Below are 277,587 nucleotides of genomic sequence, written 5' to 3'. Positions count from 1 at the left end.
TGACCAAGGTTGACTTTTCCTTTTAAAAATGGAGAAATTTCATACAGTGAACTACATATTTCTGGGATGTTATTTAACTTGCCAAATGGCTGTAACCTGTCAACCTTCAGTTTCTTTTTACCAGATCAGCCCAAGGCCTTCTCTAAGCTCCTAAAAGTGCTGTGTCTTGTATCTTATTGCTGAAGGATTAGTTTGTTCATGCTAGGCTAAAGAGGCTCTTTTCATGAGAATCTGTTACCACAGTTTACTAAGCTCCTTGTAGCTTCCTTACAAAACAAATATTGTTCCCTTTTCCCTAGAAAAACATTGAAATTGTCAAGGGATTAGCATATGTTAAAGAATTAAAAAAAAAATTCTAGCAAGGAGGTCAGAAAATATACACGTTCTTTGGGTTCCTGTGTTTCAAAGCCAAAGTACTGAAAAGCACTTCTATTCCAACTCAGAAACTGCAGCTCTCTGTGCTCTCAGAAGTGTCAGCAATTGCAGAACTGTGGAAGAGGAGAGGAAATCTCATGGCGCCAGCTGAAGGAAGTGGAGGCAGTGAGATGAACAGTGCCCCTTCAACCAGCAAGAAAAAGAGGAACCACCAGCTCTGTTTCTGAACCACCAACTTTATTTTCTGTGTTAGCAAAATGCTCCTCCCAGCCCCAGCTTCAATTTAAATTTGTATTTCAGAGAAGCAATTGCAAATGCCCCAGGTGACGACTAATTTGTATCACATAAAAAAAAAAGGAACCCCTGAAGTCAGGGAAAAAAGGACCTGAAAAAGGGCTGAGTTTCATTGCTCTGCACTTTCCTTTGAACTTGCTGAGATTCAGTTACATTTAGAACTGGAGTTTTGGGGCAGACTCATCTTTGTTGTCAACTCACTTAACTGTTGTCATGGATTCATTATTACAGAATAGTATCCGCAAGATATCACTCAAGGTAAAAATGTAGAAAAATGAGTTGTAAGTGCAGTGACTGTAACAATTTGATTGTTTAAAATGCTTTAAGTAATATGCTTATGAAAGCTAGGGACAAGTACGTGTTAAGATATACTGTTTAAAACAGTGAACTTTAACCATGTAGATCTGCACATTTTTACAGACAACCACATCATAAACTCAAGCACTTTTAGGTTGAAACAGGCTGGATTCATTAGGAACTCTTCATCTGTGGACAGAACATATTTCATCAAGTTGGAAGTAGTACAAAATAATCATGGGCTGAAAGGGCTTTTACTGTGCTCTGAGTTGTAAACAGAGCAGGATTTGGCCCAAAAATATAGCATCAGAAATTCTTTGAATTAATGTAATAATAGATATGGTGGTCTTATACCTTTTATCTAATGTTCCCAAATCAATGTATAAACTTTATTTAGCATTAACTACAGCTTTGAGTTGTGGGAATGTGTTTTCACAGGCAATTCTGATAAGGTTGTGTGAATTACCCTAGGTCACAAAACTGGGAAAAAAAAAAAAAAAAAGAAAAAAGAACCATAAAACAAAAGCAGGTAGGTAAAGGGAAGCAAGAAAAGGACTGGAAGAACAGGGCCAGGGAATCAAGTGGGACTGGAACATGAGAATTTTGCCTCCTATTCCTGCTGGAAAATATTCTCTGTCACCACCGTTCTCACTAATTTATCCAACCAACATAGCTCTATATAATGTTAGTTTTAAGATTTTTTTTTTTATTTATCTTCTTTTTGAATGCTTACCAGGTTCACTCAGGGAGGGATACTAATGTCTCCCCTCAGAGAAGCCTAAACTGTGTTATCATACTTTAGGAATAGTTTCTGAACTCAGTTCCTCCTTAGATATAGAATAAGCTGTATTTGTCAAGCCATCTGTTTTATCCTTCCCAAGCATTGGATGTGTGTGCAGTGCTTTACATGCATACAATTACAGTGACACAATTGAAATAGTCTTTAAAAGTCGTTTTATAATAAGCCTTTGGGTTATTACTCAAGAGAGGTTACTTCCATTTCCGGCTTGTCACAAGAACCAGCCATATAGGAAATGTATGGGTCTTTTTCAAATGGGAGAAAAATTAATACTGGGAACTTTGTAACTAAGAAGATGTGGAGAAATGTGCATCCATTAAAGACTCTGACTAACAAATCAGGGAAATGACAGCAGACCACTGGTCGCTGTGAGAAAGATGCTCTTACAGTTACCGCACCCAGTAAAGGCTGGGTCCAAATGTTTGTTGTCAGTTACTAGAGAGCCTGTAACTTGACGTAACCAGGCACTGATGTCAGGGCTTCATGGCTAATACTGAGCTAAGATCTTGCCAGCATTTACAGTTAACCAGTTTGTACCACAGATCGATAGCATGAAGCAAACTTAAGTCAATGTTTACTGTTTAAAAGCAAGGAGAAAGTGAGAGAACAGTTGGTGGCTTCAAGACAGCTTGATAGCCAAAGACTAGTGTCCTTGTAAAGCTGATAAATAACAGACAGTCCAAATTTTTGTAAGAGCTCCAAGGTTTCCTGTGGGATTCCTTTAGATAAGAATTTGAAGGGCGCTGGTCACTTCTGAAGGTACATTCCCCTCTCAAGGTCCAGCATATGAGGAGAAACAACTCTTTTATTAAAAAAAAGCCCAACAGCTATTTGTCCCTTCTTTGCATAGAGATGATCTGTACACTGTCTCAGAAGCATGCAGTCAGTGGATGTGTAAAGCAAGAGGAACAATTAGACATGATAGTGGTGATTAGAAACATACAAAGCAATGGAACTGAAAGACAAACAAACCCTGCCATATGTAGCCTCCTGAGCCAGGGTCATGCCCTAAATACACCTCACTGTCTGAAAGTAGTACATGTAGTATTTAAACATACACTTGTAAAATATTTCCCAGATTCAGCATAATAGCCTTTTACTTGTACAACATGTTCCTTTAATAAGGAAGAGATGCCAATCCTGAACCAGTAGTCAGAGGTGCTTGTCTTAGAGAAGGTTCCTGGAACCATCTCGGCTCAGGTTCAAAGGCTACTCAAATGTTTAGGCTCAAACTAATCAAGTTAAGTGTGTTCTTGACAGATTATTTTCTCCCTTTCCTAGGTCTCCCCTGAGGGTTATTAGTCATAAACTCAGCAGAACGCCTACACTGCATCCACACAATTTGAGGTAGATTTTAAAACAATCCCCCACCTGAGCACACAAGTCTGGTAACTGTTCAATCAGTTATGAGATTTGCATGTGTAAATGAATTGTGCATTCACAGATGGATTCATATGTGTACTATGGATAGTTAAGAGGGGAATCTGAAAACTGTTCTGTAGCATTCATTTCCCATAATGGAATTTTATCACATTGAATTATAACCCTGTATTTGTATATATATATAGAGAGAGAGATATAAAGATGCACAGAACATATCTGGCTGTGTCCCCTTTACTTCTGAAGCTGTAACAGTGCTTAACCAATTGAGAATGGGACAGTGAAGCTCTGCACAAGATAGTCTTTGCTTGTCTCCTTTTCAGAATGTGAGTGGGACAGCAAGACTGGTGATTTTTTCAAACTGTAGTGGCCTATGAGAATGGCTGGTTTGGTACTCTGGGTGTTTGGATTTCAGATTGCACATCACTGCAACTTATCTGTTTTTTGGAACGCAAATATTCAGGTTATGCAATGCACTATTCAAATTCTGTATTGTCAGTGCTCAGAAAGGAAGTGTGTCACCAGTCCCACTGGCCACTTATTGGCACCGCGTTGTTAGCAAAGGATTGCCTGTGCTGGGTTTCTGGAACTGATCTTTTGAAATACTTTTTTCTTTAGAGAACAGACAAACACACAGTTCTAAGCTTCGCAGATGAGTGTAGGAAAATAGAGTGGCTTAAGGTTTGAGTCTGTCAACTCTCTGACATTTTCTATAGTATAATAAAAAGTGAAAGTATTTTTGCATGATCAGTCCAGGATAAAATTGGATGGTTGCAATGAGTGATACTTCACCTAACCTTAGAGAATTCAACTCTCAGCGATTTCTCATGGAAACAGAAATATCTTCCAGATATCATAAATCAAAAATATAACAACTCTCACTCGTATGTTTATAAAACAGTTTCCCTTTATGATTTTCAGTTTCTATATGGTTGAGAACTCCAATAAAGGCCATTTTAGAAGTCATCCTACGTTTCATGTTTAGTGATCAGATTAAAATTTGGGAATCAGTAATGGCACTACTAGGCTTTTCAAATTCCTCTTAGGAACCACAGAGTTACTATTAGGAGCCATGAATGTGGCTTTGCCTATATGCCTATAGGCATAGGTTTATATTATGGGCTTATAGTTTTATATATTTGAATATACCCTGTCAAATAAAAGAACATTAATCAATGTAAGATGTTAGGAATTGATCAAACCACTTGACTAATTCTCCAGGGGCATCTCCCTCATACTGAGCTGTTTTTGGATTAAATGAAATGTATTTACCTCAAATTCTGTTACCACATGGCCTTTAAAATCTTAATCTCAAAGATTCCCAGCATATTTTCTTCTTCAGTCATAAAAAACCCTCTTTTCTTCAGTCATAAAAAAAATAATATTTCAGTACTTTTTCCTTTTAGAAAAAAGAGCAAAATGATACCTCTGAATTCATATATTCTCTACCTTCTTGGTTTATTTTTTAGGAAAAAATAATAATAGCTATTTTAAGAATGATAAAATTTAGAAAAAGTATTATACCAGTGAGCAGACACTGATATAAGGCATTAGCCAACTAGAAAAATGAATGCTAATTAAATAAGGTGATGTAGACTCTTTTCTGCATGCTTAAAACTTAGTTTCTAGTTTGCAAATTTCCAATTCTAATGCCCTAAAAAGAGTTAGAAGGCAAAAAAGTCTTTGCTAAAAACTTTATGTTTCCTTCCTTCCTATTCTCTCACATTATTTAATCAGAGACTGATGCCAGTAATGCAAATAAACAAAACCAAAGGGTTCACTGTAAAACATCCAAGATCCCCAGAAAGTCCTGTAGCCAAACCAGTCCTAAAAAACCAGCACTGACAATTCATCTCAGTTCCAGAACTCACAAGAACTAGAAAAACTATTATTTTCCCTTTGTAAATCACTTTAAGGTCAGGGTATGTTAGTCTACTTGAAAATTTCAACCCTTAAAAAAGAAAGTGTCAAAAAGAATATTAATCCTGTCCACTGATTATTGCAGAAGACGTGCTGTTACGGGTACTCTCTGTCCTTTGCTGGTTTTTGGCTGCTGCTAGCTGCCCTTGTTTTTACCTACTGCTGGAATATAGCTTTATCATATGAGGTTGCTGTGTTATAGTGCTGCTTCCTACTGGTGTGCTCCTGCTTCATTTCTTCAGTTACTGTCTAATGTTTATGTCATTTGCAGTATATGAATGGAAACAGAAACCAGGGATGAAAGACATTGACAATATAGATAAAGCTATTACTCTGTATCTTCTTTTAGTCCCCTACTTCTGTCTTTACTATCCTCATATTTATTTTATTTTGTTACAGTGATAGACCGCATTTGTGTTTACCCAGAAAAAGGCCAATCATTTGGGAAGCCTTTGGTTAACTAAGAAGTAGGAACATTTTTTTCAGGCACAACAAGTGTTTTTCCATCCAGCTCTATCTTCACAACCTCATGATGTCTTTGACAGATGAGGTTATCTGTTTCTCTTTCATTTCCAGTATGGACTATTTAGTATTAGTATAATATTTTAGTCTGAGGCATGACTTCTGCCAGCACAACTAAATAGCTGAAACCTATAGGAAAAATGCAGCTGAAAAAAACAGATAGAATTTTCTGCTTTTCATATGGTAGTGAACTGCTCTGATATAAACACTTCACTGTTGATATATCTTCATCCACACTTTAGAAGGTGCTTGGAGCAGTACAATTTCTGGGTGGAAGCACGGCCCAAATGACTTTCATTCCTTTTAAACCCAGTTGGCTATCATGGTCAATGTGGAATTGTAATTTGGTTTGGTTACAGATGTATTTACTTTAAGTGTTTTCTTGAAAATAAATGTATTTTAAACCTTGACTTAATCTAAGATTAAGTGCTTTGCTGCACAGGAATTTAGGTAAGTGCTTAAGAGTTCAGCTGAATCAGAACCCAGTGGGTAAATGAATATCTACATGCTTTTTTTAAGTTCTTTTAGGTTTTAGATTACACATTCACAGGCTCAGGAACTACTGATGATTCAGCGCAATAATTATTATAGTTGTTTTTTACCAGGAAAGATGTTAAATGATACCATACACATAAAACAGCACCTGTTTTAAACCATTTATTATATTAATGATATTTTATGCTGTTAATATAGTATCCCCCACAATATGCTAGATGGACAGAATTCAGAAAAAGAGTACGCTTTTTCTGGGAAGGCAATGGTGTAAAGACAGATAGAAAACTTAATTAGAATTTTGGGGAGGGAAATAGTATATATGGATTAACCTTAAAATCTTTGGGAGGTGATGTGATGCTGAAGAAAAGAGTGTCATTAACATATATAAGATAATTTTATCTACTCAGACCTCAAAGGCAGAGAAAGATGAAAATCTTTGTGAAGGCTATCTTTATTTTTCTATTGTCCTTCTTCCTTGAAAATGACTTTTTGGGTGATCTACAAGCACTAGCAGAGCCAAATGAATCGAATATGTTGGGACAGACTGTGTAGATATGACAAAAGGTGATTGTGAAAATTTAACTGTTGAGAGTAGTGAGGAATTCGCTGTGTAAAAGGATTTTATTAGAAAATATGTACTTACAAACCCCAAAATATTTTGCAGAAGTATTTTCAGTGAATTTCTGATGAAATGCAGGCTGCATCCACTGACAACATGCAGCTTGCTCAGAGCCCAGCCAATAGGTCTGGAAAGTAACCAAGAACTTGAGCTTCCAGGTCCATAGCTCTGTCAGTGCCACGATGCTGATTTGGTGGCTCAGATTTAGCCTCCAAGGCTCCCAGCTCCCCTGCTATCAGCCCTGCCTGGCCATATAGGTTGCTTCAAAACCAGTGGTCTAAGTTTCCTTGCTTCCTGTCTTCCAGGTCAAGCACTGTAAGTATTGACAGCCAGCTCTGCTCAAGGGCTGTCTCTGAGTGCCCGTGCTGGGAATGCGGGAGTCTATGTAAAATGAGGTCTCTCTCAGCTGGAAAGAACTTCAGGACTCCCCGAGGTGGTGGGTGATCATATGCCACAACCGTATTCTCATTCTAAATGTATGCAATACTAAGGAGTTATTGAATTTAGGGTGCAGTGTGACATTTCAGCAATGATGATCTAGGGCCTGATGTCACCAAAAGAGGTGTTCACGTTTCTCAGAGCAGTTCCTTATGTAAAGTTACACTCACACTGCTATAAAGGTGGTGTTAGGCAAGTAAGTCTTATATTTGTACAGAAACTGATATTAACTGATGTAATCTGAGTGGACACAGCATTCTCTGTGTTGATTTAGCTTCAGTTAATTGCCTACTGGCTTAAGCTAAATCCTTAAAGCCACTCATAACTTCCTATATATCAAGGTGTATTCTGTCTAATCATTATAGTTTTCTTTCCTGTAAAAAGGTTAAGTCTTCAAATGCACTTCAGTGATTTAAAAGCCTAAGACTCCTTTTAGAAATTACTTGCATGTCTAGGAGCCTCAGTCTTTTTGCAAGACACTAAAACTTAAGCTTATCTTGAAAATAATATTGGCGGTCTTAAAATGGCAAGAGCCTGCACTGTGTTGTGCAGCATAAAGCCCTAGATTAGAAAACAAGTCCAGAGTAAATATTTAATTGAGGATAAACAACTAACAGTTCAGAGAGATCAAAGAGAGAACTCACGAATCTGACTAGGAATGTTTAAACTTGCCTGGCTGCAGGTTAGGAGCAGTGACCACTTCGAGGTCACCTTCACAGTCAGAAGCGACAGGAGCTTCAACATTTAAGCAATCTCAGATCTCCAGGCACAAGATCTGTAAAGACTCCTGAACTCCAAGCTAACTACACATTTTCCATACCTGGGGATTTCTCACGTCTCATTTAATAACCATCTCCAACCATGAAAGCCAGTGGTGATCACAAGTTCTTAAACTGTCAGTTATCTGGTATTTGCATCTCGTGTTGAGGGGAAAGAGCAGGGCGTGGAAGTGGGAAGCATGGCATGCAAAGTGAAACTGAAGTCAAAGAGAGATCTGCAAACACGCAGGCTGAAAAGCCAGCTGCTAAGCTATCCTATAATAGGGAGACTCAGGAAAAGTTAGGAATGGGGCATGTCTTCTGGCAGTGTCAATATACTAAGAAAGCAAAATGTTAGCATGGCTCAAGACAGCTTCATTAAATTAATTTTTCTTCCCTGCCTTATACTTTAATTTGATTAATTTAATATAACCAACTTTCATCTTCTGCCTCCCTTGGACATGGTGGTATCAATTCAAAATCTGAGACAAAAAGGTACGTCATCTTCATATATTCTTGACTAAACTTAAAGACCTCACCTTGTAATGTGAGTAACAACAATTTTAACATTAATCTTAGCTTTCTGAAGGCAAGTATTTTCCATCAGGAGGAAAGGTGATTTAAACAGAAAAATATCAAAATACCTACATAAGAGACTCATAGGATATCCTTTTTCTGTGTCTTGCTGGTGGAACATGGCCAAATGACAGACCTGGTGGCCTGACCATGCCAGCCTTTTATATTTGCACCATGAAGTTTCAGGATTCTGTTTGAGGCTCTGGGACAGCTGAGCAATGCTGTTCCAGTCAATGTTCCCCTCCAGTGCACTGCCTTGAAAATATTAATAGCAACAAGATACTTCCCTGTCAATTGAAAGGGCTATAATACAATAAAATGACCGAGATGAAGGTACAGAAGGGCCTTAATGTAGTTGAAAACAAAGACTAATCTGAGTGTGAATCAGTGTGAGAAGTACATAACTGATGGGTTTTTTCAGTTCAGAATGAAAAAGTCAGGCCTCTAAAATGATGATGAAAAAAAATTCTGTTTCTTGTGAACACTGTACAGCCTTTACCCCCAATCTCATTTGCCCAGCACGTGTGCCAGCATGAATGAGATGACATGGTAGACAGTTTCCAGGTGTCCTTATGATTACAAAATCCTACTGTATTGACACTCTACTCCATAGCCAGCATCTCTCCCCCGTCCCACTGCAACTGTTCCCTCAAGGTTAAAAAAAAAAAGAAAAAGAAAAAAAAAGATAGAAAAAGAAGCATTTAGCACTGAAGACAAGCCCTAAGGAGATACTGACAAGCAATCTGTCTTGGGGGGGTAATTTCCAGATGGATCCAGTGCAGAAACCACATTCCTGAAACTAGTAGATGAAAGCATGGCAGCTGATACAGCTTAAATTTGTGACTCGGGCAAATCTGTGTTTACCCAGGTAGGATTAATGCTGATACCAGCCAGAACTGCAGTCACTTAGTGGCAGCAGTAAGGGTTCTGGGGCTGTCCATCTAAAATGACTACTTGCTCTACTGGCTGCTGTGAATACACCACTGATTTCTTCATTTATTTAAAAAATGACAAAACAAACACTCCCAATACAATCCGGGCTTTCATTTGCAGGAGAGCTGAGCTGGTTCAGGCAGGTTACGGTAATTTGTCTGTTGACATTCTTCTGATGGACAAAATGCCTATTATAAATAGGTTAGTTGCTTCTCTGGCTCTTAGTGGCCTCTAGCCAAAAGTATGGTCTGAATCTGGCTTTAAGAGTTTGCTCTGCAGATACAGTGCTCGCCTATGCAGTGCAGATCCAAATATTAACAGAAAATTAATTAGACATACCACTAGGTAGAAGAGGGAATTTTAGAAGGTTAAATCTTCCCACCTGAGTGGAAGACATGGATGACGTGTCCTTCTGTGGCTGGTGAATTCAAAGCCTACAAAGCTTTTACATCCCATTTACCATTGGAAAAAAGATGTAAATGGTCCATAGGCCTGCAAATCGCCTTGGCAATTTCAAAAAAAATAACATAAAAAAGTTTTTCTTTAAACCAGATCATCTCACAAACCAGTTCATATTGCAGACATGCGAATATTAGTTCTAGCACAAGGAAGAAGGAAGGAATATGAGGCTGGAAAGGAAAGAATGGTGAAGTTAAGACTAAGGCTACCCAAACTTAAATCAGCTCAGGGTGCCTGGAACCCTACTCAGAGTTTCAGCATATGCTTTTCAAGGTCTCACATGCATTTGCTTTGAGACCAATACAAAATGAACTGAAACTGTATGTGCTTATTAAGCTGATCTATCTGCAATTTTAATAGTTATATCAGAGAAGTCAAACCTCATTTATTTCCCAGGGTCCCAGTTCCCTTCAAATTACATCTATCGTTAATGCACACTTTACTCAAAATCCCTTATGGTTTTCAGGATCAAAGCTTGCAGCAATAAGACGACACATGGTGATAGAAAGGTGCAGGGAAATTCCATCCCTCTCCCTGACCCCTCTGCTTACCAGTGGGAATCAAAAGTGGAGCGGCACCCTGCTGTGCCAGGCACCAGGCAGGATGCCCAGGGACTGCCATAGGGCCATGGCAAGCCACATTGCAAAGGCTGCTGTGAATCCAGAATGGAGAATGGGAAAGTATGATAAATGATCAAAACCTCTCACAGGAAGAGAGACTGATATTTTCATAGAACGGAGGCAAGTAAGAGCTACATGAGAAAAGTATATAGTATGACAAGTGGTCTGGAAAAGGGAGACTGAGAACAGGAGAGTATCTTTGATCTTATAGCTCAGTACTTAAACCGCTCCAGAGCCGATGGATTTCCATCTGCCTGTTGCAGGCTTCTTCTGCCTGCCTTGTAAACCTTTGGTCTAACCAGTCTCAGGTGGGTTTGGACTAGCTGGATATTCAGATTTCTCATGGAAATTCCTGTATTCTAATTGAACAAGACTTTTCATTCAAGGTTCAAATATGATTGCAGCAGTTATACTGAAACATATGTTTAAATGCCTTGTTAAACCAGAGTTTATGTTGGTACCTGTTTTGGGAACTGCAGAAGTTACACCACAGAGGAACAGACTTCTGGCCACTCTGGATGAGAAAAGATACTCAGACTATTAGCTCTGCTGGGTGGATGTTTATTTAAAACCATCTGCTCAGGTAATCTGTATAACTATCTGAAACAACTCCTGAGGTCAGGTCTTTTAAACAAAGGCATTGGACTGATGGTCAGCATTGCAATGCAGGTGGAGCACTACAGGCTTAAGGAAGCAGATATAATTCCAATATAAGCTTGAATTACCCACTTTTCTTGCAGTTATTGGATCGTTAAAGCTCTTGCATCAGTTCCCAGGCATTGCTTCTGGTAACATAAACCATATTACTTCATGCTGCTAGTAAGGTCTAGCATCCGGGACCAAACATTAGCATATATGCATTTATACAGTAGTTTCATTGCTCAGTTTCCAACTATCACCCCACAACTAGCACTGGGGTAGCTCATACAGCTGAAAAAGCACAACTATTTGAATGTGAACAGCATCAGACCCCTTCTAGAGGACTTGTCTTCTTAGTTTGCACTGCTATGACGGTTACTATGGCTGTGATTGGTTACTGTATCTTAGCTGAAGTGGGATGAAACTAGCCTCTGAGTGCTAACTTCTTACATTTACCAAAGATATGAGAACATCTGACTCTACACACTTATTACTTCTGCAGGCTCTGCCTGAGTAGAGTCAAGCGACAATCTACCTACCTATGTCACATTTTCTGTGTTTAAACAAGAAAGTGATAACACGTATCTGGCTCCTCAGTGGTGCATGCAACATAATGAGAAAATACACATGTATTTCAAAAACATCCATGGAAAAACAGATGTTGTCCAGGTCTTGTGAGGGTACCACATTGAGCATGGAAATCCCAGCAGAAAAGGACAAGCTATGTTTGGATATTTTGGTTGTCCTTGAGACTTTACAGAAATGTGGGAGCCAAAAGAAAGGTAAATAGCTAAAAATGTTTGTTTGTCAATAAGGTTTTCTATTTACATAAACACAGAAAAAGTGTGAAATTTCAGTAAAATTTGTTCTGAGCAACTTCATCAGACACATCTACCAGATGGTCCAAATAATTGATTTTGTGGCTTGACAGTCAAATACAAATTTGGGGGAAAATTCAGAATTTGAATCTCCTTGCCAAACAAAAAATAGAAATTGAATTAATTTGACATGTCATGTTCTAGCTAACATGAAATATTTCATTTGAAGAATTTTCACAGAAGCAGAAATATAAATATATAGAGGGAGTGGTTCTCAGAACAGCTGCTGGGGAGATGGTTGCCCCTTTATTTGGTATCTCAGGGGCTGTAGCACTTACACAGGACACGAGCTATCTAATTCAACTCCATCCTCTGTCGCCATTGCTCACCTCCCAGAAAACTGGCATAATCATCACATGTGGTTAAAGACCTGTTCTTCAGTTATCTGCTGATACATTTTCACTTTGGATAAGCATTTGCAGCTCCAGCCTATCAGGGAGTTTATCACACATCAGGTGGAGGCTCATTTCCGGACACTTTTCTGTGGTCTTTCTTTTGTAATATTTAAACATTTTATGCAAAGTGGACTTGTGGTGCCCAGGTTTCTCACAGCCCAGGTAAGCACTCCCAGGCTGTCAGATAAATCCAGTATCTGTCACATCCTCCTTTATCTTTGCAGTAAAAGAGGAGGAGGACCAGGTTCTAGTCAAAGATATCTAAGGAATTCAAACTGAATTTGTAAATAACATTAGGATAAATAATCCAAATACACTTTGCTGAAAGTTTGCCTAGCTCCAGTAATTTCTTTGCAAGCTCTTGAGGAAGGAGTGCATGTTATATATATTGTTTGACATGGGAAAGGTCAGAGGATCAAAGGAGGTGGATTGTGGTCAAAAAGTTTTAGTTGCAATTACATTGAATGTGTGCAGTATGTAATAGTCTGCATGAATATATGAGTTACATTAATTAGATATAAAATACGTTCCTGGGCTGGGCAAGAAAATTGAATGCAACATGTGTATTAAACTGATTGCCATTAAACAGTTTTACACTTCAGATGTACAGGGTCATGCCTCCTGAAAAAAATATTTTACACACAAATTCAATGGAAGTATAGTGATCCTAGCCTCTAAAATATGACATCTGTACTCCTTATCAAAATGGTTGTCAGTTAGTGACATTTAAATTCAAGAAACTGTGTAGAGAAGACAAATAGAAGACGTATTTAAGGGGTCACCTGAAAAAGATCTAAGAAGGCATGCTGTCTCATGTGTTGCTGCTGGTGTACAAAAAAAAAAAAACAACGCCTGGAAGAAGCTAAGACAGTGTCAAGAATGCTGGCATAAGTAGATGAATGACCAATGCCTTTGGGGCACTGATGTTTCATTAGACAGACAAAAATAGACGAGATCATCACATGCATTCACATGTAGCGGGAATGAGGAAAAATTCTACTATTTTCTTAATGTTAAGAATCTAAGCCAGGAGACTTTTTGAAATACATTGATAGATCACAAGATGAGGAGGAAAAAGCATGGCACGGAGTGGCTTTCATCTTTTTTACTTCTGTAAAAATCAATCAGTTGATGAAAATAAATCATATTTTAGACCACACCAGAAATGACTGCAGTCTACTGCCACCATCCTTAGACAAAGGTCACAAACCTTGGTCAAAAGTCATACCAAGATGTTTGTACTTGGATGCAACAGCTTATAAATGGGGCATAACTCAGTGTTGTGTATTCCTAGTGACTAGTGGTGGCAGGAAGAACAATCCCAGCCAAACCAGCTTCTGCTTTGTGTTAAACTCCAGGCTGCTAACATTGTACTTAGGACAAAACACCAGTGGTCAAGATTCCAGCAAATAGGAACAACTCAGTCCACCAGCCAGCCAAAATACCTGCTCAGCTACAAGCAAGCAAGTTGGCTGGTTCCCTAAGAAGCTAGCCAGATTGTGAGCCCATCAAGCAGTCACACCTTTAGCCAAGCAGCCAACTTGCCTGGCTTCTGCCAAAAGCTTTCAAAGTGCCATTGTGTCTCCAGAAAACAAAACAAAACAAAACAAGTAATTAAAAAAAGTTAAGAAGTTACCAGTGAAAAAGAGTTATTTTCTGGAAAATGTGTTTTGGTGGAAAAATTGTGACCAGGTCAAGAAGCAATTCTGTCTGTGGTGCTTAAACAGTCTCTGTTGCCTGAGGCCTGGAATCATTACAAAATATTGCTGCCAAATGGGAGGTACACACTGGAAATACGGTCTGTGATGTTGAAGGGCTAACTGGTGAGGTAGAGGGTGGTAGGACTCAAAGGCTAGACATGGACAATGTACAGAAACCTACCCTGCTAATGATACTCCACTGAATAAGGAGTTACTGTTCTTCATATTCTCATTACTAGCTGTTTTTACTCATGGGACTAAAACACTTGAGAAATTTTGCCTCTAAATTTGCATTCTTGCAAATACAGGCGAAAAAAAGCATTTGCTAATATTTGCAAACTTCATAAAGGTTATGTTTAATATGTAACAAGAGTACACCAAGAATCACATATGTTTGAGGTATAGCTGACTCCAGCCACAGCCCAAAAATCCTATTTTTATAAAACAACCCCTTTATTATTAGTCATACTTGGCTTGCGCACTTGTGTATCCTAGGTTGACCCTCACTTGAGGTGGGTATTGAATAGAAATCTCATTTGCCTCACACCTCTCTTCTTAAATGTTTCTTTTATGATGCTTCCATAATGTGTCATAAAAACTTAATGGTTGTCACTAGAACTTTATGGGACTCGAATAGTCAGAAGTAAAAGGGGCCATTGAACTGTGATGGATCACTTGAGTACCTTGGTGTACTTTCCACTGACAGAAGCCAGCAGCAATATCTAGCAGAGATGAGGCACATTCTCTGCATCACACAACCATAACAAGCTGGACAGTAAAGTGCTCTGTGTCACTGAGAAACAGCAACTTTACTTTTAAAGAAAATCTCCACTAGCACTAAATATTATTCCTGCCCTCATCAGATTTCATAAATCCTGCCACATACCCAAAGACCAGCTAGTTTTCAGTTCTTAAAGGGACTGCAGTTGGTACTGGAGCCTTAGCCAAGGCACTTAGCCAAGGCAGACCTTGACAGTGTCCCCCTTTTGTATTTATATTATAGAACCACTTTGCATTCCTCTAACACCTTTTATCAGAGGATTGATCTCCTTTACAGACGGTAATGAATTAATGCTCTCAATGCCAATGTAAATTGGGATTTGTTTTCCTTGTTCTGCAGATGGGAAAGAATGAAGCACAAAGATGATGCAACTCGTTTAAAGAAGGCTTGGCAGAGCCAGGCACAGAATCCAGATCTCCTGATACCTGAGCCAGTGCCTTCACCTCGCTATCGCCACCCTTTCACCTGCACGCTATGCAACAGGCATTCAAGCTGGACACAAATATAAAGAAAAGCTTCACCTGCTTTTAAAAATGGATGCCTAAACTCATAGTTAGACACCAAGTAAGTTAAATGTCCAGGACATCTTCAGGTATGAGATTTCACTAGTTCCAAGAAGCAGAACTTAGTGACTAAATAAGGATTAAGAACCCTAGTTGCATTCATACCGTTTTTTTTAATCATTCCCTTTTTCTAATAAGCACTTCTAAGTGGCTATGCTGACTATGACAGTATCACAGAACAGAAAAAGGTATTGTGAAAAGAAAAAGAAACTGCTTTTGCTTCACTAGTGTCTATATGTCTGTCTGAGGTGTCATTATAACCAAGGCTGATTTTATTTGTAAACATTTGGCAAAGTTTCCAGGAAACATGTGTATGGACTAGGCCTCAAAGTATGTGGTCTTGAATACAGATGCCCAAGTTTTTTCACAGGTTGACTACCAACAGAGCATCCTGTGCCATGTGTTCACTTTTTTATCCTGCCCAATGGCATTCTCATTTCACACTTACACCAACTCATATTCACATCACGTCTATGCCAGCCAAACAAATTACTAATATTTGAAAAGAGATAGGAAATCATAATTGACATCCTGTGACACTCAAATTCTATGTGCACCAAAAACTTTGTCATTTACTGTGACTTGGGTATATTCCTTGATGCAAGGAACACCTGCAAAGCAATATTCCAGTGGAAATAAACAAAAGCGGGTATAACCTCAAATGCATCCCCATGCCTACCCCTCCAGTAATTCTGTGGTCCTGAGCACTCTCTTTAATTTCATAACATGTTTGAGAGTGTTTCTGTTGCAGTCTGCCTGTTCTTGTTCCTCCTTGCACACAGGGAGGCATTGCCTACGTGAATCCACTGATTTAAGGGATACAGCTTCAAACCCAGCCTGTAATGTGAACTACTTCTGGGCCAAAAGTTTTTGCTTTTCAGCTCCTGTTGTTTCACAAAATCATGCTTAGAGAAGAGTTCTTGAGACTTCCACCGGTTTCATCCAGGGCCACAACTGTCTACAGGTTTGTTTTTTTTTTTAAAAAAAAAAAAAGACAAGGATTTAAAACTTTCTAGTTTAATAAAAAAGATAACTGGGAATAATAGACCCTTTTACAACACAGAGAGCTTGTTTTTGCTCTTGTAGACATCATTTGAGAGGTCAGCATGGGTTTCCCCATGACAATACTAAAGAAAAAGTTTGAATGCCACCATTTAGCCAGTGGGTTAGGGTTTTTGTTTTGTTATGTTGTTTTTTTTTTTTAAACTGTGTTTGCTTCATCTTTGTTATAGCTACTGCTCTGCTCTGCCATAACTTCAAGTCATGTACAGAATGAGTCCAACCTTGTCAGCTATAGCTGTTTACTGAGATCTGAGGGAGAAAAAAAAGTCCTATCAGTAGTGAAATACACTATGAAGGCAATTCACTCTAGCTTGAAGTTCTTGTCCTTATTCTATAGAATCTGCTTTTTTAATTAACAATTCCTTTACTTTCCTGTCTGAATGGTTTTTATAACATGAATATTACACTGTATTGTAAAAATCCAAGTGTCAGTTTTTCTGATGTTATCTCTGGCAGAAAAATCATTGTCAGTAAATACACCAATAGATTACTGTCCGTCCCTAACGTAACTCTGCTGTGAGATTCAGGTGTTGGGGTTGGTGGGGTGCACCACTGTGCTGTACATGCATACAGTCCAGTCTAAGAGCTGTTCAGGCATCCAGGCCAAATTCAGAAATTCAGAGCTTCCAACACCAAGAAAGCAAGTTGTCTGCAGTTAGGTGTTTGATGCACAAATACTTGATTTGTATCTGTACTACTGTTTATTAGCTGCACTGAGTAGGCATCAAATTATATATGGCCATCGATTCCTTGTGTTTTTTTTTAAAATCACTGATTCTAACATGTGCTCTGATCCTGGCTCTTCCTGCCTTGTTCTTTATGCTTTCGGTAATAGGAACAGTATTGCATGATATATTTGTACAAAACTGACCACCAGTCACTAATTTTTAGAGTCTGTTTCCAAGTCAGATTTCTGCTTTAGCCTAGCCTGGAGCCCTCAGTTCATTCTGTGCAAAGGATCTGAGATTTTCAAGCTATAACCATTTCTCAGGCCACAGACATCCCCTACTACCCTCAGTTTTGTCCTTCATCCGTTTCCACAGATATTCTTGCCACTTGTTTCTCCATTCCTCTCCTCTCTCTCTCTCATAAGAGCAGTCAATTAACCTTTGCAACAACCAGCCCTGAAACCACCCCTGGGGACAAGGCAGACTGAAAGCCTCACAGCAAGCCTCTGGAGGGAGGCAATAACCAGCAATCATGATGCAATTTTTCCATGGAGCCAGACTCAGGCTGGCTACCACATTAGACTGCATGAAGAACCTCTGTTATAAGAGGAATTTAGACTAGGTGGCTCAAAGCCCTTCCTTCAAGCAGAGATGCTTTTCCAGACTTTTGATTTTCCTAACCTGCCACTGATCCTGTTTTCCTCCTATTCACACTATCACCACCTCTCAAGCAGACCTAAATTTAGACAAGACCTGGACTAAACCCAAGTCCAATTCAGTGGCTTTAGTTTACACAGAGCCAAGGATGCTTCAGCTACTCTTTGCCATGGGGAGCTTTCAGGAAGGCAAGCCTCCTGCAGAAATGTCTCTCTAGTGAGCACCTGTATGCATAGCAGTGTTCAAGCAGCAAATACAGCCTATCTCTGGGATAGTGAAGTTAGGAAGGCAGGCCAAGGTTAGCTTGTTTAACCTAGGGCAGGGACAGAGGCATCTCTTTTTGGCTTACAGAGCACCACACACACTAATGATGCAGTTCCTGGGCAGAAGAAAGCAACAGGAAAAAAACCAAGCAGGTATTTTAATTTGGATGCTGGACTTCATGGAGTAATTTAGTTCAGAATTTGGTTTTCTGTCTTTCCTTATTTCTGTTTTTTCTTACAGGTCTCACTTTTTAGCTTTGAGGAAAATATTTCCTAAATAGTTACTATGCAGGTCATTCTTATTAATCTGTAGTTTCAGGTGCTTCTGATTTTAAATCCTGAAGTATCTCCCCTAATAGCATGTTTAAGGTTCACAGTCATAACATAGAAATATTTCCAGACACCGATTGTGATGATATATATACCTGATTTTAACCCTGTTACAGTGCAGCCATTTTCCTTCCTTGCTAACAGTCTGAAATGCAGTTCCCTTTAAATGCCCAGAAAAATATAAGTGCATTTTGGAAGATGAACTCCAGGACAGGACAGGACAGTGCAGCTGGGTGATGAGGATGAGTAATTAGTTAATGCAATTCCAGCCTCACCATCCCTAATGTCCAAAGGGGCTAGTAGAAATTTATCATCCCATTAGTTAACTGTGTTAGCTAATCATGATCCTGGGTTATGTATATAGCAAAGGTATTTTCTTACCTCATATAGGGTTTGAGGTTTGATGTTTGACTTCTTTTTGTGTAAAGCCACTGACGCATTAATTCAATGTGCTGGCTTAAGATCCCTAGCCATTGAAAATGAATGAGTGGAGGGTGGTAGTGACAAAATATATTGTTTCTGTCTTGCAAGGCAAGGTTGTAGGGCTTCTCAGGGACTTAAGCAGTATAGACAGTACTGGTTGAAATTAACATGCAATTAGGAGCCACAACTGTAATCAATCTTTATACAAATCTGGAACTGTGCAGAATACCTCCAGATTTTCCACTCCCCATTTTTACTTTTCTCAGTGAAGCGCAATTCATAAAAACTGGATTTCTTCTGGCCAAAATATATGGTAATACTGAGCAAAGACATTCTTAAACAGATAACTGTAAATATGCTTGTGTCATCAGAATGACTGTGTTTGGGCTTTTGGTTCTGCAAGATATATTTTAATTTCATTTATCCTAGAGCATGTGTACACTAAAAAATGGAAATCAGTGCAGGGATTCCTAATTTAGCATCTCCAGGTGGCTTTGTGTGGATGATAAATGCTCAAGACGCTTGCTGAGGTCCAGAAGCAACATGTATGATATGCAGGCTGATAAGCCTGGCCACTCCACAAGGCTTATTATGACCTTTTGGGACAGCCTGGATTTTAATAACCCTGTCTAAAGAGCATCAAAAATTCCTTCTGAACAATGATACGTTTGTAAATAACATCCCTGGGAGCTGGGAACCTGGGATACAGGAAGATGCTACCAATCAGCTGTCCCATGCAGCTGCAGGAGCAAGGCAGCGGCAGAGCTGGGCTAGGAGGTCTGGGCTGAGGGGCTGAAGGTGGGAAGGTGGAGGAGCTGGAGCCTGGCTGTGGGAGTGGAGGAACCATAGACATATCAGATAACAGGCAGTGACATGGTAGAAAAGGTTGCTGGGGACTCAGACTGAGGTCTGAGGAAAACACGGTGTAAGGAGGGGTAGATAACTCCGTGTGTCTGTGTGTGTCCAGACTTTCAGCAGCTGCAAGTGCCTGTCTTGGCTGAATGCCCTCCAGTAACAGCCCTGAGCAACGAGAGCTCCAGTTCCTTTCACAGCTCTCTGCCCTGTGCCACAGACACCATACCAGGATAACTGCACTAAAGCCAGTGATCTTAACTGCAGATACCTGAGCTAAAATGTAATCCTGTGATTTTAACTCACAGCATATGTTTTTCATTTGTCTGCAGCCCTTCTGCACTCAGAAGGTTATGTCCTGGGTACATGGTGTTTACCTACAAGAAATCTGAAGCATTTAGTGGCATGCCATCATCAGGGTAGTTACTGCCATGCTGGAGCTGCCCCTGGCTCTGATGTGATATCCCCTCTGAACAGTTGCCAGTGCTCTGGTCTTCACATCCTCTTAATCCATCAGAATTCATAATATTCATTTGAGGGTGAGCTGAGGCCATGTAATTTTGTGTCTGTTTAAAAAGTGCATCCTATGCACTATGAGATTCTCCTAGTTTCATCCACCAAATAGTAATGGGTTTTATGCGATGGCATAAGGATGGCCTGAAAAAGTCACTCTAATATAACTTGAGAAGTGAATTTGTATCCGTATGGGGAAACTGATACAGACACTGCCATCACAGATTTGACAGATGAGCACCAACAAAACTCACTGCTGTGGTACAAGGCTACTGCTCCAGCTATTCCCTTTGCTTTTGATTGTGTTGTTCAATAGGAAGAAAAACACGATGAGGATTTATTTTTATACCCACCTCTGCCATGAAGAAGGACATAATTCCCATTCACACAGTTACTTTGATGTATAATTTCTTCTTTCAAGTTTAGCTTTGGATGCTTTGAATAATTCAACACTGTAAACTGAAGAGACACTTTCCTTCTATAAAATAGGGTGCATAGGCAGTATATATTCTAGTTTAGGGAGGGCTCTCTTTTTCCTTTGTGGAAGTTCCCTAACAGAATACCTTTGTGTCATGAAGTGCATGAGCATTCAATACAGTAAGGCTCACAGGACTAACTGCACAAAATCTGTAGATTTGATCTGTACAAAACTGCTAGAGGTTTCTTTAGGTTTTTTTCCTTGTTAGACAGTCCAGGCAGAGCCATACCACTGTAGTAACTGGGCTACTGGGCATCTGGACACAATCTCTGGGCAGAAGAGAGGACACACCCAGAAAGACACGGAAGTATGAAACTCCTAAAACATAGATACTAAGTTAGGCACATACAACGAGTTGTTAGGAAGCCTCCAGAGCATAATTGAGTGTGCCGATATTACTTCCCTGCATCAATTGCATAATTGCCTACCTCTGTACTCTGGGTGCCTACATGAGGAAACTGTACCATGTTTGTCATTAGCTAATTATATGAAGATAATGAGAAAAATATATACCACGTAGGCAAACACTTAGGCAAATCTCTATCTACACTTAAATTAGCCACTAATATTCTGAAAATAAAAGTATCTATACAACCTTTTACATTGTTTAAAATATCTTCAAGTTAATTCAGAGTAGCTTTCCCTTACAGAGAAACCATGAGTTTCACATTGCACTGCAGATGAGTTGCTTCACACAGTCTTTTATTGTCACTGATTTGACATTTTTGCCTTTTCCAGGCCCTGAAAACTGCTTTTATTTCCTGATCTAGATTTTAAGCTGTTTGGGGCAGAAATCATGTTTGTGTGTTTGTACACCAGAAGCTGGTCTTGCTGTATGATTGTGGTTTGTAAACATTACCACAATATAAATACTATATTAATCATTAATTATATTGTTGATACATTGCTATTTCTTAAGCGGTGGCAGGCACTGTCTATGACTCTTTGGCTCCTCACAGAGATAAGGTCAAGACGTTTCCATAAGCAAAACATTTGTCTGAAATCATGGTTGCCCCAGATCTTCCTGGAACAGATTCAGAAACAGAGGCAGCATCCATATCACAGATTGGCATATTTTGTGAAACTTCAGAAGATTAAAAATTATTTAATTATAAAAATTAAAAAAGGTATATACATTGTCATGTGCATCTATACAAAATTTGGTGCATGTGAGAGTCTCAGGCTGCTTTGCAAACATTATTTGGCTTCCTATAATGTACAAAACTGCTATAATCTGAATGTAACTCCAGGATAAACTAGTGTGTTTGGTCAGCACATTCACAAAATGTAAGAAAGTGGGTAAACTTGTCCACTTGATGAGTGTAAGAAACGGGTAAATGCTGGACTCCACAAATTAAGTGCAGATATGTTCCAATTTCTTGTGATAGCCAATGCCCAAAACATTGTGTTCACTGTTATTTGACCTGAATTGATTTGATTGCCAAGGTCATGCTGGAAATCTGTGGCAAAGCAACAGAAAAGAAACTAGATCTCCTAAGGCTCACTAAATTAGTTTCTGAATTACAGCAGCTGATGTTTTGATCCATTATAGCATTTAACCACACAAAGAGCAATTTAAGACAATTTCCCAACTGATAGGCAGATAACTTTCAAATCTCATCTAAACTGCCTGCCTAGGGACACATAGCTTGGACTTGAGAAGCAGAGTTTCTGTCTGTAGAATAGATAAAACACCACAAATTGCCTAACCAACTGTGGCCTAGGAGACGCAGGTTCTCCCCTCCTTCCTGAGTCCCCAGAGACTGTGGTGGCATACTGTGAGTCCCTCTTGTCCTGTTGTTCCTTGCCACGTGACTTTTGTAGTCCTGGTCCTTCCAAAAGGAGAGTAGGAGGTGTCCCCCAGGAACAGCCAGTGCCTGGCGACAACAGGCTGTCCTGCAGACAGGGAGCCCTGAGTTCAATGCCCCTGAGGCTGAGGAGAGCCAGAAAGTAACTGTGCAAGAAGGAACCACTGGAATGGGCTGTTCTTCCACCTCATTTGCCTGCATTCAATTGCATGACTGAGATGCTGAAGGTCAAGTGCTGGTTTTGGGTTCTGCCTCACAAAAGTACCTAACTCCATAACTTTATACTACTAAACAGAGGCAAAAGGGAGAACTTCAGACACATCCCTTTCTCCAGCATTTCCAGCTGCCTGGCTCAGTGCTCTGAACACTGGGATGCCTGTTGTCAACCTCAGCTTTGAACATCTACCCCTGTTTGTTGTGTGTGGTGCCTCACTTGGCACCAGGGGTTCCCTTCCTGGAGGTGGGCACACACAATTTAGGTACTGAGTATCACAGCTCTCTAAACTTTTTAGAGAGGTCTTCTGAGATACCTCAGTAACTAGGCACTGTATTTCAGGTGCCCACAATCCTGCCTTGATATAGGCCATCTGGGAAGGTCTTCAATACACAGAGAAGATGCAGCACTTAATCCTCAGGGGAAGCAGGAAGCTGCTGCAGAAGAAATGGCTGGACTAGCAAAGAGGGACTTTGAAAACCTTGATTCATTTATTACTTCTTGCACAGTAAAACTATGTGCAAATGGTGTCTCAGTTCCTTCTTTTCAAAAGAAAAGAGAGTACTGGTGTGTCCTACATGAGTGCTGTGAGGATAAACTCAAGTGTGGAGACAGGATGGGAACAAAAGTCAAAGGCAGAAGTGATAGTCTCAGTGATTATGTCAAGTTAAAAGAACTACTCAGATGCATAGGGAGAAGTTACTGTGAACAAGCCCCACCTTTGATGAGGCTTTTTAATTTGTCCAGTCATTGTCAAGTTGCAGCAGTTTATCTGCTTCTGGGGACACACTGGCGAAATCATGAGTAAATTCTTTGAGCTTTACAGGGAATAAGAATCCCCACTCTCGAGCTGTGCCTGCCTGAGCCTTTCCTTTCTGAACATCAGGATCATTTGCTACTATTTGAGTGCCAGTAATCCTGCATGTCTTCATATGTAAACTATAGCTCTGACCTACATCACCAGCAGGTTGCCTCCATGTCAGGTGTCTTTAAGGCAGAGAGGACCAGGCTTTGAGAGGTATAGCCATTTCACAGGTGATATCAAAATATTGATCAGCAGAACATTAGGATCTGCATGAGTGCTTATTTTCTTTTCCATCCTTATCAGGCACATCTTTCTAAATCTCCTGAAATCAAGGCATAAAAGCAGTATATTATTGTTCATTATTAGAAATAACACTCATCCTTCAGTAGATGTATTGGTATTTCTCAGAAGAGACCAAGTGCAGCCATGTTTCTGGAAGGGATATGCCTAAAGGTTACACTTCAGACAACCAGTGAAAGCAACAAAGTAAAGGGAGGGAGGGGAAGGGTAGGACAAAGGTCACATTTTTCAGCTGGACAGGTAAAGTGAATACCCAAGTACTTTTCTACCCCTTAAAAAGCTGGTATTTGGTAGATAATGTTACAGAAACAAAGTTCTGGGAGAAGTCAGGAAGGAGAGACAACAGTCTTAGTAAGCAAAGAGAAGGGGAGGTGTTTCATAGCGGAAAAGAAAACAGAAATGTGAGATCAGCATAGAGTTTTCACCAGAGAGACTTCATTCACAGCTTGCAGGCTACGGGCCTGCCCTTGCTGTTCATTTAGAGGAAATCACCAAACTTTTCTTTAGTAGCAGTCATGCGTTTTATAGGGGTGTCTTAAATCTACACGCTTATCATATTCTACAAATATATTAGAAGATAATTAACCAGCTCTAATGAACCTTGGCACAGTCAAGTATTCTCTTTCAATATTCAGGTGAATAAAGGTCACCAGTTCGGAAAAATTAACTTCTTGATCTAATAAAGCCCTGCACCACCTATCATTTTGAAGTTGAACTTAAGTCATCCTCAGATATATTTTACCTGTCATTTACATAAGATCAACTCTATCTTGTTGTTTCTAGTACCTTACTTCTGTTAAACTCTTCTGCAGCATCATTTCTACACAGTGTTCACCTTATTCCTCCCGATAAGTCTTAAAAATATTCTCTCTTTCTGCCACCATAAAATCAGAACATTCAGCATTGAAGTCCTGGGAGAACAGGGTGCTCATTCTTGCCATTGTTGGAAATCACATTGACATTACAGTAATAGTAGAGAAGCAGCAGTGTGCTGGGTACCCAAGAGAGAATTCCTACCGCTGTGGAGACTGGAATACAACCCAAAGCAATGTGCTGTACTGTGCAATCCAATTTCACTTGCAGTCTAGTTCTAGCCAGTAGAGAGGGATAGGATCAAATGGGAAAAGTCTATGGGTTTAGGGCACTTGAATGAAAGAGAGGATTTAAGCATAGTTGGAAGGAAGGGGATGAAGCATGTAATTAGTACATTATATGGGAAGGAACTGGAAGACCAGAATAGTACAGGTTCAAAAGTAGTACGTGAAGAGCGAGAATTGTAGGATTAGGTATATGGGAATATCATGTGCTAGCCTGTTTTAAAGGTGTTCAGACTTGAATTCTTCATCTGAGCTACTAGTGGACAGTCCAGGGTTGTTTGATACATACCCAGACTGAAACCTTGTTTAGTTCTACTCGTCCCTGACAGGAGCCCTGAAACCCAGACAAACCCCAAAAAATCTGGGATGCCCACAATCACTGGTGTAATCCTATTTGAACCAGGGATACACTTGCATGGGCTGTTGCACGGTGTAGCTCAAAATTTTCAAGTCACACGATAGTTATAACAGCTAGTGCATATTACTGTCTCTTTAAGGGAATCAAGATCAACCACCCCAAATATTTCAGTACCCACTCCTATAAATAACAGAAGAATCACTTGGAGTTCACATGGCTTCCTTTATATTTAGCTAGTTGCCATAGCATCTCTACTGTAAAACTGTGATAGCTATGGCTACCTAAAGGATGTCTAACCTTTGTCAGGAAAGGAAATGAAGCTCCAAATAATTTTACTGAAGCATAGCTAAGACTATCTGACGAGGTCCTATGCCTTTTTAGAAAGTATCAAGTCAGAAAAAATTCAAGATTTTTTTGAACACTAGGAATGAAGAATTGAAGTACATGTTCAGGCAACCTTTACCCTGCCTCGCTTGTGCAGCCCCTGCTCTGGGAATAGCTCCCATACCGGAGCGGAGCGTGTCTTTGAACTGTGCAGGGCGGGTGGCTACGCTTGCCCTGCAGCCAAATTCCTGGCACACCTCACCCCCAGAACACCAGATCTCTCACATTTGATAAGCCCTTTGCTTCTTTTTTATATATCTCTTTGCCTTTATGCACTTGACGCAATCTAACCCTACACTCACCTGCCATTAAACTTGTCATGCACAGACAGCTACAGGCCAACTGCTGACAACCTTATTTATAGGACCAATTCAATGCAGTGCTTAACTGAGGTGTGTAGGAGCTCTTGAAGATACACAAAGCCCTCCTTTTATTAAAGGAGGGTCCTGTCAAGGAATTCGCTCCCCCATTCACAGATGGGAATGGTCCATCCAGATCACCTTCTAACGTGAATCACAGGTCTGTTGAACTGCTGTGACTAATGCTTTTGGTTAATCACACCTCACACAGGCAAGGCAGCTGGATGATCTGCACATAATTCCAGTGTATTGACAGGGAAGGGCAAGTGTCAAGGTTTTGCAGGCATGTCCTTTAATCCTTTATTTTCCATTTTTTCAGGTGTGGGAGTTAGACCTGAAGCCTGCTTGAAGGGCACAAAATACCAGCGGACAGCTCTAACTCTACTGGTGATGCTTTCTCCCACTGAATATAATCTGTCAACGAATTTATGAACTTCCCCAATGGGGGAGCTGGCCAAGGATCGTGTCTCCCACTATAGAAGTACAAAAATGAAGCAGAAAGCTGAGCTGAGAGATGCTAAATCATCAACGCTTTATCCATGTGATGCAAGGATTAGGAGACCAGGGAAATCAGAACGCCCTTCGAACCAGATGTATACAGGAATCCAAATTTACATGGTCTGAGGTCAGATTCCTTTTCTGCTATTATTTCTTTTCATGAAAAGACCTAATCCCCAGTAAGTCTATGGCAAAACATTTCTCGGCACTACTGCCTGAAAAGGAGTGTTTAATCATTTGTCTTTTAAAACTATACATCAGTTTTTATATAAAAAAGGATCTTTGTATGGGTTTCATGATTTCAAAGAGGATGAAATACAAAAGAGGATGAAATGTGCCTCTGTATGACAATCCTTCACTATTTTAGAGTTCTCCCTGCTCTAGAAGAAATTGCTTTTAAACCATACAAATGGTAGTTTGGGTTTCCTCTGTAGTACATCACTGAGCACTTTGGAAGCTCTGTGAGCTGAAGAAATAAGCAAAAACAACTGTTCAGAACAATAAAAATAGCCTCTTGCTCTGCTGTGTTTCCATCACCTGGCTGCCTTGCTGTAGGCCTCTTCCTCATGAGTCACTGTAAGCACTTCAGTTTGTTCAGCTGAATTATCTACCAGAGCTCAGGCTGTGTTGTGAGCACTGTGTGTTATAAATGAAGTTATAGGCAATGTGATGCAACCAAATATTTGCATACCACTGAGGTATGTGCTCTATAAATACATAAAAGCAAACAGACACGATGTTTTCCCTGTGGTCACATTGGTTATTTACTATAGCAGGTGTCAGCCTCTTGAACAATTAAGACACCAACTAAGTTTAGAACTGGTTTGTATTTATTTATGTCTGTTGGGTATGCGGGTAATATTCAGAAGTACCTACCATTAAAGGGCATTAGCCAGCACTGTCTTTTCCAAGCCAAGTCTGCCATATGACAGCAATACCTGTCCTGAGCTGCTCTGGTATTTCAGTTTCATTAGCACATAAGAGAACATTTCGGGTGCTGTTATTGGCATATAACAAAAAGTGGGATGAAAACTAAGATTATCATGTGGAAATTGCTAATGAAGTAATGTAAACACCTTTTCGGTAAATATGTAAGTTTGAAGTTAGAGTAAAAAAACAAAAGCTAGGCCTCCTGGGCTTTGTTCTCTGGTCTGCTGCTAATGCTGAGCATCCTTGGCCAAACCCCTTGCCAGGCTCCTAGGGCCGGCTCCTGAAAGCACAGTCCTGCATTTACCTCTTCTCTTCTGCCACCAAGGGTGCATCTCAGAGACATGAAATAGATTAGTCCTGGTATATGAGATCATCTAAAGAAAAGGACTGAACAAATGCATTGTATTGTTAGAAAGGAAATGTGTGTATGCTCACGCCTTTGCTTCTTTGCCCACTCTCACTCCAACACATTAAAGACATGACCAACACAACAGAACACTGCAGACACTAAAGACTCATCCGAGGCAACTCTGAAGACACTACAGGGTTATCAGCACTCACAATTTCTTTTACTATTTATCACATTTCTAAAGCAGAATCACATTTTAAAGCACTGCAATGAGTTGGTCAGCAGCTGAAGTAGTTCAAATGATTAAATTCTAATTGCTTGTTAACTATCTAAAACACATATTAATATCATAAAGACAGATCATGGACTTCATTTTAAGGACTCTCCATTGTTTCCATGGTAAGTGGAGGACAGTAAAAGTCTGTTTTGACTGCCGTAAACTTTTCACTGAGATTTTGGGGTGTATCTGGATGCTAGGCAATCCAAATCTTTTTTTTCAAAGCTGGATTGGTCCAGCTTTTGTTCAGTGACACTGAAGGGGGAAAAAAAAAAAAAAAAAAGGAAGAAATTGGTAGCGGGGAGAAAGGGAGAACATGGCAGGGGAAATATAAAGTGGAAACAAAAAGGGAGAAAGTGGGAAAAAAATCAGTCTGTTTGGCTGTTTTAAATTATAATACCTGTTTTCCTCTTTGCTCCCCAGCTAAGCTGTAGAGGTAATGACCTTCAAAAATAATTAATTACCTGACTGGATCTGCCCTGGGCAAGATTTAAACTTCTCTTTTCTGAAGGATGTGTGCCAGCATCTTGTAGCACTACAGTATAGAAAGAGGCTTAAGCAGGAGATAAATTGGTTGCACTAAGATGAAATTCTTCAGTTGGATTTTACAGAATTTGAACAAGGGAATTGCTACAATTTCTTCTGTCATCATTATCGATTAATTTATAAACATGGATTCCTCAAAACATTCTAACACTTTCCAGCAGCAAACATTTAAATCCAAGGAAAGATGAAGCCTTTTGTGAGAAATGTGGACAAGAAGAGATTCAAACAGCAAAAGGCCCACAGGAATAACTTTCCAACCCCCTAGCTGAAGCAAAAAACCCTCATGAGTGAGTCAAAAGGGAATAAATGTGGTCTTCCTAACATCTCACCATGGCATCCCTTCACAGGCTCTGTTGTAGCTGATATCTGTCCCTTGTCCTTCAGGTTTCCATCTGTGCTACTTCATTAGGCCATACACTGATTTGCAAGCCATGATCTACCACTCATGGCACTTTGATCAACACTTGGATTATTGGATGTAACTTCAATGATATATAAATCAATCATATCTGTTTTTTCTGTTCAATAAAGGGGCATACCTAAAACAAGAAAGACCATCAGTACCCTTTCCATTAATAGCACGTTTGATCAAAGATCACAAAGCCTACAGGACAGAGTAAGTTTGATCTCTATTCATTCCCAGTGAGCTGAAGTTCAAAGCAGTCTGCCAAAAGCATTGAAGCTTGCAGGGCTGCTTTGAGTTCTGCAGTCAGTGGCTTCATCTCTGTGGCTTCACTTGTAAACAAATTTTAACTTTTCTAACAAAGCACAGTGGTTTCCTAACTGCAGCGTAAACTACATGTGGCAGTTTTAAAAAGCTTCATGGAGTAGCTTTCACTTTTAGATATCTTTCAGATCCTCCTTCTCTTCCAAAACAGAGAAAAGAGGGCAATTATCTTCTTCCAGTAGAAGCAAGATAGAGCCTGTGATTAAACTAGACAAGGTCTGGAACATGGAAAGAGTTAGCAAAGCCAGTCCTCGTTTCCTATCAAGGCTAACTTAATACCTAAAGTGATGGTGGTACAGGAAAGGGGACTGCTGAGAACTCCACAGTGGTGGAGGTAGTGTTGGTGATGCAGGAGTCTGGGAACAGGAGAAACTTCGGATTTTTGGATACTATACATATGCGGTTTCCAGATGTGAAGGCCATCCATATCTAAGGCATATATTACCTGCGTTTCTGTTTCAAAATACTTCGAGGTTTTTTCCTCCTGTTTCAAAATACCTATAAAACCTCCCCCAGCTCCTCTCTATGCTGGGCTGGAGCAATATGCTCCTACCCCCACTGTCCAGAGCTATACCTATAAAACCTCCCCCAGCTCCTCTCTATGCTGGGCTGGAGCAATATGCTCCTACCCCCACTGTCCAGAGCTGTGGCTCTGACCGAAATAGGGCTGGAGCTGCCAGACCTACTTCAGAGCTCCAGGATCAGGAGCCAGCAGAGAAGTGTCTGGCAGTGACAGCACAGCATTCAGCTGTGCAACACTCTTACCCTCCTAATGCATTTCACACTCAGCAGATTGAATTGCTTTGGTCTTCTCATTTATTTTTCTTCCAGCAAACAAAACAACATTTTCCCTCCTTTTCCTTGACAAAGAGCTTTGCCATATGCTCCAAATCAATTTCAACCTTTTTGATGCTTTGTTACCGCCCGCATCTTGGGCTGCATTCAAAATAAAAATAATAAAAAAAAAATGGCAGCTTAAGCATTTCTGTTTCTGCTCCAACCAAACTAAAATTGAAACATTCTGTTCCTTAATTCAAGGGTTAATGTGTCTTATCACTCCTCTCTTACTCTATATACGAGAAACTTCTTAACTAGAACTGAACAAATTCCTTGCTGTAACTAACATATCTACCACGTGACACATTTTTGTCTTTCTGCATGGGTAGTTGTCATGAATAGAAAGGAATTTGCTCACATTCATTTACAGATCAACATTATTTATTTACTTAAGATATACTTCCCCATTTATCTTAATTTGATTTAATGCTGCACTTCATGCAGTTCTGTCTCCTTATGTGCTGTCACTAGTCCTTGTGTACACACAAAGTCAACTGGATGAGGGGACTGATCTAGGAAGATACAAAACCTTTTGATTGGTAAAACTCATTTTGAGCAGGGGCAGTTCCCATGTGAGCATTCCCTAATGAGCATCACCACGGTCCAAAGGATGGGCAAGACATAGGGGTGCCCTCAGCTTTTAGCAGCAGTGGGGTCTTAGATGAACTTCAGCTTCTGCCCAATTCTGGAAAATAGCTTTTGGGCTGTTTTATTCTAGGCATCACTTAGGGCATAAGGCATCCATATACTCTACTAACACCTAGTGAGGAGATATTTATAGCAATAGAATGGTCTTACATTCAGGTATGGTGAACTACCTATAAACTGACTGCACTGACAAAAGCACTTTGCAGAATGATTGTGTCAGCCCCTAGGGTATCTGCTGGCACAGCACATACTGGTGAGGAAGCATGCCCCTTTCCTCCCCACAGCTGATAAAAGTCAACCCACAGAAATCTATGGGGTACTTCAGGATTTATTTAGAGCGATAGGAATAAGAAGGGAAATATTCAGAGGATGAAAACTTCGTTGCTTAGGTTTGACCCAAGATTTCTGTCTCCAATACCCCACTTCATTCCTTCACACTCTTCCTCCAAGGGTACAGGCCACTGGGGAGGTCACTCTGTACCCAGGGATGGCAAGAAGTGATGCTAGTGCAGTCCCTCAAGCTGTGTGTCCAGCCTTGATGTACTATGAGTATTGCTTTGTATTCCCCAGCTGAAATGTGTTTTACAGGTACCTGGCTACTACTTTTCAAACTGGTTTCACTGAAACTTTCCAGTTATTTGATATGTTTGGGTTTTACCAGTTCCTGTGTGCAGTCGTTTCAGGAATGGAGAGTTGCATTTTCAAGTTCTATATTCATTTTTTATTTATCTGATATTTGTTGCAAATTGACTTAGTTTCTATTAAACTACTTGAATTTGCTGGTGAGAATTTTTATTGAAAGCAAAAGAAAAGGGATGTAAGCCAAGAATAAAGAATGAAAGATAAAATCATACCTCTAACTGACATAGATGCAGTTAAAACAGAGTAAGAAAAGGCAGGGGAGAAAAAAAGAAAATTAATCTTTTTATTCATCTAGTTTATTTAATTCAGCTCATTTGTTTACACCCATAAAGTATGTCTCTGTTAGGAAGACTGTTAGTACAGCTATCCTGGTATAATTATATTCATGGACAGAATCAATTTAAAAGTTGAAATGAAAAGCCAAAGCACATTTTTCCTCTACTGCTCCAGGTCTGCTTTTGCATTATGAGAGCATATGCAGCCAAAGTAACCTAACTTAGTTCAATTTACATCATGTGATAGAAAAGTGTTTCTGTCACCTTTTAAATCATAGAAGCTTTTTAATAGCCTTAGTACTTGCCTAAGGTAAAATACATTAAATACTTTCCTGATGTTAGTCCTCAAAGACAGCACAGGAATGTTATATGACTGCAAACAGAAAAAAACCAGTTCTTCTGAAAGGAAGGAAAAACTGAACCATTCACTGGAAAATTTGAGAACAGCTGAATATGATAGATAACATTTCAGGAAGAGATGCGAATTCTCCCCAGATCAACACTCATCTTAGCCCAGTTGATCCCGTGGAGCTAAAGCCTACAAAACAGACCGATTATCTTTCCCGTGCTATCTGGAGTGTTAGGAGTTAAGTTACTGATGTTTGTATAGTACCTTGGCTTCTGGAGATGCAGGCCCCATAGATGTATTGCCACTTCAAAGAGGTCAGCACCTCAAACCCAGGATGAGCTGAAATGACATGAGGCAGTGGGGTGAATCTGCACTCGCTCAGATTCACTTCAGATTATTATATTTATAAGGCACAACACCCTGAGTAGCCATACTTATTCATTTCAGTTCAGTGTTTACTTCCAATGGCTGTTTCCATAAATTTGCAATTTACGAAGGTAAAGACTAAACATTCAATCCCATTACATGGCTTGAAGTTTAACTTGGTTCTGGAGCTCAGTGTCCTAAGGGCTTTGTTCCACAAATGTCTGGAGAATTCACTGTCCTTAAGGCAAATTACACACTGTAATTACAGAGGCACTGCACAAGTGTAAAGAGGGAGCTACACCAGTGCTGATCTTGCTTGCAGTTTTCTAGATTCAAAATTGAAAATTTTGATCTACCTTAGACAGGTTATAAGTATGTTGATCGGAGGTGCCCTATCTTGTGTTTTGTCAGAAAAATGTTTTTGTCATTAGAAGCTCTAGATAAAGTTCCCTGAGACTAATATAAACTCTTTTGCTTCTCAAATGAAAATTAACTGTGCAGCACTTTCAGTTGATATCTTTATATTTGTGATAAAGTGTGGGGAGAGGTTGCTTGCTTTGACTATGCAAATACAGTAAAAGCTGCAAAACCTCCTAGCACTAAGAAGCCTTTGCTCATTGAACCTCCTTTCCCTCAATGCAATGCTTGTTATTCTGGTGAGATTTTTTTTTTTCTTCAGTGTAGATAAGGTTTTATCATCCTCCTATTGAGTGCCACATGGAGGGGCAATTACAATTAACTCTTTGCTGGTTGAAGGCAGCTGCAGGATGTGTCCCTGCAATTTCCAATTTTTCATAAGCATCAAAGCTGGAGAAGGAAATGGGTCTCTTTGCCTGCTCTGTAAGCAATAACAAACATGGCAGAGGAATGCTGTTTATTTGGTACAGCTGGAAAGAATGAAGATGATCTTTTTCTTTCATCCCTTTCAAGTATTCAGACCGCTGTTAGGTAACAAGAAAACTATGCTAATAATTTTCCACCTAAGTAAGCAAGCATTTCACCACTGATGCTGTAACTGGCTTCTCTACTGCTGCCAAATTGCACAGGTAATCGGTGAAGCTCATATAGTGATCCCCGAGAAACTCTTCTGCCTAGCTGCACTATAGAGATTAAAGCATTTAAAGATGCTGAGTAGAGGAAAATTCAATTATCCTTTTGGTTTTTTAACAAGGCTAACATAATTTCAGTGTCTAGCTTTAGGACAAGATCCATTGCTAGACTATATTCCTTCCCTTGCTTAGACTACATTCCTTTTTACACCATTAGATGTAAAACCTGGGGTTCTCCTCTTCAAAACGAGATTCTCAGAAGTAATGTTTTTAGGTTCTTTATTCAACTCTCCGGTTGCATTGGACTTGGGAACCTAGGGCTGGGAGTTGCTCTCAGTGTCAGGATAGCTGGGCATTAGAGTCTACTGCATGAAGTAGCATTGTGCTTTGTAGGTTTGGCCCTTGTCTGCTAGCAGTGATGAGGATGTCTCTAGACAGATGGGTGCAGGTGGTCCCAGGGCTGCTCTGCTTGCTCCCCAAGCTGCCTGGACATGAGCCAGTTCTGATACAGAAGTAATGACTTTAGCGTGGTACTTGCAACCAAGCCCAGATCCTCTGCCTCTCAGCAAGGCTTATGTGCTCAGGGGCAGGACCATGCTAACACAACTGCATCATTTCTGGTTTGGATCTGGCAGCCAGCAGAGACTGTGGGGATAGCAGATGTGTGGACGTTTGCACTGGAATGAAACAGTGCTTCAGTTTCATCACTAATACTAAAGGATTCAGTTTCAGAGAGACATGAGAAGACTGACAGAGATATTTTGATTTAGGGCTGATACTGAGCGTTTTTTCTCTAAACCACAATGTGAAGACCATGACTATGGAAAAGCAGTGGTGCAGCGTAATTTACTCAGTAGACCAACACATGAGCTAGTCATGTGGGCACCACTATCAGAAGACTGAGGCATGGAAGGAAGGGAGAGTCTTAACAGTGAGTTATGTGAGTGCCAGCGGAATTTCCCAAGGGATTTTGATGGAGGTCCTGAAGAAAAGGATCATTGTAGGCAGGAAACAATGCTAATCATGAAAGATTCTTCGTCGCTCCAGCAGATAAAACAGCAACACAGTTTCAGGAACCTGAGATAATCCTTACAGCTAAGACTAAGGAGGGAAGAGAGAAACTGCAAGGGGAAATGTTGAGGAACTCTGTCATTCCCTTTAACATGCAAAAAAAGCCTGGTTCTTGGCTAACAGCCTTAGTCCAGTACTTCTGCTGTTGCAGGCAAACCTGTAAGATACCTCTCCTCCGAGACTCCACATGCCATCTGCTCCATGCCCTACCACAGACCACAGATATCTACTACAGCAAATTTCTGTAGGGAAGACTACAACACAAGCTGTGCCATAGGAAGACATCAGGGTATCAAAGGGCATTACTAGTTCCCTGCATTATTTCCCTATAAAGGGTATATTAGATAAACAATATGCAGAAAATTTAGGAGTGGGGTCCTACATTACAGAAGAAAACTAGATAGATGGATGGATGGATAGATAAATAGAACAATTCCTGGCAGGTTGAAGTGAGGGAAAGTTTCTTCCAGACCCCATGTTTGGTAATTGATAGACCTTACTCAGACACTGATGTCATTTAGGTTTTCCAGTGCCAGTATCACTTGGAGTAACAGGGCATGTCAGTGGCTATCTGGCCAAACTGGGGGTTGCCAATAGATGCAGAGACCTACCCCAGCCAAGGGATAGAAACGTGGAAAATTCTGAAATGGGAAAACAGCTATTATGTTTCATCCTTCAGGAGATGGCTTACCTCTCTGACATATGGGGAGAATTAAGGCCAAACACAGTATTTTCCATCATATCCTGCTGATTTTTGAGGCATTTGAAACAGGGCCTGTCTTACTCCCTGTGTATAGCTGTTTGGCAAAATGGCATTCTGCTGCTAGTGCTACTGTAACACAACTCTGTATCACGATGCAGCCTTTAAAACAAAAGCCATATTTTCTCATCAAGACCTTTGCCTGATAGTTGGTCTCACTATCACAGGAATAGCTCACATCTTTTCCTTATCTCTCCTGAGTCAGCATGGCCAGCCAGTAATTCAGCACTGACCTGCCAGACTTCACCTTCAGCTGGGACTGGGTGTTGGTTTACTGGCACCATCTACCCAAGTTGCACTGACGTGATACGGAGATTTCAGCAATGAACCCATCTGGGGAGCTCCTGCCTCCATCCCACCCATCTCCGGCTGCAAGTTCATACCAGCCCTTCCACTGTGTCAACACAACCATTCATGGAGCTGTGCTGGGAACGACAGCACCAAAATTAACCTCAGTAAAAAAGCTCTTTGAGGGGAGAGATGCACCTATTTGCAACTCATCTGTGTTCAGTGGGCTAGGTCATAGCATGGCCCCACAAATAGTTATGTCAGCACAAGTGAGGGACTGGTTTGCAGAGGTGTGGGGATGGTGCTCCCCCAGCCACAACAGGGCAGGGCTACCTTCACCTGGTGCTGTTGCCAAAGCGTTTACACTGCTGTATGATGGCCTCTGTGCTTCCATTTCTTCCAAATAGAAGAGGAAGAGGAAGGAAATTGCTAATGGTCATCTTGTCAGCATGTTCAGATTCATAAGAAAGAGGCAAAGACTTATCAAGAAACTCTTACGTACTGTTAATTACTTATTTTTGACTGACTATAAATAGCCTAAACTCCCATTACTAGGTTGAAAATAATCTTGCATTTTGTTATAAAAGGAATGATTTTGTTCATAGTTTTATATGGAGGGTTTCATTAAACATGGGCTAAAGTAGAACACAAGAAAAACTAAATAAGCATATCTGGGTATGAGAGTGGGAAGGGAATAGCAAGCTTTAAACAGGAAGGTGTATTAGTTAAACGGTATGATGCTGCACAGATTTAGTTAAACAGTGCGATTCTGCATAAGGACATTCTGACATTGGCTTATGTCTTGTTTTCACTGGATGTACGCCACAGAAGACAGATATAAACTAAAACTACATGTGCCAGTACTGAGAGTTGGAATGATCTAAGACACAACAACATTATAACTTCAATTTGAATACAGCAAAACCTTTGAAAGATACATGTTTTAATTCCCATGTATATCATGAAACTGTATCTTCTTGTGGGATCTGACTAGTTCTTGATAAGGTCAGGATATAGCTTGATCTTGCATTAAATACTTCTGTGTAGTACGTTTTAAGCAGGTGCTTGTATCTTAGTGCAGCTATTGTATAGCCTACATCCATAGAATAACTTAACTAAAATCTGCCATCTGATTTGTGCTATAACCATGTTTGGTGCAGTGTGTGTGAACTGAATTGCATGCCTGCCAACTGAAAAAAGCCAAAAAATAGACCTACAGTATGGTAGATTTCTTAGTCTGTAAGTCACAGGGAGAATGAGTAAAAAAAAGACAGAAAGTCACAGCATGCTATTCAGTGGTCAATTAACATGCAAAATCATTTTGCTTGGTTGATGGCTGCTGACAACCGTGTGGTTGCAATAGCTGGGTGGTCCTTTTTCAGCTTATAAACACTGCAAATTCTGATACGGCTTGAGCAGAGTATCTGTGAGTATAAATACCATCCTCACAAAAGAAAATACAGGATGCTTGCTTTGCTGGCAGACCTTTCTCAGGCTGGGCTTCTCTGAGAGAGTAATTCCATTCCCAGGGTACATAGTCATGGATCAAAACTATTGCAGTCTCAGGACGCGAGGTGCTGAACTAATGCTTACCCTCTTTGCTGGCTCAAAGATGTTCAAAACATTTTGAAGGAGTAGCTCAGCAGGTAGGATCTGCTCTCCCGCAACTAATCTGCCCAAGATGGCATCCTGACATCATGACTTATCCATATCAAATGTGCACTGCCACATGATCCCACAGAAGACAGAAACTGCTATCGATGGACAAGGAACTGCAGCCTCCTTGTTCCAGATCAGTGAGAAGATAGTATAGTCCAGGATTTTCAGTCTTTTTTAGCCCAGACTCCATTTGAATTAATGAAGGAGCATTTTGCAGCACTATTCAGGGTGGAGTGGGAGCTGGGTAAGCAACGTCAGAGGTGAAATACAGCTCACAGACTAAGAAAGGCTTACCCAGAGGAAGAAAAAAAGAAGTCAAGGCAGACTCTCAAAGATAGTCAGTAGTAGGTAGGGATGGGGATAGGCCCCTGTGTTAAACACTGTATAATTTCCAAAAATAAAAACAACCTGGAGATGAGGACTACCAGGGCTGGTAGTTGTAGCGAGGATTCCAATTCCTGTTTGTTGGCTGATCAGATCTACAAAATAGTTTTACACTCAGGATCATGGTTATGCTATTTTGGCAGGCTCTTGGCACAAGAATGAAAGTTATTTCCTTAATATGAAGGCAGCATGAGAAAAAATGCCTGAGATGGTGGAGGTTTGGCTTCACTGCTTGCTTTGTGAGTATTTGTATCATCTAATGTTAAGCACTTAACGTCTGGGGTCCCTCTGTAATCAATGAAGGGAGATAAGGACTCCTGCTCTCCATCACTGGAAAGAGCTTATCTCTCACTAGTGACCGTAGAGAAAGCTCAAGAAGATGAGCTAACTGACTTTGGCTGTAGTTCTACATTACAAAGAGTTTCACAGCTATTCTTGTTTAAAGCATCATTTCCCTCCTCTCCTTACAGACCCCTCCCCAGAGATGCCTTCTCTCATTTACACCCTGTCCAGTGGCACGCTATCTCTCAGTAGTGCAGCTGTGCTGTAAACAGCCTTGTGCAACCACTTCAGTGAGAAAATTATTATAAAAGGAAATTATTTTTTGGATGGAGTATTCCAATCTGGTTCACACAGTGACCACACAAGCAGCTCTACCAGCACAACTGGTGCACCCTTGTCAGAGGCAGAATAAAGTAGTGAAAGGAAGAAGCAACAGTACTGGCTAGGCTAGTCACAATGTCCTACAGCACCTTAATCTGCCTCTGTGCTTCTGGAAAACACACTCATATTCCTGAGGCTGGGACATGTCCCAGTTATGTCCAAGGCCCTTAACAAGGTAAAGCTTGAGCATGCACCAGGCTCTCTCCTCTGTCTTTTTCTTCCCATTGTGCCTGTGTTCATGGGAAAAGAACCCAGGAAGCATGGGTGAGACCGGAGCAGGGGCATGCTCCTGTGCGATGGTGTGGAAGTAAGATCCTCCAGCACCTGTTGTTGAATCTACAGGTATCTACTGTAAGCCAAGTCAAGCACCTAAAAATTAAGTTGAGCAGTTTCAGTCACTGCACTGATGTGTCACCTTGGGTAGGCATTTGCTCAAGAATCTCCTTTACCCATGTCAAACTGGAACAATAATACTTTCCCACCTTTCCAACTCATAGCAAGAGCTGCTACAAGGACAGAGGCCACCACATCAGTGTGGTTCAGGCAAGCTCATAAAATCTACAAGATGACTGTAGTTCCTTTGATGCCAGATTTATTGATAAGAGAATTCAGTGTAAGTGGGAGCCAAATTCTGCTGGCTGCCTATTATAGGCAGCCTCCTGACAGAGCTCTCATGTGATGTGGCTTTACTCTGTAACTGCTGATCATCAGCCTCTATTGTAACACCATTCTGCAATAAGGCATCCATTCCTTGGGGGCAAAAGAAAATGGATGCTTTGTCCAGCAATGAAAGTGCCATTGATTTTGTTGAGACTTGTTATTACAATTATAAAAAGGTCCCTTCAGACTTGTACACTGACACACGAGGCAGTGAAAAATCAAAATCGCCCTCTTAACTGCAAACAAGCACTGTGCTGGAAAGGGGAGCAGAGTAGGGGGAATCAACTAAAACAATTATGCAATCATGTTCTGAGATATTGCCAGAAGCAAAGTTTACAGGGGTTTTCAGAAAAAAAGAAAAGGGGAGTGATAGCCTGAGTTTGATAGTAAGCCCAAAATGTATCAGAAAAAAAGCACCAACTTATACCAGAATTTTTAACTCCCTAAATTTTGGAAAAGTAGCACAAACAGTATTCAGAGGCAAAGTTCCAACCACCACCACCAAAGTCCCTTACTTTCAAATCAGTCTGCAATTCAACAGCCAGCACATATAGGTGTAGAGTTCTTCTATTATGGGAGGAACAATCTGGCAACAGATCTTCAGAAAGGATGCAGTCATGTGCACCTTCTCTGCTGCGTAAAACAGCCACAGGATAAACAGAATCATAAAATCATTTAGGTTGGAAAACGCCTTTAACATCAAGTCCAACCATTAAGCCAGGACTGCCAAGTTCACCACCAAACTAAGTCTCTAAGCACCACATAATAGGCATGTATCAGGTACCAGTTCTCACCTCACAACAGTTTATGAAGACATAGTAAAACACACATGGAGAGCAGGGGAAAAGAGTCGGTGAGCTGCAGTTACCTTTGTGGGTCTGTGTCACTTGACCCAGGTACTTGTACACCAGACTGGACTATGCTTATGGAGAGAGTACACACTTGTACCCTGCTACAGCTCAACAGCTTCTCTCCACCAGCAGACATAAAAGAGCAAACCTCTTAAAGTGGTCTCCATACAATAGCTAGATTTCTGTTTTCTCAGGCTGAATGGTGAGCTAGCACAAACACATCAGGCATCACTGGCATTACAAACAAACTGGTAGAGAGTACCTCCTCTGTGAATATTGGTTTAGATTCAGAAGAAGCCACTCACAATTTGTAGGAATCCTTGATGCAGCCACGCCAAGTTGTCCCACAGCACTGGTTGGCCTGTTTTTTTAATGTATGAAAAGGCAGTCATGGAAGCATCAGCATTTAAACAACCATCACTGATCGCCTCTTTTTATTTAGTTATGAAACACACCCAGATTTACCCCAGGGGGACAAGCCATTGCCACCTGGAAGTGACCACCTGAGTACAGAGGACTGGAAAAGTTATTGCATCCCTGCTGACTTTTTTTTTCCCCTACTGAACTTCTGCTTGTGATCTCTAGCTGCTACTTTAACCTTATTTAATCTTAAGTAATATATTGGATCTTTTGCTTTAATTTCTTATGATACCATTTTCTCATATAGACCTGTAATCTGGACACCACATTCAGTGTGGTTTATTTCCTTAGTCAGGTTGAGACTATATCTTGCAGCTTCTAAGAAATATTTCCACTTACACAGCTGAAGTTCTTTACTAGGCTATTGTCATTTCACACCTTGATGATTATCATATCCTCTTTTCCTTCCTGCTTTACTGTAAAAGCAATTTTTATTGAGCCCTGCTTAATTCTATGCTCTCTTACTAGCACTCCAATCTGGAGAGATGAGTTTTGAATGTTATGTTTGCATCAACCCAGGCCTGTGGACTCTGCCTGGCTAGGGGGCTTGCTGCCAGAGTGCAGAATCAGGGCTTGAGAAGAGACTCAGAAAGAGTATCCACAGCGGTATCAAGGAATTAATTGAAAACACCAATATGAAAATAGGGGAGAGTTTAGAAGGATGACATGTAAGATCTGATGCTTTTGCTTCTTTCAATATACAAAAGCTCACTTAAGTTCAAGTGGCCACAGGTTTATGTGAGGAATACAAGCATACACATCCAGCACAGCTCCCTTTGCTTACAGCCTTGTTGCGGCACAAGAATATCCACACAGAACACTAGCAAAGTTACTGCAGTTGCGTATGTATGTTGACAAGCAAATAGCAGTATATTTTTGCATAGACAACTCCTACAGTAATCAAATAACAAATGTTCAGTCTGGAAAGAACCCCAGAGTATAAATGCCACTGAACACAATAAATTGCTGCATATATTGTTGCTTCTGTTTTCTGAAACATACAATGTTTGGCCTATGTATTGCTTTCTACACCTGGATCCTCGACTACATAAGCTGCTATCATACATTTTTTTATTAAACTGTACAGTATTGCAGAAGAGAGAATCAGTTAGTTCTTTAGTTGAGAAAGTGCAAGGCTGGAGAGCCTGTCCCTGTGCAATGCACAGCAGGCTGTCAGCTGAAATTCCAATGCACACTAACAGGGGTGGGACTTGTACTCCTACAAGTAATTAAGCTGTTATCTAGTTACACACAGGCTGATGAGGGTTCAATATTGATAAATACCAAGAAATACTGTAAAGGTATGTGAGGGAGGAGGAGGAGTAAGACAACAGACATGAATATTTTCTATAAATCAGAAGCCAATAAAAAAAAATCTTACAAAAAATGGGAACTTTGAAGCTACACAACATGTAGTATTAAGGCGACCATCAGAGATGCTGAGGTCATTTTAAGTGAACTGATAGTTAATTACAGCAGGTAGCCTCTGCCCTAGAACTGATGAAACTGCCCTGTTGGCAGACATACCTGTATGCAAGTATCCCTCCTGAACAGCTTTCTTTTCAGGGCTGCAGAGCATCCCCAGATTAGGTGCATGGCAACAATGTTGCTAAAACTTTCATGACCCAATCAAAGCCAAAGCAGAGATCTCACTGCCATGTGGGAACTTGCAGGTTCAAGGGTCTGTGTAATCAAAGCTGCGCTGCAGCCAGGAGGGGAGGAAACTGGGCTCCGCTCTAGCATTGCACTGCCAGCCAGCTAAGGACAAAGTCCTAAGCAGCTGCTCTTGTGTAAGACATCTGGGTTTTGGCAGCTTTATATGCAAAAAATGTTTGTAGCTTTCTGGGCCAAGAGATAAGATGAACAAGAAAAAATGGAATTAACCTTTTATTAGAGAAATGAATCATTACTAGTGCATGAGGCTACTAAAGGGGCTTTTCTGGACTCAAAGTATGGGTATTAATATAAGGTAGAGCACACCACATCGTATCGTCAGGCACACTAGCTAAACAGGATGAATTGAAGCACGAGTTAGCATGCGTGTAAGGCTGTCAAGGGAGGTACATGGGAGTGGTTCTTTACATGACAGAAAAGAATGACAACATTTTGGGAGCAAATTTTTTTCATGGGAAGATATGGGAGCTGAGGCTGGTCAATGAGGACTGAATTTAGATTTGGCCAAGAGGAGGAAGTATGGAGTTCGGAAAAATCAGCCTTGCAAGCAGGACAGTGTTCAGACACCACTGAGGAACTGAGGTGAGCTGGCTGCTGCAAGGACTCTGTATGGCACTGCTCCACAGAAGGTGCAGAAGACAGACCTGGCCTGGGATGTCACACAGATCTGCCCTGTCATAAGAGACTGTCCTAAGGCCATTGTTGTGCTTTGCAGGGTGCTAGCTGAGAGTGACACAGGACATTCAAAACCCTTGGGAATATGCCTGTTGCACATTCAGTTTGCCATTTCCACCAAGTCTGGAAGATGAGCTAAAACACAGGCAACATTCATCATAACACATGAAGGAGTCTGGTGCCATTTCACATGCAGAAGAAAAAGTTAGCTATACCCTCAGATACTCAGGATGTTTCTAGAGAGACAATTTCTCACTTTTGCACTAGCGTTTGTGTAAATGTCAGCTGAGGGAATACCTGTGTGGCAACACCTGTGCTGCCACCGTGTTAACTAGGCTGGTCACCTCAGCTAGAAAACCTGCAGCTGTAAATATCAGACCGAAGAGCATATGAATAACAACCATTAATGGACTATTTTACACTGTGCATGTGTATGCATGTGTTCATGTGGGTGGTGAATGCATACAAGATGTTCCTACAGATTCTTGTAGAACAGAAATTTGAAAGTAGAATTGAAAGTGGTGAAATTACTGTGTGTTGCATGAAAGTAATAGAAGTATCGTGCAACCAGACGGTTTTTCTGTAAGTCTTTGCTATAGACTGGTATTGGCCTCACTATATTAGTAAGATCATGCTGGCTGGTAAATGTCCATACCAAACTGATGATGCATTAAGGAGTGGTGTTTTTAATCAATAAGTGTTTGTCTGTCTATTATGCTGATTTTTATTCTAACCAGCATATTCACTTTCATAGTGGAAAGATCCAAAAATGAATGAACTCCAGCATCAAAAGAAGATGTCAGGCCAATCTTTAGAGGCTAGCATCTTTTATGTGGATTTGAAGGTTTTAGTCACTTGTTAAATTTAGGAGTTAAAAGAGAACAGCTTTGACTGATGATGCAATGCAATGCTGGGATTGCAGGAAAAGAAGATCTTAGCAGAAGGCCAGCACACAGATGTGTCAGATGATACTGCATTCCATACACTAGAAGTCACGATCTCCTCACTGAGCCATCAGCAGCCTTGCTTCAGACTTCCTTACATTTGAAAGCATTCAGACACACTGGAAAATATTCCAGTCATTGCAAATACATTTAGCCTACTCTAAAAAGCCAGAAGGTTTTGCCTTGCAAAATGCTCTCGTTTTTACAGTACATAAGTAAACCCATGTTCTTCACCTGGAATCATGACCTACCAGACAGCAGTAAGCTAAGAACAGAACAGTCTGGTCCATTTAAGTGTTTTACTTTCCTTGATGGTTCTAATGGGGTAAGGGAATTATTTTGTGACTTAACAGTTACATACACTTTCGACTGCCTTGTGCTCTTTTACTCTTTGGGAATACACATAGGAAAGGCAGCTCATGAAAGACTCCCCAGCCCCAACACATAGAAGGCACAGAACAACAGGCTAATTCAGGCTGGAAAGCAACCCTGAGGCCATCTGACCAGACTACCTGCTTATAGCAGGGCTGGCTTCAACACAAGGTGAAGTTGCTCAAGGCCTTGACCAGCCACGTTCTGAAATCTCCCAGGTCTGAGACTCCACAGCCTCTCCGGGCACCTGTTCCAGTGCACAGTCACTTTCAGGATGAAATTTTCTTTCATTATATTCAGTCAGAGTCTGCCTTACTGCAAACTGCATACACTGCCTCTTGTATCTCTCCTGGTGCATCTCTGAGAAGAATCTGGCTCCGTTTCCTCTGTAGCATACACCTCACCGCCTGCCCCTACCCAGGTAGTGGAAGACAGCAGTTAGCTTTCCTGTTCCCCTTCTCCTTTTGAGGCTAAACAAACCTTGTTGTCTCAGTGTCTCCTCATGTGTCATGTACTCCAGTCATCCTGGTGGTCCTCTGCTGGACTCCCTCCTGTAAGCTAGACACAGTTCTCCAAATGCAGCCTCATGAATGCCAAATTGAAGTAATTGTCCTGCTGGCAAAGTTCTTGCTAAGAAAGATACTCCTTCCCTTTCTTGGAGGTGGGTGTGACATTTGCCTTTCTTCTTGACATTGGGGACTTCATACAATTACCATAATGTTTAAATATGATAGAGCATGGCCTTGCAATGACACCAGCCAGCTCCCTCATAACCCTTGGATTTACGCCATCCCATCCCAAGGACTTGTACACGTCCTCATGCTTGTGCTGATGCATTTGTTTACGCAGTCTCTAACTTAATCTTCCCCTGCCATTAGCAATATTCGTCTCTTTGTCTCCTTCAAATTCTGCCACAAGGCACACAGCTCTGGGAGGCTGAAGTCAGACTTTGACAGTCTAGACAGAAGGACTAAGGAAAAGAGATCTTCAGCTTTTTCCGCATCCCCCATTACCACATCTCCTGCCCTATCAGGGATTGTTCTGAGCTGGCAATTGTTTCTCCAGGGGAGGGTGTCCAAGTTCTGCAATACATTTTCACTTTTGAAAATCTGGACTGTTTTGGCATAATTTTAATAAAACGGTTTTGAGAGAGAAAAGAAAGCAGGAGGCTGTGAAAGTGAATTTTTGCAGAAAAAGAGTTATGGACCTAAACTGACAGTCTCTTGCTAGGCTGTTACCCATCAGATTATTCCTCACATAATGGCAAATATTTCCAATTTTAAAAATTCAGTTCATTTTTAAAAAAATCATTTTACAGGGAAAAAAACCCACAAACCCAACAACTCTTAATTTATTCCCCAGACTGTAGCTCAACACAAAAAGAAAACACAGATGTTTCATAACACAGCTGTAGAGTGAGCTTTTCCAGGTTTGTGAATTTGGCACCCTCCTGCCTCTTTGGGACCCAAATTAATGGCTTAGGGCAGATGGCCCCACTCTAGATGTAGCCCTGACTGTGCTGCTGCACTAAGGATCAGGAAGTAAGCACAAGCTCCACCAGCACAAGCTTTTAGGATTCAATGGAAACTGAACCTGAGATAAATTGTGTCACTGGTTTAAATGTTCAGGTTACCCCACAAAATCATAAATCACTTGCAACTACACAAGCAACGGATACTGACTTCACAGCCCTATGCAGGCTACCCAGATTAGAAATATGACACAAGGGGATTTGTAGGGCTTGTCACCAGTTTAGACCATTTGTAGAATATATATTGTAGAGAACAGGTGTAGCTTTTGCTCAATCCTTTGTGCATTAGCTGGAGTTGTAATCCAGTTGCCCGAGGGCTGCAGCGATTGCCGTTGGTATAGCTGTAAATTATGACTTGCTTCAAATGAAGAGAGGGCAGTAAGGTTACTATTCATAGAATCATACACTGGTTTAGGTTGGAAGGGACCTTAAAGATCATCTAGTTCCATCCCCCCTGACATGGGCAGGGACACTTTCCACTGACGAGATTCTCCAAGCTCCATCCAGCCTGGTCTTGAACATTTCCAGGGATGGGGCAGCCACAGTTTCTCTGGGCAACCTGTGCCAGCACCTTGCCACCCTCACAGTAAAAATTTCATCCTAATATCTCATCTAAATCTACCCTCTTTCAGTTTAAAACAGTTACCCCTTGTCATATCACTATATGTCCTTGTAAAAAGCCCCTGTCCAGCAGTCCTGTTTCTGTTGTACAAAAAGACTGCTCTGGAGGCAAACTGCCTTGATTGTTCCTGTTACCAGTGATGAGAACAGTGCTGTTAACATATATTCCTCGCTGGAGGCAGGCATACCTAGTCACAGTGTGGCTGCCCAATGTAGGGTTGCTTCCTACATGCATTCAGCAACCAGACTGAGAATCTGACTGCTTTACAAAGCATTACTTTTAATCTCTGCCACTCCACAACTGCATCATGCAGCCTCCTTCATTTCTCTCTTCCTGCAGCCACTTACTTCTGGATGAAAAGCCTGCAGTCCCTCTTCCCACCTCTCCCAAACCACATACAGAATCAAACACCTCACTTCGAATTCACCTGCATTTAAACACACTTTTTCATTGCTAAAAAGACTATAAATCTATGTCTAATAACAAAACAAAAAAAAAGACTTGTAGTTGAGGGGGCAAATTATAATTGTTGGAATGAATTCTCTGCAGTGTGATCCTGCAAAGCAAGCAGGACGATCAGTTCCTGCCCCCCATGCAAGAGTCAAGGAACATCAGTGTTTCATGGGTTCGGCTATACTACATGCCAGAACCACAGTACTAACAGGATTACTTGTTGGGCTCCTGAACAAAGATTTCCTACGTGAATAATTAAAATGAGTAAGATTAATGCCTTGTAGAAAGGAAGAAACTCTGGGTACCAGGCAGACCCCCTGTTCAGTAGTCACTACAGTTTATGCAAGGAAGCACAGCAATGCACTAAGCTTCTCCCTTTGGGACCACGGAAATGGATCAGTCTTATCTTTATGTGCTTTATCCAGATTTGTTTGGCACACCAGCAAGCGGACACTTACTGATTTCTTCTGAGTTCACAGTTCCACCATAATAGGGTCAGATTTTTCACAAGGGATTACTTAGCCTCAAGGGATAGGAGGGGACAGGAAAACAACATGACATTTTTAAGAATTAGACATTGCTTTTCTGCTAATAGAGCGCACAATGAAAGCATGTTTGATTTGCTTCTAGAAAACAGATGAAGAAAAGGATTTGTATCCGGCAAGAAGAAAAGAATGGGATTTGCTGGTAGCAAACAGTGAGCATTTTTCACCTCTTGAAATACCTAGCATGCTATTTGAAGCAGATATGATAATTATGAGTACTATGTCAGTGCCCAGAAAGATAGAAGAAAGGAGTCATACTGTCTCTTACTGGATAATTAACCTTCCATTACCATCCAAGAGGGTGGGATGAGATAAGCTGTGTATGTAGCAGGTGGGAGGAGCAGAGCAGAGCAAAGAGGATCAGAGATGTGTGAATGCAAGAAGCTAACCAGTATGCAACAATGAGAAATACGGGTCCAGTAAAAAGAAATGCTTCAGCTCATTGCCTCCTCTTTTCCCTATGGCAAGAGACACAACATCAGCAACTAGGATGTTCTCACCTCCCTCATCTTTACTTCACTTTAGTGGTGCTCATGCTCCAGACCTCCTCATTTCCTAGCAAAATCTTGTCATCATCCCCAAGCAAATGGGCAGTTATGATAGCTTTCATTTTACTTATAGGGTACCAGAGGTTAAAGACATAAATGTATTCAGCTATGGAAATCTTCTTTCTAGGATTTTTTTTCAAAGCATTAAGTCACCCAACAGTTGCTTGATTTAATGGAAGTTAGACATGAAAGCACTTCTGAAATATCCACTCACCATTTACCTACCTCTTTAGGCACATATATACATCTTAAAATGAGACACAAATTACTAATTTCTAAAAGTGATATAGAAGCTTAAGGATATGCCTTATGGGAAGCCTCCAGGGAGAAAGGTCATAGGAGTTAGGCTTTAAGCATCCTTACAAACCCTTTGTGGGTCCTGACTTTCAGCTTGCCTGGTAGGTCAAGCTAGTTGCTCAGCAAGAAACCTGAGCTTGACTGTTCATAGGTGTAAAGGAAAAATATGTCTGGCTAGTATAAAGATGACTGCATAACATCCTCAACTCAGGGCCCCTGGTTTGCCTAAAGAACAGCTATGCCACCTCTGATATGGAGTGCACTACCTTCTCAAACTCTTTAAAGGTTTATTAAGTGGAGGACCAAGTACCATTACAAGGCCCAGTTTATAAATAGGAGATGCTACATGCAGGAAGGCTGATTCATTTTGTCTGGCTAACTCTCCAGACCAAGAAGGGAGGCCTTTCACAAGAACTCACTTGGCTTGGCCTTGTGTCTTCAATTTCCCGGGTCTGCTTCATAACAATAAATTCAGGGTTTATAAAATAACTCTGGTGTGTTCCATATATTAATCTTGTTGAAAGCACAGATGTCCATTTCTTCAATGGAATAATAATAATAATAGCTTGTCTTCCTTAGAGACTGGAGTGGTGTGAATAAAAGAGCTCTGCTAGACAGCAAAGTATGCCAAATGGCATATTTTACTAGATGAGAAAAACAGCTTGTCACTTCTAATTGTTCAAATTATGTGTGATTCAGTTCTTCCTGCAGTTATTTTTAAAATGTTGTTAAGAGGGTATAATGTGCAGCTAAGAATAAAAAGGGTGTGAAATTGTTAGCCCCCCTGGTAGGTAGGTGGTGATAATGAACATTTCATAAAGTTCTTGTTAACAGAGAAATCTCTGTAGTGCTCAGGAAGTCTCTCATGGCGTTAACAGTCTCTCGCTAAAGTAATGGTTCTTAAGGAATACACATGGATTTTGATCTGCTGACTTTTTTTCCCCCCCCCCCCCCCTTAATCATGACTTACAGAAATGAGCTAGAATCACACTGAGAAGTCAGAACTCCGGGATACCAAGTGCTATGTTGGTGTCCCAAGAAGGCTGATTGGGACCCCAGTGCATGGTCTGCAGCTGGCTCACAGGTCACTGTGTGCTCAGCACTGTGCCAGGCTCTCCCCATGAGAGCAGCTGCAGTAGACACTTCCCTGCTGGTGTGGCAGACCTTGTAACCTGTCTCACTTTCACAGCATGTCCCACAACCCCGGCATTTGGGAACTACTGGCTTAGACCTTTTCTGGCTTGTTAACTACCACTCTTACCCTCATGCGAGTATATAAAAGGCCTGCCAAAGTAGCTAGGTTTGTCTAGAATATGAGAGGAACTCAGCTGACATTGATAATAAAGACATCAGGCAAGATTATTTAGGTTCCTGAACCACTACAGTTAACGCCAGATCTCAGCCTTACAATATCTGCAAACCTATGGGCAGCAACCTCCGCACACACTTGAGCTGTAGTCACCGAAACGCGTGTAGCAGTGCTTGAACTAACTTCACACTCATTAACATGGATGCAGGCAGATGTTAGCTTAAATGCTGGCAGTGTAGCTGTGGCATCAAGGAGCTCAGCACGAGCTAGCTGCACTAGCACCTACCCAGCCTCACAACAAGTGTTACAGCCATTGCTGCCTGCAGGATTATAGCAACTACAAATGGGGGCTTTCTCTTCTCCAGAGAGAAAGGCTAGGAGCTCTCTTTTAGATGAGATATTTGCTACTCATCTGTTCCTTCTGGGACACAGAAATCACTTTATGGGGCAGAGATTGAAATCTGGGATATGGAGGGGACAGAGGGATGGAAATGGCAGTCTGGAGCACAAGAATCAATGGAAACCTCATATCACATTCAGGCTGTCCCAGCACCCTTAGAGTAAGACTAACTCATAGTGTAGAGAGGGAGCAACAACTGTCTCTGCTACAGGGAACATCACATCCTCTCATACACACAAGTGCCCACAGGGCTTTCCTGCCTGCACCTCTGACATAGAGGCATTTACAGGCTGGGTGTATTGGTCTCGTAAACATGCCCTAGTCTGACTAAAGAGCTTTGTTTGCTAGGCTCCTGCATGATCTCATCCTGCTGACCTTCGTTCTTGTTCAATTAACCAACTTGGTGGATAACCAGAGCCCCTTCAGCCTATGCCATGCTTTGCTTTTCTGGCAGGTATCTTGCAAATCTTGTTATTGGCATTTTAAGTGCAAGCTTCCTGCAGGCACCAGAGCTTCTGACTGTGGGTCTTGCAAATGGTGACTTCTCCAGCATCCTGCAAATATAATTCCTTTCCTGACTGTGGGCTCTGGCACTACAGAGTTCGCTTCACAGGGTGACCTCCACGTTTGTACTCACCTTTTGTGTGGGATCTCATCCTCAGGGGGAGCTTATCTCATCAACTCTAGATGTTTATGATGTGAATCTGACGTAGTCATGCTAAGCTAATGGAAATAGATACTTTTCTAGTGAGATTTATCTGCTGTCTTTTCATCAGCAACTTGGGGATTAAATGAATCATGCCCTAGCTGTTATCTTTTTTTTCTCTCCATTAACAGGGGCACCTAGTATCTTGTTCAGAAGCGGGTGTCTACATTGCATGAACCTCACCCCATGCGACTCCCTCTGCCAGGTGCTTCTAACAACATCTGATTGTAATTTAGTTTTCATTGCTATAATCATAACTAAAAATCTCATTGGTTAGGTCTAGTTTGAGGTTAATGAGGGATTTTCTTCCCATGAAGAACTTGTCTGGGTATTGGAATTGTTCTGACCCACAAAGCAGAATGAAGAGGGTTCTCAAGGCATGGGAGTAGGCTAATGTTTTTTAAAAGATTGCCATGATGTCTCTTTAAAGAAATCTGGATCACACATGTTTGAAAATCACATTGCTGAGTAAACAGTATTTTAAGATTGGAATAACTGTCATAGAGACAGGACTTCCGAGTCTTACTCCTACCTGTAGCATTGACTTTGTGGCCTTCAGGTCACTTTCAGCCAGACAGTCTCTCAGGAAATAATGTATACTTGCAGCACAAACAATAAAGAAATAAAATGAATTCTCAGCATCCTGAAAATTAGTTTAACAAGAGTCTCAGACTCAGTGCATAACCGAGTAATGAAAAAAAAATAATCATAGAACTGATCTGAACTTGATTATCACAGCCATAAAGGGCTCTGTTGACCTAAAAAAAAAAAAAAAAAAAAAGACAAGAAATAGCAACCTCAGGTCTAATCTCACTGATGTCAACAGAGTTCCTGGTAGCATGATCTGAGTCTCCAGACTTATTTTAACAGTTAGTTATATTCCAAGCACCCACAAAATGCAAGGCACCTGATGGACAGTTCAATAGGTACATTTCTTTCTTGGAAGACCTTATCAGCCCAACGCATGTGCAACTTGCCATGCTCTGAGAATGCACCGTTCAAAAGCCAGTTATCTCTAAGGCAAAGGATTTTAACTCTCCACTCTTTTCTGCAGAAACAGTCCTTCTTGGATTCTGTAATTTTTAATGGTGTTAGTAGTGCCACACAAACTCTGGTTTGGAGAGGGGCTTATGAATACACAAGCTGAACAAAAGCTACAATATCAATTTTCTGCATAAGCACTTGAGAGGAATGAGGAAACAACACTTACTTTCGTTAACCGTCTGGTCATTGTTCAGGTTCCTGGTTCACACTCCAGATAAGGGTTAAATTATAATCCAATGTGCAAATTACTTTGAAAAGATTGATTAATTTACTATGGTGAATAACAGCTGTTTGTTTCATGGACAAAACACATCATTGGTCACATTTGTATCTTGAATTATAGAGGCCCATACTTAATGGTGTCAGGAAACAGCAATGTTTTGTGAAAAGGTAAAGGTATTCAGGTGGGTCTTCCTACATCTCAACAGCAAAACAGTCATCAACAATCACAGCTTTGGAGTAGGCAGAGTAACCTCATACACTAGCTGAGAAATCAGGGACAGCAAAAAATGTTAGTTTTCAGACATGAAATACTTGATATTTGCCAGCAATCATTCCTAAAAAAACCTGCATAGTAGTGAGTGATGAATCTTTCTCTCTTAAATTATTGGAGTGTTAAGAAATTTATGGAAGAACTGCAACTCCTGTCCTGCCTTGCCAAGAAAAGAGGCTCAAACCAGCACCAGTCATAGATTAGACAGGGTGTGAAAGGCTTGACTTTTGCAACACTCAGGTATCCCCAAATTTGAGAGATAAAAGGCTTTTACATTGAACCAGTAAATTTCTTTGCCAATGGTTGAAGCAATTCATATTAGAAAACACACATGGGCTACAAATTCGGAAAAAACTCACTGTGAAGTGGGTCCCAGTCTGATGGGAGGGTTTTGGTAGGGCTCTGCAGGTTTCCTGCCCTAGTGCAGCACCTCCACTGTTCCTGTGAGTGGGAAAGGGCAGAAGAAAGGGAGACAGCTTGGAAATCTCCAGAGCCAGTCACACAGGGGCATTTTGCTTTGGTACACGAGTGAGGCACGCTAGGCAGTAACTGGATGACGAAAGTTGTATGGCTTGCAGAGAAATAGGAGCTTGTCTTATACCTTACAAATAATTTTGGTGCCTGCTTTGCTTACCTGGCTCCTCCTTGGATGCAACACAGCAGCTACTGTGACCCCCTAGCCAGGGGTGTGGGGGGGAGGTGTGGGCAGGGTGCCTCTGGGATACAAGCAATTTTAGTCAACAGTTCTTGTCAAGCCAAGAATACATAACAAAAGGCATTCTCAGGAATCCACTGATTAGCAGCTGGGAATAGCTTGAGCTTTATCACTTAATCCAAGCCACACAAGCAAGACTTTTGTGCACAATAGTGGGTTTAGGCAAATGCACAGGCAGTAGCACAGCTTAATACTGCAATGCAGACATACCCTGACACCCTGATTCCCTTCACTTGACTACTTACACCCAGCACAGACTGTGAATGAAACCCATCAATCGGAACCGACAGGATGAATAGAGAGGTCCCAGGGTCAAGCAGCAGGTCAAAATGAAAACAGAGGACAGAATCCAGGCCTCTAAACTACCAGCTAACCACCCCGTTCACTGGCTTGCACTCACCTTTCTACAACCCACCTCCGAGGTTAACAGATGTGTTCTGCCTCAGTTAACACAGGCAAAGAAAACGCTGAGATTTAGCGTATGAAAGCAGACCTGTTTGGTGTAGATTTACATATAGGCATGCATGCTTTTATAACAAAAAGTATGATCCAAATTGATAATTGGCTTGTCTGTGAGAGTATGCATGAGTGACACAGGAATAATAAAGTAACCCATGCATAATTTGGTGTTCACAAACAACAGTTCCATACAAAACATCATACAGGCCAGTTCTGGTGGGCAGCTCTGCAACAATGAAAGGGCAGGCATAGCCCAGCATTCACAAATCACCATAAGGTAATAAAACCAAATATCTAGTACATATGACTTCCCCAACAACACCAAGACAGTTTGTACAGCTCCTGACTCTCCTTTCTCACCCCAGAGTACCAAGAAATTCCCACCACAGACAGGGAAAAGCCTGGATCAGGTAACCTTTATGCTGCAAGGCTGCAAAAGATAGAGATGGGAAAGACAGTGATATTGAAGGTAATGGAAAATGCCTTCACAGATGCCTGCTCCAATGAACAAGGTGTTTTGTCCTTGTTTCAGAGCTGCTGAGACCAGTAACAATAAGCAGTGGGATAACAGCAGGGAAAGAGAGGCATGTTTATGGCTGTTGTATGGAAGCCACTCAAAGGAAAATGCAGCATTTTACAGCCTGGACAACCTACAGCAGGGGTCCTCAAACTACAGCCCGCAGGCCAGATACGGCCCCCCAGGGTCCTCAATCCAGCCCCCGGTATTTACAGATCTCCCCCGCCCCCCCCTGCCCCTGCCGGGGGCTGGGGGGGAAACCAAGCAGCCACAGATGACTGCCTGCCACTTCATCTGTGCGCCGGCCCCCTGGTTAAAAAGTTCGAGGACCCCTGACCTACACTGAAAGCTGGACAATGCTGCCACTCATCCTCACTTTATAACACTTTTAAACTCTGCAAGAAGATAGAGTGAATTAGATTTCATCACTGCCTCATCAACTTCACTGCACTTTGCCACCGGTGTTCCTCTGCCTCACCACGACTAGCTGCTCTGCCATTACAAGACTCCCCTTACACAGAGCATCCCCAGCACTGCCTTCAGGACATCAGCTGCTGTAATGCCTGGGCTGCCTGAGGGAGAGGTCTTCCCACACGCAGCAAAGCATGTGAGGGACCTCCCAGCACTTCCCATAGCTGCAATCTCAGGAGCAGGACAGGGACTCACCTCAGGCCCCAGGAACATCTCTTATCTTTTGGTAGGCTGATGAAGAGAAGAGAGATGGATCTAAAACCACCACCGCCCGTTGTAGTTTAACTGTCATCCCTGCATTCAGCAGCTCCCCCCTTTTGTGCTCTCTTCCGTTCAGGTAACTGTGACTTCTGCACTCTGCTCACATCTCACCTGCTAACCTGCTCACTCAACTATCTCTCTGTTTCCTAATCTATCCATCTTACAAATCACTTAAGCTCACACAAAAGCATCCACTCAGACACTGATGTTAATTTCAATGAATCAATCTGGATCATCCCCTTGGGTCTGACTCTCATTTATATTTAAAATCACATTTCACAGATGCAGGAAATGGAAAATTAGATCTTTCCAATTAAATTGGCATTTTCCATTAATGCCAGAAGTCTGCTGTTTAGCGTAGTGGCAATCAAACAAGCCCAATGTTGATTTCTGCATTCTCTAACACTGTGAAGAAAGTTGTCTTTAAAGAAAAAGACTGGAAACATTTTAGCTGAAGAAATAGAAGAAGTTAAAGCATTTAATGCATCTGTTTAAAAAAAAAAAGTCTCTGAAGTCATGTTATCTGCTTTTGGTGTCTGATGGCATTATCTTTCAGCTGACTCTCTCATCTGCTTTCTTCATCTCTAGTGCCACTAAAATTGCTGTCTCTTTCTTATTCATAGTAGAAGTCCATGCTCAAAAGATACAGGGCAGTAAAACCTTTCAAGAGTCCCTAGATGGAAAGAAAACTAAAAAAGAATCAGAACAGGTATATTCCTGTAACTTGTATCTCTGCTCTCAAGAGACACTGGAGAAACCATCGTTACAAGACAGGTTTGTCCAGCTTGTTAACAGCTGGGTACTAAATTACATGGTCAGATAAATACATCATTTAAACCCATTTGATCAAAAAAAGAAAAACTGCTCAGGGTACAGATGGACTCATTGATGGGTTGGAAGTGGCTCCTGGGCTGCCTACAAGCATCCCTTAAGTTTAGTTTATGCTGTGCAAATGAGAATGCATACATCCCACACAAAACATTCCCTGAAGAACAACAACATAGACCAACCAAACTGTTTCAGACAGGTAGGTGGTCTTGTCCAGATTCAGTGCCTGTTTTGTGTCACAGGGACCCTTGTTTGCTTCAAGGGATGTAGCAGCTGCTGTGTCCACAAAGGAGAAGGAAGAGTGGGAGTGAAAAACAGAGGCATCGCTCCTGCGCCAGCAACACACAAGACACCAGTATTCTTGACTTGGGGCTTAAGTGGAATGAGCCCAAAGCTCCTACTGCCTGGCCTCCAGTACTAGAAAGACTAGACAACCCTGACTGACCTGCTGTCTAAATCTCTTACATTTATGAGTTAACTTTCAATTCTAGCTGAAAATGTGACTGTGGGCCTACATTCTTGGCTGAGATAAGTTTGTACAAATCTCCATTGTCTGAAGATGTTATCCACTGCCTTTAATCACAATATGCTCATTTATCCCATCAAGTATCTGGTGTATATTTAATGTTCTTCTACTATCTTGATCTGTAGACTTACGAGGGGCAGGAAGCATGCAGATTGGATCTGCCGTTTGACTGAGAACTTCTCAACAGGAAAATGGCTGAAGCGAGACTTGGCTTTTATAAACAATTTACAGACAGTGTTGGCTTTAAATACTCCCTGTGATTCCTCTTTGGAGGCCCCTAAGAACTTATTAAGGCTCCTAAGAATAGCACTCTCTGTTGCATGGCAATGAAGGGGGCGTGACAGAAGTGTGAAGTGATGGCTGCTGGCATGTCTACATCACACAGCAAAGCATGGGTGCAGAGACATCTAATCCAGCAGCGTTGCAGCCAGCAGCACAAGCACGAGGGCCAAAGTGTAGTACAGTGCCTGGGAGGGAGGGTCTTTCCAAAGAAGCCTGCTGCCTTTAAACCAAAGCTGGTTTCTCCAAAGACAGCTGCTGTGCATCATATGTACCAGCTTAGGTAGGAATAGGTCAGCAGTAGTCCATGTGCCTGTGCTCCATGGGGTCACTGTGTCCATACCTTTTCCAGCTCCCAGGATAACTAGGCTGTTAAAGAAGAGGTTTTTTTAAACTTCCAACTTCCATAAAAACCAATCCCAGAACCACACAAAAATCCTGGTTGAAGTGTGGAAAGAGGAAACCTTTAAACAAATGAAGGGTATAGGGATAAGCAGTTTGAGCCTGGAGCTTATGCTCTGAGATAGAAAACCAGAAAAATGTTTTACGAAGTGCAAGAGCAAAGAATGTTTGAGTTTTTATCTCTTTGTAAAGAAAATAATTGGCTTGGATTGAGACTTTCCCTGGGAGTGTTTGCAAACCAAACATTACACAGCTGCCAAATGCCTGAAAACCAAAATGTGAAACTGACCTAAAATAAAAGCAAAAGTGATTGCTTCATTTCCATCAACACAGAACACTAATCAGAGGCCTAGATGCAGGGCGAATAAAGACCTCTAGGATATGATTCATCTGACATCTTAGTGTGCACAATACCAAGGCCTCCTATACAAGTAAATGAAAGACATACACAAATGCTCAGGTGAAATTCATCTTCCTCTAAAAGCGGCTCAGACAACTCATACCCTTGAAGTCCTTTGGTTTATTTATATATAGATGCCTAATATTGGGTGAGATTAATTCTTTGCCTAGTCTTTAACAAATCGATCTGCAACATTACGCTGTCCTTTTCAGTCAAACTAAACATTTTAAAGAACAGTAGAAGGAGAAAAAAGAACAAAAATTTAGAGATGGGTGAGGTAAGGGGAGGCTGGAACTGCCCTTCAGTATTTGTGCAGTGACAGCGATTCCCTGGGTTTCTTGTACATCAAAAGATTTTTCCAAAGCTACCACCTTTCACTTGTCATTCAGGACTGCATGCCTGCAGCCACACACACTAGCTAGAGCTTAGCATGATGTACCTCTTGAAGTTTAAGGTGTGCTTAGACATCTTTTTCCTGCACAGAAATGCACTAGATGGGAATGAGATCACCTCTGAGAAACTGGCAGCCATGCAGACCACATGGCATTTTTCTCAACAGCTGCATGGGTGCTGTCACCAGCTAGAGACAACAGCTAGTCTAAGGGATCACATGAGTACTCACACCATGCTATCAGTACTCCACCACATTAAAGGAGTGCATTAGAGAGCTTATTTCCAAGATTATTTTACAAATCTTTAGTGACTTTGCTCTGTATTTCTGGGAGCTACAGAATAAGAAACATTAATTCCATTTTATGATTGAAAAAGTTGAATTACAGAGAAGTAAGTGCCTGAAGAGAGATCTTACTCCTCCTTCCAAGATTTGCCAGCCTAACTGTGTTGCTCCAGAATACAACAGTTATTCTAACAAGATAAACATTTATTTCCTTGGGGAAAGAAATATGAGCTTTATACTTGTTAGGAGGGTTTCCTTGTATAGCAATACCAATTGAAGTTAACTAGCAAATACTTCCTTGTGCAGATAAGGTTTGAATTACTCCAGGAACACATGCTCCTACGACACAGTCCTATATTCCCCCCACTATACTTCACTATTTCTCATTTGCATAACCTACCACATTCAAAACCCCGCTCCTACCATACAGGTACCGCTGCATGTGTCTGTGCATGTGCAGAGCTTCAGCATTCCTCATGTCTCAGGCTAGAAGTGCTCTGACCCACGGCAGCTTGCCAAACTATACAGCAAGTTAACAGGCATTTAAACAAAGACCTAAAGTAACCCTCCTGTACCCATCTGAGTGAAGGCACCTGTGTTTGTTAATCAACAGATTGCTCTGCAGGTCTCAAGCCAGATGTAAGGTTAATCACACTAGACCCTGCTTAATCAGCTGGCTTTGCTTAGAAATATGATAAGGGAGGGCAAGCCTGGGAGATGCAGCTCCTATTGGCAGTCTCTGACAGCTCCCTTTTACTGCAAAGCAAATGGTGTGGAAGCTTATAGGTGAGAGATTTGCTCACTCACCTACAGTTTGACTTTCTTTCTGCACGTCATTTATTTGTGTAATGGCATTGCACAGTTGTTCCAGCTGTAGGTACAGCTACATCCTTTGAAAAAGATCATTCGGGTCTGATGTAACTTAACTGAACTCATCAGAGCTTAACCAGTTCTGCATCACAGCTGGCATCCCAAGGGCTCTTCAGTAGTGATTGCTCTGTAGGTGCCTCAGCCCCACTATTTAGGGGCTAGTGACCTTCTAGTGACCTTCTCAAAATTGCTATGAGCTACTCAACAGGTGCTCACTTAGGATTTGGAGCTAGAATTTGAAGTCTCTTGCACCATCTGAACTGGAGCTGCTTGGTACCCTGAGTCAAGTTTTTTTCAGTCTCCGCAGGTATGCTTGTCTCACTTGGTGTAACTATTTAACACTTGTGGCAGTGGATCCTAAATGCCACATTTTCACATCCCCCGTACATTCACAAGAGAGCTATACAGTGAACTGCTGCCTTTCTCCATTCCTGCAAAAATATTGAGCTTAGGAGGCTGAGAAAGACTAACTTCTGTTTAGCCTGGGGCCTTTGCGGCGATACTGATTTAAACCCCTTGATTTTAATCACACAAAAATATAAACCTGCGTCACTTTGACCTAAATGACTTCCCTAACCATTTGGCTGCCCACAGTTTTGAGGTGTCTCTGTTGGGTTTCCACAAACAGAAAAGTCATGTATAGGTGTCTGTGTCTGCTGAAGGAATTGCAACCAAGTGCTGTGTGGAAACAGGTGCTAGTCAGTCAGACATTTCTGCATCTGCCTTTTGCTCTTTTCATTTCTGGTTATTTTTGCAAACTCACATGGACAATTCTTTGCTAAAGAACAAAGGAGGTGTCCCACTTACGTATCTAAGCATTCTCATGCATTATATGGAGAACATGCTTACCTTTCTCAAGGCCAAGGGCTCTGCTATAGGACAAGTCCCTCTAATTACCAAAATGTTACAGTGTCTGAGAACCAACAAGCATCTAGACCCATGAGAACTCACTTGATGCCATCTGTGCCAGCAGTCCTTCGCACCACTGGCTACTGCTGTCCAAACACTGGACTATTCCTTCCCTTCCTATTGCAGTCGTTCCCTAAGGGCTAAATCCATACAAAGATTTACACAAGTAGTGATTCATCAAGCCTGAGAGAGGGAAGGTAATAGCTCCCTACCTCACAGGCAAAGTAATAATTTATGAGCTGTGAAACAGCTTCAAGAGTGGCTGAGATGGCCTGCCCTAGCTAGGCGTGAACTTTAGGTAGGTGACATTCATGTCATACTGCTGGCTGCCCTACCCTAGTCGAGTTGGAGTGGAGACTTGAAAATGGGTCCCTCCTTCCCAGACATGAGTCCCAAGAACTTTATTTATTTTTTTTCCATGACAAAGCACTGGCTTTACGTCTAACATCTAGGCATAGCCCAGACAAAAGCACTTCATTATGCCTGAGTTAAGAATGGGGTCCCGTCTACCTGTTTGGCGGTTTGTTGGGTTTGTTGTTGTTGTTGTTTTTTCTTTTTTACTGGCTTGGTTAGTGCCTTTCACTATTTTCTGGATTCAGTGAATCTCACTGTTAGTTACTCCATACACAGCAGAGAATATTGTACTGTTACACTGAGAATTAGAGGTTATATAGGGGTAATGCAGACAGAGTGGTACACATCCTTGTTTGTGAAATCATGCAGAATTTCTGACAGGTCCTAAACTTTCCAGAGTTTTAGTCCAGTATCATAACAAGAACACTTTATACTCTTTTGTGGTTACTGGTTGTCATTATTGTATTTTATGTCACATCAAAAGATATCTGCATATTCACTCGTTGTGCCTTTAACTCATTGCTCAGCTGAAACATTCTGTTCTGAGCTCAAAAGCTGACAGTATCATGGAACAAATAGCAATAACATCCAGAGCTGCTGGATCTCAAGAGAGATCCCTGGGGAAGACTATTCCCTGCTCAGTTCCCTGGGTCACTCATTGCTGCACGATACTTCCTGGATTACTGCAGCTAATGCTGTCTCAAAAGGAAGGCAAACTTGTGTGAAGCCATCACCACCTTCCTTCAGGCTTTTCCTGCAGATCTTAAGTGTTGCCAATTCCTTCAAATTCTCCACAAGCCAAATGAGTTTGGAGCGTGATGGCTGCTGCTGACAACAAAAGTTTCAGCTTTCCAGTGAATTAAAACCAACCTGAAAGCAAGTCATCTGAGACTGTCTGGACGCCCCCGCTCCCCTCATGGAGACTAGCAGATCAGAACTGGTGCAGTTCTGCACCAGTTAATCAGGGAAACCTCAGCCATCTCCACAGTTGGGCTCCTGAAGTTAACATCACTAAGAGAAGAGAGTGGGAGCAGGAAAAGTAGTCCCTGCAAATCCTCTGCTTCTCCCCCTTCTCTTTGCTTTTTCTACAGTGCTGGCCCCAGCACAGCGAAGGAGGACTCGGCTGTACACACCTTCTCCTGGCACAGCAGAAGGGTTTCAGCACACAGAGGAAACATGAAGAGCAGAGCAGATTTTGGCCCAGGAGTGGTGAGGAACTCATGCAGGAGCAAGTCTGATTAGGCAAAAGCAAGACCAGAAGGAAGGATGAGAAAGAAACACTTTATGAAGAAGGAATAATGAAAGATTGTTTTATTTGCTGGGAAAGGGGTTGGATCTGTGTGGGCAATGTGCTGTAGGAATTAATGTGACCTTAAAATACTTGGGAACACCGGTAGCACCATTTCTTTCTTTCACACAAACATGCAGAGATGCAATGTTGTGCACTGCAGTAAGAGTTTAAAAGTCAAAGGGCAGACATTGATAAGTATGACTCAGGATTTTTCAATCTCTGGGCTTGAAAGTGCTGTAAGACTTCAAAAGTCCTCTCAACCAAATGGTGATGCCGCTTCAATTTCCTTAGTAAGATCTGAGACGAGGCATTATTTTGGGTGCACCCAAAGTGGTCATGTTCCATTAAAGTCTTGACTTACATTCATCGGTTACTAAGGAGCAATTCTCCCTTATTTTGAAGCCCCTAACTAATGGCCTTTGTTGACAGCAAAAGCATGTGAAATCAAGCTGCCAGATAGTTCCAGTACATCAAGCAATCATCCACCCCATTTGCCTTCTAGGATTATATTTTTCTGCGCTGTATCTCATAAAATTAGCATTTTTACATTCGAACCCAAAGCTTATTGATTTAAACTTGTATTTGGAAGATGCCTTGTTCATCTATTTGATGTGTAGTGGATCTTTATTACTAGGATAATGTTCTAATTGGCTGGATCCAAAAGAGTACTGGGAAAACAGATTAACAACAGCATTAATCTGAAGGAGAACTGAAATGCTTTAAAAACACTGTCTTGCAACTCTAACCTGTAAAAAAATTATGTAGAGAGTAATACCAATTATGGTACAATCATGAGTTTTTGATCAGTAGTTATCCAAATTAGGTTAATCCTAATTCTTAATTATATTGAAAGCTCCCTCGATTACCCATTCCTCATATATCATAGCCAGCTAGGCAAATGCTGCCTCAATGGATTTCTGCTTGCCTCAACTCATCCTTCCTTTTTGACCCTATCCTTACTGTGTGCCTCCTTGTTCAGTTTCCACATCTGGGTCTTCATCTTCTTCAGTGTTGCCTCTGGTGGCAGATTTGTACAACCCTGACTTTATGCATTGAGCCTTCCTATTCACTCAGGCACATGGCTGTCTGAAGCCTTTCTGTGATCACTGACTCAATACAGACCAATTCATTTATTTGAGAGATGTTTTCTGAAGGTATTTCAGAAAGGAAATGTATGAACCTAATCAAGTTTGATAAGCAGGCTCCTTAGGAATGAGTAACAAACTCCACAGGCTTCTCTCCTTCTCCACCTCTTCTTTCCTATTATTTCCACCACCACCACCCCCCTTTCTGTTTTCATTTGTTACAGCTTGATTTGGTAAGCATGCTCTTGTTTTAATTTAGAGATTTTGGAAACTTGTGTTACTCAAGAACTAAATGTTATGTTCCAGTGAGTTTAAGTCAGTAGCAGGGAAGAAACAGGTTACGTATTACCACAAAATTTAAAACCGTTTCAAAGCCTCTCTAACTTACACTGCATTGCTTCTGCCCGAAAGGTTAGCTCCAGCATCTAGACTCTAGCACTATAGATCCATCAAATTTTTACTGGGAAAGTCTTCTGGTACAACTTCCCTTAAAAATAAAGGATCCTCAGCTCAAAACTTGAAAAGGAATAAAAACTTTCAGAGACCCTATCTGCACATATATTAACATCAACAGCTTTAGAATACAATAAACCTTTGAAAACTTGTTCACCATTGAAGATCTTAAAACAGTTTCCGTGTGTTTTCTTAAGGTTCATTTGTCCTATTCCAGTATGCACATTTCTGAATGCCACGTTGCTGCTGTCTCCTCCAACAGCAGCGACAGCATTTCAGTGGCTCTTGCTGCAACACGCATTGACCTCAAAGGTATCAGAGATCATCTCTACCTGCTTATTGCTAGCCTAAAACGTGTATCAGTTTATCTCAGAAAAAAACTAAAGCCAAATCAGCTGTTTGGGTCTCAGTCCTAAGAGATGAGAATTTTTAAGGGCATAGATACTGTTCCATCTTTCTGGGAAGCTTTTGAATCTTTGCCCAGAACCACACAGTGTAACAGATAGTTGCCTAGACGTTCAGACTCAACTCTGTTTTGCCTGTAAGTTTCCACTACTTATATGAGATAGATAGATATACATTAAAGAAAAAAAAAAAAAAGGTAAAAGAAGAAATCTCCTAAAACAAAAAAAGTACTCAAGAGCAATTACAAAAATTATCTGCCTGATGCTACCTCACACACAGCCAGGACTACTAGAAGGGGAGACACTATCAAGCACATGGTTCCCTAAGGCATGGCGTAACAGTACTGAAAACCACCAGTTTTTATTGTATCCCTCTCTTCCATCAGCCAGAATATTTATTTACAGAGATGGCAGGCTCATATTATATTCCTAATTACATTACAATGTTACCCGGATTCAATTGGTAAGTAGCCACCTGTACCGATTTTAGTCTCTAATTCAGAAAGGGTAAACAAAAATGAGGTTTGCCTTACCTGAAGTGTGTCAGAGATGAAGCACTGAATCCTTTTTCTGGAACTTGCAGGCAGATATGACGGGAGGCTACACCAAGCTGGAAAGCTGAACGTTACTGAACATTTTTGGAATGACACAATGCTCTCTAAACATCTGGAGGACCCCCTCCAAAAAAACTCCACACCTGTATCTGCTCTGTACCACCCTTTGTATAAAGCTGTTCCCTGATTGTGAGATAAAAATAGGGTCTATGAATTGCCCAACACAATGGAACCTAAATCTTGGTTGATACCCGCATAGATAAAGGAAAATTCTACAAGTTTTTATGAAAAATGTACATAGATAACCCCACTGAGCTCACTCAGACTGGGAAGACCCATTTTTTCTCTGGGAAGAATCAAGTCTACCAGGCCTGCTGAGAGTCCCAGGTGAATGTTAATGGAGATACTTTGGAGAGAGTGGCAGGCTGTGGACTATGGACTACGAGGAGGGAGATGGCTTGACTTTGAACCACAGAATCACAAAATGGTTGAGGTTGGAAGGGATCTCTGAAGGTCATCTGGTCAAACCCCCCTGCTAAAGCAGGGCCACCTACAGACAGTTTTCCAGGACTGCCTTGAGGTGGCTTCTGAGTATCTCCAAGGATGAAGACTCCACCACCTCTCTGAGCAACCTGTGCCAGTGCTCAGTCATCCTCATAGTGAGAAAGTCTTTTGTGGTGTTCAGGAGGAAGATGCTGTGTTTCAGTTTACGTCCATTTCCTGGTCCTGTCACAGGGCACCACTGAATAGAGCCTGGCTCCATCCTCTTTACACCTTCCCTGCAGGTGTTGATATACATTGATGAGATCCCCTTAAGCCTTCTCTCCTCTAGGCTAAAGAGTCCCAGCTCTAAACTGAGCTGCGATATCAGTTGTACAGTAGGGTATCAGTTGTAAGATAAGATCTCATCAGCCAATGACCGTGAGAAAAACTTCATCCTGGATTTTTTTGACTCAGAGACCATCATGGAAAAAGGGCTTTTTTGTTCTAGTCTAGGGACCTTAAAATACTGTAGTCAACTGGACTATTAAAAACTGCGCAGTTGTGAGCAGTCTGCACTATGTTGCTGTAACATCTTACTACGTATTTATGGACATATCTTTCCCCAAGGGGTAAACATCTCTTTTGGACTAGCTGAAAGAGCCAGCAGGACAAACACTGAGGCTGAAGCCAGAACTTGTCCTCGGAGTAGGGGAGGTAGAGAGAGGCCTATTTTCTTGCTTTAAGGGATTGATTTCCTGGGAAACTGTATAAGGTCAGAAGCACATTATGCTCTATGTGATTGTGAAAAAGCCTCTGGACACTGATGTTACATAAATATTCCCAACTACCGTTACTAACCAAACCTGTTTCCAGCCCCTGCTCCTCCCAAGGAAGAAAACAGGATAAAAGGAAAGAATTGACTTGTGAAGAGTAATAGCAGTGAAAGTCCAACCTGAAATCATTAGTGGAAACTGCACATTTACCCAAACAGGAAAAAACATTTGTCCTGGTTTTGGCTGGGATGGAGTTAATTTTCTTCTAAGTAGCTGGTGCCATGCTGTGTTTTGGATTTCATACGAGAATAATGTTGGTAAGACACTGATGTTTCAGTCGTTGCTAAGTAATGCTTACTCTAAATCAATGAGTTTTCAGTTTCCCATGCTCTGCCAGTGAGCAGGTGCACAAGGAGCTGGGAGGGAGCAGAGCCAGGACAGCTGACCCCAACTAGCCAAAGGGATATTCCATACTATAGGATACCATGTTTAGTATATAAACTGGGGCAGGGGGGAGGGCATTGGCCAGGAGCTGCTTGGAGACTGGCTGGACATTGATCAGCAGGTGATGAGCAATTGCACTGTGCATCACTCATTTTTCTTGGGTTTTATTCTCCCCTGTTTCTTCATTACAATTGTTATTATTGTTATTATTATTGCATTTTATTTGATTTCAATTGCTAAATTGTTCTTATATCAACTCATGAGTTTTACTGTTCTCTGATTCTCCTCCCCATCCCACTACAGAGGGGATTAAGTGAGCAGCTGAGTGGCACTTAGTTGCCAGCTGGGGTTAAACCACAACACATTACAAAAAAAAAAAAATAATCAAGGAGCATCTGTAATTTTCCAATGCAGATTACAGCAGACTGCAAGTCAGCTGTGACAAGAATGATAACAGCACCATGCTTTTGTTTTCTTTATTTTACCCTTGAGCAGATAACCTTTCATATTTTGGTAGAGTAGACACATTGGTGATGATGTTTTTGTGATGTTGCAAAACTCCCCTTTCTTCTCATCCCTCTGGGAACAAATTATTCCATGTCATTTAACCACAACACAGCTTTATAAAGAACAGAAAGACTAGGGCCACAGCAGTTTGCAGGGATTCAGATACAATAATATCTATTGTCTGTATCAAAAGCTGCCTGAGGAACTGTCAATAAAAGGATATTCGTAAGTGAAAACATGGTAATTTGGCATCAGAGAACCCAGGCAGAGATGGTATTTGACCCACTTATTTCATATTTTTTCAGGTGATCCAGGACTCAAGCAGGCAACTGCAGCTCTGGAGGTACATGTGCCTTGCAAGCAGGCACCACTGCGCTGACGGTGAGCTGCTGCGTAAGACAACAGCACAGCTGAAGAAAGAAGTGAATCAGCAAGGATTGCTGGGGCAGATATCGAGTCACCTTGAGACCCAACCACATGCTTAGGTTTGTGGCTGAACCCTGACATACAGTGGAAGCACTGAGATCTGTGAAGAATTACTGCTTTTTCCTTTTTTTCAGGACCACTCCTGGAGTTCCTCTTCCTTTTAGCTCTCAAAGGTGTGTATTAGCTGTCCTAAGGCATGCAACTCTGCACTTCAGTGGGGCTAGGGAGCCCAAACTTCTAGGGCACTTTTGAAAACCTCATCCATGAACTACAAATGCATGGGAATATGAATCAGATGTGATTAATATAATAGACACTTGAATTGGAAAGAAGAAACTCTTGTCATTGAAGATCAGAGGTGGTAAAAATCCCCAGAGCCCGTGACATTTCAAGTTAAAGTTGAAACAGATTTAGCATAGTCATTCCCATGCTTTGCCAGTAGAAACTCTAACTGCCTTCTGGGCATCCAGATTTATGATACAGTTATATTTACTAAGTTTTGTACCTGAAAGAAGGTGCAAAGGATATGCATAGAAGGGTATCCCATTTTATGCTGTGGAACTGAGATTCATCTAAGTTTAAAGAAATACACCTTGGTCTTGTTGTAGGCCAGCCCATTATGAACATTAGTAAAACCTATTTTGTGTATCCATCAGTGAAATAAACAAGACAAAACACAGGAGAAACAGAAAAATTTATGTGAAAAGGTGTTAAAGAAATTACCCAATGTTCAAAAAATTGAAATGTATTTATTTTGCATATTTCCCAACTCTGACCTGAGATTTCCACTACGTCCCTTTCTTATCTCTGCTGCCCACTAAAACAGTATTTGACAAAATATTTATTAGTAATGGAGTCGGAAAAAGGCCAATGACAAAAAGGCTGAAAAAAGGTTGACAAGACTAAATTTCATCCAACAGATTCCTTTCCTGCATGTTCTGTTACAATCAGTTCCACCACATATCAACACTCAGACTGGCCTACTCTGGAAACATTTTTTTCACGACACATGTTCTAGAAGGTAAGGCCGAAGACCGTGAACTTTTCACTCACTGCATTTCTGTGAATCCAGCTATGGATTTCTAATTTCCAAGTCCTGTATTTCAACAGACCGTATTTTCAGTCTTTTCTTCACTGTCCATGGAGTGGACACATCTCCAATCTTGGTCCAATGCAGAACCTGAAGACCCACCCAAATGCTTCGTTCTGGTTTATTGCTACAGTCAAGTTTTCAAAGTTAATCCTCTAGGATGCAAGTGGCACAACAGGAATAAGAAAATGAGAAGATTAGATATGTGTATATAAATGACATCAGGAGTTAGTGTCTATTGGGCCTTTTGTAAATGGCATAATTTATCAAAAGATTTCTGATAATTTAATGGAATAAAAAAAAAAAAGAAACAAAACCAGCTCTGTTTCATGATTGCCACAAAGGCCAAATAAGCATGTCTGGCATTCCACAGATGTAGAGATAAGTTGTGCCTATATAAAAGATGTTAGCTAGAAAGATTCATATATGACATAAGAAGCTCGTCAGAATAGCATCTCTTGATTCAGTCTGTTTCTAGATTAAAGTAGCCCTTTGTTAACATTAGCCATGGGATAATGTTGGCACTAGCATTTAAAATTGCCTCTAGTCCTCCTTTTCTGGCTTCCAAGACAGGGCAAAATAAAAAATTATCTAAAAGAATTGCCACATTTAGCTGATGACATTTGGTCTACAAAATACTTTACAAAGGATGAGCCTACATTAGTTCTGCAATAAGGAAGCCTAACTACCTAACTTCTATTTAATATTCGTGGACCTCTGATGTAGAAATTTCTATTAAAAACCTGAATTATCTATTAGGCACCTCTAACAAGCTCTGCCTCATTGTCATCCACGTACTAATGATCAGAGAGCAAAAGCATGTTACCAGCTTTGGCAAGCACAAGCACACAGGCGATGGAACACATTTGCAGTGACTGCCAAGTGGCTTTAAATACTGCTTTTCGTTAAGTTTTTTAGCAACACGCAGTTTGTTTCCTGCATTAAACGGCACTTGGTCTTCTACTTTGCAAATTCTTCTGCATTTGCAAAATGCCATACTGCAAGAACTTTGCATCCAAAGAAAAGGACAACAGCTTAGTGTTGCATACAGATGTCAAAGCGTACCTCATACACTGAGGGGGACTGGTAGGTAATATCTCTGTAAATCTACTTTTGGCTAAGAGTCCACTGGTAATTATTGGTGGTGCTTCAAGTGAAACTTTTTTTGTCATTTTTTTCTCAATTCAGAATAGGGGAATTTCAAGCCCAACAAACAAGCCTTCACCCTGTGTGAACATCAGGGCAGTTCCATTTGTGCATTTCTAAGTGGTGCATCTCTGGTGCACTAAAACCTATGAGTTACCAAGGGTATATTTCTTCCCTAGAGTGCTTCTGTAGGAGCTGTGTAGGTGTGGGATTCATCTGGTCTTTTTGTTTTTGTGTCTTTGTCATTGCAGATCTCCACATCATGAAGTCCTGTCATACTATTTTTGTTGCCATCCATTAAGTCTTCTGCCATCTCTGTGCTCTTCTTCTTGCACTGACAGAAGTCACTGGAGGTTTCTAGAAAGTTGATGCAAAATTTGATAACCAATGCTAGCCAGGCCATCCCAAACAGGATCCACAGAGAGATTACATTCTTGTACCAGTCTGGATAGGTGCGGTCTGGGTTCATTCCTACAAAAGAATCACCCAAAACATTTCTAGATTGCATCGAGTGCCTCAAAGAAGACATTACATGTAAAGCAAAGACAGTGGAAATATGACCTAATATGAGTGATTTCTATATAAAACATAAAGATGCCATCTACTGAGCATGTGAACAGATGTTGTAAGCAAGTATGTTTCATAACATGTCAGCAACAGCCTAGAACTCCATGGAAATTGTAAAGATTACAGATAAGAAAGAAAAATAAATCCCGAATTACATCTGTGTCAAAGTGAAATGATTCACATTTAAGAGCACGGTTTCATTTCTCTGCATACCACTCAGCATCACATTATTCTATTGATATGTAACAGGGTTCCCCAGCAGGCAGAGAGGTAAGTGGGGTTTATGTACTGGTGTATGCATCTTGTTAAGCTAGATATAAGCAAGTGAGTGAGTCTCTAAAAGCGGGAGGGAAGGGGCCCGAGCAGCCCTAGAACCTCTAAGAACAACCAAGCCTTGGAAGACAGCTTGAAATTATGATACCTCTGTCTGGTTGCTCAGCTAGGTACTTTGCAATCCCTCTGGAGCAAAGCCATAGTTTTGGTTGTGTTTCCACAGCGTTTAGTACAAAGAGGTTTCTACAAGCTAAGTTAGTGTCAGTAGTAATATTAATAATAATACAGGCAAAGCAAAGCAATAAGCTCAACCCCAGGAAGTGCGTGGGCTACGTCTGTAAAGCAGGCTGGGGTACCCTTACAAACACAGGTAAGGTACAGGACATAAATCAGTGGCAGCAAAGTCTTTGCATGAGCTTTTTCCTGACTGCTTCTCAGGTCCCTTACTTAGCTTCCTTACCTTAGGAAGGTTTGGTTTAGGTATTTATCATCTGCGACTGGCTGTAGGCGGGAATACTGTCCAGTCATGACCCGTACAGACTAGCAGTTCCCAAATCCTGGTCCACGAACTGTTACTGTCTACAAGATTGTGTTAACAAGGAACTGGTCAGTGGAGCCATACTAAACAGCCAATCCTTTACATCCATTTACTGGGTGTTATTATGTGTTTTATAATAAATGTTATACGTGTTTTCAATGTAATGGGACCACAAGACATTTTGAGGTTGTCACTAAGCCACTGATAAACGTTTGGGAGCTAACAACTACTTCTTATGGCAACTACTCTTTGGGCTGGCTTTCTACATCAAGGTGAACTTCAGTGAGGAAGAGTATTACATTAATCCTTCAAACAAGCACCTTTCACTAATGCTGAATGCAAAGGTTTAAAAATTGTTTGCGTCTAAATAATAAATGAAAACAAGAGGGAAGGGCTACTTGAGGCTTCCAAGGAGAAGGCTTTATCCATTGAGACCAACTGATAGGTGCAGTCTTGGGGATTAGAAGATCAGAAGCAGTTTAGGACCTAAACGGCACCCTGTGTCCAATAGAAGGGCTTATGGAGTGTGTAAATTAACAGATTCCAGGATCAGTGAGAGAAGCTTACATCAATATTCCAAAATAAAACAGGCTAGGGACTACTGTATGGCTTCAAATCCAAGTGCCATCACCTGGCTTGTTTATCCACCAAAACCAGAACAGCTGTTTCCAAAGTGAACACTGCGCATCAGTCCTAGCATATGATATCCCCCAGAATTTATCTGGTTCTGAACAGTGCCAGAGATCACACTAGTGGGGAAACAGCATGACAGTCACTTGAACCTGTGCCCTGACCTTACATATTCTGGGACATAAACCACAAACAGGATTGTAAGCCCAAGGTGGTTTGGCCTCTACATACCACAGGTCACTGACTTATTCAGTTATTCCCATACTGAACCTATTCCCATACTGGTGGTACGCCAGTTACAAAGGCACCACAAGGGTGAAGGTATGTCTGGAAGTGGGAGATATACTAGTGAAGAGCTTCAAAATTAGTTATCAGGAACTGAGAGAAGTGAAGCTGCTGCAGCACAGAGTTCAGCATCATCTATAAAACAGCACAGGAAAATGCTGAACTGGCTAGCTTTTCTTAAGCTCCATCTGGCTACCCTTACCCAAGCTAACTTGATTCCAGCTCATTTAAGTGTGCCTACACAAGCTCTAGTCATACTTTTGATGCATTAGAGAAGTCCTAAGGTAACCGCCGCTAAGCTGGCTAAGCATCAAGCAAGAACTACGAAGAAAAGAAAATTAAGAATCTGTCATAAGATGTTTTAGTCTTTCTGTCTTCCAGGGATTCAAGGGTGCATGTGTTTCTATAATCAATTTGTTTTTAATGAGAAAGTCTTTATCAAAAAGGTGTGTCCTGTGTTTCAGCAAATGCATCAGGCATGGGTCCAAACCCATTTCCTCTGGCAAAGGGCTTTGGCAACCAAAACTAGGCTGTGCCTGGTGCCTGACAGTCTACACCTAAGTGACTTAAGCTGCCTTTTAGACAGCAATTGTCTGGGATTTTGACAAAGGAAATGGTCACTGTCCGCTAATGGTGATGCAGAGCGGCATCTGCTTAAAACAAATAGCTGCTGATGCACTGGAGCACACCAAGTGCACCATCTCTGACAGCTGTGATTAAAAACATAGCACTCCTGACTGCTGTTGTAGTCATTCATGGGACAGATCACCTGAATGCTGGAAGATTACTCATTGACTGGGAAACAATTTCTTTGCTCTTCCACAGGTGGCATTGCTATCTCAGAAATCATATCTTCTCCAACCTGTCAAATGCCGACTACAACTTATTTATCATCAAGTCTGTGGATTGCTAGTGGTGTAAAACTGCCAAGCTGGGAGCTTCATATGCCACACATTTGGCTTTGATGTTTAGTAGGTGAAAACAATGAGATGTGAACTACTCACCAATCACGTAATCTCCAAACCCTATGGTGCTGAGGGTAATGAAGGAATAGTAGAAGCCTTCTTCATAAGACCAGCCTTCTTTGTCAGAGAACAACAAGGGAGGTAGCAGGAGGAACAATAACAAGCCAGTTACCAGTGCACAGGTCTTAATCAGGAGGGAAGCTTTTTTCTAGTAAAACAGGAAAAAAAAAAAGAGAAGAGACTATTACAAGAAGGGTGGCAGTGAAAGTCCAGCTCAGTTTCTTGAAAATGATCCTGGACTCCATAAAAATACACAAACATTTACGACGTTCCACTAGAATAAATGGTGTGGCTCTCCCAGTCAACACAAACTGGGCATCACTTTCATGAGTCCTAGATTCATGCCAGTTTAAAGGCTATTCTGCAAATGATCCCACATAACTTACACATGCAATTCTAACTGTGAATGATTACAAACACACCAGATTTTCTAGGACTGTGCGTGGCTCTAAGGCTCTAGCACTTCTGTTGCTGTAGGGGAAGCCATTCATCACAGAAGTTCCCTCAGTTAATAAACAACCTTATCTGACACCTCATAGGGCTGTCATAAACTAAATTTATTTGCTTCCAGTTATTCCTGAGTATTATTGCTTTTTTTGGCCAAATAGGTAAGCAGGCTGTCCTTGTTAGTCAGAGGATCCCAAATAACAGACAATGCCCTTTCTGGTTTTTCTTTCCTGAACTTGAGGGTGAGGCATACCCGTCTATGTTGCTTACCTGCCAGTGAAACACCTCCTCTAGGCGATGGGCGCAATGCTGAACCCCCAAGAGCATCAGCTGCCCAATTTCATTCAGGAGTACAAGGTTCAAGGGGATCCCAAAGAGTGCAAACAAGGTGCAGAAGATTCGACCAGCCACAGTGCTGGGGCTCAGGTTCCCATAGCCTAGGCAGGGAAGGAACGAGGTGTTAAATCTAAAACATTCTTTGCTTGCCCTCCTCCCCCAGAGGGGTGAACCTCTATCTTCTACAAAAGTTAGACGAGAAGGTCACTGCTCAAAAAGGACATTTTTTATAAATAACTGTAAGTTACATCCATTGTTTGTCATATCCTCTTGTAGGCTGGAAAATAACATTTCTTTCCCTGCCAATTTTGCTTAGTTCCTTTTCCATTTACCAGTGAATTTCCTCTCCCCTACCCACTGTCCTGGCTGGGATCTGACGTAAATGCAAAACTTCCGTTTAGTTCAGTTTTTGTAAGCATTGTTGGCATAGGGTTTGCTGGTAAATGATCCTGCATGGCTATCAGATGGTCTCTGAATCACAACAATAGTGTTTTAATTATAACAACCTTTTTCTACCTTTGTCCTACAGGACTAGCGAACTTAACACTACCTCCTTCCTTATACTCCTCTTTCGCACCACACCTTAAGCTTAAATTGTCAAAATGGTTGCCTAGAGTCAATAAACCCAAAGAAATTATATTTAACCCGAGTAAAACACTTCAGACAGAAAAAAAAAATGTTTGAAATTTTGCCTTTTTCTTCTAGTCGTATGAACGGGTCTGATAAAAGGTACTGCCCTGCAAGCACAGCTTTGCTTGGATCCTTAAAGCATCATGACTTCAACATCACTGGGGCAATATTTGTCTTCTTTCCCCACATTTTCTTTTAAAAAAAATCCTGTAAATTTGCACTTGCACTTCCATAACTTCAAGTGTTTTATGCCACAAGAAAGCTGTGTTTAAATTTGGTTTATTTCACAGCATGCATTTTAAGACAGGGAAAGGACTAATGCATGACAAGAGATTCAGCGATGGCTTGGTTGGAAGGGACCTTAAAGATCATGTAGTTCCAACCCCCTGCCATGGGCAGGGACACCTTCCCCCAGACCAGGCTGCTCCAAGCCCCATCCAACCTGGCCCTGAGTGCTTCCAGGGATGGGGCATCCACAGCTTCTCTGGGCAACTCGTACCAGTGTCTTGCCACCCTCACAGTAAAGAATTTCTTCCTAATATCAAATCTAAATCTGCCCTCTTTCACTTTAAAGCCATCACCCCTTGTCCTACCACCACAAGCCCTTGTACAAAGTCCCTCCCCACTTTCCTGCAGGCCCCTTTAGGCACTGGAAGGCTGCAGTAAGGTGTCCCCGGAGCCTTCTCTTCTCCAGGCTGAACCACCCCAACCCCCTCAGCCTGTCTTCAGACGAGAGGTGCTCCAGCCCCCTGATCATCTTTGTGGCTTCCTCTGGGCTCACTCCAACAGGTCCATGTTCTTCTTCTGTTGGGGGCCCCAGAGCTGAACGCAGCACTCCAGGTGGGGTCTCACGAAAACAGAGTAGAGGGGGAGAATTGCATCCCTTAACCTGCTGGTCACGCTGCTTTTGCTGCAGCCCAGGATACAGTTGGCTTTCTGGGCTGCCAGTGCACATTGCTGGGTCATTTTGAGCTTCTGGTCCACCAGCTCCTCCAAATTGTTCTCCTCAGGGCTGCTCTCCATCCATTCTCTGCTCAGTCTGTATTTGTGCTTGGGATTGCCCTGACCCACATGTGGGACCTTGCACTTGGCCTTGTTGAACTTCACGAGGTTCACATGAACCCACCTCTCAAGATCCCTGTGGATGGCATCCCTTCCCTTCAGCATGTCGACTGCAGCACACAGCTTTCTGTGACTTGGGTGGCATGGCTGGAGCACTTGCCAGTGAAGATCAAGTCAAAAAAGTCATTGAGTACCTCAGCTTTCTCCATATCCCAGGTAACCAGGTCTCCCGTTTCCTTCTGGAGGGAGGGCCCACACTTTCCCTACTCTTCCTTTTACCACCGATGTACCTACAGAAGCTTTTCTTGCTGCCCTTGTTGTCCCTGATCAGATTTAATTCTGTCAGGTCTTTGGCTTTCCTTAACCTGGTCCCTCTGACTTAGCCAGTCAGAGACCTGTGGCCCTGACTACATTTCCAAATCACCTCCACTCATTAGCGATTTGTGTATGTCCTTATACAAGATTGACATAGCCTGGCAAAACTTATCTTTTCACCCCAAATAATGCTATCCCCTCCCACCTACACCCAAATGCTGGCGCAGTGCAAGCACAGAGGTGCTCCTGTCACTGATGTCTTGCTACCATGCTTGTAGGTGGTACAGCCCAGGGCAAGAGAGCAGCCCCCAGGAGGGAGACATCCAAGGGCTGAGCTCTGTATGCAAGGTAAGTGGAAGCACAAACATCCACAGCTGACTAGATGGAGTCCCATTCCTTCACTAACCTCTGTCCCATGCCAGTAAGCCACTGACCAACAACATAGAAAGGTGTGTGACAATGAGCTTGGGGCATCTACATGTTCTGTGCAAAGTTTTGCACTCACAAAATCTCTCCCTTGGCAACTCTGCAAACAGTTAATTCTGCACATGCACTGGCAAACTACTTCCAGAAAAAGGCCTGGCAGTAAACTGTTTCACAGTATGTATACAGGCTGTCTTTTCATCTCGTTCCTACCCCCACAAATTCAAAATTTTACTATCTGGAAGACCTTACCTCCAGTAATTTTGGGCTTGATTTGTGAGCCCCTGGGTTTAATGGATATCGTAACACGTAAAATACCTCCAAAGTGATGGCTCCAGCAGCCTGTCCCTGGGAGGGGGCAGAGCATCCCTTGGAAAGAATGGGATGCTGTTACTAACTAGAGATTGTTTTGAAATACAGTTAAAGTAAGGGGCTAAAATAAGCCTGTACAGCAGCCTTGATTCCAGTGCTATGTTCTTCACTTACAGGCAGCTCTGCTATGTTTACACACTTTTTGCCACTGCATCCAATTGCTGACTTCTGCCAGCTTTCACCATTTCTAGACTAACAGGTGCGATAGAATGAGACATATGCAGGCAAGTACAGCTGGTAGATGACCCCCATCTAAGTGAATTTAAGGGACATGTGCCTGGTGTGATCTGTTTCACACTGGTTATGCCACATTTCAGTGGATTGGTTCCAGTTTCTCTTCCTTATGGAATCAGGGTGCTTTGCAGGCTGGTCTGAACCCAAGAGAAAGCTGGGGGACATCTACTGCAAGGCTGGAGTCTGAACATGAGTCACATACATTTTTTTGTATGGCCAGCCATTCCCAAGGTTGTGGGTTTTTTTGTGCACTTTTTTTGTGGTTCTTTTCCTCCTCCTTCCCTTCTTTTCCTTCTATATCAAGTTTAGAAGGACTGTGTAATAGCTTTGGAAGTTCTTTTTACCAGAGCTTTCCAGGTTATCCAGTCTCAGGAGAAAAATGTCAGATGAGAAGACAACAGGTCCATGATCTCAGGTAACTACATGAAGCACAGCAGCCTTCAGGGACCCCACATAGCGATGACTGGAGAATATCTAAGGTTAAACTGTACATTACATTTAATTTAGAACACCAAATTCAATGATGTAAAAAAGTCCAGTGTGCACAGTAAGTCCAGCACACCAAACACCAGATCTGCTTTTCGTATGACTTATCTGGTTCTCCTTTCCCTGGGGCTCAGTAGCTCAAAATAGTTTTATTAAGACTTGGTAAGCAGTTGTTGTACATATGCCACAAATCCATGTTCCATTAGCTTTTTATAGAGGATACAAATTTGGATCAAAAAGCACAGGAGACTTCATATTATGCAAAACAGCCAGCAATTTACATCTGGCTAACGACACTCCCTTGCCTTTGGACTAGACAAATAGATGCCAACTTAGTTTTTCATAAGCCTCAATTGTCATAAAACTCAAGCAGGAATGAATAAATGAGACTTACTCTCTTCAGTAAACTGCAAGAGGGTATCAGTGTCTTATACCATTGAGGGCTATGCATTAGAAGACCCGAACCAAATTCAAAGACTAAACCAAAGTACACTGGCAGCTGTGTCACATCGCTCATGAACCTGCTGCTGGGATGTCACCTGGTACTCGCCTGTGCCAAGAGACACTAAGGGATGCTCTTGACTACACAAAGGTCCAAGTGTAAGCATTTTCACTGAAGGGGCTGGATTACATGCCTGTATAGATTCTCTCATTTTGAAATAAAGTGCACTGTAACTTAATTTTCCTTAGAAGGAGCAAGATAAGAGGGGTTTTATTCCTAACTGTTCATATCTACATGCTTTAACTTGTGTGCTGCTGTTACACATACTGAGAAGATTCAGTTTTATTTTCCTGCTTGCCCATTACATTCCTGTACATAAGGGATTCAGAGGCTCTGCAGACTGCTAAGAGGAGGAGACTGATGTGCAATTAACAGATTATTAGTAAAAGATCTCTTCATTTGCAAGCCAGTATCCTACTCGCAGTGCCCCCAGTTCAGCTGAGGCAACTGCTGCTTCCTGCTAGCCACAATGGGAGGCTTGTTTGGCTCCCATTCTCACTGCCCGGACATAAAAGAGTATTTAAACAAGAAGTGCTTAGAATGAAAAAAAAAAAATAATAAAAAATCTTTCGCAGGCTGAAAAGCATCTGCAAATTCACCAAATAATTTTAGCTGGGAGGGGAAAAAACCCACCCAAAATTAGATTTAAAACAAAAGCTGGAGGAATACCTAGTTACTTCTCTAACCAGTAACTTCATCAGTGAGCATTCAAACACACTTTTGATGTGATTTGGTTTAATTCTTTCTCCTACCTGAGTGGATACAAGCCTTCACTTCCCACACAGGAAGGACCTAATGCCAAATTTACAGAATGCTTTTGTTGACAGTGTTTTGCTTTGAACACTCAGCCAAGCCTGGGAGCCAGGTGTCTCACCTAACACACCAGCGCCTGATCCACAGGGCCATTGGGCAGTTCAACAAGGGGTGTCAGTGCTAGAATTACCTTATTTTGCGTTACACATTTAAATACTTGGAGAAAGATGGTCCACTTGGTAGTCAGGGTGATCTCCAGTGAGCCACAATCCTATTCTTGCAGGCACAGGAGGAAATTGCACAGTGGTCTCCTGCACCCTCAGGGAATGCTCAAACCACCAAGCTGCTCCCATCACCAGCTCCTCCAACACTTTTCAGGAGATCTAAACTTTTCTTTTCTCTGTGCTCCTTACAAGTAACCTGAATGTTTTAATCTGGGCTAAATGAAAAGTTTTGTTTATGATGAATTCAACTGTTGCATTGAGAAAAAACAAAAATATCCAAATTCCGTTTAGATGGAAAAGAGGTATTATAATTCAGCAGAAAAAGCAGAAAAAACCCCCTAAACCAACCTATCAATTACTCACACAGCCTTAAGACATGTTTGCCTGGTTCCTGAAAATGTGAGCATGGGCCCAGCTTAGCTGGGAGGTGTCCCTGGTCAAGCCCTCAGTAACCTGGTCTGACCTCATAGCTTACTGCTCTAAACAAAAGGTTGCACTAGAGACCTTCTGAGGTACCAGAAAACTTGAAATTCCTAATGTTTGTTAGGATCATAGGATAATTCAGAGGTCATTTGGTACCACCTACATTCAACTGAACATCAGCAAGTCTGGAGTTCCTATCCTCCTACAAACTTTCAAATCTCTCTGCAAGCGCTATCTACATAAAACAAATGAATGTGCTTGGCTTCAGGCTTCTCATGGTATTTCACATTAAACCCACCAAGTCTGCTCTCAGGGCAGGAACACTTGTCAGCTGGACACAGCCACTGAGCTCAGAACACCTGATCCGGGAAGTCACAGTTATTTCCAATTCATGCGTCCATGGAAGATGGCTTTGCTAAGACCTTCCAGTTGTGGTAGAGAGAGAAACAGGACTCAGAAGCCCCAAGCAGCTCCAGTACTTGCATTGGCACCTCAGTTTTATGAACAGAACAAACCAAAAAATTAAACGATTTGATTTTAAAAGCTAGTGGTGGCAGAATCTCAGAAACTGTGTCTTGTATTCAGAAGCTCATGGGGACAATACTCTTCCTTCTCCTCCTAGGCTAGCACAGACAACAGTCAGTCTCATCACAAATCCTTTCCCTAGCACCTTCTCTGAAGTTACACCACCCTGTGGTTGTTTGATTTCAGGAACTTTCATCTTGTGCCCAACTCTGAATTTGCTTTGACCTGTGCCCCATTAGTCCAAACTAACTAGGAGGACAGTAAACACAGAAAGGAGAGACTTTGGGACAGCAAGGGATAAAGATGTCAGAGATAAAACCAGCAGCCAGTTAGTCTCTCTTTCTTTAATCTTGTTTAATACTTCAGCTCCAAAGGAACTCTGAAGATGATTCTTAAGGCACTGGAGAGAGGGGGTCCCTATGGAAACATCTGCAGAAAGTGAGATTACATACAAGATCTGACATAACACATCAGAGACAGCAATGAAGAAAGCATGGAAGCTTAACAATGTTGACAAGGCATCAGCAGAAGGCCAGGACTGCCCTTCCCACATGATCAAAAGTTACAAATGCAGCTCCATTCAGATGATCAGATTGGCCAAAAACTACGTAGGCTTTGGGGCACTTGTTTAAACAACAGAATTTGGTTCATACATATCTGTTTTTTAAACCTTTGGGACTAGGGTAGCAAGTGTGTCCAGCTTGCAGGTTAGAACTTTGCTTTTTAAACAAAATTTGCATACTACTTTTAATCACTAGTGGAAATGGATGAGGCTTTCATTTAAATGTGTCCAGAGAAGGGCCATGAAGCTGGTGAAGGGTGTAGAGAACAAGTCTTACGAGGAATGGCTGAGGGAACTCGGGTTGTTTAGTTTGGAGATGAGGAGGCTCAGGGGAGACCTTGTTGCTCTCTACAACTCCGTGACAGGGGGCTGTGGGCAGGTGGGGGTCTGTCTCTTCTCCCAGATAACAAGTGACAGGACAAGAGGAAATGGCCTCAAGTTACATCAGGGGAGGTTTAGATGGGATATTAGGAAAAACTTCTCCACTGAAACGGTGGTCAAGCACTGGAACAGGAATCATCGTCCCTGGAGGTGTTTAAAAAAACCCATGTAGACGTGGTGCTTAGGGACATGGTTTTAGTGATGACTTGGCAGTCCTGGGTTAAAGGTTAAACTTGATGATCTCAGAAGTCTTTTCCAACCAAAATGATTCCATGATTCTAAACGGAAGAAGGGTACAGCACAGATGATGCTGAAAATGCAGGTGTGGGGGATTCAAACTGTCAGTGGAGAAGCTAATGTCCCTCAGCTGGTGTTAACAGGGAAAGAAGCTAACATCCCTTCCTGTATCCCAGTGAGAGAGTGTTCTGGTAAGGACTTGAGAAACACACTAAGCCTTCTGAAGGGCGTTAAAGCACCTAAAGCAGAAAACAGAAGCTGACAGAGTGGAAAGAACAACTCATATAGGGAAGTGATGAAGTCAAAAGTGAAAATTACTTTGGCAGTGCTGTTTGAGAAGACCAAGTTAAAAATAGCTGATGCAAAAACCACAAAGACATTATGGCATGTAAGAGGCCAGCAAGGCACAAACAGCATTAGTTGCAGAGAAAAAAAATGGAAGAGGCAAACAGGACAAAGAAGGACTTCCAGCAGCCTGAACATGTGGAGTAGATTCCACCCAGATCCTTCATCAAAGCCACTATGTAGTACCCCTAAACTCCTGAGACTCTCTCCTCCATTACCAGTATAACTCTACCCTTTCTGAGCTCATTTGCTAGAATGTCTTTAACTCCTATACATTAATCTTGTGAAGCTGGACCTGCTTTCAGCGGTTCTATACTCACAGCCTGGGATAAACTCTTCATTGCCACATAAGGACATAAAAATCTCAACAAACCTTCCTCAAAAAACCTTAGCTGTGTCATCTACCCCATAGTCATGCCTTGTACATGAAGCTTCCTGCTGCGAACCACGCCTCTGAACTTCATTGTGTTCTTTGGAAAGGACCTCATCTCTTTAGTTGACATCATCAATTACCCTTCTCAGTCATGCAGTGATGTCTGGGCCGATGGGGCTGCACCAGCCACTATCTCAAGAACCTGCATAAAGAGCGATGGGTAACAGACTCAAGGTGAGGCTCCGAGGCCATCTGTATTTTCCTCTTCTACAACATACTGTTACTGATGGAGTGTGAAGACATTAACCTGTACGCAGTTAACAATTTAACTTGAAAAAGCAAAATCAAGGGCCAAGTTCTCTGCATAGAGGTGACTTGTACAGCATTCTCAACTCCACAACTTGAAAAATCATGAACAAGTCCCTACGGTCACGGCATCAGCTTTAAAAAGATGAGATAGAGAGCTGTAATACTTCGTTCTTTTTATTTGCTCCTGCTATCAAGTCAGTGTCTTTGTCCTTGTGTGTCCCCCTACCCCAACACAGCAAGAAGAAAAAGGGAAAAAAGATCAGTTTAGGCTTTCATGGAGTCACAACCAGAAATGTTTAGTTGAGATCTCTGCCAACATCACAAAAACCCCCTTCTATTTGTACATGACAAATTCGATTATTCCCGAAATGAACTTAAATTGGTTGTGGTAAAACAGAGTCACTCTGACAGCTTAGAAACCGGTCAGGACTGACTGCTCAGGCAAGCAAGGCAGCTCCGGGCAGATGCTCCGTCCCGGCGGCGGGCGGGAGCTGCTGCGCTCGGTGAGCCTCCACCGCCACCCTCTGGTACAGCCCGCGCCCCGGGCCGCCTGCCCAGCGCAGGAGCTACACGTGCGAAGGAGCAAGGCAGAAAGATGTACTGAGCCACAGGAGGGTGACCCACCCCCCTTGCAAAAAAAACCCCTCTCTCCCCCCCTGAGCTCTTGTTTGGGGGCTTCATGTTCTGAAGCTAATGCCTCTTCAATAACGATCAGAGAAATCAAGAGTGCTCCACCTGGGTGCACAAAGAAAATTCTCGATCTTAAAAAAACCCCACACCAAAACATCCCCCCCCCCAAACAACAACAACAAAAACACACCCAACAACAACAAAAAAACCCACAACCCAAAAACAACAAAAAACCAACAAAAAACCCCAACAAATAAAACCCACGACAACAAAAAACCAACCAACAAAAAAAACCCAAACCACAAACTTTATGAAAGCTGAGAGATTCAACACAAATTATGAAACCTGTAAGGGCTTTTTGATATTCAGCCGCCATCTCTCCACACACCCTCCCCTCCATGGTTTTTATAATACTAGGTCACACAGTAAGAAAAAGATGTCAGGGTGAGTTATTAATTGTTTTGGGGACACACAGTGACAATAATTAATAGCACCTGCCTTAAGCAACACTGTACCAAAATACATTTTTTTGTTTCCATTCCCCCAATTATTTTCATCATTCCTTCATGGCTTTGCATTACTCAGCTGGGTTTCAGCAATGAAACCCAATTCATTTTCAAACGAAACCCAATTCAACTGAATCGTTTCAGTTATCCAGCCACTTGACTTTCACCTAAACAAGCAGGTCCTCACCTCATACAGGTAGCAAGAAGAAATAATTCATAAATATAGCCTCAAAGATTCAACAGCCAGTATTAAGAGTTTTTTAAAATCACTCCCTCTCCTTGTGACAGGAAAAGCTCATCTCAATGCACAACTCGCCTCAGACCTCTCAGGGAGCACGAGGCTTGGGAAAGTACAGGCAGTGTAGCACCATGAAGTCCAGGCCCCCAGACCTGTGTAACTTAGCAGGGATATGTACCCAGCTAATTATTGGCGAGTTGGAGATCATTACTGTGCTAACACTGACCAAGCATTTCTAGGGCTAGGTTCGTGGGTGCTTACCTATTGCATGATACAGACAAGCTACGTGAAGCCCCATGGAGCTGGAGGAGCATCTTACAGTACAGGTCCTCACTCCTGATCCTTTCCCACCTACGAGGCCGCCTTGCAAGCAGAGAACTCTTACCAATGGTCGTTATTGCAGAGATGGAGAAGAAGAAAGACCCACTGAAGTCCCACCTGCCCAGGCTAGTGGTGTTTCCCTGGAGGGTTATGCCGCTTTTGTAGGCTTGGATGATACCCTGCAAAGAGACAATAATATGAGATCCCACAAACCCCCTTATGGCAAGTTCATGTGACTGGCATCTGCAGTGCTGGCTGGTAAAGTCACAAACTACAACTACTTCCAACCCTGTTGTTTCCCTTTCAACAGAGCATATCCTGTGCCTTAGAGACTAAAGAGCTAAGAGGTCAGAAAAGCCAAAAGCCAACATACTGGTTCTAAGGACAAGGCATCTACAGCATAAAAGAAAGTTGCACATGCATGTGTTAGATCATACAGGTAAATGGAGAAGAGATTGGAGGGCAAGAACTACATAAAGGAAGCCTAGCCAGTCAGTTATTAAGACTGCCTGAAGACATATTCCTTAGGAAGATAAAGTGTTTCCAGATGGGGTATTCTGATGGCAGAAGTCCCAGAACAGCAAATATACATGCATATGTAAGTGATACAGATCCCTTGCCTGTACTGGGGAGGAATGCATATGTGTTGTAGGAGATGGAGACTACACAGAATTGCCAGTCTACCAGTATTGGGCACTATAAATATGAATAAATGGATTAGATTAGCATGATGCCCGATTCTGTCCAATCCACCTGGGAAAGACTCAGAAGTTGCTATGCCGAATTGTGCAGTTACACTGAAATAAGATGTCAGATGTCTTAACAGTGTCCACATCTGACTATACCTTCTCATTCTGATGAAGTTAATGATACTGAGTTGTTTCCAAAACAATGTTAATCACAATATGTACAATGAAATTTCACACCCACTGACCAAGAATCCTAGAGAGCTGGTTATCCTTGAATGCAAAGTGTAGCTGAGAATACACAAGATTCATCACCTCCGAGGAACGCATGCAGATACTGAATAATACTATCCTTATCCTAACAATAAGGCTGCTGATAAAGCTTTCATCGTTGAGCATAAAAGGACTCATTCTCAGGTTAGATTTGCAGCCATTGCAGGTTTTACAAAGAAGCTGTAGTTTATACATGTATCAAGCAAACCAGCACTTCAAACCTTCAAAGCAGCGAAGCTTTGTCCCATTTTACTGATGTAACACACTGCGAGTGAATTTATATAAACACTATACAGGGCTGTGGATTAAAAACTGTTTCCAGAGACCCATGCAGCAGCTTAACTACAGCAACTATCATCTTTTCTCCAGAGCTACTAGTTCTCACATGAAGAGCAGAGAGCAGCTCAGAGATCAACACATACTTTTCTGAGTAAGAAACATTGTTTGATAGTTGCATTCTCAGAAATAGCTTCACCTACTCAGAACTCGAGGAAATTTAAACCGTTCAAGGTCACATTACAATCTGCAAAATTCTAACAACATGGTCTTCTCCGCACAAGAGAGAGCAGAGAGCCCTTGCTCTGGAAAGGGCTAAGCCCCAGATGCTATAACACATTATGCTTCCTTCTGTGGGCAGTTGTTGCAACTTGAGTGGGGCAACTCACAGGAAGAATTAGTATGCAAGCATTAACGACATGAAAGAATCAAGTCCCCCTGCCAAAAAAAACCCAAACAACCAAAAAAACAACCCCAAAAACAGAGAGAAAAGGTTGTATCAGAAAGCCTCCAGTGGGATTTGTTTTGAATAGCTGTGTGTGATTTCTCCCCCACCCCTTCTTCCAGGGCTAGTGTCTGCACTGAGGTTTGTCAGGCTGCACGGGATACAGGCTCTGACCTTTCTCTGTTCTTAAACCTCAGGTCAAGTGGTCTAAGAAATTCTGCAGACAATGGCCTAGTCAGGAATCACCGTCCCCATGAACTTAAATAACTCCCAAACTAAACCACATGGCAAGGGAGACACTGGAATTTTATACAGATGACCTGTATTTTTTTCCCCTCCAGAAAGCGGTGCTTAAATTTGAAAACAAGCAGCTTGTTACTTATTCTCTCAAATGTTCCTTCTGTAGCCTGTGATCTCTAAGTAGCTAGTCTTGAACAGGTGCATACCTGCAGGAACAGCAACAGTCTGGCTCTCAGATAAATTTATTATCAAACTGATCACCACCAGGTACAGCATGCTCATTGTCCGTTCTCCTGCCTGATGTCCTGCTGATACAAGCTCAGCAGCTGACAATGTTACACACAGCATCAAGTTTTTAAAGCCAGAAACACCCAAGAACCAGAGATGACTGCAAGAAACCGTGGCTGAACTGACCCAAAGGAACAGAAACTTCCTTTCTGCAGGCAGGGGAAACGAGCGGCCCGCACAAGACATCGCGTGAGAAGCAAGCGGCACCACCCAAGTCCTTGAGCGTTTAATCTCACACCATTGCACCGCTTCCGCTCTGCATGGGTTGGGACCGAGCAGCTGCGAGCACCCACGCCAGCTTTGCGGTGATTTATAGCAGCACACCGTCCTGGCGTCGCTGTCTTAACTTTTCCTGAGGTGACACCGCTGCCAGCGAGTACAGCATTTGTGCCAAGAGCCTGCGGGTAGGCTGAAGTGTTCGCGCTAAGCAGCGCGATGCTCCTCAGGACAGGCAGGGAGGTACCGTGTGACCATCCCTGGCAAAGCGCAAGCCCTGAGCCCACCGCGTACCAGCTGCTTCCTGGGACTGGGCACTTGGGATGTTTGCAGCGGGTCTCCAAGTGCCTTCACGAAGAAGCCTCGAGCTAACCATTTCCTTGTTAAATCTTGTTATCAAGCATCCAGATAACATCATTAACCATCAGGCCCACTGTGCCTGTCACAGGGACCACTGGATACTCCTATGAATCAAAGCCACTTGAAGAAATGGACACTCCCAAGAGAAACGTCAAGTTCATTACTGTTAGGGAGAGTGAGCCACTGCTGCCATCCTTAGAGACAAAGGTGACAGAAAATTAAAAGACTGATTCTTCTGAGAACAGGAGAACTAATGGGGTTTGCCTCCCTACAGATACGCCCGTAGAGGCAGATTCATGGCAGACAAACTTCGAGATAGCTATGACTACACAGAAATCACTTCTGGCACAGGAAACCATTGGCCAGCAAACTCCTGAAGGCTGAGGGGCATTCAGGGTACTGGTGTACACTTGCCCTAATTTAATGTTTCTCCAGACTTCTGCTTTTGCCTAGTGCTTTTTTTCATAGAAAAGTTTAAAGTGGTTTATCATTTTTGATGGAATGCAAGAAAACCCCAGCTAATAAACACCCTAAAAGAAGAGCTGCATTCTCCCTGCTTTCCCCACTGAAGAGCCATTGATACATTTCTGCTGATGATTTAAAAAAAAAAACACTTCTGGCCTGTGGGTTCAAGATGCACTAAAAAAGAACTGAATCCTATACATTGGGTCACATCTACATGGCTCACTCAGCCTGGCTTTTCAAGAACCAGAGACTTTTTTTTTTGTTTTGCTTTACACCAATGTTGAGGTGAAGTCCTAGGGACTTTCCTTTCTCTCTTAATTAGGCTAGTCATTTATACAGTGTCTGCTCCAAAATGCAAAAAAAACCCCCAAAAACCCAAACACCTAAAATGCACCTAGTAGAAGTAGCATCTCAAATCCAGTGTTCAAGAGCAGATACTCATCTGATCTAAGACCTCAGTCAATACACCAGCTGCTCAAACACAGTGAATCTTGAAATTGCAGAACTTGGGCTTGATATTTTGGGAACTTGAAAGCTCAATGTGTGCAACTCAAAGAAGAACAGGAAGGAAACAGGCAGGTGTTTAATATAATCAGAAAGAAACAGAACTCAGTTCCACTTTGGTTTCTACTGACAGACAAGTTGCACAACATAAAAAAGTAATTTAATTTCTCTGCACTTATTTCTCCCCCCCCCCCCCAAAATAATAATTTAGAGTTCACAGTGACTACTGCATTCAGTTCATATTGTCTAGTTTAAAAAAAACCAAACAAAACCAACACACACACACACACACGCACAAAGTAAGGTTGCTGCTTCTACCAGGACACCCACTTAGGTATCCAGACTCAGCCTATAGAGTTCAGCTCCTTCCAGACATTTGAGCGTTACATCTTTTTCTTTCCTGCAAAATGTTTATTCTTTTCCATTTGCTGTGGAGTTGCTCTACCCTCCAACCCTACTCGTAAGTCCTTCTCATTTACTACGCGTGCTGTGTTATCAGTTCTGGGCAACTCCCAGCTTCCTCCACTGACACGCTTCTGCTCTTCCAGAACCCTCTTATCGCAGGCGGGCCCCTGACGGCTGCAGCATGGCTCCTCAGCACCACGTGCTGCAAAGGGGGCAAACACTGCTTACTCTGACCTCCTTAACAGCAGCTAAAAATTTACTCTTTCATCTCTGTGCTGAGTCACAACTGCACGTGCCACGGGGAATAGCTTCCAAAAAAAGTAGTAAGGATCAGTAAAAAAAGATCAGTAGTGAGGAACGAAGGCATATGTCAACTGAGATGCTACCTTCTTTGCAATATCCACTTTCTTCAGAAAGTGCTTCTCTTTCCTTCTACAATATTACAGCAAAAAATAAAATGTATATAAAGGATTGATCAAACTGATTCTAATTAACTGCCCTCCCATAAGAGCAGCAAGATATACAGTGAAAATAGGGAAAGTGAAGCCACAGAAGATTATGGCCCCATGAAGGATCTCCATAAAAATTCCTGACTCTCAGACTCAAAATTTCTTATTTCTAGGGAGGAGAAAAAAAACCCCAACCAACAAACCAACCAAAAATTGAGACGCACACAAGCTACTTTTTTCTGGAGGAAAGTATTACAGAAGGAGTCATACAAACGACCCTTTCATAAACCACAGCTCCAGTCACTGTGTTTCTGAACACACATTTGTGTGAACACACATTGCCCTGTGCTTCTGAACTACGGCATTTTGGCCAGAGGCCACGGTAATCTTGATATATTTGCAGGCAAAAGCAGTATTTCCTAGTTGTATTTGAAAGCAGTTCTCAAGGCAGGTAAAAAAACATGCAAATGGACTGGGGTAAGAAACTTAATTCCCAAATTCTTTTGAAGTTATATGTTCATAAACAAACAAAAAAACCCAACCACCAAACTTTTGCAGGGAGTACATGCCCTCCCCACAATTGTTTGCCTCATCCTGTCCTCACCATCACAATCTATCGAGGAGGGAAGGGAGATGTTCAAGGCACCAAAATACCATTTAGCTTAATGAGAAAATACAAACTCAGGATTTGTGACCTAGAAATCCTGTGCAGTGTTGGCATGTAAACATTCATTTATGTCTACAGAATACCAGCTGTAAATCAGAAGAAAACAGTTAACATTAACCTTGGTCTCAGATTGTAAGGACAAAGGTTATAGTCTGGTTTGGTTGGAAGGGACCTTAAAGATCATGTAGTTCCAACCACCCTGCCATGGGCAGGGACACCTTCCACTAGACCAGGTTGCTCCAAGCCCCATCCAGCCTGGCCTTGAGCACTGCCAGGGATGGGGCATCCACAGCTTCTCTGGGCAACCTGCTCCAGTGTCCTGCTACCCTCATAATAAATAATTTCTTCTTTATATCAAATCTAAATCTGCCCTCTTTCACTTTAAAGCCATCACCCCTTGTCCTACCACCACAAGCCCTTGTACAAAGTCCCTCCCCACTTTCCTGCAGGCCCCTTTAGGCACTGGAAGGCTGCAGTAAGGTGTCCCCGGAGCCTTCTCTTCTCCAGGCTGAACCACCCCAACCCCCTCAGCCTGTCTTCACAGGAGAGGTGCTCCAGCCCTCTGACCATCTTTGTGACCCTCCTCTGGACTCACTCCAAGGTCAATTAACTTCAAAAAAAATTAAAAAATAGATTATGAAACACACCTTTCCCAGCAACGAGCTCTTACCTCCTGTCCTTGCCTGGAGGAGAAACTTACCTGAATTCTGATCAAAGGAAGAGCAGGCACAAAGTGCATTATGAATCTAATTGAATCCACCTGGTTTAACTTCACACCACTTGAATAACCTGAGACCTGATCAAATAACTGTCCCCCCACCTCCCCCAACCATGTTTGCTAATATAATTAGTACTACTTCACCTAGGCTAAATGAGCTGTACTGGCAAATGCACTTTTACTTTGCAGCTGGGTCTGTACTATGGTTTCTGAAATGTATCTAGACTTATTCTTCAACTGAAAAGGAGTAAGCTGTAGTAAAGTACAGTAATGCTACAGCCAATGCCACCCTAAGACACTAGTACTTTTTATGAAAATTAAGCTTTTCTATCAAGGAAGAATCTGTGGCATGATTCATGGGACAAGGCACTGTTTGCTTCCCAAACCCCACTGTAACTTGAGAGCTGGACTGCAATGGAAATACGCAGGGTCTGTTGAAAGGAACTGCCTGTATAATCTGCAGAACAGGGCACAGCAGGTTGCTTTGCATCATCCTTGTAAAATCAAGAAGTTCTCTAGCAGCTATTTTGTCTTTTAGTTGCACATTTAAAAAGGATAGTGCATGATGAACAAGTACGTGTAAAAGTAACCCACATCTTCAAACAACTCGCAATTATTACCATTTCTCTTTTTAGAAGGCACCCCCCTCCCCTGGACTTTAGATAGCCACTGCTAGTGGTGTGTGTCAAACCTTCCTGCTGAGACAGTTATCGGTCAATTCCAGCTTGCTATGCTTCCTTACTTGTTACATTCCACCAAGCCTGACCAGCTGTAACAGAATGAGGTAATACCAAAGAACATGTCTTTAGGCAGAGGTATATAAATATAATAGGTTCCTGTGTTTCACCCCCCCCTCCTTCTCTTTTTAAACACAGGTACTAGACACTACATCATTGATCAGAAGACCTAGAAGCAAACCAACTAAGCAGAACCATGGGTTCATCAGTAAGTCCCCTCCTTACCTTCCAAGAAGTCCAACAGTGCTAGCCTATTGCCTTACAGAATACTATATGCCTACTGCCTTGGAAAGATTTTAACTTCTGTCAAAAGTATTCCATAACAGGATATTATAAGCACAGAATGCACTTGGTAAGGTATCCATGGTGCTTTTTAATTAATGGGTCTGGAGAACCACAAACTGGCTGTAACTCCTACGTTGGTTAAGTTCATTTTGATAAGAAGGAAAATGGAAAGAACAGTTACAAGGGATCAACCCTATTTCATCTGTGACAAGCCAGTGGCTATTTGACTAAAGTTGGTGCTGTACAGATGTCATTGCTTCACAATACCAAGAGCCAATGCTGTTCTTTAAAGTCCCTTATCACCAACAAGTGATCTCTGATGCTCACCCCTTAGGAGTCAGTCTGCTGCATCATCTGTGAGCAGGATGATTTTAGTAAACTTTGTTTGCAGGTTTGTATTTCCTGACAGCTGGCACAAATCTCTGCTGGTTCAATGTCAGTGCAAGCCAAGGTATTGATGACGATCTTTCAGTCACGTGGGATCTCATTGCTCTTGTAAACATGAACTAAAACTCTGAGTAGCTGTAGCTGTTGACTCTGGAGATAACAGTATCTAGATGCACCTGCAGGCTTTTAGTTTATGGCCTGCCCTTTAGAATTAGGACTTTTTCACTACACTTATCTTAAAGTCTTGCTAGACAAAAAAAAGGAAAGAATATTTCATTTAGCTCTGCTTTATTCTCTCCTTCCCAGTTTATGTACCTAACTGGGTTTAAATAACATTATGCATCTACCGTAATAGATAGTGGGTAGAACAATATAATACATTCAGGAGACAGCTGTATTAGAGAAATATGTATAACAAAAAGGATTATAGCAGAAAAGGAAGGGTACCATGAAAAGAATGTCATGGTAACACCCTAACACAGAAAACACACTGTTCCAAGTCTGGCCATATGGCCAATCATCTGACTGAAGAGATACTGAAAAGTGCAGCAGCTACAGCTACACCGGTGTCTGTAACCACTGCAAATGATGCAGGAAAAGGACTGAGTTTGAAGGAACGCTCAGCTGCAGCAGAGCTACACATACACTCACCCTAGGCAGTAAAACGGGGAGACTCACACACTAGAAGTCCATCACGCTGGGTAGTGTGTCTAGGTGTCCTCCAGCCCCAAAAAATCAGAGAGGGTCTCAGCCAGTACAGAAAGTACCCTCTGTGTGCAGCCTCACTTTCTGTACACTTCTCAAATCTGGAACCAACATATTTGCCTGGGCAGACACTCTTACGTACTTTTCCCCAGCTAAGTCCAGCTACTGCTCTTTGCTGTACTGAGGGTGTATCACCTGAAGCCTGCCATTCAAAGCTTATCATTGCATCCGTTTCCATTTTCTGCAAGTCTTATCACTGAGAGCTTCCTTTGCGACCTCACAGCCAGTAACTCTCGCATGTGAAAACCACCACCATATTTATAATAAAAAGCAAGATATTGCCCTCTTTGTATATTGCCTAATGACTCTTGAGGAACTGTTTGCTCTCGGTCTTGTTCCTGGTGAGCATGTGTTCACATCACAGACTGTATACAATGTTAGAAAAACAGCCTAGGGTTAGATGGGTCAACAAAACCAGACCTGCATCTTCCTTGAGATGTTACTGGATGCACAGTAGAAGACACATGGCCAGAATTTCTCCATTGTCCCCTATGATGTTCTGGTTCTAAACATAAGTACCAAAAGCCAAGAAAAATGCAAATCCATCTTCCCGATATACATATACATATATATGCATGTATAAACATACGAGCATGCATTTTTCATTTGCTTATATACAAAACATTTGCACATGCAACCCTCAACTATTTAGGGAAGTGAAACTCTTCAGCATCCCACAGGTGCTCATCCCACTGAGCCAGCCAGTCCTTCCAGGCAAACCCCCCCACCAAAACAGCTGTGGGAAACAAGGACCCACCGCTACAGATATCATACTTTCTAACACTTTCTCCTCTGCTGTTAAGTTTTTGTTGTTGGTCTGCTATTTCCATGTCCTTCTGTCTTTTCTTTTGTTAACTAGGAAATTACTTCTTCCCTGGAAAGGATCCAAGCCATAGAAATTACTGAATGAGAATTCACTGCTCTAGCTACCACAGCACGGTCTGTTTGCTTTTGTCTTTGTCTTTCCTCCTGCCCATCTTCACGCTGTGCTCTCCTCCTGGCTCCTCAAAGCAGGAGCTCTCTATTGCCCTCCATCTGTGCAAGGGCTGGAACAGCAGATTTCTACTCTCGGTCGGTAACTAGGAACTGAGCGATAAACAGGTTGTAAAATGATGTTTGTACATTGCTTAGCAAACTGGGATTTTATTCTATATTGGCCCCTATACACTTAAAATAAACAGACTTTACAATTATCTAGGATGAAAGAGCTGTTAGAAAACAATGAGGAACTGTCAGTAACATCAAAGCAATTAAAATTCACACACTGCTTTATGTTTTCACAAACACGCTTTATATGTCTTTCTTAATTAGCAAATAATCAGCCGTGTATCTAGAATACAAGTTTGTTATCTGAAGAGGGCCAGATGACAGTGCCTGATAAAATATGTTCAATTTACTGCAGTAGCAATTTACTGCAAAGAAAACCATCTCACTTTCTTGAGCACACCTACAATATCCAAGCAATTGCTACACAGGAAATTAGAAAGGGGCGTAAGAAAGCCGTTCTGCAGATTATGTGTTTAAGATTAATTTCTCGCTGTGAAAAAGTTATTACAAATAATACACAAAGCCTTACAAACTCAGACTATGGTTTCTCCAAGTATGAAGGTATGCGCAGACACTCTGTAAAATAAAATGCAACTTCTTTGTAACTTCCTCATCTAGGGCTTGCTTAGGTCACAATTAAGTACTCACACAGCTTATTATAACAGCGTCTAAAGGGATCTGGGCAGCTGTCCTATTCCTTTGACTACCAGACAGTATCAGGAATTAGCAGAGGTCACCCTACAGTAAAACAAACATCCAAATGACATTAAAAAGGCCTTTCTACCTATCCAGTTGTGATCATCATCTTATCTCCATTACTATCAGCTCGTTATTGTGATTCATCAAGCAAAAGCCTTCCATCCTCAGAGCAAGAGCCCTGCCTAGCACACACTGTTCAACGGACCAGACCACTGCTGAATGGAGCACAGCTCAGACCTGCCTCTACGAAGTGCCAGACTGGTCTTCTCTGGTGCATTTCTCACTTCTCTCTGGCCATATTCCCCAGACAGCGCAGTACACACCACACTATAAATAAGAGTAGATATCACACAGTAGCTTACAAGGGTCCAGATTTACATCATGTCTTCAACATACCACTGACTGCCACAGAGAATTTACCATCTAGAAAGTCAAGGGATGAGAGCCTGACGTAAGTTATCAGCATAATTCTGTCTGCCAGGGCCTTGCTGAAACTCCTGACAAGATTCTGTTTGATGGTTTCTGCATTTTCCTCTCTGTTGGAAAAAAACAAACCTGGAAACAGCCACGTGCCTTTTAGGTCCTTTGAATTCTGGTGGCCAGCTACTATGGTTTCAGCCACCACCGAACACTGCTTTTACAAAACACCCCAAGTTTTCTGTGTTTGTTTGGCAACATGTATTGGAGGCAGACAGACCAAAGCAAGCAGTATATATTCAACCTCCAGCGCCAGAACTGGAAGGGTTTGGGTAAATATTCAAGTTGCCTCAGTATCGTAGGGTTTTCTTTTTCAGACAAAACCTGAGCAAGTTGAGAACCCATTTATCCCGCTTTGCTGATATCTACATCATAAAAATGCATCCACTTGTACTTTAATAAGACTACCTTTGGCCCCCGTTTTGCAACCACCCTGCAGACATCCTCAGGATCATTATTAATATCCTCAAGTTGCGTTACCAGGATTTTCTGTTTCCCTTTCCCTAACAAGTAACAAACCGTTGACACCAGCGTAAGCACCAACTACACTTACCACGGCGAAACCTTTCCGCCAGCACGTCCCCCTGGGAGGATGGCACGGACCAGAAGGCACCGAGCCCCGCAGCCCCAGCACAACCCCCGGAGCCGCGGCCGGGGGCGGGACACGGCCCCCACCGCACGGAGCGGAGCGGGGCTGCACCGCCCGCCGCGGGGAGCTGCCCACAGACCGGGAGGCCTTCCCACGCCGCGGGGACAGCTTCCTCGGGGCCGGGCCACGTGTGCCCGTAGGCAGCGAGGGGCACAGGCGTTCCGGTTACTCGCAGGCAGGAGGCGACGGTGCTCCGCTGCCCCCCGCCCGCCCGGGACGGAGCGGCGCCGGTCCCGCAGCTCCCCGCCGCTGCCGTGCCGGCGGAGTCCGGGCTCACCTGGATGAGCCGCTGCAGGCCGGGCCCCTGCAGGCAGGTGTGGTTGCCCAGCAGCTCCCAGTGCTGCCGGAGGAGGTGTTGGGCCGCCCGCACCTCGGCCGGCCGCTCCAGCGCCTGCAGCACGCCGGCGCCCAGCCCCACATAGCCCACGTAGACCAGCAGCAGCGCCGGCACCCCCCAGCGCCCCCGCCGCCGCCGCTGCTGCCGCGCCGCCACCATCGGCCCCGCCGCCGGAGAAGCTGCCGGGCCGGGGGCGGGAGGAGCGGAGGGCTGCGCCGGGCAGGGCAGGGTGCCCGGCCGGCCCCCAGCGCCTCCCCCCCGGCCTGGCCCCGACCTGCCCCTTCCCACCGGGGCCGGGCCGGGCAGCTGGTCCCGCCGCCCCGCCCCGCTCCCCGCCGCAGGCTGCGCCCCGGTGCCGCCCGGCGGGCCCCGAGCCCGGCTCGCCCCCCCGGGGGTGCTGCCCGGCCCGCCCGCTCATCCAGCCCCCCGTACCGGCACCGGGCGCGGCTCGCTCCGGCGGCAGCTTGCACCGGCGGGGCTCCCCTCGCCCAGCTGCCGAGCCGATTCCAGAGGCGGTGACAGGTGTTTCCCAAACCCACTTTTCCATATCAAAAATTGTAAAGATGGCAAGTTTGTGAGCGTCCTTTTATCGTTCGTGGTTTTCCTGTGAGAGACAGGAGCGTTTTCTCCATATAGTTAGTTCCCAAGGCCTGTCAGAAATTACAGGGCTACACCAAATGCTCCCCTCCATCCTCTCACCAGCAGCAAACCCAAGCAAATCACTCTGAGCGTATAAAAAGTTTGCAGTTTACCTGCTTTGCTGCAGCACATGAGATAAAGGGGAATAAGCCCAGTGAACTTCTGAACACAATGCCTTTGTACTCCGTCAGATGGTAAAGCCTTCTCACACTGCCCTGTGTTGACTTCTTGGTTTGTTTTTGGTTTTAATTTTTTCTTTGCTGAGGAATGTCCATGCTATGACAAATCAGTCAGCCTTCAAACAGGTATTGTATCACTGGAATAGCTCTGATAATGTGCTAGTTTATGTTCTTCTGGGAGGTGCTTTGCATAAACTTGTTGCGGCACTATCAAAACTATCAGCCACAACAAGGTCTTTTACCATCACATACCAAGATACTCTTCATGCCAGTCCCTCTTCTGCCTTCTCCTAGTCTCTCCTCATCCAGGCCACGCTCTCTCTCTTCTCTCTGCTTCTTCCTCATCTCTCTTCCTCAGCCACCCAACCACTTACTGCCCTCAGCCTCTTAACTCCACGGCAGTAAGGCTTCCTTCTTTTTGATCCCAACGGCTCACCTTTACCAGTGTCTGATCCAGATCCCCAGGCTCTCTCTGCCTATCTCAACGTGATCTGGATCACAGGCTATCCTCACCTGTCTCCGATACGTTGGGCACTGCCATCACTGTTCAAAATTTCAAATGTCCCCTGGCACAGCCATTACTGCTGTCACCGCTCATTACACTGTCTCATAATCTGAAGGGCCTCACACAGGGCACCAATTGTTGCAGCACAATCAAACCAATAAACTGTGACAAGGCTTTACCGTTTGTCAGATTCTATCCCCTGTACTGTATCTCCTTCCTCCAGAGGTCAGACCACACTGCTCCTCCTCCATCTGACACACACACCCCCCCCCCCCCCCCCCCCATCCTCAGGGCTATTTAACCACTTAGCGGAACAAGTTACAGCTGCACATCGTCCATGTCAATCAACCCACTGCCCCTGAGGCAAGGCCACAGCCACATATATCAATGCTAATCAACCAACTACCTTCATTCTTCTACATAAACTCATGCTTTTACTGGCAAGATGAAAAAAAAAATATGTAAAGGATAGACCAATTCCAGTTTCAAGATATCATTCTGCTTAAAATGGAAAAGAAAAAAGGCTTCTATAAAAATATATAAGAAAGAGAAGATGCAAAGGTACTAAAAAGTATATGTACTCAAGTCTCCTCTTTCATATAAGATCAGGAAAAGGATACTTTTGAGCTTCATTTTGATATTTTAGCTGCATTATAATCAGATAGTTTATACAAAGCACACTAGGTATAGCCAACCTGAAACACTATGGACTAAACAGCATTTAATGTTTATACTAAAGATAAAATATGTAAAAAAAAATTACAGGTAAGACTCAGTGTTTGTAATTACAAGCAAGACTGGGATAACCCGGGACATCAACCACATGCGTGCTAGAAGGGATCAATATTCACCACAAATCTTCACAGAATCGTATAATATTTTAATGGCTGATTTTCTTGAATATACTCAGAAATGTCACTCGTGTGTCAGCCTTCTATTTACACCTCCACAGAGAACGGCTCAAATATTTGCAGATGATATTTTGGTGTTGTCTGGAAGGTACCAGTAATATCTGAGGATGAGGAAGGGCCTGCTAAGTAGGCTTAGAGGGTAAGTGCAAGCCTGGAAGGACACTTGCTTCTTGCCCTGCCCTGGACTACAGGTGGTAGCTGCTCAGGACAATGTGTGACTTTTCCAAATCACAGATGAACCGTGCCTGGGCCATCACTTCTGCCACAGGCTGCAGAGCTACATTCAGAGGCTTCAGAACTGCAGTTTTCCATGGATCTGAGCTGAGCATCTTGTAGCAGGTTGTGTGATCTCCATGCTGTGCAGGATTGCACCACTGGTAAAATGGGTTAATAAAAGAGCAGAAGAGTCCCTTTTGTGCACTCCTCTGTCTCCTAGCAAGCCCTTGTGATTGCACAGTTCTTCCAAGTCATTTTTCTTAGCTGATCAGTTGATACTTGTTGACTTCATTTTTGTTAGAGGGAGGAAGGGTGCTAGAAAGCACTTGATCCACTCACGCTCAAGAAATTGGCCAGTGCTCCCAGCATGTATCTCAAAGTAACTTTGATTACAGATGTGCATGATCTTTTGGATCTTTTCAGGATCTTGAAAACTTGACAAAGTGAGCAAGAAATTTCTATCACTCGTGTAACACAGGGGAGGTCATCAGTAGCTTTCTCTCTTCTGTTCCAGCATGGCCATATGCTTGATTTAAGGTGTCTTTCTGAGTCTTCCGGCAGACAGCTTGAGAGCTGCTGCAGCTACTCTTAGCCTTACTAAAAGTAGCAGTAGCAAAAAATTCAGAAGATAGTCTCACCATGCTGCTACTTTGCACAATCGGTATCAGATACAGGAGCAATTTTCTGGACTGCAGTAAAAACAGTGCAGACTCCCTGCTCTCAGATCTCAGGTAAGAATGATTTTAACAAACACTTTGCCAGTAAATGGTGCATGCATGCTTTCTATCCTGATAAACCTCATTATCATTTTTTATGGCATGCAGCATGATGTAAAACACTGCATAGGATCACCTTTAGACTAACGCATGTTTTGTGGCTGGCTGTGGCTAGATAAGTAAGTAAGGCATGGCAAAAGGCAAGGTGAAGGGAAGAGGTTAGATGCAAAAGTCAGCAGAACTTTAGTTTTGTCTTTCATACAAACAGGCCTGAAATGTCTTGTAGTGTTGACACAAGGCAGGTACAGAGTACAGCGATGGTGACGATGTTAACAAGTGCATGTGCAAATGTTATGTCCAAAGAATAGACAATACTGAGAGGGAAGGCTTCCCATGAGATTTGCAAAGATACAAAAAGCGGGACAGGAGAGAGTTGGCTGCTCTCTGTGACAGAGGCTACAAAGAAAGCTGTTGCACACATTTATAGGAATAGCTGAGGGCATAGAGAAAGATCAGTGCAAAAACTGAGGAGATAAAATCTGTGAGGTAGCTAGTGGTAAGACATGAGGGAAATCTTAGATGGGATAAGCATTTTAAAACTCAGTTTTGAAATGAGTTGAGTAAACCATAGCTGGCATTCTTATATGCCAGCATCTCAGGTTTGAGCAGCCACACTGTACTATGCAGCAGTCAGCAACTAGCAAAGAAAACAAGCACCAAGTTAGATGTAAGAACAACCCTCTTCAGAAGTAAAAATCTAGCACAGAAAGCATGCAGGAAGAGATGTGACCTACACACGTCCCCACATGCTTTACGGACACTCCCCCAAAATCGAAGCAGGCGCTGAAAGTTTGATGTTACTGCAGCCTGCCAGCCATGCCCATACATCCCATACATGCCTAGTCATATTTCACTCACACTTTACATTAAAGTTTCACTTATAAGTGAGTCTAAGAGGATTAATTGATGGTTACTGTGAGTTATAAACATACTGAATAAATAGCAGTATGTACATAATTACATGCATACCCATGGAATGTGTTAGTGATGGTTATAAACAATCTAGTATGGAACTCAATGAAAGGATAATAGTTTTATCAAGTTTCTATAGTTTATTTTAATACAGAGTATGACTATGGTTTTAGATCTCAGTGACTACTTTGTTATTAAGTACTTATATGTCCTTTGGCTTTTCTGCTTCTTTGGAGATGGCTGCTGCTACTTTTGACTTACAATAACTATGATAAAACCAAACGCCCTTTTTCTCGTGGTGACACTATGCAGATGACTGAGGATCAGATTTAACACGAGAGGCTTTCATCAGCCTTATTTAGAGGTAAATGGACAGCACCAGCTCTGTATGGTACATGATAATTCTTCAATGAACTGGCCCAAAGCAAACGCCAGACTCAAGTAATATTTGTGATCTGGCTGGAAATAAGAAAGTCTGGATGCATTTAGATTTAGTTTAAAGTGCTGTTTTCAAGTGGCTGTGAAATGAACAGTGTTAAGGATAAGGGCCTGCTTTGAGCTGTCAGTTTGTTCTGAAATGAATTGTAACAGTCCAGGCAGTGCTGGAGAGACACATAATTTCTGCACAATGTAAGAGAGAAACATTTTAGCCCAGGAACTAAAGAAATGTTATCATTTTATATGAAAGCTGCTGATTTCAGACAGTATCAAATGAATCTTAATTGGATGGATGTCATTAAGCAGATGGTCATTACTGTCGATATTCCTCTATTTTTTTGTTTGTTTTCTGACTGGAAATGAAGAAAGATTTCTGTACCTGACTTTTTCCACTTGAGATTCTTGGTGACATGGCTTCTTATTGGAGCTGGGAGGCAGTCACTCTGGATTTTTTGAAAATGAGTGACCATAAGAACTGAATTCCACTAGAGAAAGAGAGAGGATAATAACTGATTACTTCAGGGGAATTTGCCTTTGTTGAGTGAGAAGTGTAAAATGAATCCTGGGACAGTTGTTTTACCATGCGTGCTACTTCTTTGTAGGTTGTAATTGGCTGATGCCTGCATAGTGTGTGGAAATTCCAATGCATCTGAAACATTACTCCTTAGGAAACAGTCCACAACCTGCGCTTTAGTCCTTTATCCACTGGGCCTGCTTAGTGTGAGATATAGATAAAAGATAGGTTTTCAAGACTGCTTTCTGTGTACCTTGCTCAGCTAGGGATGTGGATTCTAGGTTGTTCAGGTTCATCTTCCAATTTGGTGGTGGCTCCTTCTGCCAAGCTTAAGCCAGGCTTGTGCCACTTTAGCTGAAGGAATTTTTCCATCAAGTCAGCTCCCACATTGAAGACCAGAGCCAGCCAGGCCAAGCCAAAAACAATCCAAATTGCACTTAGGCTCCTGTACACTGGGATATAGTGCTTGTTGGGGTTTGTGCCTGAAAAATCCAGGAAACTTTGCATGTTAATCTTGACAGCTTTGGTCTGCCAAACAACACACATACTCATACACCCTCTCCACCCCCTGCAAAAGCATATGTTTAACAAGTTGGTGTAATCTATGAGCATTCTTCTTTTTTTCTCTCTCTCTCTCTTTTTTTTTTTTTTTTTTTTTTTTTTTTGTGTTCCAACAATCCGGTTAAGCTTAGCCCAGTTGGCATCAAAACTCTGAAGCCGAGGTTATGTAATAAGAATAGTTGTATCTAAAGTTAATCAGGGATGTGCAAAATTGAGTGTTCCTAGCCACTGACAAAGAAAAAAACCATCTTGGAAAACCAATGCTGAATCCATATTGGCCATATTTTACTCAAGAGATACTCCAGGGACCTCAGGTGATTTAGAGAGATACATTTTATTACCTCAGTGATATAGCAATTGCTTTCTGTAGGGTGATATACCTCACTAACCAGGGTTCAAAATCACCTGGAGAATATCATATGGGAAGTGCAGCCATTTTAGGTAAGTGGTTATAGGAATCTTAATCTTCAGTTTATATTTTCATAGCAAGCACAATTGGTGCAGCTGATACAGGCACAGGACAGCACTCCAGCCATCCATTTAGTCTCTGTCATCCAGATCATCATGAAATTCCACAGTGCCCAGATTCAGCAAGGAATGGGTTTTTATCTCCTTTGGGGGCATATTTAGGGCCTTTAGGAGAGGAATAGTACTACTTGTGATGTAACAGACCCTAGTGTTTTTAACAAATAAACACACTATACATAATCTGTTAAGAACATTTGTTCAGATAAGTGGGTGGAAAAATACCCCTTCACGCGTCTCTGCTATGTCTCATCCTAGATCTCTAAAGGCTATGGAATCTCATTGCCTTTGTTTTCTTTCACAGGCATCCCAGGGTTGTTGGTAATGTTCTCCTCCTTGTAAGTACTGATCACTTACTGGGAAATGGTAGGCACTTGCTGAAACAGATGACTGTTAGGAGAGGGTGGTTCAAAGGCTTAACGCTGACAAAGAGATTTCATTTATATTTCACCTGTCACTCATGGATCACATTCGTACCAGTTTGGATATAGTCACTGTTCAATGGGTGTTCAGTGGCATACGTGAAAAGAGTTTGGTGACTCTCAGCTTAGCTGCCAAGGGAAAAATGCCTATGCCGTTTAATGTATTAGCTCAGTATTGCCTGTCTGGCTCAGCTCGCTGTTGTAGCACATTTACAGTGAAATGGATATCTGTGCTCTCTGTATTTAGCTTTATACTAGAGTAACTGATTTCAGCAAAGCTCAATCCAGTTCACCTTCTTTATTACCTACTACGTAGTCCCCAAATCCAATGGTGCTCAGAGTGATGAAGGTGAAGTAAAAACCTTCTCCGTAGCTCCAGCCTTCTACGTAACTGAAGACCAATGGTGGGAATACTAGAAAAAGCAAGGTCCCAGCAGTCAGGAAGATGGCTACTGCCAGTGTTTGAACCACCTGAAAGATAAAAGAAAGATGGCAGTTAAACAGCACGGAGAAGTTGTCTAGTGGAAATTGCTAGGTCTGTTTTGCTTTTGAATCACAAACCCACTCCACCTGGGAGCAATATCCAAAAAAGGAAGGATGAGCCAACACTTTCATACACTACAGGCTGACCTCACTCTTTACCCTGCACATAAATATTGTATCAAATCCTGAATCAAAAAAAGTCAAAATCAGGAAAGAAAGGATGATTTTTTTAAAGCTCTTTGCAATGAGTTTTTAAGTATGTTCAAGTCATATTTTCAAACTTATTATGGAAACCATAGGAATGAAATACTCACTTCACTATTTCTGTTCAAGTGGAGATGCTCTTGTAATCAGTTGGCTCCTGTCTTTGAAGAAAAATCACCAAGTATTGCATAACTTGTGATAGAAAGATTGGCAAGAACAAATTAGGGTTCTCTTCACCATGGCTGCTTCCAAAGATTTATATAGTGGCTTGCAAGAGCTCAGCCAAAAATATGTTTGGATGAAATCTAAGTGAAGTCAGTTTGCCTGCTTTTTTCACTTACAAGCATTCAGAGCAGAACTGTTTTCTGTCAGCACAGGGCAGATCTGTGTCTCTCAGTACAAACGTCTGCCTTCTGGGAGATAAGTTACAGCATATGTGGCTGCAATAGATAGGTACACAGAATGGTCAGGGAATGGGTCATGACAGGGGATTTTAGGAGTTTAGCACTGTGGATCAGGAACTCATGGATTTCCAGGCTACACAGTCTAGAGAACTTTTGACTAGTGATGTGTGGGCTGATGCAAACTCATTGCAATTGTTTAAAAATGCCCTCAAGGGCATTCAAACCAGAGTATGATTTTTCTATGCATGGGTCTATTGTGACTGGATGAAGAGCCAAACCACTCTATAAAAAGTAGAAGGCCCAGGTATCATGTTTTTCTTTCTCTTTCTGCTCACACGTGAAATACTCCGGTGAGCTTGAGAGACTTGGCGTGAGCCTAATGGGTGACTGACTTTGACAAATCACTTCTAGATTATGTACCATGTCTCTCTAGCTGTATAATAATACTTACCTCATTTGCAAAGCATTTAAAAATTACTGATTGACATGGTTATAGGTGATATCTGTTCTCATTTAGTTCATTCAGGAAGTGTGATAGCATTTAATTAGATAATGAAGTTTGCATAAAATTTTATGTTGAAATGCACAATATTACTTTTTATTCTGGCTTTTAGGAACTTTCTGGTACAAACCTATAACATAAGGGACAGTAAGTCAGGAATGAAGAAGAACCGATTGTAATTAATTTCCAAAAGCATGACTAAATTGTGTTTAAAAGGAGATGATGAGGCTTCTCAGAGTGAACAAGCAGATACAGGTCCAAAGTTTTGTCTGATCATAGGAGTTCTGCCAGAAATAAGTTGTTAATTCAGGAAGTGAAAAGAAAAAAAAAAAAAAAGATCACCCCCCTGAGGTGCTATTGCAAATCTCAGGAAAGATGCAGTTATACTAGCATGAAAATCCTGCTGGTGGTAGAGCTGCATGTATTTGGGGAACAGACGTAGGTTATGCAGCTAAAGAACTTCTTGCTCATATAAACCAAGTCTGCATTTGACAGCACCTTTATAGCTTTCCCAGCTATACCAGTAGGTAAAGGATGCAGTGACTCAGAGGTTTTTACAAACTGAGAAGAGAAAAAAACTTGTGCAAGAACTCTGAAATGTTTCAACATATCTAACACACCTACTCTCCCTTTTCCCTAACAAAAGGGATCAATTAATTGAACCTTTATCCAGAAACGTGTACTAGCTTTGTTATGAACGACCTTCATGTCTTTTCTGTTATCAACGCTGCCTTTATTCCAGTACATCTGGACTAGTTCAATTCACCGATAAACTAGAACTAAGGAGAAGGAGTATTTATTTACATTTCAAGAAAAGAAAAGGAAGGAAGTGCTAAATAGCTGGCACAATCAGGGAAGGTAATTCAAGTCAAATTAGCAGGCCAATAAAAACAAGTTGCCTTTCCACAGTGTAGAGCTAGATTCTGGACAGATGCTAGCATGGGCTAGATAAAAGGAGCTGGATTCAGCAATGTGTGCATGTGCATTTATTCTGCTAAGGGCACCAGAGCTTAAGGACCCTGCTCCAAACTGAGGCCATGACTGCTTAACAGTTTTGCTGAGTTGGGTTTTAAAAAGGTATATCTAGAGTCCCTAAAGCAAATTGCTTTAAAACCATTGTAGATAAATAGAGCATATCAATTTTCTGATATAGAGGGGACTGTAATTGCTGTGCTTCAGAAAAATGTAGGCACGCACAAGGAAATCCAATCTAGCTGCAACAGTACCTATCTGAGAAGAGTACTTTAATTAGTTTTAAAATAGTGGAAAGAAATGATAGATAGACACTGTACCTGGGCACGGCCTGGCTTTTGCACCCATCTTTCCAGGGTCATCAGGTGGGCATTGAGTCCTCTTCCCAGCTGGTTAAGGAAGGCCAGGTTGAGGGGCACTCCGAATAAGGCATAAAACACACAGAAGATCTGCCCTGCCACCGTGCTGGGGGACAGGTTACCATAACCTAGAAAAAAAGAAGAAAACAGCTACATGAGAATGCTGCAGGCCATCGTGGGAAGTTCCTAGGCTTGGAAGCTCAACTACGCTAAGGAACCTGCGGACCTATGATTTTCTGCAATTAAATCTCCCTGCAAATTACCGTATCTTACGATGGAGCTCTGTGGATTCACTACTACTAACAGAAAATTTAACACGAAAATATTACTTGAAAGACTATTGTAATTTTCTATAGGCCTCTGATTTTGGGGTGAGTGCAACTTAGTGCTTCAAAGCAACCTCAAGACGTGCTGTGCATGTATGAAATGATATTGCATGTACCAGGCAGGCACTTGGATTTTTTTGCCGGTATAATATGCCGGATACAGAAGAATAACAGGTATAAATGGAAACCAATAGAAAACCATAACCCACAGTAGTCAGGACTGTCTTGCAGATGTATTCTGTGCACCAGTCACATGTTTCTGGGGGCTTTACAGGACAGCTGGAGGAAACCCCAATTTATAAGGAAAGAAGGTACCTCACCTATAGTGGTGACAACCGTTCCTGCAAAAAAGAAGGAGTTGCTGAAGTCCCAGTTACTGGGATTTGTAGAATTTCCTTCTGGGTTGATCCCTTTTTCCCATGCTTCCATGAGGACCTGAGGCAGAAGAGGTCAAAGGAACAAAGATGAGCAAGCCATTAGGCCAAATCAGGAAAAATGTCAGAAAAAAAGAGAGAAATAAATATTTCTTTCCATCTTGAGCAAGCAAAGCAGTAAAAAGTATAGGTAACAGGGTAGAGTTTGACTGAAATGGCCTTGTGCTGACATGTCAAAACTTGGAAATAGAGCTGGCCAGAAACTTGAACTCTTATCACTGGACAACTGGCCAGTGAAGTAAGATGGGTTCCATAGGCAGCTGAAGGCTAAGGGGAAGGCAGTGGAGGGAGTTCCCAGAGTGATCAAACTGGGAAAAGAAATTGAGGTTATGCCATAAAAAAAATAATGGCAGTTCCTCTTCTCTCCTTCCCTGGTCTAGTCATCACAGTCCAGTTTTTAATTTGGGTATGTGTAAATGTATGGTTGTGTCTGTGGGGAGGGGCATGGGGAACATGCTTGTTTCCGTTTCCTCCACGTAAGTACTAGTGAGGATGAATTTCTGTTTTGGGCCATGACTTCCCAATAATTTTCAATGAATATTAGGCTTCTCCTAGTCTGAAAGTTAGCTAATGAAATATTCTATGCTATTCCAGAGAGCTCTCACCAGATGACCAAAACCCCTCTCTGCAAAAGAAATGCTGCTCCTATTTATGTATCAAATCTTGTTAGCTGCCTTAGTGAAGGTTGTGTTCCTTTGCTCTCCCTGAGGATTTCTCTGAAGGAGACTGGTTGCCCTCTGCTCAGCAGCTGGGGTTTCAAGAATCTCTATTTGTTATAAACCAGGTCACAGCCTTCATAATTTTGCCAAATGCCTGAAGGAATTACTTGTTCATTTCTTCTAGAGACTTTTGTATGATGCAAGACATGAGAAAAATTCAACAGCAACTCCAGCTTTAGTTGGTTCCAGGAGTAGGAGACCAAAGATACTCTTTCTCAATTCAAATGTTGACCACTACCAGAAGGACTGCTTATCTGATGAACATATTCATACGAGGTATCTAATTTGTCATGGGTTCTGCAATATTAGCTGATCAGGGCTGGTGGATTGAGTATCGTAAGTTCAATAGCTACTGTTATTCCTTCAGCAAAATCTCCCACAGCATTGGTCTAGCCCGTCAGGTAGGGCTGCTAGGTATTGTCACATGTGATCTCATGACTGAAGTGTCAGCAGAGTTTCTTTTCAGTATGACAAAGAACTTTACATTATCCATTAAAATCCTGTTCTTAGGAAGAATTTGACATGTCAAATTATCTAGAGCTGACTATTTTATTTACTGGCTAGAAGGAACACACACAAGCAACTGAGGTGTGAGCCTTTGAAAATGTTTAAAATAATCACAGGTTTAATTCATCCCTTTAAGGAACGCTTGTCAGTTCTACCCATTTCAATGCACAAGAGTTCAGAGAAGCTACATTCACATCATGAAAGCCAACATGGTAGAGTAAGACAATGTTGAATGTTGAACACTTCAGACATAGTCTGACAAGGCCAGATTTCTTGCCAGGATTGTTGCTTTTAAGTACAACCTGATGAAAGAAATGGCACCCTGGTGCCCAGGAGAAACATCCCTAAAGAAAGAGGTTCATGTGGGACAGTTATAATGGCTCCTAGCTGCTTTGCATCTGCAGCTCAGGTAGCTGTTAGGGCTGGAGTGTGAACAGATCAGCTGTCGACTGGTTGGTGAACATCAGCTGTTGCCTTTGGGAGCAGAAGTAGCCAGTAAGTAAAAGCAATGTGCTATAATTTACAGTGAGAGTATGAAGCCTACATAAAGTTATAGTAGGATGTGGAGACAATAAAAACTGCTTGCCGTTTCTGCTCCTGTCCTCCTGCCAATGCACATTGCAGCCACTTGTGGTCATAGACAAGGATTTGGTCCTCACTTTATATTTAGATCAGTTCCTTTGAGGCTGAAAAAGTATAGACAATCAAAACAGGATTTCAAAAAGGTATCTCCTTACTTAATGAATCTGCTTCTCAGTTATGCTCTCAGAATGGCATAATTTCCTGACAAAAGTATGTTTGACAGAGAAAGATTAGGTTGCAGAGTTTGGATTTGCCTTTCCCAAAGCTCCAGGCTGTTCAGTTTAGGAGCTGCAGCTCAGGGCCACCTCTCAGTTATGCAGTTTTAGCCAAGCGGAGCCAATGCAGTTTGTGGACATGGAATTGCAAGAATTTGCTTCATGCACAGTCAAGTCCATAGTTAATGAATTACAAGTGGTAACTTAGTAATCAGAGATATGCAAAAAGAAACCTGGGCTATTGTCAGATTCCAGGATTTAGGTTTAAAGAGCTGGCAATAAGACAAGACACCTTACTGAGGTGTCAGCTGAGGGGACTGAACCTAGTGGCTGTGTCTGACCACAGCCTGAATACCATGACTTTTCAGACCGGAGCTTCTGACATGATGAACAGACCTCCTTAATCATATAGTTAACAAAGTACAGAGAGATGATTGCTTTCCTGCATTAGTTTCAGAGTTAGAGATTTAATATGGAAAGACTTCTATTCCCTACTATTAGTAAGATCCTGACAAATTTCTTAAGAGGTCTTAAAAATGACAGGTAAGTAAGTATAAATGACAAGTAAGCAGAAGGTACCTGTGCTTACATTTATCTTGTGGACTATCAAGTCTAAATATTTTGAAGCTTGGTGCATTGAAGATGATAATTTGGTGCCCTCAGCCGGTTTTGTCTGGAACAGCTTACAAGTGAAATAGATCTAATTCAGCAGAGGTGCAGCAAGATGCGATTCTCAGAGTGGCGCAGCAGTGCTAAGGAAGCTCCATGGAGCCAGAGGAAAGAGAATGTGGACATGTGTGAACTCTCCCTAAGGTTTCTAGGGTACTGGAGATTCAGCTAAACCTTTCAATCCTAGGAAGTATCCAGTTTGGTTAGAATGAGAATCAGGGCCCTGATAGATAACACAGTTTTTGATGGTTGACTTTATCTTTTCTTTAAGGGCCTGGAAGTGCAGGACAGTTTTCAAAGGCAATAGACAAATTCTAGTACAGAAGAGGGGCGGAATTTGCACAGGTTTGGACTGGAGAACCTTGGAAAGGCAACCTACTTCTTGTAGGTTTGATTCTTGTTTTTTGTCCCCATACATAATTAATAAGGGAGCTGGAAACCATGAAGTTTAAATTATTGCAAGGCAGCACAAAGGTGCATCAGCAGACTTACATATTTTGGGATCTCATGACTGGGAAAAGAAAAAGATGCAATAGATCAAGATAAAGAGCTATGTGAATGGGCTTGAGAAACCTCTGCCTTTCTCTTGTACAGTTAGCCCTTTAATGTCAGAGACAGCAGATCAATTTCTGACATGCTTGGCCACAACAATATAATTTCTTCTAACCAAAATAATGCTTGAGCCAAAATAACAGGAGCCTTTTCCTCTTACCTGTACAAACTGCTCCAGGGCTTGCCTGTCCAAGCATGTGTAGTTCTGCAGGAACTTGAGCTTCTCCAGCTGGAACTGGTCCCGAAAGTGGGTCTCTGCCTGCTTCTCCAGCAGCTGGAACACCGTGGCGCCCAGGAGGAGGTAAAAGAGATATCCTAGTACCAGCAGCGGAGTCCAGCTGATCTGCCGGTTGTGAATGGTGAGGAGGGGCATGCTGCTGCTCTGCTGCTGCCAGTCCCTGCTCAGTACTTAACAGGTTACTGTTCCAAGATGTGTGCTACCCAGGACACCCAGGAATCACACACCCGTGTTCCCAGCTAGTGCCCTGGGGAATTTTCTAACAGAACATACAGGTATCAGGCCTAAGGCAAATTTTATCCCTCCACATCTTTTCTCTATCCATCTCTATCCAAGGGAGAGCATTAATGGCTCAGTAAGAGTGTGAATCATAGCGTTTTTCTCCTATTAAAACAACTTTTATCCAAAGATGTCAATTGAATGAAGCCTGATGCAAGCCCTCTGAGGCTGGTATTGCTTCCCAGGCTGGAAAGCTGAAGTAAAACTGTGGCTGAATGACTTACCGAGGGTCATAGAAATATAGAGTCACGGACAGGCTCTTAAAGTCTTGATAAGTAAAGCTTTACTCTAATCACTAGACTTCTGTACAAGAAAACACTATAACCTCTCTAATTACAGCAGACTTCCCAGAACAAAGAAGAGTATGGAGCTGAATAAATGGAAAAGTCAATAGCTGCTGACTGTACCATACAAACATTGCTGGCACCAGTGAAAGCAGCATGATAAAGCTCATAAACATCCTGAATTCAGCCTGGTCACAAGACAGGCTTCCTCTTTCTTGTCTAACCCTACTGAGATCAGTCCCCTCACTGCCTGGCTTTCCTGCTGCTTCTGAATTGTCTGTCAGATCACTGCACCCTTTAGTCCGTAGTGTTAGAGACTGAACCACTCATGCCTACTGCTTTCAGTCTCCGTATTGCCCTTTTAATCCTAATGCATAAAGGGGAAGGAGGGCTAAACGTTAATTGTTAGCTAAAAAACTATCAGAGGTTCACTCATGGGAGCCTTAATGATTATCATGCACTGGAAATGAGCTGGGCTTGCATATTTTTCTGTAGGAAGAGCTTTATGGCAAGTGTCACCTATGCCACACTGCTTCTGAAAGAAAACAAACACACAGAGCAAAAAGGCCACGTGGCTAGGACTGCAATTTTGTTATTAAACTCCCCTCCCATTAACATGTTCTGGATACTGATATCCCTCCTTTGCTCAGTATTCCGATTGTTTTTCACCTACCTTCAAACAAAAGGTAGTTCTCAGAGAAAAAACACTGAAAAAATGGTTTCATTCATATCCGTATCTGCGAAAATCCCTCTACTTGCCATGTGAACTGTGTGCCTTGCCTAGGGCCAGCCATCTCCACCCTGAAGAGGATGACTGACTGGCAGCAGAAGGCCTCTTGTCACTCTGAAAAGTGAAAAGTGTTGCGGAGAACTCTCAGAAGAACATCTTGGAACTTGTCTGGGACCAGGGGACAGAAAGATTTCAGTAGAGAAGTGCAATGTGCAGGGACACAGAGCCTTGGGGCTCTGGTGTTTCTTTTTGGCTGAAGTGAAACATTTGGGAGGTAGAAGCTATAGTGGCATTAATATTACTGAGCACTGCAATAACATTATGAAGCAAATCGATCTGAAGCAGCTGAGATGTCCAACTTACTTATCACTGATGGAAGGCCTTCCCTTTGTGCTAAGGATGACAATTACTTTCAGGGTATCTTAAAAGAACTTCTCTCTTGCATCTGATTTCTGTCAGGTACAGCTTGTTGTTCCACAAAATCAACTGTACGTGCAGAAGAAACTGCAGAGTAAATAGGAGTTGGAGATGAACCACTTTATAGCTGAATGACCTTACAGATAAACGCAAGAGCAAAACCATGAAGCACACATTTAAGAAAGTATTTTCATAAACATGCACAGTTCCATACAGGTGAGCAGAGCAGTGTGCTTTAAAAATGTGAAAGACAACAGCCTGTAAGTAGCTGATGCTGCCATATTTGTTTCCATGGAAAAGCTACAGAAATATGTACCTATAGTTTTCAAGTTACAGAAATCAGCATTCTGTTTGCAAAGTTATTTTGCTTGGGTTTGTTTTGTTTTTCCCTAGTGCCAGTTTGCAATATAGGAATAAAACAAAACAAGATTCTGTGCAGTATCCCAGAAGTTATGTCTTGCCACAGGAAAAAAAGAAACTCAAAGATAGACATTTAGAAGTAAATGGAAGACTCATGATTTCTGAGTGAGTTCTGAATCTGGAAGAGGGAACTCAGCATGGCTTACCACATCAGAAATTAAATTTGGCTTCTGGGTAAAAAGGCATAATATACAATATACCAAAATAACAATACGAGCAGATCCCTTTTGATGATGGGATGACAAAGCACACTGTCTAATCTAACTTCTGTTGTTGCTCTTATAATGTTCTTCTGATTAGAAAATAAATAAAACCTGAGTTCAGAAACATTAGAAATAAAAAATGCTGAAAGCAAAACTTCCTGAAAGTACCTGAACTTGGAAGTTGACTGTTCCTCAGGGGTCCGGCTGTTCCACTGCTCTGTGCCCATGTTAAACAGAGCGCATTTGGTCTAAAACCTAAGGAATGAATTCTCACAAAACACATTTTGAATTCGGAGCTGAACACGACCTCCTTGATTTTTCCTTCACTTACCATAATTTCCTCCCTCAATGCCCTTGTAGTATGTGACTGACCCAGTAGGATCCAGCTTTTCCCAGAGAAAACCTGAGCCATTCTGGAAAGGACAGATACCCAATATAACATCCTAGTCTACAATCAAGATAATGACTCACTTTACATGTATTACCTGGAGCAAATAGAAGGATTCAGGGTTCTCCATTTCTCCTATTGCTATTACAGTCCCTAAGAATTCTTAAACATGGATAGATGCCAAATAAAAGGTGAAAAATAATTGACATGATTTCCTTGCTCTGTATTTCAGAAGCCAGAAAAAATACCATTGTGATTAGTAGGAGTATAATTTACATAGATACAAATAAGGTGTTTCTAAAATGAGTAATTAAATGGTTTAAGATACCTTGGCTGATCCTGTCATTCTCAAACGTCTGATGGAGAGTGAATTTTTTGACTTGTTTTTCTGGAAGAAATATCTCTGTACAGAACTAGATGACAAACTGGATGCAAAGATCCAGGGACCCATCCTTCCACAGGGTATGCATTTCAGCCTGAACAGTTTGTATGTGGAAATACTGAAATGTTCTGAATTTGCTTTGCTCCTTGAATGACTTTTAAACCATGCACTTCAAATGAGTTAAGGAAATTATTTTAGAACCATGTTAAATATAAATATCAGTAACACTGCATTTCTTCAGGCATGACACTACCATCTGGCAATCTTCTACTTCCGATTTTGTTCTCCAAATTTAAACCAACCATTTTTACTTCCTGATTACACTCACATAGGTGAAAACATGAAACCTTTTCAAATAAAAGTTATAAAGAATTCCAAGATTTCAACACTATTTTTCTCAAATTCCATGAAAAAAATATTTCCTGGAGTTTTGTAGTTACTGTATTGGAGGTAAAACTTGTTGTTTCTGTTCTTTATCTGTATAAATGCATTTGGGTGGATCTGCTGGTGGCCCACAAATACAAGTTTTTGTTTAGTTCACTGTTTGCATCAAATGAAGCACATCAGCTGACAAAAAAAAATGAACAGAAGATAATCTTTAGAAAATCTCAAGTGCGGTCCCTGAGACTTCCCTCAAGGAAAAGGGAAAACAAAGTTTTAGTCAAAAGTCTTCAATTTTATTGTGATGGTGTCAAATCAAGGCATGGATAATACTATTATAAATATCTAGGTTGCATTGCTTGCCTTATTGGTGAGGTTTCAAAGCAAACAATGCAGGAAAAGAAACAGAAAACCTATTAGGAAAAGATCATTTAACATGGATTTAATCAACAATAAAAGTGATTCATATGAAATAATCTAAAAACAGGAGTTCGATTGGTGTGGTTATTAAAAATGGACTTTGAAAAGACAAACAAATTCTATACGAAGCTACTAAACAAGCTGTATGTAACTGGGCATTCGCAGATTTTCAGTTTGTTGGCATTCATATTTACCAGCTGTATATTTGGTACAGGCAACATTTACAAGGTTTTAACATTTTGCTATGTTGAAGTTCTCTCAGCATATACATTGACATAAACCACATCCTATGACTGATTAAACCAGGTAAGAACAATAAAATCTTTTGTTGGGAGGATATTACAATACATACTTACATTGCTACATGTGTGAACCTCATTATTCCACTTCAAAGCCTCTTTCATAAAAAAAAGCAGGAATGAAAAGGGGAGATTGAATTAGGTTTGTCCATCTTCCAAGCCAGAGAAACTCAGCATAAGGTTATGTCCTTTTCTCCCTGGAGCTCTCTGGAATGCTGCAGTGCCCAGGAAGTGATGAACATGGAAACAAATGCCCAAGCCAAAAGCTGGTAAACTCAAGGGTTTCACTAGTGTGGTCCCAGACTGTGTAGAGATCCCTGGCAGGCTCAGCTTAAATGAGAACAGACCCTTTGGCATTTATTATAAGTCTGGGTCATGGCCTGACCCTCCCAGAGGCTATGCTACTGTAGGAGACCAGCAGATGTCTATCTTACCCTGAAATAACTATATAGAAGGACTGGAAATGCCTTGAAATAAGAGATGAGATGATGCACAATGTCTGTTATAAATTAATCCTGGAAATATCTGTATGTTATCTAGCACTGTAGAGCACCGGATTTCCCCAAAAAATCTCCATCAAAAAAAGGTATTTAGATTTCTGGTTGGAGATAACAAATAAATGGTATTTACAGATTAACATTTAATCAGCCAGCAGCTAGATATCACGGTGAATAGACAGGAGCCAGATATGCATGAGAATCTCTCCGCTTAGCAATACTATTTTACAGGTGGCTTAGGCAGGAGTCAAGACCATTATGAATGCAAGCCCTGACTGTTTCTTCAGTGTGGTAAATGCTTGGGTTATTTCAAATTGATCTAGAAATTATATGAAGATAGATTACTAAAACAAGTAATTCTGTTCATCTATGGCCAGCCAAACCTTCCTGAAGCAATGCTTTCATGAAGACAAGAAGACTTAGAGAGGAAACCCAGTAGCCTTCCAACACCTGTGAGAAAGCCATCAAGAAGATGGAGCCGGGCTTTTGACAGGATGTCTTGTGAAAGGAAGAAAGAGAATGAGCAAAACAGAAAAATTCAGACTGGACATAAGTAAAAACTTCTTCATGGTGAGGATAGCTGAGCATTGGAACAGATTACTTAGGAAGTTTATGCAGTCTCCATCCTTGGAGGTTTTCAAGACCAGGCTGAATAAAGCCCTTGCTTTGATCTCATAGCTAATGCTGTTTTGAGGAAGAAGTGGGATTAAAGACCTGCTGAGGTCCTTTCCAACCTGAATTTTCCTATGAACCCAAGAGGCAACCTTTGAAGAGTGGAGTCAGTTTTTAAAAAAGTGTATGCTTTAATTCTTAAGACTATTACATACTGAATGAGCAATGTTTTCTTTCCACATGATATTATGAAAATTTCCAAAAGAAGCAAGAAAGGCTTTATATTTATTTATATGGGTTTATATATTTATATGTTTTTTTATTATTGGATGTACTTTAGTCCAAGCTTTTCTTATGTTTGGTATAATCTTAATCTCAGAACATTCTGCCAGTCAGGTATTACTTTGCTGATAGTGACTGAATTTCACACCAATTTTACAACATTGTAAAAAAAGGCTAGACAGTTTTGAAACAGGAGAGCAAGCAACTTTTTCTCTCTGTGAGTAAGATGTGTGGCAAACTGAGAACAAAACACCGAATATGTAATCATCAAGTGTAGCAGCGTCACATAGATTGTACTGGGATAGCGCTGAGATCCTTCTCTTAACCAGTCACCCAAAGGTATTGGAAATGCTTCAATGACAAAAGAAACGAGATGTTGTACCCGTAATTCTCTTTTGGCCAACTTCAAATAAATCCACCATAATGGGGGTTTTACTGAAAACCAAAGAAGACAGCAGCTTCACCCAGCAATGGTTTGGAAGCTCTGTTCTTCTCCAGCCAGCTGAGTTGGATGGAGGCAGGATGGTGGCCCTACTCTGCTCAATGAAGCTGTATAAATGGTAGTTCAGTGTATATTAAATACAGTGTTTATATATAACAGAATAAAAAGAATAAAAATACAGACAGACAGCTAAATATTCTGACAGAAGAAGGACATTTTAATATAAACTCTAGTAAAGCAAACATACAAAAGGGGGAAGCCCTGTGGATTTTCCCACCTCTGAACAAATCATTGAACTCTGTCTTCCCAAAGCAATGATAGATTTGACTTTTATTTCACCTTGTACATCCTAAAATCTGCAAAAAGCTTACCAATTTATGTGGTAGCTGTATTGACTTTTACAGAGAATTAAACTGCATTTAAACTTTCACATCTTATTTGTGTTTTACAAGTATTTGCCCAGATTTACTTGAAGCCTATAAAGTTTCATTGTTTATTCTGAAACCTGTCTATTGTGGGAGGGTGTATATTTTGCACATTTAATGTTTTCAAATGAAAAAAAGTAGTTGGGAAATTTTAAACTGTAGAATTAGTTTTTAATAAAAATTAATTTCACATTACAATGCAATCTCAGTATTCTAGTAATCTGATACAAAAACTAGTATTCCTTGGGGAAGAAAAATCAGCAAAAGGTCTCAAATGGAATTTTTCTAGAATTTTGTAACCCAGATAACTACTGTTTTTGCACAGACATCTCTGGATGCCAACTAGATGTAATTAATAAAGCCTTATGCAAATCAATGCAAACAAAACTACCATCAGTAGTAAGAAGTGTTCCTCAGATCAACGATGTAGAAGAACACTAATACATCAGATAATTGTAACATTTAGAAAACATAAAATCAATTCTTAATAACTAAACATATTTGGCAAACTCCTGACTGGTTGATTTATTTTTGCCTAATCTTAATGCAGGCTGAAGATAATGAGTGCAAATATTCAAATATTCCAGAGAAATGGATTTTGCTATGAAAGACAATTTCTATACCTTTACCAATTAAACCTGTACATCTAAAATACTTACTCATACCTGTTTCTAAACAGAAGAGGAAGGGAAAGACTAAAGGTCTTGAATGGATTCTAAAAGGAAATGGTCGACTGTAACAAGAATTTCATTTGTTCCCCAAGCCTGAAAGAAGATAAAGAATACATTAGACTATATTTCAGGTTGTGTTATCAGTTTTAAAACAAACTTCAGAAACACAAAACAAAAAGAAAGGAAAAAAGGTAACCTCTTAATTTTAAACTTTTAAGACAATAAATAAATAAATAAATCATTCATTTACACTTCTGCATTTTCATTTCTCTACCTCAAGACTGCACAATGGCAGGTTTGCAGAGCAGCCCTTTGCGAAACGCTTTCCAGTGTAGTTATGACAATGCTTTGGCAACACCAGCAAGCCCCTCTGAAGGTACCTGCTTTAATTCCGCTCTGTTTAGAAAGCAGATGGTAACAACCTACAAGCCCCTGAGGTAATGCGCACGGAGACCTCTTATTCCCTCCCCGGCGTTACTGTCAAGGATACTGAGCATTCCCACGCTTTCTGTTTATGAAACTTGTTTTACACTCCGCTGCCTTTCGCACACATTTATCCCCCCCTCCCCCCCCCCCCGCCCCCCAGCTAATGTAAAGTGGGGCCCTCAGTTTGCTTCTAAGATGCTGATACTGATAAAGGAAAGCACAGTCAGTATGTTGACATGTTTTAGTTCTAGCAGACATTGGTTTGGCTGAGCCTGTGCTTTCACACGTTGCTTGTTGCAGGGCACTGTGTGTGTCATAATTGTGCAGGGAATGAATACATCAGTGTGCAAATGCAGAAATGCTTACTGAACATCTCTGTTGAAGAGTTTGGGAAGGAGACAACTGAGCACGGGGCTGGGACTCAGCACATGTAGCTTCTATATGAAGCTGTCTGACTCAGCTTAGTGGCCCTGGGCAAAGAATTCGCTCTGGTTTATTTTGTCTATGTTCGAAAATTATTGAGGAAACGTTTTGTGTGAGACTGCTAACACATAACTTTTTCCACCAAAGTATTCAGTCAGAATACATGCCTTCTTGTTCTACTCTTCCTCTCTGCTTAACTCTACTTTGCCTCTAATAGTTTTCTTTTATAAATAAAACCAAGTCCCCATCCCCACCCCAAAAAAGAAAACCCTCCAGTTCTCCTTTGCTTTGGATGCAACTGTTATCAGAAACTCCATATAGCCAATAATGCACAAACACTACAGCAGTTACTGTGCCTGTTGCCTCCTTTTAGTCTAGAAACACGTCAAGGAAGAGCGATGTGCTTATGGGAAAAGGGAACTCATAAAGCTATCACAGATACAGGAATAGTGGAGTCTTGCAGCCCATGGTCTTCTCCCAGCTTGAAAGGCTACCACTGCACCTCATAAATGTCCTCAGGTTTCACTATGGTGCTGAAGTACAAAGTATTTCTTTAATAGTACTAATTATTAGATTTTACCCTCCTTCATCTTGCTAAATTAGAATTTACAGACATTTTTTGATCAATAGTTCCTGCTATCGGTGGCTCCATCCTTCAAACCTGGGAGGTTTCCCCTTTCTTCATAAGTAGTCAAGGAAGAAAACCTTTCTTTCATAGGCCAGGTTGACACCAAATCCTCCTTAGAACTTGCTGCTGAGGTGTCTCTTATCTACAACACATCAGGTCCTACATGTTCGATATACGCGGGTCGTACTGATGAAGCCTCTTGACTCTTTGCTCCCCTGCCTATATCTAGTGACTGGCTGAGTCTGGCAGCCCTGCACTGTCAGGGTGACTCCGTTCCCTTTCAGCTACTTAGGGCAGTATGCAGCTCCTCTTGTCTAACTAAACTCCAGAACAGTTTTAAGTGCTGACTGTCCTTTGTTCTGCAAGAATACCTTTTATAACTTGGGGTCTAATAGCAGTCAATGTAGATAATGCCTAGGTCCTTCTGAGACTGATGGATGAGGGCAGGTAATAGCCTGTGGCTGAAAAACAATCAGGATGGAAAAGGCATTTGAGAGAGATTCCTGATATGGTATAATTTAGGAGATGATCACAGGACAAGCTGTGCTTTTATTAGATGGGTTACTGTACTTCGCAGAATGAGTCAGTTTTGGACCTTCTAAAGGCCTGAAATGTTTGTTGTAAGACACTTACCTCCAACCGTCTTTTGGTGACCTGCCTATAAATTCAAGTTAATGTAATTTGCAGAAGAAAGCTGACAACAGCTTTTCTAAATAAAGACAAAAGGGATCCCAAAGCCTAAGTGTGTTAAGTGTTTGCTTTAGATGAGCATAGGGAAGCTGTTTTTTTAGCCACTGTGTCTTTACCTGACGGTTTTCTGATAAGCAGTGTGATACCGAAACCCCACTTTGTGACAGTGCTAACACCATCTGCCAGGTGCTGATAGCTTGCTGAATAATGCTGTCACCAGCACTCAAGTGCTGATGGAAAGTTATTGCTTGGGTAACCACTACTGCTTTCATCTTCTGTCTAATTGCTTGCTGCCACTAAAAACTCTTATTTAAACCCCCCCAACATACGGGTCGTTTTTCTTTGTCACAATGAATTACTTTTAGGCCACCTTGCAGTGCCACTGTGGTGTATTTATTGCTTTTTGCTTCCTGCCAATTTGAATTATCTTCACTGTAGAGTGAACTTCATTGCCTAACTATGATTGTTCTCGGTACCTGATTTGGTGACAAATACCCATAGAAAGTTTTGCTAGACCTAGATATAGTGAAATAGCTGTTAAGGTCATACTCTGCCGGGGTGGGCCAATGTGTATCATAAGGTAGGGTGCAGTACAATCATTTATGTAATCTTTATTTTGTGTCAGTTGTTACAGCTACATTTGTACCAACTGAAAACCAGGCCAGATAGTTTAAAGAAAAAGTATACAGAAAATTCTGGAAGTGTTTTAATCATCAAGAAACCACATTCAAATCCATTTACTTAAGTGTAAAAAATTACACTGTGCAGGCTGTGCAGACATGCATGCCCCAGAAAGTTTACTGATGGTGACTGAGAAAAACAGACAGACATCACAGTTTTACAATGCAGCATTGAACTACTAAAATAAATACATGTGAAGAACCTCAAGTGTTTAGAACGGCTGAGAACATAATGTAATATAACTTAAGCCAGAATCAGTTCTCACTTGCGTCAGTATAAATGTGGACTAAAGCTATTTTGGCTTTAAAATGCTGTACTGGAGATTTTGGTTTGGCTTCCTATGTTTTGGCAGGATTTACCTTTCTTTTGCAGGATGTTCTGTCTTGCTTTAATGAAAGCTAGGATGTCAGTATCAGCCTTGCTGTCTCCAGTCAGAGGAACAGAAGAACTTGGTGGGGTCCTGAAATAAAGAAAGTGTACTCGTGGACTTGAGCAAGAAGGAAGAAGTTTTTTTTCCTGTTGCGTTATCTCATCTCTTTTTTCAGCATGGAGGACTTTGTTCTTCAGATACATTGTTAGAGGTGGCACAGTACAGAGGAGAACCAAGCTCAAGACTTCTTAATGCTCTTACATAGATTCTTAAGATTAGCCAACATCTTTTTAGTTTGGTAGGGCTACATGCTTATCAGATATAAAACCTCTCACAAAGGGTGAAAAACATTTTACTGCTGAGTCAGAGTTACTGCCAAGTGGAAAAGCCTAATATAGCGAGTGTACCAAAGAAATGAGGTTGTGACTATGCCATGTGTTTGTTTGCTTCAGGAAAAAATGCTATTTATTTGAACAGATCAACAGTATTTTTGCCTACCGTAAGGGAATTAAATTTTCATGCATATACAGAAGTAAACAAACACATGACATTTGTGATATTTGCTGACAGTTGCAACTCCTTTGTGCTGCTGAGTCTCCCGTCCCAGCTGAGGTCTTGTATCTCTGCAGTTAAATCATGGACTTACCTCAGCTTTGGACAGATCCGCCAGTGGTGTAAGACGATGCAGTACAGCGTAGCTGTTCTAATCAGCTCAGAAAGCTATGAATTTGGCCCTGTGTCTTTAGCCTTGTTTAAAGACTGGGCACTAATGGTGAAATGAGAAATATAGTGGCAAAAATTACAGTATGGAAGGACAAGGGGAACTGAAGGGAGAAACATTTTTTTTAACATATCCTACCTTTGTAATTACAGCTTACTGACTATTGCAGTAGGATGTAATTGTGGAAGTCCGATATCCTTGTCTTTGTGCTATTAATTAAGTGCTCAGTGTTGAATTAGTGAACCAAAATGGGAAAAAAATATAGAATGAACTATGAACTTAATAAAATGTATCTTTTAATGTGATTTACAAGGTGATCTCAGAACACCAGTAAAGGACTATTGTCTTATTGAGTTTCATTTGATCAGCAACAATCTAACAAATACACAATGTATTTGAGAAAGTACTGACTAAATTCCATTTTAGCTTCTCTTTTTCTTTTTTTCTTAAACACAAATGCAATTGAAAAAAATAGGTTTTGGGGGATGAAATTTTCCATGATTTTTTGCTGTTCTAGAAATGGATTGTTTTGGAAAATGAAAGAAAAAAACCCTTGTGATTTGTTCTTATTAATGCAGTAGGAAAAATAGTGACTTAACCATATTTTCCTAAGGGCCTTAATAGCCAGAACTGTTAGGCACAATAAGAATGTATCTTCTGGAAGTATACTGACTTGGCATGATATTTTGGTGGGAGGAAAGAACATGGAAATGAGCACATTAGAAAAACTAGAGTAGCTGTCAAAAAAAAAAAAAAGGAAAGGTAGTTTCTGTTAACCTGCTAAGCTAATTTTCACAAAGCAGTACCTCTTTTGAGAAAACACGATGTGTAACCTTTGCCAAGCCTGACACACCCAGGCTGCTGGCATAATTTTATTTTACTAGAATAATTTATAGGAGAGACATTAAAAATATTTTAAGGACAAAATCATGAGAATGAAAAAATCTTTGCACAGTTCCTGCCTTGTATACTCTGATCTCTCTTCCTTTCAAATGTTTTTATTTACTCTTTCAGAGTCCCTTCTCTTGCTGAGAAGACACAACCTTGAGGATTCATGAGCTTATGGGGAAAAAACCCTCAGGTCAAACAAGAAACTACCTCTTTAATAGTGATAATGCAGCTACTTGGTGTAAAGCTATGGGACAAGCTTGGTGTTGTTTTGGAAGTTGGAGGAAAATCAGCAATTTCAGTTTTGTTTTTGTTTTTTAAGAAGACTGCTAAAGAGACTGGTAGAGGGTTATCTGGGCATATTACTTACTGGTTTGCTTTTTTTCTCTGAATAGCCCAGGTACACTTCTTACCTTGTTCTTAAAGTAGGACTACTAGAAGTGGTTGAATTGTTTTTCCCAGCTGGATCTTCATTAGGGCTGACTCTTGTGGTCTCTGAAAAACTGGAATGAGAGCAGAAATGAAAGAAAGAATATAGATATTGTGGAAGGAATACTAACACATGCTAATTAACTAAAAGGAAGCTGTTTTTCAAGACTTTTTTTATCTAGATAAAGCACTTGTTTACTGGAAGAGGATTTTCAGTTGAATGCATGTGATGATTAGGTTTATGTAGAGAATGTGGCTATGAAAGAATGACTTATAAGCTCATAAAGATTATATTTTTAGTATTTGCCTTCTAAGCAGGGCTTGTAAAGCACTTTGATGTATCTGATGTACAGTTTTTAATAGTATATTTAGTTCCCAAACTGACTATTAGTCAAGTGAGGCCTTAGCTCATTTTCCATTCTTCCTTTAGTCAGGCAAAAATATTACCAAAATCAGTGGGAGACTGGATAAAAACTCAGTGAGGACTTGGGATGTGGCTTGTTGATGATAGCCAAATATATTGCAAACAGCTGTTGTGCATTCCTGTCCCTGCAGATATCGTTATCAAGGAACCTCTCCACTAGGAAGGCAGATTTCTGCCATGGGATGTCTAGGGACTGTCTCCTTTCCCTGGTGGTTGCATATGCTGCTGGATCTGGTGCCAACCTTAGAGAGTGGAAACACTGGATGACTCAGGTTTAGGATTTTTCCAGTAGATGGCAGGATTGGCAAGATCTTGCTTTTCTAACTCTGCAGTAGTTTGTTCACTGTTGGCTGATGAATTGATATTTCTGGCAGAGAACTTGAAAAAGGAAAGAAATTTATTACTAAAATTTTACTGTATTACACTGTGCCAGGTTCAGTTTTGCCGAAGATATTGTGCCCAAGAGTATAAGTCATTTTCAAATGAACAGCTCCAGGTTTACGAAATGTTTCTCTTTAACTCCTCGAGTCCCATACCATTCACACCTGCCTAAATGGATTAAAACCCCCTTAAGATTCAGCCTAATTCAATTAAAGCAATATCATATTTAATGTTAATAATATTCTGTACTTTATTATGCCTAAACATTACAGGAGCTAGAAAGGATGTGTGATGTTATTACCTACTATGTGGTTTAACAATATCTGGGAACTTCACATCATAGTTCTACTTTAGGATTTCCTGAACATTTTTTCCATTAATTTGACAGTTCTTAAAAACTAAGTGATGTAGGGTCTTAAATTCAATTTTCTAAAAGGACTCTGTGTCTGTGCCCTGAGATACCTAGGCATCCAAGTCATATAACCATGGTTTAATAAATCACTACACATCAACTGAACCATAGCAACCATCCACAGCTGTCCTTAGCCTGCAACAAATGTAAGGTAATGTGACTTAATGTGATCCTTTTCCATTGCTTTATTTTCATTGAAATAAGCTTCTCTGCTTTTTATTTGCCATGAACAGAATGGGTAATTTTATAAATACTGTGAGTCAGCTGAAGTAATTTATTTTTAAGCTGCAGTAGTTTATATATTTGAACTAATTTCTTCCATTTAATGTAAGTGAAAATTATTCTCCAGAATTGTTAAATCCCCATTTTAAAGGGGACTTTGACCCAGATTCATTAAAAAACCTAGACACTACGGGTGTGACAGGGTTTGACCTCTAGGGATCTCACTTTCAAGTGGATTCCTGGACCCAGGACAATATGCCAAAACCTGTGTTAGAGTGCTCTGGGGGTACTGGGCACCTCAGGAAGGTGATATTAAAAAAACCCCTTAGACTGAGTTGGTGCTCAGAATCAGGAAATTAACATTACTGTGCTCAGAGGTGGACCTTCAACTCCTGCCCTCTGCCTGTGGGGATACAGACAGACGTTTTTGTCTGTGGGATGCAATCTCATCTCCTGCAAGTTAAGGAAATTTACAAGGAAGCTTATAAACATTTTTTGTAATGACTCAAAGTGCTGCTTCCATATAAGAGGTTAACAGTTAAAGTACTAATCTAACAAATGAGCCCCTCAGCTTGGCAGAACTCAAATCCATGTTTTAAGTATCCCAGAAATTTCTCTAATCCCTAGGTAGAGGGATGACCTTGGATGGGGATAATTTGTATCCTTCATGCTGAAGCTCTGATAATCTTTCTATGGCATTGCAAGATACATTAAATCATAAGGGAATGAAAAAGTGTAATTTTTCTGTGCAGTGGTTTGTATGCTCAGAGGAAGCTGGAGCCTAGCTTGTTCTTAGAAGCCAGGACTCTCCTCCTTCATCTGAGGGTTAGATGCTGCTCCAGAGATGAGAAAAGATGAGAAATTTTGCTAGTACTGCTCTAAATTTAATGGAAAGTCACTATGACAGCATGGGAAGGGGGTAATGATCTCCCTCTCTGTGTGTTAAGCCTGAAGGACTGGACATCTCAGGATGCTCGACAAAGCCAGACAAAACCATAGCTGACCTGATTTAGTGTGGTGCTAGTCCTCCTTCAAGCAAGGAGTTGGTTTGGAGATCTCTAGAGGTGCTTTCCAGCCAACATTTCTTTAATGTGTAAATAGAAACTCCTGGATTACAGTTTTGCATTTTGATGGACACACAAGGTGTAGAAGTCCTGCCTCTTTGTCTTTCTCCTGAGCTCTAATACCATTCATGTTCTGTTGACAAAGTATAATTCCCATTTTCATTCTGAATCAATCTGATATTTCCTTGAGTTGAATTTAAGAAGTCTCAAGGCACTGTTTCCTGACAGCTTCAGTGAAATTCCTGCTTCTTCTGGAGATTAAGGATGGTCTGTCAACTTCATATGTCTCAGTTCTTTTTTTAACCTTGCATCTGAAATTCCACCCTCTGGGTAATTGGGTAGTAATGGGATGGGGCAGCAGCTAGAGAGATATACGCAGAGTGGCTGCAGGAACCTAAGGGCCAGAGACAACCGTCCCATGGACTGATCAGCTCCATCAAGCCCATAGGACAGAGCAGCTGGAGAGATGATGAGTGTCGTGGTTGATTTGCCAGCTGAAAAAAAAGTGGAAAATCGGGTAGATTAAAATGGAAAGCATAAATTTTGAAGGTGTGCAACCTCTGCAATGTTAAAAAACCTCAGCTGCAGTTCTTCCATTGTCTGAGCCTTGGATGAGAGAGGAACAGATGTTCTGTATAAAGGCAGGCAAGATAAAAGATGCTTAAAAACTGAGCATTGTAGTATTTGGTTACAAATTTAAACTTGGCTTGCAGATTCATAGATAAATTGTTCAAATTAAGTTTTACCAACAGAATGTGAAAACCTTTGAAATATCATTAATCAATGACATTATTCACAGATTATATTTTATCATCATGTAACCCTGCATAAAATTGGCAGGAATGAAAAATTATTACAATAGAAAATGCTGCAATGTATGTATGTATGTGAACATTTCCCTTGTTTCACATAGCATCAATATAGGGCGTAAATTTTGCAATCCAGGACAATAAATGTTAAAAAATTTGATGCTTAAATCTATCAGAGAACATGAAAAGTTATCTGAAAATATCTCCAAGGAAATCTAGAGTGACAGGAATATTTTGAAGAAGAAGCTGGAGAGCCAAGGAGTCTGAGATTGAACATACTGTGGGATTTGCTGGAATAGGACAAATGAGATTCAGTAAAAGGGAATGAGCAAGGTTAAGAAAGATCTGATTGAATGAAAAAGAATCTATTCCTTTTGAGAGAAGGAAAAAAAGAATCCAAAAATTTTTAGAAGATTTGAATAACTATCCAACATTTGCTTGATTCAAGAAGAATACAAGAACAGTTCAACACTAGTGAAATTAAATATTCAGTGAGAGAAGTAACTCAAACAGACAAGGACCTGATAAATTTCTTAAATGAAAGCCAGTGTGGGAAAAGACTATATGAGGATGAAAAAAACACTGTGCTTGAATTCTGAAGTGGAGCAGACGTGGAGTGCTGAGCTCAACATGCATTTTAAGAATTTTTGCAGACTTCACAGGAACCCATTAAGGGACATAAACGTACATATAGTACAAGTTGCAGTTAGCACCACAGCTTTACGGTAGAGACAATATAGACAAGTAGGGTATTCTCTTTCAAGTTTGAGGGATTTTGTTAGGTATTCCTTTTGAATAAAATAACTTTTTGATGATTATTTTAGGTTTCTCTTCCTTTCTTTTTGTACTGTGAGTCTGGGATTGCTGATTAGACCCTTTTCTGTCTGAAATATAGAGATGGGTCATTCTTTCTCCACCTTGCACAGCTGTTCTTCATTTTAGAGTAATATATTCAGATCAGATGAGATTTAATATTTCTGCAACCTTCATATGAAAGACATATGCAAAGACAAATATGGTCTGGAAACCTTCTGAAGCTACTCAACAGGTTAATGAGTGTGAGTCTGTAAGACTACAATACACAAACTACTGGTTTCAGCTACTTTAGGTACATCAGATTTGGTAACGTGATTAACTTGTTCAAGAAATTATCTTCCTTATGTAGAAATGTTTTTCTTATGCCAAACCCACTAATAACCCTTATGTCACCTTTTTCCCCACTTGAGCTCTGTGGTCACTGAAATTAATGTTTTACTTCTTACTCTAGTGAGGGCAGGATCAAGCCTTACCAACTGTGGCAGAAATGCTCACTGTTCAACTTTTTTATTAACATAGACTCATTGCAGCACTTAACTATTCAGCCATTTTTTTTTTCCGATTGAAAAAGAGGCATGTTTGGCCATGAATCAACTACCTTTTATATGTGTGTATCCTTCTTAAGCCTCAAAAGGATTACCAGCTTCCGTCCTCTGTTATTTCAGTTATAAATTGATTTAATACAAAATGCGATGTGAGGCTATCACATTCCCTTCCCAAGGCTTAATTTTCTCTGGTAACATGATTAAGGTGTGTCAAACAATAACAATCCACATGCCTCGTGCACTAGAAGGTGATCAAAAGATTTTGCCTCAAAACCATATATAAATCTCAAGAAAGATTATGAATATACCTGTATCCTTTATATGCTGAGACAGGTAATTTATTACTTCTAATTTATATCCATTCACACTCAGGAGTTTGTCTGAATGGTTTTACTACATGCTTACTATGTCAACAGCAATCTTTGATTTCTGACATGCAGCCCATTAAGTTTTAGATCTCATTACTATTGAACACAAATGTGAACTGAATTCCATCTTGTAAATAGGTTTTATTTACACCGCATCATAACAAATATAATTCATGTCAGTTTCTGCTTTTGCGAGCAGTTATTCTGGGTGAAGATAGCAGTATCATTTCAGAGAAAGAGACTTGATTTCTAGGTGAATTAGAAGCCAAGAGCCATTTGTGCCTTAGGACTATGTAATTAATTGTAGACTGGACTCATCCTAAACAATCATGCGATCTGGTAAGCAAAGTTCCTGTGTCAACTGAGGTCAAGGAAATCCTTGGGAGATAAATATTCTACTGTTTTATAAGCCTAAAGCATGTGGAATTAGAAACTTTTACTCTATAATGTTATTGCCTCAAATAGGGGAAAAAGTAAATTTTCTTGCACAATGGGATGTTAAGCCTGCAGCTCCCACCTCACAAAAAGCAGAAATACTGTTTCTGCTTCCATATACATCACACTGCAAACATACCTATGTAAAATACATTTAAAGAGCCTAACATAAAATAAGATCAACTTTCTGGAACTATAAGGAGGAAAGAGCAGTTAACTTCAAAAGACCATTGTGACAATATTAATAGAGATGGGAAAACAAAACTATATTCATCGTGACTCCCTCTACAATATAAGTTCAAGAAGATGACTGTTCTGCCTCTATGATCTATACACAAGGATCATCCAGTCTCAGTCAACATATCCATTACTCAGACAAAGAGAAACTCTTCATTATAAAGAATGTGATTTTTCACAAGAGACCATGCAAGGCAGTACATGATGCTGAAATAAACTTGGCAGCTGAAAGCAGCCAGGCACCTTCCCCCGTTCTATTCCAAATGCTAGACACACTTTTCTGAGACCTGTCCTCCAGTAATAAATACAAATGGTAAAGACATTTGAAAGAAAAGTTTAAAAGAAAATTAAAAAGAAACCAGTTATGCAGTTTCGCTTTTGAGATAGGGTGGGGGATGCGAAATCAGTCTCTCATTGCACTGGAAAGTTCCTGGGCATTATCATATGTTCTTTTTAGTTCTAGCTCAGATTGCAAAAGATACCTCTCTCCTGAGCAATGCATCAGCACACCAACTGGAAATTGTTGCTCCCAAGAGCAATGAGGCAGAGACGTTGTGCAAGAGGTCCTTAGTTCAGTTCAGTACGAAGCTAAAGTGACAGTCATGGATTGCTTGAGCTAATTTGGCTGACTTTGTACTAAGCCAGACCAAAAACGCTCTCATGTTCTGTTCCGTCAGCTTTTCTGTGGAACAAGTAACCTTTAGCCTAAAACCAGAAGTGAAAAGCTCAAATTAGGCCTAAAACCTGCCAGCCATTTGCAAAGTGAATACTGTCAAAGTCTTGAGACAGCACAGAGTAAGAACTGAAGCAAAGTAGAGAAGACTAGAGTCAGTTTTCATCAGTTTGAGACATCTGAAAATGCCTTCTTAGACAACTTTAGAGGATTGTTTCATTCTCTGTACTGCTTATGGAGTACTACATTTTTATTGTAAACTGTCATGTATCTATAGTAAAGATTCAAATAGATTTTACAGTTTAAAGAAAATCCAGTATTCATTATTTAATGGTATATAGGATATATTATGTTTGCTGCAAAGCAGGAAATGTCATTTATGCAGGGTGTTGTTATAAAATAGTAGGTGAAGCCACTCATCAGAGAAAGATTAACTGTATAATGAGAAGGAGGGGGAGAGAAGGAGAAAAGGAAAGGAAGAGGGAGGCGGGGACAGAAAAAGGAAGAGGCAAGGAGAGAGACCACCTCCATTTATTGTCAATGACTATGGAAACCTGCACATTCAGGTATGTGTTTTCCTGCACTCTACTCTGCTTGAAGGCTATGAAAGGTCTATTACTGCAAATTTAAATTAAAGGCTTTGAAATCAGAAGTAGCTGATGATGAAACAACCATGATGATTACATTTTTCTACTGTGGAGGATGCACTAGTGCTTTACAATATCAAATGCAATATCATTGCAGAATAATATGCTGCATAAACGTAGCACCAGGACATTTTTCATCAGAAAATCTATCTAGGCTATATATTAAATAATTGGTTTGCACCTTCTTGAATACATTGAAAAGGAGATATAGTCTCCTCATATAGCAAAACTGACTGGTACCAGACTTGCCTTTCTTTGCTATCTGTCACGGGGCCCCTAGTGACAGATTTCAAGGATCCCAAGACCAAGTCAAAAAAACCGAGCTACAATAAACTACCTTCCAAATGACTTCAAAATAACTGAATGATAAAAATATATTTTCTACATAGCCATTTATTTTGTAACTGGAAACGTGGTGTTTGAATGTGGTATCTGCAAAAGCATTCTGGTGAACTGCACTTCTAAAATTGCATTTTTTTACAAGAAGGTAAGGAAGAGAAAGATGACCAATTTACCTGTTAGTTGATAGGTGTTGCGAGGATCTGATAAACTGAGGATGAACAGTCACGGTGTCTGGTGCACTAACCATCTCTGACTTTTCCTGCTGGGTTTAGATTGAAAAACAAAATTATGTAGGATAGGATTTTTTCAGAGTGCTTAATATTGGCCTACAGGTCTCAGCAATAACAAGGTAGGCAATGACTCATTCAGAAAACACAAAGTCTGAATCACACAGCATTTCTTCACTTGGACAAACACTTCTGAACAAAGAGAAAAGTGTTTAGGATTGGTTCAAGTATTTTTAAGCTCAAGTTACAGGTTTTTAATATGTAACAGCATGTGTTCACCGATTTGAGTTTCTTAGGGAGCTCAGATGTATAGATAGGTCAAGATCCAAGAAATCAATCCCAATTATTTTTTCCAGTTTTCTAATCTTCTACTGATGAATCATGAGAGGCTGAATCCTGGACCTCTCCTGTTAAGGGATAAAGAAAAATGTGCTCCAGTGGATTCAAGAATATTACCTGCAGCGCTTTGAAAAGCCTAAATATTTAGACAGGAGGGTGACTAAAACATTATCCTCTTTGCCACTAATGTGGTTAGGGATTTTAACCTGAAAAGTATTTTGCAACAATAACTCAAAGTTAAGCTAGTTCGGTGGCACTTTATGGATAACTACATTCCACGTGTTAAGTTCTGTATTTACTTTAGGCTGTTTCCTTAATAATACAGTTTAATTTATAATCATAAGAATTAAAAAAACCCAACGGCTAAACACTTCTTTGTTTATAACAACTTTCCCCAAAGAGTGAATCTTCTCTTCCAGTTAATAATAAAGGATATGGGATGAACTGCACTAGGCATTCTTTGTCATTAGGCTGATGTGCATTTCATGGCAGTGCTTTGCTGTGAGATGCCATGCCACTACTTGGAAGACATGAAAAATGTGTCAGAAGGGGAGCATAAGAAAGCTGTATTGTTTCAGTTGATCCCCCCCTCTGGACCCTCTTGTACTGTCTCCTGTGTTTGTGAAATTGTGTAGCGTTCAGACTGATTGTGTTATGAACTTCCAATACACAGTTCAAAATGTCATCTCGTCAGTTTGGTTTTGCACAAGTCATTAAACTAGAGCACTCTGTTTCTGCTGGGTTCTTAAACAGGCAATGATAGCAGTGGTGGGACTCAGCCAGAGAGTGAGGGGCTGTGCTGTGAGCTGCTGACCCTCTGGGAGCTTAGGGAAGCTGGAAGGTTGCTGGAGTCTTTGCAAACAAAGGAAGCTAAAAACCAATTACGTTTGCTGGGATTTGTCCATCTTACAGCTATGACTGCCATCTTTTAATGCACGTGTCATAAACCTGATGAAATCATAGTTTTGCTAGCAGTAAAAAAGATTATTTTTTCCAATGTCCTCTATTTGTTTTATGTCCCTTCAGAGTTTTTGGCATTTTGGGACCATTCTTTGCTTTCAATCAAGTTGTCTGGAGGAATGTCAAAACAAAAAATAAAGCAGAAAGCAAACGTTTTGCTTCATTTATGTTAGCTTCATACAAGTATTATCCACATTAGCTTTGTCTGATTTACATTGGCAAAGTACAGGTGAATCAGGCACCAAGTCCCATTCTTCATACTCCTTTCTATCTAGTCAATTAACTACTTCTTTAAGAAACGATTAAAGGTGTTACATTTAAATGAAAACGGAAGTGATTTCATACCTGTAAATTTATTGCCTCTTCAGACCACCACATTTCGAAGTCCTTTTGCAGCTTCATCTTGACTTTTTCTATAAGAAGCTCCAGGTGCTCAATCTCAACCTTCAGCCCTTTCAAGTGATTGAACATTGTTTTGTAACTAATATGGAAAAAGAAAGTGTGTTACAGAACTTCCAGCACGTCTGAACAAAGCTTTATCCTACCTAGAACAGTTACGGATTTAAACTACAGAAGAATATATAGTAAACAGAGATGCAGGGGACAGAGACAGATTGGTGGTCGGAAGAGACATCCCATATTATTTAAGAGCTTCACCAGACAGTAAATACAAAAAATCTCACCCCACAAAGCTTTTATTCAGTAAAGAAATTAGTGACATTCAAGTGGGATGAGTATTGATTAACAATTAAAATCCAGGTTCAGTCAAATCTGTCAATTATTTTGTTTGGTTTCTCAGCATGTTGCCATTAATAAACAACTGGTCACCAGAGCTTGGATTCAGGTAGGAGATGAGACCGATTCACCTTTCAGATGCAAACTTCATTGGCTAACATAGAGTTGGGGCTTTACCAGTAGTATGAAATAGCCAGAAGCTTCCTCACAGATTGCACATAACATAAACACTAGCAAGTTGCTTAAAACTGATATCCTTGCGTCTGTTTTCTTTTAGCCTTCTGGCTACATTGACATTAGAGTGAGAGCTGGTTAACCAGTACATATTCTGCACGTTATTTACACTTAGTCAATCCTGTATAGCCTAAAAGTTTCCCTTAGGTCAAGGAAGGCAGGACATTTCTGAATCAGCCAAAAAGGTTCACAACACATTTGGATTCAAACAACAAGTTTCTAATACTAATCCTCAGGGAGGACATTTAGCTATTTTTATTTGTTTTTAGCCATTAGCTCAAGCATAACTTTTCCCCACTCGCATAGCGGCATCTTACAGACAAACCAACTACATACACACAAATTTAAAAACTATTAGTGAACCACAAAGCTGACATTTTTAAAATGTCAGAGAAAACTCTGAGGGTAGCTGTGTGTACAGAATTGTAACTGGAATACACTATCAGTATAATTTATCTTCCGAAGGATAGCAGAAGTTTAAGGCAGAAGTAATACCTTTGCTTTTCTTCTTCAATTTGCATTCGAAGTTTCTCTTCTACTGGATCAAGCATATTTAGCTCTTCAGAAGGACTAGAAACAGCTGTAAGAGAAATGGTCAGATGTAAGCAATGACATTATTATGTCGAACCAAGCAACTTTTAATTAGGAAAAAAACCCCAATTTTCAAGAGGTAAGTAATGAAATGGGGGTCATTAACCATTTCTCTGGAAATGTTTCTTCAAATTGCTTATTTAGGCCTTAATATAAGAGATGCTTAATAACCAGTGATTTGAATTAAGTTGCTTTTAATATTTTTTTTCCCAGTAAAGACCAGAATATTCATTTTAGATATGAATAAAAGTGAGTTTGCCAGTTCATTTTAAAAGTTCGTCTTTGCCATAAAAGTCTACCAAATGCATTCAACCTGACCATTTTGCCTACAAGGACAAGACCAGGACAGCAAAGTTGTTGCAGAAAGAAGATACAGCAGTAGCTGTGCTGGTGCCTGGGAACAGCAGAACAGAAAGAAGAGTAAAAGAAATCCTGAAGGAGAAGTTAGCTTTGGTAAGCAATGAATTCAGGGAATTAGTATAAATAAGGAAGGTGTCTTGAAACTATGTGAGAAACTTGTCAAGGTAAAGGAGAACTGTGGAAATATTAAGAGTAGCCTCAGTTAACCTGAGAAAAAAGCTTAGGATTTCTTTGTCTTCTAACGGAGCTAGTTAGCATGCAATACACAACATGCTTACTCTGAGAGATGGCAAAATTGTCTTGCCATTATGGATTGTATGTTCAGCAATGAAAGGAAATGTAAGGTTACCTACTAGTATTACAACAGTTTCTATTTCTAGAATGAGTGAGAATAGTTTAAGGTTCCCAAGAAAACATGTTCAGCCTTTTTAACCGAAAAAAAATGAAAGAACCAAAAGATTTGCTCTACAATACATGCAAGTTTCCATCCTGATTATTATTTCTGCCAAGAAAATAAATCTTGTGTCAACCTGTCGTGAGGCCTGAGGAGTGTACCCTCTCTTTAAGGAGAGGAATTCTGTCTGGAACAAGAGGGCAGTAATGACCCCTCTGCCTGTCAGTGTGCCAGCTGAAACCATTAATCTTTTGATGTAGCGCCCTGTAGCTTAATACAGATGAAGCTGAAAAGCATTTTATTTCATTTAAAGTACTTGGGTCAAGCATGTTAACACAGACAGTCAAGGTGGACAAAGCACATGCACAATTCTCATTTGATACATTGAAAGGCTTTGCTGGATTTGCAGATTACAAAAGAATGATAGGGTGAAGACAGCTGTGGTGGAGAAGGTACTCTCAGAAGATTAGAAAATAAACTGCTTGGAATGTTGAAATGAACACACAAGCCAGGAGGTGCAAACATCACAGCAGAGGAGATGCTATGACAGTGGTATCAGATTGTACCTGAACACGATGGATAGTAAGGCAGCCATCATAATCACGCCAGAACCTTTAAGGAAAGCAGTAAACCTTTCAATGATTACAGGGGATGAGGATTTTCTGATTTGTCAGATTTCATCCTCTGGAGAAGGCACAATGTGGGAAAGTGCAGAGCTACACAAGGAACTTGTGGGGAGACACTCACTGCAGAGCTCCTGAGGCTTCACACTTGTTATGACCTTCACGGATACACAGCATCCAGGCTTGAAAGAAATGTGATCTTATGGAACAAACTGGAACGACTTAGAGAGTAACTGCCTCCCAAATGAGCCATGCTCACCAACCATGTGAGCATCCTTAACGTGTTCCTGTGCAAAGCTGGCCAGACTTAGCCAAAGCTGTCTTCAGCAGTGGTTAAAGGGGGCTCTCCTGAGCACACTGAAGTGTGTTTGACTTATCTGCGCAACCTGTTATGGTGTCTGAGGTCAGGAGGTATTATATTCCCTCTATAATGAAGGGAAATAATACAGAGGGGAAGACAGTAACATCTTAAAATGTTAATGCTGTTTCTGAAGTGAGGACTTCCCTAGAAGAAAACCAAATTCTGCTGGTTGTTACAGAGTGATGCAAGGCCATAGTATTGTAGTTTTCCTTCCCCGATTTATTTAGACATCTAGTGCTTGGAAAAATATTTTTGCACTAGCTCTGAAAGGGCAGCCAAATTTGGGTAGAATTTTGTCACATATATAAAAACACCATGAGAAATGTTTTTCTGTGGCTGATTACATGCTGTAGAAGGGATTATTTGGTTGTAAGTTACCTTCAGAATTAATAATAAAGCCTTTTACATGAGATGAGTACCTCTATCACACAAAGGCCCCAGCATCCTCAACCCTGCATAGAGCTACGCCCATTATCTCTAGCAATACGCAGGTGATGAAAGCAAGAAAAACAGCTGTGGCCAAGGTGAAGAGCAGAGTTTTGTATGTGTACAGAATGGAAAGAGATGAGTACGCTGCAAGCTGATGAGGTCCCAGCAGCAAAAATAGCACTGGCTATTTCATCAAGTAAATGGCTACAACTTAGACATGCATTATTGCGTTCCAGTCACAAAGGCAGAAGAGGTCCAGTGTCAGGTGAGGTGCAGTGGCAAGTCAAACCCAGGCCATGCCTAGTTTGGCACTGTTTTGTGAGTTCTCTGGTGTCTTCCCATGCTGTTGCAGTCTCCATTTCAGCTTTTTGTCACACCTGCTCATCGCAACAATGTGCTTGTGAACTGAATAGCATTCTGCTCTAAAGAGCAGTCCTTTTTGAATCAGCCTACCGTAATATATACAGATAAACACACAGCTTTTTCCTGATGTTCCAAGCAAAAGAGATCTATGTCTGGTGGCATGTATTTCAACCCTTTTGGCTGCTGCCAATTCTGCCTTCTCCTCATTCCCTGCTACTTCTGTTCTCTCCTCTTCGCTTTACCTTTCCTGAATCCCTGCAGTGGCCTCTTTCTGCCCCTGGGCTCCTGCTGCTGCCTCACACCCCTGTCCTCCCGCCAGCCCGGGCAATCTCAGCTACAGCTGAAGCTGGGAGGCTAAGGCAGAGGTTACAGGCTCTTTGTATCACATGTCTAATGTTAGCATTCTTCAGTATGCAGGCTCAGTTATTTTAAAATAACATGAGAGGGACAACTGAGCGAATAGAGTAAAATATAGAAAGCATAATACTTATACATTTAAGATAGATACCTAAGAAGAAATACTTTCTTTTTTGCCATCGTTTTTTATTCCTCTAAAGACTTTCTTTTTATTGTACATATCTGCCTGCCCGTTGCGGAAACAGAAAATGTTTATTGAAACATCAGATCATTTTATCTATGTATTAACCTCATATACATTTAAATTATGAAAACTTGAAAATTCACGAGACCAACTTTTGCCCGTATACATTAAAAATTTTGCAATACATTAAGAAGTGCAGAGGTGCTACTGCTGAAATATTAACTATCAGATACCATTTCTGCAGCTGCACAGAACACAAAGTGGTATCTGCTTTGTTCACTCACAGCTGACTTTTAATTCATTGCTTGACAGTTTGTCATATGAAACTTGATTGTACAGTCTAGCTCTATGCTTTTAGTGCATCAACTGATTTGAGCCATTCAGCTGATGTACAATATCACATGCAATTTTAGTGCCCCAGTGACTCCTCCTGGGAAACAAATGCAGTTGGTGCAATTTGATCCTGGATAATGCAGACCCAGGTTTCAGGGATGCAGGGGAGGTATGATGTGCATGTTCAGGAAAACACTGCCTCTGTGTATCCTAGGGGTTTCTGTTGGCATACCTCCATTTAGTTCTATACAACAGAGTTATTTTAGCAAAGTCAGCAATGTATTCATAAGGAGTATTAATTCCTTTACATCAGCATAACTGCATATACAGCTGAGTGGCAAAAATTATGAATCCTACTTTGTGAAGTCTTTGTTAAAAGCACTGAGTCACACGATGTAAAGAGGTTTTGATAGTGCTACACTGGGTAGTGAAATAGTTAATGACTTCTATATTTCTCTTCGGGCTAACTTTTTATTTCATTGTCAGATACTATCCATTTGGTGAAGTGAAGCAGAGAATACAATTGGTACCAGCTGCCTGCTTAGAGAGGAAGGTGAGCTCTGCATGAGTTGACGCTCAGTTCATATCATAAAGGTTTGTGGGGTTTGGATTTTTTTTCATAAAGAAGATTGTAAGAGGCATTTTAAGATATAATGGCTTTACTCTAATGAAAGGGCCAATTTTGGAGCACTGGAAGTATTAAAATTTACAACACATTTCACACTGCCAAATCACATGGTACCAGAAAGAAATGATAGCACCTGCTAACTGGATCACTATTTCAAAGCAATATGGCAAACGTGGTTGAAAAACACTATTTCTAGCATGAGATACCACGTGTTATCACCATAGTTTACTGCAAGCTGGCAACAACTTGAAATAATCTGGCAGATTCTTGTCTACAGTCAGAAAATTTTGCAAGAAACTCTCTGTGACCCTGAACTTTATACTCTCTGGGGCGCTCATATATTTCTCGACCTGAGTGTATCCTAGAAGTCAAACTCCGAGGGATTTATTGTCTTGTGCCTCAAATAACATTGTGCCCTGCCCTCTAGCTGTACTTTCACAGTCAAAGATTTTCATTTTTTCACTGGATAGTCTTGTGTTTATCTGCTTAAATTTATAGTCACTTGAAGTTACCAAATTTAGAATTGACTTCAGTATCCAGTTAATATTTTTACTGCTTTATTTATCAGTTTTGCAGCTTTTGGCAAACTCGGGCTGTAGTGCTTTCAAATGGGAACATATGCTGTCATTTGGTTTTTTTAAAAAGAACTACCCATCCATCGTTATTCAGGATCAGCTTACAAGTAATTCTCCCTTCTTTCTTATTCCTCCCCTGGGCCATGTCAACCTGTTTGTCACCGGGCACCATGTGTGTGCTTTATACAAAAGCAAAGATGGGTATGCACAATGAAACTCAGGAGAAGAAGAAAATACCCTAATGTCTGGAAGAGTTTATGTTGTGGGTTTTAGAGCAATTTTCCCCTTATACTAATGTAATAGATTTTTTTAAAATTTCAGCCACTTGGTCATGAGCACACATTGAAAGAAACTGTCCTATTTTCAGCACTTTACAAGTTAGTGCATGCGTGTGGGATTAAGGGCATGTGTATTTTGATGTTTTTTATTTTTATCACTGAATTTAGTAAACAGGTCCATTGGTATGCTGCTTTTCTTTGTACCATTGTATTGTTTAGTGTTTTACTGGCTTAATATTCCCTCAAACTAACTGACTTCCAATGCACACCTGGAAAGTGGAGCTGTTTTTTCCAGTCTCTAAGCTGTTTTGGCTAAATACAGACTCACACTTCAATTGCCTCAAGTTTCTTCTTTGAAACTAGTCATCTATATATTTTCTCCTGAAAATACATGGCATATGAAACAGAAGGCGTTGCCTTCATGTCAGCTGCACTCAAGCCATGAAAGTTTCTGAAACCATTGTGGCTAAAAGTTCTCTATTGGTTTCCAAATATACAAGTACAATATAAGGGGGGGGAGGAAGAAAAAAAAAAAAAAAAGAAGCCCAAAAAAGCAGCTTCAAGTTTAATGTATTCCATACATGCCAGCTGATCTATTAGAATAGTAACATAGCTGGGTCTTAGTCAGGAAACCCCTACTAACTCAGATTCTTGCCTAAACTTAAATACATTTTACCATTTGATTACATGAGATTATTGTTGCATCATTTATGTTGTTCACAGTATTAGATAAAACCATACCTGATATCTGAATGATCTTTCTCTGCCTCCCAAGAAGGAGTGTGGTTTGTCATCCATAAGTTTTGAGGTTTCATTAGCGTTAATTTCTACAATATCCAAGGACTTTCACAGAAAAAAAAGTTTCTTTCCTAAGTTTTGTCATGCTGCTCTTGAAAGAAAAGGATGGAAAAGACTTCTGAAGTTGCTTATCATGAAGCTAAGATATCTGTCATCAATGTGCAGACCACAGTTGCAGTACGACAGCAATGACTGTAACTTCTGTAAAGCAATGCCTGGTCAGGATAAGAACTTGACTGAGAATAATATAGCAGAAATTTACTGAGAATAAGAAATACCTAAAGGTGTTAAAGGTGCAGTCACACTGAGTGTCACAGAGCGTAGAAGAGATACTGAAGCTTAGTGCATCCATGTTTCTTCCCAGGGATTCCCAGATAAAGAGACACACAATTCTCAGTTCTGAGAAGTGCCAGCCTTACTGTGCATAAGCAATATACATAGGCATGCAGAGTAAATCCTGTGCTTGTGGGTCACATTTAGGAATGCAATGCACACAGCAACTCTGGGATCAATTCAATAGTTCTGATGTTTTCTAAAAATAATGGGTGTTTTACCTGTATTCTGTGTGGAACTTGTGACAGTGTACAGAAGCATTTATTTTGGACTGTAAACTGAACTGATAACAATGTCATTTTGAAAGAATATTAGGGAAAAATAAGCATACATATTTTATACTTAATTGCTTCTGTTTCAGCTGTGTATAGGTATAGATGCACCACGCAACTGACATGTCACTTCAAGTTAGACATTAAAAGGGGTTTTAACCTTGATTCAAGAGGTGAATACTAACCAAAAAATGTATACAGTAGTATCAGCTTGAACAATTTTGAACTTTCTGCTACAAGGTTTTTCTAAAAGACCATTCATCTGCAAGAGAGGAGTAGAGGGGATGGAAAACAGGAAAACACCACCATTGTTGGAGAAATCAATGTATTATGAGCATGGGGTTGCACTGTATAGTGTTTAGTTTAACCCTTGCCTCAAATAAGACAAAAGGTGTCAGGCCTGAAGCACCTCTGTCATGGATCTGATTTTTTTTTCTGTGCAAATAGCAAAGATACGTCTTAAGACCCCGCTTCAGTTAGGTTTACATTAAAGACCAAAGTACTACAGACGTTTTGTTTCCACTCTCTCGCCTGGCTACTCCACTAGCCATCTAAAAGGGTTTCCTAAATGCTTTTCTAAATGTTAGTATGATGTACGAGTTTTCCAGGGAATTTCCAGGAAATCCATAGGATTACATGTCGGCAGGAATGCTGTTCTTTAAGAAGATTCATTTGGATGTTGTTCAATGTTCTGGCACGTGGGCTAGATCAGAGCCATCTGTATACACCTTGGGCAGTTGTGGGGATCAGATTATGGTTTTGGGACCCTCTGTCCCAGCTGGCCACACTCGTACCCCGTATCAAGTGCCACACTTTTGCTGGTCCTCCCGTAAACATACCCGTTGGCTGCAGTGCAGAATCGCTAGGCTGTTTGTGCTAGGCTACCAGCTCAAGAAGGTGCAAGATGTATACATGTATTTAGGCATTTCTCATAACTCAGACAACTATGATCCATGAAGGAAAGGACATTGAGCTCGATGTTCTGGTAGCTGTCAGGTGAATTACACTGTACTGTATACTGAGAAGAGACAATCCTGACATATCTAGAAACTATTACAACTTATCCACATGATTCTTATCTGGAGAAATATATCCAACCTCTGCACATCTGTGGGATATTATTAGCAACTACTTGTCCCACATCATTATTTTCTTTGATCTTAAACACGCAAACATTTTTGAGCAAAGAAGTAGTGAATTAATTTATTTTAGCCGTTTCATCAAAATATAAAATGGAAGAAGTTTTTCACCAGATTTATAGCTTGTTCTGAAACACTGGATATATCACATTCACCATGTTATTTCTCATTCATCCCTTGTCCTGGGTTTTACACAATCAGATGGAAACTGCTATTCTAGGTCTGGCCTTTACCTTGAAAAAATCAAAGCAAATACAGATGTGAAAGAGCTCCATTTGTGCTTTACAGTTCATTAGATTACAGGACTTTTATTTATTACAAAGAGCTCTTGCGGAGGAAACCTTGGTTATTCTACCAGCTTTTTAGAGCCAATAGAAAGGCTACTCTGAGGTATACAGAAGGTGAAGCAAACAAGTTTAGGCTTGGAATCACTAGGCTGTGCATAAAACCTAATTTATTTTTTGCTCACTCCATCTCAAGTCCTGTTTTAGAATTACAGAATCATTCTGGTTGGAAGGGACCTTGTAAGGCTGCAAGGTCCAACCTGCTGCTCAAAGCTGAGTTTGAGCTGACTAGGTTGTCCAGACATGTTATGAAAAACTCCAAGGACGGAGACCCTGCAAACTTCTCTGATGACCTCTTGCCATGTGTAACTATCCTCATAGCATCTTTTTCCTAATATCTTAATTGTAGTAGGCTAAATTAGAGAATTGAGAGCTTAATCTCCAGATTCTGTTTTGCTTACTTGCTAGTCACTAGAAGGAGTCTCTAAATAATAATGCAATTCACACTGAGCTTTTCAGTATTTCAGAAAAAACACTTCATAGCAAGAAAGCTTGCAAAGACTGCAAGCTGTTCCAACAACAGTGAAATGCTGAAGTCAATGTCAATAAAACTGAGAACTGGATAGCTGTGCTACAAGTTCATGACTTCTAATAAAAATATCACTTTATCCAAAGATGTCTTTGCTCTTTTTTGAGATCTGATAAGCTGAAGTTGAGTGGGTCATGTGGGAAGCTTAACAGGAACACACAAGTAATGTCAGAATGTTCTCTGACAGATCAGGAGAAACTACTTGAAAAGATTTCTGGTAAAGATGCAGTGTTCTCTTTCTTGGAGAAACAACGAAAGGAAAAACTCATGGCTGCCTCTAGAATTTAGCATCGCACCTAGTAAAACCTGCTAAAAAGGGTTACAGTAAAAACTGTTTATCAACAAATAAAACTACAAAACACCCTAGAAAGATTGAAGAGAAACTTACAGAAAGAAAGAAAGGTCTGTGTGGGCTTGAGACCTGAAGCGACAGATGTAAGGTGTCTTATTCAAACATTCTCTTACAGTTTTAAACTTAATTCTTACATAGTAAAACCCAAAGCATATTACCTCAAATACTGCTACGAGGGAATCATTGCTGCTTGTCTAGCTGCTGCTTCGATTCCATGGTATTTTTCCTGATTGTGATCATCTTTATGGAAGAACTTAGTACATACAAAAATACAAAAGATCTTCAAGAACTCACAGTTTTAGCCATATACTGTGCTGGCTTGAAGCACAAAACAGCATGTAAAAACATGGGCATAAGTTTGTTATGGTATGTAACTTAACAGTCACCACAGGCTAAAATAAATGCTTTTTTTCCTCCAAGACAGGTCTGGAATAACTAAAATTACTTAAATACACTGCAGTAACAAGAACCTATGAAGATCCTTTAACCTACTTATAATATCCTATATAACTACTTATATATGTTTTCAAAATTAATGGTTCATCAGTATTTCAAGCATTTGCTTAAAAACTGATTTGGTAAATATTTCTAAAAACACTTCATATGTTACAATAATTGCATAAAGCAATCGAAAAGTAGCTTTATCTTTGTCAGAGTAAACCTTTTTTATTGCACAAAGAGAAAAGTGGCACTGGTTTCTGAATTTTCAGTCAGTTTTGCTATTGATATCTTTGTCTTAGCAATAGTGAAAAATCATAATCCTTTTTAACAAGTACAATCTTACCAGATTTCTGTCAGACTCAGAAATCCAAAAATAAACCTTAATGCAAAGCATTTATCTTTGATGGTTTGGTTTTTTTTTTTTTTCCCTTTGAAATAGGGCTGAAGAAATGAAACCCATCACAAGAGCGGGGCCGGTGACACCAGTAGAGGTCACCCTAGGAATAAAATCAGTGCGCACACGCACCAGAACAGCGAACTTTTATGAAAACGCTGCTGTTGCTTGATATTTCAAGCACAAATGTATAGAAGAACATAACACAGAGAAACATTGTGCATATCAAAATTATGAATTTCTGAGACAAATCTCGCTGTAAGTCTGAGGCCATTGCAAACCGACTACGCGGCTCTTGGGGTTTTTTTTTTTGGCTAAAAGTAGCATATTTTACAGACTGGAAATACTTGAACCCACCTACGTTTTAGAGGAAACATCTCTGGGTGCCTAGCAGCAGTGGGGACATGTTGCTTTATCTCTTGTAAAAAAAAAGAAAAGTCTTAAAATTCTGGACTTCAAACAGATTATTTCTCTAAAGTGCTTTAGTTAGCTGATACATAAGATACAATTTTTCAGCACCAGAAATAATGGTCTTAAAACAGGCCATCTATTATTCTCGATGAACTGCATAGGATTTGTGTGGGAAAACACAGACTGCCACTTCCCTCAGCTTCTGTCATTTTGTGATTGAAAACACTTGTGTCTCTTCATTTCACGGCATTAGTACAGATCAAGACTCTCCTGCTTCATATGAACAAAGTTAAGTCTCATCTCAGTTACATGACGTAAAGCAGTGAAAGAAACTGAGGTCATTTTATTTAAATATGGATTTATTTAAATAAGAGATTAACTCTGATGCAAACCAGCAGTTTGGAAGTGCTATGTGCTTTCCATTCACACAGATCACAGCAGAAAAGTTCAAGACAGTTATTAATTATTAGCCCCATTAATATTATAAATATCTAGTGAGATGCTGCTATGGTTGCAGAAAGAACTATCATACGCTTCCTAAGCATACCTTATATCCACACCATAAATAAACCATGGTGGTCTAGCTTTACTAGTGGCATGGGCTATACCGGAAGGGTTCAGGGTCAGGTTGGACAGGGGCTCTGAGCAACCTGGTGAAAGATGTCCCTGACCACGGCAGGAGGGTTGGATTAGATGATTTTTACAAGTCTGTTCCAACCCGTGTCATTCTGTGATTCTATGATATCTCACTCTGGACAAGTGGTAGCATTTTCCGATTCTACCTCTTCAGATACGCAGAAATGTGTCAGACAATATATTTGCATCTTGTCAGGTATAGGATATACAGTAGTGGCAGCTTCCTTGAGCACTGCAAACTAGTGCACTGGAGGAGTAGTTCCTTTGAAATTCTTTGCTAACACTGGCTTTATTATTCCTGCAGTAGTACCCTTAGGTACTACTATCAGATGTACCCTGATACAGCACTGTCTGTCCCTGCTTTATTCTGGTACTGATCACACTGTTCTGCTTCTAGTCAAGGAAAGGTGAGTTAGCAGAATGAAACACACTATGAAGGAACATGTAGCAGGGCAAGAACAAGGGCATAAACTGGTACCAGTATCTTTAGAACAGGTATGTAACTTTGAAAATGTAGGAAAAGATGATGTTGACAAAGCTTTAGAGGGAACAAAGATAAGGAGAAAGCTCCCTATTTTTTGCTTAAAAAAATGTGTGTTATAAATCCAAATATGAAAATAACAGATGTCAAAATCCTTGCTTTCAGGCATTTGCCACACTAAAGCAAATGCTGGTATGCATTTTCAGGGTTTCAGAAGTATCTGTTATTTCTAACTCACCTAGTCATTTTATTTTTTATGAGGAATGGGCTTTTTCAAACCAAGGGATAGTTTTTCTTTCCACTCTTTTCCTCCATCTTTTCTACCCAGAAGCATGCTGGAGACCCAGTGCTTTTTCTCTGTCAGTACCTCAACAGGGTGCACATTATTTAATTTTAAATCCTGCCTAAAAATGCAGTTAAGCATGTTACTCTGAAAGATCTTATTGAATAAAATAAGTTATCTGCATAATAAGGTATTTTTACAATTAATAAAGATGAAAGTCACACTGAGAGTGAATAATCCTTGCAATTTTTCACAAAGTATTCAACATTTCTGGCTGTGTACTGAAAAACACGGAGCTCTCCCTTGCCTCCAATGAAACCTCCCATCTATTTGTGTCCTTTGTTATCTCCCAGCATATGCTGTTTTAAAAAGAGATAGCTAAGAACAATGGGGCTAAGAAGAAATCACATCTTCAGCAGAGCCATGAGGGAGACAGATCTACACTGTTTAAAATCCAAGCAGAATAGCTTCTTAAAGAATTTTAACCATAAAATGCTTTAAGTTAGGAAAAAAAAAAAGGCAGCTGGAAGATGTTAACTTGGTTTCTAATTGAAACAATGGTGTGTTTTATTTCATGTTGGGATTTCAGCTGAGTCTTAATTAGACTTTTTAGCATGCAGTTTTCATTTAAAAATATCTTGATGACATTCTGGTCATGAAGAAGATCCTGGGAGACTTGACACCTGTTATTCCTTGGAAGAACATTCATCCAAAAAGGCAGGCAGGCAAATAATACTCCCCAACTCATAGAATAAATATTAAGTCAAAATATCCACAGTACTCAAAAGAATAACAAAAGAGGAAAAAAAGTCTGGAAAATACTTTGTGCAGTCCAGACTTAACGGTGATAAGCAGATAGCAATGCTCAAAACAAAAGGCAAAAGGACACGGGTTGTCTGCTATGTTGTTGAACACTAACAGAATATTTACAATGTGAATGTATAGCTGGTAAAGTCACTACTATGTTATTTCCTAAGGATACGAAGAAATTATGCTTACTTATTTTATTAAAAGCAGTTTAGACAGTTATTAAAAACAGCATTTGCAACACAATTTTCTATATAGTAAGAAGTCTGTATGCAAGACCAGCTGTTATCATGCAGATTGAAACATAGAGTCAGAAAATATTTTTGAAACACTGAACAATGACTTCTAATAAACAGCATTGCTATGATTTATCTTGATTTAACTTCATAAAGTGGCATAAAATTAGTAAATGGTATTAAAACCTGGAGTGAATTAAAGAAAGAATACTATGTTATACTGAAGATATAATCTTTAGATTGAACTTCAGGTACTAGAACAGAATAGTATAGAACTGAACTGAACAGAACAGTTGGATGGGACCTATAATGGTCATCTAGTCCAACTGCCTGACCACTTCAGGGCTGACCAAAACTTAAAGCATATTACTAAGGACAGTGTCCAAAAGCTTCTTAAACATTGTCAGGCATTGGACATCCATCACCTCTCCAGGAGCCCTGTTCCCGTGTTTGACCACCCTCTTGGTACAGAAACATTTCCTAATATCAAGTCTGAACCTTCCCTGATGCAGCTTTGAACCGTTCACACGCATCTTGTTACTGGATGCCAGGGAGAAGAGATCAGCACGTCCTCCACTTCTCCGTCTCATACTGATCAAAATAAACTCAGTTTGACTCCTGGGCTTTATTGACATGACAGCATTAATTTTCAGTGCTGATTTTTACATAAAAATAAAAAAAAGGATAAAGCTATGAAATAATAATATCATCAACAGAACTTGAGATGGATGGCTAAATTGCAAAGAGAAAGGGGAAATTACTTTGGTACTCTGCAGTAACTTATTTTCCTGATTTTTGGAAGGAAAGAAAGCCCCCCAGTTTTCTCTCCCTTACTAAAAGACAAATAGTTTGCTGTGTAATGTATACATAGAAACAAAACCACCAACTGCAACCTGGTCAAAGTTGGCTCTATCTTTTTTTGTGAAGAAGGTCCATGAAGGCACATTTTGGGATTCTTTAATGGATCTAAGTGAGGAGGGCTTAAACTGTTATTGACCTAGCAGTTTTCTGTCACATTTTAGCTGAAGTTTATTGTCCCAAAAGTAGAATTCTCATATGAACACTCCTAGGTTGTTTCAGTACAAAGTCAGTAGAGTCAGCTTAAAGCATCTCAAAGCAAATTTGGATGACTTTACACTTATGTGAACAACTTACATAGACACTTTTAGCTTCACAGCTGTGTCAACAGAAACTGCAAGAAATAACTTCTCAACTTCTATAACTAGATGTGAAAGAAATGACCTGTGTATGCCTTCGGTCCCTCTTGGAATGATGAAAACTAAAAAGGATGTCAGACAGATTGTGGCAACGTGGCTAGAAGCTCAGTCTCAGGACAAATCAATGTCTGTTAGTGGGATTTCAAGTTAGAGTCATCAGAAAGCAAAAAAAACCCCAAACCTAAAAATGAGGAGAGTTTAGATGCCTGTTCTTGTTTTGGTCACCCTGAAAAGAAAGCAAGCCAACATAAAACCCCCAAACCTGTGAGACTTTTGCATTATTTTTCTCACCACACATGAAATCAGAGGCCTTTTGAGCCAAATTTCTGGCAAAGCTCATAGAGTCCATGTTCTTTATGGTATGCACTACCGTAGAAATGTTGTGGCAAAAACTGTCCTAGAAAATACAACCTGCTCCACAAGCAGATTCAACATTGGGAGAGAACTTGTTGCCCCTGTTGTATCCTGTTCTGTTTGAAATGTTTTCCTCTTACCTAGAGCTGCCCTTTGAATGCGCCTCTGGGTTATCTCTCCTTTTAGATGGTCTATAAAAGACACAAAATGCAAATAGTTAGAATTAAAAACGTCAAATATCAATGAAGTCATTGCTTATTTCCCACCATTTGGAAACACCTGTGCTGCTGGCAAGTTTAAGGGGATTTTTTGTGATCCACAGGACAAATAGTTTTCTGAGCTCTCTCCTTCTCACTACTGCAAATAAGGAAGTAGGCACAAGTTGGCTCTACATAGCCTAAGATTTAACTTTATCCAGTAAGAAAGACTGAAAAAGAAGCTATTTACTGTCAAGCAGTTTCACAGGGTAATGATCTCCTGCTGCTAGATACAAAAGAAGTCCAAGTGAGGCTAGAAGACGTACAGAATTCCAAGTATTTGCTCAAACAGACTTATAGGCCTGGCGGTGGAAATGAGCTATGAGGTCATCCAGTCCACCTCTTTGCCAGTGAAGAGTTCGTTCCCTACAGCCCATTTTTTCCTGTTCATCCATTTCAGTTTTAAATACCCCATGTGCTAGAGCTTCTGCAAGTTCTCCTATTCAACAGGACCTACTGTGTAATGTCATTGGTCTTCAATCAAATTTTTTCTTTGATTTCATTATCTCATTATTACTAGTTAGGGTCCCATGCCCCATATATTTCACCTTTACCCTTCTTTTAGTAATTTCCTCCTTGATCTATGACACTGTTCCAGTTCACAAATTATTTCAAACCATAATTAGATTACCACATGGGAAGTCATTATTCATAGATATTAATGGAACCAATGAAGGAAAAACATAACCCTAAATGTGCAATTTCAGCAGTGTATGTGTTCTGAGGGAGGATGGGATTATGCTTTCAAGTTTTCAAATTAAAACAATTTCTAAGCAGACTTGTTCATAATCTTTATTAAGTTGTATATCTGAATATCAAGGAAAGAATAAAAAATATCCATGGTGGATTCACTTTTTTCCCCAGACCTGTGATTATTGCAGATATTAGCATGCATTCTGAATTAAAAGTATCCTTTTGTTTCCAAGTGAAGACTTGTAGAGTAAGCTAATTAGAGCAAATTAAGTCATTAAAAGCTGCCAAATGTCTAACTGAAAGAATGTGAAAAACCATTTAAATTCACAGGTTATTAGAATTAGACTGTTCTATGAGCACCGAAAAACCATGAAAAATTAAACTTCTTTAGGATTATATGCAATACACTGTAGTATAACAGACAAGTTATGTCGTTTTGAATATTTTTAGAAAAAAAACCAAAAACAACAAAACCCCCTACCTACTCCTTGTCTGTAAAACAGATATTATGATTCCTGTTTTTATGCACAAGAAGTTCTATTCTTTTCAATTATTTCCATTTAAACCAATGACTTCTTCTGTACTTAAAAGTAGGTGTAAAATTAAGAAAAGCCTTCAGCTGCTGAGAAACAGGTTAAGCCAAAGAAGTAACGTCACCTACCTCAGCTATACCAAATAAATCCTCTCTGCTGTAGTAACACTCTACCAAAAAACTTACAGTTAAGCAAGCTCCTCATTTCTGTAACTATAGACAAAACCCCCTTAATTAATAATTTTTACTAACAAAAGCCCCGTTAAATGATCAACACACACTATTCATGCTTTGAAAGCTTTTAAAGCAACTCAGTTGATGTCAATACTCAGTGAAATGTATTTAAATGTACCAGTTCTTTCCTCAGATTGCTTTTTGCTATACTGGATGTTTAGAACCTTGTATTCTATTGTACTGTATCACACAGGGTGATGTTACTCGCTTAGTATTGAGCCATAAAACAGTTATGAAACAATTTGTAGTAATCTTGAGATTCAGCTCAATGGATTACCATTACCTTAGGCTCAGAAAGACATCTATACATTATCTTCATGTAAGGGCTCAGAAACTCCCTTCCTTTACCACTGTGAGCTGCCACAGGCAATGCCACCATTATTTGAAAAAAATGGTTCTAATAGTGAGAATATGCTGTTTCTCATGAGCTAAGTGAAAATAAAGGTGACATACAAGTTCCCAAACCTGTCAATACGTGGTGTTAGTGGCTTTATTTCTCTTTCTTTAATCTTGCTAGAAACAGATCATCAGCAATCCAATGTTTTGCATCTCAAGTGGCAATGTCAACCAAAAAAGCAAGGCAAACAAATCAATGAAAGTAAGATTGAACAGACAGATAACAGCTTGCAATCAGTACACATATGTGGAAGCACAAGAATATAGGGACTGGTTTTTAAATTATTATAACCAAGAGGCTTGACTTTCAGTTACCCAGAATTTACTCTCAGCACAGCTGGGATAGAGAGCACAGATGCTGCAAAGCGTTTTTTTTTTTTGTTTTTGTTTTGTTTTGTTTTGGTTTTTTTTTTTTTATGGCAAGCTTTGTTAGGCCAGCCAGCAGTGTGGAACTGTCCCAAATGCTCCTCCCTCCCCTCATTCTAGCCCTCATACACCTCTGCTCCATCCATGACATGGACCATGATGTTGTAAGAAATCTTGTGCTTCTATCTGGAAGCTTTACAAAAGAATGAGAAGTTGGAACTGGACTACCTGTAATCAGAGAGGAACCAAAGAAAACTTCTCCTTCAGCTAGAAAAATAAAAATACAGTCTCACCATTCTTATAGCAAGAGTTTTATTTTTCTTCTATGAATAGAAATAGAAAGGTGACATTTACCCAATTCACATAGTCCAAACTGCCTTTTCATGACAACAAAAATTGAAGTTCATTTCGCAGAAAACTTCCTGAGAAGAAACTGTAATTATATTACGGGAAAAGAAACCCAAACAGGAATTCTGGTTCAGAGAACATGATGGTATCATGAGGCACCTGACTATAAATCCATACCAAGACTTAGCCAGACATGATTTAATCTTGCAATTTGTTTTAATCCAATTTGAAATTTGACAGTTTATTTAGATTTCCTTTGGAAAAAAAATTATGGTTTTCATGTAGAAACTCTTATTTTTGATGAAACCTTAATACTTTCTGTGCATGTTTTTGATTAAAGTAATCTTGTTCTGATTTCACTACAAATACTTGTGTGGGAGAATGAATGCTTCTGACCTGCTCTACTTTTCCGCCTCTGAGAACACCATCACCCCAACGCAAGACTTGAAGTTCGTAAGTGACACAAGTAGAGGATAATTCCAGTACTTCTGCCTGCACAGACCTTCCCATATAAACAAATGGAAGATTTCAATCTTTTGTACTGCCAGTTCTACAACCTTCATAAACACAAATATTTACCCAAAGAAATATGAAGAATCACATTCTTAGAAAAAAGCCCCCATGACTTCTGATTCCAACAGTGTAAAGCTGTGGACAAGGTAGTGCTTAAATGTGGTTTGCAGAAATTGAATTTAAGACTTGGGGAACATCTCTCAACATACGGCTAATTATGTTTTCTGAAGTTTCACCAAACAAGAAGCTAAAAATAGGTCTGCAGCTAATACCAAATAATTTTTTGCAGTGGAGTCATTCTTCATTTGGAGATAACAGTCCCAATAAAATGTTGAATGCTGCAACTCCACATGTTTTGGCAAAAAAGTAGTTTTGGGGAATTTAAGAATTCACTCAGCATGCAGCCAGCTGTCATTAAGGCTGTGATAAATCTGTTGGTTTTGGCCTGTGTTTCTGGACACATGTACCATCCTGAGGTATGGAAAAGATATGAAATGGTAACACAGAACTTCAGCTTTCTGACAGGAGACAAAAGCAAAGAGGGAAATGGAGAAGACAAACTGGAATAGAGAAACCTAATTAAGACTGATGTAAAGCAGAAGAAAGTATTCTATATGCTGACTAAATATGACAGAATCCATAACTTTAATAGTATGGCTGTCCTTTAACTTCTTGTCTTTGTGTTCTTCCAGACTGTTTCAAGGAGCTGAAATAATCTGCTAATTTATTACCGAGAATGAATACTGCATATGCTTCAAGGCGATACAAAAAATGAGTATGTTCCAATTAATAAAATATTGATTTAAAAAAAATGAGTGTTTTTGTTTTGTTTGAGTCCACATTACAGGTTTCAAAGCTTCTCTTATGTTTTATCAGACCTTCCATATAATACTATTATCAAGTTTCAAAGACTGCTAAACTAAAGGGTGAAAATACTTGACAAGATAAGAGTACACACACAAACTTAACTTCCTCCCTTTGAGAATATTTGCTATTATTGATGTGGATAGATCTTTAACTTGATGCAGGGTCTCTTCTGACTTAAATGACAAGCTGAAGCCTTCATCAATAACATCTCATTTCTTGTTATTTTTTAATATTTTTATATTATTTTACATTTTTCAAGCCTTTGTTGAGCTTAATGAGACCTTCTATCCAGGAGATCTTGAAGCCTTCACACCTAAACTGGGAAGCTGTATCTCTCTCTTCATCTTTAAATCATTGGTGTTACATAAAATATCAGGCAGAGCATCCTTTTATACATCCAGGGAACCTGTAATTCCTGGAATTCACCCTCCAGGGCATTTTGGGTGCCTAATAATGCTATATGGTCCAAGTGTTAGATCTTTTTTTTTCTGCTTCTCACCCCACCAGTGAGTAGGCTGTGCTTGCACAAAAATTTGGGATGGGATACAGCTAGGACGGCTGACCCCAAATAACCAGTGTTATCATATAACACCTAATGTCATGTTTAGCATAAAAAGCTTGGGGGAATGTGAAGGAAGGGGGGGACATTGAGAGTGATAGTATTTGTCTTCCCAAGTCACTGTTAAGGAGTGATGGAGCCTGGCTTTCCTGGGGATGGCTGAAAAATGGCCTGCTGATGGGAAGTGGTGAAGGAATTCCTGGTTTTGCTTTGCTTGCGCATGCAGCTTTTGCTTTACCTATTAAACTGTCTATCTCAACCCATGAGTTTTCTCACTTTTACCTTCTGATTCTCTCCCCCATCCCACTAGGGAGGAGTGAGCAAGTGGCTGTGTGGGGCTGAGCTGCTGGCCAGGACTAAACCATGACAGGAATTACTTGGGGTTATTGTTTGCAATGCAACACCCCTAGAAATGCAGTTGAACCCAGCTATCACCCAGCTATGAAGACCTACTCAAGACTCTGGATCTATTAAATTTGATTAAAAAGGTTGCGTGCATCCACTTGAGTCAGATAAGGAGTCCTGCTGAATGAGCACAAATTAAAGCTGTATGCTCAGCAAATAATCATTGAGATAGGCCTTTAGAGACAGAGAGCAGGGTAATCACATAACTTCCATGAGCCTTGTAGAGATACATTTTTAACTGAGCTTGAGGTCGGAGTTGTAACAGTATAGAAAGATATCTAAAAGTAGGAGACATTGAACCCAAATGGAGATACTCGAATGCAGCGAGTCTCAAATGCACAATACTCAGAGACAGTTATTGGAAATCTTACCAGATGCGTTAGATATTTTGAAAATCTGGTGCGGAACATGTATAAGAACACAACCTATGACAAAAAGTATCTAGTAAGAAAAGTCATGGAATAATAAAAAAAATAATTCTGTTCTAACTCAAAATCCTGCACCACTAAGAGCAGACAAACAGTTCAGCCTTTCTCTGACCCAGAAAAATATTTGGGCCAAATTCTGACTCTTCTTTGCAACCTTTGTCCTTCTCCAATGGCAAAAACATGTTAGAGGGCTCTATTAGGACAATGTGCAGAGGCAAAGTAGTCTGCACTAGTAACCTGGCTCAACGGTATTTCTGATGCAAATGCTTTATTTTGGGATACATGGTTGGCCAAATTCTCGTGTAATCTGACAAGTCCTAACTCTCAGAAAGCCGTCAGAGGCATCAGGAGAGAAAAAACACTGCTGCAGCACTCAGAGCCTCCTGACTATAGCACACGCATTTTTCAAGGTATGAAATACAGCCCTCATCAGCGTTAAAAAAATATTAATGACAATACTTGGAGGTAAGATATTGTAAAGTATAACCTGCTGCAGCAGATTTCTGCCTTTTGTTCACTGAAGAAACATCTGCAGTGGGTTAAGATTTTACTGGCTCTCCTTTCTCCTTTTTCCTCTCTCTTCCCTCCTTTGCAAGGTTTGCTGTCCAAGGTTACTGCACCCACAGAGAGTGCGTAGAAGCAAATGTCTGCCTGCATTCTGGCTACTCCAGCACAGTTTGGCATCTCAGCACAAACATATTGGCAATTTAAGCTGTGACACTATCATCAAGTCAACTGGAATGTCTGAAATACTAGCAAACACTCTTTTGCCAGCTGTGCTGGGAAGAAAGGATTGAAAACCGTAACTGCCAGCAAAGAGATGGGACAGACCACTGGGAGCAAGCAAGGTAGTTGGTGGTATTTTGTAGAACTGATCAGTCGAAGACTTCAGGAAAGATGACAAGTTCAGAATCGGGAGAACAACCCTGACTTCCACACCAAATCCATAGCTGCAAACCAGAGCCTAAACTCAGCCCACGAACAAACACACTTGAAAATACACAATTTCCCCAACATACTCTCATTCTTTGAAGTTTAAATATCCCAGATTCAAATGCGTACGTTTTATTGTGATGTAGGATACTGCACATTTTGAGATTACTATTTAAAACATCTGACCAGGGCATGTTCCTGTCCTTGCCACACTCAGCTGAGACAATAATTGTTTTTATTGACGCATTTAATACCTTCAAGCATGATCAAATTTACAGACACAAAGCTTATGAGACAGTCAGTCTCTGACACTCATTGCTATAGGACGACACTGTATTTGGCTTCACTGATTATTCCTTGAGGTACTCAATATATAGTCCTCTAAAATCTGTCCTATTTCTATACTCCATACTAAGTCTCCTCCTCATTTCCTATATGCTTTCATTAGTTTGGGCCAGATTACATCATACCTTTTTTCTCAGAAGATGATTACTTACACTTTCTGATCGATCAGCATTCCTCTAAGTGTTCATTGTTTGGCCTGCATTTGCACAGCATCCTTTATCCCACTTTTTTTCTTTTCTTTTTTTTTTTTTTTTCCCTCCTACTAGCCTTTCGTACGTTTTGGCTGTTACAGAAAAAAATGCTTTGATACGGCCATAGAGCAAAACTGTAGAGAAACTGAATTAATTCTTCTGGTGACAGCCTTCTGGACCTCTTCCTTCCTCTAAGTAGAGACACTAATTGGCTGCATAGGCCGTAATTGTTGAGGTGTTCCCCAAGGTCCCATTCATCCAGATGAGGGAAATGCTAGCATGTATCATAGCTCCCACTCACCCAAAGGCACAGGATTCCTTTCCGTAGAAAGTAGAGTATAGGAAGTGGCTAGTGCACATAAATTCCTAACATTCCACATACAGAACACTGGGATATCTAGGATAACCAACAGTAGGCACTAAGGGCTCTGGACTGCAGTTCAACATCTTGAAACTGTAACTCAGAACCTGGATGCTTTCTGAATTTAGAAACAAATGCTCAGAAATTTATTTTATCATCCTAAGGTTGGCTGTCACTACCCAGCCGTTTTATTTTTAAGTTGAACTCAGTGCTGCCTGGGCAGTTTTAGTCAAGCATGGATGTTTAGCAGCAAGCACACTCCAAGAGACTTCAGCAGGACACATCATTTCTGGATTCTCAATGGGCATGAGACAGGCAGCTCAGTCAATAAAGTGGTGCTTTTGTATGCACTAGCAAAGACAGTTTGTTGTATTTCAGTATTTTTAATTGGGTTTTGTTTTGGGGTTTTTGTTGTTTTTTGGTGTTTTTTTTTCTTTTAGATAGCTCTCCTGAATTTAGATGCTTGAATTTCATTTAAGCTATACCTTAGATGCCAGAGTGCTCCTTTACGTATTGTCCAAAGTTAACAAATACTCTGTGTATCTATCTTCTTCTCACATGCTGGAAAAGAGACAGAAATGATGCACATCTGGAAACTGTTACTCTGTTGTTTATCACATCTATTTGTTCATGAATTAATTATTAAGCTGGCCCAAAAAGCATGGCTGAAAAGCAATGCCATATGCATAAGGAATCTGTGAATTTAGTGCTCTGGATGCTCACATTTTAGTGCTCTGAATGCTCACATGACTAAATGCAGCTTACCTCTTGATTATTTCCGAGAAATTAATGTGAAAAGAAAGAATATGGAAAATTAAGTCAGAGGAACAGCTTTGTATACAGCTCCCCTCTCTCTCTCTCTTTTAATGTCTAAATTTAAGAAGCTTAAAAAATAAATAAAAGGCCTTAAAGCACGAATAGACAAAGTCAAAGGCAAACAGTGTTACCCCCAAGTTCTTCTGGTAATAATACACTGGCCTCAGTTAATATTTTAAACAGAGAATGAATATATTCAAATATAAGATGGACACAATTATTTTCTGTTGTAATACTGCCTTCATGGCTTCACAGTTTCTATGCAACAATCTGATGTTCAGTTTCATTTTTGGTCAAGGCTGTCCCATAGAAAATTAAATATAGAGTTCTAGGCTTCACTATATACTTCAGTTTCAGAACTATCTTACTCAAGAAATTGCCCTGGAATTGAGCTCATAGTGCTGTGCACCTTCTGGTCAGATGAGACATACCTAGATTGATGTTAGGAATCTGATAGACATGGCACAAAACTAAAACCCAAATAACTTAAGAACAAAATATGGTGCTGGAGCTGCTTAGATATGCTGCCTACTATGTTTTGAGGGCATGTCAAGGTTTCAGGGTGATGGAAACAAGGTCAGAGTGAGAATGGGTGTATGACTTATTTTTTTCATGCTCATTTCCTCATAATACCAAACCTTTGAGAAATGGCTTTCTGAGCGTTAGACATATATTAGCATCCCAGTAAAATCTGAAATAGTGTCCTATAAATATATAGTATACATTTACTGTTGTGGATAATCTCAAGTCTGCTTCTTGAATGGCTCAGCAATGTAAAACACAACCTGATTCTATATAACTGGCATAATGATGTTATCAGCTCTGAACAGACATCTTCCCTCAGCCTTAAATAAAATGCACGAGAATATCTTTGTAATATAGCTATTCTCTGTTGATTGCACTCCTGAAACATTCACAACCAGCTGTGGTGCCGTCCATAGTCCCACATGATTTAGGAACTAATTTGATTAGAAAAAAATAACTATTGTGCTTTAGTAGATGTAAGTATGCCTATACTGCAAGTCTGCATGAATGCTGTCCAGATGTGTAAATGAACCACAAGATCCTATGAAAAACAAAGTTCTATTTTTGTGCTTATGAAGGGTTATCATTCTTTGACAATGCTACTCTGAATAAGCTAAGGTCTATTTCTCTGGAGTTTGGAGGTTTGACTCTTCACTCATAAAATCTCCGGACATCCAGTACTAAAGACAGACATGATCAAGGAAAACTTTTTTACAAAAGACTGTAGGATTTAAAAGAACTCCCTGTAATACCACATTAATGATCATCTAGCATCTTTTCTTTAAAAGAGCAAATTTAATAGACTGACTTAGAACGTATTAGCCTAATAAAACAGCAAAATGCAGTGTAGCAATCCAGCAATGACTAACTGTTTTCAGCCTGCAGACAGCCTACAAGTAGAAAATCTGTTACTGAGAAGTACTTTTCCAAGTTTATAGTCATGGCAGTTCACAGCTTGATTAAATCCAATGAGCTTCATCCATTTGCTTTAGTTACTCTAGTGAAAGCCTTAAGTAAAAAGTGTTTACTTGGTTTCTTCCTGAGCATAACTTTTCCCCCCGAAAATAATTCTTTTTCTAAAGAACAGAACATAATCTGTAATAATTAGAAAATGAAAATATTTCCTACACATGGAGATTCCAACACAGATCCAAAGAAAACATTAACATCTTAGGCCTGGAGTGACTGTTACACTAATAAGGTTCCTCTGTTTAAAGAATAGCACATCAGGGGAGCATAACAAAGCTTTTCAAATGAATTCATTCAGTTTGGTATTTTCTGAATAAGTCATTTGACAGATCGTGTTTTCTCATTCTAAGGACCCATTCAGCCTATGCACTGTCACCCATGGGCATTGCCTATTGTTTGAAAGTAAAAACAAACATATGTAAGCTACTCTGAAACAATGGACAATATTTAGCATTGGCATAAACATATGCATTGCCCCCTGAAGCCAAAAGACTTGTACCTTCCAAAATAAGTTTCCTGAGTGCTGCTGCAAAGATGATTTTATATTATTGAAGATGGTATCCTCTTCTTATAGGGAGAAGCAGAAAAAGGAGAAAGGCTGCCAGAAAGCTGCTAGGGCTGCCTGGTTCTCTTGCTTGTCTCATCTCTAACAGAGCAGGGAAGACAAATCCTGCATGAACCAAGGACTGACAAAGACATAGCAATGACATCTTCCCTTCTGTCTTCTTTGACAATTGCGCAAGCATGACCTGCACTGGAGCAGTAGCAGAACAGGCATCTGTTACAGCTGCCATCAATCTAGGTGTACCTCTGAAGTGAGACAAGAGTCAGACTTATAATGTTTACATTGCCTACAGCAAGTGTAGCAAAGATGGATTGTCTCTCCTGATTTCAGAAAAGCACAGTAATGCTATTATAATAGAGTTTATATTCTTGTCTGATTTTCCTCCTTGTTTGCACATCTCAGGACCCATTCAGCTAAAAGTATTACTTTATTATTCACTGCTTAATCATAAAGTGTTAAGAACTATACTAAGCAAATGTAACTGCACTACTCAAACACAAAGTAAGCCCTACTCGCAGTGCGGTGACTTCTGAGCTTCTAAGCAAAAATTCATGTAAATCAAAAATACGATTTGTTGATTACAAACAAGGCAGTTAATTGATTACTCTGACTCACTATGAACACTGTGAAGAAACAAAAAATTCACTAACATGAACCTTTCACTGCTAGCAAGATGAAAAAACATATTCCTGTCACTCTCCCCTTTATATTACAAGCCAACTGGCTGCTCCTAGAACAAGAAAACAGGTTGTGGAAACTTTCATCACAGTGCTGAGTCTGCCCCAAGATGGTAGCAACCGGTTACCATTTTGTAGCTATCTGCCAGGCCTGTGTGAAATGCAAGACGTCTCTTCTGCATTACAGCACTTGGAGAGAGATCTTATGAGAGACGCTGTGAGAAATCACAGCATTTTTATATTGTGCTCTACAGATCCCTGGCTAAACTGAGCCCTAGAAATCGTGCCTGAAGTGAGCTGGGCATCGGTAGAAAAAGAACCTTAACAGTCAGGATGAAAGTAAGTCATATTTCATCCTGAAAAGAAGTAAGTTAAAATGGAAGAGGCTGTAACCAAACAAAAATAAGATGTAGCACCCTGCAAAGCAAAGTAAATCACATTTCTAACAAAGGAAAAAGTGCAGATGGTGACAAGGTGGTTAAGAAAATGAAATCTGCAGAAACTCAGCTGTTTTTCTGTTTTCAGTTCCACGCTTCCAAAAATCAAAATGTAACATTTAAAAAATAGATTCCGAAACTGCAGTCATAATGGCATGAAGACTAGATATTTATCCAAACCAAACACACATAGGAACTATGTTGTTTCAGTGTTAAGTTGCAAAACAGATGGGCCAAGAAATTACGGAGAAAGAATCTGAAGACTGTGTCAGCCATGCTGAATGGCTTCAGCTTTAACAGCTACTGCTATTTTTGGTGGACACATAAAGACGCCTCGTTTATTACAAAACTGCTTTGAAACTGACCTGGAGATCAGAAACAGATTGGGGCTTCTAGGCACTGGGCCATATTGAATAACATCCCAGCTGGGAAATTACATCTGGGGACTGTTTGTCCCCATGGCCTGTTTTCTCTTCTGTTTCTCTCACAGATGGCTGCAGGTTTTGCAGAGCTAATGTGCCTTGTTATATTAGTCCTAAGCGATATCCTTCAGGAGTAAACAGCATAGTAACACACCCGAGATTAAGTATCATAGAAATACTACTCATGTTCCTTTTCCTGACAGCACTGTTGTGTCCTGAGACCGAGACTGACTCTCTGTTAAGTGGCAGAGGACATCTGCAATATGCAGGCAGCTTCCCAGGAGAGAAGAAACCAGTGGAGACTATGTGTATTGAGGCTTTATTTTTATATATATCCCAGTGCTGGAACAGAAGTGGTGAAGCAGCAGACAGGCAATGTCTTCTTTTTCAGAGAACTTCCAGTCTACACTGATGTGTACTTGCCAAATTTCCCACTTCTCATGGTAAACTACCATTTCAGCTTGTTCTAGATTGCTGATTTGGCTTTCATCTGCAACTTCTCAGGTATTGAGCAGTCCAGCTAGGGTAGCACCTGCCAGGCAGCCAGAAACCCTGTACCCATAAATCATTGTACGTGGAGAATGCAGGCAGAGTGACACTGGGCAGGCTTTGCAGAAGTCATCAGGACACACACAGCACTTTTGGCACCTAGAGAATGTGCTGGATAGGTTGCACAGCACACGCTGACAATGCCCAGTTGCACGTACTTGGCCTATCCTGAGCGCGTTAGGCTCACCGCACTGCCCAGATCTCTGTCTGTGAAGGAAATCTGGAACCCTTAGTTTTTTAATGCCCAGCATTGATGGATATATTAACACTTTGTTCTCAGGGAGCCTTCTGCATCAAGAACAGACTCTGATCAAAGACCAAGATAAATAGTAAATAGTAAATTTTCTTGCTGCTGTTGCAAGTTGTCTCTTCTGACACAGAACTCAGTGTAATGTTTAAGGGCAGTAGACCACACTTCCATAGGCTGAAAGGCTTGTGAAATAAGAAAAAGCACTTGAAAGACCAAGTCATACCTGTTAAATCATTCCTGAAGACCAGGAATGAGAAAACATTTAAAGGTAACCGCCTTTTAAATAACGGACAGTCCTAAAGTGACTGGCTGAGTGCATGAAAATGGATTGCTCTCAACATCAGGAGAAGGCTGATCAGCATTAGTGATATAAAGCTTGGTGAAATTGTGAATGCAGCTCAAGGAGGCACCTTTGGAGACCTCGAAGGTGGAATATATTGCAATATATTTCACAGTAGAAATGATACTATTTGTGTGTTTAAAACAATTATTACTGTATCTAATGCTTTATCAACTAAAACAACAATGAAGCCAAATGTGGAATTTTCAGAATTTTCAATTTTCATACAAGTCGAACTCAAGGTGACCTTAGCTAGAGTTTTTCTTTAGTGAAGATTTCAATATTTCAAGTTCCACGGACTTTAAAGGTCTCTGCTGAGAACAGAAATTCATACTAAGCTACCTGAAGAATGAAATGCTGTGAAATGATATTATTATCTGTTCATTAAATCTGCATACTGAATTCATTTATTTATGAGTTGTTAGCATCTCATTTGAACCAGATTTGCCTGTGGAATGTAACCTTTCTTCTTGGAGTTTCTCAATCTTGCCATTTTTCTTCTGCACTAGTCATTTCCAGTAAAATGCACCAAGGACATATATCAGATATGTCTGTGTAAGTACTTGATATTTTCTGGAATTCAACCAGAACAGTGAATTATACTAATTAGCAGCTATCAAACCTCAATGTTTATTTCCATAAAAGAGCAAGTATCTCAGAATATAACACTGAAGAATGAAATACATTTCAAGGCAATTCCTTCCTTATTATAGCCATATTCATAGCTGAAACAATGTCCAGTAAGCTAATGTCTCTGACTCAGGACATTTATATTAATATAAAATCAATAGATAATACTAGCAATATTTCTGAGCTTTAAGAAAGGAACACACTGATTTTGATGAATTTTCTTTCCATACAGCAAATCATCACAGCATTTTCATTTCATTTCATTTAGGCTCCACGTAAAGCATGATATTTTTCTTCAATGGAAGAATTATATGCTTCCTAAGTACATATACTTCTTCAGCAAGTTTTAAAAACTGCTTTTTGCTCATGCATGACTTCCCTCAATTCTTTCAGTCCATATAATCATCACCTAAAATATGCATAACATACCTCATGTCATCGTTGGTGTAGTTCTTAACTGATTCTCCTTTTTCAAAGTTATTTATTGCCTGTGTGGGAAGCTAAAACAATGTAGGTATACAATGTAGCCAACAGAGTGCTCTCAGACCCCCTCTGCCTCAAAAACGTCACCTCATCTTATTCCATTTCTTATCAATGCAAAAAGGTTGCTACCAGTTCCCTTCATAAAATTGTGCTGTTATAAAGAAAAACCTTGCACAAAATATTCTTTGGAGTTTAAAAGTAGGTCTACTTGGCTTACCTCCACAGGGAAGTAGAGAGATCATAAAAAAATAATTTTTATGTATATGTACATAGTCTTTCACATAGAGAAAAAGGTGATTATAAATTCAGGTTTTACAATATTTAGGTTCTGGTTAGGTTTAATATCTACTTTACATTTGCAGAAACAACAGTGCGATGTACAAGACAGTGAATCAGAATCAACATTATCCTTGAGCAATACGATTTCTTGCCCTCACTCTCCTCCAGTCCTCACCATTTCAATGTAGCACTCCATTAACAGTGATAAATAAGGAAAATTATTTGAATAATTTGCAAGCAAATTAAATGAAGACACTTCAATAATCTTGCTTTGCAATACAAGGACACGTCCTCACTAAAGGTTATAATCGGCTTTGGTATCCTGTGATCTTTTACACTAAAATCAAAGCTTGAAATGAGTCAGAGCAGTGCAACATCTCAGCATTCCTGTGGGTACAGTTGCATCATCAACATCATGCACAGATAATCCACCCACCTACCCTTTTTCATTCCGACAGTGCCTGTTTCCTCATACAGTTATTATTCCCACATGAGTTTGCCCTTACTCTCCCAGCGTCAATCACAATGTTAGCTGATTTCTGGACAGACTAAAACCACCAGCTGCTTCCCTTTGGGGACTAAATACTGTTTAGTATGCTTTTTTTCCTTCAGGAAAAAAAATATAAATCTAATAGTTATATAAATACCCCCAAATACACAGACATTTATAGGGATGAACTGGAAATCTTTACTAATCTTACATGCATTTGACACGTAGCCCATTCTTGTATACAGGCAACTTTTTGGTCACTGAATTCTGAATGAATACATCAGTTTAATTTACACTGAGAACAGTAATTTTAATTCCCCCAACTCTAACTTGTTGTGTGATCAATGTAGTAGCAGTTGGACCTTTTTTGTTGTTAATGCTTTGCAGTTTGTTCAGATGTAAACTTCTCCCTACTGTCAGAATCCTTTCACACAGAATGTTCTTGGTAATCATGTAAACCCACCTTGCTGTAACAGCATTCTAGAAATAAAACTCCTGCTAGACCTGATAAGGAAAGAAGCTTTGTCTTCAGAGGTTTTGTCTTTCTTTCTCACCATCCAACTCTATTTTAATTGGCAATAAATTAAATTAAATTTCCCTGACTTGAGCCTGTTTTGCTTGTGATAGGAATTTGTAAGTGATCTCCTCATCTTTATCTCAAACCATGAGCTTTTTCTTCTTACTTTCTCCACCTGTTCTGCTGAGGAAGCAGAATAAAAGAGCCTGGCAGCCCATCACAATATGCTAGTCACAATCACTCAATTACTTGCAAGAAAAATTCCATACCTTCACTATTCTGAAATCAAATCCTTGGCTTCAGCAGCAAATTTTCTTCACTAAGTCTTTTTCAGTAATACCAAAAGGACCTATAGATCTTGTTAGAGACCCTAACTCTTTGGAAATGACACAATATAAAAAAACACTTGCAGTGGCACAGCATGTTTTTTCACAAGAAAATTAACGTGTGTTATACATATTTTTAAATGTGTATAATGTGTGACATACACATTTTTAAAGTTCTTAATGTTGGACTAGAAAGACAAAAATTTACTTGTATGTCAGTGCTGGCCCACTTTCCACTTCTCCTACACTGATTACAGAGTTCTCATTAGTTCACTGACCTCTCAGTTATTTCTTTCCAGTTTGACTCATGCTGGTTTTCTGTATTTGTCTTTTAAAGTCTAGTCCTTGAGTACATTCTCTAGTCATACGTAAACAATTCTGAATAGTTCACTGAAATCAATCCAGACATGTCTACGTATTCAAAATCCATACGAAGTGCCCCTCAATGCTCGCACCAAAGCCCTCTGCTCCTTTGTTTGTGCCTATACAGAGGTTTGTGTAATAATGCAGTAAAATGACCTGGCTTAGAACCACTTCCCTCTTTCTTGTCTTTTATTTATTTATTTATTTATTTTAAAGTATTTGAAAAAGACAGTTTTCATCCTACAATAAAATTCACTTTCTTATTTCTAGGAGGTCGTTGTGAATAGTAAGCATAATGAAAAATCTAAGACATACATATTATTTTCCATAAAAATAATGTAAAAATCTCTGCATTCTCTGAGTGCTATTAAACATAAAAAGAGATAGAATCCAGGAATATGTGGTATAGTAGCAAAGGCGCATACTAGCCACAATGTCTCATTTCTGATATTATAGTCACTCCACACTTAAACTCCAGCTTACATCTCAGCATTGTTTCCCTTAATCTTTTTATGCAAGCAATAACATCAGCAAAAGCCTACCATGAAAATCTTACTGCAAATTTCTTTTTCCAGCCCTAACTTCCTGATGTTTTTGAAGTGTCAGTGTAATTGAGAAGTGGTTGGAGCATTTTGTGTAATTTTCTCTGCCAAACACTAATATTTCCAAAGTCAGTATGAAAGGGTATTGTGACATAAAAGTTACAGCCAACTGCTGTCACTATCTCAAAATATAATGAGACTGCATGAAATAGGCTCTATGGCCTCTGTGGTACATAGTTTTATACTATTAAGTGTAGCTTAGAAATAACAGAAACTGATATTGATGGGATCTGTTCTTGATTGTGCACAACAAGGCAGCCAGGAATGCTTAAAGAAACCAAAACAACAATAAAAGTAAATTAAATATCTAGTTGCAGGCCACAAATTACTCTTATTTCTCCTACCACGTTTTCAGTAAAAATTTGGCACGTTAGTAACTTTACTTAGCATCCTTAATGGCCTTCTGAATATGTATGCTATGATGAGACAGACCTAACCAAAAGGTTTTTTTCAGGCTGCTAGTGTAATACAAACTAGTGTAATTGCATTGACTAAGCTGAAGAAGCCAGAAAGTGTCACACTGAATGCAAAGATTTAATAATTGTTAAAGAGGTGATAATAGGTAGATTTATTAAAAGTTATGACTAAAAAACACAGAAGGAACTGAAGGAAAGAATGTACAATATGATCACTCTCAAGCCTCAGACATCACTGCTTAAAAACCATCCACAAAGTAACGTACGTCTTCATAATCTGCATAGATCAGCTTAGGGATAGCTATAAAAGGATACAACATGGATGGAATTTCTTGCTTATATGGTAGAATTACAGTACAAACTAAATGAAAAGACTGTTTTTCCATTTTACAACCAAAAAAAAAATAATATTGAGAGAAATAAAACTAATTTTCAATTTGAAAACACTTCACTTGTAATTGAACTTTACATACCAAAACAAAACCAAAATGTGTAATTTTGAGCAATTTTTCTTAGAACTTTGGAGTCATTTCTAGTTTGACTCTTAAAGGAGCTTTTCAATATTCTTGTGGACTACAAGCTATTACCATTTCCTATAGGAGGCATATAAGCATTGTCAAGTTCAGCACAATGATACTGAATTGTTACACAGCTGCTTGTTTTGTTCAAGGGATCTGTTTGGTTTTTTGGGCTAGATATACATATGAATATGCAGATTTTTGTTCCGTTCCTGTTCCCACATATACTTCACTGCTTCACTTACAACACTGAAGAACTTAACCAAAAACAAATTTTGAAACAGATGCTTTTAATTGCAGGAAAAGCCATACTCTACTGCACTATAGCTATCAGAAGTTTTGTCTAACTTACTGGAGAAAAACCCACAACGATTCAATCCAAACCAAGGATTTATTTTAGATTTTGCTGGGAACCATGGAAACAGAGTCTTGAGCAGCTACATCTATGTTGCTTCAGTACATTATTTCTAAGAGCTGCCACATTAGACTCCTGCAAATCTCAGGAGACTTACAGACCACACAAGTCTTGTCCCAACATGACAGTACAAGTGGTACCTTCAGAACAGGCATGTGTTCCACCACATCGTATACTGTCTCCTACACCCTCCAAACATTTGTTCATCCCCTAAGACATTTGTAAAGATATAAGGTATATGTAAGGTGGCTGCTAGGGTTCTGTCTTCAAGCAGCACAGTTGCAGCCCCAGGCACTGAGAAAGATGTGCTTGTGTGTGGCTGCTTATTGCTGGTGTTCACTTATGCCTGCTCCAAAGTGGATCTCAACTTCACCAAGAGAAAGGAATTTGACACCTAGTGCTGACTTTGGCTTTACCTTATTTAAGCCACAAAATCTCTTGGGCTTATCACAGACAAATAAATCTAGGAGACAGAGGTAAATCAGGACAGTGTGGACTTCAAGATGGCAGCAGAGAGAAAAAGCTGGTATCCTGATGTGATGGCTCATGTTCACACCTGTGCACACCACTGCCCAAAAGCTGAAAGCATTATTCACCTTGGAGATGCTTCCTGTTACTTGGCATTGTCCTTGATAGTAGGCTTAACCTGCTCTTCCAAGTTTATCACGGGAGAAAGACTACTTGGCAGGATTTATGTGAGTTTATATGGACACCAGAGAGACCCATAGTTGCAAGGTGGATATTGAAATTCTGCTTTCATGGGCCAATCTGTGGATATCCACGCACAAGTTCTGTACTGACATTTATGTGCTGGCCAGTCTGAAGGAGACAAATGAGCCTACTGAGAGAAGGCAGGGTGAATCAAGTGTCTTGTAGAAATAACACGGTGTTCAGAACACTGCTCCAGCAGGGCTCAACACCTGATGTCTCTAGTTCTGGATCGCTTCCAAACACCCTTTGTGCTGCGGTTTGAAAACACAGTGCCAACATGGCTGAGGCTTTCTGCATAGCTGACATGACTTTAAATATACTGCATAATATCTCTGAGGGACTTGTGGTATACCCGAAGGTGATTGGGAGGGGAATCTGGCAGTAGCTACTGTCGCGACCACATAGAATATAATCACGGCTATGGTGAAAGTACAGAGCTCTTGTCAGGAATGCCATGAAATTTTTGTCCTTTCCCAGAAGTCAGCTACAGTTGTAAGGCAAGAAGTGATGATAATGACTTTATTGTGCTGGTGCCACCCAAAGAGGAAGGAGACAGAAATTGAGAGCAAGGTCTATATCACTGCACCTGGATGCCAGATTACCCTTAAATCTAGCCCCTCACAGCCTGTATCTGGAAGCTTGAAGAGACTTGGTTCACCTGAATGTGTGCATACAGGAGGACATGGACCTGATCTCAAAGGACTTCAGGGATAGAGGACAAAACTGTGTTTCACATCTGGCAGAGAGACTGGATAGACAATTCTTAGGAAAGAAGCTACAGGCCTTGAAACAACAGAACCCAGAAATCAACTACAAACATATCAAAGACTCCTAGGAGGATCAGATAAGACCTAGCCTGGGGCTGAATGTATATGTGAGTGATTTTTGGCTTTAAACAATCTGAAACTGGAAGCCAAGAGTATGCTGTTGGGGATTTATAGCAAAAAATTATGAAAACCCCCACGAAGCTGAGGGGCTCCTCAAAATTGTTCTAATTAATCTGTGCAAAGGAAATGCAGAGGGGTAATTCAACAATGAGATCTTTTATCAGAAGCTATATAAATTTATAGATAAATACAATCCTTAATCTGTCAATATCACAATTTGAAATTATGGTTTTGGATCCTTTTATCCCAAAATAAAATTCAGAAAACCCAGTGCTAATACTTTAACTTCTCCTTCTGATAGACTTTAGACATCCTGTCAAGCAAAGAACAGAGCTTTTTTTCACATGATAGTATTTGAAATAATCAAAACCAGTACATAAAATTATTACTGCTATCATCACCTAACCATTTACTGTATTGGAAATCTTAGTAATGCATTGACTCTTTTCTTTTAGAAATTAGATTCTCTTCCCATATCCTCTGAATGCTGTGATTTCATCAGCTAAAAGGTAAAATGAAGTTAAAATGTACTCACTTATTTTATTTCTCACTTCATTTAATTTTTCCCCAAGGCATTTAGCTTCAGCAAACCTGTCAATAAAAACATAATGGTACTGAAGTAATTTAAAAAACAAGAAGTTAAACTAGTTGTTCACAATAAAATACAGAATTACTTTTTGATTTGTCAGTAGAACTAGCTGGAAACAATTTTCCATCAGAAAAGATTGTCTGGTCTAAAAGAAATAATTTCTGAAAGAAACCATGCAACAAATATGTTTTATAGATGGACAAAACAAATTTATTTGACTTTTGTATTTTAAAAATTATGTTATTTCAATTCTAATGATTGGATTGTCTTAAATATTCATATTATACTACAGTATTAAATTTAATATGCTACATTACGTGCAAAGTGTTAACATACAGTTATATAAAAGTAAAATAAAAAGAACCCAAGCAAAGTCAAAACAAAATGTTTGAAAGTATTAGAACTTCTTCTCACCAGGAATTTTCAAATTTCAGCCTGTAATTTGCATATTGCTGATGGCTGCTGTTTGTGCTGTGTGAAAATGTACATCCCAGTCACCAAAACACCTCTCAATCAGAAATATGAGAAAGTATGACAAAACTAAATTATTTTTTTTTTCTACAGATAGTTCTTATGCAAATGCAGACTTTCAGATGATATTCAGCTACTGCTCAAATACCAACACAAGCCAAAGCTAGCCACATGAAGATATGCAAGTAGCAAGCAAGAAACAAGCTGAGAAGGATAGAAACAAATCAATGAATCAGGCTTTGGAAACTCCGTTTTTGTAGTATGCAAATAGCTTGACCTCAAATCAAAACTGGAAATCAGGTTTTTTTAAATTCTGAAATTCCCATCAGGTTCCAAATTAATTCAATGACCACTTCCTTATTATATTTAAATAATCAGATTTTCACATGGTATGTGAAATATGTGTCAGATCTAAGCAGATCCTTGAAAAACAGCTGTCTACAGAGCTTTCCAAATTCACTTATATTCTCTACATTTCCTGCAGTCTGCTAGAATTTGATGCCTTCTCCTTTTGTGCTTTTTTTTTCTGTAGTATTTTGATCTTTTACAGCAGTCGCTGTCATAATTGTTCTCTTACACTTATTCAACTCAGTACTATATAAAATTATTGATGACAAATGGCATACATATCAGGCTTTCAGATGCCAAGCATATTCTGCTGTAAAAATAATGACAGTCAATTCAATGTACAATGGCAAAGTCTCAAGAGTCTCTGACAGAACTGAGGCTTGTTCAAGGAAATATCCATTGTAATAGTCTAAATGCCAATATTTTAAAATGTAGGATGATTTGCTACATTGTGACATTTGTGTAGGACATTAGGCTTGACATGAAATTCTGAATTGTTACTTGAATATGTACAAGTTGAACCTTGCTGAATGTGGGTGTAGAACTGTAAAACTTAATTGTTAAACAAGTCTTCAGCTGATCGGGAAGAGTCTTGGTCTAGCCAAAGTAACTGAGGAAATCCACGAGTTGTATATCTGTCTAAGTCAAACAATGGCAAAACAGAGTAAAGAAATAAGACTTTCCTCTGGGGAGGTGGGGTTTGGAAAATTGCCCCTTCTCAACTAATTAGTCCTTTTCTCTGTAAAATTGGAACAAGTTAGAATTTCAGGTGCCCGCATTCCTACCTGCTCATGAACATTTTCTTTCAAGGCTGATTTCAACAAGGCTAATAAATGGCTGGAGCTGGAGGGTTTCTCAGCACTTACTGTTTCTTACATAGAGAAGGCAGAAGCCTTTGAATGATCTGTGAGACTTTTATATAAGTTTTTTCCACTGATGTTGTCCTAGAGCACACAAGCAGGCCTCGAAGATTGTGTAAAGATCAAAGGGAAACACCCGAAAGCAATTCTCTCTTTCTTTCCCTCAGCTCCCATGAGCCAAATACTAAGTTCATCAATTCCTTAGTAATTCCAGAGGTAAATCTCCTGCTGATTATTCATTCTGATTCATGTTCACAGAGAGATTTAGCAGGACAAGCTGAAGCCAGCTATCTATCCAGCCCTTATTCGTAGGTTCCTGCCAACAGTGGAATGGGCCATGCATCTGTTTCTCAAACACCACAGTTTATAAACTGGCACAATAACATAAACTGAAATTTGGCATTAATTTATGACAGTCCAAAAAATTCCATCTGTGACTATGAATCATAGTCAAATAAAATAAACCAGATAAAGACAGAAGATTTGTCTCTAATATTGAAAGGGGAAAAGCTATTTCTGACACTCCAATAAGAACGTGGCATTATTTTGCATAAAGGTGGTATTGCTATGAACAGTCATGAGTGAACAATTATATCGTTAGCTGAAAAGAGTTCATGTGTATCCTACATGGACACCACTCCACAGAAAGGCTGAAGTTGCCAAATCATGGCTTCTATTACCTACAAAAAAAATATTCCATGATGAAACCCCAAGGTGAACTTAACCACTAATTTTAGTGGAACAAGCATACTTGCAAAGACTTCACTCTTTGAATGTAAATGCCAATAATTAAAAAATAAATATTTTGAAAAACAAAACTCCAACTCATAATGTAAACCAACACAAACTCAGAGGCTGTCTAATGAGAGAATGGAGACATTTAGTGAATTAAATGAACATTCACTCATTTTTAATTACTAGAAATTACAACAAATGACCAAAGTGAAACTCATCTTTTCCATGAAACTCATCCATAGATACTGAAAACACAAGTTAGCTGCTAACCATCTGAAACACAGAAAGAGATGAAAGGAGAAAGTGGAAAAAAATAACGGAGAATAACAGAATGGAAACTAGATTTACATTATATCTGTAAACTCCGTAGGATTTTACTACTGGATATATTGTTTAGGATGGGATTTAAAAGCTTCGTACAGTATGCAATATTAGATTGAAGTGTCTCAGCTGGGAAGATATCTTGGTAGTATATTTCACCAGAAAATGAGATGCATTTTTCTCCTTCTCAGAGAAACAGTGCTAAGAGGACATGGTTGCATTGAGAAACAGGATATTATTTAGTTCTCTGGAAGTTAAGTATAAGAAGTCCAAACTGCAGAAATTGGATTCTGCCTGGGATTTCTTTTAAGCAGTGCAGCAGTTATTAATATATAGAAGAAAACTGAAAAAGGATTGCTTCGTATTACCAGCAAACTAAGCTGTAGAAGATCACTGTTTCGATGTTACAAAGCCACTTCCCATAGGCAACTGTCCTAATAGGATAGTGTGAATCTATTGCTTTTCACTTGAACAGTAAGTCAGTAAATGAGCTTCAGAGAGAAATTATCCTTAACTATATAAGTTTCCCCACTTTTAAAATACAAAGATGGTACTGAGTTACACCATGGCTTCACCAAGGGCAAGTCCTGTCTGACCAACCTAGTGAACTTCTGTGATGGAATGACTACACCAGTGGACAAGGGAAGAGCCAGAGATGCCATCCATGTGAACTTCTGTAAGGCCATTGACACAGTCCTCCACAGCATCCTTCTCTCTAAATTGGAGAGCTATGGATTTGATGGATGGACTGCTCAGAGGACGAGGAATTGGTTGGATGGTTGCATCCAGAGGGTACTAGTAAAATTCTCAATGTCCAGATAGAGGCTGGTGAAAAATGGTGTTTCTTAGGTGTCTGTATTGGTACCAGTAGTGTTTATTATCTTCATCAATGACATAGTGGGATGGAATGCACTCTCAGCAAGTTCGCATATAACACCAAGTTGAGTGGTGCAGTTGACACACCTGAGGAATGGGATACCATCCAGAGGGACCAGGACAAGCTCAAGAAGCGTGTCCTGGTCCTCAAGAACCTCATGAGGTTCAACAAGGCCACGTGCAGGGTCTTGCACCTGGCTCAGGGCAGGTGTTGGTACCAATACAGCCTGGGGAATGAAGAGATTGAAAGCAGCCCTGCTGAGAAGGACTTGGGGGTACTGGTGGATGAAAAGCTGGACATGAGCCAGCAACATGCACTTGCAGTCCAGGTGGCCAACAGTATCCTGGGCTGCATCAAAAGAAGAGTAATCAGCAGGCTGAATGAGGTGATTCTGCCCCTCTGCTCCACTCTCGTGAGACCCCCCTGGAGTACTGCACCCAGCTCTGGAGCCCTCAGCACTGGAAACACATGAACCTGTTGGAGTGGGTCCAGAGCAGGGTCCAGAAGGTGATTAGAGGGCTGGAGCACCTCTCCTGTGAGGACAGGCTGAGAAAGGCTGGGGTAGTTCAGCCTGGAGAAGGCAAGGCTCTGGGGAGACCTTGCAGCAGCCTTCCAGTGCCTAACAGGGGCCTGCAAGAAAGCTGGAGGGGGACTTTTTACAAAGGCATGTAGTGATAAGATGAGGGGGAATGGCTTTAAACTGAAAGAGGATAGATTTAGATTCGATATAAAGAAGAAAATCTTCACTATGAGGGCAGTGAAACACTGGCACAGGTTGTGCAGAGGTGGTAGATGCCCCATCCCTGGAAACATTCAAGGATGGGGCTCCAAGCAACCTAATCTGCTTGAAGATGTCCCTGCTCACTGCAGGAGGGTTTGACTAGATGACCTTTAAAGGTCCTTTCCAACCCAAATTATTCTGTGATTCTATGATAATTAGCAAGCCAAGAAAATCTACCCAAAATACCCAAAGGAAAAAGAAGACAGCTAAAAATAAGTAATTTGTGAACCAAATACTCTCTGTGGTATGACAGAAGTGGTTATGTAACTACAAACAAAATTATTAACATGAGAGGCCTACATATAAAGGGAAGTTATGGTAATCTTTAAACATGTGGTGTCCACACACTTCTTCCTGTGCAATTTGAACACTGGCTGGGTAACAGAGCTTTTGTCTAACTGGTAGTTCAGAGGCTGCATTCCAAATTACAGACTTGACTTTATATAAATCCATTCTAATTAATTTGGTAAACTTGGAGCTATAGGCATCTTTGCTAAAAATGACTGCAAATGGCAGGGGTAAACTGTCTTGCTCCAGCATATCAATATTCACACTAGTAGTGATTTCAACAATCAGCTGATGCATATTAAAAAGGGGTTACTCAAGGCATTAGTTTGAATCTCTGTCCTTTAGGGAAACCAAATCTGGCATCAAACTTTGTGGGTTCTGCCCATCTCTATTACATGTTCTGAAACCAGAAGGAAATACCGGTTTGCTTCATAGTAATATAAAACAGAAAATATGGAAGAATTGTGATTAACTAGAGGAAACACAGGGCATGGCTTAGAACTGTATTGCTCCCATTATTGTGTTGTGACCATGAAGTGTTCTGCTCAATTGACAGCAATGCCAGAAATGATTGCAGTGTAATTATTTGTGCAGTGATGGTGCAGTGATGTGGCATCATCTGATACACTGATCAGAAGAAAGGCATCATTAAACATCCAATTTACATGGATAAATTCTTACATACATCTAATATTTTGGCAATTTGTGTCCCTGTGGCCAAGTTATAGATCCAGGCAGAAAGTTAACCAGTTCAGGAAAGTGACAAATAGCAATATCTTGAATAAGTCACAGAGATGTGGAGAACATTTCTTGCCTCAGTTTCATGGAAGTAGGTGAGTATAAGACTCAATGACATTGAAAACAATGTCTTTCATGCCTACTAAGTGGGAAAATTATGTTATTAAAAAAGCAGAAGAAAGCAGGAGAAGGAGAAAACCCAAGACAAAAAAACCCCCAACAAACAAACAAAAAAACCCCCTGTTAGGGCAAATGTTAGTTACAAGAGTTGACTGAGAGACTGCTTTTGGCATCTCCAATCTCAAAATTTTGTATTTTTCTTGGAGTGCATGGCACATTAATACTTGAAAAACTGACACTGAAACAGTACTGTTATTCAATCGACATGGACAACTGTTGGTGGATTAATTTCCAAGATGATTAAAATCTGCTTTATGGAAATCGATGCTTTCAATGTTATGTTATTACCACCATCTTCACTGGAAGGTTTTGAAATGTTTTGCCAGCATTTAATGTGGAGAAGAAAAGTATTTTTTCTGTTTTTTGAGTGCAAAAGTGGCAGAGAGAAGCTAAAATCACTTGGCAAACAAGCTAGGAACAACAGACAAAAGCACATGTTAAACATCTCCTAGCTTACTGTCCAACTCAGTGCTGAAGCCAGTAAAGCATTTCTGACAATGGAAGTAGTTGCAATAATTGGTTCGGTCACATGGATCTTACTTCCTCTGGATAATTCATGATCATGAATACTATTACCCCATTGCTTCAACATGGCTATGAAGAAAAGATGAATAAAACCAGAGGAAATATGCACTAAGATTCCTCATGCCACTTTCATGTTCTATCCAGACTTTTATTCTGTCACCACTCTGTGCCTTCTGAATATGAAATATCCTCAGTAAGAAAAGGAAAAGTTTGTGTATCAAGTTCTCTACAGAAGCCTGGGATGTCTGGTGTAAAATTATGCATTCCTACCCAGACTCAAAATGAACTCTCAGATGTCTACCTCCAGCTGTATCTTGCTGTGATACTCACCTCTGTTTTAGAAGCTTTTTGTTGTCCTCAATGATTATGCTGTCAGCACGGTCCCGCTTGAAGACTTCAAAAGCTTCCTGACATCCAAGTGACATCTTTCCTCCTGACCCAAGAAAAAAAAATAAAGGGAATTACTTCAGTCTCATCAAAAGACAGACAATTTGCATTAATGTAACTCCTATTTAGATAAATATAGCAATTCAGCCCAGGGGTCTTAAAGCACCCAGATGATGTTCACTGTTCCATCAATGGGAAAGCATTTTTGACAAAAGACTTCTATTAACTGAAAAATAAATTTAATTTCACTCCACTTCTCTAAAGTCTGAATGTTTGAACTGTATAATTTCTCAAGACAACTTGAAATGCTCATAAGTAAAAACCAAACTTTAAAAATTTAAAATATGTGAAATATTCTTAAGTGTGAATCAGAGGTATTTTCACAACAGCAAACTGCAATTTGCTTTGGTATTTCTTTCATTCCCATTTCATAATGGCCCCTAAACATACCTTGAATATTTTCAGTATTCTTGGAAGGAAAAAACCCCAAGCTTCTTCAGTTATATATTAGTGAATGCTTTTCACCCCCTTTTAAGCAAAGCAGGTATTCTACCTACAAAAATGGTTGTATACTGCCTTTTACATGTTCAACATGGTGTTTGTTTCCTTTTGCGCACCAGAAGGTCAAGACCTATTTGGCCTTCAAATCTTTTTAAAAATCACTACCGGAAAGTATTACAGTCTGTATTATTTACCAGTTCTCATTGCTAGATGACCTAGAGATTCAAGTGAGAAATCATGCACCTGTATTATCATTAACAAAAAAATTTCAAAAGCTTAAGGAGAATTAAAGATTATACCAGCATCTGTGTTATCACAAGTACTCATATGTCAACAAATACGGAAGGAGAAAGGATGAGATTTGCACATAAAAACATTACAGTAATAAAGATTATTCAGGAGCAGAAAGCGGTATGACAAATTCATAATAGCTCCACCTTTAATTCAACCTCATGGTTACAACTTAAACATCAAAATGCTGTTCCATAAACTGGAATTTGATCTTCCTTAGGTTTTTTTCCTCTAAAGTCTTGTGTCCTATCACAAACATTCCTTCCTGCTTCACACCTACTGAGACCCCCAAATCCATTGTGCACAAGAGCTATAAAGTTTCCTGGGAGTTTTGCTGCACAAGAGTTTTCTACACATTTTGTGCCAATGGACCAGCATTACCAATAACATGTATGCATGTATGACAGTTATTTTCTGGGCAACCTGCTTTGCAATTTTGGTGTAAGTGGGGACGATACATTAACAAAACATGCCTGTAACAGGTTGGGATATGCAATACTGGGATGCTACACCTTATTGAGGTCTAGCTCTTTTATAGTCTAGCTGCATTTTATAGTCACTCCAAATACGTTCTGCTGCCCTTCATCATACTTATAGTATCAGGATTACCTCCCACTGACTTCAGTGAGATTTCTGCAGTGTAAAATGCTGTTTACGGTGAAGGCTGGTAACAAAAACTAGCACTCTGGGTTCAATAAGCAGTAAAAGTTTAAAAAACTTTAATAAAAATATGGTAGAAAAATTTACCCTCTGTTTCAGTCAAAAGAATCAGCACATCTGTTACTAATTTAAAAATTTTGAGTTGAAAATAGAACAACCAGGAATGTTTGAATGGCAAAACATGCAGAAATGCTCCACCCTTTTTGAATAAGAAAATCAAAGAAAGATACAGGGCAGTCTTTACTGCTGTGTGATTCAAAGGAGCAAGCGGATTTAGGAAAATACATTTTTCTGTGATGATGACCTGAAAATAGAACGTTCATGTTTCATGCTTGCCTTGAAGAAAAACAGGCAGCTTTGCAAGCAGAATTTTATAGGACATTCATCCCATCACTAGCACTAATTTTAATATGCAGCCTGAATTGACCCTCTAGAATTGCTTTTGTTGCAGAAAAGGTTTGTATTAAGTGCAGAAAGCCTAGATGAAATTCATGGCTGAGCCTAAAATAAACAATGAAAAGCCCTTGCTCATACATAACACTACAATGTAAAGTATTTAACCCTTCTGGCAATGTTGCTGCCTTTGAGAGTACAAGTAAAAACAGCAGAAGTAGATTTAGAAAACAAAACTATTACAGTGATTATTGGTTCTGCCTGGCAGAAATGCATCAACCAAAATTAAAGGTAATCTGATAATCATTTTCCAGCTCTACATTAAGAGGCAGCAGATTTGTACAGCCAAGCAAAGCACACAAAAATAACCCCCCTGAACTCTTGGGAAGGGGAAATTTTCTGTTTATCCAGTCCATTTTAAGAAAACAAAGAAATATATGAAATAGTAAACAACTACAATCTGAAAATGGTAGCTAAGGAAAGGAGCTTAAAAAGGACCATTAGGATTATAAACTAGTATAATAAGAGCATAAAACTCTACAGAAGAATGTTGCAGCCTGTGGGTAATGACGGAGACACTCAGGATGATAATAAGGGAATACAGTAACGTTAATACTAGTAAAGAACGGCAAGAAACATTGGAAACTTGATGGAAGGCTTGTATTTTCATTCTGTTCGGTAATAAAGATTATTCCTTCTCCATGACTGACGTTGTATCTTCAATCATGCTCTTTCCATTTCCTTAAATAATCTATAATTGCATAAATAGCTTCACCTTCTTTCAGATGGACTCCAAGTGCAAAGGTGAACTAACATTATTGTCATGCTTTTTCTCCTGGGCCTAATTCAAACAAATAAACCGCATGTTGTTTTAAAACAAGTTATTACTGAATTTCTGTTTCTCTCTAGCTGTAAATTGAAACCTATGTATAGCAATATATACTTGATATGACTAAAAGCAGAATTGAGAGAATAAACTATTGATGATAAAACATTTTATGGCAAGGTAGTGGAACAGTTCAGCTAAAACTGTTAGACCTGTAGAAAACAATTTCTTTTACTCTGAGGCCAAACAATTTCTCTTCTCCTTCTTTAATACCATGGCATAATGTTACAAAATAAACATTTGAAAATTCTTATCTAAGGAAGAATCATCATATCCTACAGGATGAGAACCAGGAAACACATGTCATCAAGTCATTACAATGTGAACTGGAATAATCATTACCATAAAAATAATTCAGATCATTGGAAAAAGCATAAAGTTTTCTTGCCATCACATTCATGAAATCCCAGTTGACAGGGTTGCATTAAAAAGTGATAAATTTTGTATTAACTTAATTTTAATTATACTCTTCCTGTTAGGTTGTGTAAATTAGCTTTAATATTAAACCATCTACAAGTATGTCCAACTCACAATGTGAAATTTACAACAAACCCAACATTATTTATAGCAAATTCAAACATCTGAAATTTTGGGGAAATTCAGGTTTGATCCGCACCCTGAATTTGAATGTTTAAGAACATTCACATTGAATGTTTGATTTCAGTCTGTACTTCTATCCAGTGTCCTCCACCAGCTTTCATATTAAGCAAAAAGTTTTGGTTCAATAGGCTCCTCTCATAAAATATACAAGTTACAGCTGTCCCACAGAACTTGGGTAAGTCAGAAAGCAGAATGAAAATGATGGCTCACAAGCTCTGAACAAGATCTGAAATGACCAAGAAATAGAAAGCTTGCTGTAGTATTGAAAATGGGCTAAACTCTTGAAATCAGTAATAAATCAAAACAAGCAGAGCAAAACTGTAATAAGGCTTTTGGATGTGGCTGATTACTTTTTGAGGTGACATGAAAAGGTCAAAGCAATTTCAAGACTCAGTTGTACACCTACAGCAGCTAGAAGCCTGCATATCAGCAAAGTCCCTGGCAGATATTATGCACCCTATTCTATCACTGACTACAGATCATTTATTCTATACTATTCTATGTAAATACAAAAATGCTATTTACAGCCATCCTGAACAACAACTGTTTAGTGCCTCACAAACTTTAATTAGGAAAATAAAGGAACATGTAGGGTGTAGCGTAGCACTGGGTGTTCAACTGCCAGCAGAGAAATTACAGGACTGAATGCTATTTTTAAGTTAAATAGTATCCACTGGGATTACTCAAGGACTATATCTGAGTAGGTAAGAGCATGCAAGTGTATAAACTTAGATGTTATTTTGTTGCCACAAGTAATCAAACATGGCCGTACATATTTAAATAATCACACTGATTTTTAAATTTATCCAACACCCACAAATACCATTGCAGCTTTCTTCAGGGATCCTAGTTTATAAATACTGGACAATGTTTAAGGACTTTATTGCAGTGTTTTTTCATAAAGACTAAAGAGTGCTCAAACTGGAAGCGGTACTTCCCGAGTGCTGAGTCCAGCCCCTTTCTTTTTTTAGGTTGGTTTGTTGAAACAGGCTTTAATGCTTAGAGAGAGAAGACCTTCATAAAGTTTAATGTGTGAAACCCACAGAAAATGTTTATATTGCTCTTCAATTAAGTCCAGAAAAATCTGTCAAACAATAGCATGAAATTGGTATCTTCTCAGTCAGAAAACAGAATCACAGTGTCTCCTCAAAACCACACCTTGTAACCAGACTTTGGTCCTGGTATGAGAGCTCCACAGGGTTTCCAGCAGCCCTTATGCCAGAGGCTGCCAGTTTAACCTGCAAAAAGAATTGGAAAAAAACTCTCCAGGAGAGAAGAATTAAAAGTTGCAAATTGAACTGTTCTGAGGGAGGAACATTAAAACTGTTAACAAAAGCAAAGTCTTGGGAATAGCTATTCTGACCATGTGTTCTGATGAGAAAGGCATCTGTCCACTTATCTGCCCACACATCTGTTTTGCAGAAACTACATTTTCACAGTAGAAGACTTTGTCTTTCCATTCCTACCAAGTGCTCTATCAAATAAGATTTGTAAAACCTTCCACTGAAAGCAATAGGAGCAAAAGTCCCCTTGGCTTAAGGGAAGCTCTCATTCAAGGAAAGGTTGTCTGAAGAATTCTAGGACGGCAGCTAACAAGAATTGTGTCTTCATGCTTATAAAGACTATCATTCTGTTCATGCTATTATATATTTTTACTTATCAAACTGAACAAAGGAACTGTGGACACTTCCAAATGAAGCTAAAGTAAAAGTATTTGGTAAGTCTTTGTAAGAGGATTAAGGTATTAGAAGTGTTTGCATGTAAGCATAACTAATTACTTCTTTACCAGGATCCCCCAAGATATCAGAGCCATCTGTTCAGAATGGAAAAAAAGTAGATGTAACAAATCTTGGGAATGATGAATCAACAAAGAACAAATATTCAGAAATAGGAAAACAAACTACAACCCAATATACAACAAATACTTCCCCACTGCAAGGAACAGCTAAATTCTTCATGAAAAGCATGTGTGTTACATATGGCTACCTTCATTAGACTGCAATGCAAAAATGGGAAAGACATAAAACAAGGTTTGGTCATGGTACCCCTGTGGTGTTGAGCTGCAAAACATACTTTTTGGGAAAGTCGAAATCCTCAAAGGAAAACCAGAATATTCAGAGTCAATGAATTAAATAAAACATTGGCATAATTCAATTTCTCTGCCTCTGGAGTTTCTTTGTTTATTTACAGGAAAGGAAGAGGGCAAAAAGAACAGTTTATTGAGATTATGAGCCGTTTGTTGTGGGACTGAACATCATTGATCTAGGCAGGTCAGACTGCACTCCACAAGTGAACATTTCTACTGTGCAAACCCTTGAGTTAATTGGTCCACAGACATTTACCTAGGCATCATTTTATCCACGTAAAATTATTGGGTTGGCAATACAAACTATTCCATATATGCTGAAATAATTTATAAACAGAAGACAAACCACCACTAAATAAAACACTGCAAATGCCTAACAACAAAGAACAAACTTGTACAGGAGTGTGTTAAACACAAATCAAAGACAAGTGCCATTTCTACTACAATGAATATTGTTAGAGGATATGTGATCATTAAAAATCGGATTGCTTTAAGATTACTAAAATAAAAGAATAAAAATACAATTTCAACTTTGTAAAAGTCATTTTTGATAAAGCTCAAGTGGAATGCTTCCAAAAAAATCCCTCCAACCAACCATCTACAAGAATTCCATTAGGAGTAGTTCTTTACATTAATTAATATTCCTGTGCAGGAGTAAGGGAAATATTGATCTGTATTTTAAAATCAAAGGTTAAATGAAGTATCAACTTTAAAACAAGATGAAATTGACTATTTAAAGATTCTCCAGGATCATAGAACGACAACAACGAAACTCCAAATGGGATATGATAGCTGAATTTAATCATGTTGACTTCCTTCAGTTTCATTATTTTAAGAAATCTCAGGCAGCAGTACAGGTAAGAAAAGTATTTTTCATATTAATCCAGCCGTATGTTTTTAATAGCGCTCCTTTTTGAAAAGAAGCCACTTGGCCTTTAATGCCTAATGATGTAATCAGAAATGCAATTTTAAGTTCCTTACTGACATGTCAGTTTCCTTACTGATAAATCTGACACCATATTGAACCTTACAGTGATCTCAATGTGAAAAGATTGAAACTATGGAAATTTCTTGCCTTCATTTGCATCTTCTGGAACATTAGTATACTAGTTTTTCTACCTGTCAAACATTGCAAAGCACAATGCCAGTGAGAATTACAGGATAAAATAAAATTGTTAATAGCAATTTAATATACCGTCATCACCTTCACCCGACAGAGCACATATTCTCCCAGGATGTGCTAGACTCAGTTAATAGGACCATTTTTAGCCTTATTCTGTTTCTGTTAATTATATATTCTAATAATTTCTCAGATTACATGGCATGGTTTCAAGATGCTGTGGAATATCTGCACTAGCATTAATGATTTATAGCATTCTTCCTTTCAAGCATTGGAACAGGCTGCCCTGGGAGGTGGTGGAATCACCACCCCTGGAGGTGTTTAAAAAACACACAGATGCAGCGCTCAGGGACACGGTCTAGTCTTTGCAGTCTTGGGTTAACGGTTGGACTTTATGATCTTAAAGGTCTTTTCCAACCTAAATTGTTCTATGGTTCTACTCTTATGTTACCTAGTTATGCTTTTATAATTTCTTTAAAGACGCAATGGACAGCAGAGTTGTCAAATTCAAAGTGGAAGTAGAATAGCCGAGGCTGGAGTTAGAAGCTACTTGGCATGAACAAAACGTTTCCAGATATCAGCAGTGAGGAATGAAGTAGTGTATCTATTGATACAACTAAGTTTTTCTCATGTTCTGATACGGATATTATTGCAGAAATATTTTACATTTCATGTATGACAGCTCATATGTCTCAAAAGAGAAAAAAAATAATTTTCAGCTGCTATTTGCAACCATTTACTTCTTTAAACTGCCTGTGAGATCATATTTGATTGTAGAATACATACACACATTGAAAGTCCTTAATTAGTAGGTACAAAGCGAGAGCCTGAAATGAAGCATGGTAGGCTTGGCAGAAGCTCAGGGGGTGGATACAAAGGAAAATATGGAGTCAAACCCACAAGAACTTTAGGAGACCCACCCAACAGTGCTGCCACTTCTAAATAAATAAGATTCACTTTTGCTTATGCTGGGGTCACACATTTCAGATAACTTCTCATAAAACAGGACATATATCTTATACTGGATTGTGCAGTTTACAATAAACATTGGATATAAGAAATGAACTGTGCATTTCCCTTTCTTTGTAGGAGCCTAAATCTGTTCCCTGCAATAGTTGATGCAGTTGTAAAAATTTTACAAAATATAAGAAAGGGCCAATACATTAGGCATGAGTCACCTACCAACTTTAGACTACTGTGCTAAAGATGAAGGTTTCAGTTACAACTGAGTAAAAGCAAATTAATTGTAAATGTTTTGACATCCTTCATGTATTTGTCATGTTGCAGTAGCAATATTTGCTGCTTCTATTTTAGACCTGAAAAAGGGCTTTTATGTTCAAAAATTTGTCTGCCTTTTTCAACCAGACCAACATATTTACAAAAAGATAGAATATTCTCAACATGATTTGGCTAATTTACATGTTCTATGCTGAGTGATTGATATGGTATTTAAATTCTCCCTTTGCATGTATCTTTCTCAATTTTAGAAAAATGATACTGAATGGTGGGATAAGAATATTTTAAGAGATCTACCAAATGACAACCTACAACAATGGAGTCATGAGAGCTTGGACCAAATGCAAGTGAAGTTTTTTATTAGGGACATCTGTAGAGATCTGCATGTATTTTTGGTGCCTGGAGAATCATCTCCACCATCAATCTTGCCAGTAACACCATAAACCACAAAAGAGGCATATTTCATTTCCAGAGCAGTTTAGCAGAGGAAGAAGGACTTGTTATAAACATCAGTCTGGTTTTGGAAACATACTGTACCTTTAATTTCAGATTAAATTTTAGCTTTATTCTTTATTAAGACACTGAGGTTTTCTGAAGTAGAACTCTGTATGCACTATAACTTAGGTAGACAAGTAAAAAAAACCGTCTGTAGCAGCTACACCATCAATTAGTGCCAGCTTGGGGCTACCTTAATATTTTATGCTATAAAATACAGGAGTGCAGGAGCTGCTTCATGAGAAATTGGTCTTTTGTTTTTTTCAGCAGGAACTCCAGCACCAAAAGAACAGAGTATGCTGAGGTAAAGACTTGAGAGCAGACACCATGAGATACACCCCATGGTAACCTATGTCTTCTCACCAGTCAGCACTCTAGATTAATTAATTTTACAATTTGCTATCTATTTACATTCAAGATGAGCAAGGTTTACCAGTCCTGTTGCTTACTCCTTTTGGCAGCTGACAATTAGCAATTAAGAGTGAAACTCTAAAAGAATGAACTTTGATTCTCTCTGTGTTGAAGCTTTATTGGAGTTTGCCTCTGAGGATGAACATGGTAGCATGTTGTGTACTACTGTCCAGATTTAAAAAAGTAATTAGACATGTTATTCCTGAGGAATGACCACACTAAATTTCAAGCACTCAGCTACTGAAGAAGCATTTTCTCCCTTCCTGAACAAGCCTTGTAACTGTTAAATTACTGACAGCATCCCCTCTTTCTCATGCCGTTGATGATGTTTTAAATAACACAGGTCAAAGCAGTCAATGTATATTAATTGTACTCTAAATACACACACAAAATGGAGCCTTCAGGAGTTTTAACTAGTTTTCTCAGAACTGAGGACTTCTAGGCATATGATAAACTCCAGAATTTCAGCATAGTCAAAATAGGAGTTCTGTGCACTTACAATAGCAGAAGTTTAGAGAACACTTGTGTAACTTTGCTCAGGTGCCCACTTGCTCTGAAACACCTACACTGACTGTGAGTTGCTGAATTTTCTATGGAATGAAGCACATTGTGCCTTTGGTGTTACACAACATTTGCATTTTAGTAAGCCTGAGGAGTTGGTGGTGCATGTAGAAAGAGAGTGGTTATTACCAGTCCCTGTAATACATACATATATTCAATTTTTATCTGTAATCGTTTTGAAATAGGAGCCAAAGTAGAAAAGGAGGAGATAAAAATGGGACCTGGACTTATACATAGAACAAATTGACTGGCTTCTTTCCTGAATTTTCACTTCAGCTTTTAAAAAAAATTATCAAATTGTTATTTACAAATCTTTTAGCTACTTTTAGCTAAATCTTCAGCTCATTACTGTCAACTCTCCTCATCTGTCAAAGGCTTTTTACTTAATTTTAAAATGCTTTTGACCATATGTATTTTATTCTGAATTTAAAAAAAATAATATAAAAATCTATCTTGAAGAATGGAACTGTAAACACCAAATCTTTGTATACCATAAAAAAACCTGTTATAAAACAACACTTCCATTTTCTTAAAAAGACTCTTTTCAGCTATTGACTCAGGTTGATTTTTTTATTTAATTCAAGGTGCTTACATGTAAACATGACATTCTAAATGAAATCTTACCCATGACTTGTTAATTGAGCTAATAAGCAACAATTCTTTCATTACATCTTAAACTCATGACTTTGCAGTTAATGCTATTTGATTTTATCTTATTTTGCCTATGTAATCCACAAAATCATGTATTCCTTCTCCCAGAACAATCCTTTTGGAGGAGTTTTTTTTTTGTACCACCAAAAAACCCACCCCAAAACCAAAACAAAAAGCCCCAAACCCCTGTATTATTTGTCATAACTTCTTCATGTATAAAAATATCCTTTCTACATGGGAACTCCAGCCATGGACATATATCACACTTCCATTTTGTGCTTGCTGAAGAATTTTGCTTTTGTGATTTCACAGAAGAAAAAGTTCTGAAAAAAACTTTCCAGCCATTCACAGAATCATAGAATGGGTTGAAAAGGACCATAAAGATCATCTACTTCCACCCCCTGCCATCTCCACTCCTCTGCCACACTGGCTAGCAGAATTGTTCATGTGAGTACTCCCTAACTGGTTTCACTCAAAATTTATCAATGTATTTTAAATGGTAAGTCTTTGCTAGCCTAACAAAGCCCAGAAAGGTGGATAGGACAGAAGCAGGAAGTCTGGCAGCTATGAACAGTCAGGGAACTTAACCTCAGCTGGAAGAGGATATGTACCTATAAAAACCTCAAGGAAGACTGCTGAGGAGCCATGTGTTAGATGCAAGTGGGATTGCATGGTAGAGAAATTCCAGCTTCTTTTACCATTGTTCCAATACAGCTAAGGCTCAAAAAATTCTAGGATAGATCCGCGGCTTTCTTTACACAACAGTTTACAAAAAACTTTGAAAAGTTGCATTTTAATAAAAATGTTATCAGACTTCACTAATATATCAACCTATGCAGAGAAATAATCGTGTACACTGGATGGAAACAGACTTTGTCACCATATATATAACTGAAAACAAACTCTATGACAGCTAAGCCATTGAAAGGTGATTTTTCTTTCTGGTTATAAATTAATAAGACATTAATTATTGGTACCAAATATCTACTTATATGCTTCTAAGTTCCTAGTGTGACAACAGAATTCCTATCATCTGATTGTATTCACTGATATCCCTCTTCAGTTTAAGTATGACAGTACTTTCGCTCTGGCAATTTTACAACAACAGAGATTAAAAATTGTCATTGTGAAGCCACAGGACAGCTGCAGAATGTCAACTGTGTGGATGTATTATTTTCTTAGTGTTGATATATAATAAATGGAATACTCGAAATGTGTAACTTCCTGTTTTGTGCAGTTAAAAAACTGAGTTAATTAAAAAGAAACGTAACACCTAAATGTCTGCTCAGAGTGAAGGAGGATGGAAGGAAGTTGGGCTAAAGTGCTATGAGGATCAATGAAAGTTAGTATTGCACCACTCACTCCTATGCATCAGCTAAAGGCCTCTGAAAACTTGTGTGTGATAAATTTGGGACTTCCTATGTATAAGGACAAATATGTAAACACAAAATGATACAAGCAAAAACCTCATTGCATATTTCAAGACTAAAAGTAATGTGTGGTAATAAGACTAAAAGTAATGTGTGGTAATAATTATGTTTTTGTGGTGTCCTTACTTTAGATTGCTTAAAGGAAATAAAAAATGCTTGAGACATTTCATTAATATTACAGAAGTATTTCTGGAATTCAAGCAAATATCCTTGTTTATTCCTTTTGGCACAAGCACTCCTCACAGAAGACAGAAACATCTAGAAAAAAGCCATCCAATAGGATTTCAACAACCCATCTGATTTAGAAGCAATACTTTAAACACTTTACTTTTAAAACTGAAGATATAATTTTAAAAAGGAATGTTAAGTTCCCCGTTGGAAACTTATTTTTAACTCAGCATTGGTGTAATTTCTGTCTGACATTTTCCCAAACTTCACTGCGGTACATTTTGAAGTGCATCATTGCAAAAAAGATAAAAGAATTGCATTGCACAAATAAACACAAAACTTCACTTTAAATAGAATCTTTGGTTTCCAATACTACTGTGAAAACATACACTCAATTATATAGGTATCTCTAGGTTTAAAATTAATAAGACTGAATGTGAGAGCTCCCCACTAGTAGTCATGTCATCTTGAAATAGCTAAAAATGGAGCATTCTTTACTACATAGCATGTCTAGCCCTTTGCGGCCAGATCTCAGCACCTCTTCCCTTCAGTCCGGGGACTCACCTGGACCTTCTCTTTGCACATCTATTTTTGGTGCACGACACACCCACTCTAGCATGGTGAATGAGGAACAGCTTTTATGTGTAACCACAGTACTGCTCCCAGAGGGGAGAAGGAATAGAAAGGAAACAAGCGGAATGCATTCCTTAAAAATTAATACTCCACCTGAAAACCTCAGGCATACAACACACTGAAAGCACCACACGGATGACACTGGTCATGAACAGGGCTTACACTATTGCTGCTGCCAAAAATTGGGAGTGAGGTTTTTATGTTAAATACATCATAATGGATTTGAATAAAGAGGCTACTACTTAATGAAAATAAACTTTTATATTTTGAGCTTTGAGTCAAAAAGCAATGAGCACTGTAAAATTACCGGACAGTAAATTCCCAGTCTCCCATACTCTGCAGGTGAAATCCCACCATGGATATTGGGCAACTGGAACAATTCAGGTATCTTCTTTGAGGGCAGGTCCACTGCAGAGAATTAATTTCTGTCTTACCAAAGGCAGAATGAACAGGCAGAGACAGCTGAGATCTCATAATTACTGCTAAGTTGACCAAAAGATCTGTGCTATCCACATTATTTTCTGTCCACAGAGAAAACATTAAAAATAATCATGTCAAGGTTTACAAATACCATTTTGAAACAAGTGTACATATTAACTCCAAATTTAATCCCTGAAACCTCACCACGGTAAAATTAATTAATCTTTTTGATGAAATTTCCGTCTTAAATTGTCCCTTGAGGCAGGAAGTGCCTTCTACCCTGCACTTAGGGTTGATGTAGTCTATCCCATTAACAGTAAATCCTGCTGCCATAACAATAAATATCCACATTCAGCAAAATAGTCATTCCTTGCCTTTATGTGCACTAATCATTCCTCAAGAAATATGTCAGAGAGCAATTTGATACTGCAGTGTGGTAAAATAAAGCCTAGGATTTGGCAACATCCATTTGCATTAATAATTCACAGAATGTCTTCCAGAAACCTGCCAGTGCATCTTTAGCAACTTCTTGACCATTTCTCTTTTTGTGTTATTGGAGGATGTCTATTTATAGAAACATATATTATCATTTAAATTCTATGAGCCTTGGCAAGATTATACTAGTTACAGATCACTTGCTATTAGAAGGGTACCTACACTACCCAATTACACATTTTTTTTGCCATCCTCAACACTGGTGATAGAAAGTAAATTAATTTAGAAGCTAAATTCCTGATCTTGTGAATTAAACATGTGCTGGAATTTTTTTCCCCATGTATGTTCATAGGAATCAGAAAGACAGCTAACATATGTACATGCACACATGGATAAGCATGGAGATGCAAAATCTTTTTCCCTCCTGACAATGAACAAGTAAAAAAAATAATAATAAAAAAATCTATAATATTAGAAGGCAACCTTCGTCATTTAAAATACAATTTTTTTTCTTTTATAAAACATGTATACAATTGTGCTACAACATGCAACACATTTCACATCCTTAAAATGTTCTCTACAGTCTGCTCCTACTAATTTATTGTCAGCTTTAGTTATTCTGACTACAGTATTCACAGTACATAAAAAGAGAAAAAGAAAACTGTAATTATTCTTATGATGCCTAATAACTCTATTGTATTAAAACTGAGAAGAAAAAAAGAGTCATGTAGTTTGGCTTCTCCTGCATCTTACTTATTTTTTGTTTCTGTAAGTGGAAAACCCCTTGGTTTAATCAAAACTGACGGCATTCTTGACCCAGTGATATTAATAGCAAAGCTGATGGCTCACAGAGGCAAGACTCCCCTATTGTCTCTCTGACACATTATACAGCGGAGGTTTTCTGGTGAAAATTCAGTGGTCTCAGTTGCTCGATTAGGGAACTTCACTTAAAAAAACCCCAATGTCATGTAAACTATTTGAGTGAAATTCCATTTCAGACTGGCAGAATTCCCAGTGTGAAACTGAATTCCTGCTTCTTTCAATTCCTTTGTAACCAAAATTTGTAACCAACTGAACTCTATGATTAATATGCATCAAAGGATCAAAAGATAATTTTTGCACCAATAACCTCTGTAGATCTAAATCTGCTTATGACAAGACATAGAATTAAGAGTGTTTTTACCCCTTGGAAATCTGTTGAAATAAGTGACTCTCACTAGAAAAATAGCATAATTCTTCCCGAATGCCATGTATGGTATGTTTATTTGATGGCTTTAAACTGCTTGTTTTCCTGTAGATCAAAATGGGACAATATATTATGTAAATTCCTTGTCATACAAACCTACTTCACTATTAAACATGCTGTATCTTAGAGCCATGAGCTCTTGTATTAGGCTTTTGTTAATTAAATAATCCTGCTGAAAATCAAAAGGATGTCTGCCTGGGACTCTGACTTTTTCTTCTAGTATTCCCTTCTGTAAAGTTGTTTTAATGCTCCTGATACAAAACTGAGACATTCTCCTTCAGTACCCAAACACTGGCCATTATTCAAACTCATGTCACTATCTCTCTCTGTACGCTTAAAGATTAAAGGAAATTTCTGAAATATTTAGAATTATCTCTCCCCAGAGGTAAAGCTGGATGTAAATGGCATAAATAGAGGTGATCAAAGTGGGGAGGTATTGCAAAAGAAAGGATTCATAATAAAAAACCCATCATTTTAACACTCAGAACTTTCCCAGCTCTCTTAGAGTACTTTGCTTTCTTTGACTGAGCAAGCAGAGATAGCTTTGCATGAAATAATTTGTATGCAGCTTACTCTTAGAATTTACAGTATCAAATATACTATAAATAGAAATGCTTACCCACGCTTGCACAGAATTTTAAGTAGCCGACATAACCTAGATTTTCAAAGAAGCTTCTCAAACAAATTAGCTATCAATAAAGAGAAGTAATTTCAAGAACTGTGTTGCCACTGTGTTGAAAATAAGAGTCAAGACTTCCAAGGTTTTATATTGGTTTCTGCTTCTAATTCACTGTCTTACTTTCACAAATCATTTCATCTGCTCCTCAATGTTAGAAAAACAAGATTTTGCACTTAAAGATGGCCTTTGAACATGAAGTCTCAAAGTGATCAAGAAAGATAAGCCACCCTAATTTATTTTTCAGTTGAGGAAACTGGTTCAGAGAGATGAGGTCACTTGTATAAGTTCACAAACTTAGTAAATTATAAAGACTGAAATAAAAACCAGATGCCCTGCTTCTCAGTCTGGGATCTTATTCAATGCAATGTATTCAATGCCTCTACAATGCAATGGAAAGCTGATTTTTTTTATTTATAATTTAAGCCCACACAGCAGTAGAAGCATGCAAACAATAGTGAAAATGAAGGAAAAATATGGCAAACAAAACCCAATAAGATTCCAAGCCAGCTAACAACCTCAGTCAGACAATACACTTTATCACAAGTATTCAGTAAAAAATCAGAAACATACAAAAGCAAATGTTAACAGAAGCTCATACGTTATTTGGGAAATATTCTTACTAAGAAGTTTCATTTCTTTAAGAATAACAAGACTGGCACAAGGAGTCAGTGAACAATACTGCAAATAAGACAACTGCATGCAGTTTCTCTGTGTAAGTAATGAAATATGAACATTACAAAGCCAAATTATATATGATTACATGAAGAATAAATATCGAAAGAAGTATAAAAAATAAAAAGGGAAAGGCAAAGCTTCCACCCCATTTACATTTACTGCATCTGCTATTTATGACATGGCAAGCACAGCCTTTGCCATTTGGGAACAGTATACAAAATGTTTGCTTAACTTTACTTGTGTTTCCAAAGTGTTTTTTCTTGTCTCTTCATCCACTAAAAGAACCGTTAATGACTTGAAAAAAACTCTACATAAATCAAGCTATACTAAGTAGCTTCATATATTTTCTCTCTATTAGTATCCAATTAAATCTAATATTAAAAGATATATTCTGATTTCTCCGCCACCTCTGAACTTTGTAGCATTTTTTTTTCTGACACTAAGATTTCTTCTGTCATAAGTATTCTACTTTTCTCGCTAAACTTTAGGGTTTTGCAATATTATTTATAATAAAATGGTAATTTTTTCAAGATTCCCATCTGATGCATCACAGTATGACTCATTGCTACTACATTTTTCAATGCACTGTTTTCCCTATTAGCAATTCTGATATAGACCCTAATTTCCAATAACCCTTTAAAAAAACATTTGATTACAAAACAGCTTTTCAACTACTGCTTTTCAAGCCTCTGAAAAAAATCTACGATTTGACCCTAAGATTAAGAGCACAGGAAGATGAAGGCTACACTTATATTATAGGCAGCCACTGTTACTGAAGTATTCAGGATAGCAACCTTAAGAAAATAGGGGGAAAAAAAAAAAAAAAAAAAAAAAGAGAGAAGGAAAAAAATAAACTGCTATTTAAATCCAGGAAGTTAGACTAGAATAAGATGAATTTGCAATCACATAAAAAAATAGCACCTGACCAACCAGATAACATTTTCATATTTTTAGCAGAATATGTTTAATGTTACATCAACTTATGTCTCATTTTCAACTAATAATTATACCTGACAACATCTACTCTCCATCAATTTGAAAAATAAATTATATGATGCAGTTGTGACTATATCTTGAAAAAAATGGAGTTCGACAATTAGAGCAAACTTCTTTTTAGAGGCTTTTAGGGGTGATCTTTCCTCTACCCCTTAACATCCCTCTTTACACTTTCTTTCCTAAAGACCACATTTTGCAAAAAAGCAGATTCCAGGAAATGAAGTTACTTGTTTGGATATAACTGCCAAAGCCACTTCCTGTACGCACTTGGCAGAAATGCTTGGGTAAAAAAAGCCTTATGACATTTTTCAATCCAACCAAGATGGGCATTCCATTCAGCCACACAAAAACTCAATTTAGCTCTAGAACTGTATGCCAGTGTTATATATTTGACTGCTTAAAGTATTACAGTCCAGTAATAATAAATTCAATTTTACATTTGTCAGGAAAAATAGCATCAAACAGGTTCCAAACAACAAACACACCAACTACTTCATCCATGACCTGATATTCCATTTTTGGTATTCTGCTATTTTTCCTTTCTTCTCTCTGTACTGCCTAGCACGTGAATGCACTGTGAAGAGTAACTCATGGAAAGTCTGCAAAGAGACCATTGATTCGAACATGGCATAACATAGTCATTGTTACATTTGGCATTGACGCTATTTACACCTCATTCAGTAGCAGAGAGAAAAGGGAAGTTTTATGAGAAAGTGTCTATAACAAACACATGGGCTGCTGTAACAGAAAAGCATCATATACATGATATTCATCAGATGAACTGAAAATGCTGTTGATGACTGAATTATATTTTGTTGAACTTTGTTAACAGGTGTTTCACCAGGCCTTGCCCTGCACAATGTGCATTATGACAAAGTCAGGTCTTTGACCGTAACAACATAATTTTTCTATAGTAAGTGATTAAAAGTATCTATAAAGGAAAAAGTAATCTGTTATTAATTTGATTGCTTTCACTCCAGACCAACCTCTTTATCTTAAAAACTAAAAAAATTGCCTAAGGGACTACAATTAGATATGCAGCAGTTAAAAATTGTAACTTTGTCCTACAGCCTGCCTGATTTAATGAAGCTCCATTAAATCTAAAACATGCCCCACGTCAGGCCCCTGTCTTTGACCCTTCAGTTCTTTTTGGGGAGCGGCTAATTAAGGGTGACAAGCAGTCATTTCCCAACTATTGTTGTTTCATTGTACGTGTCATTTCAAAACACGTATTACTGTCTTTTCTCTTTAGCCATTTTCCATTCAATAATTCTCTTGGGCTCACGTCTCATTCCCTAGTAGCTCAGATCTTGCTAACCTCCAACCTACAGTCTCTCTTATTCCTCATCTCTTTCCCAGCAAAAGTGGTACTGTAGGCTCTGACTAGTTCTTCACATTGTTCCCATAATGCTGCATAATAATCATCTGGATTGAGGTGGATGTGTTAATCCTCATTTAAATCTCAATCTCAAAGAAGCGTATGTTAAAATTTTTAATCAAAATCAAACATGTCACATTCCAATCTACAGTCCTTACTGAAATTCATTCAGCAGGTATTCAGAAAGTTCAGAAGCCTGTATCAGGGCCTTTTTACCCTGAGAAAGACCTGAAGTTTTATATCCAGCCTTATTTAACTTCAAATTCATTCAAAGACATGCCTAAGAACAACACATGAGAGCAACCTGCAATGATTCATGAGGGAAGATAAGCATGGGGAAGAGATCCTTTTGACTTAAACTTGCCTTTAAAAAAAATAAGGATAAATGCATGCACTAATTCACAAAGTAACAAAACATTAAATGAAGGTTCAATACGTGATGAGGTCCAACTGACATTATAGGGTAACAACAACATGCTTGTATGTACTCGCTCAAAGATTAAAACAGCATTAGTGGTGTACAGAAGCCCTGACAATAAATCCTGCTTGGTTATGCAATGATACAATGAATCTCATGACTGCCTTGGACCTACTCACCTTCTAAGCACTTACCCTTTCTGTGATTAACCTTCTTAGCTTTAAAGGCTACACCCCCAGACTCTAGACCCCCTGCCAAGAGTGGGAGATAAGATACCTTGTGCTACCCTCTTTAAACCATGTGGATGTTTTGATCATCAGGCCTTGATGGGATGGAAGCTGTTGTGCCCAGAAAACAAGCATTTAAAAGATTTAGTTATAAATGTCAAAGTACTTATCATTTTAAATATGCACATGGCCCTTAAGAAACCAGAAGGGGATTGGCCAGGTACATATATAGCATCATCATAGCAACTGAAAACTGGAAGAAATATTCAGTCTTGTGCTTTAGCACTGCAGCTAAACTCTTAAGTAGCAGACATCAGCAAGAAAGCAAACTGAACCACAAGTTACTGAAACAGCTGTTGGTGTTGGAGTTTTATACCTTCCTGTGAGGCATCTGACCTTGGAACTGATGCAGATACTTCGAGCACTTCTGTCCCCAGGAAGGGTTGCTGCTGTCTGTTTTTGCAGTGGCACAGGAACATGTCCTTACAACAGCCATGTCTAGGTACTATTTCGATGTATTGCTATGAATTTTTAGATTTTTTTAATTATTTTTTTTTCAGGAATACAAGCCTCACAGGAAAAGTGAGTGATATCAGCAGTTTAGCAGTCAGATGTGACAAGCACTTAATAAGAAAAAAAACCCAAACAATTCTCTATCACAGTACAGCTTTCTCTGTGCTGTGTTTACTGTAAGAGAAGGTTTTGAAATTCTTAAGAAAAAGAAAAGAAAGTATAAAAAAGTTAAGCTAGCTGTTAAGGCAATTTAAATATAAAAGGCTCCAATGAGATCTCCTGAAAACAGACATACAAATTTGCAGAATACATGACAAAACTCATCCATCAGAAGTAACACAAACCCACAAATAACATCTAAGGTTATGTTCTCTTACTGCTTGTCCTCTGAAAGCAGATACATTGTAAACAAGGACTGGAAAACACATTTAGTTTTATTCTTGGGGAAAACAGATACACAGACACTTTCAAAAAGAAAAATCTTTTCAAGATAAGGTTTTTATCTCTTTGTCACTTTGTCAGTTGGAGACATTCTGGGTGATATCCTCTGGATTATAAAAGGTTAATTGCACATTGACTTCATGGTTTTAAAGACAGTGATTTTGAGAGAGAATTGCAGTTAGTATTTCAAACTTTATTTTTAAATCCCTTTCATTGACATTTTAGATGCACATAGTTTTATTTGTATTTCATATGATATCGTTTGCAAGTATTTCCTTTTTGAAATGATCCCTGCAGCCTCATAAATACAAAAGGAAAAAACAAGCTTGAAAATGTGAGCTAAAGATAATGTCAGGAAGTATAAACCAATGCAAAGAGAAGATAGCATTGCAGTTGAAATGCTCCAGCTCTTCATTAAAAAATCCTGCATGAATCTGCCTTTTCTTTAAAGACAGAATAAATCAAGATATGTACAAACCCTAAAGGATGCCAAGATATCAATCTCACTTAGACAGTGAAAGTTTTTAAAGCCAAAGATTAAAGAATCTTGAACTAATGATATGATAAACCAGACTCTCCATCTTTGTATTCTCTCTATTGAGACATAAATATGGAGAAACTGGTTTGATTTCTGCTAAGGAATAAGCAAAAGAGAGACAGTGCTTTCCTAAAATAGTGTGCAAATACGTATTATTAATATTAAAGAAGTTAATTTCTCCGTTCATATTTTTAAGGAAGTTTATTGTTACTTCCAACATGGTAAGCTGATATTCTTAAAGGCTTTTATCTCTAGGTAATAGAAAGCCTAAAATGGCAGCAGAAAGCAATAGTTACATTGTAATAGGCAGAATAAAAGAAATTGCAGAAGGTTTCAAAGGCATGCATGGCATCCAATATTAACAGCATCAGATTTTCAGATTACTTTTTTTTGTTAGTTTTGCCTAGAGGTGAACTTCAGAATATAGTTTTTGAGACTATCATTATTTGAAGAATTACAGAATTACAATAAACAGTAAAAATATTAAGATAGTACCAGTAAGCAAGTTTAGCAACGCAAAGAGGCAGCAGTAGTTCGAGGGCCAGGAGATGACCAAATGGAAAAGGCTAGAGATTGTTACACTCAAGACAAAATAAAGTAAAAGACTGAGAATACTGATTATCGAAAATGATTGGAAACTAGACTGATGATTAGGACACTAGAAAAGACAGCAAAAGATGAAATTTAGTTTTTAGAAATTAATTCTAATTAGAAAATTAGAAATTTAGACTAGCAGGTCTAGTAAAAGTATGCTGAAAATTAGGTAGGGGTCTCATACTACAAGCATGACTATTTGTGCAAGTATTTGGCATAGCATCATTAACAACAACAACAAATTCTTTCAGCAAATATTTTGCTCAACAGTCACCAAATGACTCACTTATAGAAATCATATTATCAGGAAAAACTGAAAAACAGGAAAACAGAAAAACTACTAAGTGGGAGAAAATTATTCATAAGCACTGTAATACAATACAAAAGTAGTTTAGAATTTTGTCATGATGAGCTTCCACCATTCAATGTATCAGAGTCAGATATCAGTGGTTTGAAGAACTGGAATTCCTGCTAAATGCTTACCAACATTAAAAAATTTCTTTAGCCATACCACATTTGCTTCAGGAGAGTGGCCCATTATTACAAACATCTCAAGGATCTATGTTTGCACATAAGTTTATACATAATCGCTTCAAATTGTTGTATAAATCTATGCAATCAAACCAGTTTCAAATTTTACTTAACTGATAGAAGTCTTAGACCAGCTCCCACCTGCCTCTAGGAATAAAAAGATTAAAGACTGTTTTCAATGTAGCTTATTAGATGGTTACAGCAGAGCATCTCAGCCACAGATTTGCAAGACCAGCCCTGCAATGAAAATCAGTAAGAGCTTTTACCCACCCTAGAAGTAAAGGCTACCAAACTTAGTGCATAACGTAATGGAAAACCAAATATCACCTTACCTCCAGTAATGTTTACTCTTTTCTTTCACGCAAAAGACAATAGTGGTCCAAATTTTCTCAAAGTAACCTAAATACTAGATAACCCCCTGCTAACATAACGCTATTCTTTTACAAGTATGTTTCTGAACAGTGGCTGAAAACAAACAGAACAAAGGCACAGTTACTAAACAGATGTTCCAGAGTTAAAACCTAAGAGACCAAAGGACAATGTATCAGAGATAAGTGAACTGTACAACGTTAGATCCTGTCAGAAAAAGCATCCAAAACTTGAGACCCCATTCTCACTGAGGCAAAAAGTCATAGCTCCACCAACTTCACTGGAAAAATTGTACAATAACAGAAGCATGAAATTGGCCTGAAACATTTGTATGAAACCTGTTAAATATATTGCAAATACCAGGAAAAAGTAGGGGTTTGTGGGATGTTTCCAGTAATTTCTAGTTTGCTTTTATATTCAAATACAGTGAGAGCAGTCTCACAAGACTATCTATTTCTGTTACGAACAAGATCTGAAAAGGCAGTTTTTAGATTAAATACACAAACAAAAGCAAAACAGAACTCTAGACTATGCTATTATTTAGCAGAATTAGCAGTATCTGCACAGAAATATCTAAAGATTAAGCTAATAGGAATACCTTCTAGTCTTTTGTATTACCCATATGCATACAAATGTGCACATAGTGACTCTACTAAAAGGCACTGTAGTCTCTTGGGACTGATTTTCATAGCAATAAAAATATGGAAGAAGTTTTACAGATGTATTTGCCAAACATGACAGTCAATATATAAAGGAATTCAATCACCCTTCAAGTACACAGAAACTTTCAGAAGTATATTTTACCTCTAAAATATCAAGAGTTGAAGTGCTTCAGTCACAAACCCAAAAACATCTTTAAGGAGTTAGTCTGAAGGATCCAATAGCATTTTCAGACAGACAAAATATGGCCAATGAATCAGGAAGCCAAAAAGATTTGAAATAGTAGAGAACTTCCAGGGAACACTAGGTTACATTTCAGCAGACTAATCTGGATAAGGGAACAGTAAACTAGCATAGAAATACTGGAAAGTTTCCCCATCTAAACAGACTCAAGAGGAAGGCAATAAAAACTGCCAAAAGCATCTTTAACAAGCTTCCAAACATACGTTCCACATCAGAAGAGATTCCCAGCTGAGAAGTGGAAAGAAAGACATGACGGGCATCTTAGAAAAACCAGAAATCTTTTGTAAAACTAGATAAATGTGGAGAAAGAAAAAGCTGTTGATGGTCATATAAACAGTAAGTGGTTTTACATAACAGCATTTTCAATATAGAAGATAATTAAGTTTCAATGTTTGTGAAAAATTAATGAAAGTACTATAATGATCTACTCTCATTAAATCCTTACAACTTACAAAACCTGCCTTTGATGTTGCAAATGGAGACCTAGCTCCAAAAATCAAAATCTGGGCTTCATCTCCTAAAAATAACTCTATGTTCATATTTATAAACACTTAGTTAAGATGACAAAAATCGTAACACACAGGGCTTTATCATGGGATACCAATTGCAAGAGCTCACTTTAAATCTTACAACATGTATTTATATTTCTTTGTAACAAAGAATAGTCATCTGTTGTTGCTTACATAGCTATTTCCACAGAGACTGAAACTTCTTAACACATTCAGTTTTTACTGTTCACTAATCTCAGTAAGTTCAGTTTGAACTCCTCACTCAAACAAAACTCACCGTGGACTTACTGTGAATCCCAACAAAATAAAGGTCTTGGAAGCTGTACAGATAGAATAATTTTGGAAAAAACCCCAAACAAACCAAAAAAACAAACCTCAGAAGTCAGTCAAGTCTCCTATAAATTCACAAGAGTTGGTCGTCTTGGTATTTATTGCGATCAATGTACTTTTAAAGAAAGGAATTTTATTCTAGAAACTACTTTGAATTTTAATGTTTACTTTTTTTTTTTTCATTTCATAAGGTTAAAAAGGGAAATAAACCTGTGATCTTCAAGACACAGATACCAAAATATATAAAGCACATGACAAATTAAAAAATTCCCACAATTACATGCTACAAAACATGTGCCTGAAAACAGACATGTTCAAATTTATGACATAAATTGGAGCCTTAGCAATACAATACATGTTTTACCTTGTGACCTGAAATACCAGAAAATAACTGTTAAACTTACCAGAAATAGAGCCCCATAAAATTGTTCAAAAGCATATGCTGCTAACATTTGCTGAATTCATTTTGAAGGCTTTTTAAAATACCTAAACCTTAAGCAGTGAAGTCTGATACTTCCTGCTTGGTCCTTAAACTTGGCAATAATGAAAAATTTATTGTAGCAAATAATCACTTTACATTACAGAAAACATTTAATGCTTAAGAAATTAGCAAAACAGCATGTCTTATTTTAAATATTAGTTACAGAAGTTTAACAGCATCAATGAAATATTCACTACATCTTACTAAGACCTGATAGAAGCTCAACTGGAGAGCAAATGGAGTATATACTTTTTTTCAGGACCTGTAACAGAAAATGTAGCACATACTTCCTTTTCTGACTAATAACAAAGATCAACAGCAAGACTGAACAACATTCTCAATGCACCAGTGAGCTCTTTTGCTGACCAAATAGCAATAAAATGGGTACATCTGTTTGTTGACAAAAGATCTGTCATGAGCACAGTGCCAAGAGTCTGTCCTGATATCCCAAAGCAGCACCAGACACAGAAAAGACTCCAAGAAACATATAGGCTTCCTAAGCACTTAATTTTTCTAGAGGGTTGAGACCTGCCTTTTTCTGAACCGAAGGACACAAAAGAGATTCTGATAGAAAACCTCAGTCAATTCTTTCCATTAGGGAGATTTCTGTGGGTTTTCCAACAATAGAAGGAAGCTTTTTCCTCAAAATACAACATAAATATGTAAAATATGCAAGATAAATATTTTGAGAAGTCTTAATACAAGATGAAAATATTTAGCTTTCAGAATTAAGCAGTTGGTGTGTTATCATCACTACTTTCTCTCTATTTATAATCACCATCTATTGATACAAGCCATCTCTCACCTTTCCTTTTAGTCAGCTTGTCAGCCCTTCAGGAGGAATGCTCTTTTTTGTACATGCTTGCATAGTGCCTAGCCAAAAGTAATATTAAACCCTGAATGGGTTAAACAGCAGGTAACCTCTTAAAGAAACTTTTAAAAAACCCTCACAACTTCTAAATGAAATGTAAAGAAAGTGGCCAAAAATGGTCAAAACATGATCCTAATAAAATCTTTGGTGAGAGCAAAATAATCTTTCTCAAGCCCATAAGCATATACAAGTATTTGAAGCTCTCACTGACATTTATTGTGTTCTCTGAATGTCACAATATTCACACTGTTTTCTGGTAACCAAACTGTTTATATTTCAGGAGAAAAAAAAAATCCAGCAGGAGGAAAAATGAAATCATGCATCTCCTACACTGACAGAATTATGCTAAAAGCAAGCAGCAGTCTGAGATCTATATCAAAATAAGACTTATCTGTACAATAGAGGTGATATAATATGATAAAAAAAATACAACAAAATGTTTATCACTCCAGTGATGTGTATAAGTCAGATTTATTCTTTTTTTTGCCAGGTTCATCCATACTTTGATTTATCCTAAAACTACTAATTTGTAATAATTGACAACATCTCCTGAGAAAGATTATATATAGTTCCACATTTGAATTTGTACTTGACATACAATATCTCCACCAGATATGAATCATGAATAAAACTAAAGCTGCAGTGGACACTTTATGATGAACTAAATCATTGTATTACAAATAAAATCATTGAAGAATTTGTAAAGCTCAGGTTATTGTGCCAATAAATCATCTTTGCATTTTCCGGAATGCTCATCTGAAACATAAATTAAATTCATAGCCAGAGAGTTATGTCTGTTTCAGATTTATAAATGATATTATAATGCAATAAATAACAGCAGCTACTGAGTATGTTAAGAGTGTTTTGCTCACTTTTACTCATGTAGTTATGGATTTATAATTTAGAGTCTTTTGTGATTAAGATGGATATTGAAAAGTAAGATCTTCCCTTTTATGGTATAACACTTGGACTAGGATAAAATGTTCTGGTTTGTTCACTCTAAGCTGTCTCATGCAATCCATAAAACCTCCCCAGTGACGGGAGCTGGCTTGCCAAAACGTCAGCAGCAGGCAGCCTTCCACTGCTTCCAGGTAGCCTACCTACCACTCCCTCCAAAAAGAAGTCTTTTGGGATCCAAGAAAACAAATTTGTCAGCATGAAAACTGGTATAATTTTCGCTGCAGAATTCAATGCTATGTAACCCAATGTCACCAGTGAAACCTAGGGCATTACTAGGACACTGCACCTGTATAGTCCACTGCTCTAATCTTCAAGAACATCCTAATACAGACTGTAACATACACTGAAAAAAGCACAAACAAAACACAGCAACAATCCACATGTCCAGTTACAGCCATTCTTAATCAGGTCTTCCACTGGCATCAGACCTTGTGTTCAACAATATTTTGCTAACAACATTATTTTGAATACGATCCCTGATATTTAAACAACCAGTTAGAGACACACCTGTTCAGAAAAAAATACCATTTAACATTAAATCAACTCTCTAGAACTTAGTATTTATTAATAGTTTGGAAATATGTTACAATGGTACCCAAAGACTTACTTGGAAATCAAATCTGGGTGTTAGACTTTGTTTCTCATTGTGTTTCTACAGTCATTACTGTTAAAGGCTGCTATTCAGAGTTTCAGGCATACAGGAGGTGGGAGAAAGACAGAATGTATAGGAAAGTAAATACTACAGATATGTTAAGCCTTTGAAGATGTATTATATTAACTGAGTTTCTTCCGAAAGAGCATGCACATTCAATGCGGGATGGACATTAAAAAAAATAAAACCACAGGCATGCCTATATAGATGTGTACGGTTGTAGAAGTCACTCATTCGCCTTCCAAGTCAGCCTGTTGTGGGACAAATTTGGTCCAAGGAGTTTACTGCTGTGATGAACTCAAGACAAGAATTTTGCTATTAACACAGATTATTACCTCAACCTTAGCAGTGAAACAGTATTGCTGCATTTCTCCTGCTTAAATCAGTGTTGGGACAGGATAGACTAGAAACATGATAACCTATATCTTTCAATGCAGAAATGGTGCTAGATCATATGGCAAAATGTGGTAAAAGTAAGTTTCACCACACAGAGATAGCAGTTCTGTGACATAATATATTTTTTGCCATAGAGAGAAACAAACTTTGCTTGCCAAAGGCTTCCTGTATTCTTAACATTCATTACTTTTCATAAATTTAGTAGCATAAATTACTTTTTTTGATAGACTGAGTATCAGGTAAGTCTGGAGATTTTATGATGCAAAACAGCATCACATCTAGCATGAAAGTAACAGAATGAAATTTTTCTATCACAGAATGGTAAAGATCTGTTTCTGGGCAAACAAATAGTAAAGCTATACAATATATCAACTGCAAAATAAATGAAATGTTCTAAATTAAATAATCTGTCTACAGTTACTGGAAGATGCTTTATGTGGATTTTGAAATTAACAATTTGCTTGAATATTGTTATTTATTGTCATAAATAACCAGCTCAGATGATGTAAGGAGAGAGAACTGCAGTGCTTAACAGTTAAACCTTTCCAATTAGCCACTATAACAACTCCCTCACCCAAGACATACTAACTGGTGAATATAATTTGCAGTTTGAGTTGCTGTTTATAGAAATATTGAAGCATATACTTAAATCCTGTGTTACTAATTATAAAGATAAAGTGAAATATCCCTAAAATTTTGTAAACTCAGATTCCAGGAATGGCTTCAAGTAGTTCTGAAAATTTAGTATTCAGAGGAATATTTTCCAAAAAATTAACAGTAAATATTACTTATGCCTCTGTATCTTTTACAACTCACTCTTCTGGAATCTAATTGTTTGAATATTTAGTCTAAACTTTTAAGGTGCATGATTCAGTACTTATAACTTTTGGAGCTGACAACGTAAGTTTCTGGAATTTAGCAGCTGTATTAAGAGTGTAAGACAATATTAGAAGAATTAGCTATGAGTCCTGACAAGGTCTAAGGTAATTCCTAAATCCCGAGAAGAACATTTCACACTTTTGCAATGGTTCCTATCAAACTTTCCCATTCTTTCACATGTCTCCCAGCAATCTGACAACTTTATCTGTAATGCTACAGCAGGCTGTCAGAAAATTACCATGTTGAGAAAGCTTTTCAAATCCGTACAGAAATTTGAAGGTTAAAAGGAAAAACTGAAGTGAGAATACATATGTGCTGGATATTAGAGTATTAAAATTACATATTTGCAAATAACTTATTTTGTTATGTAAATTGACCACTATGCCTTTTGCCAGATGGTGTTCTTTCAAGATATTTTGCTTCATTCTTCGATAGAACAAATGGGATTAATTGAGCCTGAAGCGTACAAATGTGTTCAGGTCTGAGTCCAATAGGAAAGAGAACTATATCCTAGCCACCAGCAGACAGAGCTAAGAGTTTTTGTCTGCCAAGGAATGTACCAATGTATCTTTGCACTGTCATAGCTTTATAATAAAATAGAAAAAATAGTAATAACCACTTGAGGTTTTATGCTACTTTGCAGCTAAGGATCTCAAAACAGTAACTTGCCTACAAAGAAAGTGGAATGCTTCATATGGGTACAGTCTTTTTCTTCATGTGATATTGATCCTTAATTTATAGTTCTATTTTATTTTTTACTGTGGCATAGGCTGCTTGTCATAGTACTGGCTTTCTTTTTACTGACTTTTTTTTTTTTTTCTTTTTCTTGAGCCCTCTGGCCTTATTCTAACTATTACTGCATGTTCTCAAATATTTGTTTCATTTTTCCTAATCTTTGGGTCATTATCCATTCTGGATTTTATATATTATTTTAAAATCTCAAATACATTTAAAAAAAATCTAAAATCTCAAATGTAATTTTAAAGACTACAAAAGCTCTAATAATTCTAAAAAAATTTGTTTAAATTTCATTAAAATTCTCCACCTGTAGCAAAACAACATCTGATATGATGGCTTTATGTGTACTATGCATAAGTACACAGTGAGACCTTTCTCAACATTTTCTGATGAACTGTCTGCATATGTTTACAAGCGTTATGTAGAACACTTTTCTCAAACACGGCTCTTAATACAAATGGAGAATCAAACTGTGGAAACACTACAAGTTGATTTGAAAAATATAATCTCCAGTCTACAAAAATTTTGAAATAGAACAGTCACAATATGAAGATAAATATTGAAGCTTGTTACTTTCAGAAATGTAAGAAATAGAAGAAAGAGAAAAATAAATAATACTTATATATTAGGTAGAAAATACTGTCATTTTCAGAGACATGAAGGCACAAAAGAGCCTGGACACTCAGTTATATTCCTGCAGAGACAACTGGTCTCCTGAGGTTGGATTTAAGGCACACTGGCAAGGCTGTACATGTTGTGTTAATACATACATTTTTAACAGTGTTTCTGCTACTTTTTAATGTCTGCCATTCTAAGTATTCCCTGAGTACAATAACCCAAGTGTTTTAACAAATAATTTTTTAAGGCATTATCATTATAACAACATAAAATCTTCTGTAATGTATAGCTGTTAAGTCCAAATGCTGCCAATTGCACTGGAATAGGTTTGTAGCAGTATGTCAGGCCACTCTAAAGGAATGCAGAGATATATGGCCACCTAAAATAGTCCAAAAATAACTTTTTATTTATCTGTAACCCTCAAGCAACATGAATAAAAAGTTTAAAAATAAATTAACTATAAGTGAACCTAAAGGAAGAACTTCCATGTTCATACTTAGCATCTCTGTTATTGAGGACCTCATGGTTTTCATGTCCACATGAAATGACACAGAATATCACAACCTGACTCAAAACTGATTGAAAAGAGGAGTGCAAAGAAGGGAATAAGCTTCCAGCTACTTTCAGAATGAGAAAACCATATAACGTGCAATCCAATCGCATAAAAAAAATGTCTTATGTCAAAACATACTCATACTATCTTCTCATCCCAGACAGATATTAATTTACAACTCATTATCCAAACAAGATGGGAATCAATTACATTTACTCATTGATTTACCAAAGACAATACTTCATCATTGCAGCAGATTCCCTGTGCCAGCCATCTGTCTCAAATAGTTCTTTTTTCAGTGAACAGTATTTGATATGCTCACCTATTAAATTTTACAAAACAGCTCAATTAGAATAAAGCATGAATAACAATACACTGGCTTTACCATAAGAGAGAAAAACCTTTCATAAGTCACCTATGGACAAATAGTACTCATCTGCTGACAGAGTTACAGCACTTGGTAAAATGGTGTTGAGTGCGTTAGCTATCCTAAGTGAATTCATTATTTATGCTCAGCCCTAACTGATTGCAAATGATGTAAATTATTAAACCACTTGAGAAATAATTAAAATATATATTTTTTAAAAATACATCAGCATAAGAATTTTTACTTTATTCACACTTACTAAGGTCTTGCTCCAGAAAGGTACCATATCACTAAAGCCACTCACATGTATAAAAATGGAGCTATTTGTCATTTCTGGAACTAAGGTCTCAGTTTACTTAATAATATTCTTTTTTTTTTAACAATAGAAATAATCACCAAGGTTTGTTAAAAATGCTAAATAAAGCCCAGATATCTAAAGTGTATAATAAATATTTAAAAATCTTAAAGATGATCACAAAAAGTTTCATGTTTACCATCTGGTATCAGAGCTAGAAGCATAATTAATGACATTTCATTTTATTTGAATGTAAGATTTCTCTCCTAGGCTGAAAGGTTAAAAAAAAAGAAAATAAATTGGTTTTATTGGATTTCTTCTTTGTTAAAACTCGGTATTTTCAAACCTTCCAGGAGAAATTTATTATTTTCTAATACTTTTTAATTAGTTACGCTCAAAAAACACTTTTCTGAGAATGTGTTCAAAGATTCAAGGGCCAGCAACTAAATGTATACTTGGATTTTCAGGATATTCAACAGAGTATTCAAATCAGATTGTAAAAGCCATCAGCACCTTGAGGGGCTATAAATTTAAATCCCTGCATTTATGAATACAGAATTAGAGACCAGTACGGCTGATACTGAAAATAAAACTTTCCTGTTCTGGTACACATTTGAATGACAAGCTGTAAACCATTTGTAAAATCTAATAACTGCTCACTTAATTACACTAACCTGTTTGTCTTGAAAGAAAAGGAAGCCTATGAACTGAAGAGCTGAAATCTTTTGCCTGCTTCATACTAGAACAGCTAGACGGACCCCGATTTTCTTCCAAGTTTATAGGAAGAGAGTGCTCCAAGACTGTACAACCAGCAGAGGCAGCATTAACCTGGAAAGGAGCATCTCCTGCTGTCTTTTTTCCTTTTTTTAGCATATTTACCAGAATATCTGGAAGTTACATTAAGGAAATCATTAATTACCCTTTTTTTTTATAAAGCAACAATCATCTTCATTTATTCCTAAGTCTTTTTTTTTTTTTTTCCAAGTGGAACAATTCACATTATGGAATCCTATAAGTGAATGTGAATTTGAAGTTAGGCATATTCTTTGTAGTTATATTAATTCACTTTAGTTTTTCCAAACAGCAGATTCATTTTTACTAAACAGTAAAATTTACTAAATTTTACTGAAATTTACACATTGACCACAATTGTTGATTCCATTCAATCAATGCCTGAGAAAAGCATTTACAGACAGACAGGAATTAAAACTCTAGTATCTTATTGCCATTGTGTGACACTCCCCTTTTCAATTTTGTGATAAGCAAAATTTCAGAACAAAAGAAAAAAAACCCCTTAATTTACAGGTAGTCTGTTAAGTGCATTACATCTGTCAGCTTTTCACAATAAGGTTTATTAAAAAGCAGAAGAGGTCTTTAGGAAATTTCTTCCACTAACATTGTATTTACTGGAGTATGTTTGGTATAAACACGTTTCACCTAACAACTTGTAGAGGGCTTTTGATGAAAATTGCATTCAGCCAAAACCACAGGAGTCCCTGTGATATGTTTTTTTGATATGCTATTCATTTTAATCCTAATTAATCTTCTAAATGAACAGCAGAAAATCGAAGTAGTCTTTGGGGAATATTATTAACTGCACTAGGTAGTAATAATAAAATACTTTACAATTCAGTTGTTATGATAGCTCCTAGCTACCATAGGCAAGAAGGACCTCATAGTTTGACTAAATAGCTTCCATACTGCTCACCACTTCATCACATTAGACATGTTATTAATTTTCTAATGATGATGTACAGTCACTTAGCCGCTCCAGACTCTGTAAATCAGTGTTGTGTTCAAAGTCTTAGTTCTTATAGTCTTCCTATATAACTCTAACATGGATTTACACAAGTTTCTTCCCTGCAAACCAAGCTATATATATCTATCAAGCAAAAGTGCATTAGATAGAGATATTTTGCTTTTTTTCACTATCAATCTCATACTAATGAAATAATTTATTTCAGAAAGAAATGTTACTGGGAATGCAGATCTTAAAAATGATTTTTTTAAAAAAAGGAATGATAAGTCAGTGTTATATCTGGATTTATTGAAAGTGCATCTTGGAAAATGAACATTTTTTCTGTGACGGAGCAGAAATAAAGAAGCTTTCCTGCCACCTCTGTTCAGACTGGTAATATGCTACATCCCAAAGTAAAATGCCATTCTCATTTGACGTATAAAATTGACCTGGAATTGCTGAGCACAAAGAATGCAAGTGTGTTTGCTTTTTACTAATAACTGTGAAAGAATCTGTTACCTATAAACTCAAAAACTTTTTTTTCAGTTCTCTGCCATATTCAAATTTTATCCACCAAGTAGCCACAAAGTTAGGGGCATAGTGGTGCTGCCATCTGACCACAGTTCTGTCAACCCGCTAAAAATAACTTCCAGCCATTGCGCAACAATGCAGCTACTCATGTGTTTTCTGTGAGGCACTGAAATGGACAAAGCACGTCTGAGAAGTTTAATATTTTTATATGCAAAAAGCTTCAGGTCTAATTTAATTTTTAAAGTTGCATGTAAAAAGTACAACTTTTCTATTTATTCTAAAGGCAAATAGCCCAACAGCCCCCAAAGTAGCACTTCATCTGGCTAAAAATAACACTTAGAGGAAATTCTGTTCTTTGTAGGGTGATAAATTGGTCTTTATATAGCATCAGAGTTTCCCATTCTACAAAAAGCTTTAATTTGCTTGAGGAGAGTGTTTTAGGAGTGGTCTGAAGCACAGTATTTGGATCTTGGTTGGACAGTTCTGAAGCTAAGTAGTGCTCAGATCCAGGATTTTGGTTTGGGTCACAACTGAAATAGAAGGAGGTGTAAAGCAGGGGCTCGGCCACATAGAAGTTGGGAACTGAGTAATTGCTTTAAACCAGTGGGGTCAGTAGAGAGAATTTCCTTCCACACAGTTCATGCCTATCTCACACACACAAAAACCATTGTAGACAGATCAGCTCAAATCCAAATGTTATTTTTCTTCCTCACAAAGGATACTGATTTCATTGTCTCTTTGCTGCAGAAGTTCTTTGAGCCTTTTCAGTTCTTCTCCTCCTGATTCTTTGTTAGTGTCTTTTTCTTCAGAGATGTGTTGTGAGATAAGTTTTTTATCAGAAATCTTTGAATGATTCATTAGTTGCTATTAGAAGAAACAAAAAAAAGGGCACTTTCAACTTGAGCTCCAGCTATGTATTTATTCTATTCTGAGACTGTCTAACTATGGTAGAAAAGACAGAATGAAATGATGCGACCAGTCGACTGTCAAGTTATATGTGTTGTGCCAAGTATGGAACAAGTTGTACTTGTTGATCTTCACTACCAAGTGTATGATTTACTTTACTCTTTCTACACATAAATAAATTCCCATGTTCTGTATTATCACAGAACTTTCAGTATTAACAATATAACTAAACCCTAATTATTTAAAGACAATAAATAAAAATCAGGAGTGTATACATGTCCATATTGAAAAACTATATCCCAAAATACATTGCTTTCCCCGTTAATTTTACTTGTCCTTCTCAGTTTGAGTATATCTTGTTTGCTCCATGATTTAGAAGCGCTTACAACACCATCAGGAGAGTTAGTATAACAGATTTGGGGATATAGTTGTTTTACACTTTTATATCTTTCAATGTAGTTAGTCCCAAATAAAGCCTCCATAGTAATGCGAATACAGATAGATACATCTATCCATTACGAATAACTTGTCTGTGTTGTTTCCAATATCTTCCAGTGTCCTCCTACAATTTACTGCATGCTGAGATCCTTGCCGGTTTCCACAAAATGCTGCTGAATTTTTCCAAATAAATTTTGAATTCCTGTCAGTCCTCCATACACTTCCCAGTTCAATTGTCTTAGCCTTTTCCAATGCCTCTCAACTGCATTGCCTTTCTTTTGACACTTTTCAGCTATGAATGTCTTCCAATTATTTTCAGCTCCAGTTGCATTTTTGTCTATGTTTATAAGAAATACCTTTATACGAGTAAAGCAATACTTGATCTTGTGCATGTCAGCACCAACATCCAGAGTGCTATCAGGATCATTATCTTCAAGAAATGCTTCAATTAACTCATCCAACCTGAAAACAAAAAGCATTTTTAAGGAAAAAAAAAAATCACAACCAAGCAGACAACTATGTAAAGTAACGTGTCAAACACAACACAAGATTTACTAAGCTGAATGATATTGGTAGGCGATTTTCCTTCAAGGTCCATATAATTGAAATGTACTTTTGTTCCTGATACTAAAACCTGGATTTGCAGATTCTACAACTCCATATCAGGACATACTTGCACATGCTAAGGAATTGTTCTAGAATTAAAAGCATCTAAGATGTAATCTTTTCTTTTTCTCATTTATTTTATAACCTTCTGTTCTTTTACCATCTCAACTGAAAAGATCTAAAGCCTGCCCTCTCATGAGAATAGATTTTCAGAAGCTTTGGGCACAGGATGTTTTAACATATATGATTATTTGTGCAAAAGAACAATCTACTTTCTTTTCTATTACAAGTATCAGCAGATACCATAGCTTTCATACATAAAATTACCTGCTCCGATCACCAAGCAAAGGGACTTATCTTTTGATGAAGGTATTTATAGATTTCTGAAAGACCTAACTGCTCTTCTTCTGATAAATGAAATTTAGTTAGTATTTTATTCTCTTGCAATTGGTTCTTATTTAAAAACATCTGACATCTTCCTTAGGGAGCAGCAATTTTTATTTCAGTAATTCAGTCTTCATAAGAAAATTTGGCACACAGAAGCATCCTCTTGATTTTTTAAAACCAAATTAAAATATGAAGACTGGAAACCTACACAAGTATAATACAGCATGCCTCTGGGCTGGATGTCACAGCTATATGGATAGATGCATGCTGCCACCAGCTCTCCATGTCTTGCGTTCCAGAGTGCGTGGCAAATCATCAACAAAAAGAGCAGATGATTTTTAAAATAAAATTAGCCCTTAATCCACTTACTAAGGTAAATTTCTAGGAAACAGAAAGTGCAAGTTGGAACTCCATCAACTGGTTTTAGATTAAAAGCTTTTTCATGCCTGACAAATGCTGTTACCATTAACCTACTAGGCAAACGGTGGGCAACAATGACAGCCATATGCCTGTACAGTGTAATACTATGATTTTGAATGTTTATTTATTATCCTCAGAAGATGAACTTAGGTTCTGAACCTGAGTGAGCAAAGGTATCTAAAGTACCAGCATAAAGTGACCAACTGCCAGAGAAAGGCAGGAGTTCAGAATCATCTCTGTGCCTAGTGTTTCTTTTGAAATAGTTTTGCTCAGCTCCTCACTTTATATGGAAGCCTTCTGAATGTCGCTTAATAGTAATTTATCCCAAACCAGTTACAGGACTGGGAATCTTGTTGTCATTTGATTATCTGAATTACTTTGCTGCAACCACATACAAAAATTTTAGGCATTATAATATCACAGTATCTAAAGTTGACCCTAAAGTAGTGGTTGGGATATCACCTTGCTTTTGAAGATCTCTTTCTGAGATTCCTCACATTACTATACTGTAGTAACAATTGCCTGCTGGAGGGTGAAACAATGTGATACACAACAAACAGAAAAAAATAAATCATTTTCAGGATATAAATATCTGAAAATCAGTAGCTGTAATGCTGTAATGAACATTGGAAACCATAACAGGCAGGTTTGGTTATTCATCTCCTCCAGAGTTCATTGCGACAAAGTGTCAGTTCTCAAAACAGGAGAAAAACTAGAGAAAAGAAGACAGCAACCCTCAGTTAGTTGCAGATAAACTGTGCTTTCCCATTTTCATTATTTCAGTTAAAGAACAAGAGACAAATATGTTGTCTATACCATTCATTATATGTGCAAAATTCCTGACTTCTGAATTTATAGAACACTCCCTTAAGTCAATGTGAGCTTGAGGGAGAGGCTATTTTAAGAGAAATATTAGTTACAGAAGCATTACTGGCATTGACTTGCTTCTCAAGTTAAGAGACTACAAAAATTACTGGGTAATAGACCAAAATTTTACTTATAGCTACATGATTCTTTCTGCATGAAGAGTCCAACAGAACAGAGGCCAGTAGTACAAGAAGTTATTCATACTCTGCAGACGCACAATGTACAACAACCAAGAGAATTAATTCTTCATATGTGCAGGCAGGCATTTCTGTAAGGACTGCGAAAAGAGAGGCATTTATACTATTAATGAGTATGTGATGGTGATTAAACAGACACAGAGAAAGTCAGTATTTGTCAATATCTTAAGCACCTTACTGATTTCAGTAAGTAAAAGGAAACAAGTAAAATAATATTTTTTTATAACTAGACTGTCTAGACTGACTATATGAAGTCATCTATAAAAATGGGCCTTTAATCTTGAACTAGAAATTAGAGAGGAGATATTTTAACCTTACTAAGATTACCTGTTTGCCAGGGATTTAGCCATACTCAGACTACCACAGATTTAGACTATGGGAATCGATCAAAAAAATTACACTAACTTGCACCATTATCATTACTGGAATAACACTGCAGAAAGTTACAATACTTCAAGAGAAGGAAAAGAATATATAATTCCTGTAAAATAATGCTCTATTTTGAAAATTATTATTTGCCAGTCAAGAGACAAGGTTAATTTGTCAAGATTAGCAAAATAGAAAAGCTGTAGTTATAGATACGAGCTGCTATTTCCTTTCTCTTACATTACCTTTAATGTGTTTGGCATTCTTAAAAAAACACAACAGCCCAATTCATTTTTTGTGTCCCAAGGACTATGAAGAAGCCAAAACACATTTGAACACCAGAGGACTGAGTCAAGTCTGAAATAGCAGAAAATAAATCAGAAATTATAAACCAATTCAAGCTCTTTGCCAATTATAGGGAACAGCAGACTCTTCAGTGTATTTTCAGATACATTTTAAAAATTTCATCTTTAAGAATTAGAACAAGAACAGGCCAACCTAGCCTAAACACTGAAGAAAAAAAAAATAAAAAAAGAAAAGCAACAATGAAAATCCCCATGAATAACAGCAAAAGAAATCACTGCATCCCTGATGTTTTTTTAGGTTTCCATGTAGAAATTACCAGAACTCTTTCTAAAATAAACACACAGTCTGACAACACTGGATATTCTAGGAGTTCTTCCAGTATACTGAAGTATTAAACAAAGGTAAAAAACCTGACAGTGTGATACAGATGCAACTTGGAGTTTCTCTTCTTAATGAACAGGTCTTGGTTAACTGAAAATATTTGTCCAAATAATTTATCAGCTCAAGGATTATGAAAACAATTGAAAAATTCTCTTATGAATTTATACAATGGCAGATTTGCTGCTTTACAAATGAAAAACCCCAATGCTACTTCCATTTCATTTTCAGAGATATTCACAGAATAAATCAAGGAGACAATAAAAACTTACAGGAGGAGTGGAAAAAAAAGACAGAGAATAAAAAAAAAAATGGAATACTGACTGTACATTTCCTTTTTCCTAACATATATTAGATAGGTAGATCTGCTTGCTAGGTGATTCGGAAGCAAAGGAAAATACAATTCTACAAGAAGAATATCCTTTTCTTTCTCCTATTCCTGACTCAAACACTTTATTGTATTTATCGTTATAAATACTCATTAAAATAGAAATAAATCTATGGAATGTATGAAAACCTAAAGAACAGAATTACATAAAATAGAGCTGTAAAAGATTTAAGAAATTCATATAGGACATCTATGGTTACAGCTCAAACACATTTTTTCTAGTCAAAGCATCAGGCACAGGCTGTAGTCATCCTCCCATCAAAAGAGGCAGAGTGAGAACACCCTTCTTGTAGGTGAGGGAGAATGGACAGGGCTTTTGGTTTCATTCAGTTACCTTGAACAGACTGATAATACCTTTCTCCTTAGCAATAATAATATCTTCTGAGATAGTCACCTAAACTCTGTTCCTTAGTTATCTACCACAGGAATGCATATTAAACAGTTTTTCTCCAACTAAAGAATTTTGCAAGAACAGTCAGCAAGAGGCAAACCAGAAAAACACATAAAATAGCCCAGCACTGAACAAAGTTGGGCCTAGAAGTTCAAGAGGAACAAGAAACCCATAAAGTACAAGAAATCCAGAAAACCCTCTAGCAAATCTTTAGTTGCCTACTCAGAGTCATGTGTATGTGGCAGAGCAAAGGTAATGTGAAATCATGAGGTGAAATAACAATGTTCTTTTTCTTGAGGACCTTTTCCAACTCAGTCATAGTAGAATAACTAAAAGAACATAGGAAACAAAGTATTTTTGGTCAGTTGCTGTTGCTCAGTCCTGAGACCATATACTTAGACCTCTTAGATAGACAGCATGTTCTATTTCCTGGAAAAATTGATAAGTATAGTTTCAAAAAGACCTGAGCTGATGACCAGCTTCTCCTATTATGCCAAGGATAATGATTAATATTTCCATGCCTTTCCAGAACAGAAATTAGGAAATAAACCTGCCCAAAGAAGGGAGTTTTGTAAATGAACTTGCAAAAGGAATGAGCATGCTTGGCATGGGATACATAACATACATTAAAAATTTCTATATTTGTGACTGAGCTTTTCTTCTCCCAAAACATCCCAGGCTGAATGTTAATTTTCCCACTACACCTATTGCTAAAAGTCATTAGGAAAATAATTTTGAAAAATCACAGATGTACATGTATGTAGATTCTATGACATGGTTGAGGGTACCAAGGTACGTCATAAACTAGAGGGGAGGAAAAAAAGCCCAAGACGCTTTTGTTGAAGCTTATAATGAAAACCAGCTAGGATCAAGCAGAAAAAAATTAAATTAACCACAAAACATACAAAAGCCCCTTCCGCAGTATTTACAAACTTTGTTGCTAGCAGTATGAGGTTTAGGTTGGGTTGGGTTTTTTTTTTTCACTCTTTCTTGACTTTATTTATGAAGAGTAGGCACTACAGCAGCGCTAGACTTTTTTGTCATTATATAAGAGATGGACTGCAGAAGAAATAATTTCCTGTTTTGGTATTCTATCTTTTTATTACCAACTTACAAAACGAGCGTATTACAAGCACTTTGCAAGATACCCATCAGTATCAAAAAGTATAATCTCTCAAGGAAAATTAAAATAAAGATAATCAATGCAAAGATCAAGTAATAAAATAACAACACAAAGCCTAGTAACAAATACTTCTCACTCACTGGAGAAGAAACCTGAATAAAGAGATAGTCTCTATACTATTGTCTGGAGATCAATACCAGGAATTCTATTTCACACTGGAGAGTTCTTTATAAAAAATACTTAGCCCCCAGTCTTCTCACTGCTTAGCTTAGAAAGTCAAAGTACACTCAGCTTGATAGGAAAAAGCAATGATGGAAACTGAAATTCAATAGATACCTAATTATGGGTTTAGCTACAAACGCAGAATTTAAAATTACTGAATTGCTTACAAGACACACTTAGTTGCTTCAGTGGAAATATGCAGCATGTATCTTTATTTCAGAATTTGATATTCTTTTAACGTAAGATGGTCAATTTATTTAAATTTGAGGGGATTTTGTTATACTGGTGAGTTACATCAGAAAATCTGAATCTGAACTAGAAGTACCTAGCCACAAGACACTTGCACTGACAGTACTAAACAAATATAAAACACCCCTAAAAGTATATTTTAGAAATGCTAAAATCTCTATGTCTATGTAGAAATAATTATTAAACTAATAGTCTGTTATTTATTGTAGTTAATAACATAAGCAAGCCAGCTGCTGCATTCTTCATTAGTTTCAGCTTACTAAGGCACTCAGTAATGTTTCCATGCAGAATTTGTGCTAATCAAATCTGGAGCAGGGATAATCATAGCTAATTTCACGTGACAAGAAAAAATGTTTAAAATCAGTGTCAGATGAAGATGTCTTTCCTAACTTCTGGAGATCCAAAATGGTTCCCTTTTTTTTCCTTTTCTGTTGTATGTTGTTAGGCAAAGGAAGTTATAGACCATTAAATATTTATAATTTAATGTTATTAAAGAGGAAGCCTAAAAAGGGTATTTTTCATACATTTCTATTCTTCCTTTTAGGACTGTGAGGTTCTGCCCTAAGAATAGGAGGCCTAACTTATACTAATAAGAGCAAGGTTGTGTTGAAGCCTGTTTGCCAGAACCCTGCTGTATCAGGAAGAATAGTTTTCCCAACAGAAATTCCCCGAAGGAGGAAAAATATGGAAGTATCAAACAAAGACCCATTTTCTGTGAAAAACAGCAGTAAACAAAGAACAGTGTTTTCTTTCTCAGTGCTCATTGGGGGAAAAAAACCAAACCAAAACAAAACAGAAAACATAAGTAAAAGAAAAAAAAAATTCTAAGTCAATGCCAAGGGAACAGTATCATGTCATTTCTGAGATTAATTTAAAACTCTGTGGTAGTGGTCTTACACATACTAAGAAAGTACAAAAGGAAAATATTACAGTGCTAATCCAGGTGAGTTTGAAACACAACACCAGGCTGAAAACACAAGCTGTGTCAAGCACAAGTCTGTTCTCATACTGATGCTGGGAAGAAAACTCACTGTCAAACAGTTACAAACAGTTGGGATAGAAACCTGTTAAACAGTGCTCTCTGGTTAGTGACTGTGAATCAGTCCCAAATTCTTGCTCTAGCATTTCCCTCTTTATAGTTTTTTTTGCAAATATAAACACACACTGAACTGCAGCTCACAGACAGCTTTTACCTTACCAACGATATTTTTCTCCTGTAACTTTCTGCCCTTCAGGAATTCTTTTTTAATGAAGCCTGCTTACCATTTAGACCACACATAAATCACAAAAGTTTTCTATTCACATTACTTTAGATTTCATGCAATTTTTCTGATAGTGCTCATCTAATCATTCTGGAGTTGCACTGTGCTACTTCAGTTTTACCCGTTCATTAAATAAGACTTCCATCCTTTTAAAAAAAATCCACTTCTGAATCAGTCATATGTTTGCATGAACAAAGATGCAAATTACACAGCTGAAACGCATCAGAGAAGCACTCCTAGCCAACTGAGAGTATGTTTTTAAAGTTTACAGCTCTCAATAGCTTGCAGGATGCATGGTCTCAAAACACAGATTTGGAAGGACTCATTTTGACCTTGCTTCATGTGCCATGATTCATTTCTGGGAGAGCTTGCCTTTTAACCCCTGATCACTGACACTGTATATTATGTATCAAAATTAAGTTCACTTAAAGACCAATTAATTTTGAGTGTCAGCTGTGAACTTTGTGACAAGCAAAATGGAAATCCAAGTTTATGAAAAATAGGCTATAAACAAAGAAGCTACTGAAACACTTGAGATAATCAGGGAGGTTGCCTCAATTAAAGAAATTTGCTTACCTAGACATTTGCAATAGCTTTCCTATCAGTAACATACTCCATATCAATTTTTTCTTTATATCTTAATTTTGAAAATTATCTTTAATAATGATGCCTATGTTATTAAAAAAAGTAACTCCACATCTCCACATATTTCTTATCTAAAAATGCATGAAAGTTGAAGCAGAATTGTCATTATATTTAGTAAGTGTGCATCAGTATGGCAGGACCATAGAGATGCTAAGCAGCAAGTTTTATCAAGAGCACTATGGAGGACAGGAGAAAGAAGGGAAAGTATCTCCAGGATTGTTGCTAACAGCATGACAAAGAAGACAAAGTATCCAGAAAAAAACTATTAAGCTTTAATTTAACAAATGTGTGCTAACACCTGGGTGAAATAATAATAATCATGGTAACTAAATAACAGAAACAGCTATCTAAGCCTTTGAACAATTCCTTCAGTAGATATTTGTAAGAATACTTTTATTAACATAGCCTTGGAATTGGCTGCATTGATTTGGTGCAGTCTTGAAGCAGGGAAGTAAGAGCACTAAGTCCTTGAGAGTCTTCTGTGTCTAGAGTCTGGAAGATTTTTATACTTTTTTTCACTTTAAATATCTATATGGTGCTCTAACAACTGAAAATAAAATTATTACAGGACAAGAAAGACAAAGATCCCCTTTCTGCTACTGATTGCAAAGAGATGAAAGTCTAAACATAATACAATTCAATATGAAGTGTTTACATGTGTATGTATGAGGAAGTTGAGTAATAGTAAAGTTGCACGCTACAAATTCACTGTGAGCTTCTGTTTCAGCCTGTAAACTGAAAATGTATTCTAAGCCAGTCTATAAATAATGGTATTGAGTTATACCAGCAACTGTGTTTTAAGAAACAAAGATATGGGTGAAACTAAATTAATTGTTGCAGGTGGCTGAACTTCTGTGTTTTTTGAGGATTTGGGTAGGGTTTTTGATGGAGGTTTTTTGGTGTCTTTTGTGGGGTTTTGTATTTTTTGGTTTGGTTTGGTTTTGGGGGGGGTTTTCCCCCTATTTAGGAAATTAAAGGTTAGGTTCCAAGACACTAGTTGCTTCTCAATGTCATTCTCAATGGCATAATCAGTCAGACAGATGGAAAATGAACTGACTCTTCTGTCAGACATTCCTCCAGCTAGGCACTACAAATAACTGTAAGACAAAACGCCAAACACAATATTCTTGATGGGGTAAAATGAAACAGAAGTAGATCTGCAAGAACTTCAATAAAATATGCATTTTTTTTTTTTTTTTTATTGAAAACTTCCTCCCAAATTATGTATAAAAAAACCCCAACAAACCCCACCAAAAAACCCACACAAAACCCCACAAACTTTGGGGGCAATTTTCTAATATTTTCATTGTCTTGTTTTCGTAGTTGATTCTTGAAAGACAAAGAATAGTCCAAAAATGATCAAATTATTTCATATAGCTAGGCAATAGCAAATTGAATGAGAATAAGGAAATGTAAACCCTAATACTGATTTTTTAAATCCACTGACCTGACATTTCCCTTTTTTGTCTGTACATTAATCTGTGCACCCCTGAAATAAGCAATCATACCAAGTTATCTAACAGATTCACAGAATATTAGATTGTGAACTATACAGATACTCTAGAAATCATGCACAAGTCCAGAATTTTTAATCCAATGATATTATATATATTGGAGCTGATCCTGTAAAATGTTGACTTAAACTCCTTAAAAGCCTCAGATAATGAGTTGGAAAGCCTCAGAAATACCATTGGAAATCAGCTGAAAGCAAAGTACTACAAACCTAAATTATTCTTGAAAACAAATGCCTCAGATTTTCAAAATTTTACCACTGCTGTAATTTGAACCTCTCAAAGATGATTTTGGAGATTTCTTTATATATATAGAAGTTTGGAAAACTTCTGGCCTTTGAGTTGGTATAATGAAGTGAATCCTATGATACTTCCACAAGCAAATATTATGACCTTTAAACTTTCAAGTATCTTTTAAGTCTGCATGGATAGCAATTCTCTCAAATGGTGAAAATAAAGCTTGTGAGTAAGATTTGAATAGTGTTATCAGTAATGTTCCTGAAAAGGAAGTGATGATAGAGCACAAAACAAAAGAAAAATCAGTCCAAAATCAAGAAGTCATAAACATAGTAAAAATTTTAAGTTCTCATGTTTAGAAATGTAAAAAGAACAGGTGAAAATAGAAAACAACAATATGGTAAATGATTTACATGTATGGGGATAAACTAATTTTCAAAAACATAGAATGTTGGCTGGTTTTTATTGGTCTAATATGAACACGTTTTTTAGACCAAATGGTCTTTCCTAACTTTCTATTCCTAATTATCAAATATTTACAGTAAGGACCAAGTGCTTATAAAGCAGCTAATAACAGAGCTAAAGCACACTCTTACGTATTGATAATGAGTAGAAATAAATAGATTTTTGAATGCCACATGCATTTTGTTACTACTATAGGCAACAACTAGGATTTTTATGCTGCCACTTTACATAGGCAATAGGCTGTCATACAGAAAGACTACCTAAATTCAAAGCTGACGTGAAACATTTAGAGTTTTTTTTCCAGTTCTATCAAGTTCAGTTCCTGGAGGGTAAAAATTTTAAGAATAGGGCCTCTAATTTCGTAAAGCAATCAAAGAAAAAGTATACACACAGATTACACATTACATACACAAATACTCGCACTACACAGTACGGAAGCATACACCTATTACAGATATAATCCCCCTTTGTTTTTTTATTAGATATATGTGCAAAGCCATTTTTGCTACCTCCTTATGTGAGGAGATTCTTCTGAATTAGATGGCTACAATGTGGCAAACAGATGCAAAGAGTTTCTACACAGTTGAAAATCATTCATTCCAATGATGAAACACACACAGATCTGAATCTTTGTGTCATTAAGTCGCAGGGAGATTTGGCATGGCCTAGAAAAGGAACAGGACTGGTTTATACAGGGAAAAAAATATGCCTACATTAATGCTACACATGCGTGTTGTTTGCAGAAAGAAGTATGTCAAGTCGCTTGCCGAGCAGATGATTTCTTTCTTCAACAGCACTTTATAATAACAAACCAAAAGCACATACATAAAGAAATGCTGCTCAGTGCCAGCTAGTATTTGTGGCCATAACAGTAGTCATATTCTAATCTCTAGAGTATATGTAAAAGTAGCAAAAGAAAACTAAGCTTCAGTTTATCAAATTTAAAAAAAAAAAATATCTCCTCCTTCTAAGGAGAAGGTATCAAGAACTTAACATAGGACAAGGATGAAAACTACTTAGGAAGTCAGAAGGACTCATATGGATGAAGACCAAGACACTCCTACAACACAAAAGAAGTAGTTTTGAAAAATTTGTGTTGTGTCACTTACAGTTATTAATTAGACTTAAAAACTCAGAAGAAAGAGATTTTCAGTAAGTACTTAAACTGCCAAAAGATGCAAACAGGTATTTAGTGGTACTTTCAGAAGCAACTCAGCTGACCAAGTATCCAACGAATTTCAGTGAGGTTCAAAAAGCTGCTATGATCAAATGCTTTTAAACATACATCTTTGGAAATTGGCTCCAAGATTTTTTTCAAACATCTAAATAATCAAATTCAGCTATGCTATCTTTTCCATTTGGGTTAAACCACAGCATCCATACATCTCACTAGCCTGAGTTATACTATATTACCTTTCTTGAAACCGTGTGACATTAGATGACTGCTATACTTTTGAATATTAAAAAACAGGACAATAGTATCAATAGTAAGTAGCCTCCTCCTCCCCCCCATTAAAACAAACTTGCTAATCTTTGAACGACACTTAAAATTGTCTTTAAGTAGTTTCAGTGTACAAGGTCAATAGTTTAAATAAGATATTTTAAATAAGATATTTTTTTTCTAATTTCAGTTTCCTTGGAACAAGATAGCAAGATCAAAGAAAAGTATTTACAGTTATTTGAAGCATCCAGCTCAGGTACCTGCGTTGGGAACCTGAACTTCCTGTGCTGCCACTCAAGATTTTATAACATGTAATAGAAAAAATGACCTCTAGAGATATCCATGGATTTAATAGCATTCTAAATCAGGCATCTAAGTTAGATGTTGATGTGAGATGTTTTAAGACTACTTTATAGTTAAGGTAGTTTCTTTTCTCTTTAATATTGCCTACAGCTTATGTCAGCCTTCTAACTTCCACACAAATCCACTGTCTGCAAAGCTGTGTTGACATAAGGCAAGGTAATATGCTTCTATTTCTTTCACCTTGCAACTGATACTGAACACTGACATCAGCAAATAATAACATTTGCTCTGCTTTGTAAATGAAACCATTTGTTCAACAGCTTAAGTATGAGTAACTGTTAAAGCTCTATATTGTACAACAGTGCAATATTGTTAATACCATGATAGCATACAGATGTCACAATGTTGAAACAGAAAAATGAAAGACAGAAAGAAGTAATGAGAAATCCAGGACATGAGTAAGATGAACAATATATAACTGTTGAAGTAAAAAATAGAAGCGTCTGTAATAACATACATATCTGAAAGAAATAAGGTAAAGTTATTAATAAATTAAAGTGCTAAGCCAGTACTTCCGGTCCTGTTTCTAGAGAATTCCAACTGGCAAAGGCTCTGGAAGCGTGGGTGCTCTGGAACACAGGACCTTGATTTGAAATCCTGACTTTCTGGGCACACATTGTAAATTGCTAGTGAGCTCATTTATAACAAAACCAAAAAAAAAAAAAAAATCCCAAATGATTCAAACAAAAAGGGCTCTCCCTTTTACTTTTGGCATGCTTCTCAAAAAAAAAAAAAAAAACCAACCAAAAAAAAACCCACAAAAAAACCCACCCAAACAAAAAACCAAACTGTTTGAAGGCCTTATATTTCTAAAGCACAGTGCAGAAGCCTGTAAGAGTACAATTTCCTACTATTTGGGATGTATGATGCTATTTTCTACATTTTTAAAAATTTTTTACTAAACAAGAAACTAATTCTTTAGCTCAAAGAAATATTTAGAGATCAGCCCTCTACAGCTGAGGAAGTAGATGGTATGATCCAAAGCAAGCAATTCAGATTTTGGAAGCATTTTATGAACTACATTCTGAACCACTTATGTAGTCTAGCTGATTTTTTTTTATGCTGTGCTTTTTAAATAAACAAAATGAGAGCAGCAGAATTCATGTATGTTTAACATTTATGAGAATAAAATAATAAAATCAAAAAAATAGCATGGTAATGTAAATGCTTACCATTTAACACAGAATTCTGAAGTATGAATTCCAGACAGCTGTAGCTTCATTCACAGGACTGATAAGTTGTGTTGTGTTATAATTTGGCATTCACAAGAAAATTGAAGAGCATTTGTTTTTCATTTTGTTTTAAACTGAGTGAATGACAATGTGACATTGTAGTGATTATGAGGAAAGCCCATTTGACAGATGGGTTTTCTCCTTCCATTAAATGAATAATATAAAAAAAAAAAAAATATCCCTGAAGAAACTTCTTTGATTTAAGTGAGAAAACACCAGTGAAGAATGAACTACAGCTTATTCACATACTAACTTCAAACATCTAGCAATTTTAACTGCATTGAGCAGCCCACTGATTTCATTTGGAATGCCCTGAAAGTAAACAAGTGGAATGAAGCTCATTATTGCAAGAAATGTTTGGCATTTCTTGACTTACTAAGTCAAGAAACATACAAAATATAATTTTAACATAACGTTAATAGCTGTTTCCAGGGCAATCACTAACACTATTCCCTGAAACATAAGTAGAAAGAAAAAGATCTATGCGTTACCATAACCATTCTATTAGATTGAAAAAACATTATTGGATATACACATGTGCCACTGGATCCAGTTTCGTTTTGGCATCCATCTTCTACTGAAAACTGCCTGAGGTAAACACTTGTGCAGACAAAATAAATATGTACTTAGTGCATGGAGTTTTTCAGTGACATGTTTTGTACCTTTGATCATCTGTGTTCAGAATCAAAGAACAAATAAAAAGTCACAGAATACTTCCAAAGATTAATTTTGCTCTGACCTTCCTTGAAATATGTATCATGAATCAGAACAAGAATTAAAGCACACCTACTTTTGATGAGACGATGAGACTATATTTGGTAAGATTCCTCCTTACTAGTTAATTATTTGAGATTCATAATAACCCGAATTATGATTTTCTTTCCAGCATATTAAAAAAGCATCAATTTAAAAACAAATTATTATTCTGTCTGGAACCCCCTACAGCACACCTCCCCTAAGAATCGTTCTTGTGTGGTGACTCCAAATGAATCACAACACAGTATGTTGCATTATCACCCTATACCATTTCCCCTGGATGTCAGGGGAATTTGTTTAGCACTGGTAGTTTTCTTCCAGACCAATTCCAAGAGAAATTAAAATAAGACTAAAAATTCTCACAGCTTCAACTTGGTTACCATTAATATACTAACCAAACCAAACCAAATCTCTAGGCAATTACTACTTTCTTTCTACAGATGAGGCACAGAGATTTAATAGGTCCATTCCACAAAATCAATTAGCTTTTCAAAACTGGGAACTGACTTTCATTATTGTGAACATTTAGACCTAAGTAAATATTTCTACATTATACATAGAAAATTCTTACATGCTGTACTGATTTGATACAAAAAGCTTTAAAATTTTACAAGAGTTATGTGAATTAATTATGAATTTTCAACAGCATGCACAGTAAAAAATTTGAATATTTGGCTTTTAGGACACTGATTAATTGTGTATCAGAAATGCAAGGTTTCTCTTGGCCTATGTCAAACTAACACTGCAGCAGGATACTTCTCAGCAAAAAAAAAAATATTTCTTGAATTCTACTCAGGTTGTATATCCAGTTTTGAAGGAGACTGTTGTGGGTTTTTTTATTCTGCACTATTATACAACACTTTTTGCCTGGCATCTGAAAGGCATTCCCATCCTTTGCATTTACTTCACTTCCTCAAAGCTGAGGCTGCAAAAACATAGCCAGCAGCCTCATAGAGCTTTTCATGAAAAATTGCCATTCTAACCTGGCACCTAACTTCACTTATTTATGCACTCAGAGACATTTAAAACTCTGAAATGAATGTAAATATTTATGCCAACAAACTGACGAAAAGTAGCACCACAAAAGAAGAAAATGAAAACAATGTAAGCCATTACTGAAGTAGCTCTTCTTGTGAAAGCTCTGATGTTCTTTGCTTGCCAGTCACCAGCACCAGCTCATCCTTCAACTCCTGGATCTCCTTTTTCAGCTGGACAATCATCTACAAAGAGCAAGGCATAAACCAAGCATCACCTACAAATTACTAGCTAGTTTATGATTTTTGCATTACAAGGCTGAGTTTATGGAAATACTATACTTTGGTTTCCTCTTTTTTTTAAACATCTTTTTTAAAAAAACAGTCCAAATGCCTTAAATATATCAAGCACTACTTTTTTTCTTTTCCATTTATAAAAACAAGGATAGTCTTCCAGACTCAGTAAATTCTATGTGTTAGAAGACATGGTTGTACAGAAAGAGTTCAAAAGATTATTTGCAAAAGAGAAAAATAATTTGCCCTAGGAGTAAAAAAAGCTTTCTGACTCATTAGTTTTGCTTATTAGTATTGAAAACACATTTAAAATAGAACTGATGTCTGTGTTAGGGAAAGGCAAACTACACACCAAAAGTGATTATTTTTATTTTTTAATTTTTTTTTTACTTTCCCTTTAGAAACAGAAATTCCAAAACAATATCTTGGTATTTTAATCTTAACTTTTCTTCTTTTTCATGTAACATTCCACTCTAACTAGAATTATAGCATACTCTAATTGTAAGATGTATCAGTTGCTAACAACAAACGAGTAGTATAAATCAACATAATGAAATCAGATTGTATTCATGAATAGTAATGACTGAGAAAGTGACTTGGAGAACTGTACTAGATTTTTAAATTCTCATAGCTCATTATTGGAGCCTGTACTTTTGGAAAAGCATATGCATAAAATGATATTTTAGAAATCACTGGTCTCTCAGGGCCAAATTCTACAAAGCAGGGACAATATGCAAATCTCTAAGTCTAAAACATGAATGAGCAAGTTCTTGGATACTTTATGATTGGTCATTTTAAAGATGCATCACTTCATAATGGCTCAAATGGATCAGGAGTCCAATGATATTTCTAGATGGCTATGAGTACGCTGATTCCATGTGCAAAATAAGTTTCCAAGAGAAGAAAGTTTTCAAGGAAAAATGAATCATTCTTGATTGCACACACTTTCTAGAAATAAGATTGTTCAAATGGATGACACATTTTCACTGGATGTTAAAATTCCTTCAAACACTTGTATTTCTTTTAGTGTTTAAATTTAACCATGGCTTCTTAAACTTTGAATGAGTATTTTATGTTAAAAATCAAAATATCCTAAACATACATATAATTATTTATTTTAACTCTAAACTTACTGGTAACACATTTGTTACTATAAATATGAAAGGCTAACTTACAATCTTTTATTGAAGAATCTATTAAGGTAGTGAACTGTTAATTACAAATGTTGCAAGAGTGCTTCAAGAATGCCACAGGCCAAACATTTTAACCCGATTTTAGGTTGCCTCCCTCTGGTGTCACTCTCTGATGTAGTCTGTGCCAATTACAGATCTAATAAAATTTGGGGCTCAAGTACAGTATGGCAGAAAGCTGAACTGGCAGAACCATCCCTGTTCAATGTTCAAATTTGTTAGCATAATTAACTTCAATCTGGCAACAACAGAAATATTATTTTCAGGATATGGATAAAACATTCCTTTTCAAGATTAAGACAAAAAGAATCTACAGAGGCGTAATATTTTCGTTTCTATTTTTAAATAAATACCAGGGGAGATTAGATTTAATTCAGGCTCAAAAGTTTGGTTTTCAGTTTAAAACAAATCCTTTGGTCATAAGTGAGAGAGGTTCAAAGCTGAGTGACTGAAAAAGTATGACAGAAACAAGCTCAATGTCTTAGTAAAATACAGTCAGCTCTCCATTATGAAGAATAAAGTTTACACAACACTCAGACTTCACTCAGATCTATCCAGAGGTATTATGCATTCCTGTTATAAGGCATGCATTCAATTTACAGATGATAAATACAGCAAATAAATGGCATTTGATTTTATGAAAGAATAATTTAAGTCCAGCTTTTTACTGAATAATCAAATTGCATCCTGGGAATATAATTTAGGTAGTCAAGATGGGCAACAAATTACACAATGAGCACAGAACCATGTAAAGTCTAGGTACCTGTGTTCCCCTGCCTTTTCCACAAGAGGGGATGGTTTTCTAACTCTCACGAGTCCACTCTTGCTTTACTTGCTAAATGATCCTGCAGAGCGAGACATACCAAAATTGTGGAGTATAGCTCCACAGGATGTAGTAAATATTCAGGAGCCTGCATGTGTTCCACCTCAATCAAAGGCTTCTGTGGCCATGGAATACATGTTTTGCATGATTTGCTACTATAAAGCCTACACAGGAAAGAGAAAAGAGGGCAGACAGACAGAAATGAAGTTGTTCAGTGTCTACTGGGTTTATTTTTTGGCTGCTCTTATTTGTTGATTTTAGTTTTTTGTTACGTTGTTGCTGTTAGAAACTGTTTGGAAATAAACATAGAATAATAATAAAAAAAACCTGCAGAAGAACTGACAAGAATCCCCTATTCCCTTCAGACTTCAGGGACAAGAGAAAATAAAAGCACAATCATTAACATTAACTGAAATATGTTAATTACTATCACATAACAATGAATGAAATAATCAACCATCTAATCCCCAATTTTTAGACAACAAATGCTTATGTTATATAATCTAGAATTCTACAGTCTAGCATTCAAGGGCAAAGCATTTCCTAGCCAGTTCAGAAGGTCATATGAGAACAAAATACATAAAACTTGTAATTAAAAATTAGTCATGAGTAATTTAGAAATTCGGTAATGTTTTTGCTCATTAAAAAGAATGATGCTGTGATTAGTATATCATAAAATACAGGACCACTGAAAGTAGAGTATTTCATTCAGATTTTATATTCTTTAGGAGTGAATATTTCAATAAAAATTCATAATTATGTCGTTAACAACTACATTTTAAATATTATCTGTTTATATATAAAGAGAATAATATAATAGCTAACATGAACTAATTTTTCATTTGCTGTCTTTGTGACAAAGACAGAGGGTATGCTGAAATGCATCCACAGTTCTTTCTTCATTATATCCACATATGCTGCTTTGGTACAACCAGTGTAATCTCAAACACTTCCCAAATCAGAAAACATCTTTGATATACAGCATGCAACCTAGCTGATCCAGTAGCTATCATTATCTGCAACACTATGTTGAATTAATCAGTCCCTAATAGGTGTACTTATTATTTACAAAGGAAAGAAATTTCCCAGGTAATGCAGAAAATTACATTAAATAAACTAACAAAGACCTTAATATAGTAGAATTTACCACTACAGAGCACAGTTTCAAACAGATCTGGTATGTAACAAGCTAGAAGCATATAAAATCTTTCACAGGAAAGACTAATCCAATACTAAAAATAAAATGCATTTTTGTCATGCACATTAAAAGAAGAAACTTGTTTTCTTTATGTGGCACTGCTTTGTGCTTTACCAATGTGGATTATTACCTCTATTCTCTGCACTTCCTAAACCTCTAACCCATTCTGCAGAGCTCCTCTGCTGCTCTTTGGGATGCGAACATCAGCCTAATGCTTCAATATGGAAATCCTATTTTTGCATCTCATTTACGTGTCTTCCTTTTTTCCTAATGGTAACTTTACAGAGTTCTTTCTTCCTAGCTAAAATATTCCTTTGACCAATCTCAATGAAGGGCTGTGTCTGTATGTTTCTTAACTTTTTAATACTAATTGTTTCAGTGCAGTAGCATGCTACCTTCAAGGGACTAGCAGATTTTTTGTGAGCTTTAGGGACATCCAGTTATCTGTGACTATGATTTACAAACTAACACCCTAAAAGAAGCAGCACAAAGATGATAATGAAAGTGACCATTGCTCCTCAGACGCCTTAAGAGCTGAGAAAGCCTTTAGAGGTTTTATAAAGGTCCATTCAATTATAATTATGTCCAAAAGAAAAATATAAAAATAGTAGTTATTTTATAGAAAAATTTGGAACATGAATCTAAAAACTATTTAATGGGATGATTCAGTATAAAATTCTCAGCATCCATTTGACTGTTATTGTTTACTAAAACTTTAAACAAGCAATCTCCTTTCCTCTGCTCCCAGACAACTCTTACCAATCTAGGGTCAATTTCTTCATTAAGAACTGCTTCATTCTTAATAAGAGCAACTCGTTGTGCAAATCTGCAGGTTGATATAGATTCCTGGAAGAAAAAACAAAACAAAACAAAAAAGAGAGAGGAAAAAAAAATTTCAGTTAGCTTTGCACCAGGTAAGTCAGACAGACCGCTAATTAAGACAGCAAACTAAGTTTTTATTTTTTGTATATTTTACAGACATTTCACATTCTAAACCAACAATATTCAAGGGAAATTATGTTAGTATATGAATGACAGTGACATATAGAACTGACAAATCGTAGTACATGTTCTATTGACCCAGTCAATCCCCTGATCAACTGTGTTTCAAATGAGTCCCCAGCTGGCAATAAAGGATAAGGCAGCCATACTACTCAGAACATAAAATCTTTTGAATTATGAGAAAAAGAGAAAATTAACTAAGACCCCTTTTTTAGTGAAAATGGGACTAGAGAAGTGTATGTAAAAGAAGCTGGGAAAAAAGATGAAGAAGGGAAGAGAGGAAGTCCAGGATAAATAAGAAAGAAACTGGGAGATTTGGAACTAGAAGGCATATAGGAGAACTATGATACCAGATAAAAAAAACAAACTGTCAGATGAGCTAAAGTGGGGCACAGGAAGAGATGAAGGAATTAAAAAAAAAAATAAATTATACAATACTGAGTTGTGGAGAAAACTCCGTGACAACCAGTGTATACTCCCATCTAGGGCACAGAATAAATTTGAGGATCCCTAAGTATTGTTCCCTCCTTAGAGATCAGCTGATACAGAAGTTCTCTTGCAGGGTCTGGCATGTATCTAATGAATCAAAAGCTAGCAACTGTTCTCAGTTAGCTCAAATTAAAAAATACCATTCAGGAGTCTTAGAAATTCTAGTGATAAACTGTATTACAAAATTTTCTGAGATGCTTAAATCTGCATTTAAAATGTAAGAATGTACATATAACCCCTACATTAAGAGAACTTTACTACTGTTATAAACTTGTATTTCAGAATCAAGGTCATATCTTCAGTTTTCAGTCCTCCAACATATTAAAATACTAATTTAAACATACGATAATATACTCTTTTTTTTCCACAGGGCTTCTGCCTTTTTTCAGTCCTTGGAGGGGTGGTATCTGAATTAGCTACGTAATGAAAGATACTAGGGTTTATTGCCAAAGATATAATATATAAATGTAGAATCAAATAAGTCTTCAAGGAAAGGGAAGGAAGACCTTACAACTGAGAGAGCTACACACAGTCTTAGCTGGACTCTACCTTTGCCTCTGCTGTACAGTTTCTGTGCCATGATGATGTGATTTTAAATAAGTTCTATACATATATTAAGTACAATTATATGTACAATACATACATAATTTTCCACCAGATCACTTTGCCCTGCTTAGTGTGAACCATATGTTAAATTAATGAGTAGCTAATGTTCAATGTGTAAGCTTCTGCTATATTTATTCTATGCCATCAAAATTATAATCAAAGCTGACAGCTACTAATTTCCTAACAACTTTTTCTGCCATGCTTATTAGTACAGTACCTGAAGGTTTCACAGAAATTAATCAATTAACTCTCCAGGTATTGCTTTGCTGCAAGTATGTGGAATGACTACACTTAACGGAAGGGAAACTGAAGTCAAAAGTACCAAAAAAAAAAAAAGATACTTGATTATTGTCATTTCATGATCATCTGTTCAAAACAGCTTCCATTCAGCTTCAGTTACAGCTATAATAATTAATGTATCTACAATTCAGAATCAAGATCTTTCAAGCACTCCGCAAAACTAACACAAAAAATGCAATGTAGGTGATGTAAGAAATTGTATACAACCCTGGTAGAAGTAGGATTATAATCTAGTTCTCTAGGATAACATTCTGTTTGTGCTTTTCAGATGAGTGGCCTTTCTTACTTTGAATTCTCTGCTTCATTGCTTTCATTGCAAGAGACAAAGCTAGGTCCTTAAGAAAGTAGCTTTTACTATACAATTTCAGCTCCTACTGGGGGGGGGCAATTCTATCTCATGCTTCCTTTGTGAATGAAACATATACCCAATGGAAAAAAGCAAGCAAACAAGCAAACCAAACATAATTATGCATAGTGACTCACAAAACTCCAAATTATATTTATGCAGCTATCCTAATTCTGACATTTTTTAATGTTTAGTAATTGACTTAACATCTGTCTTAATATTATACCAGCTTTTGGGGAGCAGGGAAGGGATTTTGTGAAGGTCTGTTGTGTAGATGGTATATGTTAAAGCAAGAACATGAAAACTGTCAGTAGCCTACTCTGTATAATTGCTTGGGATAAATGCTCCCAAAATACAAAACCTAGATTGCAGTGTGAGATACATACACCTGATGAATCGATATACAAAAGAGTGCCTATCCCACAGAGCCTAAAAAAATTCATTAACAAACTTACAGAGACGTATTTGTAACCAGCCATCATGCTTGCATAATTACATGTTTACAAGTCTGAACTATCTGTTTTCATTTAACAGCAAAGTCCATTTTCTCAAGAAAAAAAATTCAACTAGATGAAGTACAGTTTTAGTATAATGTTTTCCGCTGTATTTCAGAACAGTCTTGGGCTTAATAGGTGTTTTTCCCTTGTTTATTCACATTAGAATGTTTTGATGTTATGAAAAACCAGGAAACAGATTATAAATGGTTTTAAGCAGGGTTCTATGTATTCATATTGCAATGTATTTTAGAATAGAACAGAATAAACTATATCAGTTGGAAGGGACCTACAACAATCATCTGGTCCAACTGCTCAACCACTTCAGGGCTGACCAAAACCTAAAGCATGTTAGTAAGAGCATTGTCCAAATGCCTCTTAAGCACTGACAGGCTTGGGGCATTGACAGCCTCTCTAGGAAGCCTGTTCCAGTGTTTGTCCACCCTCTTAGTAAAGAAATGCTTCCTAATGTCCTGTCTGAATCTCCTCCAATGCAGCTTTGAACCATTATCACACATCCTGTCACCAGATTCCAGGGAGAAGAGATCAGCACCTGCCTTTCCACTTCCCCTCCCCAAGAAGCTGTAGAGAGCAAGGTCACCGCCCCTCAGCCTCCTTTTCTCCAAACTAGACAAGCCCAAAGTCCTTAGCCGCTCCTCAAAGGATGTGCCTTCCAGCTCTTCACCAGCTTTGTTGTCCTCCTCTGGATGCATTCAAGGACCTTCATGTCCGTAAATTGAGGGGCCCAGAACTGCACACAGCACTGAAGGTGAGGCCGCACCAACACTGAATACTGTGGTGTAATCCTCTCATTTGACCGGCTACTTGTGGTGTTTGATGCACCCCAGGGTGTGGTTTGCCCCGGCTGCCAGGGCACCCTGCTGACTCTGCTGACTGAGCCTGCTGGCGAGCAGCACCCCAGATCTTTCTGCATGGCTGCTCTCCAGCTGCTCCTCCCCCAACTTACACTTGTGATCAGCATTACTTCCTGGGTACAGAATCTGGCATTCAGACTCATTAAATTTCATCCCATTAATCATAGCCCAATGCTTCAATCTGTGCAGATCCCTCTGCAATGCCTCCTGCCCCTCAAGAGAGTCAACAGCATCTCCCAGTTTGTTATCATCAGCAAACTTGCTGATGGTGCATTAAGCTCCTGCATCCAGATCACTGATAAATGTATTAAACAGAACTGGCCCTAGGATTGAACCCTGAGGAACACCGCTGGTGACCAGTCACCAGCAGATGTAGCCCCATTCACTACAGCCCTTTGATAAACATTACAGCTCTTCTGGCAAACAAAGAGAAGAAAACATCCCTACATATAGTTCCAGGGCAGGAAATTCGTGAAGGGAGACAAAAGTATTCAAAACATTTCGAAAAACCCCAAATCACCCCACTCCCTCTTCCTGCCAGCGAACTCTCCAGTTGTCTACCATACTCAAAGAAATCGTGCCTCTAAAGAAGTCTACAGAAATTCTGCCAAGGCTTTCAGTGTGATCTATAGCCTACTTACAGATCTTGCCAATATGTCCTGTGAAAAAATCCTTGGTAATGCATTTTTATAACTCAAAGATGTATTCATCAAGAAAACAGTAAATAAATAAATAAAAGTTATTACTAGGTAGGTGCAAGTTGTTTCCCAGCTGCTCCTTGACTCAAGATTATCTAGAAAAAAGCACATTTCCTAAAGGATTTGTCTACATCTTACTGCGATTTCCACTGATAAAGTCATATCCTGGAAATAAAGTTAAAGTATTTTCATTTAAGGATAAGTATGAAAGTTTACACACTTGAATTGCAAACTGTAATAAAAGCCAAAAGAGCCAAAAGATCTTTAGAGAAGTGAAAACATTTTTGCTGAAAATAGAAATAGCATACATCAATGTTTCTTTTGTCTATAGAGAGTGTTGCTATCATGGTAGTCATGCAGTTTCCTCCCAAACTGTCTCTTAGCACTGAGGTCATCATAGAATTTCGGTAAGGAATGTGGGACCGGTTTTTCTCTGCAACAGCAATTATTACCTGAAACAATAGTAAAAATGGAAAATACTTTTAAATTTACATGTCTATTCATGATTGACAGGTAAAAAGAACTTCTGATACAACAAAACTATGCTTATATACACAGTTAGCTGCAAACCCACTGATTTTATTGAAGTAATTTCAACTTAAATTTCAGTGTGTTTATATGTCTTTGTAGGAGCTGGACCTGAAAGACCAAATAAATTTAATTTTATCATACCTTCACTTTACAGCCTCTCAGCTAAGTGGAAACTGAACACAATAAACTAAAAAGCACAGACTTTCCTAAGACACAGAAACTTACTGAAAATCTTCCTTGTATTTTTTTCTATCATAATAATAAAGTATGGGTAGTATTAAAGTAAAAACTTCCTTAATATTTGCTAAAGCATGTATTCAAAATTAGAGACCTTAAAGCACGTGATTCTTAAAAGGTTCTGTATTTATTTCCTAGAAAATGTCTTGAAAAGTAAAACACAAATAAAAGGGTGCATGATTACAATGTACTGCTGGAAAGAAATAATTCAGTTTAGAATATATAAGCCCTGGCCAAAAAGGAAATGGTACACCTACTATTCTCATTTTCCCTTCTCAGCTGTTTACATTATGGGACCTAATTATTATTAAATAAAAAGCTAGATTACCTCATGATCTGTTGTGATATAAAAGATTTGAACTGTTATCTGGCCAAGGACTGTACTGAAAAACTGTACCTATATGAGTTGTGTAAGCTATTCTAAATGGTTGGGAGCTATTTTTCCTTTAATAAATGTTACACACCAGCATATATTTTGTTTATGCTACACTTAAGAAAATAGTTAATTTAGAAAATTTAGTATCAACTTTTTTGTTGGTACTAGTTTCTCTTAATGGTCTTCAGAAAGATAAAATTTCTTATTACTTTAAATCTTACACTGGCAGCCCTGAGAGGGACAAATGCATAATATGAAAATTACTATCTTGTAAAGGAAACTGGAAACCCATTCCTGGATCAAGGTTTTCAAATCTCATTTATTACAACTTTTTAGATGGAAATACATTGTATCTCTGGTAGTTTATAATATTGCATAAAAAACTCATAGTAGTCTAGCATATACTTTAATAAGCACATTCTCAGTCTCTGCCACATAAAGACTACGATCTGGATAGACAAGATAGGAAAAGAGACAGAGGGAAGATATGTTATTTCCATTAAAAATGGGAACTGTGTTACAGAAAAGCTACTTGTTTCTGAAGTTCATGCCGGAAGTCTGTAGCCCAGGTAGAATCTGAAGCCTCCCACACTGGCACTGAAAGGCTGGGACCAGTTCTCATGACGCAGAAGCCACTGTACTGTCATGTGACAGACTCACATAACACAGAAGATGATGGTTTTAAGTCCCTTTAGTAAAACCTCACCTAAACCACTAAATCAATCTCTACAATCCAATCAAGGAATCTTGAACAGAAAGAGGAGAAATCTGAAGGAGAGGGAAATCATGTTCTTTCACAAAGTGACAGAGACCACCTGTACATGATCTGAACCTGGATCTACTAACAGAAAACCCCAACTGTGATAATCAGAAAATTGTCTCACTCAAAGGTGTTATTATCCTTTCGATATTAAAAAAAAAAAAAGAAAAAAAAGATTTGGGCTTTGGTTTGGACAACATATGCTTGTCTCCAGTATTTGCTACAGGTCTTGCTGGAAATAATTCACCAAAACACAGATAATTTTATGATTATCTGATTTGCTAATCAGAAAAAAATGCAGGTGTTTGACTTCAAATTATTGAAAATTTCCTGTTTTCTCTGTTACTCTAACGTCAGTATATGTTCATTAGGAAATAAAACCAGAAAATTATGTTTTCTATAGGATGTGAATAAATCTAGGATTTGATGGCTGGCAGTGATTTCAAATTTTATTAGCAAAAACTCTGGTAGGTGTGGGTAGCAATCATTCACTAACAAATAAAATCTTCCAGCATCCCCCAAATGGAGCATTTGTTAAAATAACAGTTAATGGGCATATTCATCACAGCAGCGGGAACATTGTATTCTGCTATTTTGGGGCAATACATATAATTTTAATTCCACTATAGTGTCAAATCATGTGGCTGTATCACTGTTAATTTATAACTCTAAATTTGGTCCACGATGCCCTATGTTGTTTATCACAAGGGAGCATCTACACGTATACAAAAATCCCACAGTTGTAATTCCAGAACATGCTACTACATCTTACAGACAACAAAAACTACCCTGATATGGTAGTAGGGACTTTTAAGAGTACCTATGCATCACATTGCTGTGGACACTAAAACTGAACTGTACCTACTGCCATCAGCTACATCACACTGTCTCAACTTCAATTTGCTCTAGTTGGTCCCTTCTCCCAGGTAACAAGTGACAGGACAAGAGGAAACAGCCTCAAATTATGCTTGGGGGGGGTTTAGATGGGATATCAGGAAAAATCTCTTCACTGAAAAGGTGGTGAAGCATTGGAACAGGCTGCCCAGGGAGGTGGTGGAATCACCATCCCTGGAGGTGTTTAAAAACCGCGTAGATGCAGGGCTTAGAGACATGGTTTAGTGATGATTTGGCAGTCATGAGTTAACGGTTGGACTTTATGATCTCAAAGGTCTTTGCCAACCTAAATGATTCTACAATTCTAAGCTGATTTGGAGGAATCCTTGCACTTTAATATTAGACACTGTAAGGTCAGGATTGAACGGTACAATTGCCACTGAAGAAAAACTTATTTTCAACCATCTTCAGTGGTCTTTTATTCAGTATTAGAAAACATTTTTATTACCAATACACAATCCCAGACAGAACCCAATGTGCTGTCTCCAACTTTATTCTAAACTAAGTTAGAACTTGCATTGCAAAACTAATATTTTCTGCTTCTACAGCACTCCAAATATATCTCAAAACAGACAACACTGATTATTAAATTCAACCTCACAGAAGCTCATGCAATGTTGCATTATAAATACATAAAATCATACAGTAAATAAGAAGGATCCTGAGCATAATCTGTATGATTCTGAAGAGGTCCATTGTAAAAGCACTTATCCTTATGACTTCCCTTAAGTACAAATTAAATATGGACATTTTACTTCAAGGCAAAATTTAAACAAATGGGGGGTATAAAGAAATATCAGCATAATAGTAAATAACTGATTGCCACCTTTTGTGACAAGCTTTTTTTGACAGATGAAATACCTCTGATCATAGTTTAAATGAAATTTAAGAGATTTGTTCTTGTTAACAGAAAAACAGACAACACAAAAATGAAGAATATTCTTCCCAGTAAGTGGAACAGTCAGTTATATTTCCCAATCATAATATTGAAGAATTTTCAATTATAGACACACACAAAATTTTATGTTTTAATGGGTTTCCTCAACTGTAAATTTTACTAAATAACACATATACTGGAGTATAAATTAAAAGGGACAAATCTGAATACTGCACTTAATCATGTTATCCTCCCCCCACCCCCTGCCCCTTATTTCTCCCATGAAATGACTTGATATATATATATATACAACTTGATATTGTTGTATATAAAATTTTTTAAAGAAGCCTTAGGAAAAAATCATGTAGTCTCCAGCAGAATTCCAAAAAATAACAAATTTCTGGCAACAGGAACAGTGTTTACTGTGCTGTGAAAACAGTATTATGTATTCAATCTTAGAAGGAACTTAATTTCTCTCACAGGTGTGAAGTCTGAAATCCACACTTGAAAATCATCAATGATTGCAACTTAATAGAGCAACATCCATAAAAAAGATTTAACTGATTTTCAAGTGTTTCTTAACCTTGCTTGGTGTTTTATAGCATCACAGCAGATAAGGGAGACATAAATGTAATGTGCACTGACTTTTTGTAAATAAGCATAAATGTCTTTTAGCAATGCCACAAATACTAAGCCAAAAAGAAATACCTGAAAGGAATGCTATCAAAACCAGAAAATACCCATAAACCTGGTGAAAAGAATATATACTCGAAAAGAAGTTATCGGTGAGCGTGAACTGCCTTCACCATGATACCACAACCACAAAAATTATGAGGATGCTAAGATTCACATCTTATTTTTCTAATAGTGAAATGAAAATGATTGTATCAGATCAGTGGAGGAAAGATAATACAAAACACTCAATTATAATTATTATTAACAACAATAATAATTATTACACTGTTAACCAACTTCCTACTGAAATGTTTCATCTTTAAAGTTTCCATTCACCAGCACTATCCTAACCCGTCTTTTTTTTCTTAAAAAAAAAAAAAAAAAAAAAAAAAAAAAAAGAAAAGTAAGACTAGTCAGGATTAATTTACTCTCTCAATATTTGCCTTTTCCAAAGAGGAAAACTAAAAAGCAACAGTGAAAGGAGGATAGGGAGTTTAGTACACCTTAAATAAACAGGCTAAAACTTTTTCAGCCATAACAGCTGAATGATATAGATTTGTGGAGATTTATTACTATTATTGCAGCTGTATCTATGAGTCCTACTACTATAAAACCAGTTATGGTAGTTAATCCATAAATACATTAACAAATGCAACTCCTGTCTCAAAGAGGCTGAAGATTCACATTGGTAGAGGAATAAAACAACACATGAGAGAAAAGACTAATATTTTATCATATTACAATCCTTAAACTACATACAACTAATCAATTTAGTTCAATGATTCTTGAGTGATACATCCTGACCCCAGCCATGGAAGGGGAAGATCACAAAGGACATTTTTAGCAGAAATATAGCTGCAATCTTGTAAATATCTTTACTATTTCAAATTTAACAAGAAAACTATTTTTGAAATACAACCCTGTATACTTGCTATAACTTCACTGTTTAATTGTTAAGCTTTTCCCAAATTAAAATATGTTACTGCAAATGAAGATCTATCAACTCAATCATTTTAAAAACCTGCAATATCTATCCTAAAACTAAGTGAATATTGGAATCAAGATTTACAAAACATTGCACATTGGTAAACAGGAATGTAGTAAAGGGAGAAATATTTCAATCTATTCCAATTTTACCTGTTCTAAATAATGCAATGACCGGTTGATATATTTGGCTTCTGTTAATAAGTGACCTCCAACTCCAGTCTTTGCAACACGCTCTGATCCAGCAAGGTCTACTAAGTGTAACTTGGAGCGTCTGATAGTTGCAGATCCAGGTTCTTTGCTGGAGATGTGAATAGTAAAAATGCAGTGAGATCGGGTTGAGGCTTGATTCATTGGCGTCTACAACAAAAGGAAAGGAAGAATATGCAATGTTCATTTAATAAATAAATTTAGCTTTTCACAGCTAAATACTCTGGCAATTGAAATCACCTATAAATTTTTTTAGCTATCGTACATGTGATAAATATGCAAGCAGAACCCAGAAGGATTTACCTGGCACTCATGTTCTAGCCATATACTTAGATAACTTTAATCTGGACAAATTGTACAGCAAGCAACCAAGTACCTATCCTTCTTCCAAGATACTCTAACAGTGAATACATCAGCAAAGCAGCTAGCCTTACTATGCTGACGAACACTAGAAAAGGGTGCCTTAACTGCAGGGAAAGCTAATAATTCCTGATCTCCAAGCGGTTATCAATTTTCCCATTGGTAAGCCCACTTTTAATTTTTTTTTTCTTTCAAGATAGCCACCAGAGTAACTAAGACTAGGACTTTCTATAAGGCTTTAGACTTTCACATTTTCATTACTTTTATGAAAAAATTTAACTTGGCAAAATCGGTGTCAGAATTTTATGTGGCATGACAGAGTTTTCATTAAAAGTTTGGCTTTAAATACAACTATTTGGAATACCTACTGCCATACTTTCTTAACTAGATGCATGGAAAGTCTTGGTCAATTTTTAGAGATGCTCAGCTTTAGTATGACTTCAGTGGTGTTCCCAATATATTTGAAATGCCAAAGAGAAAATTTTGCAAACCTCTCAGATATTTAATTTTAGATTTCAAATGACCACATGTTATCACACATACACCCTTTTTTTCTCTTAAGCATCTAAAAAACTCTTGAAGCATCTAAAGCTTCTTTCATTTAGTTATATCAAGCTGCTGTTGGAAACTAAAACCTAAAAGAATCCTTTACTATCCTCATTTTATAAATAGCTAAAGCTTTAGAATATAGATTATAGGAGATTATAGGTATACCATACAAACGGTATTTTTATTTGTAACAGGTATGATTACATTGTTATCAGGACATAAATACCTGACTTGAAGAAAAATAGGGCAGTGAAATAAATTACTAAATATTATTGAGCTAGCACCTAAATCTATACTTACTTCTAGCTGTTTAAAAAGACAAAACATTCCTGGCTAAATTGTATACATTAATCTCATCTTTATTTTATTCCTCTTTTATTCTAGAGTAATTATTTATCTAGGCATACCCTGTGATTCAGACTAAATATACCAACATATTGGGTTTTTGCTTTTCCACAGCCTGCTATTGTATGAAACATTCTAGATGTTAAAATAGCCAGCTCATTGCAGGTGTTGAAGGTGGTATCTTGTTAATCCAGAAAGGACAACTCTTAACAGAAAGACTGCAACCAGGAATAACATGAACAGCTATTAACTTGTGGCTGAATTGTCTCCCCTTCAGTTTCCCAGTATTTTTTCCAGCCTTTATAGTGCCAGCCCAACTAAACTGTTTTTGGGAACTGATTCAGTTCAACAGAGGAAAAAAAAAAATAATAATCTGCAAACCATAGATATTTAGCCTGGACCAGTTTCCCAATTAAGCCATAGCATAGCTGTAGAAAGCAGTTCTGCTAGAATAATTGAAAAGGGCCGCATACAGGGTGTGAACAAGTAGGTGGTGTGCAGGAACAGCGTACACTTGTAGTTAGTTGTTCATGAAAATTCTGTAATGAAGTTACAGCCTTAGCACCATTTTATTTTTGGGCTGCTTTAACTAATAAAGCCAAGCTCAGAGGGAGAGAGAGAAGAGTTTTCATCATTAGTTTATACAGATGAGGAATTTTGGAATAATATAGGTAAACCACTGGCTCTGCTTAACTGCCTTGTTTCTAAGGATCATTTCACAATCCTGTAAAATGAGCATCAGAGTGCAGTTACATGCTATGCTGTCTTCAGAAGCAAAGCTGAACAAATGGAGGGGCAGTGAGTTGCAGCATGGGAAACAGGCTCCAGGAAAGGTGTCAAGCAAGAAAACACTCCCAATCATATTTTAAATGCAGTTATACTAAGAAAAAATTATATGCTGTTAAAATGTATTTTATTAAGCAATTCTGATTCCATGAATAATGAGAGCCAGCTTCACTCATTTTACTAGGAGAGCTATAATTTTACTGCTTGCAGCTCTGAGAAGCAGGACAGGATGTTTTATTTTTCCAGCTCAAAATCCACAACAGAATGAGTATTTAAGGACATTCTTCTCAACACAATTGATATTTGAGGACATTTTGCACTACAGTCATGGTATCAGTCACACTATACTGCAGATAAGTCTAAGACAGATTGAATATAAATACAGGTCCAGGTATGGAAGCATAAAGTAAAGGTTGCTATGCAACAAAACCTCAAGTATTTCAAAATGTGCTTTTAGTTACACCTGTTTAAACCCAACAGAGGGGAAAGAAAAATCAAAGGAAAAAGAAAAAAATAAAATAGTTTTAGGACTCTGAGTTCCAAAATCTTAGGGCAATATTTGACCTATTAGGTCTTTATTGTCTATTATATACTAGCCACAGCTTGGTTTTACATGTTCCAGGGAGATGTTGCTGGACTGGTCATTAGAAATCCCATTGCTTTTCTCTCCACAGCTTCTTTTTTTCATGTAAAATGAATGAAGATGATTTGGAAATCATTGCCTAGAATACCAAACTGCTATTTTTATAAAGACCATACACCAATAAATACAGAGTCAATACACCAATACTCCTTTTTTACAATATGATTCTATCTTCACTTTGCAGTTCCCATATGTAGAAAGCTTATTAGAACTCTTGCAGAAAGAGTAAAGCAATAAAAAGTTAAACTGTTGAATGGGATGTGATCATGAAATGTTAATTGCAGTCATAATCCCCCACACTTTGCTACTTTTACCACACAAGTAGATGCAAAGCACACAGCAACAGAAATGACAACTTGTCAGCATCCTCAGTCCAAAAATCAGCCTTTTTGTTTGTTTGTTTGCTATCTTACATATACAATTTCAGAGTATCATTATTCAGCTGTTCAGAAAGTTTGAAAACTGAAAACAAACACAATTTTCTAGACAGTGTCGGCAAGCCTACTAAAAGGGTCCTTTAGTAGCTTTCAGAGTTCATTTTGGCTTTGTTTAGCAGTATCCAAACCATATGTATATGAAATCATCCTCACACTAATTTGATGTGATGAAGTAAAAAAAGAAAGAAGGGAGTGGCCTGGCTCTCAGCAGATGGTTGCTATTGTGCAAGTTATATATAGAACAACTGATGAGCTGCAGTTACTTACAAAGAAATAATTTTTTCCAGGAATTCTGTGACATCATAAACCACATAAGCAGATTTCAGATGCTTTGTGATATCACATGAACACTACAAAGGAATTAATGCCAGGTTATCTGTTGCTGCCCATTATATGTCATGGTAAGAGAGGAATTCACTAACATTTCTTTCAGGATCATGATCTGGTAAAGCATCAATGATTTGTTTGATCTTAGAAAATATGTACAAGAGATATTTCAAGCTATGCAACCCAGTCTCCTTTTTCTCCAGGACCAGGATATACCTGCGTTCGCTGAAATAAAAACTATATGGAAGCTTTGTGACTTACACCATTAAATCCATTCACACAACAGTTGCAAGAAGGTGGTTTCTACTTAAATGAGAAGCTGCAGCACAGCTATACTGCAAGAAGCATCCAAGTCAGATGTTTCTGTCAAGGAATATAAGGTCATGAAAGGTCAAAAAACTCACTGGAGACTAAGTTATAGATCTAAATCTGAGTGTTGTCTATCCTAAATCAACAAAACACTGCAGGAGTTCCTCCCTGTACAAGAATTTATATATTTCCTAAATCCTTTATTTGTTGAAGCTGCTATTAAAAATGTTTTTACTAAGAATCGCCAGAAATAGGCTGCTACTGGTTTAAGTAGAGTTCTTAATAATTGAGGACTTAAGAAGGAGAAAGTTTCTTAATTAGGAGAAAAACATATAAAAAGCTGTTTGAAAATCACCATTAGACTAAGAGAAGCTGCTACTATCTGGGAGAATAGTGTGTTGATTATGGCTGCCAAATAAATTCAGAGAAAATGCATGGAAGAGTTCAGAACAGCTGGGACAAAAAGAATTCACAGGTGATAAATGCAGTCAGTCAGCCCATATTGCAAACCATCTCCACTTGGCAGTTTATACAGTTCCAGTGGAATCTTTCTTCTTTGAATCAAAACATTTGGACATCAGAAGAACATGATTTTCCTGTATGAGTGAGTTAGTGACTAGCCAAGGCATAAATGAAGAAAGGCTGATTCCGAATGTTTCCATTTTTTTTAGAGAATGTCTATGTGAAAAAGTGCAGAATTTTGTTTTCAGATGGGTTTTTCCTCTGAAGCTTTTTTCACTTTTAAATCTTTTAAGAAGGTCAAGGGAAAAGAGAAAAGCACTGCTATGAGCCACGGCTGATATCAAATTGATTTTCTCCAGTCTCAAGCTACAATCAGATGGATGGATACCTCTAGGAAGAAGTTCTGACAGCTCCTGTCATTTCACTGTTCAGATGGTAAGAAAAGTGTTCTTGTGTCCTACACCAATGATAATAAAGGAATATAACACAGTTTGTTTCTCTGGCTGAAACTCATCCTTAGAATAATCTGGTGCTTTCACATTGTTGGTTTATAGCACAGAACATCGTAAGTCTCTGCAAGGCTCAGGGAGCAGTTGTTGAGAAACAGTGGATATATCTGTTTAATTAATATAAACTCCAACATCTCCAACAGAATGATGCTATCTAAGTTGAAGAATAAGAAGTTCCTGCCTTTACATGTAGTAGATCAGTTAGACTTTAATACATCTTTAGCTTCCTTCCTGATTAATATGGTACAAGTGAAGGGGCTCTTCAGGTGTACTTAGGTACATTTGATACAGTTGAAATTGCAAATTTATTGTTAAAAAAAAATATAAGGATCAGAATAGGTGCAATCTGACACTTTCCTGATTTCTAAAAGCAATATATCTTTCGATATTTACTACAAGTACAGTTTCACAGTTAGACCATGCTAACTGAGGTAACTTCTAAAGTAACTAATATTCCCTGATGAGGACATTATTAAACTCTAGATTATACAATGCCTTTATCCACATAAATCCCAAAGTGCTTTAAGGACTATTCAAAGTAGTACATATGACCAGTGATTGTTTTACCACACACAGAAGTGAAAGCACCTGTGCTGAAATGATGATGCCTTTGGTGTTAATAATACTACAGAACAGGTTTGTCAGGGTGGAAATAAATTAACAGTTGACACCAATGAGCAACCTAGGAAAGCAGAAAGTTGTAATCTATTCTGGAATGCAGCTCTAACATGGATAACATGCCTTTTTGCCAAAAGTGCCATTTAATCTTATATGTTCACACATTCAAATCTTATTTTTCATATTTCATTCAAGAAAAAAATGCATTCAAACACTACCAGTGGCTTTCTAAATATATTCAAGAGAATACAAATGGACAATAAAAATAAATACAGAGGGAATGAGTCCAATTCAGAGGTCACAAGTCAGTCCCCACAACTATCTTTAGATGTTTAAAAGTTTCATTCTTTCTTGAAATAAACATATTCAAGCATTGCCAAAAGCTTACTGCTTGCCCCATGTGTTCCTGAAACATTTGAAATGATGGAGCAAATACTGTGTAGTATGCACAGTCTTCCGAATTTAAACAATGCAGTACTATATGTATAAAACCACGCACATTTACTTTCTAATTAAAATGAAGCAATTTTTCATTAAAGGAAAAACAAATGCTAACTATACATGCAACTGCAGTGTTCAGACCTACCAATCTCATATAAAGATATTATACATTTTTGAAATGGATGCATGGCCTTGGGACACTACTAGGTCTCCCTTACTCTGCTATTTTAAGAGAAATACTAAAAAACGTACCAAGAATTCTTTAAATTGCAGAGATTCAGACATATTATTTCAAAGGACAGTGATCACAAGAATTTAGAAAAGACCACTTCAGCTTAAGACATATTAGTTGTATATCTACCAAAATACAATGTTTTGTGAACACAACCTAAATGGCCACTTATTTCTGTACATGTGGTTTTTTAGATGCTGCTGCTACTATGTGTCATATGTGCAAATTAGATTTTGAAATCCTTTGTTTGTATGTGAGATACCTAAACCATAAAGTTGGTTTAAAAAGATTAAAATATAAATATTAAATTCAGATTACTTTATATAATCTGTTGCTGAAATTCTTATGCATTCAAATGTAACAAGAAACTGTTTTATGGGAAAAACAAACAAGGAAACAAAAATACATGCTTTAGAGTTGGAAGAGCTGCCAACAAAGAAATCTGCTTTTAGGGTTTGCTCTCTGCCTATTTCTCCCTGGCAAAACATAAGAAACAAAAACTTCCTATTTGGATTTTTACATTATGAAGTATTTGTGCACAGATGTATCCCATCTTGCCATTTCTACAACCTGTAGTAAGGTCAAAACTAGAGGAAAGGATCGGTCCTATATTGACTTATAAACCAATCCTGCACAAATTAGATTAGCTTCCTCTTTTTTTCCTTCTTATGAGCTATATAATTATGTGTGGGAAAGAAGTATTCAGTTATAAACGTCCCCTTAGGTTACGACATTTAATGAATGAATGTAGGCTACAGAATACTTCTGCTATTATGATCACTTTCTTTACAGCATAGTCAGTGGTGCAGCCCTCAAATCAAGTTAGGCTTCACTAGCAGAGGCATTGCAGAAATTAAACTGTCATTTTATTTTCAAAATGGTCCTGCAGCTCTTCAAAGAGGGCTTATCTCAGGGGTACAGCATTAGAATGCGATTTTAGAGGCCATGGATTTCATATATGATCCATGACAGTCGTCTTAGTTTTCCCATAGCCAAACTCCTCACCATTAAAAAAGATGAATCAAGCATTTCTTTAACTTTCTTCTCTATTTACATTTATCCATCTTCTGTCTTTTTCTTTAAAGTTTACTTAAATAGGATCCTAATCTTTTTTGAGGTCAGGAAGTGTTATCATAATTCAATAAGGTTTAAAAACATGGATCTCTGGAGAAGAAGCTATCATTGATGTTGTATATCCTCTTCCCTAGACCTCTGCATTAACGTCTCATTTCTGCAAACACTATTTTCTCATTCTGAGAAGTCATCATATAAAGTACCACAGTCACCTAAAGCCAAAAATGCCAGATGATAATGATAAATTCTGTAATGTCTAAAAGGAAGCAGCGCTCAGTAAGCTTATTGAACTGTACTACAATGAACCTGCTGCAATTGCAAAGAAACAATGTATGAGATAACTACATACACATAACATCTACAATAATATACACCTCATATGAAGTATTTGGAATAATATTAGCATTCAGGCTAAGCAAAGTAAATATTACTGCAATAGGTAGTAGTTATTCCAAGGAAGTATTCTCTGCATTTTTTTCTTTTCAGTACTCTTTGTTAAAGACCTATTAAACAGTACTTTTATAGTGTTCATATAACAAAAAACTCCTGCTGTGGCAAAAGCAGCAAAGCAACAATGGCATGCCATTTGCTAACCCAAGACACACAGATTAACGAATTCTCTGCTATTGGGGTCCCAAACATTCTCGTGTCTATTCTTATGCTTTCTTGCAAGTACTAGCATGCCCCAAATAAAACTACCAAGTTGCAGATTAAAAAATAAGCTAAAGAAGTTTTTTCTTTACACAACACAGTTAAGTCATGGAACTTTGTGTCACATGAGATTTCATGATAAAAATTTGCTGAAGCTAAAAAAAGCACCTGGGCAAATTCATGTAAAGAAAAATACAACAGAGGTTATTAGCTATAAATAGTCTGAAACACAAACTAATGAAGGTTAGGAGTTAGCTTTTTAAAAAAACAATATTATTTACTTGGTTTTTCTTTTACTCTTCTCTATATATTTGCTATTGGCCATTGTTCAAAATAGGAATCTGCAGCAGACATATCTTTGGTCTGACCCATTAAGAATATTTTTTTAGTTTTACTGAGAATTACTTCATCTTGACCTTTAATGACTTACCATCTTCATTAGTCTTGCTATTTGTTCATGACTTTCAGTGTTTGAGATATATTTTCTCTTTAGGCAACATCTTCCAAATATGTAATACAATTGCCCTTTACAATTGCTGATTTATGACCCTGTCAGCCAGCAGCACAATATTCTTTAAATATTCTCATTTTCACACACAGGTCCTCTAAACTGATCAGAGATATGTTGAAGACCTTTCTCCATGCAATAAACTTTCTTTTTCTGTTCTCATTACCAACTGTCATGATAGGTCTTCAGGCTTTTGAACTCTATGTTATCTTTTTGTGTCCTCTATTACACTTTTTCAAGTTCCTCTCCTCTATAAATTGTATATTTTTTTCCATTTCAATATCATTAAATGGTTCCTTGCCTCAACATTTGTATTTACTAACAGCCCTTAAGTACAGCTTACTTATCTCTTGCCTTAACATCTTTCTGCCTCTCAAAATGTCACTGCTGAAATAGTCTCCTTGAGAAAGAGAGTTTTTGGGCTATTTTCTGAATCAAATGCTTCTTCCTCTGTGCCCAGGTGTACATTGCCAACCAGCAGGAACAGAGAGCTACCTGACTATTTCTTATACTTAAATGTTTTTCCCCTCATTGATGTATTATATATCTTCTTGGTCAGTGGAAGAAACCCACAAATCTCTGTAATAGAATTAGCTTGTTGTAGTAAAGATACATTGACAGTGCTCCCATTATACAGTACACTTCTTATATTTACATTGTATTTTCTAGTATGAAGATAAGGGGGGGGGGAACCCTACAGATTCTGAATATGGAAACATTTAATTTGAATTTTCCAGAATCAGTTAAAACACCCTTGTCTTTGCAAATTGGTAAATATTTGTTTTGAATTTGCCGTGTACTACCATTTGGTTTTTTACACATAACACCACATCTTTATGCAATAAGAATTAAAAAAAGGGGGACTGCTAACTCTTACAGCAACTCCTTCAAAGGCAATTTAGTACTTCTGTGGGAATGTTTGACAATGCTTTGTAAGGATATGTTTTCTAATCTTTGCATGTGTATGTATGTTGATACATGCTATATTCAAAAGTAAGCATATGGTTTATGTGAAAAATTTCCCCCCACTATTTTAAATTGCAGTAAATTATGACATAAACAACCAGCAGATTCACTAAGGAAAAACAGAAAGCTCTTTGCAAAGTGAAAACTATCATCAGAGAAATGCTTATTTAATTTCACTGTGGAAATACACTCAGAAAGAAGATACATACTCCTTTATCTCCAAGGACTTCCAAAATATAAATCTTAGAGTGGAAAAGCTTATGACCATTTTAACTGTGGTGGTGCTAACTAAGATTTGCAGCAGCAATTCTCACCTCAGCAATCATTCTGTTGGTGTCTCCCAAGAAGAGTAGGTTTAAAGCTTCCTCTTCACTGGTTGCTTCCTGAAGAGACAAGTTTTTCAGATGAATGTTCTGGTCAGGATCTTCCATTATTACGACTTTTCTACATGACAAAAAACCCAACAACAAACACCAAGTCAAAAATTAAAATTAGAGTTGTAAAGCAATCTTTGTTCCATACTTCCATTTTGATTGTGCCTAAAAGGTGACACATAAAACCCAAAACCAATTATAAAAGAACTAGAAACATAAGTAAATAATACACATTAAAGGAAGTGGTTTGGTTTTTTTTACCTCTGTCACTATCTTTTTATTCCTTTATTATAAGCCTCCACTTAGTAAAGAAATATATAAAATCTATAACCTAGGAAAAGCTTGTTGTTTTTTTTTTTAATGATATAGTAAAATCTCAAGAGCAAGAGGTGAAATGAATGATCACAAACAAATAACAAGTAAAAGGTTTTTTTGCCATTACCACAGCTGTTTAAGCACAAATGGTATATAAACCATACCATATCCTTGATAAACAAATAGGCATGGCCTATTTCAGAATCAACACACCTGTAGCCAAAATGTTTGTAATAACACTTGTCAAGATTATTTCTCTTGTCATTCTTCTCAAATGGTAATAACTACAAATATAAATTATCCCTTTCTTAAATTAAAAGCAAGCAGATTTTCTTCTTTTCTTTCAAATTCTAAAAACAGAATGATTTTATCTGTTTTCACTGAGGTTACAAATGCTCTTAGTTGTACTGCTTTAAGACTTAAAATTCAGAAAAAGAACATTACATGGCAGTACCAAGGACATGGTAAAAAACTCCAGGAGAGCTACTAAATATTACTGAAACTCCTTTCCACTTCTTTAAATAGCACTTTTACATAAGATTTTTTTTCTTTTGATTAAGTGACTGAGAGTTAAACTTTATTGGCTTTACTGAGTAGCCATTAGGGTCTCCTCTGTCAGGACATACTGTAGTACCCAACATGGAAGCCAAGTAGTTGCATCACTGGATTTGGAGAACTGTCAGAGTGAGGAATCTGTTAAAACTGAGGTACACTAATTTTGAGGATGAATGACATGTTCTTCAGGGTGAATTACATGTTCTGTGACAACTTATAACAAGAAAATTAGAACTTTTTAAAGTTAGAAGTTCTTTAAAAAACACTTTCCCGCTTGTAAGTATAGATAATACTTTATATATATGTATACACATATATATATGTATTTGTGTGTGCATATATATACATACACACTTCCCCCCCATATTCCTCAAGGTTAACCACAAGAGGGAGTATGGGGCTTGAGATTTTCTCTCTAGATAGTCCTTGCATGTTAATTACTCCAAGCTGCTTTAAAACCAGGCTGGTTCAGTTATGTTCTGCTTTGCTCGTCTTTTTTTCTCCAAAGCTGACAGAATCAAATTGAGCAGCTAAGCAGCCTTCCGTTGTATTACTCTTAAGTAATAGAGAAGTAGTTCACACTCTGATGGTCAAAACATTGGAATGGATATACAGAAATTGAATACATTGCAATACACTCACTATTTTCAAGAAAAAAACACATGTAAAGTTACACAAAATGCTTCTTTAGTAGTCATAATTTTTTTTTTCAAGTATGATTGCCTCCCACTTATAGCCCTATTTTTGTGTGGCAAGGTAATAGAGAACTAGTACAGTCCCCCATCCAGAGCATAAACCCAAAAGCATAACTCTGCTCTCATATAACAATGTTTTGATAATGTCAACTTGAATTCTGTCTGCAATCCCATCTGTACATGCATCACATGCTAAAGCCCAGAGTGGTTCTGATTACGTTGTAATGCTTTGAATAATTTTAATATTTTGAAATTGCACAGTAAGCATTGTCTATCTCTTTTCTAGTTTAGGAAAACAATGCTTTTTTACTATGCACACTTGGCACAATATTTAAACTCCTAAAGATATTTTCAGACTACATATTGACCAATGGTTATAAATAATTTCCAGACAAGGAAGGTATTAGTTTGGACAAAAAGTTCTGGAAGATTATTGTCTTGGAAAGGAGACAGTGGGGACATCACAAACCACTGGCAGCCTCCTATACAGTGGCTTTGCAGCTGTTAGGAGGATTTCCAGATGGAAGTCTAAATTTGCACATCTTGAGAGGCATCTGTCAAAACTTCCTCAGAAAGACATGTTCCTAAACAACAAAACGATTTATTTTATAGTGCTAATAAAGTTACTGTACAATATTATAATACATTTCTATAGAATGTTCTCTGTATTAGTGAAATTTTTACATTTCATAGCCCAAACTTGGATCTTGGAATGGAAAAGCTCAGTTGAGTTATCCATAATGACTGAAAGAAGGCAGAGACAAGGTTTGGTTTTCTTTATAAACAAAGAATCTTTTCCATTTGGCTTAATGGATGGAATTTGTAGCTGACTAGGAAACCTGTAGGATGGGATCAGCCTTTTTTATACTGTTATTAACTCAAGTCCTTCCCTGCATCATCTGAGCTGCTGCCATTAATGCAAGGGAGCCTTACAAACTAAATGCTTTGATTTATGAAATTTCTGTTAGTAGCAATCAATGAAGTTAAAGCTTCCTTTGATTAATTAATATAATCTCATTCATTTGTGTAATATAAAAAATAAAAACTTAAATATTTTAGAAAAAAAATGCCAATTTGAAAAATCAAGTTTCCTATGATGATAACTGTCTCTAGGGTTTAAAACTGAAGAAATTAAACTTTATAAACATTTAAAAATTAATCATAATGATGTAAAAAAATAACATATGAGGATACATACCTTCTATGACAACACGTTAGCAGGATATAGTGATACTACTTCAGCATGAGTAGACCATACAGCCAATAATAAATTTAGGAAAAGGATAAAAGAGAAAAGCAGCAAGCATGCATCTAGGAGTCTGTCCCAAAGAACAGGATAAACTAATAGATAATTATAGCTAATCTTTATGTAAAGTTGCAAGGAGCTTTAGGTTATAAGGAAGAATGATCAAGATCATAATTTTATGTATCATCCAAAAAAAAAAAAAAAAAACCAACCCCAAAAAACTTTCAGACACATAGGTCTCGGAGTACCACATCAGAGGACAAAGTCAACAGTGATTCAAGAGGCAAAGTTTACAAAGCAAATTCACAGTTATTTAACTACCAGCACAGCTTTCAACAGCACAAAGACCTGATTTTCAAGTATAGACCTAGAGCATAATCTCCTTAGCTTGTGAGACATGGCAGAACTACGAGATAAGTAAGTATTGGTGCGGACTGTACTCCTGACACATCATATTGTGATAGGAAATCCTTCCCACTGTCTCCAACAAATTCAACATGTGAGACAGGAAAAACAGTTTGCTTGTTCTATACTTTATGGACACAGGAGTGTATTGATACTGACTGAGAGACTGTTGCACATTTAGGAGTTAGGATTCACATAATGGTTAACCTGAGCAGGTGCAGCTTGTGCTGTGCTTTCAGACCCGTATGGTGCTATAGGATGAATTCAGCCAGGTCATTACAACAAAGAGCCTGCAGGCAACTCCCACCTGTCATCACACCACCTGCCGCAAGAAGTTCTAATGAGAACACCTTTTAGAAATGGACCTGTTTTCTTGTAAGGAAATAATATAATAGCTCAAATGACTAAAAGGGAGACTTTCTCTCCACAGACAGGGTTTGTGCTGCTCTGCACAGTATACTGCGATGAAATCTAAAATCCATTCAGGCTCCATCCAATACTGCTGTTCGATGCAGGGTGCCCAGTATCTGGCAGGACACAAGATTTACTTGCCATCTATATTCCTTTTCTTAAACTGTCTTAAGCAGTTACCTTATTAACTTATTTGTCATCAGGCATTTCTTACAGAGATCCAGAAAGAGGCCCTGCACTGTCTTTCTCTCCCCTCTCATCCTACCATGCAGAACAAGGAATCAGAACTGAAACAATGAGATTGGTGGTTCATGTACAAGCAAAACATGTAAGAACTGTTAGAATTTGCAGGCAACTGCAATGATCTTACAAAAAAAAAGTCTGATATTCAAAAGTAAAACTGCCTTGAACTGCACAGCAATAACCTGAACTGAATTAATGTACTCATCTGATGCCTTTAGAGAAGTCACCTTAGGAAAGTTTCAGTGACTTCCTACTGTTTTTTAGGAAACAAATCAACATAAAAACTGGATGGGAATAAATAATATATAATGTATGGTGAAGGTATTTTACACATTTAAATTTGTTTGAACTATAATAAACAAAATCTTTGAAGAAATGATTCAGAACAATTTTCAGTTGTCCCCCCATTAACAAACAGGAAAGCTTAAATTTACAAATATTTGTATTCTCCTAATCTTTAGTATTCAGTACTTCCCCCCCCCCCCCCCCCCCCCCTTTGTTAAGCAGCACAGGAATTACTATACTAGTGGCTTTAACTTTGCATGTCAGTAGTTCACTAACTCTTAAAGCCCTTGGAGGGCAGTGCAGAAACGGAAAACCGTAAACTCATTTGATGTAGTTAACCAATATTCAGTTACAGATATTTTGGGTTTTTTTAAAGTTAATATATTTGACACTGACCCCATGAAACACAACAGTTCTAAATGTTACAAATATATATTGATATAGGTATCATTGTTGATGTTTGCAGTTAATTGGCTCTTCGCTAAAAGTGTCTTCCTTTTGTGGAATTGAGTTCATTAATCTATAGTTCAAATAAACTTCTGAAACATAAGCTGGGAGTGAGTTCTCAGAAGATTCAATACAAATTAGCTAGGGTTTCTTTTCTTTTAAAAGTCAGGCAGCATCACACTAAAACTTGTATGTTTCCCTAGGAAAGAGGACTTTACAGAATCTTCACACAAAAATGGGGAATCATTTATGTTGGATGGAAGTTTAGATTACATTTTCTCCTGGTCACATCACTCCTGATTAATGGTTGAGCTTCCTGTGAAGCAGCTCCTTGTTGTGATTTCAGCTGGGATAGAGTTAATTTTCTTCTTAGTAGCTAGGGCAGTGCTGTGTTTTGGATTTAGTGTGAGAATATTGTTGATAACACACTGATGGTTTTAGTTGCTGCTAAGTGGTGTTTATATTAAGTCGAGGACTTCTCAGTTTCTCAGGCTCTGCCAGCAAGAAGGCTGAAGGAACACAAGAAATTGGGAGGGGACACAGCCAGGACAGCTGACCCAAACTAGCCAAAGGGATATTCCATACCACTGAACACTGTGCTGAGTATATAAGCTGGGGGAGGAGAAAGGAAGGTGAGGACGTTTGGAGTTATGGTGTTTGTCTTCCCAAGCCACTGTTATGTGTGACGGAGCCCTGCTTTCCTAGAGATGGCTGAACATCTGCCTGCCAATGGAAAGCAGTAAATGAATTCTTTGTTTTGCTTTGCCTGCATGCATGGCTTTTGCTTTACCTAATAAACTGTCTTTATCTCAGCCCATGAGGTTTCTCACTTTTACTCTTCTGACCCTCTCCCCCATCCCACTGTGGGGGGAGTAAGCGAGTGGCTGTGCGGTGCTTAGTTGCCAGCTGGGGTCAAACCACAACAGTCCTCAACTACGGCAGTTTAAAGGCTGACAATTTAAGATAAAATAGCATTAATTTTAGTTTGCTTTCACATGCAAGAATGTCACCTGCCACAGTTCAGACAGGTAAAGCAGTAACTTATTTGTTGTCCTGACTTTATCTATGACTAACGATTCTATAATCTCAGTCTTTATTTTTGTGTTATTGCTCAATGCCAAGGAAATTCTTAATTTTTGTACTGCCAGGTTATAACTAGAGTGAAATTTGTTTGATTCAGTATCATGGAATTATATAAATTACAAATACACTGTAAAACAGAAAACCTGTTGGAGAAGAAAGCCTCTTGCACAACTGCAGAGCAAATCTAAAGAGCTTCAGAATAATTTTCCTGATTTGAGCAGTCCTGCATATCTTTTATGGAAACAAGAGATGGCAGTAAGAATTCAAATAGTCTTCTAGCAGCTGTGTTTTAAAGAAATAGTTTTATACTTCTTGCATGTTTGAAAACAATCATAATTTCCTTGTATAAACACGGAACTCTCTACAGCTACAACCAGAATTAGATTGTCAATATTAAATTCAATTGTTGCATTCTAACAAGTAAGATTCTTCAAACATATTTGTACTTGCATATGCTGTGCTTCGGCTACAGTGTCACAAAATTAAAACACTGTCAGCTTTGCATAAGCAAAACAATTACAATTGTAAACTAAGGCACATTGTATTTGAAGCATTAAGGTATATCAGATTATATCTTCTTTGGGCCACATAATACTATTACAAGTAAACATCATGAAAACAGGTTCTTTTCCTGTAAAAATAAATGTTCAATGGGATTCCAACCCCAAACTTAGTTGATGCATAAATATCTGTACCTATTAGAAACATGATCCACATATAAATCAATATGTATACATATATCTACATATGCATACATAAACAATTATGTAATTCTATATATGAATCTATACACATTTAGATATATAGATACATGAACTACATTCACACATTTGTCAGGAATTTATTTCCAGAAGTTAGTGATTTTTTGTGAAAGCCTCTTCCTTTCTCATCTGGCAGACTCTAATGAAATGATTCAGCAGTATTAAGATGAAAATTTAATAGTCTGCTGCAGAGGTCCTCAAACTACAGCCCGTGGGCCAGATACAGCCCCCCTAGGGTCCTCAATCCGGCCCCAGATATTTACAGACACCCCCCCCCGCTGGGGGTTGAGGGGGGGAAACGAAGCAGCCGCAGATGACTGCCTGCCACTTCATCCGCGCGCCAGCCCCCCGGTTAAAAAGTTTGAGGACCCCTGGTCTACAGAATATAAAATGGCTACATACAAAATCTTGAGTTCAGGAGCTGAGATTCCAAATCCAATAATGCGATGATTAGATGCAACGGGCAATATTTAACACTGTTATTATTTACTTTGCCTTATACATCAAATACAATTTAATGTCTCATTCTTCAAGTATTATCAACAAGTCTGTTGTGCGCTTTTCACAACTTCTGTTACTGTGCTATCACTCAGCGTTTATCCCTTCCATCGAACTGATAAAGTCATTAACATAGTTTGCTAGGCAGAAGTACATATCTTTGATTCAAATTTTACCCCCTTCTTTTGCAAAAATATGGATAACAATATTGTTCTGAAACAATATGCATATTTTACGAGGCTAACTCATCTTTTGTATACTGTTCTAAAATGACAATTATCTTCAACTCTTTTCTTGTCCATCCTATAGGTTATCCTGTATTTCGCTTCCTACCGCCACATCTTAAAAGGTCTCAAGAACATAAAATTCTCAGAAAAATTAATTGTTTTAAGTAATGAACACCTGATAGATTTTCAAGTATTCGATTACTGTTTACTTATGTGTAACTATTACTAGTCATTTACAAAAATTAATCAAGTAACTAAAATATAGTTCATCACGCAACTACCCTTTCCTGCAATTTTGTTCTCCCTTTTTAGCTCAGAATGACACTATATATTTTTAAACTTTGAATCCCTAAATTACTATCTTAAAAAAATTATATTTTATTGAACAAATACTTTCATACAATGCTAAATGTGACCTGTGAAGGTATAGTTTAAGTGTACAGTACATATTTTTCTGACAATGTACTGGAAACAATAATGACCATGTATAGTAAAACCATTAAGCACTTAAGATTAGTTACTCTGCAAAGAAAAATTTATTGTCTCACTAAAACCCACTCTGCAATAGTATACACTATGTAAGTTTACAGGTAATTATGATTATCCCAGTGTGCTTTATCCTTAATTGACAACCAAATTATCTCTCAACTTTTACTTTTTTAAAATAGACTAATACATAACAAGGAGTTGCTCTTTAGATTAATTGAATCACCATATATAAAATAATTTCAAGATTTTAAATGCATGATTATCAGTAATTATTCAGAACCTAGTTTTAAAAAGTGACGTAGTTTTCAGGGCATATGACCACCAAATAACTGTTTTAAAGTTGCATTTAAATTAATCAAATTCAGTTTAGTTCAATTGAGTAATTCAATTTAATAAAATGAATAAATGGAATGAGTTAAAATAAAATATTGCAAATAGCTTAATAAATGAAATTAATAATTTAATAAATTTAAATAACTTAATAGCACTAACTTTAATAAGCTGAATAAAAGCATAACATTAGCCTCTTTTTACACACAGCAAAAAAAATTGCACCTGTAGAAATGGGCACAAAAATTAAACTATTCACATTAGTCTCTGATTTAAAATTTCTCTCTGTATAGCACAGGAAGCAGATAATAAACAAAATTAAATTCCTAAACCTTACCATGAAAGACATCAGTAAATATAGTCCTTATTACAGCAATGTCATAAAGTGATAAAATTTAGCTCCATTTTATAGATGAAGAAAGCAAAGCAATGAGACCAGTATTCAGCCCAGTCTCATACTCTGAGTTTGTCTGCTGCCCTCCTTATGTCTAGACCAGCTTTTCTAAAGAAAATCTTGAATATTTTTTGTAGATATACATCCTAGATACTACATATGGTGTAGAAAACTAAAGCTATATTTTAAGACAACTTGGAAGATTTTTTTAAAATAAATAAAATAGGTTTAATATGTTAATAACATAATTAGAAATTTTAATATAAAATTCTATTGATTTTCTGTTATTGCTCCATTGGCAGTTTTCAGCACATTTCCTGCTCTTGTATCAGCAGTGATTTAACTGCTACTTACATGTTTCAGTCACCATCATGTTGAGTGAGAAAGTGGGTTGAGTGGGAAAGTGGTTCCCAGCATTATTCCAGGGCATTTGTAAATCTGGTCAATAACTCATTTATACATATTTACTGTTTTAAGAATAACACATACTATGAACTATTTTTTCAGAAGAAACATAGAAACTAGGATTTGAATTTTCTATACATAAGAACTTTAACTGCACCAAGCTTATGTGTTCATGATTTACAAAACTTTACAACCCTTCTCCATGTATTAGTAGGTGCTATTGTCTTATCAATGAAAAATATTATAACAATCATTTATTTTGAAGTAAATACATTGCCCTTTGGAGTTCCTTGTGGCCTTTTCTATCTGTTACTTACTTTATTTCATTATTGCTTATCCTAGAAAAATAACTGTCCTGGAAGGAATAGGTCCATGTAGAAGCAAGGAGTTTTTCTCCCTACTATTGCGAGGAAATAGTGCCTGTTAAATGCGTCTCTGCCACACACACACATGTGCATACCACATAAAGAGAAGGCTGTCATGAGAAAAAAAGTATACCTTCAGTTTTCAGTAGCTGCAATAGATCTCTTCTGCATAATATCAGTATCCGTTTTTAACACTTTTACCTTCAGTTACTCCCATTTAGTTTCCCTATCCTCCATACATAAAAATACAATTTAGACAGTGTCATTAAAATTGAGAAAATAAAGTACTTTGAGTTAATTAACACTGAGTTCAATAGCACAGTTTCAAAAAAGACCCCCAAAAATGCAACAGGACACACAAAAATTATTTCTGTTGTTTTTTGATGATTCTCTGTAGTTTCGTTACTTACGGCAAATCTTCCAGTCTGGAGGCCTCATGTCTTGGGTCCAGCAGATCATAACCACATTCATTGTAGATTTCTAAGTAGGAAACATGAGTTGTATACACCTTACTGCTATCCTGGATAAGAAAGAAAGAAAAAAAAAACACAACAGAAAAAAGGAAGAGCTGTAAAGAGATGTCAGAGCTAGATCAGAGGACAAATTCCTCTGAATAAAAAATTCATCACTACAACTTTTATGTTGCTTCCTCACTCTCTTTTTCTTTTCCTGGGTATGAGTTACATTGTCAATTCATGATACTTTTACGTTTTCTGTTACCGCAAGTATAACATCTCAAGAAGAAAAAGGAAAAACCACACCCCACCCCCCCCACCCCCCAAAAAACATACTCACACACCCATCCAAAAAAACCAAAACCCCACCATGCCAATGAGTTTAGTTTGGGGATATTTTATCGGTTCCTTATATCTGGAAAACTCTTTATAAACTTAGAACATGGCAGCCTGCTTCGGGAACCATGCAACATGCCATTTTTTCTCTTCTACAGCACAAAAAGAATGGTATAAAGAGGTAAACTCTCATGGATAGAAAGACTATGCTTAAAAAAACCCAAACAACACTAAGGAACAACAACAAAACAAAGATCTACTTTTAGAAACATCAGTGACATACTGCTTTCCACTCCCTTTATTGTAACATTTAATCACTGTATATGATGTTGGCTGTTTCCTGTATTTCTCATTTTTTGTATAATACATTGCCAAATGTAACTTAACACAACTAGGTTTTGCAGACAGAATTTTCTCCTTCCCCAAAGCCAAATCCAAACAACATAAACCTCAAAATAATGGGCTATGATTTCCAAAATAGTAATAATAAAAAAATATTAGTCACTACTTTTCAGCAGTATCACAGTAGCAGTTTAATAATCCAATCCACTAGAGTTGTTTTGCAAAATACTTTGAGATAGGAAATTTTCATTTTCATAGACTAGTTAGTTCCCATGGGGTTTTTTATTGATACTGAAAGTTCACTATTTCAAGGTACACCATTTAAAAAGACACACTACGGATGGATGGAAAAAACATAGTAAGGAACTGTTCAAACAGGAAGCTGTGGAAATAGAATTTCTAACCAATAAATTATTAAAACAAAGGGCCTGATTTGTTTCTCATTTTGGGCAAAAAGGTTTTTTTCCTTCTTTTCAAATTGCACTGCCTCAGCACAAGTAAGAGCTTCAAAAGTCTTGTATTTTCTGTCTCCGAATTCACTTTCTCTTGTTCCATCTTACTTAGGGTTAGGAAGCAGATGACTCTTCACTGTGTCAGCACTTTCCAAAGCACTGTTGTAGATAAAAGAAATGGAACAAGTGAAAGGTATGAAAAGAAAGGCAGGTGGAAAGATAAAGCAACAAGAAGAGATGCTTTAAGACGCACCAAGAAAGGAAACATACAAAACAAAGATTTTGAAGCAGGTAGACAGAAATATCCCTGTAAGCATAACTAAATAGAGCTTTTGATCCAAAATCCAGTCTGAAAAAGGAAACACAAAATAGAAAACAACGTCCCATACCTTCCGCAACTGATCAAAAACAAAAGACAGAGTCCTGGGAATGATGCCTCGATCACTGTAACGTTCTGCTCCTCCTGTGATGGTAAAAGTTTTGCCACTGCCTGTCTGGCCATATGCAAAGACAGTACCATTGTATCCTGCCAAAACACTACGGAATAAAAAAAAATGAGAAGATAGAACCAAAATATAGTTAACAGTAATTCCTAATTACATAGAAGCTGTCTTCAGTAATACAAGAATGAACTTCAAGATATGTGCTCTAGATTCAATGGAATTTAAGCTGTCTAGAACTGAAGGGCTTTTTGATGCCTTGACTTGCCCCATTGTTCAATGTCGTCATTAGTTGATCATATTTATTACTATCTACACTGCCTTTGTATGTTTTTTTTTTCTTTGGCTGATAACTTTTTGCTAGGATGGTATTTAGTCTGTAAAAAGACTGTAGATGTCAGGAATTGTGACCATTGATACATTACAGCTAAAGAACCTGGAAATATTTCATGAGACTTCATTACTTGCAAACAGAAAACTCATGTAAGGATACAGTTATATCAGCGGTGTTTTTTTCTTTCTGAGAATACTACTACACTAAACTAGCAGACTACTGCTAGCTTGGATTACGATATGCAGGAGAATCTGTGCTTGTATCAGTGTAGTAAAATCTTTATTTACTATGATAACACACAAAACCACACTGGTAAAAGCAAACTTTCCTGTTGGAACTGTGCCTGTACAAGAAGCTTCTGTGGAACAGCAATAGTAGCGATGCAATGGCATAGCTTGAAATGATATTTAGACACAATAATCTTTTTTTTTTTCCTCACCTTTTCTACTTGCAGAAGTGCTTAACAAAACTCCAGTTCAAATATCTTTCTCTAATTCATCGCAACCTCATTGTTAACTTCCACATGATTTCCACCAAACAGTAAATAAGCTTAATGACAGTGGTATAGCTATACACCGTGGAGGAAATGTGGGACTTAGCTGCAGCTGACATACAGCTCAGCAGCCATGGCTAACTAAACAGAATTTTCAAGTTGTGACTTAACAGATTTTTGGTCCTGATTTTGTTCTAAAAGAGAGGGCTATTAATGCAATGGACAAAAAGCAGTGCCCTAAATTATGGTAATCTAGATTCCATAGTCAGTAAAATTTGAAGGAGCAACTTTTACATACAAATATAGCATCTTTTTTCTTATTAATATATGGCAAAATTTCTTGCACTGTTTATGATGACAGTGTGATATCTTTCTCAGTTAAGTCCCCTTTGATTGTATTTACATTTCAGATATCAGCCAATGTTTCATTTCCTCCTTGATATTAAAAGTAAAATTTCAGTTATCCAACATTTAGAATTTCTATTGATACTCATAGTTCACTATCATGCATTTCCCTTGTACAGCTCTGTCTCAAAAGACAAAAATACTAAAAATCTATTTCCACATTTCTAATTCCATTTCTTGTTAATTATTGTTAAATGCCCTTAACTTGAAAAATATTTTCAGTGCTCTGAGGTTTTACACTTCACACTGACTGACTCTAAACAATGAGGTAAAAATGATGGAGGACAATTATTTTGAATTTTCACTTGTCTGTAAAAGCAAACAAACACTGTATAAAACCATCAAAAATTATTAAAATCAGAAACTAAGTAGCGATGAAATCAGTTACTAATATTTAGATGGCTAATCAAACCAGAATTCATAGGAGTCTATATTTGACAGAATATATGATTAAGAAATCAGATTAGACTTAAGTTTTTCATTTTCTTTTCACCAGCTGTCAATTTAAAAAAAAAAGTGTCCTAGATTCATCCATCTCAGAATTGTTCTACTATAATTCCAACATCTCCTGACAAAATATAAAGCAAGAGTATTTGAAAACAAATAAGTAATCACGAAAGATTTATTTTTTTGATAAAACTTTAAAAAGCAATATCTACTTTGTACTTGATTTACTATGCTTGAAGACCTACTAATTTTGCTAAAGAAAAGCTAGAATTTTCAATAAAAAAAATGCACAAGAATAAAGTGATAAATAAGCTAAGATTTTAAAAAGTAAAAAGGGGGCAAACAACCCTTGCATAAGAGGAAAAGAACCACATATAGATAGCTGCTGGTCTGGTGCCAAAAGAGATGCAATGGTTCTTAAAGTTTATTTAAAGGCCTGAGTAGTTGCCAAGTTGCTTATTTTAATCCATTATAGTAGGATGTCAGAGACAAAACCAGAAATACATTGAAAGCAACTACACTGAACATCTGTTTCTAAAGATCAAAATGCCCAAAGACAGAGTATATATAGATTTTAGATTCCAGATGTTAAAAATCAAAACAATTACTATTGTAAAACACCTCATTCATCTATCTTAGGAATTTCTAGTGCCCACTGTCACAGTACGTGGAAGCTGAAGCCAGTAACACATTGTCAGAATGTAGGGGGTAACAAAAGAAGCTCAGAAATGGCAGATTCGAAACAAGTGAAGGGAAATAATTCTTCATGCAAAAGGTAGTTAAACTGTGAAACTCCTTGCAGTGGGATATTTTGGATGCTAACAGTTCACACAGGCTTCAGTAGAGATTGCACTAATTAGTGAAAAAAATTCTCTCAGGACTACTAAACACAGAGAAATTAGAAAGTCTCTAAACTATGAACACCTAGAGGTCAACATAACACTTGGGGGAAGTCACTTTACATGCATGCGCTGTTTTGTTTTCCCCTAAACACTGCCTGTTAGTCCCCGTCAGAGATAGCATACTGGGCTAGCTGGAACTTTTGCCTGACCCACCACAGTTACTCTTCTGTTTTTACATCCCTGCTCTTTGGCTGATCCAGATCTGGCATTTCGGGTTGTTAAGTTTTCTTACTCCTTCTCTTCTTTAAAGTGGTTGAAGGTATATATTTTCAGCTACTGTGACGTGGCTCCTGCAGAAAAGTATGTTTTGCAATGTGTCTAAAAAAGGGGTAAAGGTGTGGCTGCAAACTATTAACTTGAGGTCCCTGTACTTCACAGAAAGCTGTTGATTAGGATCATCACATGTGACAGACATTATGCTGTCAAAACAGCTACAACAGTCAGTGCATTTTCTTTGTGTTATTTTACTCATATATTTCTTAAATGTATTGTAGTGCATCAGCACAGCTCTGAACGGTTTTCCAGAAAACACTGAAAGTTCAGAAAATGTGAACATATAAGTGGCAATAATGTATTCCCACAGTCCATTGTAATTACAGGTAATATTAACATTGCATTGCATAGATGCATTATGAAAGTGCTAGTCATGATTCCACAGTTGAATTCCACTTTAAAATCCAGTCAATCTTTTTTATATATAATTATACATACATGCATATATAATTTGCATCCTTTCCATATTTACAGCATTCATTTCATTCAGAGTGTATTAAAACTAACAACCAAGCCTATTTAAGAAAAGCCTGCTTGAGATGCTAAGGAAGCCTGTAAGGGAAGAGGACCACCAATAACACCAGCGAAACTGGTGGCAAAGCCTTCAAAGAGTGAAGCGCAACCCCATGAAGACAGGATGGAGAATAAATTCCCTTTCTAAGAAAACCACCTTTATAAGAGATGAGGGACTAGGAGTTCAAGCAGGACTGATGGAGCTCCTTTGGCTTAGAAGCAAGCTGAAGACTATGATCTTACCTCCTGAAAAGAGTAAATCAGAAGACACACCAAAAAAGAAAAGTCCCTACTGTATCAGCTTGTTCACAAAGAATTAAACGCAACAGAACTAGAGCTTATATGTGTACACATATATGCTTATGAAAGACAAATTTCAAAACTGAAGATGTGTAACCATCAGTCTGGATATAATATTCTGAATATTAGTCAATATCAGTTTTGAAGGTCTGTATGTGATAAAGTCTACATGGATTGTGTCATAAAATCCATGCCTGATGTTACTAATTCACACTTCTTTTTTAGGAAATTCTCTTGGAATCAATGGGAATACAGGATTTTTTAGCAGCAAGGCTTGTGGAGAAACTCTTATCATAGCAAATACTTGCTATGCATACTTTGCTCTTTTTCCAGTTTTAGGATTTTCAAGTCAAAAATAAATACCAAACTTAATCAATGTAATTTTAGTTCATTGTCCCAAGGCATTTTACACTGAAACAGTAACAGTATATGTAGGTGGACCAGTGACGAGCACCTAATCAATAAATCAAACCAATATCTATTTACTAAATACTCAGGAAGTTTAAGGTACGTACTTACTGTTTTCAACCTAAGATGCACAATCTCTTTAGGAGACTAAAAACATAGAAAGCTTCATAAGCCTTTAGCCATTCACAAACTGCTATTTAAAAAAAACAGTAATCTACACTGCAGAATTACCCTTGTCAACATGAAGCATCTCTCAGATGCTATGAGTTAGTATAGTGAGTAGAAAATCTGTGCATTCGCCCTTTCATCACAAAAAAGTAATTGCAATAGGTACCTAAAAAAGTTGAAAATACCAATTAGAAGATGACAAAAAGAGTGTATTTTCTAAACAGCATCCAGCGAAACAATCCTTGAAGATGCAAATTAAGTTTGCAAGTTAAAGCTGTCCCCAACAGTAGTGGAACTGATTCTCTACTGGGAAATGTGGTAGAGAATCAGCATGTCTTTTCTGCCTGTTCTGCAAAATCTACTTTGCAAGATTGCAGTTCACCCAGCCAAAATCTGCATCTTTGCTCTTCAGATTCTCCGAACTAAAATCCCAAACCTTTGTTAAACTTAGCATTTGAAAGTACACAGGCTGACATGGTTATTGACGGCAGTCTTGTAAAGACTTTAAAATACACATACATAAAAATCATACGCTACAGGGATATTTTCAGTCATGTTCCATCATCAGTGTTATCAGAATATCCAGAAGCTCGCATTTATTTTTTTTTTCTCCCAGGAAGCTGAGTTTTGGCATGCTTAAGGAAACACTTTGTTGAACAAATTTTCTCTTTACTGCTTCAAACAAAACACATCAAAGACATAATCCAAGGAGAAGCTTTGCTGAAACGATTTTTCATGAACTTATGCAATGTTGTATAGCTCCCTGTTCAGAAGTTCACGGACTACTTCCAAACAGATTAGCTAAAATGTTGCTGAAGAAATCTGTCTCCAGTATATTTTAGCAAAGTTACTCCTATTATGATTGTCAGAGTTCCTGGAAGGCCGCTTTTTTTTTTTAATAATACCAAGCTCAGTCAAGTCTACTACAGAGAAAAATAAGGTTTTAAAATATGACTAAAACTTGTCTGCATTTGTACATTTGTTTCACAGCATTAGGAAATTCAGAGACTTCATTTTCCTTACACACTATAACATGCAGGCATATATCTATAATATATTGTGACAGGCTTAGCTTTTATAAAAAGAAGAGAAAGTAATATTCATCACAAGCCACATAAAGCAATCTTTACATAGTAAAATGCATATCAATTTTACCTACAAAAATTTTAAAGGCTAGCTTTAAACCAAAGAAATACAGAAAAATATATACAAAAAGTCAGTTTCCAACAAATAATTTGTTGTTTCAGCTTTGCTTCTATTACTTTACAACCAGGTATGCCATGTTCCTATCTGGAAAATACGGACCAACTTAAATGTGTAGAGGAAAAACCTGAGTTGTCATGTGCATGAGCAGTAAATCCGAGTTGTTGGACTTTGTACCTGTGAACAAGATTCATTGAATATGGACAAGTGTCATTGGCCTGAACCTCTGAACATAACAAATCAAATCTTAATATTTTAGATTTAACTTATTATGCCACAATATTAGGATTTCCCAGATTTTGTAGCATAATTAATAATTGCGTCAATACATATTTTTAAATTGTGTATTTTTGTGTTTCTGTAAAAATACATCTCATCAAACCATATGAAGACTCACATATCACAAAGCTGTACATAAAAAAAATGTAATGTTGGCTGGATATATTAATTTGAAATTGAACCATGCAAACCCTTGTGGCTATATTTACATATGTTTGCTGTAATTAAAGGTGTGTTGGATGATAAATTTTAGTCTTGTTGCTTTTAATCACTGTAAGAAAAGTCAATTCAAAGCAAGATATTGGTGAGAAAACATCATGGTTACCTGCTAAGTATTCTGAATACATTCACAAGTGTTTATGTAATAAGCAGGTCTGTTTAGTAAAGTTTGTATCATTAAACAACCTGAAATTATACAACAAAGGTTTCCCTTAGTGGAATAAGGCAGAGGACGAAAATACACACAGAGAAAAGAAGAAGGAAATAGTCATAAACCAACAAGAAAATTTTAACAATAGCTAATATCAGTTTTAATGAAATAACAACATTAATTGCAGGCAAACAAGCCCAATCCATTAATAAGTATCATTTTATTACAGTCCTAAATCCTCTTTATCCTTTTATTCTGCAGTATAAATTCTAATCTAATTATATGCCAAATTCAAGAAGATTTTAACATCGAAAAAGGTTAGATCTGTTCTCACATTTTACTCAAAGAACTGAATGCTTCTTTTCTGCTTAAGCACTCAAAAAATATTGCTGGTTTTTAGAAATACAACAGCTTGTACTTGACCTTACAAACCTAAAGAACAACATTTTTTAAACACAAAGAAAATATAGACCATGTCCTCTAGATTGCATAGAATTGAAAGTATACCTTTTCCAAGCAACAAATAGTTTGAGCACACAACTAAGGAGATTAACTTGATCACACTGCTATATAGATTTAACCATATATTGTGACAGCAACATAATTTATCATGATGTGTTGGGATAAACCAAAAATGTTCAAGTTTTACCTCCAAGCTATGGCACAGACTACCAAGAAATCTCCCAAATGACAATCTTTGAGACAGAAATTGCAATACTTTCAGTATTTTCCTGTTCAGAATATTAAAAAAAAAAAAAAAAGCAAAAACTAACCCACCAGAGGTTTAGAAAACAAACTGAGAGTTCTCCACTTGCAAAGTCCCATTAACTAAGACCATGAACCAAAGCCTATTTAAGTCAATGACCACCTTTAAAATAATTTCACTGAGTTTTAGGTGGGATCCAAAGTTTGGGACAATTTGATGCAGATTTTTTGCTGGTGTAAATGCTTAAACACACTATAGTTTTTAAACATGCCTGCATGTATCAAAAGTACTTCTAAAGTACTTCTAATACTTTATGAACTCCCAACATACATTCTAAAAATCATTTTTTTCTGATTAACTTGGAATACTCCTAATACTTCTCTTGTTTCAGAGAAGAGACATAATAAGGCAAGCTGCAAGCTGAAGTAAATGTTTCTCGATTATTCCACTTTCAGTACAACCTTAAAACTGTTTAATAACCCAAATACTGTCATGTAATAAGTATATAAGCTTATGTAATGATGTTTGTTCAGGAAAATAAGTTTTGGCTTTATAAAAAATGAATTCTAACATGCTTTCTCTTCTGCCCTTTAGACTTTGAGAAACTGATGGAAAAAAAATTAAATGCTTGATTAAAATAGCAAGGGTTCAATATTTCAAAAATTCCCTTACCAGTTGTAAGACAGTCATAAAAAAGATCCTCACAGTCCAGAGACAAAAACCTGTTAATATGAAATTGTCATTACATGTAAAGACTTAGCCAGTAACACTGATGAAGAATAAATAAATGCTGTTAACAGTATAGCTGCAACTATGATGGTCTAAAAGTAGAAGTAAAACCAGCTATTTAGAGAGAGGTAGCATCTTTTATTAGACTCTCTAACATAACTGGGGTAGAACAGGACTAGGCTCAGGGCTTTGGTGGGTTACTGGTGTTTTGGTTACATTAGAAAGACCCTGCCTCTTCCCTCACAAACTTGCTAAGCAAAAGGTGTCACTACAACTTTGTATAAATTATCAGGCATAGGACAATTATTTCTAGTATGGACTCACATATGAATGTAGTTAAAGGAGAGCAATGCCATGTGTTTTTTCCCCCTCAAATTTTCTTACTTAATTACCAGTTAACTTGCACTTTCTAATTTATTCATAATTAGTGGCAATTTAAAAGTGTGCATAGTGAGAAATTAACTTTTTCTTTAAAAATCATTTTAGATTCCTATTTAAATAAATGACTGTTACAGAGTTATGTGCTGGCATTTTTCAGTCACTCAGCTGACTTGCCTCATGCCTGAAAGATGTCTAATTCCTAAATATAGAGTGTGATACAGAAGCATAACTCATGCAAGCAATTCCTTTTTAATTGATAGATAACATTATGTTTACAACTGCTTAACATTCCTCAAGTGAGAAATTCCTCAACTGAGAGCTAGACAATTTATGGTTAGTTACTACAGTTTAAAATATCATTCAGTACCTCGTCCTTGAGTATCTGAGACAATATAAATGTGGTATAAAGCCCAGTGACAGTAGACAGAGGTTGGAAGCAGACTGAGGTTGTTTTGTGGTTGGTTTTTCTGGCTACATTTTGTTTTAATTTCCAGTGAAGATCATTTGTTCTATTTAAAGTTTAAGGACACCGAAATTTTCTTTTGCTTCTGTGTTCATCGTTAACATGACTTCAGGGAGGCTTGTGCCTACTTGTAATGAAGAATTCCGCTTCCTCTGCTGCTACACCAGTTTTGCTGAGTCAAACAGAACAAGCAGAAGTTACCATCAGAATTGGCAAAAAAAAAAAAAAAAAAAAAAAATCAACAAAAAACAAACTCTCCCCTTTGAGTTCTGTATCCAGTTTTGAAATCCCCAGCAGAAGCAGCATGCTACAGAGAAACTGGAGTGAGCCTAACAGAACCAAGCTGGTTTGGACTGCAGCACGTTACACACAAAGAGAAGCCAAGGGAGGTGTTTTCTGTGAACGTGGAGAAGGGAAAGCTATGCATGTACCTAATTACCACCTGCCATTATGCAATGGATCGTTACAGAGATGGACTCAAACTCTTCGCAGAAGCTTACAGTGGTAGGACAAGAGGCAGTGGACATAAGTTGCAAGAAGGGAAATTCCAAGAGGGTACAAGGAAAATGTTCTTCATGATGAGAGTAGTTAAGCCCTGAAACAGGTGCCCAGATGTGTTGCGGGATCCCCACCTTTGGATATTTTCAGATCTCTACTGGACAAGGGCCTGAGCAACCTGATCTTGAAGCTAGACCTGCTTTGCTCAGGAGATTGGACAGGATGACCTGCAGAGATTCCTCTGACCTAATTATCCTAATTTGTTGGCAGTAGGCATAATTCACATAGAATCATCAGCAAGAGAAAGAAAAAGTAAATAGTCCTTAACAATCCCTGAAAACATGCTACAAACTGCTACAAATCCTGCTCTGCTTCGGACTGGTCTCAATGCATCAGTTTTATAACCACCAATGACAGTCTCTCTCAGGGAAGTCAGAGTGCTCTGATTCCTTTTGTGTTACTCCAAACTTCATTATGAAAAGGACAAAGAAATAGAACCTTATTTTCAAGTTTTTTACATTGGCAGGTATTACAGACAATGTGGAAATCTTGTTCCAGCAATTGGTAAATGAAACTTATCCTGAACACCAAAGCCATCACAGCAACGATGAGTATAAAGTCTAGGCAGAAAGATTCGCTTGTTCTGACACTGAATTCCTATTGCAAGACATAGTTCCCAATCTTCAAAAGGATTAAAGATCATTTAAGTAGATACATTGAAGACATATGTAATTTTTAATATTGTTTTGTTTTAAAATGAAAAAGTTCAAAGTAAGTGGTTTTATGAAGTTTATAATAAGCATAAATAAAACATTTCTAGAAAAGAGACGTTATTAAGTAAGGACTAAATTCTGTGTGTATATGTAGATAAGAGAAAAACCTGGAAACAAGAAACAGATTTCAGCTTTAAAAATTAATTACTTAGACTTTGTTAGATTATTTCAGCTTCATATTATTATTTTGACTTGAGTTCTGACACCATCATTTAAAATGATGGTAACAAATGCGTGTGGTTAGAACAAATATTCAATAACTGTTAAAATACCAGACTAATGAAAAAAGGAGAAAACACACCAGTATCTTTGATCATGGGAAACAGTCAGCCCTCTCCTCATCTCAGTTCTTGTTAATCTGAAATATTTTACCCATGTCCCTTACTTTCCTTCTTTCTATCTCTGAAAACCTCAATTCACAGTTATTTTATTAAAAATAAAAATAATCAACACAATCCTAGAAAAAACAGCCCTCAGACATGATATTTAAGACTAAAAGAAGGAAAAACGTCATTTGCAGGATCTGGAAGACAAGTTTTCAGGAAAGATTTGTCTTTACAGAGACTCAGTATTTAGGTATCTTCTATCATTTGGAGCTCAGATTAAAGTTTATGTTAAATAAAATAAATCATCTCAGTATGACATTTTTTTGTTATGCCTTTGCCAGATTTATGAAACAAATCTAATCTCAAAATGCCTCATCTTTCAAAAAACACCACCAATTTCCAAATTGCATGTAACTTTTCCTTGAGAGCTTAGTGCAAGCAGGTTTCCTTAGAAATTTCAAAAGGGCTTTCCTAAAAAGAATAAGTTGTAACACAATTTCTTATTTTAACTAAAAACTGTAAATATATTTAGAATTTCACCAGAAGCAGTGCAGAAGGTGACACAAAGGTACTCTGAACCAAAGCTATCAAACTGTAACCTATAATAAGCAGCCTTCTTGAACAACTCTAAACTGTGCAATCTAAGTCAAAATAAATATGAAGTACTAACAGTAATTTAAAATGAAACATTAATGAAGCTCTCACTTTTTATTATGTCATAATTGTACTCACTTCCAGGAATAACTGCTAGCATTACTGCTCTAATTTCTCAATTTAGGGTAAATTTTAAGCTACAGTTGTTTAAGGCTGACATCCAAAAAAAATGTGTCCTTTTACTATATATAGATTCCACAGGTCTTTTGTGCCCAAGTCACAAAATTGTGCCCAAATCACCACATTAGTAATAATGCAGCTGTGATGTGAGGTTGCCTGCAGGTGAGCCAAGCCACTACTTCCCACACTGTCACAAACATAACCAGGTCTGAATGGATAATTGTTCATACAAATATTTTGACCACATTTTCTGTAAGAATAAGCAGCAGAAAAAAAAAAACAGAAAAGAGTGAAGTACTTTCTGTATTACAGATGTTAATTCTTAGGATAAACACAGCACACCAGAAGAAACTAAAATCTGCAGCAGTAAGAGTACTAACGTGAAGACTACGAGATCTTTCAAAAAAAATGTTAAGTCATTGCCATTAGGTTTATAAACAGCTGAGCTGTTTCTTATTTGCATGATACTTCTGAAGATAAAATATTTTCAGTATTACATTTTCATAGATCAAGACAAAACACTGGCCATATCAGAATTGAAAACAAAACTCATCCAAAACACTAACATTTTCTACTCTTAATTTCTAATTGCATTCATCATCATAACACTAATATTTGAAGCATTATAAGAGTAACCTTGTTCTGTTGTTAGACTAAAACAATGCTTAATTGTTAACAAACTGTAAGAGATGGATGTTATTTATTTTCTGTAATTTTTGATAGAGTTAGTTTAGTGTTGCTTCTTAAAGATCAAGTTGGCTTTGCACAGAAAAAAAACACAAGAATATATATTTAAAAGGAAAAGCATAAAGCACAAAGAAATGACAAAAAGAAACCATGTAAGAGATGGCTTAAGCATAAACAAAACGTAATAAAAAAAGCAAATCACATGGTTATAATGTTTTGCAGAGGCTGGCACTTCCGACTGAAGAAGAAAATTAAAGTCTGGTGCCTCTGAAACCACAGGCAAGATTACAATTTAACTGGACTTAAAGAGGGAAAAAGTAGTGGCCCAACATCAAAGAAAGCACACTTAAAAAGAAAAAAAAAAACCAACAACCAAAAAGTTGCCTCCAATTCCCACCCATCCAAGAAAAAACTGGAAAGATTTTAGAATCCTGAACATTGCATTGTTGTTTTTAGTTTTAAAACGACATTGCATTGTTGTTTTTAGTTTAAACAATGTCCAAGATTTTTCTTCTGAGCATTCAAGTTTGTAACTGAATTTTGTCATGACTGTAAGTATGCATGGCAAAGAGCCTCAAAATGTTACTGAACTATTTCATTGATACTTTGCTGCTACTTTCCTTCCCCTGGCAATACACAGACAAAAACCATTCCCTTAGTAAAGTGACTCCAACAACAGAACTGAGTACATTTTCAAGTTTTCCCCTGCAATAGAACGTTGACTTAAAAAGAAACAAAAGAACACTTTGCTAGGAAAAACTGTCGTCTTCCAGAGTAACAGGGCAATTCTTATTCCCTAATTCCCACAATGGAAAGGAAAACTGAGTCATTAACTATAGAATGAAATACGTTTCAGGTACAGTTCAGGACTCCTTTAGCCAAGGAACCTCATGACTATGAAGAATTTTGAAATACATGTTTTACCTAAGAAAACATAAAAATCAAGGAAGAGGATGAGACACAGGAACATACTTCAGGTATTGCCTACTCTGATATAAAAACACAAGCAAAATTATCCTTCAGTATTATCAGTAACAACACAAAGCTTATATTCTAATTGACATTTAACACAAACACTCAGAGTCAAAATAGTCTTGATTCAGTTAAGAATGATTTTATAAATTGATTTTAACATTAAGGACTCAGCTGTTTGGAGATAACTGTATGCCTAAACACCACTGAATTTAACAGCATTTCAGTACTTTCAAGCACTTAAAAGATTTTTATAAATTGATTTGCTTCATGACATAGACTTAAGTTTTTTTAGTTATTTTTATCAGCCAGCACTGAAGTAAAGGAAAACAATATAAATTCCTGTTCACTATAGCACTGTATAGGTGAATTATCCAACTCAAAAAATTTCTGTATTCTAGCAAAACACTCCAAAGGAAAAGAAAAATATCAGTCAGTCTGTTGCTAGTTAGCTTTGATGCTCCAAGTTCTTGTTGAGGATAGTTCAATCCATAGTACGTAACAATGAGACTTTTAACCCTTCTCTTTCCAAGCACAAATAAGATAAAGAACTTTTTCTGCAGTTACCATTAAACCCAGAAATATTTAAAGTTAAGTAAATGAATTAACCTGAAGTTATATGTTATAAAGTCAGACAAGCAAAGAAATCCCTTCTGAGTGAAAGAAGAATATAACAAAAAATTTATATTTAACTTATTCTAGTGAAATTTCAAATTCACCTGGTCTTCAATTTCACTGTCAATTATTGTCCTGCTTTATGTGGGACTTTTAAGAAGAAAATAGAGGGGGAAAAATAATCAAGAAAAAATTCTGAAGAGCTAGCTATATTTTTACTTCCAAGTAACAGTTTGAGAAGGACTACGTATCCAGCTGAGGATGTCTGTTTTCCTACAGTACACATGACAGTGCGATAGACCTAAGAATAACTTGCAGAATCATAGCTTAAATCAACAGATGGGTCAGACAACGAATGAGAAAGAAGTTGGTAGCTAAAGTAATACTTCTCAACTTGCTACAAATTTGGATTCTGAGCAGTAAGTTTGATAAACAAACAAACAGTATGAAGAAATTCTACTTCCTCCAGTGTAGGATTTTCTCCCCCACTAAAACCAGTACTAACTTCAGCAATGTGGGCATAAACTGAGCAAAGAGAATGGCGTATTGGAAAATCCACCTGGTTCAGAGTGGCATTCAGTCCACACAATGAACGAAGAGTGCTTCTACGTCGGTCTTAAATGCTTGCCTTTGCAAACTTTAAAACATGAGCATTGTTTGATTATTATATGGAGGAGAAAAACAAAAACAGTGCCAAAATATCTGCCTCGCACATTAAGACAAAAATAACAAGAGCAAAATTTGAGAATATCTCCACAGGTATTAATTCAAGAGTGTCCTTAACGTAATGAAAACTAAACGGGGGGGAATAAGATTTTCATTAGGTTTACCCCTTCATGGAACAATATAGGGAATACTTTCCTAAGGCAATGAAGTGAGCTTATAGTATAGATAAAAAACAAATTAAACATGGATTTCTATGCCTATGAAAGAAAAAAGGCAACAGTAGCAGTGTTATTTTAGGAGTTAAAAATGGAAGCTTACCATACATAAAATTCTCAGGGGTTTATTGCATATCTCCTAGATTCAGACATGTCAGTCTTTAGAAAATTAAAACATCAATCCACTTTTATGGCAATGAGACAAACACTTGCCAGCTCTCCTCCAAGTAGTACAATGAAAGCTATTTTTGACCCTGTGTTACCCCAATTACTTGCAGGATCAACAACGTACCATTCTGCTACTGGTTTGGCAATGCTGTCAAAAACCACATCTTGTTTTGCCTCTTGATCAAAAATTTTCTGAAATCTGAAAATATTAAGCAAATAATAATTGCTTAGAATCTTAAAACACTACTTGATTCATACAGTTTTGTTTGTTTGTAATAGTCAATGTTTACATCATTAGGCTTACATAACTTAGTACAATGTTTTCCCTGTAGTCTTAACCACAGCGTGCTGTTGTGCTATTGTACATAAATAGGCTGTACACAGTGCTGCTTTGACAAGATCTGTACAATAAAATCCTCTGATAAAATGATGTGGCTTAGAAAAAAATAAATCGTATTTTAAAATCTATCAAGAGAATCAGTGTTTGTAACTAGCACCGCACTGAAACCTGGATAAATAGATTACACTATAAGCAAATACAGCATCCCACCAGTACAGCCAGGCTCACGTTATTTCATAACTACTTCCTTCATTCTGCTGCACAGTTACTGTAAGTCACAAGGAGACATTTAATTCAATCTAAGTTTTGTCATTTCCTATGTAAAATATCTTCAGTTGTCTTACAGAATCATAGCATACCTGAGGTTGGAAGGGGCCATCTGCTCCAGTCCCCCTGCTCAAATGAGTGTCAGCTAGAGCAGGGGTCTGTTCAGTCAGGTTTTGAATACCTTCACACATGGAGGCTCCACAACCTCTGTGGGAAACCTGTTCCAGTATTTGATCACCCCTCAGTACAAAAAGTTTTGGGTTTTTTTTAGTATTTCCTGCATTTCAGTTTGTGCCCATTAACTTTGTCCCATCACTGTGGACCACTGACACGCATCTGGCTCTGTCTTCTTTATTGCCTTCTCCTTATAAAGTGTTTATATACACGTTGATAAGATCCCCTTGAGCCTTCTCCAGGATAAACAGTCTGAGGTCTCTCAGCCTCTCTTCACATCAGATGCTCCAGTCCTTTAATCATCTTTGTATCCCTTCACTGGAGCCCAGAACTGGACACAGAACTCCAGGTGTGATCTCACTGGTGGTGACTAGAGGGGAAGGATCAACTCCTAATGCAGCCCAGAGGCTGTTTGCCTGCTGCAAACCTGCTTTCAGTCAGCCCTGAGCCTGTCTGGTTATTCCACACCAGCAGGAGGACTTGGCATTTCCCTTTGATGAACTTCATGAAATTCCTATTTGCCCATTTCTCCAACCTCTTGATGTCCCCCTAAATAGCAGCACAACTATCTGGTGCATCAATCACCCCTCCCAGTTTCATATCATCTGTGAACTTGCTGAAGCTTTACTTGGTCCCATCACAGAGGTCATTAATGCTAAACAGTACTGGGTCCCACTATTGACTACACTAATGACTGGCCTCCAGCTGCACTTTGTACCCGATGACAACCCTCTGATCCTAGCAGCTCAGCTCATTTGAAACACCCCTCACTGTGCACTTATCTAGGCTTTCCCGATGCCATACCTCAGACAGCCTTCCTGGGACACCTAATGCCACTCCCATCTCTTGTAAACTTCCTTTTTATTTTTGCATTTAGTCAGAAGCTGCTTCCTTATCCATGCAGGCCTCCTGCTGCCTTTGCATCATTTCCTGTTCATCTGGATGGCAATCTGATGATTCTTGATTTTGGAGGAGGTGATCCTTGAAAATCAGCTAGTTCTCCTGGACTTCTCTCCGGGGCTGTGTCATGGAATTCTTTCAAGCCGGTCCCTGAACAGGCCAGAGCTTGCTCTCCTGAAGACCAGGGTTATGATCTTCCTTTTTGGTTTGCTCTCTTCTCTCAGTATCCTGAATTTCATTATCTCATGGCCACCACAGCCAAAGCAAGCCCGATGTTTAATATCCCTGATCAGTTTTTCCATGTTTACAACTATGAGGTGCAGCAGATATAAGCTTTTTAATCTTATATTAGAAAGTTGTCATCCTTACACTCTGGAAACCTCCTGGACTGCTTGTGCCCTGCTGTGTTGTCTGTCCTATCTGGAACCATATTCTCACACAGAAATTCACGTGGTTTATAGAAAGGCACCATGGAGTACAAGGGAACACAGCAATACACAAAAAATAGACACATATATTCTATCTGCTAATGCTTTATCAGTCAAGTCATTAAAAAATTGTGTTTGATTCCCATATAAAAGAGTAAGAACAAAAAAGAATGTTTGAGGTGACCAGGATAGACAGTGCGTGAAAGCATGAGTTTTACGGGGGAAAACGGAAATTCTTACTCCATAGCATTATTTTTGCATTGTCTTAAGGATAACAAGGCATGATTCTCAAAATCCATCTCTAGAGACTTTTTAATAAATTAGAAAATCAGAAAAAAATATCAGAAATAATTATAGCTAGCTTTGGCATCTGCCACCTAAGCTAGTTTCACATATTCATCTAGTCAGAGAGGGCAGCTCCTCTCTTCCCAAGCAGAAAGTATTTCCTTAGCCAATGTAAAATGACATAAGTCTGAGCTGCCGATGTTTGTCTGGAGATCTCTTTTTGAATAACATAGAGCAACAAATTCACTTGATCTGGTATTATAAAAAATAAAAAGTATTCCACTTGGAAAAAGACAACCTCAGCCTTGTCGTTAGAGGTGTTTAGACATCTAGCTTTCTTCATCATCAAAATTGTAAAGTATGCCTCCAAATTTTCTGTTTAAAAGATAAAAATATTTGACTCATATTGCTGGTACTTACTTTTAGTTTCTAAAAAATATTTATGTTCTACAACCATGGGTTTTTTTCTTTCAACAATCTCTGGTTTTCTTTACCGTGTTTTGGTTATGTCTGAAACACAGTTTCTAAACAGAGTGTTTCACGTCGAGACATCTTTAGCTAGCCTATGCCAACTCATTATATCACAAGAGAACACACAGTCCTGCATTCAATCTTCACATGCAAATTCAAAATAAACTGTAAAAATGGAAGAACTGATACATGAAGATGCAATCTTTGAGATAACACTTAGAAATGTATAATTACTTGCAATGGATAGGCAAAAACTCCACAACTTTAGCAAATGCTATCAAACTTGTTCAAGTGAGGAGCATAATATGCTGAAGTATTCCTTGTGTTAAGGGAGTTATATAAAAATAAACCTAATTATACCAAACCTTAATTTTAAGAATAGGCTTACACATAGCGATATCAATCACTGTAAGGATAAGGCTTTTACTTACTTGAACCTGTAGCTCTCCCTTTTATTATTGACGAACCCGTCTGCTAAATCATGTGGCACGACAATCTCCAGACTGGACAGAGATTCCTCATCATTGTCAACTGAATAAATCTAATAAGCATGGACATGTATTAAAATAATTTTACCAGCAGAACAGCATAGCCCTTAAGTATAGAACACACGTGTAAGCTTAGCACCTGTAACTGCCTAAAGAAAAACTTCTTACAGATTTCACTCAGCATGTGAGCAAAACTTCCTTCAGCTATTATACAAAAAAGAAAACAAGCACAGATTAATGTTATCCTGTTTGTTGCCACAGGAACACTACAGTAAGATTTGAAACAGAAACATAGTCAATTTCACAGGCTTCGCTTACTAAACCATGTTACTATCTGAGCTGTTATTAAAAACAAAGCACAGCCCCTGGAGCAACACCCTCCAAAACGCCTGGAAGGACATTATCAGGAAAAACTATGACAGAATGAGTCAGGCTGGTTTAAAAAGATAAGACGATGGAGACCTAAATGCACGGTTTCTGAGGAACACTTCCATTATCTTTATTATTTCTTGCAAAGGCAGCTGAAGACGGGGAGCCACACGTTCCCCTCCAATGTTCGGAACAGCACCGAACCGCCAGTGACCAGCACCAAACGTTTTCCCTGGAGCCTTTCTGTAACAACTAGGCAGGAAAGCAGCTCCTCTCCCCCTCCCCCAATAGCTCCAGGCTAAGCTGCTGTACTTCGTGGTGTTACTAACTTCCTAAGGCTTCGGAGAGCAGCACAGGGCTGCGGCCCTCCGCTCCCGGCCCCGGGCAAACCCCGCAGCTCTCACAGGCCTGCGGGCGCGGCAGGGCACCTTGCAGGGGGTGCCCGCCCGGTGCCCGCCGCTTCCCGCCCTCAGGCGGCCTCACCGGACGCCCTCTGGCTCGCCCCGCTGCACCCCGCAGCAGCGCAGCAGCCGGTCCGCAGCCGGTCCCCATCCTACCCCCGCCTGCTGCCGCCTGCCCAGTGGCTTCACCCGCGCGTACACCCGGACGGCTTCCTGCACCATCGCTGCCCGGCACAGCGCTGGGCGGCCGGCGGCTAGCAACGGTAACCACGGCACGCTACCCAGCCTGCACGGCGGCGGGCGGGAAAAGGCGAGCGCGCGCGCCCGTGTGAGGTACGTCCCGCTCCCCTCAGCGTCCTCACGCCCTTGAGAGGCTTCGGCAGGGCTTAGAGGAGGAGGGAGCAACGGGGCTCCCTCTGTGACCGGTCACTGCCTGTTTAGCCCTTAATGGCAATTCCCCACCAGCTGTTTTCCCCCGAGGCCAAAGTGTCATGGCTGTGAGAAAAAGGAGCTTGTAAACACTGCCCACCTGAGAGGTGCGGTGTTTATCTCTCTCCTGCAGCACACCTGAAATTCCCTGCCAGGTCTGTGGGACTGTATGTTACCTGTGTGGCCACACAGCCCTCCTATGGCTGAAACCATCCATGTAAAGCCACTCGATTGAAGAGGAGTGTCTGTTGTTAACCAGTTGAAACATGAGGAACAGAAATTGTGGGAAAATACCTAGATTACACGCAATGAAGACATCAATTTTTTAAATTTTTATATCAAAAAGGTACTGAAAAACCTGCTAGTGACAAACAGTTTGTTGTCTTGTTAGGAGAGCTAAACTTACACACAAGTAATAGTACAACTCTGTTATTTTATGAAGTGGTTACCAAAAAGTCACACGAACAACATGACAGAATTTTGGCCTTAGTTTTGGTGAGACATAGTGGTAAAGATCAAATTACAGTGATTACAAGTCCACTAATTTAAATTAAGTGGAAAATCAGGGACTTGATTAAAGAAGAGGGTAGAAATTTCTTTAACTCAGATATGGCAAAAGTATGTTGAACTTGTATCCTAAATAAGAAAAACAGTAGGGGAAAGGTTTTCTGTCCCAACCGAACAAATAACTGTCTCAGAAAGCATATGAGGCATAAATAGTGAGCCTTCAGGGAATGAAATGGAAAAGGACTAATCACCGACTAAAGTTGAGTGCAAAAGTCAAAAGGGTAAAAATGAAAACAAATGGAAAATATTACTTGATGATTAGAGGGTGAAGGAAAAACAGGACATTGGAATAGGATAATGGAATAACTAGTATCTTCTCAGCATTTCTCTGAAACTATAAAAAAATGTTGTCCCTTGTCAGTAGGAATGGGGTTGCTGAATGTGATGTTAGAGGTTACTAATGTGATGTGTGATGCGACTAAACAGGAAGGAAGTGTGAGGTGGAATAACTGCAGCCAAGAGGGAAGAAGAACCCATAGAAATCAAAGAATTGAGAATCAGAATGGTTTGACTTTGAAGGGTCCATAAAGACTGTCTAGTTCCAACCCACCTGATACGGGCAGGAACACCCTCCACTAGACCAGGTTGCTCAAAGCCCCATCCTACCTGGGCCTTGAACACTTCCAGGAATGGGGCTTCCACAGCTTCTCTGGGCAACTGGTTCCAGTGTCTCTCCACTCTCACAGTAAAGAATTTCTTCCTAATATTTAATGTAAATCTACCCTCTTTTAGTTCAAAGCCATTCCCCCTTGTCCTATCACTGCATGCTTTTGTAAAAAGTCCCTCCAACTTTCTTGTAGCCCTTCTTTAGGGCCCGGAGCTTTCTCTTCTCCAGGCTGAAAACCCCCAACTCTTTCAGCCTGTCTTCAAAGAAGAGGTGCTTCAGCTTTCTGAGCATCTTTGTGGCCCTCCTCTGGACTCGTTCCAACATGTCCACTTCTTTCTTATGTTGGAGGCCCCAGAGCTGGACACGGTGTTCCAGATGGGGTCTCACAAGAGCAGAGCAGAGAGGGAGAATCACCTCCCTCAGCTTGCTGGCCATGCTTCTTTTGATGCAGCCCAGAATAGAGTTGGCTTTCTGGGCTGCCAGTGCACATTGCTGGGTCATGTTGAGCTTCTAATCCACCAGCTCCTCCAAATCCTCCTCAGGGCTGCTCTCCATCCATTCTTTGCCCAGCCTGTATTTGTGCTTGGGATTGCTCCAACCCATGTGCAGGACCTTGCACTTGGCCTTGTTGAGCTTCATGAGGCTTGCATGGGCCCACCTCTCACACCTGTCAAGGTCCATCTGGATGGCGTCCCTTCCCTCCACCATGTCAATCACATCACACAGCTTGATGTCACAAGCAAATTTGCTGATGGTACACTCAATCCCAGTGTCATGTCACCAACAAAGATGTTGAACAGTGCTGGTCACAGTACTGACCCCTGAGGAATGCCACTCATCACTGGTTTCCACTTAGACACTGAGCTGTTGACTGCAAGTCTTTGAGTGTGACCATAAAGCCAATTCCTTATCCACCAAGTGGTCCATCCATCAAAGCCATGCCTCTCCAATTTAGAGACAAGGATGTCATGTGGGACAGCGTCAAATGCTTTGCACAAGTCCAGTAGCTCTAAGGGGCATGGAAGAGGAGCAGCCAATGAAGAGAGACTGGGAAGGAGCAGAGGAAGGAGAGAGAGAGAGAGAGAGAGAGAGAGAGCGAGAGAAAGAGAGAGAGAGAGTGTAAGTACTCTCTGGATGTAGGAGAGATAAGGAGAAGGGGGTAAAAAGCAGGGTGGACTGGCCTGAATAGTATGAAAAAATGACACAAACAGTAGATGAACCTTTAAAACCTTGTGAGGGATTGGTGGCCATGCTGGGGCAAGGTGTGGGAACTATTTACTGAAGTTAACCTGGTATGGGGTGGTAAAAGCTTTGTTGCAGCTTGATAGTTTTGATAGTGCTGTGACACCCTCCCTTTAATGCTGACCCAACAGCTCTTGGCCAGGTCCTCATCCATCCCCAGATGGAGCTCCATGCACTCTAGCTGGTCATTGACATGGAGGTAGACACCTTGTCCTTTTCTACCCTTCCTAAAGCACCTGTATCCTCCCATTCCCACAGTTGTAGTCATAGGAGCCATCCCACCACATCTCTGTGACACCAGTAAGATTGTAGCCCTGCAGGTGTGCACAGGTGTCTAACTCCTCTTGTTCATTCCCCACGCTGCATGTGTTTGCATAGAGGCATTTAAGTTAGGCTACTGATGAGTCTGGCTTACTGACTGAAGTGGCTGGACTTTATGCTGGGTGACAGAGATTTGGAAGTGAAGAGTAGAGAATTTCAGTCCCCGAATTCTGAAACGATTTGATATTTAATTGAAGGTCAAGGAACTGTGGTTACTTGTTGCCTTGTTTGTTGACTGGTTTGGTTTTGTATTGAAACAGATGCAGGAAAATACAGTGTTCTTGGAAAACTGCAAATGTAACAGCCAAGTGTGTTATTTAGGACTTTAGCTGAATTGTGAGTTAACTGGGAAGTGGACACAAACACTATAGATAGCTGTGTGGAAAGCTGCTTTACATCTGCTGGTGTTCAGCAGCTGGAATATGAAGTTGGGTGAATGAGACTGTACTGCTTTTGGGACAAAGTCTGATCTGCAAATAATTTAGGTGTCCTTCTTCAACACGAAGTTGAGTTGTAAACTGAACCAATGGCACAGTGAAGAGCACCCAACTGAGTTTGTATAGGACTAGTCTGAATATGATATGGCCTACACAGAGAAGCCAATGAGACATCTCAGACTCAAGCTGCTTCCAGCATAAAAGCATAGTCTGATTTCTGAAAGGGGAGCCGGAATCCTTGACCACCTGCAGAATTGTCACTTGTACAGCTGGAGAAGAACAAAGATAACAGAAAAGACTTGCAATTGTTTTCTTAAACAGCTTTATTACACAGCTGCTCTTGGAGAAAAATTAGAGTCCTTTGTTGTGCTCCATGGTATATTGCCTTCAAGAATGGTGTGTTAGCCTAGTGAAATTTTCTCTAAACTAGTGTTCTTTTTCCAGAGAAGTTACAGAAGTGTTCTAAGTAGTATTCACAGATATATATATCTGAGGACAGAAGTTATTTGGTGCATTTAAAAGCCAATTAAAGGATTAATTAAATTAATTATTTTGTTTGAAGCTGTAAGAATAGTAACAGAAGTAACAAGTAACAAAACAATAACAAAAACCTTAAAATAACACAAGGCTTCCATTAGCCAAGACAGGTTAAGACATCTGTCTCAATCTGTTTTATTACATTATTTGACTGTATGAGTTACAAGATCTGGAAATTACATGTTTTAAAAAGGTCAGCCATTACAATCTGAATTAATAGTTATATCATCACAACTAATTGTCTGCCTTTACCATTGTAGTTTTCTTCCGATTAAAAAAAAAAAAAAAAGATGTCTGACATTACATCCTGGAGCTGGCAGTTCAAGGACTTGTGTTCCATTATGTCACCTAACAACTTAATATGCTTCCACATAAACAGCCTTGTAAGATTTATAACAGCCCAAAACTTCTACGCTATTTCTTTTTTTCTTCCCAATGTTTTACTTTTCATAGACGTTACTTATTCTTGGCAACTTTCATGCCATTTGGCTGAGATGATAATTAGAAGTTAGAACATTAAATTCTTTCCACAGATCAACTGGACCGGATGAGGGGCCAAAATTCTTGCCAAAGTCTGAGTTTGTCTCATCATCCAACTCCTGGAAATATTAGTGCCAAATGAGTTTCTGGTCATGTAGAAGATACACTTATTACATGACCAGAACTTAAGATCTGAAACTTGGCCTAAATTTATGTATGATTTCTGTAGGGTATGCTATATGAGCTCTGCCAGAAAGACTGTGGTAATATAGAAACTTATGTTTCTGGATTTGAATGAAACATGAATAAAATGTGGCAATGTTTCTGGTATTTCAGGTATCATCCCAAAGTCCTATAACCTTTGTTTATTTTGCTGATGTGCTCAGTATTGGAATGGGAATGCTTTTCATGTAAGCTGCCTTGTTCAGCATTTAATAGTCTAGCGGCATGAGAAAAGCAGGGGTATTTCTGGTTTTTAGGCTACTGTTACAATCTGTTTCTTAGGAAACGGTGCTGCATCTTCATGTATGTTAGTCACATTTGGAAAGTACCTTGAAATTTTGGTGTGGTTCTGATATTCTTACCAAACGCACTGAAAAGTTTCCTAAAAATGTATGTCATGGTAGACTCAGCCAAGACAGAAACTCTTGAAATATCCTCCTGGGGTCTTACATACATGTCTATACGTATATGTATTTATTTGTTTGGGGTTTTTTAGAGTAACCTAAAATTTCATGGAGAAACATAAGGATTCTTAGGACTTTGACTGCAAGAGGCAACAAATCTTTTTCCAGTTCGGTGGGTTTTTTCTTTTTGTTTGTTTGTTTTTGTTTTTCACATTTTCTAAATG

At 38.4% G+C, this 277,587-nt stretch overlaps 3 protein-coding genes across 3 annotated transcripts; all 3 read right to left on the bottom strand.

The window, feature by feature from the left end:
• Nucleotides 1-66,636: 66,636 nt before the first annotated feature.
• Nucleotides 66,637-93,791, bottom strand: LOC130157606 (potassium channel subfamily K member 17-like). Its single transcript, XM_056357444.1, has 5 exons — nucleotides 93,465-93,791; nucleotides 82,214-82,328; nucleotides 72,233-72,399; nucleotides 71,495-71,663; nucleotides 66,637-68,668 (listed from the first exon to the last, which is right to left on the bottom strand). The coding sequence occupies exons 1-5, from the start codon at nucleotides 93,681-93,683 to the stop codon at nucleotides 68,373-68,375; spliced, it is 966 nt and encodes a 321-aa protein (XP_056213419.1). The 5' UTR covers nucleotides 93,684-93,791; the 3' UTR covers nucleotides 66,637-68,372.
• A 4,333-nt stretch (nucleotides 93,792-98,124) lies between these two features.
• On the bottom strand, nucleotides 98,125-107,499 carry LOC130157607 (potassium channel subfamily K member 16-like). The gene is made up of 5 exons (XM_056357446.1): nucleotides 107,211-107,499; nucleotides 103,693-103,807; nucleotides 103,008-103,174; nucleotides 100,428-100,593; nucleotides 98,125-99,096 (listed from the first exon to the last, which is right to left on the bottom strand). Exons 1-5 carry the CDS (start codon nucleotides 107,421-107,423, stop codon nucleotides 98,873-98,875), a joined length of 885 nt encoding a protein of 294 aa, XP_056213421.1. The 5' UTR covers nucleotides 107,424-107,499; the 3' UTR covers nucleotides 98,125-98,872.
• A 6,484-nt stretch (nucleotides 107,500-113,983) lies between these two features.
• KIF6 (kinesin family member 6) lies at nucleotides 113,984-272,339 on the bottom strand. Its single transcript, XM_056357424.1, is given in 22 exon segments — nucleotides 113,984-114,513; nucleotides 117,628-117,728; nucleotides 119,661-119,750; nucleotides 127,225-127,313; nucleotides 128,923-129,058; nucleotides 130,042-130,126; nucleotides 144,190-144,240; nucleotides 164,200-164,255; nucleotides 170,708-170,848; nucleotides 173,626-173,632; nucleotides 203,881-204,031; nucleotides 204,868-204,973; nucleotides 219,440-219,543; nucleotides 223,562-223,648; nucleotides 227,921-228,064; nucleotides 233,100-233,306; nucleotides 242,688-242,817; nucleotides 252,312-252,421; nucleotides 253,876-254,023; nucleotides 268,119-268,193; nucleotides 271,291-271,400; nucleotides 272,274-272,339. Coding segments are annotated over 22 exon segments (2,211 nt in total). The 3' UTR covers nucleotides 113,984-114,496.
• Nucleotides 272,340-277,587: the final 5,248 nt, after the last annotated feature.

This window comes from Falco biarmicus, chromosome 12 (genome assembly GCF_023638135.1).
Source record: "Falco biarmicus isolate bFalBia1 chromosome 12, bFalBia1.pri, whole genome shotgun sequence".
In the NCBI taxonomy this organism is placed as follows: Eukaryota; Metazoa; Chordata; class Aves; order Falconiformes; family Falconidae; genus Falco; species Falco biarmicus.
The sequence above is the reverse complement of the archived record's forward strand: the minus strand, read 5'-3'. Positions and strand labels throughout refer to the sequence as shown.

Bases quoted from the DNA above. Each gene is read 5' to 3' on its own strand.
- LOC130157606 (XM_056357444.1), bottom strand. From the start codon at position 93,683: ATGGTGGCGGCGCGGCAGCAGCGGCGGCGGCGGGGGCGCTGGGGGGTG. The intron at 71,664-72,232 runs GTAAGCAACATA...CTGTTTTACTAG, and splicing joins AGGAGGTGTTTCACTGGCAG to AAAAAAGCTTCCCTCCTGAT. The intron at 68,669-71,494 runs GTGAGTAGTTCA...ATTCTTTTGTAG, and splicing joins GTTTGGAGATTACGTGATTG to GAATGAACCCAGACCGCACC.
- LOC130157607 (XM_056357446.1), bottom strand. From the start codon at position 107,423: ATGCCCCTCCTCACCATTCACAACCGGCAGATCAGCTGGACTCCGCTG. The intron at 103,808-107,210 runs GTAAGAGGAAAA...CTTCTGCCTCAG, and splicing joins CCCTGGAGCAGTTTGTACAG to GTCCTCATGGAAGCATGGGA. The intron at 100,594-103,007 runs GTACAGTGTCTA...TTTATCTTTCAG, and splicing joins AAAAGCCAGGCCGTGCCCAG to GTGGTTCAAACACTGGCAGT.